Source organism: Urocampus carinirostris, chromosome 13, assembly GCF_059441175.1.
Source record: "Urocampus carinirostris isolate Australia breed hairy pipefish chromosome 13, RoL_Ucar_1.0, whole genome shotgun sequence".
NCBI lineage: Eukaryota > Metazoa > Chordata > Actinopteri > Syngnathiformes > Syngnathidae > Urocampus > Urocampus carinirostris.
In genome coordinates, this window is record NC_142361.1 from 11,529,907 (window position 1) to 11,818,264 (window position 288,358).

At 39.0% G+C, this 288,358-nt stretch overlaps 8 protein-coding genes across 13 annotated transcripts in view; 5 read left to right on the forward strand and 3 right to left on the reverse strand.

The window, feature by feature from the left end:
- The first annotated feature begins 22,480 nt into the window (after positions 1–22,480).
- On the forward strand, positions 22,481–44,936 carry LOC148353731 (uncharacterized). Its single transcript, XM_088351999.1, has 7 exons — positions 22,481–22,877; positions 29,267–29,385; positions 31,713–31,789; positions 32,992–33,086; positions 35,218–35,281; positions 37,995–38,094; positions 44,318–44,936. Exons 1-7 carry the CDS (start codon positions 22,481–22,483, stop codon positions 44,345–44,347), a joined length of 882 nt encoding a protein of 293 aa, XP_088208125.1. The 3' UTR covers positions 44,348–44,936.
- Positions 44,937–55,881: 10,945 nt separating this feature from the next.
- On the forward strand, positions 55,882–198,744 carry adam12b (ADAM metallopeptidase domain 12b). The gene is made up of 23 exons (XM_088351976.1): positions 55,882–56,407; positions 72,096–72,208; positions 83,412–83,485; positions 120,132–120,210; positions 122,352–122,428; positions 124,639–124,828; positions 126,109–126,174; positions 127,446–127,517; positions 129,416–129,585; positions 131,285–131,369; positions 134,792–134,940; positions 152,320–152,497; positions 160,906–160,995; positions 162,810–163,005; positions 163,092–163,200; positions 166,077–166,275; positions 169,147–169,224; positions 174,700–174,808; positions 176,547–176,685; positions 178,067–178,172; positions 185,593–185,853; positions 195,254–195,405; positions 197,832–198,744. The coding sequence occupies exons 1-23, from the start codon at positions 56,296–56,298 to the stop codon at positions 197,878–197,880; spliced, it is 2,853 nt and encodes a 950-aa protein (XP_088208102.1). The 5' UTR covers positions 55,882–56,295; the 3' UTR covers positions 197,881–198,744.
- Positions 75,569–81,111, reverse strand: LOC148353733 (general transcription factor II-I repeat domain-containing protein 2A-like). The gene is made up of 3 exons (XM_088351984.1): positions 80,990–81,111; positions 79,702–80,508; positions 75,569–75,609 (listed from the first exon to the last, which is right to left on the reverse strand). The coding sequence occupies exons 2-3, from the start codon at positions 80,444–80,446 to the stop codon at positions 75,569–75,571; spliced, it is 786 nt and encodes a 261-aa protein (XP_088208110.1). The 5' UTR covers positions 80,447–80,508; positions 80,990–81,111.
- LOC148353734 (general transcription factor II-I repeat domain-containing protein 2A-like) lies at positions 141,893–144,029 on the reverse strand. The gene is made up of 2 exons (XM_088351985.1): positions 143,505–144,029; positions 141,893–143,343 (listed from the first exon to the last, which is right to left on the reverse strand). The coding sequence occupies exons 1-2, from the start codon at positions 143,737–143,739 to the stop codon at positions 141,893–141,895; spliced, it is 1,686 nt and encodes a 561-aa protein (XP_088208111.1). The 5' UTR covers positions 143,740–144,029.
- Positions 198,745–199,159: 415 nt separating the features above from the next.
- Positions 199,160–215,908, reverse strand: edrf1 (erythroid differentiation regulatory factor 1). Its single transcript, XM_088351974.1, has 25 exons — positions 215,588–215,908; positions 215,156–215,367; positions 213,300–213,366; positions 213,094–213,219; positions 212,829–212,953; positions 212,626–212,761; positions 212,049–212,150; positions 211,859–211,980; positions 211,507–211,618; positions 211,286–211,433; positions 211,100–211,211; positions 210,925–211,036; positions 209,414–209,695; positions 209,255–209,326; positions 208,529–208,676; positions 208,254–208,445; positions 207,972–208,172; positions 205,968–206,183; positions 205,678–205,904; positions 204,722–204,880; positions 204,504–204,653; positions 202,879–203,032; positions 202,677–202,792; positions 200,511–200,656; positions 199,160–200,442 (listed from the first exon to the last, which is right to left on the reverse strand). Exons 1-25 carry the CDS (start codon positions 215,663–215,665, stop codon positions 200,280–200,282), a joined length of 3,678 nt encoding a protein of 1,225 aa, XP_088208100.1. The 5' UTR covers positions 215,666–215,908; the 3' UTR covers positions 199,160–200,279.
- A 719-nt stretch (positions 215,909–216,627) lies between these two features.
- On the forward strand, positions 216,628–220,120 carry LOC148353736 (autophagy-related protein 16-1). The gene is made up of 6 exons (XM_088351727.1): positions 216,628–217,168; positions 217,234–217,297; positions 217,383–217,464; positions 217,541–217,614; positions 219,655–219,906; positions 219,972–220,120. Exons 1-6 carry the CDS (start codon positions 217,081–217,083, stop codon positions 220,060–220,062), a joined length of 651 nt encoding a protein of 216 aa, XP_088207853.1. The 5' UTR covers positions 216,628–217,080; the 3' UTR covers positions 220,063–220,120.
- Positions 220,121–220,269: 149 nt separating this feature from the next.
- tex36 (testis expressed 36) lies at positions 220,270–224,288 on the forward strand. 2 transcript variants are annotated; one of them, XM_088351729.1, is made up of 5 exons: positions 220,270–220,345; positions 220,770–220,840; positions 222,138–222,278; positions 222,545–222,619; positions 223,787–224,288. In XM_088351729.1, exons 2-5 carry the CDS (start codon positions 220,790–220,792, stop codon positions 224,087–224,089), a joined length of 570 nt encoding a protein of 189 aa, XP_088207855.1. In that variant the 5' UTR covers positions 220,270–220,345; positions 220,770–220,789; the 3' UTR covers positions 224,090–224,288. The 2 variants fall into 2 exon arrangements, with proteins under 2 accessions (XP_088207855.1, XP_088207854.1); XM_088351728.1 differs by having other exon boundaries at positions 220,271–220,345; positions 220,767–220,840.
- Positions 224,289–237,852: 13,564 nt separating this feature from the next.
- The window catches only part of ctbp2a (C-terminal binding protein 2a), a 97,684-nt gene continuing 47,178 nt past the window's right edge, over positions 237,853–288,358 (forward strand). For 2 of the 5 annotated variants that reach the window (XM_088352063.1, XM_088352064.1), the window contains exon 1: positions 281,703–284,094. In XM_088352063.1, the coding sequence (XP_088208189.1) occupies positions 281,844–284,094 (2,251 nt within the window). In that variant the 5' untranslated portion in view covers positions 281,703–281,843. Of the gene's footprint in view, positions 238,126–271,861; positions 272,004–281,702; positions 284,095–288,358 lie in introns of those variants that run through there. The other 3 variants (XM_088352065.1, XM_088352066.1, XM_088352069.1) reach the window with 3 other exon arrangements.

The window sequence follows — 288,358 nt, forward strand, 5'->3', positions numbered from 1 at the left end:
GGAAATCAAGACAAGTGATTGCAACTAAGTGAGAGCAGGGGAGAGCGAAAGAGAGAGGGAAAGTGAGGGAGAGAGAGAGAGACAGAGAGAAAATAAATAGATGAATACATAAATAAACAAATAAATATTTTTATCAAATTAATGGATGATAATAAGTTGTAATACATCCAACAAACTGAATCATGTGATTATTTAAATAGTCAAAATGATTTAACTGGAATGCAATTCTAACTACATACAGCATTCAGCAATATTTCACAAAATTCTAACATTACCCACCCATTTTTCTTTTTATTTTAAACAAACACAATTCTGTATATCATCTTTGCTGAAAGGTGCAATTGCCTCTACATTGGGACCTCTACTTACGAATGTCTCGACATACAAAAGTTTCAGGTTACCAAGTACCTGAACAGGATATTATTGTCACTTATTACAAAGTCAAAAATACAGTACGCTCTGCTATTTGCTGCTCCCAGAGTTTCCGAACGTAAACAAACTGTCGATCACTTCAAATCTGCCTGGCAACCCAGTATGCATGCGTGATCCCAGGATGCTCTTCGTGTCACCATCACAGATCAGAGGCGAGGAGCAGCAGTTCTGGCAAGTTTGCAGGGTGGAGGTCGCAGCCATCATTCAATCAGCCTAAATTAAAGACATGTAAGCAAAATTGCATAAGGTCTCAGAATTTGTGGAAAAGAATCAACTGGAAAAAGTGTCGACAAGTCGGGCTATCGCTAAGTCTGCATCGTGTATTTCTGAGGGATTGGCAAAAGCTGTCAAAAGCAGATGTCATTGGATGGGTTTTTCTATAAATGCGAGGCAAAAAAGTAAAATAACATTTTTATTATTTCCTTCATTTTATATTTTTTACTTGATGTGCCTATTGTTTTATGTATATTGTGCGGTAATTTGATATGTACATGTATTTCTTTCGTGTTCTGATGCTCTTTTATGATGTATTGAAAAAAAATATATCGTACAGTACTATACTTTAGCGGGGCTTGGAATTAATTGGATTAGTGTATTTACATACAAAAAGTGTCTCTACTTACAAAGTTTTCAAGTTATGAAGCCACTCCCAGAAGCAACTAAATTCACAAGAGCATGCACTACTATACTGTATTTGGGTGACGAAATCAATAAAGAGCACGATTATCACCCACACATCCATAAATATCTTTCCTGTGGCTGTGAATTCAGTCCACATGAGTGGCAGAAGGACACCTATTGTTGACAAAAACAACAATACAGGGCCCGTTCCGACGCCTCGTCTATTGTTCTGGATGTGTTGTTCGAGAAAATAACCTTGAGATAGAACGAGCGTATCGGTTCGAGCCTATTTGAATTGTTCTGCAAGACCATGTGCACATCTGCATATGGTCATGAGCATTGTTTACCGCCCGATAGGTTTAAGAAAATGAAATGCAAGCCGTTGAAAATGAGGCGACTTCAAACAACTGAGATGAGACAATTGCAATGTTTGTATTTGTGTCTCCATTCCTTGACAAACTCAACATTGTTTTCTAAATGACGAAAAAAGTTTCCTATCTACATTGACACAAAGCTATTTACGGAGTGGGTCCTCAAGTAGCGGGCTGAATGGCTCCCAGGTTGCGAGTTTGAAACCAATTATCCGAATTGTCTGAAGTTGTGAATTAAACTGTGCCCGGTTTTTATGGCTGAGATGTACATCCTGCTTGCTTACAATAAAGAATGTAGTCTTTTATTATTGGACACCTGCAAAGCTACTGTCTAGACCAGGGGTGGCCAACCATTCAGCAACTAAGAGCCAATTTTTCGTCTGTGTTACTACAAAGAGCCACATCATAGTTGTTAACGGGGGCGAGTTGATTATTTTTTTTCTTGGTTACTAAAAAGCCACATTATACACATAAACATCTTTTAATCATGTACGCACGCATACACAAATCTCTACTCGACTAGATCTGATGAAAATAACCACACCAACATGATAATATCAATAATTTTCAACAGTTAACATTGTGAGCACTGTTCCAGATCCATTATCGACTTGAGGTCTGAGAGCTTGGGATAGTCCTTGTCCTTCTCTTCCATTAACAGTTTCACTGGATCCAAAAGCTCAAAGAAGCAAGATAGTACCTGGCTTTTTGACAGCCACCTCACAGTGCAGTGCAGCGGCAGGTCACCTGGAAGTCCTTGGTCCAGTTCAGCGATGATATTCCTGAATATCCTCCGGTTAAGCGCATATGTGCAGATGAAGTTGACGATTTCCATCACAGGTTTCATGACGTTGTCAAATTTGAGTGATTTAGACACGAGTTGCTCCCTGTGGATGATGCAGTGGAAATCCCAAAAGTCTGGAAATGTTTGATCAGCTTTGTACAGTCCCACAAGCCCGTTCATTGATCCGATGATGGCTGGCGCTCCATCCGTAGCTCTTGCAGTTAAGTTTGTTTGCAGGTCAGTGTGCAACTGTTATTCAACAGCTGCATTAATATCGGATATTCTTCGTTCCATACTGTGGCGAGACAGTTGAACATCTGATTTGTTCTGTTTTAGTTTGTTGTCTACAGGAGCCAAGATTTCAAAGGCGTCAATGACGCATTTTTAATGAATTCTCTTTCGTTGTATAGCTTTTTAGCCCGTGCTATGTTCCAAGCTAACTGATACGAAGCAATCGTTACGGTCTCAGAGTGTTTCATAATTTTTTTGAAAGAAATGCAATTGTTTTTCTGCTTTCCTTTTCGTAGTCAACAACCTTTTCTTACTAAGTTCAGTCCCTTTTGGAAATTCCTGTTCGATGTTAGGGTGGAGTGCGCTGAATTGACGCTGAAGATTTGAAGCTTTGAAATGTGCTAATGCTGCATTACGTATAAGGCAGATAGGCTTGCCATTACGTTCAATAAAATAATATAAACTCTCCCATTCCGGCAAAAACGTCCTGTGTTCTTCTTCATATTTTAGTTTGGCTGTGCCTTTTTACCTGCCATTTCAAGAGGTAATTTCACATAAATTGACTACAATACATTTTGTCAAACAAATATTTTCTCGTCGCTCGTTTTACGTCACTAAAACAGACATTCATTGTCGGAGTGCCATCTAGCTGTAGGGAAGGCAAATTACAGTGCCGGCTAAACATTCTTGATGCATGTCATGTTACAGCTTCGAAAGAGCCGCATTAAACCAGTTTATAACAGCTCCTAAAGAGCCGCATGAAACTATTTCAAAAGCCGCATGCGGCTCGAGAGCCGCGGGTTGGCCACCCCTGGTCTAGACTATTATTGCTCACTGATGTTCATTGGATTGACTATTAGTCACTGTTCGCATAATTGTCACCAGCCAAAAAATACAAAAGAGAGAAAGGAGCTCAGAGGAGGACCTTCGGACCAGATAGGAATTTTTGCGTCTCTGTTTTTTTCTGTACATTCCTCTCATGTTCTCATTGCAATGTTGTCTCTCCCTATTTTGAGTATCTACTAACATATAAACCTATCAACAGGATTTAAAAAATAAAATCTATGTTTTTCAAACAATATCAATATCAATAATCGGGACTACACTTCCCTCCATTCAGGACATTGGCCAGAAGCGCTGCTTATCCCATGCTAAGAACATTACCGGGGACCCCTCTCACCCCCATCATGGTCTATTCACTCTGCTAGCCTCTGGGAAGAGGTACTGCAGTGTGCGGTGCAGGACCACCAGACTCCGCAATAGTCTAGTCCCCCTGGCCATTAGACTGTTAAATGGTCAATCTAACGTATAGTTTACTTAAATCTAAACGGCTGCTAATCTGACTTTTGCACTAGTGGCAGTTTTTTTTTTTTTTATAGCTTGCCACTCCTTGCACATTTGCTCTCTGCACTATTGTACTTCCAGTGTTATTGTTACAGTGTTAATGTTACTGTGTACCTGACTTGTTAACCTGACTGCCCATCTTGCACATTTGGTTAGCTACTCTTCTTGCACTATCGGCATTATGGTAAACTACTATACGAAGCCATAACACAATACAGCTTTATTTATGAGGAAACTGTGGGAGTCAGATCCATCGACATTTCGTTCTGTATACACGTGTACTAGAATGACAATAAAGTAGATCTGAATCTGAATCTGAATCTGAAACATTTCTTATTATCCACGGACTATTTTGTATGCTTTGGATTAAGAGTTTTGTCAAAATATGACTGGAATCGGTGCAGCACGGCGGCACAGTGGTTAGCGCTTGTGCGGCACAGTTCATGTCTCGGGAACCTGTCGTGGATTCAAATCCAGCTCCGGACTTCTTCTGTGGAGTCTCTATGTTCTCCCCGTGCTTGCATGGGTTTCCTCCGGGCACTCCGGTTTCCTCCCACGTTCCAAAAACATGCATTTCAGGTGAATTGGCCGGTCTAAATTGTCCCTAGGTGTGAATGAGCGAATTAACTGTCTGTCTCTGTGTGCCCTGCGACTGGCTGGCAATCAGTTCAGGGTGTCCCCTGCCCACTGCCCGGAGATGGCTGGGATGGGCTCCAGCCCCCCCCATCCCGCCCCCCCTTACTTTTTTTAATTTAGAAATTACTTATTCTATATTCAATCCGTAGAAATGATCCCGATTTATATAAAACTACGAAATATTATGTTATAAATATATGAAAACCTATAATTAAGTTCCTTCAAAAACTATAATATAATATTTTTTATGTAAAAAAAGTTTATCATGAACTGCTCAATACATGGGACTAAAAGTATTTACAACTTTATCATTACAATTGAAAGTGTAAGTTGTTTACTTTTTCTCAAATATGTAAATATGTTCTTGTAAAATGTTGGCATACAGTATAAAACGTATTTTAAAAGAAAAAAATTAAAAACATTAGATTAAGTCTTGTTTATAACCTTAGCCATCATTCTGAAAATATTATTGTGATTATGTCTTGCTGTTTTTGTTTTGTGTTGTTGTTGCCAAAATGTATCAAAACTTTTGTTTGCTACAACCTTCAGGTTGAACTAAACTTGAACGAAATTGGCGCACTACAAAGCTTGAGCTTTTTTGACAAGCCTGGTGTGACAGCTTGCTGAATTATTAAGTAGCCCTTGCCTCAGCTAAAGCATTGTTTATCTCTAATATTATTGCTGTACATCAAAATAATCAAAATATTTTGTTTCACACATAACAAACTCTTACTAGAAAGCCACTTAACGCTAAGAGTTCTACCTATTCTACCCATTACTTTATTGTATTTTTCAATGAAATAATACAACTCATCCTGAAACATGTTTAAAATGAACATTCTGCAACCTCACCCTACCCAAAAGTTGCGGACGTTTTCGATCACGTCCATGTCAGTGGCTGTTCAGAAACATTGTTCGGTTTTAGTGATTTGTCCCTTGATACTCTTACGCAGTAGGGCCAAACGAACAACATGCCTGCTGTTTCCGGCTTGACTGGTGAAAGATCTGTTTGGGATCTCAGGACCTTCAGTTTTAAATGTTATCAATATATCGCGCTCCTTGGGCATTGTTCCGGTAGCCTTCAAGTCTGCTGTCATCAAACCCATACTAAGCTGACCTAACCTTGACCCGGAAAGCCTATGTAATTATAGGCCAGTGTCAAATCCACCATTTTTTGATAAATTTCTTGCAAAGGTTGTTGCACAGCAGCTAAAGACTTTATGTCTAAAAATAATCTCTTTGAATCTGTTCAGTCAGCATTCAGAGCAAATCACTACTGAGACAAAGTTACCAATGAGCTGCTCTTAGCAACTGTTTCCAGGGCCTCGTCAAAGCTGCTACTGCTGGAACTCAGTGCTGCTTTTGATACTGTGGACCCCAACATTTTACTTGATCGTCTGAAAAAATGGATTGGTATCTCAGGAACGTTACTCTCCTGGTTTAGGTCTTACCTGTCAGACAGGGCGCAATTAACGGGAAAAGGAATCAACCGGAAAAAGTGTTGACAAGTCGGGTTATCGCTAAGTCTGCATCGTGTATTTCTGACGGATTGGCCAAAGTTGTCAAAAGCAGACATCATTGGATGACCTTTAAACATTTTTTATGTCGCCAGTGGCATTCCACAAGGCTCTGTACTTGGCCCCCTTCTTTTTATTATTTGTATGCTTCCGTTGGTGGTATTATTCAAAAGTATTATATTAGTTTCCATTGCTATGCAGATGACACTCAACTATATCTGCCACTGGAAAAAAACGGCCCCGCTAAGTTGTAGAAGTTTGGAGGCATGCCTTAGTGAGATACAAAAATGGATGACATACAAAGATGGATGTCTTAGGTGATTTTTCAGGGTGGTGATGGCCAGGGTGAGACGAGTCCTTCAAAAATCGAAATGTTGATTGTTGGTTTAGCTCATTGTCGCTAATTGTTCTCAAACACTGCTTTGCACCTTGAAAAGTATAATATCACCCATAGTGACTCAGTTATATTCGATCCTAATCTGTCGTTTCAGTTCAATGTGATAAACATTATTTACATAACTTTCTTCCACCTCCATTTTATTGCGAAGATTTGCCCAATGCTGTTGCAATCAGAGGCTGAGTTCATAATTAAGGTGTTTTTTTTTCTCGGCTTGATTACTGCAATGTATTGCTCTCTGGTCTCCCGATGTCTAGCATCAAAAGTTTGCAGCCGGTTCAAAATGCGGCTGCAAGACTGTTGACTAAAATTAAGAAAATTTGAACACATCACTCTTATATTAGCTAACTTGCACAGATGTGACATTAATGTTCTCTTTGTCAGAAGGACCAGAACAGAACAGGAAACCCCAGAGCGTTTGTTACAATTCTTTATTTAGGGAAGCGTACAGGGTTAGCGGGAGACGCGATGGCCGTCGGACGTCAGCAGCAAAGCCGTGAAGACAGCTTCGGAACACGTAGCCAATCGGAGTGCGGAAATCTAGCAGGTCAAGTTTACCGGGACTGGAGAGAAGATCTTAGCGTGGGACGGAAGCAGGTCGGATCGGAGGCAGGCAGAAACAGGTAAACAGATCAAGATGGAACAGGTACTCAGGAGAGTCATACAGGGAACAAAGGTAATCCTCAGACAAAGAGGTCTCGGCGTAGCGTGCTTAAAAAGGGAAAATAAACTAATCAGAGGGCGTCCAAGTGATAGCTCCAGGTGACTCTAGTTAGCAATCACGACACTCTTACTAACCTACAAATGGTTGCATGGACTTGACCCCTCTTATCCTCTATCCTGTTTTACTTGTGACTCCAAGAGCAAAGATATTTGCGGGCTCAAGAGCGTTCTCCACCTGGCCCCCGGTGCTGTGGAAATAAAATCTGCAACATCATTGGAAGTTTTTAAATCTAGACTTAAGATGCACTTCTACTCAATAGCTTTTAATTTATACCCATTCCTTACTTTTCTTTTTCTGTCCTTTCCGGCTGCCTGGCTGGTGGTGAAATGAGGGAGAAGGAAGTATCAAGATGAGTCAGCAGACCAGCGATTGGACCTGACGCATGTCAACGTCTGCATCGACAATCAGACAGAGATGGGAAGCTGCGTCGTTTCTGTCATGGACTTTTTGGACATTTTTTACATTTTAGCTGTGTTTTTTTAATTGATGTCTAATGTTTTCTGTATTGCTACCCAATGCAAAATCTATTGCACCCTGGTCATTCTGGAAGAAGGCTTACCACTTATGAGGCCCCCACTCATATCTGTTGATTTAAGATCAGGGGATGGTGTGATTGTGACTTTTGAGACATTTTGTGATTAACAGCTATACAGATGTACGTGACTTCACTTGACTTAAAGAGCAAGTGTACCTCAAGTATTATCCCATGACTTGTTTTAATTTGTCCCGATATAGAATAGGAGTCAGCACAGTAGTAGAATCTCCGGTAAATCCTTCAAAGTCTGCAAATCTACAAATCCTTCTGCATTGTGGAAGACTGCCTGCCACAGGTAATGAGATTATGACACACAACACACTACATGCCTTCATATCTTTTTACATCCTCACTTGTGTGTGTCTGTGTGTTTTTTATGGGTATTTGCTTAATCCGCCTGCCTCTAATTGATTTGAGGTGACTGGCCAGGATTTCTGTTGGCCAACGTTGGCTGGTGCTCTCTCTTGACATGTGGGCTACAGATGGCCGCAGAAGCGAACTGCCGGCCAGGAGCGGCGCTCTTTTGCCCGCCTCATAGGCCGAGCCAGGAAACCTTCATCATTGCCGATTTTTTAATATGCATTGAGATCTGCTCAATGTTTTGCACGCTTTATTGGCTGATTAGCAGTATGTATGCCCGACCCATAATTCAAAGTTTCACAGATGAAATGTCGGTTCTGATCATCCAAATGGTTAGAGCAACACAGAAGGTGGTGCGGTGCCTGTCCTTAATATATTAAATGTTTATCCCATTTTTTTGGTTTTCACAAGATTCTGAAATCACTTACGACTTTGCCCTTTGTACTTTGAGGCATCGAGGATTGAAAAATGTCTATTAAAAAATAGATATATTGCTTCACAAGTTCCCTTATAAAGATGGCCACTAATTCGAAAATCAATAGGATCCATGTCTTTGATTAGCTGCCCAGCATTAAATATCTCATATGGCAATTGCCCAGCTAGCAGCCGAGCGCATTCAACTCCTACACACGTTCAACAGAGCCGGTTTGCTACTTCTTGTAAATAGTACTTGTGTGCCCTTGAATGCAGTTTGCTGTATAAAAAAAGAGAAAGCAACCTTTTTAAAGACGCCACAAAATCATTTTAGAAGAAAGTAAAATGAATTGACTTGCATTTAGTTTAATGTAATTGAATTGAGGATAATGGATGGATGGATGGATGAATTGAATTGCATTAAATTCCATTGAATTGCGTTGAATTGAATTGAATAGCGTTGAATTGCATTGAATTTAATTGAGTTGAACTGACCTGAACTGAATATAATTTTTTAAAATTTTATTTAATTTTATTTAATTTAATTTAATTTAATTTAATTTTATTTAATTTAATTTATTTTTTTTAATTTTATTTAATTTTATTTAATTTTATTTAATATCAACGTTGTGAAAAATTGTATGGAACAAGACTAGATACGGCACTCCTGGGTAAACCTGTAATTGTCACGGATCAGACAGACAAGGACCACAATTGCGTCACGTTAAGAAAGTTTATTTAGGGATGGGGAAACGGGAAAGACGGTCTTGGAGTGAAGAGAAATCTTGAAGTGAAATATGGAACAAAACGGAAACCGAGCAACAAGGTTGGTGTGGCAGACGTTGGAGTAGGTAAAACTCTAGTCTGGAAGACAGGGGCAGACGAGAAGGCAGAGGGGTCAAACAGGTGGTAGGATCAGAGTCAGAAGCGCAGACAAACAGGTTCCAGATGTAGGCTTTATAGACGATCTGACAAAGGTAGGCTGACCTCTTACAGCGCCACACGCCGGTAGCGGCAGAAAGATGCCCTACAGTACTGTCCTGTACCGGTGCACACGCTACAAAATCTAACTTACAGCAATGCCCAGATATTTTTTGACATCCCCCCCAAAAAAATGTTCGTACCGTTTTTTTTGTAAGTTGAATGGTTGTAAGTAGGGGAGCGTCTGTACTTCAATCTGCCTATCATGTATCCTATTTAAGTGGTTGCTGCCTTGCTAATTCTCTTCATATGAAAATGCCATCGAGCTGCAATGAATAGGCGAGGTCAGCAAACGCATCGCAAACAGGTGCTCAATCAATGCCGCACTTTAGAGCGCTCGCAGTTAAAGAGCGAATGCCGCTGAGAAGCCATCGATCACAAAGGGGGGATTGAGGTGTCGGGCTCGCCGAGTCTCGCTATCACTCCGGCTCTCGCTCCATCAGCATCGTGCAATGGCCGTTCTACGATCAAATCGTTTATAACACGTGCGTGTATAGTTTGTGGTGTCCGACGAACTCATTCCCAAAATTCTGTCCCATCTACCCACCTATCTACCTCCCTGAAAACCTACACTACTGTAAATGTATCTAAAATAATCGAATATAATTTGAAACAATTCTAATGTGGTGTGCATTGTTTAAGGTGTCCTTAAAAAGTTAAAAGTTAAATATTTTTACTATTAAGTATGTGTTAACAATATCCAAAAGATTTCAAATAGCCCTTATACTTTTTCCTACGACGCTTAACTGATTTAATCTTACATTCAGCGAAGCTGTTTGGGGCAGGACACACTAGGTAGGAGGAGACGGGGGCCGGGGGTTGGGGCAGCTGTTGGAGAATGAAGTCATGCTTGTCCCGCATGCTTTTTGTTTGTTTCTATTTGGTAGTGAAGCATTAAATGGTGAAAGAAAAACCCAGCTTCAAGTACGGTCCAAATGCCAACCCTAATTCCAAGGAATATGAAAAATGAAGAATTTATTCCAGTGCGTCTGAGAACTGCACATACTTGCACTTGCATCATGTGAGAGCTGACAGAGGCTCCAATGATGACAAAAGCCAGGAGATGGTAGCCCCGAGTAAAGATTCTCTTAAAAGAAATGTAAGTTATATACAAAAGTCAATTCCATTGAAGTTGGGAAAAAGTTTAAAATGTCAGTAAAATTAGAATAGAATGACTTGCAAACCTTTTCTAACCCATATTTAAATGAATACACCACAAAGACAAGATTATCCATGTTCAAACTCATAAACTTTATTTCCATAAGCAAATAATGATAAACTTAGAATTTTATAATTGCAACAAGTGCCAAAGTAGTTGGGAAAGGGGCTTCTTCACCATTGTGTTACATCACCTTTCCTTTTAATAACACTCAATAAACGTTTAGGAAGTGAGGAGACTAGTTGTTGAATCTTTGATAGTGGAAACCTTTCCCATTCTTGCTTTATGTACAGCTTCAGCTGTTCAACAGTCCGGGGTCTCCTTTGTCTTATTCTGCGCTTTATAATGCGCCACACATTTTCAATGGGAGACAGGTCAGGACTGCAGGCAGGCCAGTCAAGCACCCGCACCCTCTTACTACGAAGCCACGCTGTCGTGAGACGTGCAGTGTGTGGCTTGGCATTATCCTGCTGGAAGAAGCAAGGGCGCCCATGGTAAAGATTCTGTTTGGATGGCAACATACTTTGTTCCAAAACCTGAATGTACTTTTCTGCATTAATGGTGCCTTCACAGATTGCAGGTTACCCATTCCTTGGCCACTCATGCACCCACATACCATCACAGATGCTGGCTTTTGCACTTTGCGTGCATAACAGTCTGGGTGGTTCTGTTCTTCTTTGGACCGGAGGACACGACGTCCACAATTTCCAAACACAATTTGGAAAACTGACTCATCAGACCACAGAACACTTTTCCACTTTGTATCAGTCCATTTTAGATGGGCTCGGGCCCAGAGAACCCTGCGGCGTTTCTGGATGTTGTTGATGAATGGCTTACGCTTTGCAACATAAAGTTTTAACCCACACTTACGGATATAGCGTCGAACTGTATTGACTGACAGTGGTTTTCCAAAGTGTTCCTGAGCCCATGTGGTGATGTCCTTTACACATTGATGTCGGTTCTTAATGCAGTACCGCTTGAGGGCTCGGAGGTCACGGGCATTCAATAATGGTTTACGGCCATGCCGTTTACGCACAGTGATTTCTCCAGATTCCCTGAAGCTTTTCACAATATTATGGACTGTAGATGATGATATCCCTAAATTCCTTGCAATTGTACTTTGAGGAATGTTGTTTTTAAACTGTTCAACAATTTGCTCACGCAGTTGTTCACAAAGAGGTGAACCTCGCCCCATCCTTGCATGTGAATGACTTAGCTTGTTCGGGTCTCCCTTTTTTATACCCAGTAACAACTCTCACCTGTTGCTAATTCATCTGTTCACCTGCAAATAGTTGGTTGATTTCCATTCATCCACTTTCTGAGTAGTTATTGACACCTGTCCCAACTATTTTGGCACGTGTTGCTGTCATCAAATTACAGAGTTGATGATTTTCTCCCAAAACAATAAAGTTTATGAGTGAAGACAATAAATATGTTGTCTTTGCTGTGCATTCATTTAAATATGGGTTGAAAAGAATTTGCAATTTACTTGGATCAATTTTTATTTGCAATTAACACACTTTCCCAACTTCATTGGAATTGAGTTTTGTAAGAAAATTGAAATAAAAATGTCAGATATGCCAACCCCAAGATTTGCCAACATAATTTAGGGTAAACTAAAATAATCCATTGTTGAAAAAACAACACACCACAGAAAATGGTGCCCCTAAAACACTAGTGGTTAAGGGATCCCCAAACCCCGGAACCCCACATCCACACTCAGTGACTATGCCATACAGCAACATCCAGTGTTCAAACAACAGTCGTTTTGAAATTTGATGTGTCAGAACCAGAACAGGAGGAGTGCCCAGATGCTTAACGTTTCTCACACAGGCTTTAATTTACGGGAAATGGGGCAGTCACACACATTAACACAAACGCCAGTGATTCGGCGATCGCTGGGTGGAAGAAGTAAGGCAGCAGTCTGGCGTGGAACAACAAGTAGCCAGAGGCCGACGAGATCGATACCAGTTACACGAGCAGATACCGGACCAATGGGCTCGATACCGGACAGTACAGCACAGAGAGGATTGATATCAAATTCAGGAGACTGGAGACGATATCACACAAGACAAGATAGATGGGGACGATACCCGATACTGGAGATTTCAGCAAGTTAGCAGGCAGGGCGAGACAGACAGGATCGATACCAGACACTGGAGACTAGAGTCCGATAACAAGCAGGACAAGATAGATGGGAATGATACCAGACACTGGAGATCGATATCAAACAGGACAAAATAGACAAGAACAATACCAGACACTGGAGATCGATATCAAACAGGACAAAATAGACGGGAACGATACCAGACACTGGAGATCTATATCAAACAGGACAAAATAGACAGGAACGATACCGGACAGGATACAACAGCAGGAAACCGGACATAGTCAAAACACACGTCTTGCGGGTGCAGAGGTTCGTTGACAGACTGACAAAGGGTGAGTGAGAGCACTGAGCTCAAATAGGAGGGAAGCCAATCAGTCAACGAGCCGCGGGTACGCCAAACAGGCGGGGCCAACTGGCAACCGTGACATGATGTGGTTGTAACATGTTTTCTAGTTGAATAGGAAAATGCTAGATTTTGTATTTTAGTTTGAGAAACATAATGCTTAAAATGAGTAAATGTATCTAGATGGTTATGTTGAATGAAACTATTTTTTATTATAGTAGAAATTTGACATTTGTAATTACTATTAAAACAAAAATATAATATTAGCTGTAGAATCATCTAAAATTAATGAGCAAAATGATTTTAATATTCTCAACAACACTACCCTCCAAAGCACCTACAGATTAAAAAAAAATCAAATGTCTTTCAAATTTAAACAAGAATAAAATATGTTGACTCGAGACTTGTAATTTAGTCTACAGCTGCTTTATCGTCAACCAAGACTATGTCTTTGTCCATAACTAACTCGTTCCAACGATCCAATTAAATATGATTTTGGTAAACGTTTGCAATTCCTGGTTTTAAACAAGCACATGCGGTTGTTGGTTTTTTTTTTTTTTTTGTATAATCTTCCAGAAACTGTCTTATAACATCTACCACTTTTTAATGTCAAAAAGATTGACATGTGTAATGTAACAGAGGGCTAAGCTTTTTGTTTCCTAGTTTTCGTTTTGGGTTTCATATCAGAACAATGAAGTGCAAGTTGAAACTAACACTATCAAATGCGCAAATGATAATTCCAGTGGCGGCACGACATACGGTCCCCAATCAATATCTTGCCGCAGGGAGAGCGAGCAACAGTATTGTGTCCGTTCCAGTTTTCTCTCCCCGTTGACGCGTATTATTTGCTGGCCCAGGGTCATCAATCTATTCACAGATGGTTCCTCAAATGCTGCTGGATTCCAGCATCACGCTACAGAAAGGCTTGGTGATTTAAAGTCACGTTTAAACATAACACACAATATGATTTTTCAGTCTATTAGCTCTTTTTAGATTTTCATAGTCAGTGGTAATAGCATGTACGTACGCCTTTACCTAAATCCTTTTAATTGTAAAAAGAAAAACGTTCAAATCTTAAAGGTATTTTTGAACAGAATTGTTTTTCAATCAGGCACAGTATGTGTAGTGTTCCTCCCCACAAGTATGCAAACATGTTGCAAAATATTCCACCCACCAGGGGCTTTGAGAAATTTAGCCTCAGAGTTTACCAATTTGGCTTGTTGCCTTTAGAGCTGTGACGTCATTGTAGGAATACAACACATTTAAAATAAATCCCAATAACACAACATATTAGGCGAGCTCCGAAACTGACAGCAATTGTTTTGAGCAGCAATTGCATCCAGCTCATTTTTGCTTGGAGGTAGGCGATAGTGACGTTTTTTTTTTTTGTGTTTGTCTCCGCAATTACCGCGGTTGGCGAGCGCCCCGTTAACGTCAGGGCTGCTGAGGACTTTTCAGTTCTGCTTGCTCCCTGCTGGCGCTCCACGGCTGCCCATGGCGTCTTGTTTGGGGTGGCATTAGTTCCGGTTTTGGCCATGTCCCTTGGTTTATTCCCGTCAGGCTTCATGTTTATCGAAATACCTGTTGCCATTTTTGTTGTTGGTCCCCGGTTATCCTGGCTCCTCAATGCACGGTCTTTGAACGGATATCCTGGCGTTAGCGCCATGTCCCTTTTGTTGGCACACGGTTAGCCTGGTTTCGCACTGCGCGTTTTTTTGTCAGCCAGCCTCGTGTTTTTCCGCTGAGGAAGCTGTCACCTTTCCTCGATTAGCCTGCCGTTGGCTGCTCTATTTGGGTTATTTTTTCCGGTAAGCTTTTTGCCTGCTTGCCATTTATTGTATTATCACCCCATATACCTGAGACACAACACCACAAGGCATTCTACACAAAAAAAAACACAACCATAACCTCTTAGATTAATTAACACTTAAAACAATATGGCGACTGGCCTGCTAGGTTGCCGGTGTTCCTCCGATGACATCACAACTCAGGATAACAATGACAACATTTCGCAGGAATAACGGGAATACAGCCATAAAATATATACAGTTTTCATGCTAAAGCATATACTATTTCCTTACTGCATGTTTAAGAATTTAGGTTTCAACACAACACAACACACAGGTGGAATCTTTTAGTTCTTGTGGGACTTTCGTAGCCAGTGGCAATAACATGTATTTACACCTCTACCTATTTCCTTTTAAATATGAACAAAAAAGTCCTTATTTCTAAACGATGTGTTTATGTATCTCATTGCAATTTATCCCGACGGGAGCAATTATCTATTCTCTTGGTGACTCATTAATATTCAAGCATGCAATAGGAAGCTCTTTTGTTAACCTAGCAACCTGAGAGTCCATCACTCCCAGTGCAACGTGAGTCGTCACCGCCACTGTTTCTTTTCTGCAGTTCTCAACTCCTCAGTAATCAACAGAAATATTCGAACTAGCTCTACCTCAAATTTGGGTCAAGGATTTATTAAGATTCGCTGTGGCACATCCATTAGACGATGCCCGGGCGGTTCACAATTCGTGTTTCACATCCATAAGGAGACCAGACCTTTTGTCTTGGTTTTACCTCAATTAGGGAGCCAGATAGCATCAGATGACCAGTATTACTCTGTTATCTCGACTGGGGATGCTAGGATTTATTGTCGTCCGATGAAGGATAGTTTTCCAAGGAATTTCGCATCTTGACACTTGACATGGTAAGTTGGCGTCACAGAAGATGCAGAATATTGATGGTATTGTCGCATTATAAATGGATTTGTCTTTACTGTCAGTGATAACAACGTATACACATTGTTCGCAAAAGGATTAGACATGGCACTCCAGATAAACACATAATTAAGACTTAAAAGGTTAAAAATAAAATAAAAGGAAATCCGGGATAAATAGGCAAACATACAGTAATTATAGTAAGTCGTGCTTGGAGACTCTGGCCTAAGTTGTAAGTGCATCCTTACAATAATGCAATTAAATATAGTGCAATGGCATTAAGCAGAAACATTCCAAAATAAGTCTATAAATAAGATAAATACTCGTTTTTCTATACATAGGCAAGATATACTGTACAGACGTTGCCTTACTTACGAAAGACATACATTCCGGACGATCGTTCGTAAGTTGAATTTGTTCATAAGTTGATTCAGTGCTATATTTTGTATGGAATGTTTGTTTAAGGTTTATATAAGTAAGTTTAAGGCGTGTATAGGTAACCTGTATTGTTTTGAACTAGAAAATAAACGTTTAATAAAATGATATGCTCTATAAAGATAAATAAAGTTATGTATAATTTACTTTTGGAAGACGAGCTTCAAGAGTTCCTCCTCCGTGGTAGAAAGTGGCCGAAAAAAGCGATCCAACCATATTTTCAACCACATTAAGCTTTCTTATTCCACTTTAATTTCAACTTTAAACCGTTCATGTTGAATTTATGCACGAGATATCAAACAATGAAAATGTCAATGTTCTTAGCGGGCTGAAAATACATAAAGGTATGTTTACACACAAACGAGAAAGAGGAAGCCGTATTTCTTCTTTGGGGTGGATGATGGGTGACCTCTCACAGCAATGAACGCCAGGAGCGACGGAAAGAAACACTACAGTACCGTCCTTTACTCGGAAAAAGGTGCACAAAACAAAATCTAACAGCAAAGTTCAATTATTTTTGGACTTCCTCAAAAAAATGTTCTTTTCTACTGTTTTTCGTAATTTGACATCTGTATATATATTTTTTTCCAGTAATGGCCCTGGGGAGGAAACCGTCTTAGAATAGAAGAATAGAATAAAATTTACTTTTTTTGTCATTCTTTGTAACAATGCACACAGAACGAAATGTCGATACACCTGACCCGTACAGTTAAACCGCCTAGATGGCGCCCTACCATCTAGGCTACCGAGCTGGTAAAGAGCCTGTTAGTACTTATTTTAAGTGACCTCTAGGGCCTACCAGAGGGCTGCAGGTGAAAGAGGTGTTGACCGGTGTGAAATGAGTCCTTTATGTTTTTGACTCTGCTAGCTGGCTGGGCAGAGAACGACCAATGACTTTGTGGTTTAATATCAAATTAAAAATACATCAAAATGAACCCATGCTTGTTTCAATAGCCCAAATAAATCATTATGGATTCCTTATGATGGCAGCAAACTATTTTTTTTTGTAAAAGACGAGGCTTTGTGCTCAATAAAAAAAAGCTCTTTGTTTAATTCCAACCAAACTATTTGGCTTCATCTTTTCTATGTTTATATTTGGACATTGTTTTAACTGTTTTTTTGTTTCTATGTTTTGTTGCAACAAAAGACAACTAGTACTTTTCACTACATGTTCATTTCTACTTCTCCAAAGGAAAATGACCTTTCTCCTCCACGCAATTCTCATTCAGTGATACAAACGCTGACGCTGAAGAATCCATTACAATAAATAATGCAAAAAGTACAAAAAAACAACAAAAATAAGTAAAACAAAAACAAAACAATATAGTCTGCGTTGGTTCAGAAGGGCATGTCTACAAGAAAATCATCAGGCAGGGCTCTGGACATTAATGTATTCGAAATAATGAGCCTCTGTTTATAGTAGATGAGCCCATCTACGGTTGAAGTTTACCAAATTTATCATATGTTCAACAGTGTGCAGATAACCTCCCCAAATGGAATTTAAGAGTGTTCTGGCAAATATTCAGACACAACCCGGAAGTAAACAATTTAGTGACATACACAGACAATCTTGAAGTGTATTAATTACAACAGAATGACAAATGTAAATATTTCAATATTCAAACATATATAAAAATAATTGTGATTCATTTAGATTCGTCATTTTTGCAGGTGAACCTCAAACAGCCTTCAGTTATTAAATATACTGTACAACCTTTTTAGCAGATGACTAGTATATAAAGTGTTTATCTTGGGATGAATAGGTTGCAGGTCCGATTCCCGACTTCTCCGTGTTATGTCGAAGTGTTCTTGGACAAGACACTGAAACCCTCAGCAGTTAGTTGCCTTGCATGGTTGTCGCTGCTGTGAGTGTGTGTAAAAGGGTAGGTGTGAAGCACATTGTAAAGTTAGTGACTTAAAAAGTGCTACATAAATGCTGAACATTTACAAAGGTATGCTTTTTTGCCAAGATAAAATTGGCAATTTACTGCAGCACAATAAACAAGATCCCACGACACACTAGTGTTCTGCCCAGTAACACGGTTTGAAAAAACACTGCTCCGTCTAATGCCTCGTTGCCACAATTGGCCTAAAAATCCCGCCGGCCATTGTTCATAGTTCTTCACTATTCAAGAATGTGCAAGGTAGGAAATGCACACCGAAGAGTCACCGCGAGTTGAGCGTGTCTGCCGTCAAGTCTTCTTGCCAGGAGGAAAACCAGATCGTATCTGCGGGCTGAGATAAAAGCATGGAGTGGAGAATGTGATAATGAAGTGCTATTTTTCACATAGGATGAACTGCTGAGTGTGATTGTTTTCACCCGGGAGGCCCGCCATGTTCTCGCTCACACAGTGTGCTCACAGCAGGAATCGAAGAAAAGAGGCGGCATTTTCCGGCTGCGAGCACATCGACGGATGGCCTCGGACAAGTAAACAGCACCTTGCTTCGTTACCTGCGGGGTCACCTGACTCGGTGGGGTATTGAACGCTCTGTTCTCCACAACAATTCCCCTACTGGTACTCTACCTTAATTCGGTCTCGCATTTTACACAGAATGCAATGTGACCTTCTCATTTAGTTTTTTTTACCGAGTGTACATCACTAAAACATCATGTCCAGCAAATCTATCATTATCTGCTTTTATTACTCACATACCACCAAAATCTCCGACTCTGACCCTTTCTGTAAGGCGGGCATGTAAATTTAATCCGATTTAACCCAACATGCCATATATTTCTGAGTATAACGAAAAAAGAAGGTAGTCTCTATGTCATTTCTGTCATTTTTTTAATTAATGCAAGCCTACTGCTCCTTCTAGCCACAAGAGGGCAATAAAAGATCCCATCCTAGCAGTTAGATCTGATGAAGTCGAATTTATTGCCCATGCACTGCTAAGACTTTTATTTTGTATTTATTTTTTATCAGTTTTAACCGGTACATCAATTAGGGCAAAATTTGAGTTTGTCTAGCGTGGTGAGTTGGGTTAGGTGTAAAACTGCATTCACTTAACAGTAAAAATAAACTACATAACACATTCAAGTTAAGTCACATTCATTTGTATAGACCTTAATTAAAAGATGTCTCAAATGACTGCACAGGATTACAGTTACACCATTACCTGATCTTAAACCAACATGTGGGCAAGTAAAAACTCAAATTCAATACCAAACATTCATGAGAACAGAACGTCTGGGTCTGGCCCCAGAGCCAAACTAAGTTCAACATCTCTGCTGTAATGTCATATTGCTTTAGTATAACGCCTGTTGCTGACAGGAAGGGCTGGGTGCAGTGGTGCGCAAACTATGGCTTGGTGGCCAATCGTGGCCCACTATTAATTCTTCAGTGGCCAACAATAAATAATCAAGACAAGATTTTCCCAAAACCTATTTTTCAAAAAGGGTTTCTGGTTTCCCATTTTTTGATCTCCTCACATTTATTCGCCTGAAGTTCTACAATTTGCCCGCCAAATTCCAAAAACACTTTTTTATTTTGTATTATGCTGTTACTACCCCGGAGGAGGATATTTTAAAATAATTCCTAGAGAAACAAAGGAGGGAAATACGTTATTTTCAATTTGAATTTGTTTTTATATTATATATGACACATTTTAACATTAAAGCAGTAGTCTACTAGGCAATTAGGTCAAAAAGAAAGGGAGTAGGATTAATTATTTTGATAATTATGTTGATCGTAGATTACTTAATTAAGTCCATCTAATTCAGTACAATGTGTATCAACTTAATAAAGCCCAATGGCTCATTGTTTGATTATTTTCTTACATGAGTAGTATATAAAGGTAAATATTTTTTGTGGACTGGCATTTTTTTGTTTAAATAACAAAATTTTGAACACTTTGGCCAATCCTCACTAAAATAATCTAAGATGGTTTTCCTAAGCAATGAAGGCTAGTACCTACATACATAACTAATGATATTAACAATCACATTAATCCCTACTGATTATAATTAAGCTTTCACTATTTTCACCTTTAAACTAAGATAGTTGTGGTGCTATAAATCAATAAAACTTAAAATTATGATTTGGGGCATGTTCATATTTAGTTACTATGGTTCTTATTACTTCAGGGCCCTTTTTGTCATTGTAGTTGTCTTCAAAGTATTGGTTAATAGACCAAGAAACTGTATGTTGCTTTGTGTTTGAGAACAACAAGATAAAGTTATCATATTTTGAAAAAAAATGTATGTTCAAATGAGGAAGCTTCTAGGGGAGCTGTAGTTTCAAGGGATAAGGAAAAAATGAAGCCGAGCGACTTGTCGAAGCAGCGCAAACCAAAATAAATCAAATACACATCATAAGTTATGACTCGGCACAACTGGAGGAAAAGCAGAGTGTGTCCTTTATTTCGAAAGTGATCCTAAGATACATTCTTATTTCAAAGCACGTTGTTATGACAACGTGTTAGAGTACAGAACAAAAAACATATTCTTTTTATATCTGGTGGATGTGTGTTGCCAATTCTTAATTATCTTTTCCAATTTTTTTCCCTCCTTTTTAATTTGAAGTGTACTAAAGGCACAGAGAAGAAAGTAACCTGTAATGATCCCTGTCTTGGTTGCTCGGTACAAAATGGCGGAATGGATGAATATTAACACAGTAGGTGAGAATGAAAGGTATTTTTAGTTTCCAAGGCAGTTAACTTGTACTTTGACCCGGATAACACAAGATGCCATTTACTGATGGAGTAAAGTCCTACCTTTAGGGGATTTCTTGTCACTCACTCTTGTCTTAGAAAAACGGACAGACTTCAACTGGGCTCACAAGTGTGCAATTATCTTACTAGTATCGAATTTTCCACCAAAGTAAAAGGACCCATAAATGCTCGCATTGCAGCGTTTTTAAAATGTACAGTAAATTATGGTTGGTGTGTCATTTTCTATTATTGTTATTGTGTGTATATTTTTTGTTTAACCCACAAATGAATTGTGTACACATCCCTCAAACATGGCTTATTTCGTAAAGCCAAGAGTTAGCTAGAAAGCATTACGATCAAAACTAACAAGCACTATGGTTGGGCTAATGCACCAACAAGGTAAGTTTACAAATGCTTTTCAAAGCCTTTTCAATCTAGTTTTTTTTGTGTTTGTAATTTTATAATATAAGCATTGTAATGTTTCTAGCCAAAGCTAATTCGCTTATTCGACTATGGATAAACCTTTTTAAAATAAAGACAGCTAAGTATAGACTGACATCGGCACGGCACCCAGCAGGTACTTCTGCCTTTGATTTCCTCTATAACAGTGTATCTCAACCTTTTTGGAGCCAATGCACTTTTTTATTCAAAAAGTCTTGAGGCCCTCCATCCATCAAAAACGTGTAAAAATGAATTCCTGGCTCCAGTTTCTATTATATTTGTTTCATTAAATTACCAGGTTGTCGCACTGTGGTCACAGTGGCGCAGGTAATACAGGCAACGCATTTTGCTTTATTTGTGCTGATTTTGGATATACTGTGTTTCTAATTTTCTTTTTAACAACTTTTACAATATTTTTTGTAGAGAACTTCCTTGAACTTCAAATAAGCAAAAATGTTCTGCCAGTAGCACAAAAAACGTTGCTTTTTTTTAAAGCGTTCTATTTCTTGTTGTCAAAACAGTAATGGAAATCAGCAGAATTACAGCCACTATTTTTTCATTTTATTTTCCATACTTTAGTATTTTTTGTATTGCAATCTTAACAGTTCCATCAAACAAAATGTTAATAAATTTACTGTACTACCTCATGACCAGACAATTAAGCTCGGTAGCCTAGATGGTAGGGCGCCCGCTCCGAGACTGGGAGGTCGCTGGTTTAAGCCTCAGCCGAGTCATACCTAAGACTTACAACATTGGTACCCATTGCCTCCCTGCTTGGCGCTCGGCATTAAGGGTTGGAATTGGGGGGTTTGGTCACCTAATGACTCCCAACACAGCAGTTGGGTCTAAAAACCCGGCGCCGATCGGAGGCGACGAGTCACGTCGATAGCTTCGCGTGACAAAATGATTTCCGGTAGATATCACGTTGATGGTTGATACTGGCTGAATAATAATAAATAAATAAATAATAGCGAATTATTCCTTTGTTCTGGTTTCATGCATTTATGTTTCTTCGGACTTGCAGTACAGTTCACCAATAAGCTCATGCTTATAAAGTAAAATCAATGTCTGCTCCTTGAAGCAGACAGAAGAGCAACAGCTTGAGTTTGCAAGAGATCCTTAACTTCCGATATTAAATGAAAAAAATAAACTGTACAGGTATCATGCTGCAAACCTAATGCTCTCCAAACCATTACAGAATCTTCCAGAACTGGAATCACTCAAGCCTTGGGAGTCTGCAACAGCCGCCAGGATGCGAGCCAATGGGATTCCGCAATCATGAGGCCTAATGAGGGCAGACAAGCCCACTCAGCAGTTGATGGATCGGCGCTGAGTAGCACAGGGAATGGGACGCTTCAGATTGTAGGGGAAGATAGCAAACTCCGCATGCTGATGGATGGCTCAATCATTCCCACGTTGGCGGTTTCCTCTTACCGGACCTACCTTTGGAAAGAGGTGCCACCAAAGTATACCAGCGCTATCATCTGTCTGGACAAGTTGCTTTCGGCCTACCTAACGGTCCCGGACTGGAGAGCTGCAGGGCCAAATGCTCGATATAAGTCTGCAGTGTTTCTTCCTACCTTTGCACCTGCCACAAAAGAAGCTTCTGGTGGCCCTGGGGCGACTGTTTGGGACGACAATGGAGAGATTTCCGGTCAGCTGGTAGGAGTGGCATGTGAGTATGAAGTATTCCATTTTCTAGCTGGACCTTAGGAGACGTAAAATTAGGGACTAAAATAATTAACTCGACCCAGGCCAGCAGGTATTAAAGCCCAACAATAACCCGACCGATTACCGTATGTTTCGCACGATAAAGTGCACCTGATAATAAAGCGTACCCCGTGATATTTTTATCACATATAAGTTAAAACTACTAAAGTGCTAGGGTTGCACAAACAACAAAAAAGTACTGTGATGAGATAAGACATACCCTTTCTTGCGTCGTCTGTATCCTCAGAGTTCTAGTGAATGGGATCCGGCGCGCTCCACAGTATGGGTTTGATTCACGTTGCATTCAGCTATGCAATTGTAAACAAGCATTCGTGTCTCTAGCGGTTCTGGTGGTTAGGAATCAGTGCTGTTATCAGTGCTATCCGGTTCGATCCCCATTGCACCAATGCTATGCAATTATGGATGGTTAGCGATAGAATTTAAGTCACGCATTTCCAATTTCATTCAGCATACGAGGTGTATACGAGGCGCATACTGGGCCCATACGAGGTGCTCCAGTTTAAAAAGTGCACGTTCACATTTCTGGCCAATTTAGGGGCGCCTTATAGACCAGAAACTTCTGTAACTTGATTTGCAAGACTGAACCCGAAGCAAACTCAAAATTTCATATTTAATTTGTGAGGGTTCGGGTGGCGGAGAAGCCACTTGTGTTAACAAATTAAAGCTTATATTTTGTAACAAAATCAAAGCAAACATTTACACCTTATACATATCTGTGTCTGTAAAGGTTGCATTAACTGACAATATTCCATTATTGATCTTTTTTTTTTTAGGAGTTGATGGCGGAATTTAAAGGTCGTCCTTAATTGGGCTATAAACCTTAGCACTAGTACGTCCTTAACTGAGAAAGAGGCATATAGACAAAAAAAGAGCAATGACGGGTGGATAACAGAGACAGGGGAGAAAAAATAATCAAAAGAGTAGCCTGGCTGGGCCCGGACGTACTGTTAGGCATTTTATGCCGGACACGGGCAGGATTTGGGTAGGGTTGGGCTCGGACCCGGGCTTAGCTTGGGATCTTACCTCTGGACCATAGTGTAGTTTTCTTATTGAACTTTCGAGTCAATCAAGTTCTTAAATTTCAAACAAGTCAAACCCATTTCCTATTCAAAGTTATTTCAATCAATTCAAAGAATTTGCCAAGCAAAGCCTAACAATCAATTTATTAGGGGTGTGAGTTTTGGAATACTTGGCTTGGAAATGGCATGATCATTAAATAATTGACCCGCCCCACTCGCATTAGTCTATCATTATGATAAACAAAGGCACTATAAAACTTTTTTCCTCTTAGAAAGTAATTATGAAAATGTTTGTGTTGCAAAACAAAAAATAAAACAGTCAAACAAAACAATGAGGTGTAACGAAAATTCAAATATTCATCTCATCTCATCAGCCGTACCGCTTATCCTCATTAGGGTTGCGGGGGGGCTGGAGCCCATCCCAGCCATCTCCAGGCAGTGGGCAGGGGACACCCTGAACTGGTTGCCAGCCAGTCGCAGGGCACACAGGGACAGACAACTCATTCGCTCATTCACACCTAGGGACAATTTGGACCGGCCAATTCACCTGAAATGCATGTTTTTGGAAAGTGGGAGGAAATCGGAGTGCCCGGAGGAAACCCACGCAAGCACGGGGAGAACATACAAACTCCGCACAGGAAGTCTGGAGCTGGATTTGAACCCACGACAGGTTCCCATGACATGAACTGTGCCACACAAGCGCTAACCACTGCGCCGCCGTGCTGCCCAAAAATTCAAATATTGTACAATAATATTCAATCGTACAATATTTAGAAGATAAAGTCAAGAAAGTGCAAATTGTGTAAATGATAGAATGTTAATACAGGTTTGAAAATAACTAGTAATACAACAACTGTTTCAGACAAACGCCCAAAAATCAGAAATGTAACAAAAATACAATACAATGTCAGCAGGAAAAATAAAACACCCTCAGTTACACAATGTTTTGAGTCAGTGGTGCAAATAAAGTGTAGACACAATTAGATCCAATTTGAAAATTACAATTTATGTAAAATCCTATAATACACTCACAACATTATTATGGTGCTAGTAAAAATTGGAAGACTGTATTGAACCCAGAACAATAGTTTCGATCAAATCCATGTACTTGCTTAGTATCGATAATATCCATATTTGGATCGATCTGCCCACCCTTACAATTACCCCATTAACATTGCCTCACCTTGCAGAGAACCTCATCTGTTTTGAGGTAGTTTTATCAGAAAAAAATATGAAAATCCTCATAATAAATCTTACAATCTGAAGTTTGTCTCCAACACAATTATTAGTGAATTATTTTTAGTGTTTTAACGGTTCATAATTCATAAGACACATACACTCAAGTACTCAAAAAAATTAGTTTAATGCTATTCTAATCGAAGTGAATTTAATAAAAATACCAGACTCTGGACTAAATAAGATTATAGTGACAGAAAGATTGCTAGATGAACAGGGGAGTATGCTAACAAAATTAAGAGAAAAAAAACACATATGCTGGGATCTATGAATGGTAGGAAGTTTTGGTACAGCAAAGTGACTGGTTGTTATTTTGTTGAAATCATGATTTTCTTGGGCGGTAATTGGGATGAGTGGGTAGCTCATCCGGAGCACAGTTCTGAGGCCATGGGTTCAAATCTACCAGCCTTCCTGTGCAGAGTTTGCATATTCTCCCCTAGCCTATGTGGATTTCCTCAAGGCACCCTGGTTTACTTCCTCAGTCCAAAAACATGCATGGCAGGTTCATTTGTGACTCTAAAGTGTCCCTGCGTATGAATAATTGTCTCTCTCTGTGCCCTGAGACTGGCCGGCAACCAGTTCAGGTTGTACCCTGCCCACTGCCCGAAGGATGGGCTCTAGCACCCCCATGACCCTACTGAGGCTAAGTGGTCACACCAATTCATACTACCTTGGGACCAGATTGTGTTAAGTTAGTTGAGATGTGATCTCCATGTCCAAGAGATTTGTGGAATGTTAGGTAAGCGAAAAAAAAACTCAGTAAAGGAGACAGTTCAATGGTGAAAAAAAAAACTTTTGTTCGGCTAAACGATCGCTGATATCAATACTGGAGTCCATGGGATGGTTGAAACCAGATTATCCGTGTTCATCAGCAAATACATCTGCTCTGCTAATGGAGGGTCTTTGTGTTCTTTAATCCATCCGTCAATTTCTGGTTTTAGAAGTGTAGTTCAATGATTGTCCATCTGGAGGCTGCCCAAAATTGGCATTTACTCTCAACAATAAATAATACAATATTGATTTTCTACCCATGAAACAAATCCATTTAAAAGGTTGACGTTGCACTTATGAAAATACTTGACTTATTGCACTTCAAGAGGATTCACATTTTATATTTGCAGTCTTTGAATTGCAGTTATGAAGGATGTACAATATTTCCCGGAACTTTTATATATATATATATATATATATATATATATATATATATATATATATATATATATATATATATATATATATATATATATATATATATATATATATATATATATATATATATATATATATATATATATATATATATATATATATATATATATATATATATATATATATATATATATATATATATATATATATATATATATATATATATATATATAATCTCATTAGCTGCACCGCTTATCCTGAGTAGGGTCGCAGGGTTGATGGAGCCCATCCCAGCAATCATCGGGCAGTGGGCAGGAGACACCCTGGACTGGTTGCCAGCCAATCGCAGGGTACACAGGGACAGACAACTCGCTCGCTCATTCACACTTAGGGAAGAAATGGAATGCAAAATTTCATCGGAATTCAAATTAAAACTTGAAAAAGTAAGTCAATGGTGGAAATGAGAATTAGACCTTTGGTGAATGTTTCTTTAAACAAGCTATTCAACAACAATGGATCCATTATGGGCTATCATAAAATTGACTTTGTTATTCTATTGGTAAAGTGTTTTTGCCTAAGGCTAGAAATTTGCTTTATTTTGTGAAATAACAATCAACATTATTGCCCTATCTACTTCTCTACGTTATATTGGCCAAACCAATCACTAAGTCTGTAGTTTGCAATAGTCTTTGATATGTGCAGCCCATTGAGACTCTTTGTGAGTAAGGGCTATACAAATAAACATGACTTGGAATCTTTGTAGGATACACACATTGAAATAAGCACATGTTTTGGTTCTCCAATTCATCAATTAATTGAGAAAAAAAATGACAGATGAATCAAGTAATAAGATAATAATTTTTAACCCAACCTGACTATTTATCAGAAATTCCTCAGGTTACCCCTATGACGGAGTTTTCCACCTTCAGTTACCTGGAAGGCCGCTACCGTGAGGTTACTGCCATAATGCAAACAAGCGGCAGCAGCAGTGGAATTCTGATGAGAATTTTCCGCCGTCTGTTGGTCATTTCCATTTCGCTTTGAAAAGCTGAACGGGTTTAAATTCCATCACTGTGCCCCGATGGTGCAAATGGAACGCAGCCCCGTCTGTTTATGTGTCTATTTCACCAATTGTAGATTAAAATCACATTTCCAAACTGTCGTTCGGATGTGGCCATAAAGGTGGAGGAAATTTCCCCTCACTCAGCCTTTCACATTTTGATGTATTCCTCTCATCTCTCCTCACCCGCTCTCAAACATACACCGCATTCATCCTTCTTCACATTCACCATCTTGCAGATAAATCTCAAAAGGTTCACACGCAAAATCCGCTTTAAGAGAAAAATAAAACACATTTATGCGTCCTGCTCTCGTTTCATACCCCTGCAAAGTGTTTTCCTCTGTCGTATAATGTGAGAGTTCTTTGAATACTTTGCGACAAGATCTTGTTTTCCGCAACTGAGCAAAAGTTAGCATCACATGAAAACGTTTCTATCTCGAAGGGGTCTGTGGAAGTGGTTTCAAAGCAAAAAGCTTTTTGTCTTTTGGGGCTTTGGGAGTTAATGATTCTTTTACTTGCATATCAAATCACTCTGCTTTGGATTTTGACTATCTCGAATTGCCTGCCAGAATATAATCATATATATATATATATATATATATATATATATATATATATATATATATATATATATATATATATATATATATATATATATATATATATATATATATATATATATATATATATATATATCATCATCATCAGCATCATCATCAGCCATACCGCTTATCCTCATTAGGGTCGCGGGAGGACTGGAGCCCATCCCAGCCATCTCCGGGCAGTGGGCAGGGGACACCCTGAACTGGTTGCCAGCCAATCGCAGGGCACACAGGGACAGACAACTCATTCGCTCATTCACACCTAGGGACAATTTGGACCGGCCAATTCACCTGAAATGCATGTTTTTGGAACGTGGGAGGAAACCGGAGTGCCCGGAGGAAACCCACGCAAGCACGGGGAGAACATACAAACTCCGCACAGGAAGTCTGGAGCTGGATTTGAACCCACGACAGGTTCCCATGACATGAACTGTGCCGCAAAAGCGCTAACCACTGCGCCACCGTACGGCGCCGCCGTATATATATATATATATATATATATATATATATATATATATATATATATATATATATATATATATATATATATATATATATATATATATATATATATATATATATATATATATATATATATATATATATATATGGCTGGCAACCAGTTCAGGGTGTCCCCTGCCCACTGCCCGATGATTGCTGGGATGGGCTCCAGCACCCCCGCGACCCTAATGAGGATAAGCGGTGTAGCTAATGAGATTAGATGAGAACTTTATATACACAAAAACTTTCTGGCAGTGATTAGGGCAAAGCCTAAACCCTTATACGAAACGTCAAGATGTTCTTGAGAGACATGAGCTGTCTGTGACAGTTGGTGGCTGCAAGTCATCATTATTTATAACGGTTTTTCTCCCGCCGTGATACACGCCTGCCACATTTTGCAGCAGGACTTTGGCCTGACACCACAGCCGAAAAGGCCTCTGAAAGCAGGGGGGACTCCTTCAGCGTCTCTGTCTTTGACGTGAATTCAGAGGAGATGTTCCACAAAATGAGCACCAAGGGAGATTATAGAAGCAGGAGAGATGCACCGTCATTTTCTGAATTATTCATTGGCCGCACTAGCGTTGCCAATGGCTCTTTTTCCCTTTATGTGCTGCCGCTGCTGGTCATTTCCAGGTGCCATCTTCTTCTTTATACGAGTCATAAAGCTGAGATGGAACTCAAGAGCACGGGGCAAATATTTATTGTGATGTCATCTCACCATAATGTAAATAAAGACATTCATCAAATTGTGCCTTTTTTGGTACAGCAAGTAAAGAACCTCGAGAACATCCTGGGAATTCTACCAAAGGAGGAGAGATGGTTTATTGTCGTTTTTACTTCAAGAAGGTTACTACAGAAGCCTCATCTGAGTCCCTCAGTCTTAAAGTAAGCTCTTCCACTTCTTGAAAGAACACAAAACCTTTTGTGTATATTCTTAATTTTCAAAATACATTATTCTTGAATTATATTCACTGTCCATTTATGTTTATTTTATTTTAAAGTTGATCCTCATTATTATCGATTAATCAATCAATGTTGTTGGACTGTAATTATCTTCATTATGGATTTTAGGTACCATTTTTTTCAGACCAGTATGATACTCAACTGTTTAGCAGTCATCGATACTGATACCATTTACCATTATGCGGTTTCATTAAATACCATTTAAAAATCAGTCCTAAAGATCTTCAAGAAATACATACGAATCTCAAAATAAAGTTTTTTTTTAATTTAATGAAGTGAATGACAATATAATGGTCTTCAATTGTGTCATTCCACCTTCTTGATTGTAAAACTGCTCCGGGGATACCCAATAAAGATATCAAAGACCGTCATAAGTACCAATATCAGTAACAAAAGCAGGTGTCTGAATCGATAACTACCATTGGTTCTCGCTGATCTGTGAGTGATATTTTTCTATATTGTTACTGATATTAGAGGGATGCAACAGCTAATCAATTAATCAACAACATGAAGGGACTATCTATCTATCCATCTATATATCTATCTATTCATCTGTCTGTCTGTCCGTCCGGCCGTCCGTCCGTCCGTCCGTCCGTCAGTCCGCCCGTCCATCTATCTATCTATCTATCTATCTATCTATCTATCTATCTATCTATCTATCTATCTATCTATCTATCTATCTATCTATCTATCTATCTATCTATCTGTCTGTCTGTCTGTCTGTCTGTCTGTCTGTCTGTCTGTCTGTCTGTCTGTCTGTCTGTCTGTCTGTCTGTCTGTCTGTCTGTCTGTCTGTCTGTCTATCTATCTATCTATCTATCTATCTATCTATCTATCTATCTATCTATCTATCTATCTATCTATCTATCTATCTATCTATCTATCTATCTATCTATCTATCCTGGTCATATCCCTCGAGAGGGGTGTCCGACAGAAATACAAACACATACAAAATAAAGAAAATTAAAAAAGGGAAAAAGTATTAAAACACACACACAAATTTTCGGACAAACACCCAAACAACACCAAATAAGTTAAGAACCTAAGTTGGTCATGCTTTCGTCCCTCTAGATGAAAGGGCACACAAGAAAGCGGCCGTGTAACTCAGGTCAGGGTGACACAACACACTCTTCTGTTCAACAGCAGGGCCCGACAGCTTTCACTGGTTTACCCCTGCCGCATCATACGGTTGCCCTGCCCATCCCTTAGAACACGTCTAAACATCTCACTATCCTTTTACAACACCTCTCCACTCATTCCTATTACTAACAATAGCTCTAGCTTCCATTATATTTAGGCCTCTTTCCCCCCGCAATGCACTCATAACACCATCCATCCACGTCAATCGCAGCCTTCCCCTTGGTATACCTCCATTTGCTTCTGCTCTTGAAGGGACACTGTAATATTTGACCACTAGATGTTTTGTTGTTTATTGTGTAGTGCAACTGTACATAAAAGCTACAAAGCACAAAGAAGAATAAAAAATAAAAATGGGGTTTTGGGGGGTTAACTGTTGCCGTAAGGTGGACAATAATGTAAGCTCCCGCGAAGTCAATGATTTTAAACCTGAATCCGAAATCATTGACTTGATAAGGGTTTTTTTTTTAATGTTTTAGTGGTTGGCTGTGCTAATCTTAACACTACTTGTGAAAATTATAACCTGGTAATAACATGATATTACATTGTAACAACATAGTAATAACATAAACTGCTTATTTAGTAAAGCATTTATAACTGTTAGCCCTTTGCGCTCATCTCTAAATGTATTAGGTTATTAAATTACAGAATATAACAATTTAAATAAAAACATTTATTCTTGATCTGATTCATAGACAATATGATTGATAATTACTCAAATATGAAAACCAATCGTTTGTTAAAGTCGTAATTAGTGTGCTAATCTCTCTCAATTAGTAATTTTCTGCTCGTTTTTCTCCTTTCGTCATTGTGTGCTTTTCTTCCATTTGAGTCCAGGGAGTTTCCTTGAGCATTGCAATTTCCTCTCATCCCTTCTGAAGCGATGCGTAACACTAACGCTACCTTCCCATTACAAGGCCAGGGAGAGGATTTATCAAGGTTAAGGAATAGATTATGTTCTGAGCAAGTTCAACCCAGCCAATATTTTTTTCTCTTTAACATCATCCTCTTGCAAGATTAGTGTCAAAGATCTGTTGAACTTCTTCCCACCAATAAACGCGCCACTAATTTAGGATGTGTTGTATTTCCTCCACCCCCTTTCCCTGTCTCAGGAGGCTCTGGAGCTCTTTAGGCCAGACTTCATCAGCCGATCCCAGGGTCGAGTGAGGAGGATGCAGAAGAGGAGCAGGTTATAGAGAGGAGAATTCCGACTTTTTTCAGAGATCTGACTTTTTAGGCTGGGCTCGCTAAAAAGAGCTCACAAACTGTTCTCCAGATTGTTTTGGTTCTCTTAAACCATTGCTCGGCAATCTTCCTGTGCAATGGACCTGTTAAAAGTCCGATATCATTCTCGCTGCCCGACCCCCCTATTAAATAAGTTATAATAACAATATTTTGATTAAATGTAATAACAATATTAAGTCAATTCAAGCCATGTATATTTGTATAGCCCTTAGACACAAGGAGTATCAAAGAGCAGCAAAGGCGGATTTTGACCTTGCAAGGGGAAACAGGGAGCGAAGCCTTCAGATAAGAGAATTCCATTACCCGTTGCTAAGGCCCTGTGCACGCTATTAAAAAAAGCAGATCATTCCTAAAGGATGTGGAGATCAAAGAAAAGCAACATGGTTGGCTATAGTGACAATGATCATTAATGATGTCGAAACAACAGTGCGCAACAGCCCAACATAGTTGTATTAGTATACAGTATAAATAGATTACCAGGGATCTAAATGACAAAGGGAAAAGGCACTGGATTTTAGCTCCTTATCACACTGTTTTTACCTACAATACCAAGTTGTGTTTCCTTTTTTTATCTAGAAGGCATACGTGATGGGTCGATCATTGTACAAGAGTTTTTTTGGCTTAACTTATTCCAATAATGATCCATTACAGTGCCACGATTGTAGTGCACAGCGATCGCGTTACGCTATTTTTTGCTTTGAGGTAGCTCTTTGTTGCAGTTGCCATGATTTCATCCGGCTAGCTCTCCGTTAGCATCAGGGCTGCCAAGGGCTTTCTTGATTGTTTGTTTATTTGCTCCCAATTGTATTCTCCTTAAAAATGACCAACACCTTACTTTAAACACTACCTAAAACTCGTAACCTCTTTGTCAAATTAACACATAAAACAATATTGCGACTGCACTGGCTGAGGCACCGATGTTCCTCGGAATACGTCACTGCTCAGGATAACTAAGACATACATCTTGAAGACATTCAAAATGCATTATTTTGGAAAATATTTGGAAAATACCAATGAAATATATATTGAAAGATTTTATGCATGTTGACCAATCGCAAAAGAAAAAGCGTCTCAAAGGGAACCAGCTCCTGGTTTTTGGGAAACCAGCTCCTGACGCTTACTTTCTTACAGCCGTTTCTTTAACAGGTTGAAGAGGAAAAGGAGCTGTAGGATTAGCGGCTTCCCGGTGCACGAAGAAGGCGCTCGGAGGCAAAGGTGCACCACGCCGGATCCTCTCAGCGGTGAGCACTGACCCAGGACCTACGGGCCTGCATTCATTTCTCATTTTATTACGCACTTTTTTTTCTTACACTTGTTACACACGGATTACACACTTTAGGGGTTGGGACCTCTTGTGCTAACTCTATAAGAAAGCCGTTAAGACCCATTGGAGGGGAATTTATGGTGGTTAAATATGTGGGCTAGTTCATTTCCACTTCAAACCTCAATGAGTGGTAGTTTTATTAGACGGGGATGGGGTTTCCTCCTGCTGGCTTTTGTCCAACTTTGCTCTCTGCTGGCGGGTTGAGAGCAGTGCAGCTGGCCTAATGATAGATACAGCTCGGTCCTTTGGTCAGTAAGACGCAACGATACGAAAACCCCAAATGTACATAGAGCTGTAACACAACTAATATCTGGAGCCAAAAAAAAAACAAGAACAAAAAAACTTTATGCACGCCTTTTTAAAACAGCAACATAAATGTTAATAATTTATTATTAACACAATGTCAAATGTGTTTGCAGCATTGAATGACAACAATGGTTTCTCCTCCTACAGAAACCAGATTTAAATGATTTAATTTCCTTTTTTTTTTACATTAAAGGGAACCACAAGAATGGCATTTAAGAGCTGCATGTCCCCCTAGAGCCACAGGTTACTCCCCCTGTTTGGCTGGCTGGATGGATGGATGGATGGATGGATGGATGGATGGATGGATGGATGGATGGATGGATGGATGGATGGACGGATGGACAGACGGACAGACGGACAGACGGACAGACGGACGGACGGACGGACGGACGGACGGACGGACGCACACACACAGACAGACAGACAGACAGACAGACAGACAGACAGACAGACAGACAGACAGACAGACAGACAGACAGACAGACAGACAGACAGACAGACAGACAGACAGACAGATAGATAGATAGATAGATAGATAGATAGATAGATAGATAGATAGATAGATAGATAGATAGATAGATAGATAGATAGATAGATAGATAGATAGATAGATAGATAGATAGATAGATAGATAGATAGATAGATAGATAGATAGATAGATAGATAGATAGATAGATAGATAGATAGATAGATAGAAACAATTATAATTACTGTTGTAAACATAATCAACCAGCTGGAGAACTTTATTTTGAAAAGCAGGAACTCACAGGTCACAGGACCCGCCTCTGTGACCTGAGCTCCTTTAAGCCCTGTCTTTCCTCTGCTGACTTCATTTAAAAAGTGAGGGGGATATGACCTGGGGAAAATGGCAAACAACAAAGTCGAAAGACACAGCCTCGTCCCCCCAGCCAGGAAAAATGGCCAGACCAAGCTCTGGACCTCCTTTTCTCTATTCATTGGCTGAGGGATGCGACAAAAAGGATTGAGAATTGCTCGGGGAGGGGTTTCTTTCCAACCGTGTGGCCAAAAACAACTCCCAGACCTTTTTTCTTCTGCCACATGTACTTTGTCTGACCTAAAGATAGTCAGGAAAGGATTTCACAACAACCTGTTTGGTGCTGGGCAAATAATATCTAGTTTTTGACATGCTATGAAAATAATTCCTGATAATTATCTAAACCGGGCAGCACGGCGGATGAGTGGTTGTCGCGTCCGCGGCACAGTTCTGGGATCACTCTTTCTGTGTGGAGTTTGCATGTTCTCCCCATGCTTGAGTGGGTTTCCTCCGGGCACTCCGGTCTCCTCCCTCATTTAAAACCTGCATGTCAGGTTAAATGGCCGGTCCAAATTGTCCCTAGTTGTGAATGAGCGAGTGAGTTGTCTATCTCTGTGTGCCCTGTGACTGGCTGGCAACCAGTTCAGGGTGTACCCTGCCCACTGCCTGAATATTCTGAAAACTCTAGGGAATATTTTTGTCTTTTTTCTTTTCTTTTTTTGTATATATTATTTAAATTCTTATACATTCTCACCTTGGAATCTAACATGTGCTCAAAAATAGAATTCGTGATCTTTTTGAAAAATTTCATGACAATTTTGATGATTTATACTTTATCTACAACATACAGTACATGTTTATTTTTAAGAGGAAAAAAAACAAAAACAAACTATTTTTCATCTTTATTTGCTTAAAATTTTACTAATTACAAATTTCCCTCTTGTGAATGTTTATACTTGTGTCCTAGATAATCTTTTCAAGCCAAGAGAGAGATCAATATCAGGAAGGGAAATGCTGCAGAGATCCAGAAGGTGAGTTATATTCCCCAGAATTTAATCTCAGATAATCATCCATCCATCCATCCATCCATTGTCAGCACTGCTTATCCTTAGTAGGGTCACTGGGGTGCCATCCCTGCTCTCTTCGGGCAGTGGGCAGGGGACACCCTGAAGTGGTTGCCAATCAGTCGCAGGACACATTGAGACAGACAACTCACTTGCTCATTCACACCTAGGGACAATTTGGGCCAGCCAATTAACCTGACATGCAACTTTTTGGAATGTGGGAGGAAACCGGGGTGAACGCAAGCACGGGGAGAACATGCAAACTCCACACAGGAAGGTTCGATCTCATGACCTGAGAACTGTGCCGCACTGCACCGCTGTGCTGCCCTCACATAATCTTGTCACGTTTAAAAGGCCAACCTTCTATTTGTTTTTGCAACAGTCCCTATCTGAACTTTGTCAGTCAAACAGCAACCAGCTTAAAAAGTTCATTCTAGGGACAATATGTAAAATTTGATCACGAGATGTTGCTGTATTGTGTGATGCAACCATATTTGTAAAAAAATGCACTTCTAGATAATAGTCCGGGTATTTTTGTTTCTTATTCAAATGAATACTTTGGTTTATTTAAATCACATGCCAAATCTAATGGCCTGCAGGCCGAATGTGGCCTGCCACTATCAGGAGACCGGATCGGAGGCAGGAGGCAGGGAGGATAAGCTCAATCGCGTAACGACCATTTACTTTTATTTAGCAAAATAAAAGTTGTCCAACACTCAGGGACAAAACAAAACAAAAACAGGAACTCAGACTAGGAATACTCACAAAACAGGCTTTTACTCAGAACGGGCAAACACAGGTTTTCTCACGTCAAACAGAACAGATTAATGCAGAACAGAAAAACGCAATGAACCAGCCACTGGCAATACACAAAACCCCCCTGAAGAAGCACACACGGTCGCCACGGCAACAATGCTGGACATGACGGCCACATAATTTTAAGTGGACCACGAGACAACTTTAAGAGAAGCACAAGAGAAAAATGAGCTGCCAAACACTTACTTGCAGTTCTGAATATGTCCACTGGATGTCACACCTAATGTAGCAGTATTTGCAGACTAGCCTTAATCAACCACAGAACATTAAGGAAACCCATCTGGATGTTATACTTTTGAATAAAAGTGACAAATGTGCTGCTTAAAAGGCAATACCTGGATGTCTTTACTGAAGTTTAAACAAGCTTTAGCTCCTTCTATAATAGATATACGTGAAATCTATCAGCTAATTTCCCCATATTCAGGTACACATTTTCATTAGAAAAAAAGAAAAAGCATAAAGACTTTTAAATGGTTCAATCAATCATTTAAGTTTGTGCATGAGTTTCCCTGAGTTAAATAAACCATAGTGGAAATTAATTCAATTGTTGTTTTGCCTTTATTTAACAAATGCAAAATTTCTAATCCCTTCAAGAGATTACATTTTATTGAAATAAATAAAATATTGAGTCGAAAAAAACCCGCAATTATGTTTTACATTTAAGTCTTAAATCTCTGAATCATAATTTCATCGTGAGAAACACTTTTTATGCTATTAATTTACTAGTCAGACCGACAAGCTGAAATGAGTTTGACACCGCTGTCTTAAACAAATTACGTTTTTCTTTTACCTGTCGGAGGCGCTAAATAATACACAATGTCCCTTTAAGCACAGGCAATGCTTAAAGGAGCTGTACAGAATTAAAAAATGTTTTACTCACTGCTGCCATCTCGTGGCCTGTGTCATCATCGTCAGCTCGCTCATGATACGCGCGAAAGTAAGTACATTTTTTAAAAACCATTGATTAATTTCTTCTTTTCTCATATTTTTGGGGGTTTGTGTTTGCATTCGGAATCCGATCTAACCAGGCATTTTTTTTACTTTTACAATTTTGCTGCTGCACTAACAAAAGTATAACAGCGGGGACTACCCCTCATTCTTCCTGCCTAATGTGTTTCATCCTGGGCAGTTTTGCTAAAAGTAAGATAAAAGCAGATCAGCGCGGTGTAAAATAAAGCATAAGGGCTTTTTGAACTCAATGGAGTCATTATTAACACATACTCAATCGAGAAAATATTCAACTTTCAACTTTTTTAAGGACACCTTAAACGCAACCCACCTTTAAGTATTGTTTAAAAATTCTAATGACACACACATAAAAATGAAGTCCATAATGAGCATTCAACCAACACATCTACCACCAGAGATTTGTTTTCAGAGGTGTTTTTAATCCTTACATTTAAATGTGCAACTGGAATGCCACATCCAATTTCGTTGTCACAATATGTTCATCCATTATGTAACAATGATAATAAAGGTATATTCTTCTTATTATTATTATTCTTATCTAATTTAAATGGGTCACATTTGGCATGTTCACAATAAAACACACGCATGCACGCCCCCACACACAAACACACACAATGTTGACAGGAGATATGAACAACCTTTCATGGGCCTTATCTCTTTCTTTTTATGTTACTTATCTGCACATATCCCACGCATCCTCTCTCCTCCAATCCTCTCCAATCAGATGCTGGCAAGCCATTGTCACTTTTTCAAAGGTGACACTATCTGACGGCCGAGATCTGCTAACCCACTGCAGACTTCGCGGAAAGCAATGAAAACGGATTTGAGAGCATAAGACACGTTTGCACGATAACTTGCTGTGCGGTCCCGATGGCATGTGCGTGTTTTTTTGCAGGATGTATAAGAAGCTGCCGGAGGTGGAGAGGAAAAAGCGGGAGGAGGAGAAGAGGGCAGTATCACGCGCCAACAGACTGCGAGCAGACCTCTTTAACAAGGTGAACACTTGGATGGAAATTAGATTCCACAATCATTAGATAAGTGATAATAACTTGGATTTATGAAGCACCTTTTAAAGGCCCAGAGGACTTCCGACTGTATTTCATGGGGTGTTTAAAATGCACACTATGTAAAGTGCACGAGTATCCGTAGGTCACAGAAGGATGTTCTTGCCATTACAGATACATTTTTACAAGCTGGTTTATATTATTGTCATATTGCTTTTTGATTTATGTGTAACCACGAATTATTGCACTGTTCTGTTATGTGTTTCCTTAAATGGACAGTGTATTTTTAGCAGCTCCTAGTGGCTAAAGAAACTTAATTCAATACAAAAAAACAGTATTAAAGGTAGTGTCTGAAAATGGAAACTTTGCTACTCTCTGACGCCATCTACTGGCTTAAAGTCACGATTGTTGCCTCAAGCACTTCATTAACCAATTGCATATCTTAGATGGATTCTTTTGGGCCTTTGACTTTGGCGTTTTGGCTGTATCTGAAACAGACCTTTTCTACTTTTACCATGTTCATACAAGACTAACAAAAAACTGCGAAAATGTGCCTGAAATCCCTCTTCACGCCCACCTCCCCCCTTATCTGCTTCCTTATATGTTGCGTGTCCCGAAACAGCTATGATTAAATTAAATCAAATGCAGATAGGCGCGCTGGGAGAAAAAATATAAAGGCTTTTTGAACTCAGTTGGGCATTGTTAGCACATACCTAATAGAGAAAATATTCTAGTTTTTACTTTTTAAGGATACCTAAACAACGCACCCCACATTTAACTTAAGTAATGAAGAAAATACATGAACTTTTTCAACATACTCGTAGGTTTACAAATTAATATTTTTTTACATAAAATGAGCTTTACTTAAAGGGAGCTGACAAAATTGTTCGTCATCTTGCTGCTGCAAGTGGCCAAAAGCCTCAAAAAGACTGGGCAAAAAAAAAAAGAGTTTAAAAAAAAAAGTTACTATGAGTCTCCATAGTTTGTATTCTTCCTTGAGTTTTCTGAGGGACATTGTGTATCATGATATATATATATATATATATATATATATATATATATATTTGGAGAGAGAGAGAGAGAGAGAGAGAGAGAGAGAGAGAGAGAGAGAGAGAGAGAGAGAGATTTGAATTATATGCAAGAAAATACCTGAACCATCATAAAAAAAATGCACTTTCAGTACTCAATGGTTGAGAATTTTACATTTATTTGACATAATATGAGCCGCACCTAGGGGGGGGGCTGACATTGTTGTTGCTACGGCTACGGAAAAGCCTCAAAAAGGCTGGGAGGGGAAAAAATTCGTATTTGTTTTTGTTGTCAATTTTTGTGTTTAGTTGTTTAAAATATTTAATTTGTTACTAGAAATAATTATTACTTCAGTATTATTGTCACAGTTCTATAAAAGAAAATACGTTTTTTTTTTCTTTTTTTGCTTAAAGGGTCATTTAGTTGTGTAATATGTGGTCCAAAAAACTGAATTCATAAAAAAAAAAAAAAAAAAGGTAATAAAGAAAAGTATGTGTACTATCATATAAATAAGGTTTTTTTTTTAAATATACTCGTAGGTCGAGGAACGTAGTATTTATTTTACATACTACGAGCGTCACCCAAAGAAGCTGAGATAATTGTCTGCCACCCAGCTGCTACAGGTATCCAAAAGGTCACTTAGATTCTCCGTAGTTTGTATTCTCCCTTGTGCTTTTTAGAACTCATTTAGAACCCAAATGGTCAAATGATACATACTGTCCCTTTAATTTGATCTATTTTAATTATGCAATATTTGGGTTTATTATCATTATATTTCTATGCACTCTTTAGTTGTTTTAATTATCTAGTTTGTTAGTATAATATTTGTCACCGTTTTATAAAAATAAAACGCGTTGTTGTTGTTTTTTAAAATTATTTGTCTAAATCCAGGCGTAGCCAAATCCATGCGATTAGGAGCATGTATTTAATCAGCGATGATAATGATGATTATTATATTTGTAAAAGGTTTCTCATTCTATTGTCAATCATTCCAAAATTAGTTTAAGATAATTTAAAGGTGCTTAAATCGCGTACATCTCAAATATATGTTCAGCCTTTTAGATTTTGTAAATACATATTTGATTTTATATTTTTTCATCCCAGTGTAAACGTCTTTGTCAGCATTTTACAACGGGGTTGAAAAGAAAATCTCATTGGCATTTTTATGTTTATGACAATAAAGACAATCTTGAATCTTGGATATCCTTTAGACGTGTTTTTTCTTTCTGTAAATTGCTCGAACGTAGTCAGCGAAGTGTAATCAAATACTATTCTTAATAACCGTCAAGTGAATGTAATGTACCATTACAACCAGATTTTCTTCCACGTTTAGTGATGTGAAAATAAACGTAGCTCGTGTGAAAGTGTAAAAAGGAACATTGGATTATTTTATCCCGTTATGCAGCAGAGGACGCTGTTTGACTGCTAAAATCAAGCCTTACCTTGCCTATCACAAGTATTTTCGACCTTGCTTTAACCAATCCTGTCAGAATAAAAAAATATATATGATATTTAATGATAGGGAAATTAGTGCATCACAATAAATTTTCCTGCACATGCACTTTAAAGATAATTTTAATATTATCACATTCTTGACAGCCACTATAAGATTGTCTGCAATAACTTTATTTACTGTATATTATAGTTTTGTGTTCGTTAAAGTGTCAGTAATATATTTTTAAAGGCTAAAATTTAGGCTAGCTGAAATGGAGAGAGTTCGCATTTGAGCGTGGCATAATTCTGGTTGGCCTCATAAACGTGTCCTCACTAACTTGGATTTATAAAGTGTTTTTCAGAGGACACACATTTCATGGGGTTGTTAAAATGTATAATTATGGTGCCAGCTCGTTTGTTTATAACTGTTTTTGTTGGGTGGGGCGGTAGTGGACTTTTCTTCATAGAGCTGATGAGATTTGAATTGGATACATTATTATTTTAGTTTTGTCAAGATTTCATCAGTAAGACTATAGCAACTCCCATTTTGGTATCAAATGGACAGTGTGTATCATTCGAATTATTTGAATGTCGCAGTGAGGGTTTGTGTAACTGGAAATGAGTGCTAAAAAGCACAGGGAATAATACAAACTACAAAGACTCAAGGAGACCAAACAACAAAATTTTTCTTCCTTTTTTTTTGCCATGTGTATTTCGGGGGCGCGATGCAGCAAGAAAAGGGACAATTATATCAGCTCCCTCTAGGTGAAGCTCATGTTATGAAAAAGACACCGGCATGCAAATGTATTAACCTGCAAGTATTTGAAAAAAAATAGACATTATTCTGATAATTGTCTATTTTTGCTTATCATTTAAATTAACAGGGTTTTCATTTAATAAATGATTTTTATTTTTACCATGAGGAGGTGCTAAAGGATACAGATTTTACGTTTAAACCAGGGGTTTTAAACTTAGTTTACTTAGGGGTCTCCAGAAGTAAAGCAAGCCTGATTTGGGCCGCCTAATGTTTTCAAAGACAAAGATGTCATGATTACCGATGCGATTCCCCTGTGCTTGCTCATTCGGCGCCAACCTCCGTGGGTTCCGATTGGCTCCCTTTCACTATGTGAACTCAGTCATGTCAATCCCCTGTTGTCAGTCCGTCTGCGAATCTCCGTGTATACTAGGCAATCCTTTTTTGGTCCTGACTCACGCCTGTCACGTTTTTTTGCTCCTGTTTGTCTCCCGCTACGACATTTTTGATCCCGACCACGTCTGCTCTCCCGTCTCGATTAACGACCCGTTTTTGATCCCGACCACGTCTGCTCTCCCGTCACGGCTTACAATTCTTTTCCGACCCCGACCACGTCCTGCTCTCCCAGTCCCGGCTAGCGACCTGACACCGCCATCGCTCGCTACGGAAGATCCACTTTCGCGTTCGGATAACAATCCGAGTACAAAAGAGACTTGCCTCCCACGCCCAGCGAACACAGGATCGTGGGCGCAGCCCTTCCTCTCTCTTTTAATAAAACTTCACACAAGTGGGTCCTGTTTCAGTTCTGGTTCTGACATAAGATGCCCCCACTATCATTTATGGTTCAGTTCAACAGCAGCAACAGTGTCCTTCCACACCCCGGCAGTTGATTGTTTTGCATTTCAATTTGAGTAAAATATTTCAGAATCAGTGTGCAAAGCAATGATTCATCGAATCTGCTAATTTGTTGAAATCTAAAGTCCGTGATTCGTACACACTTCCGTTGGTCAAACCAGGAACTAGCTAACCAATCAAATTGCAGGGAAGAACATTAGCAGACCGTGCAAACATTCAATTTTGATATTTGTCAATTGTAATTACTGATTTCTGTTATTAAAGTTAAAATAATGAAAATTTACTGAAATTGAAATAAGACTATTGCAGGTGTTAGAACAGAGGTTGGGCAAAACTTGGAATGTGAGCCACGTGTGGCCAGTCAGGATTAATAATCCAGCCCTCCGAATAAAAACTTGAAAAATTAATTACTAAGAAAAAAATTGTTGCGCCAATCTTGGATATTTTGCGTCCCATGTACCATAAAAATCTATTTTTCACAGTGCATTAATGTGCACTGCGCCAACATTCAAAAAATATATATTTTTGATTTTTCTGGGTGTGCATTTTTGTTACTTATTTTATTTATCAAGATTTTTATCAAAAAATCATGCAAATACTTGTTTGCTTTTAGTTTTATTGCATATTACCAAATGTAGTGCTTATAAAAGGGGCATAATATATGACATAGCTTGATTTTGAATTTTGAATGTTTCAAAACCAGTTTCATGAAATGGTCTATTGTTTTAGGGACAAAGTGGAATATTTGACCACAAAATTTTGCTCTATCGAGCAGTGCAAACAAAAACGAGTGCTACTCAGCACAAGGAAGATTACAAACAATGAAGATTCAAAATGACCAAATGACTTTTTATCTCTTCTGCCCTGTTTTTGTGAGATTTTTGGTTTTAGGGGAACCTGTAGCAAAAAGATGACTGCCAATTATGTCAGCTCCCTGTATGTAGGGCTCATGTTTTGTAAAATAAATTGTTTTGAACCAGTACCCAAACACGTGATGTTACTCACACAAGCCTTTTATTTTACGGGAAATGGGGAGTCATGCACGTTAGGCAGCAGTCCGGCGTTAAATGATAGGAAGCCAGAGGCGGGCGAGATTGATACCAATTGCCAGAGTTGATATCGTACAGATGGGGTCGATACCGGACAGGACGGGATAGACAGGATAGATAATAAAACACAATATTGAAAATAAACAGGACAAACTAGACGAGAACGAAAACTAGAATAATAACGAACAGGACAAAAAGAGACAGAAACAAACTGGAAACCAAAATTAAACAGGACAAAATAAACGGGAACCATACCGGACAGGAAATACCGTCAGGAACACGACCGAGTCGAAACCCACGTCTTACAGGGCAGAAGTTTTGTTGACGGACTGACAAAGAAAAAAATGAGAGCACTGAGGTTAAACAGAAAGCCAATATGTCAATGAGCCACAGCTGCTGCCACACGGGGCCATTTGGCGCCATGGCAACCGTGACATAAATGAACAGACACATTTTAAAATATTTAGACTTAGATTCCTGCATGTATATCTTTTCATAAATAAGTATGTAGAAAACCGTTATATCTATTTTCATGCATTGATGAGGTGTCGGATCAAGACGGTCAAAGCAATCATTTTTTTACTCCTGGCCTGGGCTAACTGCCAAATATTTTAACCTAATAAGGATTGCCACTTACAAAGTTTAGAAAATTTTTGCTGTTTTATAAGCTTGTTGTATACCCTTATTGGCCAATATCAGATGTTTTTCACTCCAAGGTGAAGCCATCACAGCCAGATGACATTATGGTGACCAGCCAGCTCTCATACGAACTTATTACCTGGCTTGAACTACAGCAAGATTGGCACGAGGTTGATAAAGTTGGGTTTGCTCCTCAGGCTTAGCCGCAGATGTTTTAAAAATGAGCCGGCAGCTGTCCGGCGGAACCATCAGATAGCGAAGTCAAGTGATTGCACCTTGCACACACAGACACAGCGAAAAAGCAATTTAGCCGCCATGATGCCAAGCTGCTCCCTTAAAATAGATTATGATGGTCTTCAGTGATGGTATTGTTTTTTTATTTCATGTTTTTGTGGGAAGGGCGGGTTGGGAATGATGGAAATGCAGCAGTAACATTGCTTTTCTTATTTGTCAGAGACTTCTGGACCACATTCTGCAAAGATGAAAGTGCTGCATGAAATGGCAAAAGCTTGACTTTTCTGTCACGCATGCGAAGGTGGACCCAAATGCAGAGAAGCTGGAATGAAGAGAGGTGTTCTCAACAAACGATGGCATTTTGACAAAACTGGAACAACTAATCAAAACAAACCAGGTTTTAAAACGATCAACGCATCCAAATCAGAAACAAAACTGACTTGATAATGTAAAAATGGATGGAATCGACATGGAAAATGCATTAACCGGACCCAGTGTGCTGTCTAAACGGTCCTTATCAAGGGTTCAGGGCATTACTCATAAGGTGTGAAGCGATTGGGTGAAGGTGTGGCCAGTTCCACATCCCCTGGTTAGCTCCCCCTGGTGAAGGTTGCGTGCAGATCCTGACATCACCTTTCGCTAAATGACCGCATCTCATCTCATCTCATTATCTACACTGCTTATCCTCAGTAGGGTCGCAGGGGTGCTGGAGCCCATCCCAGCAATCATCTGGCAGTGGGCAGGGGACACCCTGAACTGGTTGCCAGCCAATCGCAGGGCACACAGGGACAGACAACTCAATCGCTCATTCACACCTAGGGACAATTTGGACCGGCCAATTCACCTGAAATGCATGTTTATGGAATGTGGGAGGAAACCAGAGTGCTCGGAGGAAACCGACACAAGCACGGGGAAAACATACAAACTCCGCACAGGAAGTCTGAAACCGGATTTGAACCCACGCACGAGGTTCCCAAGACATGCCGCACAAGCGCTAACCACTGCTCCACCGTGCTGCCCATGACTGTATGCCAGATGGACCAAAAACATGGAGTCTGCAGCAAACAGTCCTTCACTAGAACAGGGAATGGCTAAAGGTCAGTGTCTGGTCCTCCTGGGACTGGGCCAGGAGCGGCCGAGTGACTTTCTAGTCGCCAGGACAGGAGCCTTCTCACCACCAGGACATTGACCAGAAGTGGTGGAGGGACCCTCCCCTCACCGCCGGGACAGGATACAGAAGCGTTCGGTGGACCCTTCCCGGAGAAGGATTGCTGTATACAATCTTAATGTTGACTTTGTATCTTCTCTCCTTATTAAAGTATATACTAAACTACAAACTTATCACACAATCTTTTTTTAAAGTTTGTGATTTCAATTGCATTCATACTTTATGCCTTCAGTTTTAGTGCAGCCTAAAATATTTCAAGGGCATTCCAAGCCCCAATATTGACTTTGTCTGAAATGGAGTGCGCTCAGCAAAAAGGCACCTTGACTGTGTCATTGCTAAAGTAAATGTTAATAAAATGCAAGGCCTCGGGCGGCGGTAAGAATCTCACGTTTGTCTTGACCCTAGGCTGCCCCTGTGGCACCTCCCATCCAGAACGTCGGAATTCCAAGTTAATCGAACTCAGGAGACCGGCAGTGTTCACTGAAAGGGACCTTTTGTCACTGGGCGGCGTTCCCTGAGGTGACATTGGAACAGGAGAGAGGAGACAACCTTTTGCACGATGAAATGACTGACATTTAGTAACTGCCTGGGGAGGAATAACAATGACACATGCCGTGGGCCCTTTCCTTGTTGAAATATTGGACAAACAGATGACAATATATTAATAATTGATATTTCAGGTGATGCTTTTTTTTGTCTGTCCAAAAAATATTACACTTGGAATCACCACTACAATGCTCCCAAATTACTTAATGCTGACTTTTGGTTTTAATTAAAAACGGTTTGCTTTCACAAAATCCCTGGTGAATATTGTCTGTTCGAATGGAAAAGTGATGTGCAGTACAATAGGAATTTTTAGGCTATGTTTTGCAAAAAATCAAGGTTGAAAATAGGGTGAAATAATCTCCGTTACAAATAATATTTTCCCGTTCCTTTTCCAGATTTATTAGCTCTTCTAAAAAGCTCAACCTGTCTATAACATAGTAATAACATAATACGTTGTTATTTTTAAATTGTGTATCATATTGGTACCCCTTTGCACCAATAGGTAACAAAATGTATCTCTCAGCTACAAAAAGGTTGAAGACAGACCCCTCATCGCTAATATTATGTAGTTATAGACAAAGGTTCATTAGGTAAAATATTTTCTGAAAACAGGACACCATTTCTCTTCATTTCAAGGGGGAAAATTGATTTGATATTATATCGAAGTGTCTGCTCCACAAGTTAGGTTATAGTTCACGGATCTTTTAACCGCCTGGGTTGTCGGGGCACCACTGAAGACGCAACTCCTGACGACTATCTCCACTCTTGACGGTTCCTGGCTTGAGTCTCTGGCAAAGTTGGCACCAGTCTAAACCAGCTCTTGATGTTATTAAACCAGTTTTTCTTCTTTCATCTTCTCATCCTTACCCCTTAAAATGTGCCCGCGAGAATAATATTGGCCAGTCTTTATGATCTTGTGATGTGACTATACCATTTCAGTTCTTCATAAGGTCCGATGTGCTCTCTGATGGTGTTGCACAGTTTTGTTTGTCACGCGGGCTATTTGGTTCATGCCCTGAAGTTTTTTCTTTTCAGCTTGACTGTGAGAGTCCATGTCGTGTAAGCGTAGAGGAAGATCAAAGTAACCAGTGCTTGAATTAGTCTGATCTTTAATTTCACTGCTATGTTCTTATCCCTCCAGATCCTCTTCTGATATGTTATCCACAAGATATTTAAAATTGGTGACAGGTTTGAGCTCTTTGTGGTTGATGGTGATGTTTGTGGTGATAATTTGTGGGATGATGGTCATTACTTTGTTTGCTGATTTCTATCCCATACTGGGTTGATGCTTTGTCCAGGTGATTGACCAGATTTTTGAGTTCCTGTTCTTCTTCGGCCCATCTGGCTGTATTATCAGCAAAACGGAGGTTAGTAACGTTATGTTGTACAAAGCGGACTGTACCTTCATGTTGGTCACGGGCTTTGGTCATGATCCTCTCAGGATAGATGTTACGTATAGTTAGAGAGAGAATTAAACCTTGTCCTACACTAACTGTGCTGGAAATCAAGCTCCAACTGTACCATTGATCAGCACTTTATGTCATTTTCATCACCATGCTCAGAACGGAGAAGTTGGAAGTGTGTCGTAACAAGGGACTTATCTCAGTGTTTTTCTGCAACTTTAAAACTGATTATCCCTCTGGGCTATTTCTCCGTAACTACAAAATCATGGCAGATGTTTTGGCAGCAAGGGGCCCTAACGTCTGGGGCGAAGCTGTCCTGTCGTTTGCTTCAAGATAACAAGCACAAACCAACATGGGGTGGCGATGAAGGCCTGTCTGCTTGCAGTGTTGCTCATCATCATGTGAATGTCGTCCGTTGAGGCCACTTGACTGTTTCCCCGGCTGACTCAAATGGCCCCAAGTGTCGGATAAGGCTGGGCTTGTCGAATGTGGGCCATTACTATCACACCGAGCAGTTGATTGCAAAGTGTTAGCTTATTATTACTCGCACGTTATCATCTCCACATCTGCCCTCTCACCCGCCCGCTGAGCTACTCACAGTCTCCATTAAAGCAGAGTCCATTTACCACATGCCAAGTGTATAGTAGCGTAAGACACATATTAAGTCAGGGTAAGGTTATTTACGCACACTGACGGCTTATACGACATGCACTTGCTTGACACTTGCACATCTGCGTTTTTCTGTTAAACGTTTTTCTTTGAGTGGCACAAAAGGGGTTGGCAGGCATTTTATCTGCCAAAAAAATCTGACTCCCCTGCTTAAATGGACCCCGTTTGTGATATTGACTTGTGACTTCTAGGGTAACCTTCTGTGACATAAATATGTCAGCACAGTGATTTTGGGTTTATTCGGCCTTTTTATTCAGGAGTTAGCAGTGGGGGGGATTTTGGCAGGCATTTTACCTGCCAAAATCTGACTCCCCTGCTAATACGGACCCTGTTTGAGATATAGACTTGTGACTTCTTGGGTAATCTTCTGTGGCATAAATATGTCAGCACAGTGATTTTGAAGATATTCAGAACATTTCTCATAATATTACTATTATTAATAATAATAATAGTAGTAATAAAACGAACTAGATTTGTCGAACACCTATTCAGTAACACATCACAATGTGGAGGTATTCCTCTGTAGTTGGATCCCAAAGCCAAGAAAACACAATAGGTTTAAAGTGTGTCTTACTTTGCAAACAGTATAGGCAGGGAAGTCCGATTTTAAATGAAAAAAAAAAAAAAAACATTTTGTTTACACCGCGGGATCCAATGCAACCAGGGTTTCATTCACAATAAAATACATTACATATGGCTATTATAGTACATAAAATAAAGGCTATTTGTGTACAATTACCGTATTTTCCGCACTATAGGGCGCACCGTGTTATAGGGCGCTACAATGGGAACGTCGACAAAACAGTCAGATGATTCAGTCAAACTGATTACCCACTTAACATTCCCAAAGCTTGCAAAGAAGCAAATACGTGTCGTAGACACGTGCGGATGCGGTGTCCGTACGATGTCACTCAAATGCATCATTTCAAATATCATTCGGAAGGTTAAAGTCTTGGGATTCAAGAAATGCCAACCATTCCTTAGTTTCTATTTTCTTTTTCGCTCGCAACTTTACTGTGCATATAACAATAAACACTTGGAATTGAGTTTAATTCACTCAACTCATCACAGCAACATCAAGATCGTTCTAAAACAAGATACCGGGAAAATATAAAGCCGCATAGCTCACCTAAGTTCTCACGTTCAATAATGATACGCAATCATGGTCTTCTTACAACCGTGATTGTAGTGAATCCAGGAGAGTAAAATGTTTACAAATACAGACTAATGAAACATGTTTCTTTATGGCGTGGTTTAGCAAGCTTGCTATTCAGTCATCTTTTTCGGCCAATTGCAGGGTTTGTTTTGGGCCTCTAGCCAATCCGAGGCTCCGAATAACTTCAGCCAATAGCAATCGATTTAACGGATGATTGACACATCTTATTCGGCCAATTGCAGGGTTTGTTTTGGCCCTCTAGCCAATCCGAGGCTCCGAATAACTTCAGCCAATAGCGATCGATTCAAATGATGATTGACACATTGGTTAGCCAATGAACGCCGGTATATATATATCCCAGCATACACCGCGGACTACTCCACGTTCGTGGGAAAATCGAGTCGGCGGCTGTTGTGTAAGTTGCGAGACCTTGCGATTTAATATTGAGCCATATATAAGGCGCACTGTATTATAAGGCGCATGGTCAGCTTTTGAAAAAAATTAAGACTTTTAGGTGCGCCTTATAGTGCGGAAAATACGGTAGTTGTGATCGTGGATATCATAGCGTACATTGATTTGTCTCCGGTGTTGGTGACTTTTTCATCCGCGTTAACAAACGCATTTTGTAGAATACAATTGCGCTTTGTTGTTTTAATAAACGCGTTATATAGAATGCGATCGCTTTTGTTGGAAGCGCAGCAGAATTGGGAGTCAGATTTAGGCACAAACACTCTACCTGGATACAGCACGTTTTAATGTATCCGCCTTTTGAGACTCGTCCTTGAATTCCTGTTCATGTTTCGTCTCGTAATGACGTTTAACACTTGCGTGCGAGGTACAAAGCTCTCCAGGCATAATGCACAAAACAGCATGGTCATTTTTTGCACAAAGCCCCATTCGTCTATCCACGCTGGCTGGAAAGAACGAGATTTTTCCGCTCGAGGAGCCGTCATGATTCGGCTGTCGTGATTCGTTCATTTATCGCGCTGGTGTTTCTGTGAGAGGATTAAAACACAGATCTCTCCTTCTCTGCGAGGCACCATGCAGACACACGCTCACGTAAAGCCGCTAAACAACACAGCGCGCAATGAAAATATCTAAATTTCAGGTAAAAATGCGCATATAAAAAAATTATGTTACTTATTACTTTGCCGTGCGCTCGCGTGCCACTGGTTAACCCCTCGTGTCCGACCCCTGTTTTAAAGCATTCCCTGCAGTACCCAGAAGAAGAGTCAGACAATATATAAAAAGCTCCCACGGTTGCCCATTGCCCCCAATTGGCCCCGCCCTTTAGGCACCAGCTGCGGCTCGTTGCCTGATTGACTTCCCTCCTATTTAAGCTCAGTGCTCTCACTCACCCTTTGTCAGTCCGTCAACAAACCTCTGCACCTGCAAGACGTGTGTTTTGACTGTGTCCGGTATCCTGCTTGTGTATCCTGTCCGCTATCGATCCCGTCTATCTCGCCATGTTTGACATCTGACTACAATCTCCAGTTTTTGGTATCAAGTCAGGTAAAGTCAAGTCATATTTATTTGTATAGCCCTTAATCACAAAGAGTCTCAAAGAGCTGCATAGATCAAAGACTATTGCAAATTATTATTAGTCTACTATGACAGCATCCCCTCATCTAAAACGTACACGAGGGCAAATAATACACATATTATCAACTTAAAATATAGATTATTTATATGCTATAGAGTAGAAGTGTGTTTTAAGCTTAGATTTAAACATTTCTACTGAGGTTGCAGATCGAATCTCAGGGAGAAGAGCATTCCACAGCACCGGGGCCCGAATGGAGAATGCTCTCGAACCTGCGGATCTCTTTTTGACTCTTGGGATCCCTAGAAGACCAGCCTTTTCAGAGTGAAGGCTCCGGAAATTAAATCTGAAAGATATGAGGGAGCAAGTCCATGTATGATTCTGTATAATACCAACAGAACCTTAAAATCACACCTTAAGCTAACAGGGAGCCAATGCAGGTTAGCTAAAATTGGGGTATTGTGATCAAACTTTCTTGTCTTAGTTAAAAACCTCACTGCAGCAATTTGTACCAGCTGAAGGCTCTTAATTTTGGACTTCGGGAGACCGGAGAGTAATGCATTACTGTAATCGAGACGGGAAGTAACAAACGCGTGAATTATAATCTCCGCATCTGACTAAGACAGCATCGATCCCGTCTGTCTCGTCCTGTCTGATACCTTGCTACAATCTCCAGTATCGGGTATCGTTCCCGTCTATCTCATCCTGTCTGATATCTGTCTCCAGTCTCCTTTATCTAATATCAATCCTGTCTGTCCCGTCTTGTCCAATATCGATCCCATCATTCCGGTATCTGCTCGTGTAATTGGTATGGATCTCGTCGGCCTCTGGCTTCCTGTTATTCCATGCCAAACTTCTGCCTTAATTCTTTCGCCCAGCGATTGTTTAATCACTGGCGTTTGTGTTAACGTGCATGATTGCCCCATTTTCGTAAAATAAAGCTTGTGCGAGAAACATGACGCATCTGGGTCCTCCTCCTGCTATGGTTCTGACAAAAGCAGAACTTGTGAAAGAAAGTGGCCTAAATGTTGTTTTTAATATCTTTTGTAACGTTATTTTTATCTTTACATGTATTAGTATTGTGTTTATTGGCGTTATTGTTAAAATTACTAGAGATATGCAAGTATTAAAACTGTTTTGTGAAATTCCGTGTCAGTTAGATTTACATTTACATGAAACTACATCATATGCATCATTTAATTGGGAGAGCAAGATAGAAATATATAAACCCAAGTTCCCTTTCTTTGAACATTAATTTTGGTTGTGCTTTTTTTTCTTCTCTTTTTAACACGCAACAAACAAAAAAACAAGAGTGGGGTGGGTAACAAAACACTAAACCAAAAAACTAAGCAAAAACAAAAAACAAAAACAACCAAAGCAATATTACATTATTAAGAATGTCTTGCATGTTCAAATCTTTAAAATTCAGTCTTCATTGTTCCTAAGTGGTGTCCTTATTTAACCTATAGTCTCTTGATTTTCCCCATTTGTCCATGAATTGAGTCTTTTGTATTCTTATACAAAATGTGGTTCACTCCGATACAAATACTTCCACCACAGTGCAGACCCACTGCTCCACGGTGGGGAGATCTTTTTTGTGCCATAATCTTGTTATTACTTTTTTGCTAGCATTCAGTAAATTTTTAACCAGGTACTCATCACTCTCTAATATTTATTCTGTTGGATGAGCTGAATAAAGCACCTTGAATGTTTTTGGTATTCCATATCCCAATATTTTCTTTAAAGCAAACCATAATTTTTCCCAGTAATCTTGGGTTCCTTGGGAGAGCCAAAATATATGCATGTGGTCAACAGCTATGTTTCCACATGTTCTCTAGCATGGTTTTTGAACCTGGGAAAAACGGATCCCAATTTTGGGGGTAATAAAAAAAATATAACGGCATTCTTCCAGTTAGGGGCGGCACAGTGGTTAGCGTGTGTGCGGCACAGTTCTGAGGTCATGAGATCGAACCTTCCTGTGTGGAGTTTGCATGTTCTCCCCGTGCTTGTGTGGGTTTTCTCCCACATTCCCAAAAATATGCATTTCAGGTTAATTGGCCGGTCCAAATTGTTCGTAGGTGTAAATAAGCAAGCGAATTGTCTGTCCCTGTGTGCCCTGCGACTGGCTAGCAACCGGTTCACGGTGTCCCCTGCCCACTTCCCGAAGCTACCTGGGATGGGCTCCAGCACCCCCGCGACCCTACTGAGAATAAGCGGTGCAGATAATGGATGGATGGATTCTTCCAGTTGAATTCACTCAGATTCTGGGAGTTCCTGGATGTGGAATGTGTTTTACATATATTCTACCAATCATCTTCTGTTATTTTTGAAACTATCCCTTTTTTCCATTTTCCATTTTTTTTTAATATTGATTGTTAAATGCCCACTACATGCCATCAAACAATCATACATATTGGGAATTACTTTAAAAGTTGTACCTTTATAGGCTCCTTAAAAATGACCTTATGACTAGTCTCCTGTTCTATTTTTTTGTAATAATAGTCTTTTTATTGAAGGTAACGAAAATTTTCTCTTCACTCTAACCCGAATTCCTTTTTAAGTTCCGCAAAACTCTGCCGCTTGCCATTTTCAACCATCACAAATATTGCAGTAATACCTCTGTACGCCCATTGTTGGAAACCTTTATAATTCTGTCCGGGAATAAATCTGTGTAAGCTCAGTATTCTTGCCTCCCATTCAAAATTGTATTTCCTAACTATCTTAATCCATAATCAAATTGTGTTATTAGCTATTTTTTTCAGCTGGTTACATAGATTTTTTAACATCTTTTTATACGCTATTGAGTTTCATACCGCAACACAGTTCATGTCATGGGAACCTCCTGCGTGGGTTCAAATCCAGCTCCAGACTTCCTGTGCAGAGTTTGTATGTTCTCCCCGTGCTTGCGTGGGTTTCCTCCGGGCACTCCGGTTTCCTCCCATGTTCCAAAGACATGCATTTCAGGTGAATTGGCCGGTCCAAATTGTCCCTAGGTGTGAATGAGCGAATAAGTTTTCTGTCACTGTGTGCCCTGCGATTGGCTGGCAACCAGTTCAGGGTGTCCCCTGCACACTGCCCGGAGATGGCTGGGATGGGCTCCAGCACCCCCGCGACCCTAATGAGGACAAGCGGTACGGCTAATGAGATGAGATGAGATGAGAAGTTTCATACCTTTGTGTTTGCTGTCCTTAATTCTATACTTTGCCATTTTGCAACATAATCTGTCACGATTGCCCATTGCCCTCACTTGGGCCCGCTCGTTTGGCGCCAGCTGCTGCTCGTTGCCTGATTGGCTCCCCTCCTATTTAGACTCGGTGCACTCATTCACTCCTTGTCAGTCCGTCAATGAACCTCTGCACTTGCAAGACTTGTATTTTGCCTCTGTCCGGTATCCTGCTCGTGTATCCAGTATCCGGTATCGAATCCGTCTTCCCCGTCCTGTCTGGTATCTTGCTCGTGTATCCAGTATCAATCCCGTCTGTCCCGTCCTGTCCGGTATCTTGCTCGTGTATCCAGTATCAGGTATCGATCCCGTCTGTCCCTTCCTGTCCAGTATCTTGCTCATGTATCCAGTAACTGGTATAGATCCCGTCTGTCTTGTCCGGTTTCAATCTTGTCTGCCCCTGGCTCCCTGTTTTCCTGCGCCTGACTTCTGTGTCTCACTTCTTCTGCCCAGCGATCGCCGAATCGCTGGCGTTTGTGTTCCCGCGCATGACTTCCCCGTTTCCGTAGGATAAATCTTGTGTGAAAATGTTACGCGTGGGTCTGTTCGGCTTCTGACATAATTATCTTTACAGCAATAAAGTGAAGTAAACAACATAAGCTTCTTTTTCATAAAAACATCAATAGATAGGTAATACATAATGAAAGTCCATGCAATGGGAAAAATAGCACTGAGTGACTTGATATGCTGTTTGCTTTCTAATACTATCTCTGATTCTATTGTTTGGCGCTGAGCTGCGCGCCAAATCAGAATCCATGGTCTCACGTTCGCTCTCTGCCATAAGGCAAGAGAATTGCGTGCCTCACTCTGCATCTGTGGTTGCTTGACACAGTCATGCATTACCTAATAATTGTATTAATATTCACTTTATGTAAAAATTAGGTGATTTAATAAATACAATCCAAATATTCGTGGATAATCCAATATATTGTGAATTTCCCTTCGGGGATTAATAAAGTATCTATCTATCTATTCTAAAAATACATGAGAAAGAACTAAATAAATATAACCCCGTGACCCTGCTGAGGATAAGTGGTGCAAATAATAGATGGATGGGTATATATATAACTGTTTATATATTTTTTTATTTAAAATCTCTCAAATGACAGGTGAGGCTGTGCCTCACCTGCCTCTCAGGACTATATGTCGACACTGGTATTGTTCAAGCGACAATGTGTGATATTGACCAATACATGTTGCTGTATTCAACCTAGTCTTTCTTGTTGTGAATATATAGGTGATGCGTTGTGTCAGGTCAATCATCGCTCAATAAGTAGGATTTGCAATCATTAAAAAGGGGAGCAATTGGCAAAGACAGAGAGACTGTTAATGAGACATAAGCACTGTAACTTTACTTGAATATATGTACACACACATAGAAAAATACAGCAGAGCTTATTTTTTGTCTCTAGTAGTTTGCAAGCGCAAACTGGACGAGTTGATGCTGGTCTCTAATAGTAAGCGGTTTCCAGCAGTCTCTAGCGGTAGCTTCAGGGACTGCATGTGAACTGGATTTTCCAACTAAAGGGAGCAATATTTTTCTAACTCTTCTATCGTTCTTTCTCTCTCTATGCTCTCTCTTTTTTCTCCTTTCGCTCTTTCTTTGTCCCACCCTCTCTACTTTTCTCTCCTCGAAACCTTCGTTCCGAGAGCGCCGGTCTCCTAGTGATCCCAAGAGCCAAGAAGTGTTCCGCTGGTTCGAGAGCGTTCTCCATCGGGGCACCGGTGTTGTGGAATGCTATTCCCCCTGAGATCCGATCTGCAACCTCAGTGGAAATGTTTAAATTTAAGCTTAAAACTCACTTCTACTCTATCGCATACGAATAACCTAAACTTCTTATATGTAATAACTTGTGAATCCCTTTGAGACTGTTTGTGATTAAGGGCTATACAAATAAAAATGACTTGACTTGACTATTTCCCTTATTTTTCTCTTTTTATTTTCTTTCTCCCTAATCTACAAGTCTGGCTCCTAGAGAACGTGTGTGGCCCCCGAGTTAAAATGAGTTAGACACCCCAGCTTTAAAGGTATAAAGAGGTACCACTGTAGCTTCAATTTACTAGCGCTAGGACCCAGCAGAACGCCCCTTCGCGCACATGGCTCAATGTATTTTACACGCTGCGGTTGAGGGCTGGCGGGCGGTAGCGATTCATTTGCTTCTCTCCTCTCCTCTCTTCACTTCTCTTCGCCTTCATTCGCTGTTTGCTGTCGTTGCAGCTGTCATGTCCTCAGCGCCCCAACAACTCTTGCACACGACAACACGAAGCTAACAAATGCTTCCCCGCCACCAGACTCGCATTTGTCATTGGCGCGGCGGAGTCACGAAAAGTTTCCTCTCTGCTTCTCGGTGACAGCTTCGCGTTCGGGAGTCTGGCTGGTTCAAGGCGCTTTTCCGTCCAAAACTTGCTTGTTCTGCTGTCAGTAGATTCCCCAGTCCTGCGTTTGCGTGGGCTGCAAGTCACAAGTGGAACGTTTCCATCTGTGTGTCCACCATGACAATCTGGCAGAAGGAGAAGAACTCTGTCTTTCTCGTCTTAGTTGTGCATTTGTGCCAGACATCGGCTTTCTTTCTTGGCAACGCCGCGATTTACAACACCCCGGAGGGTAAGTGAAAGCAACATAGCAGTCACAGCCTTTCATTCATATATTCAGTAGCCATCTATTGACTTGTTTTTTTTTTGCGCTTTTTCATCATTATTGATATCATTTTGCCCATTGGAAGTGTTGTTGGGACCAGAAGTGCTGTTTGTTTTAACGACAAAGCAAGATTTGAAACCTGGGTGTAAACCAGAAAACATAAACCAGACAAAACGTGTTAACACCTTGACATCATGATCTCTTACGGTTTTAACTATATACAGGCATATACTAATCTTGTCCATCACTAATTCACAACGATCCCCCCTGTATTCTATCCGGATGGACCTTTTCCTCGTGAATTGTGTTTGGACAAACCTGCAGGTTTGGATAAACGCAAAGCTGATATTGAGATGGAAAAACCGAATACCCCCAATATCTCCTGTCATGCTTCATTTTATTGCAAGTATTCTACTCCTCTCAGCAAATTCTATTACAGCTTGAGAACAAATCATATTCATTCGACTTGGCAAGGGAAATTGGCTACAGGTTCATGTAAGAGTGTTTTCGAAACACTGATTGAACAGGTTCTAGTGCAAGAGCTGCATTTAAACATTTACCCATGTAAGAGGCATGTAGAAATTGTATATCAATCATGTTTATTTAAAATCATTTTTATTTACTCATATCTTGGGTTTAAAATGTTGTATTATTGAAATGTGTCAATGCATATGTAGTCATACTTGCATAAGTTTTCCAGTTATATCCTGTTACTCCTGTAAATCACCACACAGATATTTTAATCATTTTAATTATTAAGTAGTGACCATTGGATGTTAGGATAAGATATGTATTTGGTTTCAGTTATCTACCTATTCAATTCTAGTTTTATTCACTAGATGTCTCAATGTATCCAGTTATCTAGGGATGCCTTAAGTCTTATCAAATCGCCTTCAGGTTTCAATCCAGGCAAAGGATTGGTGTGAAGCTTGTATTTGGGGAATTTTCCACTGACATGGCATACTTCTCTGATATACAGTATAAAGGATTGTCAGCCATCTTGATAACACACTTAAAAACAATTTCAGCCTTGTACTGTATTCAAAAGCCCATCAAATCTCGTTTGATTCGTTTTTATTGCAATAAAACACTCAACAGATGTTAAATGAACACAGAGGAAAAAAGTCTGTACTCGCTCAAAAAAACAGTAAAATGACTGTACAAATGATATATTTATGCCTTCCCCTAAAACATGCAATAAAGAATGGGCTTTGATGGTAATATGTTTTAGTGCAAAAAGCAGTACTCTTCAATGTGGGCCTCTTACTTAAGTATAATATCTGTGTTGTACAGTACGCTCAAGTCCTTCCAGGGAATCTAGAATGTGTGTGTGTGCATATGTCACTGTGTAATCGTGTATGTATACAGTTACCGTATTTTCCGCACTATAGGGCGCACCCTGAAAAAATAGTTTTTGGCCCTATTTTTGACATACATAAGACGCACCGGATTATAAGGCGCTACAATGGGAATGTTGACAAAGCAGTCAGATAGTTCAGTCAAACTTATTATCCCCTTAACATTCCGAAAGCTTGCAAAGACGTGTCGAGAACACGTGCGGATGCGGTGTCCGTACGATGTCACTCAAATGCATCGTTCCATCATTCGGAAGGTTAAAGTCTTGGAATTCAAGAAATGCCAACCATTCCTTAGTTTCTATTTTCTTTTTCGCTCTGCAACTTTACTGTATATATGACAATAAACACTTGGAATTGAGTTTAAATTAAAGATAGACACTCTATTCCATCCATTATCTGCACCGCTTATCACAGAAACATCGAGTTCAGTCTGAAACGAGATACAGGGATAATATATATAGCCGGATTAGCTCACCGAAGTCGCTGTGTTCATAATAATGTGCAGCCATGGTCCTCTATTAACCGTGAGTTTAGTAAATCCAGTAGAATAAAATATTTACAAATACAAAATAGTAAAAAAATGCTTTCTGTATGCCGTCAGCCACGTGCTATACGCATTAATCTTTTTCGGCCAATTGCAGGCTTTGTTTTGCCGTTTAAGCCAATGCCAGCCTGTAAATGATAAAAAGGATCCGCCCCTTGACCTCCGAATAACTTTAGCCAATAGTGATCGATTCAACTGACAATTGACACGTCTTTTTTGGCCAATTGCAGGCTTTCTTTTGCCGTTCAAGCCAATGCCAGCCTGTAAATGATAAAAAGGATCCTCCCCTTGACCTCTGAATAACTTTAGCCAATAGTGATCCATTCAAATGATTGACACATTGGTTAGCCAATGAAACGCCGGTAAAGAAATCCCAGCATACTCCGCGGACTACTTGGCGTTCGGGAAAAATCAAGTCGGCGGCTGCAAGTTATTTGCAAGACTTTGCGAATTATTATTGATCCATAAATAAGGCGCACTGTATTATAAGGCGCATGGTCAGCTTTTGAAAAAAATAAAGGCTTTTAGGTGCGCCTTAAAGTGTGGAAAATACGGTACTTTGAATGTCTAAATATTTTGATGTGGGGTTTGTGTGAAGGAATATAATTACCTTTAGTGTTACTCTGTGGGGTATGTCAGCTTTACATTGTGTCTTTTTGTGTCTTAACTAAAGGCTTGTATGTGGCAGTTAGAAAAAAAAATAATAACCATCTTTGATTTGTGGCATTTGTTGTTATATCAGTAATTTTGTTTCATTGATTTATCCGTGCATTTATTTTACACACCAACCTTGTCAAGAACCCTAACCAGATGTTTTAGCGCACACATGATCATCATCTCAGCGGAGTCATTAAAACTTCCGTTCACAAGAGGAGTTGATCCAAGTGTGAACGCAGCAAGTAGTAAAAATAGTGTGAAGTAGGCCAGCATGCTCCTCTTTGATATCAGCGGGACGTTGGGTGAGTCCGCCAACTCTGTGGATTGTTTGTCATGGCTTTCCTCCAATTTCCACCTAAGCTGCAATATTGGGGACTAATGATATCCAATCAAATCTTTGTTGGGGTGGCAAATGAGGATTATAAACTTTACTCTCTAACCTATTTTTGGAAAATATAGCCAACGCCAAAAGGTTGTGTTCTCAAGCCGAATTATTAACCTAGTGGTGCTTGTCCAAGTCGTTGCCAAACGAGCGACTCAGATTTGTGAGCAGAGCCAATGTTGGGCAGCGGCCACCTGCTGAATGATTTGTGCCTAAATCCAGGCCAAGTGCAGTTTAGTAGTTCAGTTGCCCGAACATGGCAGAACGCCTGAAATTCAGTCAAGAAAACTTCAGAGTAGGCAATGCATCAGGACACCGGCCTGGACAAAGTTGAGAGCTTTTTTTAATGCTGAAGAAATCTATTGATGTTTCTTCTGTGGAGCTTGTCCTAATGTGAGTTGTTAGTAGATTTATGTCCAAGTGGCAATAACTAGACATTACATGTTTTCACATGTAATGGCTGTAATTATTGCAAGTACTCTAAACAAGAAATGCTCCTAAATTTCATATTACTGAGACCCTGTCGAGGGCAGTATACGTCTGTGCAAGAAAACCCTCTCTCCCATCTAGTGGTAAATCATGATGTTACAAATTCAAACAGGCACTTCCTAAAAAGTTCCGTCCTCCATTCATCCTCGTATTGGCTAGAAACGGGAAAAAAAGCAAATGAAAACATTTGTTTTGAACGTGCGGGTTATGTAAAACTTCGGCAAATACAAATAAGAAATGTGTAAAAAAAAAAAAAAAAACTGCTTGCAAACCAGATATGACTCTTTTCATGATTACATCTGGCTTGGAGATTAAACATATTTTTGCCTTTATTACGCTAATCTTAGGAGCTTTCCAATTGTGGATTACGCAAAACTGAAGTTACGCTAAAGATCCCTGGTTCAGTCCAGAATATATAGCTCATAGTTTCAAATAGTTTAGTCACTGTGTAACACCAATAAAACCTGTTTTAGCTGTACATCTCTAAAGAAACTTTTATATGGAAGCTAACTAAACAATGTTCCCCATTGAGACAATTTGTGATGAAAACCCACGGAACAAACTGTTTACACCAGAAAACGCCAGCCAAGCACCCAGAGTATTTTGATTGGGTGGGCGGCTCTCTTCACAAACAGCGCCTTCCCCTCTCTCTCTTGCCCAGAACCCTCTGGGTCCAAGTTGTATACATCCGTATCGTTCTCGTTTTCAGTAATTTGTTACACTTTTACGAAAGGACTGTGCTCGCACCTCTGATTGAAACCATTATTCACAAAAAGAAAAATGACGGTCAAAATGAGCCTCAATGATCTTAAGTAACTATGAAAGGGAGATAGATTTTAATTGGTACATTTGTTAATATGGGCAACAAGCGCTAGCATTTTTATTCCATACATTTTATCAAATAATCACGCAGTGAAATAAAACACACTTAAGAAATAGCCTTTGTCTGGAGATCTGGTTTGGCGGTCTTGTTTGAATTTGTCTTCAAATATATGGTCTCTCTATCTCCTTCTCTCTCTCTCTCAAAAAATGGGTTCATGGCCCTTTGACTCATAACGGTTCGCGCCCCTCCCTTAGAGATGTGTGGGCAGCAATTGCTAGACTTTTTGTTAACTATATTCAAAGGAAAATAAATCTATTCTAATGCCAGGCCAACACTGTGTCACTACTTGTTGAACCCCAAGTTAAAACATTTTAGCACACATTCCTGACATCATGAGATGGTGATGCAAAGTATCTGTAAACACGGTCAAAGCCCGTTTTTAACAAAATGGTTGTGCATCTATTGCTTCAAACCATTTAACAGAGAATTCTAAAGCGCTTTACCAGATATAAATGAACACAGCAAGCATTTTGACCACACATGGTGTAGCATAAAGACAATATTTTTATGCTAGCTACCACAAGAAAAATCCAGGTAGCTCACTTCTGTCTTTGTTCTGCAGATGCATATGTAGGAGAAAACGTCATGTACTGGCCTAAAGAAAATCATCTGTGGAGGCAGCACTTCATTACCAATAATTCTTGTCCGTTAGATCAGAGTACATTTGTCACACATTATTTAAGGTGATATTCAAAAAGAGAATCCAAAACTAATTGCATTTAAATCGGTTTTGGGGTAAATTTATATAAACTTTTATAAATTCGTTTTTTGGCTCTATGGCAGGATTATTCGATGACAAAATCGGGTTGAGAAACGGACGTAAATAATCCATTACAGTATGCTGCTGGTTAAAGAATAATAACGCTACTCTGTTGGTCACTAACTTTCTTCATTTAATTCAATATCATTTCAAATATGTTTGCAGTAAGAATTGTTACCTCAGTAGTTATTTGAGTGTAAATTGATCCGTTTCATCATCAGTTCTGCATCCTGCGATCTTTGTGAGAATGAGTGGCATAGAAAAGGAATGGATGGATGGAGCCATGAATTTTTATTTTATTTTATTTTTTGCTAGCCACACCAAATGTTTTAAGACGAAATTCAACAATGCCGCCAAACCTGCTCTCAAAAGCTAATTATTCAGAGCATTTAAATTGACTGTGCCGTCTGATGATTTGATAACATCCATGACATAATAATGCTAGAGCCTGTGTCTCGAGGTCAACAAATATGCCACCTAAAATTTGTCAACTCTAGCTCTATCTCTCTCAAAAAAATGTTACATTTTTATGAAAGGACTCTGCTCGCACCTCTGGTTGAAACCATTATTCACAAAAAGAAAAATGATGGTCACAATGAGCCTCAATGATGTTAAGTAACTATGAGAGGGAGAGAGATTTTAAGTGTCAACAAATATGCCACCTAAAATTTGTCTCCCTCCCACAGTAACTTAAGACGTCGAGGCCCATTGTGTCGTCAACAATTTCAAAACAAGAGTTATTTTGTAAAAATGTCACAAAAGACTGCAAACGAGAAGGATCCACCCACGTCTACCTAATATATTCTGGACCAGACTCAGTGTCCTCTGAGTTGCTTAGGCTTTGCATTGACCAAGACTGGAATGATGCAGAGTATTATGCCATGGTCTTCATTGTTTCGTCGAGCCAGATGTACTCATGAAAGGAGCCATACCTGGTTCGCCAGCTGTTCCTGACCCCTGCTCTGGTGCAATAATGTATAGTCCATGAAACTGTCTGTCATGATTGAAACAAGATAGTGTTTCCCTCTTTAGAAAAAAAGGTGCTGTGTGTGTGCAATCCAAAAAGTCATCCAACATTCGTTACTAGACAGTTGAACTCATTAAAAAGGGAGGAAAAATATTTGAGGGTGTTTAAATCAAGTTTTATCAGAGGTGATAAAAACCAAAGTGCAAATCATTTTACATGCTGCATTTTTCAATAATCATAAATCCCCCTCGCCTGTATCTCCTTGAGCATGTCAACCACACGTCCGAAGGAGGATTCCGATGGCGTTTTTGAGCCCGGAAAGCTCAATAAATAATTAGCCCGACAACCAAATGACCTGGATTAGATTTGCAAAGCTGAGCTGGTCCCTGCTGCGGCGTCTGACGGCATTCATTACAAAGATTAGCGCGTCTGTGTTAGGCAAACAAATTAAGGGCAGACTTGTGCCCTCCCCCGAAAGAGCGCGATCCATCTTTCAATGACTTTTTTTTTCCCCCCGCTGATAAATGGACGCCATCTGTGTTTGAACATGTAACGTCTGCCGAAGCCAATTAGGAAATGACCTCGCCGCGGTTTGTCTGTCGAGGCCCTCCGGATGGCGTCTTGTCACTTGACATTTGAGAAGGGCCCGGCATTGATTTGTTGTCGTCATCGGTCATCACGGCTGTCTGAGCAACTCGCCGTCTTCCTTGTTTGACTTCAAGACACACTAATGTTAGGCGGGCGGCAAGATCCATGCTGAACCGTCTGGAAGGATGCACCCTGATGTCAGAAGCACTAACGCATCTGGAAGACAGATGATTTGGCATCCTACCTGGAGCGTTTGATTGATGGCTGTTGTCTCACTTCCTCACTCTGCTTCAGACAGGGGCTAAAGCCAGTTAGTGATCCCCATTAAGAATAACCTCCACCTGATGGGTACGGCCCACGTTTTTTGGTGTGTTGTTCTGGATCGTGCAAAAACAACATGCAATCTAAAAGTAAATGTATGTGGTTGTGCGCTGTGAGGGCCTGCAAGGCCTTCTATGCTGGCATATAAAAAAATGTCTGAAAAACCATAATTATAATTATCCATCAATAACTTATGAATTATTAACATCTCTTATAATTATGAATTGATGATCAATTCCAAATTGCTTTTCCCTGGTTGTGCTGCTTTCAGACATGTGCTTTTATTATGAAGCATTTAACCAATCACATTTCAGCCATGACTTGCTAGGCTCAAAAATCTACCCAGAGGCCCTCAGAAAAAAAACTGAAGGCTGTGCCCCATATCAGTCTTTAAGAAAGCTGTTAGTTTAGCGTATCAGATGTCTAGTTGGTTGTCTGAATGCCACCTAACTGGCTTTGATAAATGTCACTAGTTTCACAAACTATGGTTGGCTAGTTGGTGGTAATCCACCAAAGTGATCGCACCAACAGCCGTTAAACAAGAAAATATGTTTTGACTTAATAGCAAACGGACGGACAACTCCGAAGCAAGCAAAACCTTTCACAAGAGATAAAAGGCTTTGTCAGCCTTTCAACCTATAGGTAAGCTATATTTTACTAGACAATCGCAATGACCCAGCACTGGTGAGCTATCTTTAGAACAGGTCCACGGGCACCCTTGGCAGCACGTTGGAGACCTCTTCTGTAGAAGTTGTCTGCAGATTTGTAATACGAGTCATTGCCACCATCCGGACTGGGGTGGAACAGTCTCCTTACAAAAATACAAATGAAAATAATCTGCTTTGTAGCAGGTTGGATAGAATGTTTGATTTTTTTTTTCCAGCTGGACTTGTAATGCTTAATACTGCTCCTCAGAGTGCAAAAATAATCAAGTGCAACATATGAGTTTTCAGTTTTCACATACATCCTCAGTCAGATTTTGTTTTTGAAGGGACTGTGTGTATTGTTAAAACATTTATAGTAGGGACAAAAACTCAAGAATCAATTGGTTTAAAAACTAAGCAAAAATTCTATAATCGATCATACGAACGTGTTTTTTTTTTTTTTTTTTTAATCTTTGTAGGTTGAAAAATTTGCATTTAAATTACTAAATATGAGCCTCCCTAGCAGTCAGTCATCTATCTGCTACGGGTACTCGGTAAACAAAAAAACCCCAAAATGAGATAAAAAACTGGTGCAGTCTGGTCACTTCGAAGTAACTGTTGTTTGTATTATTTTTTGTGCTTTTCAGCGCTCATTTTTGGTTGCACGACACAATACCTTTACATGTAGAGGTCAAATAATACTCAGTCCCTTTAATTATCTGATTGGAGTGATTGCCGTTTTGCCTTTGATAAAGCTTAGCCAGTGTTGATACATGTCTGCTTGTTGATATGTGAATAAAATGCAGAACAAATATTTATTACTGGTGATGTGCCCACAATACATTCTGAATCGCCTGCAGACTGGAATGAAATACATGTGTGTTCAATTGGGAATTGTGAGGCTATATCGTCATTTCACCTTTTTCTTTTCTTTTTCATGACATCTTCTTACTTATGAGCTTGCATTAATCTGGAACACAAACAACAAATTTCCAGACAGCTGATTTGTAAGCGAACGAAGCTTTGCTCGTAAATATGTATTACTAAAAAACAGAACAGAATATTCCCTTGCCTGGAAGCATTTTATGACCTTTTCGTCTTTTTGTTTGATGAATCCCCCTTTGTAGAAAAAAACGAAAAAGACAGGTTCGCACGCTTTACTAACAAAAGCTCTTCTCTGTAGGGTTGCAACTACACTATATTTAAATAATCAATGAATTGGTTGAGCAGCCTGGCAGCGCAGTGGAGAGCGCGTGTGTGGCACAGTTCTGAGGTCATGAGATCGAACCTTCCCGTGTGGAGTTTGCGGTTTCTCCCCGTGCTTGCATGAGTTTCCTCCGGGGACTCCGGTTTCCTCCCACATTCCAAAAAACATGCATGTCTGGTTAATTGGCCGGTCAAAATTGTCCCGAGGTGTGAATGAGCGAGTGAGTTGTCTGTCTCTCTGTGCCCTGCGACTGGCTGGCAACCAGTTCAGGGAGTCCCCTGCCCACTGCCCGAAGATAGCTGGGATGGACACCCCCAGGACCCTACTGAGGATAAGCGGTGCAGATAATGAATGAATGAATGTTGATTGTGTTCGGTGAATCAGGTTAAAAAACAGATTTTCTCCTCTCTTCAAATGTTAATGTGTTGGAAAGAAAGTAAAGTAAAATAGTGCAAAAACAACAGAATTATTTATCATATAAAGCAATCCAAAGTCCGAATGTTTGTGACATAGCATAACAATAAACAAAAACTACGTACCAATATATGCTATACACCATGTTTTTAGCCACAAAAAATATCAAAATGTAAACCCACTTTTCCAAATGTTGTTAACAAATTTGATTTTGGGTTCAAACTATATGAATATGATGTACTATCCCAATGTGCAAATGATATACTATATGATATGCCTAGGAAACTGCCCCATTTGGGTTGAGATGAACATAGCATCACTTTTATTATTATTATTATTATTTTTAAAACTTTTTTATTGTACATTTTTTTTTAAATTGTATTTATTTCTGCAGCACTTGCTGTCCATTTGATCATTTCTAACTTTAGTGTACAACTGTTTCATGGCATTTTTGTTTGTTATGATGTAAAGTTAAACGAAAAAAAGCTTTTTTAAAAAAGATAAGATACCTTTTTAGAAAACGTGCTTCGAGGCGCCCTCTGCCAGACCAAAGGTGTACTACAATCATCAACATCACAACACTTATTTGCATTGATGTTAGATGCTTAGTGGCTCATAAAGTGATGATCAGAATTAATTGCCAACACTTTTAATGATTAACTATTTTAGATGTCATTGATTCTTTGTTGCAGCCCTTGTCTATTGTTTTTATGTACACGGCAAAGAAAATTCAAAGCAATGACATTGGGAGGTTGTCAATCCTTCACCACTGACTGGGAGGTGACCCAACATGTGTTATAAATTCCGGCTAATCCCTAAATCCCTCCACAAAATTCCCATCAGGCTCAAATCTGTGTGATACAAGACTGGAATTGACTCCTTGGCTGGCCGCTCCCTCGAGATGACACTGGATAAAACCTCTTATTACCATCAGCCCTTCCATCTTAAAGGTTATTCCTGTTTTCAGTGCTTCATGAAAAGGGAAAGCAAGGGGGTGTCCGCAGCGGGGGGATTAGCACCTTCTCAACTCCTCTTCTAATTCCATTGATGCTTTGTCGCTCGGGAAATCAAATAAGAAGTCGACAGATGAAAAGTAAGCAAAAGCGGGATTCTGACACGTCAACGTTTTGCCTTGGCGAAGGTACAAATGCTCGTATTAAATGAAAAAAAACAAACTGGAAATGACTCCATATCATTCGACGTGAAGATTTATTTGCATCCAATACTTGGGTTGGATGCTGTACAAGCAGTGTGATTTGGGAAAAGCTTATTGTGAAACATTTGAGCGCTTTTGCCATTCTTCTATCCAGGTTTTCCCTCCTTCAGAAATCAATATCGGGATGTAATTCGAAAGCTCCATTAGCCTGTCAGGAACAAAAAAAGGATCACAAGAACCCATTTAGTTATATCTTTATCTGCTTATTAACCCTGCTGTTCCCATGTTCTTTTAGTTCCAGCTGACTAAGCAACTGAGCAAATGCTAGGGTTTGTTTTTTCACATGTAAAATAAAATCTCAGACCTACTCACCGGTACTATTTTATTGGCTTGAATGCTATTTGAATCCTACACTGGCGGGTTGGATTTAATTCCATTGAACTGTTTGACTGTTCTCTTTGAATGTTTGTGCATCACGATGGTATTGCCATTATACTAAAAGTCTGTTTTGGAAACTTTGCAAATAGTCTTTTTTGGGGGGCTGTATCCAGGCTGAAATGTTCCCAAACTGTAAAAGGTTTGATAAGTGTAGTTTACGTTGATGTCGCCTTTTTTGTACGTTTATCTTACTGCTCCAGACAGAGATGCTATTAGCTGCTGCGCATGTATGACTCTCAGCAAAGATTGTGTTCATGTAGAGATGCCTCAATCTTTAGGAAAAACGTGTCTGGCGACAATAGTCCACAATAAAACTCATTGTCGACTATTTATATTTTCGATTTTTGTCGACTAATCATTGTAGCCTGACTTGCCAAGCAATTATTTGGTGTCATGGTTGCCCTTTGCCCTCACTTGGGCCCGCTCGTTTGGCGCCAGCTACTGCTCGTTGCCTGATTGGCTCCCCTCCTATTTAAACTCAGAGCTCTCATTCACTCCTGGTCAGTCCGTCAACAAACCTCCGCACTTGCAAGGCGTGTATTTTGACTGTCTGGTATCCTGCTTGTGTATCCGTTATCGATCCCATCTGTCTCGTCCTGTCCGGTATCTTGCTCCAGTATCCTGTATCGATCCCGTCTGTCGTGTCCTGTTTCAATCTCGCCTGCCTCTGGCTTCCTGTTTTCCGCGCCTGATTTCTCTGTCTCACTTCATCCGCCCACCGATCACCGAATCACCGGCGTTTGCATTCACGCGCATGACTGCCCCATTCCCGTAAAATAAAGATTGTATGAAAACGTTATGCGTCTGGCTCCACCGTCTGTTCGGGTTTTGACAATTTGGTAGGTGGAAAAAACCTAAAGGCCAGGAGAAAACATAATCGGGCACAAGGAGAACATGCATTCTCAGCACAGGGAGGCAGTTAGCTGGAATTGAACCCAAGGCCTCTGAGCTGAGAGGCAGACGCTCTTAACAGCCATCGCCGTACCGCTGGCAATGCGTATTTTAATTAAAATGACCACGGTAGAAATTGGATGGATGTATACAAATCACGGGACTTTACGGGAATAGGCAAAAGCCATCGTAATTCAATGAATCAATCAAAAATGTGACGTGATTTCTAAGCCTTTTATTAACAAGCTTGCATGCCTTCTCTTTTCATCACTCTTTTGTTTTTAATTGTCCCTCGGTTTACTGCGTTTATTAGAGTCAAGCCTGACTCATTTCCTAACAGACTACCCGGCACATCAAAACGAGTTTTAATGCAAGGAGCGTTTGTTTTATGGATTAACCCGTGCTCGTTCCCAGCATTTGAAGTCTACGGAAAAACATTAATGGCTCTCTTCAAAGCGGACGATAGACTTTATTTACAAACGCATCCCGGCTTTAAATAAATACATGACCACTGGGAGGAGTGGGATGGTAAACAATGTATGTGCTGACTGAGGCAAGAGCGTACCACTGAACTCTGTGTGCACCCCTCCCCCCTTTCCCTTTGCGTGATGTCGGCCGGCGACAGGCAGCCACGTAATTTTTTCTCTGGAATATCGTCTCGCCATTTCTCTTCTTTCTCCAACCTCGGCAAAGCTGAAAGACAGCGAGGGAATGCGATTCCAGTATCCGTAATGGTAGTCACTGATTTGTCTTTTAGTAATGGGTCATCCGCGAACGAAACTGCTAATGAGCCGACTCTTTGAAGTGAACAACAAGAGCAGGCTACGACCAATAAGGAGCCAACTCCCTTCAGAACGCGCTTTTTCTTTCTTACTGTTTGTCTTTCTTTTCATCTTTCCTTCTCTTTTTGTCGCTTTCACTCATTCTGTCACTCCTCTTGTCTTTTTTTTCTCTTTTTCTATATCTTTTTCTCCCACTATCTCTTTCACTCTTTCCTTTTCCTTTTGTTTATGTCATTCTCTCTTATTCTCACTTTTCCTCTCGCTTTTTTTTGCTCTTTCTCTGTATCTCTTTTTCTCTTTTTCTATTTTACTCTCTCTCCTTTCTCAAATGCGCACTTAAATTCTCCTCTTAAAGGTGCTTCTAACTGCTCTCTTTTTCGCTCTTTCTCAATGGCGCTTGTGACTGGCCAGTATGATGAGGCGTCATCTCTGTGTTGTTTGCTTTGTAACAACAATTTGAAAGTTTAATTTAGGTTTCACGAAAAAGTGAAAGAATAATTGTTTTAATAATATAGTAGCATAATAGTTTTCCAAATGAATTAGTAAGTTCATAAGGTTCATTATTATTAGCATCCATCCATCCATTATCTGCACCGCTTATCCTCAGTAGGGTCGCAGGGGTGCTGGAGCCCATCCCAGCTATCTTCGGGCAGTGGGCAGAGGACACCCGGAGGGCACACAGGGACAGACAATTTGCTCGCTCACTCACACTTAGAGACAATTTTGACGGGCCAATCAACCTGACATGCATGTTTTTGGAATGTGGGAGGAAACCGGAGTGCCCGGAGGAAACCCACGCAAGCATGGGGAGAACATGCAAACACCACACAGGAAGGTTGGTAGCTGGATTTGAACCCATGACCTCAGAACTGTGCCGCTGTGCTGCCCTTATTATTAGTAATAAATCATTAAAAAAACAAAACAAAAAAAAACCTGTTTGTGAGCTGAAAGAGCCGTCCCTTTTTAGTGAGCCGATCCGAAAGAGACGGTTTTCTTTAAGGAGCCAAAATTCCCATCCCATTGTCTCAATATTTTTCATCACACTCTCAGTATTTACCATCAAATCATGTGACCTCAATAATAGTGATGGGAGGAAGGCGTTTAGAGCCTCCAATCTGCAGAAGGGGAAATTTCCATCCTGTGCGCTAGTTCCTCAAGGCGGAGGTTTTTCATAGAGTAAATGATGCAAGCATGTATTATTGATGCGGTTGTGATACAATTTCTGCGACCTACTGGGAAACAGAGCTTCTTAAAGAATTCTTTCACTAAACCTAAGTCGGGCATTTTGGCCCCAGGTTTCCAATATGCACTCTAAAGCCACTTCACCAAGGGACACCTCTACCGTCTGATGAGATCTAATTCAAGAGTTTGGTAATAACGCCTCGCTTTGATTGACATCCACACACTGGTGTGGTTTTAATAAGACGGTATGGCCCCAAGGTCAAATAACATATGATATAAAAATCTTGAAACTTTGGTTGACTGAGGCAGGGAGTGTTAGGATTTGCTTGCGCACACTTGTTTTTGTCTGCTACTTTGTTCATTGCATTTCCACCACCACACCAGGTTTCTTTGTTTTTGTGTCTGGTTTCTAGTTAGGGTATATTGTTAGTAATTTAGAGCCTACTTATTCGTTACTTTGTTCTTTGTAATTCCCATTTCAGTCTTTGTTTCTGGTTTGGAAGTTGCCAGGTTTGATTTTGTTTGGACATGTTATTTGTTTTGTGATCCTTGTTTATTTGTCACTTTGTACCTCATTTTATTGTTAAATGCTGTATAATCTCATAACAATGTTCACTATGTTGTTATCACAATAAAGAGAATTGTAACTCTCATATTACCCCTGTTTCATTTCAGTATTTTGCCATTTTGCCACTTGCTTTTGACAAAAACTATTTCAGTTTCTTGGGTTTCCTCTAATGACATATTTACACATTTTCCAAGTTTGGTCACGTGACATACAAATAGCCATGCCCTGATTTTTCTTTTTAAATTTTTACAGATAATACAAAATTATTTTTAAATTTTACTATTTTGTATTATTTATTCTAAAATCAAGAAAAATAATAATCACATCTGTTAACTTGATATAGTATATCATGTACCAGGTATTTGGAACGGAACCAGGCAAGATTTAAATGGACATTGTGTATTATTTGGCACCTTTCAGTTGTGAAAAAAAATCTTAATTATTTAAAAAAATATATATTTCGATGCAAAGGCGATTGCATATTATATTAAAACTGTTCCCTCGGATCCTTGAAAAGTATTAAAAGGCATTCATTATTCTTAAAATGAAGACATTAATAAGATGTATATTTACTTTGAACTAAAAAGATTTGGTAATATTTATCAGTTGTCTTTTTTTCATTAATTCCCAAATTTACATTCGGACAATATAGGAACATAAAAACAGTGATGTGGTTTCTGTCCGGCCTTTCAGAGCAGGCACGTGTCTTAGGTCTACCCATTAAATACACATAGATACTTTGGACGGATAGGTTTACTTTGAACCATGGGAAAATGTAAATTTGATTGGAAGTGGCCGTCCGACGATCGTTTTCACCATAGTTACAAGCTGTTCCAGGTAATGTCTACAAGGTACAATGTATTCAGAAATACTTGGGCATTTTTTGTATTGTTTGTATCAATTGTGTTGTTGTTTGTTGACTTGTTCTTAAATATGATTTCAAAAGGCATTAAAAAGTCTTAAAACGTCTTGAACTCAACTTGCTTTAGGGACGTTGATTAATTATTACTGCAGACTGTTGTTGTGAATTATCATTATTATGAATATTTTACATCACTATCACTTTTGTCCAATCTTGTTACTACTGTCCTGTGATTCCCACACCCTTTATGGCGGATCCACTTTTGTAATTATATTATTTATTTATTTTTTGGGGGGGAGGAAAAACCGTACCCATCGGTATCAATCAGAGGAAAAAAATTGTATCAAATACAGTATTCACCCCCTAATATAGCTCAAGATCAGCTTTTTGGAGATGAATCACAAGTATTAAAGTAAAAGTCAAGTGTGGCTCAATAATCTGTATTGTACATTGCGTGCCCAGATAATAAATCATCCAGAGTGATTTTATTTTGTCATATTTCAAGTCCCCTGTGAGTTTAAAGTCATCACTCATATTCAGGTCCTGTGTTGTCATTTTACAGAGAGTGTCTCCACTAACGCACATCCGCAGAGCCAAGAGGAACGTTACAGGACCACAGTACCGTTGCTTCTGACAGGCCCACATAGTGGACCGCTCAGCCGACTGGAACCAGGGGTAAGTACTCGAACCTGAGGCTGTCACGATGCCTATCGCCCAATCCTCACTGAAAAACACTTTATCAAGGTCTCTTGCTTTGGAAGACCAATTCTGGGATGTATAGAAATTAATATATGTTAATCCGGAGGGATGGCTGCCGCCAAGCTGTACTTACCCTCTCGGGCAGGAAGTGGTGCCCTTAAGAGCTACTTTTTGTTATTGGAGCAAATGGCACCGTTTGATAAGCATTTCTAAAATAACAAATAATCATGTAATCACTATGATGTAGCTATGTTATTTTCAGGTTAATTAATGGAAGTAAGGTTAAATAGACACAGTACACCAATAGAATTTTACTAGAAAAATCACAATGACCCAGCACTGTTAAGCTATATTCAAAATAATGCAAGTCCATGTGTATCCGTAACCGTGATGTGCCATATAAATAAATGGACACGTGTGTGTGTGTGTGTGTGTGTGTGTGTGTGTGTGTGTGTGTAATACCTAAATATATGACATACATATAGTTTATTCATTGATAAAAGCATTTTGTAATTTATGTGTTTTGATATTTATTTGGTTGTGTATTTTTTCACCCCCAAAAAAATGCTATTCAAACGAGGAGGTAGTGGCCCAGCTTTTCACCTAAACAGGCAGGAGTTTTGATCAAACTTAATTTATGGGCATGATGCGTTTACAGTACTGTCACGGTCCTGGCATTGCACCCCGAGATACTCCAGACTGGTCATACCAAATTTTTGCAGATTATTATTAAAAACTAAATAACAAAAGATTCAAATAAATGAATCAATTGTATTTATATAATATTTAGTTATTTTATTTATGTATTTTTATTATAAGGTATATTATGGTGTTACCGTGTTTATTCGTGTATAACGCACACCCCATTTTTTACCCGTGGCCATGATTAAAACGAATATAATTTTCTTTAATTGTCTTTGATATCAAGGTTGTGAAACATTTGTATGCAATGATATTAGACAGGGTACTCTAGAGTAAAACATGTAATAAAAATTTTGAAGGGAAAAATAATAAAAGGCTTTGAGGATAAATAGGCAAAAACGGTGTATATTTCTAAAACAATATATAACGGTGTATATACATATATATATATATATAATTGTGTGTGTGTGAACACAACCTAAACATTTTCGATGTGTTAAGGTCGTTCAAAGTCCAATTAATCATCAGATACAGCAAAGAGTTGTTTCCCTTGTGCCTTTTTGTGTTAATATATTTAGGGACTACATTTTTTCTCCATTCCCTAACATTCTTTTCTGGTACTGTGAATAAAAATAGTGTGATGAGATAAAATTTAATGTCATTGATTTGTCATCCAAATCACTAGTGGTCAAGTGTTGGTTAAAATTTAGAGCGCTCTTAGGACAAGGACCCACCAAGGCTGCACCTAGAAATTCTGTCCATAAAAGTTATGAACAGAATCGGTGACAAAGGGCAGCCCTGGCGGAGTCCAACCCTCACCGGGAACAAATCCGACTTACTGCCGGCAATGCAGACCAGACTCTGGCACCGGGCATACAGGGACCGCACAGCCCGGATAAGACTGTGTGGTACCCCATACACCCGAAGCACCACCCACAGGGCCTCCCGAGGAACACGGTCGAATGCCTTCTCCAAGTCCACAAAACACATTTAGACCGGACAGGCAAACTCCCATGCACTCTCAATGACCCTGGCAGAGTGTGTAGAGCTGGTCCAGTGTTCCACGGGCAGGACGAAAACCACACTTTTCCTCCTGAATCCGAGATTCTACCTCCTGGCGGACCCTCCTCTCCAGTACCCCTGAATAGACCTTACCAGGGAGGCTGAGAAGTGTGATTTCCCCTGTAGTTGGAACACACTCTCCGGTCCCCCTTCTTAAAGAGGGTAACCACCACCCCAGTCCGCCAGTCCAGAGGCACTCTCCACGCGATGGTGCAGAGGCGTGTAAACCATGACACGCCCACAACATCCAGAGCCTTAATGAACTCCGGGCGGATCTCATCGACCCCCGGGGCCCTGCCACCGAGGAGTTTTTTGACAACCTCGGTGACTTAAACCCCAGAGATGCGGGAGCCCATCTCAGAGTCCTCCGACTCTGCTTCCCCAGTGGAAGACGTGTCGGTGGGATTGTCGAGGTCTTCGAAGTATTCCGCCCACCGATTCACAATGTCCCGGGGCCAGGTCAGCAGCGCCCCACTGGCATTGTACACTATGTCGATGGCACACCGCTTTCTCCCCCCAAGACGCCGGATGGTAGACCAGAATTTCCTCGAAGCTGTTTGGAAGTTGGCTTCCATGGCCTCGCCAACCTCCTCCCATGCCCGAGTTTTTGCCTCAGCAACCGCCGAAGCCGCATTCCGCTTGGCCAGCCGATACCTGACAGCTGCTTCCAGAATCCCACAGGACAGGAAGTCCCGATAAGACTCTTTCTTCAGCTTGACGGCATCGCTCACCGCCTGTGACCACCAACGGGTCTGAGGGCTGCCACCGCGGCAGGCACCGACTACCTTACGGCCACAGCCGCTTCGACAATGGAGGCGCAGAACATGGTCCACTCGGACTCAATGTCCCCCGCCTCCCTCGGGACATGGGCAAAGTTCTGCCGGAGGTGTGAATTGAAACTTCTTCTGACAGGAGATTCTGCCAGTCGTTCCCAACAGACCCTCACAACACGCTTGGGTCTGCCGGGTCGGGCCGGCATCTTCCCCCACCATCGGAGCTAACTCATCACCATGTGGTGATCAGTTGACAGTTCCGCCCCTCTCTTCACCCGAGTGTCCAGAACATGCGGCTGCAGGTCAGACGAAACGACGACAAAGTCGATCATCGAACTACGGCCAAGGGTATCCTGGTGCCAAGTGCACATATGAACACCCTTATGTCTGAACATGGTGTTCGTTATGGAAAAACCATGACGGGCAAAGAAGTCCAATAACGAAACACCACTCGGATTTAGGTCAAGGGGGCCGTTCCTCCCAATCACGCCTCTCCAGGTCTCACTGTTATTGCCCACATGAGCGTTGAAGTCTCCCAGCAGTACGAGGGAATCCCCAGAGGGCGCGCTCTCAAGCACACCCTCAAAGGACTCCAAGAAGGGTGGGTACTCTGAATTGCTATTTTGTGCATAAGCACAAACAACAGTCAGGACCCGTCCTCCCACCCGAAGGCAGAGGGAGGCTACCCTCTTGTCTACTGAGGTGAACCCCAACGTACAGGCACTGAGCCGTGGAGCAACTAATATACCCACACCGGCTCTGCGCCTCTCACCACGGGCAACTCCAGAGTGGAAACCCTCTCGAGAGGACTGGTACCAGAGCCCAAGCCGTGTGTGGAGGTGAGTCCGACTATATCTACTCAGAACTTCTCAGCCTTACACACCAACTCGGGCTCCTTCCCTGCCAGAGAGGTAACATTCAATGTCCCAAAAGCCAGTTTCTGTAGACGGGGATCGTCGTGCCAAAGACCCCTCCCTTGGCCGCTACCCAGCTCTCTGCGCACCCGACCCCTTTGGCCCCGCCTACAGGCTGTGAGCCCATGGGAAGAGGGACCCACGTTGTCCCTTCGGGCTGTGCCCGGCCGGACCTCGTGGGTAAAGGTCCGGCCACCAGGCGCTCGCCAGCGGACCCCACCTCCAGGCCTGGCTCCAGAAGGGGGCCCCGTTACGGCGCGTCTGGGCGAGGGAATTTGAGGACCAATTTTCTTTCTCGTCATAAGGGGTCTTCTGATCTGCGTTTTTTCTGGCCACTCACCTAGGACCTGTTTGCCATGGGTGACCCTACCAGGGGCTTAAAGCACCCAACAACATAGCTCCTAGGATCATTGGGACACACAAACTCCTCCACCACTATAAGGTAGCAGATCAAGGAGGAGTATGGCAAATGTCTGCCTATATAATGTATTAATATACTCATTTTACTCTTAAGACAAATGAATACATATAGTTAAAAATAATCCTTATATAAACAAAATTATTGCACATGGCAGATCATTTTCACCCCATTGTGTCAAATTTAGCTCATTTTACATACTTTTTTTCTTATTTCAATCGCAAATAAATAATATTGTAAAACAGGTTGAGGATCTTTCTGATTTTAAGTATTATTTGGTTTATTTTCCTATGGAATTTGCAAACATAATAAACAAAACACTTGTACATTGCTTATAACTTTTTTTGTAAAAAAAAAACAAAACAGTATGACTAAAAAGGAATCTGGTATATGAGGCAATATTCCATATTTTGACCATTATGCTTTCATTTGCTAGAAAAAAGTAATTGTATGATAAAATAAAAACAGACCTAAAAGAGTCAAAATGGTCCGATATTATGAGTTATTTGAAAAAATTGGCATTTGTAATCAAACAGGCTATTTCTATCTTATTAATTTATTTTTGTGAAATCATTTGGGATGTTGTGTGTTTGCCTCAGGACAAGTCCACTCAGGCAAATCTGGGCTTTAACTCTGGATAAATCCCTCTTCCTTTTGTGTGTGTGACTTTGTGTTGTTTCCGTTTATGCAATGTTCACTATTAGGAACCATAAACATATCTAGCTCTTGGACTTCATAGCTAGTGATTTAACCTGACTTTAACTCACGCCTTAATGCTATCATTCGCAATTAGCGAAACCTTCGATATTATGCAAGCACATGATGTACACAACTTTTGTCGATTTATCACCTGGAGCAGGTCAAAATCATTTTAGCTAAAAAAATGGTTGAAATGTTCCGTTTTTATTTGTCATGTTTGCAAGTAATAAAGCATACTTCAATCCCAAAAATTACACCAACGCTGTCATGATTCATAAAACAGTTATCCAGCTCGTATTGGATTGCTTGTTTAATGTCACATTGTTTGTTTTGGAGCAGTGGTCTCCAACGTGGTGCCCGGGGCACCTTAGTGCCACTAAAGGGCAGCTGAGATGCCCAACGACTTGCAGTACTTTGAAAATAGTTTAACAAGTATTGGGTGATTGTGATTTTTCTTGTAAAATTCTAATGGTGTTCTGCGTCTATTTAACCTTACTTCCAATAATTAACCTGAAAATAACATGGCTACAACATACTGATAACATGATTAGTTGTTATTTTAGAAAAGCTTATCAATCTGGGTGCCATTTGCTCTAATAACAAAAAGTAGCTCTTAGCATGAAAAATGTTGGAGACCCCCGTTATGCTCCTCCATTTAAAGCACTTCAAATGAACAGAAAAGCAGCTGTTTTCACTCAATATTCATGGCACTTTATTCAACATTATCATGCCCAAACCCAACATTTTTTTGTTGTCTCTTCAATTAATACGACCAATAAGTTTTACTACATCTCCTAAAAGCCTTACAATATATTTTCTCCGAATGTTTAAGGACAGTGTACTTTCTTTGCGCCGACGAGTGGTAAAATACGCTTAATTGAAAACAATATTGGATTAAATAATAAGCAAATATACATAAACTGTCTTATAAACATGTATTTTCTGTTCTGGTAACGGAAGTATCCCCGAAAAAGGTGGAAAAAAGTATCCCTGTGTCCACTGCTTTTGTCGACTTGTTCAGCCCTAAATCGAATAATACTTATGCCTGTAATATGACAGGACAGGCTCTACTCTCAGCATTAGCTTGGATAGTCATAGAAAAGAACTTCTTAATGGAACTAAAACACGTGGAACAAATTCTTCTGCAGGAGAGAAACGAGGATGAATTTTTGCACAAATGAAAAGTATTTGTGATGAGGAAAATGTAGCCATATTCCTAAATATTTTTGCACTTTTATGAGGTTATTATTGATGTTTGTATTTGTCTCGCAGCTATAGCTGCAGAAAATGTTTTATAGCTATAAAATATGTATTGAGGGTTGGATTGATTTAAACGTGGCATCACTAAAGCCATAGGTGTGAAATGCACAAGCCAATTGATGTAAAAAGATGTAACTCAAATTATATAGTGAATAAATGGAAAGTCATTATTGGCCTGCCTCGCCTCATCTATATTTTTTTGGTTGGATATTTTGACGCGACTGCGATTGAATAATGCTTTCCATATGTACTGTCGAGCATCCCCTCGTGCAGGTCTGGAAAATAAAAAAATCTCAATCAATTTGCACTCAAAAAAAGATTCCCAGCAGAGCTCCTCCATTAATCTCCCCATTGCTGAAAATGTCCTGTTCCTGTGGTGTGCTCCGCTGGGAAATCCGGTCAACAAATGTACCCTGGTACATGCACAGAACTTCTTAAAGCAGGGGTCACCAACCTTTTTGAAACTGAGAGCTACTTCACGGTTACTGAATCATACGAAGGGCTACCAGTTTGATACGCTCTTCTGAAATAACAAATTTGCTCAGTTTGCCTTTAGTTATACATTATTTATAATGATTAGTAATACTCACCTATGTAAAGACACTGATCATGTTAATGATTTCTAACAATGATTATCAAAAATGACAACAAGGTGGGAAACAGATATCAATATTCAACACTTCATCTCTATTAATCACAGTATTTGTTACATTTTCAGATGATCACTTACATCACTACATTTTAGCAAAAAATATCCCATTTGCACAAGCCACTGACATGCCCTGTTAACAAATCATGAACTATGTTGCAACATGTTTCAAAAAGTTAACAATTATGTAATGTTAAACAAAATCAACTTACATATTTTTAAATATGTAATACATTTTTTATTTCACATTTTGAACTAATGGCCAAGTCTGTGTTATGTTTAACAAAATTATAACTTTTAAATGTCATGAACACACTTTTAAATTGAACACAATTCTTCAATATTTTAATTCAACTTTGCCATGGCACTACCATGTTGCCACTGACTACATCTGGTATCCGTCCTTGGTTAGTGGGAAGACTGGCATTGCATGCTGTTCACCAGTGTGTTGTAATCTGGTGTGTAACTTGACACTGCAACTGTGAGTGAGTCTCTCAGATGTGCATCAGTGAGGCGTGTTCTGTGTTTGTTTTTGATGAAGTTCATGTCAGAAAATGCTGATTCACAGAGATAGGTTGAGCCAAACAGGCTGGCAACCTTCATGGCTGCTGTGCATACTCCACTGTACTTCTCTGTGTCAACAAGGCGCCAAAAGTTTGGTGCAGCCTGGTAGGCTTTGAGATGGAGATCATTTTGCAATGTTATAATTTCAATCTCCACCTGTCCAGCATCCAAGTTGAACGTTGCACTTAACTGCTCAGCAAAGCATGTTGTGTCCCCATTCATGAAAGGGTTGGAAATGAAGAACACACATGGTTCAAGCTGATGAAGGTCACAAAACCTATTCTCAAACTCTTGCCCAAGTCTGTTTATTACTTCAATGTACTTTTCTGCCACTTTTTCAAATGTCTCAGATGCAGAAGCATTGTCTTTCAGCACTGACTGCACAGAGGGAAAGTGCAGAACTTTTTTTTTCTGTAAATCTGCAGAGAATGCATTCATTTTGGCTTTAAATGCATTTAAAGCACTTATCATATCGACAACAGTCTTACCTTTGCCTTGCAGCTGGCAGTTCAGGAGGTTTAGTTTCCCAGTAATGTCCACCAAAAATGCAAGGTCAAGTGTCCACTCTGTGTCCTCTAGCAGTGAGACATCTTCGCCTTTGGACTGCATGAACTCTTTGATTTCACGCAAAAGAGACAAAAAACGATGCAAAACTCGTCCTCTGCTGAGCCATCTGATTTCTGTGTGTAGCATTAGGTCCCCATATTCTGCTGACATCTCCTCTAATAGTACCTTGAAAATCCTGTGCTGTTTTGCTTTGGAGCGGATGTTGTTTATGATTTTCACAACGGGAGTCATCACGTGCCCAAAGCCGATCACTTTCGCACACAACGCCTGCTGGTGAATGATGCAATGGTAATGCAGAAATTTGGGGAAGTCTGGGTCACGTTTACAGTGAGCGATGAAACCTGTCTGTCGGCCGACCATAGCAGGAGCCCCGTCTGTTGTCACCGCTACCAGCTTTTCCAATGGCACCTTTTTCTGCACGAAAAACTCCTTCACCGTGTTATAAATGTCAACTCCTCTCGTAGTTGTCTTTAAGGGCAGTAGTGTCAGGAGTTCTTCTTTTGTGGAGAAATCATTAAACACCATCCGGATAAAAACCAATAACTGCGCTGTACTGCTGCTGTCCACGGACTCATCGCACTGGAGGCTAAACCACTTGCACTTCGCCAGATCCTGCTCCAACTGATCGACCAAGTTACTGGACATAGCTGATACTCGTCTTGCCATCGTAGATGCCCCCAGTTGGACGTCGGAAAGAGTGGAGATTAGGTCGCTTCCATTTTTCTCGTCTTTAAATACAGTGTTAGCAATTAATAACATCGCTTCTTTGACAACTTCTCCATCTGTAAATGCCTTTTTTTTCTTGATCAGAAAATGTGTAGCTCTAAACGAGGCTTCGGTTGCTTTTTGTGAGTTTTTGGCCGGCCTCGTAAAAAAAAGACTGTTGCTGGTGTAACAGAGTTGAAATTTGATTGTTTTGAATGTTTTTTTGAATTCTCACAAAATCTGTGTTTTTGTTGTATTACTGTTGATATTCCGGTACCTCATTCAGTTGTGAAGTCATGGGCGTCTGCGACTGTTTTTTTCATTTGGTACTTTATGGGCTTCAGCGCTTGCCGTAGTTTATGTTATTCAGCAAGCGTTAAAGATAATTGCAGTCGAGAACAGACACCCCTGACTTGTGTATTGTTTTGTTTACTGGATGCAGGCAATAAACCCAGAGATTTTAAAAACCTTGTGTCGTGCATGAACGAGGGTCGCTACACTTACCCAGAGCGGTCTTTAGCTCACGGGCTTTTTCTGCCCGTAGGGCGCTTGCAGGTGGATATTTATCATGGTAGCTTTTGTGACACGTATTGAAATGTCTCTCCACATTGTGCCGTTTTGCTGTCGCCACGGTCGTCCCGCAAATCATACACACGCAGGTTTCTTTTACAGTCGTAAAAAAGAACTCCTCTTCCCATTCACTGTGAAAGAGATACGTTTTCTTTCTTTTTTCTGCCATGTTTTTGGGGTACGAAAGTGCATACAGCGCCCGCTAGCTTACTCTCCACATCCCACAAGCTCTACTTTACTGCCCATAGGTAAATATTGTGCGCGTTAACCTTAAAGTATTTTTAAGATAGTATTTTTTAAATCTATATACATACAAGTGTGATTAAAAAAATAATAGCAACAGAACAAAATTAATTTTTAGACGCAGCTCTCTATGAGATGTGCTATTTTTGGAACAGGCCCGCGGGCGACTCATGTGGTCCTTGCGGGCGACCGGGTGCCCGCGGGCACCGTGTTGGTGACACCTGTCTTAAAGTTTCTTTGGTGGAAAGGGGCTAATGAAGGGAGGGTAACAGTGTTAATTACAAGCACTTATCAGCTACGCCGGGAAAGCAGAGCTCTGAGTATATCGAGGATGCAACTTAAACCCTGACGCACTTGATTAGGCATTGGTTTTTAATTGCATCAGATAGGTTGAAGAACTGCTGATGCATTTCTAGAGGGGGAAAGGAAAGGTGACCCCTTTTTTAACCAGGCAACCAATGATTGTCTTATTTCGAACAGGGTGCACTTTTTTCCTCAACCAACTTAGACGCTGTTGAATCATCCTTAAAGATGACCAAAACGCTGCTATTAAGGAAATCGGAGAAGGGTTTCGAGACCTGCAAATTTTCAACAGCAAGATAGTGTTCTGTATTTTCCAAACTACCATCCATTCCATCCGTTATCTGCACCGCTTATCCTCAGTAGGGTCGGGGAGGGTGCTGGAGCCCATCCAGCACCAGTGGGCAGGGGACACCCTGAACTGGTTGCCAGCCAGTGTAAGGACACACACAGACAGACAACTCACTCGCTCATTGACAACTAGGGACAATGTGAACCGGCCAATTAACCTGACATGCATGTTTTTGGAATGGCGGAGGAAACCAGAGTACCCACACTAGCACGGGGAGAACATACAAACTCCACAAAGGAAGGCGCAATGTCATGCCCTCAGGATTGTGCCGCAGACGCGCTAACCACTCAGCCGCCGTGCTGCCCAGTTTACTGCATTATATACTATAAAATATTTTTTAACTGATTTAGAACAGCTGGATTAAAAATGACTTGATGTGAAACCCCAAAAACTTTTTTTTAACAACATATCAGTTTTCAGTGGGAAACATAATGGGGACACATTAATACTAATTACTTTTTGGACTTGAGGTGAAACTATATAATGTCCAAAAAATGGTTTTACCTGGGGTTATTTATATATATATATATATATATATATATATATATATATATATATATATATATATAATTACCATGTTTTTTTTCTGTTAATGGAAAATCTAATTTCTTTGTGTAGGTTTTTTTTAAAGAAATAGAAATATATTATAAAATGTTTTTGTTTGCAAAATTGCAATATTTTTTGCGTCATTTGTTATAAGTTAATACTTTAGTAGACATTCAAATTAAGGAGAATTATTTTGAAAACAGAAGAAGGCTGTCCCAAAAGACTTTACAATGCCAAATTTCTCATTTAAAAGCCGTTCCCCGAGATTATATCTACTCTAAAGGGTGTTGAAATTAAAGAAACTAAAAATAATTTTGTCATATACATATCGTGCTGTGCACTACTAGAAATGTGTTTTGTTGGAAGCAAAAGTTTATTTTTGGCCTATACTGCAGGAGGGAAAAATGGTTGGCGGGTCCCTGGGATTTAGTTTTGATCACTGAAAATAAGCAAATGTAATAATTCAGAATAAAAAAACACTAGTGTCTTCACTGGGAAACAAATGTTTTGGGTTTATTTAAACAGATATTCAAAAGAAGAGGATATTGAGCAATTACACCGTAGTTAATTGCAGTTGCAATAATTTTGGGGGGAAGGTAGTTTCGGAAGATTTTCAATTATTTAAGCCCTTTGAAAGCAACAGGCACATCCACGCATCTGTTTATTACAACATGATCATTTGAATAGTCTGCCTTTCAGTTGGCATGCTCCCATTTTTACTTCCCGTTCTGACACTTTTACCCAACCTGACGGGAAGCGGATGATGCAATGTCTGTCTTCCTCTTTCCTCCTTCTCCATTGTGCCTCTTCACATCCTGCTTTGCTTTGCGTGTCCATGAAAGGTGAAACCAGGATGACTGCAATCAGATTGCCATCTTCAATGACTCCATCCATTTTTTTTCTCTCCCTCTTCAGGTTTACCCGGCGACTCTGCGCTTGCTGGTGCAGGCCGAAGGCCAGCAGCTCGTCCTCCTGCTGGAGAAAAATGAGTGAGTCTGGTGACGATTTGTCTTGGTTGTTGTGTGCATTTATGAATTGAATTGGCTTTATTGTCATTTATGACAGCAAGTCAAGTCATGTTTATTTGTATAGCCCTTAATCACAAAGAGTCTCAAAGGGCCGCACAGACAACAGATTATTGCAAACCACATAGTATTATCACACCATCCCCTTATTTAAAACCTACAAGGCAAAACTCAAAAACCTCAACATTAGGACAATGAAGAAACCCTTCCAGGATGACCAGGCTGCAATGGATGTTGCAATAACAAAAAATACACAGATATTGTCAACATGAAATAGAGGTCATTCATGAGCTATAGAATAGAAGTGTGTTTTAAGCCCATCATTAAACAGTTCCACTGAGGTTGCAGATCAAATTTCAGTGCATCCCACAGCACCGGGGCATAGTGCAACATTGTATACGACGAGATTAGTCGTGGTGTTCTAGGGTTTACACTCAATCAAGACTTAAAAGAGGAAAAAAAAAAAAAAAGATTCAGGTAATATGGGCAAATTAGTGCTTAGAGAGACTGGCGTAAGTTGTTATGATGCAATATAAAATCTGGACTGGTAACAATAGTGCAATGAAAAGTAGTGCAATAAAATTTAGCAGCAACAAAAATTTTTAAATAATTCACAAGATATATATTTTTCAGTTTTGCACGCTCGTTTGGAGTAGTGATGTTCTTTTGAACAGAACTTTCTCTAAACCTTTGTCCCTGCTTTAAGCAACTTAAAGCATTTACCAGAATGACTGTGTTTATTAGTTAGCACCTCTTAATGGTAAACAATGTCATCTATTAAAATAATCTATATTTATTTAAAAAATAAGCAAACATTCGTAAACTGTCATATAAATGTCACCCAATTTTTTAACATAACACCTCGAGGGAGCTGACATAATTGTCTGTCATCTTACAGGTGCCCTTAGAGAACAAAAACCTGGCAAAAGACCTGGCAAAAATAATAAGAAATTTTGCGGTTTGGTCACTTTGAGTCTCTGTATTTTGTATTCTTCCTTGTGTTTTGAGCACTCGTTTTCGGTTGCACTGCACAATACAACGACATTTAGTGGTCAAATAATGCACACCGTCCCAAGATTTTACTATGTTTGCTATTTCTTAAGGTCCAAGCAGGAATTTTGCTACAACTCAACGCTGTTTCTAATCATGATAAGGTTAATAAAACAAAACCTTAACCATGTCAAAAGCATTTAAATTCCTTTAAGATTATTTCAATTATATTATGTCCTTTACCAAGCCCCATTTATCATAATTTCACAACATGTCTGAGTGCATGAGGAGAGCGTTTTTTGAAAGAAGCTTGTTATTCAAAATTATTGTGTCGAACAACCTCAATTTTAGGCTTTTAAACAAATCAGAGGAGGTGGCCAAGGTTAAAAGAGTCATTTATAATGTTGATGGCTTTGCTGCGGTATCGCAAGCTGTCAATGTCCTTCAGACTGGGGAGAGAGCAGCCATTTTTTTTCTGGGCTGTGTTGATTAGCTTCCCGACCTGCACATACTGTATCCAGATTGGATTTGGGAGCAGCAGTTTCGGCTGTATGGATGTACAAAGTTATTCAAGTGAAAAAATGACATTAAAGAGGCTGCTTTTTTAGGTTCATGCATGTCAGTGGAGCATGCTGTGGTGTGTCTCAGGTAAGTACTGCTTGGTGACACCCATCCCTCTCCAAGGTGTTTTTGGTAGGGGTTTCCTCCCCCACATGAAACTGGTTTCCATGGTTACCAGTAGCAGGAGAAGCCTCCTGATCTGACTCCGATACAGCACCTTTATCATGTGGTCGCCATTTTTTTTTGTGTAAAGCGTCATTCCGGTCATAGACAGGGTTCCCGCAGATCTTTAAAAGTCATTGAAATTATTATTATTATACAAATAATTGACATTAATTGACATTAAAATGTCTTAAATCAGCTAAAACGATTGCGGTTTTTACTAGAGTTTGACAATTATCGAGCGGGCTGATTGTCGGCACCGATATTTGGAAATTGGACGGATATCTGTACCTGCTTTTTATTTTTTGACGATTATCATCGAGTCAGAGTCAGCTGCGCCATTACTACCTCCTGAGCTATTGCCGCCCCCTTAGTTTCTTTTTCATTATTAAACATTTCTTATGCAAATTTTTAAGCTTTCTCCGCAAAAAAACATAGGTTACAAATATTGGTTATCAGCCGACTTTTGTTCGGGATCGTATTGGCCCTGAAAAATCCATACCGGCCGATCTCTACTATTTATCCATGCCAAAAGTCCTGAGTGCACTTTTGCCCTTGTAAAAGTTCTCTTGCTCTGAAGTCCCCCAAAAAGATCAAAGGCGATTAAGGAGGCGGCAGAAGAGTAACTCTCGAAGATGAGCTTGTTCTCTAGCTCGCTCTGCAGCCCTCAGCTCCGCCGCAGCCCCCCACTTTGCGCTCTCTGTTCTCACCGCTCCCCTCCGGACCGCCGAGAATAACAGTGGATGTCAGGCGAGGGGCGGAGATCATGTGGAGTTCATAAATTTGGTGATGCAAACATAAACACCAAGGGTGGGTTGTTGGAGGTTTAGTAGAATGTCACAGGAGAGCGAGGGTCTCAAAAGCAAGATTTCATTGTTGACTCGTGCCTTGCTCTTGCCAGCTTCTCACTCTTAGGGAGGATCAAAATCAAGTTGATTCTTTCCACCATCACGCTTGTTATTTTGGTCCTCCGTGAACAAATTTCCCATCTGGTACTGGTTTCATTTTGTGGTTTAAAGTCGCAGGTGTTGTAACACTTTCAAGAAACGTCTTCGTCAACATTCCCAAGAGGATCCGGGATGACAGAACTCTCGTTTCAAAGTGTAAATCTCTGTCTTCTCAATTTGACACGACACGGAGAAGAGTTCTGTCGAATGTCTGTCAAAGTGGAATGATTAAAGTAATTGTCAAGTATATAAAATGAGGCTTCAAAGTCCGGGTGCTGCTCAGCCATCAACTGTCAATCAAAAACTGCTGCTAAAAACATGAATGCAAATTTTTCCAACTTCTTTCTTTTGCCTGGATGTAACTTGAGAAGTGTTCGGTGCGCTTTTGAAAAAAGTTATTAGTTACTTTATTTTAAAAGTATTCTGTTACTCCCCAGATTAATGATATGTATATGTTTTTACAAATTATAATATATACTCTCATTGAAGCGGACCCCTTTAAATTGCTTTAAACATAGCCACAAGATAAAATAAATAGAATAAATTTGTACACTAACCTAAGTTGGAAAGAAGGACAAAAAAATCAAAATATGTTGCTATAATGGGTCAAAAAGGTTCCCAACGCCTGCCTTAGAGAAAATGTCTCCTACTCTGCCACCACAACTGTTTTTAGTTGTACTATGCCTAGCCTTCCTAACCGTTTCAGGCAAACCACAAATTGCTATTCATGGATGTTGTAATTCATGGATTACTTTGTATAAGTAGCTGAGTAAAACACCATGGTGTAACGACAGTTGAGTTACAAAATGTTATTATTAGCGTGTACTCATTACTTAGAAAGGTAATTGTGTTCCCTTGTTCGCATTGGACCCAACATTGGTTTTGAGTCAAAAAATTAATCTGCTTAAAGGTTAAGCTGAATGGAATTTGTTACATTGGGTGGCATCCACACCTTGACAACGAGGTGCTCTAAAGTGTAAAACCTGGTCCACACACTGTCAAAACAGATATATCCCTTTCCTGGAGTGTGCACACTCAGGAGATGATCTAAAGTAGATGCACCAGCCTGAAGCTGCTTCCTCGTGATGGGTGTTGAATTGATCTGCCTATTCTCATTGCCTTCTTTTTGTGACATCAACACCTTCTTGGCCAACAATGGGACTCTCTAAAGTGACCACATGCAAATGAGACAATTGGCAGATAAAAATTAACCTAAATTAATTTGTCTCCAAGCCTTCTAACAAAAGCAAAAGGCTAGTAGCTGGATTTGAACCCATGATCTCAGAACAACTCAGATGCTGAATTTTCGGATTATATTGTAAATATTAATTCAATTACAGTGGAACCTCGTTTTTTGACCATAATCCGTTCCAGAACCCTGCTCGAAAACCGATCTGGTCGATCACCGAAAATCGTTTTTGCCATTTAAAGTAATGTAAAATTATTTTAATCTGTTCCAAATCCTTGAAGGCTTACCATGAACGTAAACATGAAGCTAACCCAGGTTAATCGTACGTTCGCGTTAGCGTAATCTTCCGTACGAAAGATTACGCTAACATGAACGTGTAAAAATGAAAAAATTAGGTCGTTTACAGGTCATTTAGCACCGGGGTCTCCACAACAAGTGGTGAGCGGTTAAAGGATAAAGAAAAGATTTATGAATAGGATACAGCAGAAGCCATGCTGTATGTATAGCAAGATTGGAAACTCGCACACCTTCTTCATATTTCGCTTTCATTTATTTCTTAAATGCAATAGTTGTATGCACTACTCTTTTTTTTTTCACCTGTAGCAACTTTGCTGCTTGCACCGAACTTCTTCCGACGCATAATTAGGGGTTAAAACACTCCGTTCACCGATATTAAAAACGAAAGCAAAAAAAGTGCGCGGTCACGTGACAACAGTTCTTCACGAGGGGTGGGGGCAATCTACACCCGTAAGCCGCTCAGCATCGCCCCTAGCGTACCGGCGTTCGAACTCCGATTTTTTGAACAAAAAGCGAAGCAAGAATTTCTCGAAATTTTTGGTCAAGAATCGATTTGTTTGAACTGAGAGGCGTTCGAAAACCGAGGTTCCACTGTAGTATGTAAAGGATTACTTTGCAGGTGCAGAATGAGTTATGCAATTCTCTCGCCTCATTGCACAGGGCAATAGTGACACAATAGTATTAGCAAGCTAACGGCAAGTCAACCCATCCTGTAATCTTTTCTTGATTCATACAGTAAAGGAGGATTACCTATCGATGTCTTTTTCAAAAGCGTCTGTGCGTAGATGTATTTTATAAGTTAATGTAAAGCAGTAAAAAAATTTCTCTATGCTACAGTTTATGTATTACCTAATTGGTCGGTCAACCAAATAATAAGATTAAGGTCAAGATTAGATTTTAATCCAAAATCATGGATAAAGTTCCAATATTGGATCAGTAATGGGTGCTTATATACAAGCACTCTAAAAATAGGCATAGAGCATAGGTCTCGAACTCAATTTACCTGGGAGACGCTTGGAACATAGACTAAGTGAGGCTAGGCCTAATCCCGTGTTTCACAATAAAAAGTCTTTCTCAAAACAGTTCTTAAAATTTATCAGCCAACGATACATAAAACATCAAAATAAACTTTAAAAAACGCTTGTTCGTTTCCTCCAGAACTCGCTGCCATTTTTAGTTTTTTTTATTCTCAGTCCATGCACTATAGACACCTGCCACACCGTGCATACACATTGCTGAAAATCTGAACTACATCCTAGCTGACCTATATGATGCATTCACTTATATTATGTAAATGTTGTACTGAACTGAACACATCTCAACATCATAACATCTTAGTCTATGTTAATAGTAATCAGATAAAATATGCTGACCTCCTTGGGGAATCACTTTTAATCAAAATGAAAAAATGACTTTTTTTGAAAGACGGACCACAAACTACCTTTCCACGGCCTGCAGTTTGAGACCCCTGGTATAGAGGGTGCTGAACAATAGTATTTATCATTTACAATACGGAACCTCATTGTTTCTTTTCGTATAAATACATTTTCAGAAGCGTTGTCCCTGAATGCCAAAACCTAATGCTGCATCCCCGAAAATTGGGAAGTCAGATTTATCCCACTCGAATGGCCCCAGTTCTGACCTCAAGGCAATCCAAAAAAAGCGGAAAGTTGGAGTTTTCCGAACTCTGACCAGAAGAATATCATTGGAATGACACCTGAGGTGAAAAGGACCTAGTCGCAATGTTGGAGAAAACATTTGTACCCGGATTTTGCGACGAGGACATCCCATTTTCCCTCTTTCTGGAATGCAGCATTAAAATTCCTTAGTTTCTATTTAATTAAAAAAATAAACTATGCCAAAGCTTTTGTAGTTTTTTTAATCAGTAAGTATCAAGCCTCTGGGAATCATTTCGATATGAAAATCACTATTAGTTAGCAGGAGTGCCTATGATCAGATCTTTGTCCACACATTAAGACAGCCCCCACTTCCTAGTTTTGCTTCCTGTATCCCGCAGTCTAGTGTGTGTAGGCGGTCCATATGGCGAGTAGGTGCAGTGAAGCAGTGTAGTGATAAAAGCAAAGATATAAGTACAGACATGTAACTCTTCAAAGATATTCTTTTTAAAAAAACAAAAAGGTGACAAAGTCCCTCTGTCATCGTCAGGGTGAATAGGGAAGACGTTTTATTCGCGTCCCCGATTGTCATGGTGATCGAAATCGTGATCACTTCATCAGAAAAATCAGGCGCTGAAAAGTTCTAGCAATGTTATAGCATAAGTTAAGAGTTCTTGCAATAAAATGCAATTTTACATGCAGAGTGCCCTTGTGTTTATGGAAAGCATTATTCAGATGTTGAAGGTCTCACAAATAAAAAAAAATGTAAAAAGAAGTTGGAGTTCTGCTTGAAATGCATAGTTTCTCAAAAAGACGTTTTTCTTAAAGGTTTTCTTAGAAACGAGTACTTTTAAGAAACTTGGCAATGTTCACCTGTTGAACGCTAAAAACATTTGTTTCCTCTGGAAAGCTGAGGGTTGAACTTTTCTTTTGATATGTCCGACGCCTATAAAGCTACTGTAGTGAATTTTCTGTAGGCCTTCAAAAATGAATCGAAATGTCAAAAATTGGCCGGCACCTTCTTTTCCCATTTGCGAGAAATGTCTGGCATTGAAAAAGTCTCTAGCATCAGACCATAGGTTTTAGACAAGGAAGACGTTCAGAGAAAGTGGAAATGCAATGACACGTTGCACTGAATTTGTCAAGGAGACTTTTCACTCTTGCTGGGGAAAAAAAACCCTTTGGCATTCACAACAATGACAACAGATTCTTTGAACTAGCGGCCCCACGTGTTGGCACCAAAACATAAGCCATAGTGGTCCACGACATTCCCTGCACGCCGGCTTTGCAAGGTTGCCTGGTGAGCGCTCGGCTAAATCTGGCGAGCAGCAGCGAGAGATAAGAAAAACCTGGCTTGACAAAAACACACCGGCCCGGGGGGAAAATACAACAACTCTACTTTGAGCAAGACGAGAAGAAGCGATTGTATGCAAGAGAACACAAGACAAACTCTGAAGCGGGAAATAAACAATTTTTTGTTTTGTTTTCACAACAAAACCAAAAATGCAAGCAATATACACACAGTTTATGTCCATCTTTCTTTTTTATTGTTATTTTAATGAGGCAAGTCGCTGCAGACGGGAGATAATAAACTCTCTGCCTCACCCCGGGAGATGTTGGCATTGTCAGCCCAATGTTTTTACACAGCACACGTCGTCTTTCCTTTTGAAAATACGCAGCGGGAACTCTCAGCGACATAACCGTATTGCCAGGCCTTTTCAGACCGGCCTTTCCTCTTTTCTTTCCTGCCGCAGAAGAATGAAGGGAAACGTTCTCAATGGGCAGAGTTGGGGGAAGGGTTTTGAGGTGTGAGAGGTAAGAAAATGAAGTCAGCTTCGTCTTCAAATCGGCGAAGTGCATTGCGATTAGGACCGAGGAAGATGGAGAGCAATGAGGATAGGTAAGGAAATTTGAGTAGTGTTTGAAGCAGAGATAAATGGCGTCTTCATTGTGAATTCCTAGTGCTTTTTGGTATCATCGGTGTGCTCATGGAGGTGTTTATCACTAATTCATTGACTTTGGCCAAAGGGCAAGTATTTCATCAGATTTGGACATCACATTTTGTTTGCAAAATACAAAAAGTTTTTGCAATCTCACATTTGCTATTGCAAAGTTGTCATGGGAAAAGGGCAGTTCTGTCATCAGATTTGGACATCACCTTTTTTTTTTCCTCAAGTTTTGCAATCTCGTTAAAGCACTTGTTCCCTGTTGGCCTAATACCTTCTTACCTTTAAATCAACCCTGATCAACATTTTTTGACATTCAGATTTTTTCGTTTCTTTTGGGTGTTTTGCTCTTCATTCATTAAATTGTTATATTTGAGTACTGTAGTCCTTCCTAGGGGTTTTCCTCTTAGGTTTATTTATGGGATTTTCTAGGAACAGTAATAATAATAATAATACATTGTATTTCAAAGCCCCTTTCAGGACACCCAAAATATAAAGTAGTTTTGCTTGGTTCGATTTTTTTTTTTTTCAATTTTAGAATTGATTAATGTTGATTAGTTTTGAAATTTGCTTTTAATATCAATGCCATATTTTTAGTTACATTATATGAAATTGATTCATCCTGGATGAATCCCAAAATGTCTTCTCTTATATTGTCAAAATGAAGTATTTTCTCTCTTGTATTTACTAAACTATCAAACAGTACAGTATCTGTTAGTTCCAATGTTTTTGAAAGGATCTTTGTTTTTTTTGTTTTCAACTCTACTTTTTTAAGATCCCGAAATATATTTTAGCAAATGTGTAACTGTTGAACACTTTTAGAAGCCATTATCTTAATCCTATACCATTAATCACATAATCTGATAACATTAATAAAGAATAAGTTTTATTTTCTTGTTTATATCAGTTCATTATTAATGTTTACTCTGTATACTCTAATAATTTAAGGGACAATGTGCATTATTTAGTGCCTTCAGTGGTAATAAAAAATAACTTAGTTAAGGGCCTGGTCACACAGCCGTTTGCGTCTGTATTGCGGGTAAAATTTTGCGTTTTTTTTTTGCCCGTGGTTGCCCGCGATGGAAAATGCGCAAAATTGGCCAACCCGCTGTTCATCGGTGGTATGTTCCGCTTCCTCATCGCGTCATTTCCGCGTCATTTTCTCATGCTATTACCATGCTCCACCCACGATTACCTGCTGAAATTTCCCGTCCTACCCATGTGTAACCACGCCCTGGCCGCAGCCAGAGCACGTCGTTCCGCGTCATTACCTCGTGTGCCGCCCGCGGTTAACACGTACTCAAAGTTTTGAGCAGCTCAAAACTTTTTCGCGAGGCCAACCGCGTGTGAATTTCCGACCGCGAGTAAAGCACTGCTGTATCTCGTCTATATGGCGGTCTCAAAGCGCCCAACAGCGCCAAACAGCGTCTGCTTCACGGCCAGAAGTATCTGGCTGTGATTCAGACTCGATATGCCCGTGAAAGGCTGTGTACCCGAGCTCTAAAATATTGAGCAGCGCAAAACTTTTTCGCGCTGCCAACCGCGCGTGAATTTCCGACCGCGCGTTAAGCACTGCTGTATCTCGTCTGTATGGCAACCTCAAAGCGTCCAATAGCGTCCGCCTCACAGGCTGAATTTTCTGGCCGTGATTCAGCTGCAAACGGCTGTGTGACCGGGCCCTAAATAAAATAAATAAATAAAAAATACTTAACTAAAATTAAATAAAAAATACTTGACTATCATAGAAACATGATATTTTTTTAAGCATTTGTTTTACATAGCATGAGCCTCATCTAAAGGAAGCTGACATAATTGTCTGCCGTCTTGCTGCTACGGGTACCCAAAACCTAAAAAGAAAAACAGCTCGCCAAAAAAAATATTGTGAAATTGTGCATTTTGGTCACTTTGAGTCGCTGCAGGTTGTATTCTTTCTTGTGCTTTTATTGGTAAATTAAATTTACTACGCTTTTAAAATAAATTAGCGCTAATTAATGGGCAAGACGACCAAGTAGGATTACTGGGTACTTCTGAGGAAAATATAAATTTAACTCATACTATGAATGTTGGTAATTATGCATGTTGTAGGGGATTTATTCAAATGAAACCATATTAAATTCTATTACATATTTGTTTTCCTAGTATATCCCAAAGTAGGCAAACTAATTTTTAATGTAATATTATCGATCATAATTTTGCCCGGATAAAAAAGATGGAGAGGTGTTGTAAAAGGATAGTGGGATGTTTGGACACGTTTTAAGGGATGGGCAGGGCTCCCGTATGATGCGGCAGGGGTAAACCAGTGAAAGCTGTTGGGCCCTGCTGTTGAACAGAAGAGTGTGTTGTGTCACCCTGACCCGAGTGACATGGCCGTTTCCTTGTGTCCTGTTTCATCTGGAGGGACGAAAGCATGACCAACATATGTGCCGAGGTGCCTAACTTGTTTGGGTGTTCGGGCATTTGGGTTGGCTTTGGTCCAAAGATTTGTATGTGTGTTTTTTGCTATTTTTTCGCTTTTTTATTTTCTTCTTATTTTCTTTTTATTTCATTTCTTTATTTAATGTATTTGTTTGTCTTGCTGTCCGTCACCCCTCTTGAGGGATATGACCAAGGTAGATAGATAGAAAGAAGATGGTCTGCCTTTATCTTCAAATACACAAATCTAAGAATGTTTTTTGTCAAGCTTAGATACATCAAACATTTTTCAGTTTAAAAAGAAATTAATCATGTTCTACTTCAGAAAAAAATCAATGTTGGGGAAATGACTTAAACTCTTCATGCTGCAAAAGTACGTCATCTTGGCAGGATGCTTTGCTTCGTTGCCAGGCAATGAGAAAATACAGACATCACTACCTTTTCAAATAATCCTGGAAAGTATCAAGACCAGGATGAAAAAGACTTTGTCTGCCGCTCATTGCCGTTATTTAAGACTGGGTGGGGTAAAGGGCCACCCGCTGAGCGATATCGCAGGACACATCTGGGTCAGCAGCGATCCCGACGGATGAGAACAGCAGCCAGCACCACAGCCTCGGGCTGGTGACTGATGAATCACAGCTGATCCCGCGGTCGCAGCCGGTTATAGGAAGAATAGGGTCTCGGTCCCTAGAAGTGCCTTTGCCAGGTCCTTTGACGTGATGGAAATCTCGCACAGTGACAGTTTTGGAGCCACAAATGGTACTTAGTCTTCCTATTTTAGTCAAATGTTCTCTTTGTAAGGTGATTGGTGATCTGCAGTCGTTCCCAGCTGTCTTTGGATATAAAGTCCTCTACACGGATGCACTTAACAGCTCTCTCCACTGCTGGCAGTTCCTGGCCTAAGTTTGGGTTTTTGCAAATTTGGCACCACTTTGATCACATTGTGAGTCAAAATGGCAATGGTTGTCCTTGCTGTTAGGTACATTTTGATAAAACATCAGAATTTCTTTTCTCTTAAAATCCCCAAAACCATTTCATGAGAAAATGGCCACAAGGCTCCTAAAAAATTGGCATAAAACATTAACAGAATGTTTTACCACTTGCACTGTCATAATTTGATGTACCAACATCAGTATTTGGTCTGGTCAGGTATGGGAGCATGTGCCGCCAAGGCACTTCGCTGCACTCAAGTAATTGGTATTTAAGTTATTTAACAACAACAAACCACTTTAACTCTACTGTTAACATACTCATGCTATGCTAGTACAAACTGATATGGTATATCACAAAGGACAATGTATACACTCTAGCATTTATACAAAATCAGATTTGTTTTAAAATTGTTCAGAATTCCTTAAAGGGAAGTGTATAATTTGGTTCCTCCTTCATTCTTTTAAGAAACTATATCGATGTGAATATGAAGCAAAAATGCATACAAATGAACATTATTTTAAATATCTTTAGTTTGAGACGTATGTATTTTACAAAACATGAGGCGAGCTTAGAGGGAGCTGACATTCTTGTCCGCCATTTTTCTGCTAAGGGTACCCTCATAAACGAAAAACCTTGTGAAACAAAAGGTACAGTTGTTCACTTTGAGTCTCCATAGTTTGTGTTCTTCTTTGTGCTTTCGGTTGTATGCCACAATTTAGCAACATCTCGTGGTCAAATATTGCCCAGTGTCCTTTTTAAGAATTTTACTTGTCCTTGAAAGCATCGTAAAATAGCTCACACATTAGCGACACAGCGCTATTCTCCTATCAAAGCCCGTAAGAACCTGCAAATGGGAGCGTCGCTCTAAGACCTTCAAAACGCACAGGCGTGCATCACCAGATTTTCTTTGTGCAATGCGAGCTCCTTCTGAGAAAAGAAATCCATTACCCATTGCCCTGTTTTGTGGTACTTCAGATGTTGATGGGGCATAATATCATCCTGGCATCATTTATCGGCACAGGAAGGGAACACGTCCTGCTGAGCGGGGCACATGAAGGATTATATTACCTTTTCGGCGGACAAAGATTTCTCAAGATAATAAAATGCACATGTGCACCATGCATTCGTAAGCGAGTCCGTGACAGGATGCAGCCGCTCATGATCTAATGGTCTTGGGAGGTGCCAGGAAAAGCATCTTGAAATGCCCCCAAAACTCCCACAAAATGTTGATAAAAGGCCTTCAACAAACCCAATTAATGGATATCTCTCAAAGAACAGATTCACAAGCTCATTTCTGCCAAGGGTTTTTTTGTATTCACACATGGCACCATTTTTTTCCCATGTGGGTTATTAACCTTTTAACGTTTTTTGTTGTTTTCAACAAATGTTATGAGTAGTATGGGTTGTAATTAGTAAAATATGTGCATTGTTTAAAAAATACATAAATAAAATGAATAAGAACAGTGCCCATAGAGTGGTAGTTAGCCTTAAGGACAACACAAGTAGACTGACGGATCTGTTTTGACGAATAACGGAAAACTGGGACTGATTAAAAAAATAGATCCATTTTCTTTTTTTTAACACGTCTTCATTCAAAATTATGATCTAGAATGTACTTTTCTTTCATACTAATTTTTCATACTAAGTTATTCCTGAAATAAAAAGATAAAAACCTAAGACATGTTGTACAGGGACATGGCTTTCAACCAGTGTACCGTGCGTGGCACACTGATGTGCCGTGAGACCTTGTCTGGTGTGCCGGAATAAATTGCTCAATTTTATTTTTTTAAAAAAGCATACCATTACTCAGTATTTTTGCCTTATTCCAGTGATCCACCGAGTAACAGTAACACTCATCCATATTAGTAGGTGGCAGCAGAGAACTATTCTTTTTTCTTCATCTATACAAATAATTTGCTTATGAGGTGAAACAAGGATTTTAAAATGTATAATTATTTTGTTTGAGAAGTTCTTTTAAGATTGCAGAGCCAAAAAAAATCTAATGAATCAACTAAGTAAAAATGTAGCTCATAACTTTGTTCATCTCAAGTATTTTTTTCTTTAAAAATATTATAAAAATACAGAAAACATTCCAAAAACAGGTTACAAATGTCATTAAAATCACAATTGACTTAACCAAAAACTTATCTCCTGAGTCTTGGCTTTAAGAAAACAATTAATGGGAAGGCTTTATATTGTCAATGTAGCCAACTTGTTAAAAAAAAATCAGAAACTGAAGCCAGCAATTTTTAAGCATTTTTGCTCGACTGTTTGCTTTTAGATTCTTTTTTTGATCGAAAAAAGTAATGTGTTGTGGCTGAAAAAAGGTTGAAAAACACCGGAGTAGGCAAAAAAAGTTATTTCCCAATAGAAGATAATTCTAGGCAGCACGGCAGCGCAGAGGTTAGCCCTGTGCGGCACAGTTCTGAGGTTGAGATCAATCCTTCCTGTGTGGAGTTTGCATGTTCTCCGGGTGCTCCGGTTTCCTCCCATATTTCAAAGACATGCATTAGGTTAATTGGCTGGTTCAAATTGTCCTTAGGTGTGAAAGAGCGAGTGAAAGGTTGTCTGTCTCTGTGTGTACTGCAACTTGCTGGCAACCAGTTCATTGTGTCCCCTGCCCACTGCCCGGAAATAGCTGGGATGGGCTCCAGCACCCCCGCGACCCTACTGAGGATAAGCGGTGAAGATAATGGATGGATGAATGGAAGATAATTTTTCTAATTGTTAATATGATTTTACTGTATATTTTATTTTAAATAGTAAAGTAATTAAAATACGTTAAGATATCTGATATGGCAAATTAGCTTTGTTTCAAAATGATAGCTTTGTAAAATAAGAAATAGTTCACCTAAATTAGACTAAATAACCTCATTTTTGTAATAAAACATTCAAAATGTTTTGCTTATTTTAAGTAATGTTTTCTCTTTTTCCAATTTGGAAGGGATAGAAGGAGTTTAAATGAAACTAAAATGAACTAGAATGGCTGTGTGCCATTAGAACGTCGCCCGAGTTGAGACAAGAAACCACCTGAAAAAGTAGGACAAAAAGCTTTAAAAAGTATTCGTCTCTCTTTTATATTTTTGGAAAAGATTAACTTCAAAATGTAAAGTATCCAATGAGAAAACAAAAGAAAACTTACTAGACTAGAAGTTGCAAAAACAGTTGTTCAGTCTTCTTCTTGCTCTTTTTTTTTTAAAAAATGCTTTGTGAACAAAAACAAATGTGCTGGGTCAGCTTTTTGGGGGGCATTTTTCACATCCAAGGTAACCTAACTGATTTCCTGTGGAAGATAGTGTTCATATCTAAAACCTTTTCCCCCTATTGTTCTCGCTTTGCTCACGGGTAATAACAAAATCAGCTGCAAATGCAGGACGATTCAATTGTTTGAGTTGAATGCTAATTATGAATCCATCGATTATAAACTAGACCGTTTTTAATTTCCATAAATTCTGGGCAGAAGGAGGGTTGGTGATAACTGCCAGTGTGTCAACAAAAACACTTAAACTTTATTACAGTGATTTGTTTTTATAGAACAATACCATGCATGATTTATAGAGCTCTTATCACAAATAAGATTCATTCTGTCTAATATTTATTCTGCAGCTTTATGTTTGCCACTGTTTCACTCGAAGAGCGACGTAGGTCTGCAGTCTCTCTGCTCGATTAAGTCCGTCAGTCAACATGAGGGCAGCGTGAGTGGTTCAATTGTGTGCACGTCAGAGGAAGTGGGTGTCCAAAATAAGGCCAGCTGTGCTGGCGTGCAAAACAAAGCATTGAGGAAGTGAACTTCATGACATCAGTCAAGGAAATTACTATTTTGACCTTGTGAGCTTGGTCACTTGAGTTCAAAATCTGATGAAAATTAATTGCAACATATTGATTAAAAACATGAAAAAAATAAGGGAAAGAAAAACATTTAAGGCTCAAAACAATCAAGGTGACATTTTTCTCATTTTCATCGATCAAAAGGGCTACGCTCCAAAAAGAAACCTTTATTTTTTTTGTTATAAAATTAAATAGAGTTTTATACACTGAAACCAAAGAGCAAAGGACAGGCTCAAGCATTTGTTAAACTATATAAACGTGTTTTATTTATTTTATTTACAAATAACCACTGTACCATCAAATAACAATAATTTGGTCGACTGTTTAGCCAATTGGAATGCAGAGCACAATGCATGATGCAAATCTTTTAAGTAGCAAACCCGTGAAAAAAGGTCATGCGTTATAAATAAATGATAAATATCAGATCATTATACATTATTACAGTATTTTTACAGTATTACAATGTTGGAATTTTCTGCTACTCTTTCAAAAGGGAATTTATGCATTATGTTAGCTTTGCAATCTACAAAACTCAATTCCAATGAAGTTGGGAAAGTGTGTTAATTGCAAATAAAAATTGATCCAAGTAAATTGCAAATTCTTTTCAACCCATATTTAAATGAATGCACAGCAAAGACAACATATTTATTGTCTTCACTCATAAACTTTATTGTTTTGGGAGAAAATCATCAACTCTGTAATTTGATGACAGCAACACGTGCCAAAATAGTTGGGACAGGTGTCAATAACTACTCAGAAAGTGGATGAATGGAAATCAACCAACTATTTGCAGGTGAACAGATGAATTAGCAACAGGTGAGAGTTGTTACTGGGTATAAAAAAGGGAGACCCGAACAAGCTAAGTCATTCACATGCAAGGATGGGGCGAGGTTCACCTCTTTGTGAACAACTGCGTGAGCAAATTGTTGAACAGTTTAAAAACAACATTCCTCAAAGTACAATTGCAAAGAATTTAGGGATATCATCATCTACAGTCCATAATATTGTGAAAAGGTTCAGGGAATCTGGAGAAATCACTGTGCGTAAACGGCATGGCCGTAAACCATTATTGAATGCCCATGACCTCCGAGCCCTCGAGCGGTACTGCATTAAGAACCGATATCAATGTGTAAAGGACATCACCACATGGGCTCAGGAACACTTTGGAAAACCACTGTCAGTCAATACAGTTCGACGCTATATCCGTAAGTGTGGGTTAAAACTTTATGTTGCAAAGCGTAAGCCATTCATCAACAACATCCAGAAACGCCGCAGGGTTCTCTGGGCCCGAGCCCATCTAAAATGGACTGATACAAAGTGGAAAAGTGTTCTGTGGTCTGATGAGTCAGTTTTCCAAATTGTGTTTGGAAATTGTGGACGTCGTGTCCTCCGGTCCAAAGAAGAACAGAACCACACAGACTGTTATGCACGCAAAGTGCAAAAGCCAGCATCTGTGATGGTATGGGGGTGCATGAGTGGCCAAGGAATGGGTAACCTGCACATCTGTGAAGGCACCATTAATGCAGAAAAGTACATTCAGGTTTTGGAACAAAGTATGTTGCCATCCAAACAGAATCTTTACCATGGGCGCCCTTGCTTCTTCCAGCAGGATAATGCCAAGCCACACACTGCACGTCTCACGACAGCGTGGCTTCGTAGTAAGAGGGTGCGGGTGCTTGACTGGCCTGCCTGCAGTCCTGACCTGTCTCCCATTGAAAATGTGTGGCGCATTATAAAGCGCAGAATAAGACAAAGGAGACCCCGGACTGTTGAACAGCTGAAGCTGTACATAAAGCAAGAATGGGAAAGGATTCCACTATCAACGATTCAACAACTAGTCTCCTCACTTCCTAAACGTTCATTGAGTGTTATTAAAAGGAAAGGTGATGTAACACAATGGTGAAGAAGCCCCTTTCCCAACTACTTTGGCACTTGTTGCAATTATAAAATTCTAAGTTTATCATTATTTGCTTATGGAAATAAAGTTTATGAGTTTGAACATGGATAATCTTGTCTTTGTGGTGTATTAATTTAAATATGGGTTAGAAAAGGTTTGCAAGTCATTCTATTCTAATTTTACTGACATTTTAAACTTTTTCCCAACTTCAATGGAATTGACTTTTGTAGACTAGACTAATATACAAATGATAAAAATAAAATGGGATTTGCAAACTACTGACCTATGCGCACCCCTAATATTTTATTCAAAATTTTTGTTTCACTATTTTCAGGAAAAATGAAGCATTGTAAGTGATTGAAATGATTTATTGACATTGTAAACTATGTTGGGAGTGACAAGATTGTATTGATTGAGAAGTAAAATTGAGAGAGATAGAACTGGAGTATCTCTCTACAGAAAAAAATACCTAGGCAGCAAGGCGGCGCAGTGGTTAGCGCATGTGCGGCACAGTTCATGTCTTGGGAACCTCCTACGTGGGTTCAAATCCAGCTCCAGACTTCCTGTGCGGAGTTTGTATGTTCCCCTCTGTGCTTGCGTGGGTTTCCTCCGGGCACTCCGGTTTCCTCCCACATTCCAAAAACATGCCTTTGGGTTGGCCGGTCCAAATTGTCCCTAGGTGTGAATGAGCGAGTGAGTTGTCTGTCCCCTTGTGCCCTGCGATTGGCTGGCAACCAGTTCAGGGTGTCCCCTGCCCACTGCCCGATGATTGCTGGGACTGGCTCCAGCACCCCTGCGACCCTAAAGAGGATAAGTGGTGAGCTAGAGATGAGATGAGAACTGGAGTAGCAGTGGAACTGAGCAAGCTTATGCATCAGCGAGTACTCAGTTGGTTTGGACACATGGAGAGGATGGATGAGGAGCGAATGTAACCTTTTTCGGTGTTTGGGCATTTGGGTTGGCCATGGTCAAATTTTGGTGTTTTGCTACTTTTTTCTTTTTTTCCCCTTTTCTTTGTTTTTGTGTACGTGTTTGTCTTGCTGTTGGTCACCCCTCTCGAGGGATATGATCAGAGTAGATAGATAGTAAACAATGAACACAATACCTACATAAAGTTGATAATGTAATTATTTTATATCCTTTAAAGTCTAACTCATCATCAGATTCACCAAAGAGTTGTTTCGTTTGCGTTTATTTATATCTTTCACAAGAACTTTGTTTCCTTCTTTCTCTAACATTTGTCTCAGGTACTGCAACTGAAACAACTGTGATAATGATATAAATATTATATATATAAATATATTTTATATATTTTTTAATTATAATTTTTTGTGTGTCTGGTATAGTGGTTGGGATCCAGCTCTCTCATCGCACAATATGGGTTTGATTCCCGCTGCATCCAATGTTTTGCGATTGTGGTCAGAGATATGTTTCAACTGACCAATCATTGCACTAATACTACCATGTATAACATGCACACAAATTCGAGGGGGGGGGGTGCTGGTATATGTTAAAAAAAGCGCATCATACACAAATACAGATGATATTTGATGATATTTATTTAATCATTAAGAAAGGATTTTTATGGTTAAGCATGTCAATGTCTGTACCACAAATACATGCGTTCTTAATGTCATAAAGACAATTTACCTGTGTCTCATCTAACAATAGACATTAACTGCTGGCAGGCTGGCAGCCATTAAGCTCATGTTCCAGCGCATTAGCATGAGCGACAGATCGTTCACCCGCGTCTTGATGTCAAAACGATACATCAGTGCCGAGCAAAGTTTCCATCGCCGTCATCTTTGCAAGTTAATGAGGCGTATAAGCGACAGATTGTACGTTATTATCGTACGGTGGACCGTACGCCCTGACCACAAAAGTGTTAAGACCGGGGTTTAATGGTGGAAGGCATTTTATTTTTTGGTTTTTGTAAGAGGAAAATATGAAATGTTTTGTGTGCTCCGAGACAGATTAACTAACGGCCCTGAATTTGAGCTCTCAGGCATATTAAAGAAGTTGAACTGCTTTCGTTCTGATGCTGACAACATTAACTCTTTGTGTGTTATTGTTTCTTTCCTAATTTAATGTACCTACTGCAGAAGTCTCACTAGAACATATGTCTTTTTTTCCACGCACAAAATATCTGGTTGTTTCATGAAACAAAACTTGATTAGCTCTTAATAGCACTACACACTTAAACCCAAAATATGTTTTAGTACATTTTCTCTTATAGCTAAGTATAATTAGAAATACGACGCTACTGTCATGCTGCTAGTTTTCAGTGAAGAAAAAAATACCTACCGACGTAAGGAGTGATGCCTTGGAGATAACCAATAGTTCTCGACTTACTAAAAGCAAAACTGACTATGAAAAGCTAAAAATTTTACGTTTTATATGATTAGAAGAGGCAGCACGGCGGCGCAGTGGTTAGCGCGTGTGCGGCACAGTTTTATGGTTTTGGGAACCTCCTGTATGGGTTCAAATCCAGCTACTGGACTTACTGTGCGGAGTTTGCATGTTCTCCCCGTGTTTGCTTGGGTTTCCTCCGGGCACTCCGGTTTCCTCCCACATTCCAAAGACATGCATTGCAGGTGGATTAGCTGGTCCAAATTGTCCCTAGGTGTGAATGAGCGAGCGAGTTGTCTGTCCCTGTGTGCCCTGCGATTGGCCGGCAACCAGTTCAGGGTGTCCCCTGCCCACTGCCTGATGATTGCAGGGATGGGCTCCAGCACCCTCGCGACCCTACTGAGGGTAAAGCGGTGCAGCTAATGAGATGAGATGAGATGATTATAAAAAACATGTATAACATAGGTTTGACAGCGGTGCCTTTTCGTTGTACACATAACACTAGTTTGTTGGGTTTTTTTTTCAGAGAAGAAGATGCTAGTTTTAGTTATAGAAGTAGAGGGCCCTTCATCCCATAACATAATAGCAAGATTTTTCAGCCGCTCTTGAGGGTCGTGGGGGATCTGAGGCATTTCCAAGCTGACTTCGGACAGTGGGCAGCAATTGCAGGGAACACAAACAGATGCTGTAATTCTTACTCTTAAAAAGCGTGTTATGAATCAATTGAATAGCAAAGCAGCCATAAACCTGTAATTCACATAAAAAACCTGAGTGCTACAAATCGAAAGAGATCATTGCCTGTGGCTGATTTAGCCCCATACACAGATGATGATGATGACGAATTATCTGGATTTGAATCCAACGTTTACAGCTTTTAAGTGAGGCACATTTGGGAATTTTTTCCCTTTTAAGGCCTTTTTGGGGAATATGACATCATCCTTTTAGTGTAAGAAGAAAACATGTTTATTCCTTCACCCCATATTAAATGCTAGCCGTTGGACTGTTCTTGTTCGGCTTGGCTGCAGATCACCTTAACTGAAAAAAAAAAACAAACGCTCAGTAACTGCTTAACAGCAATTAGCGGACGTCCAAACCCAAGTGGGCATTTATAGGACACATAAAACACTGACTTCAATCCCATTGTTTGCCCTCAGAGCAGTGCTAAGGCCCATGTGTCACAAAAGAAATGAAAGAATAAAAGCTCATGGTCATAAAAACAAGTAAATTAGGTTTAATGATAACGGCTGCATAGTGGAATTGTGTTGGGACTGTGGCAAGGGAAAACATTAAACCTTCTGCAGATGAGACACCAGCGCTTTGACAATAATGAGAGACAAAATTACAGTAAAATAAAATGTGAATTGGAAGGAGAGGTCATACTGTCAAAATATGAGAAACAACTCAGGGCAGAGAAGCTATTGTTTGAGGACATGCACTTTTCAAGTAAACAAAATACATTGTGACTTCAACTCACAAACAAACACTGCTGCATACATTGTTTCTCTTTGAGAAATCACTCGGGCAAAAGCTGCTTTTTTAGGACAAAACCCAGGGTCGATAAAAATAAACCATATGTACTTGCATATAAAGCCGAATTTAAAACTATGAAATTCAATACTGAAATCTGCGTCTGGCTTATATGCACATAGAACAAAATAAACATGTGTTTTCAGACAGGTTGAGCAACCCAAGTTAGGTTCTCTGTCATTGGAACTTCTCCATCAAAGGTACTCCGTCTAACCCCCAATATCTCAGCCTCCATCTTGTCAACAGGGCGGTGTCTTCATGCCCTTTGCCCAATCTCTTTCTCCTGTTGAGTCAATTGGACCTTTGCCAATTGTGTTTGAGAGAGGCCTCTTCTCATTTTATTGTGATTTAGTGAGTGTAATAGCCTCTTTTGTCCATGGGCCCCAAGAAAGTTTCCAACAAGGGGAAGGAAAAGTCCAAAACAGTGATCAATGATCGGGTCAAAGAAGGAAGTAATTGTGAAATAGAAAAATATCGTACAGGTGTCTGCCATGGTTTCCTTTTGTATCTTTATTCACTGTTTATGGATCCCTTAACTGCCATGGGTCGTCCGGGCACCACTTCATGAGGTGTGCTTTTGGCAAGTATAGCTTGGTGGAGATCATCCCTCTTAAGGCCGCTTTTTGGGGTTTGCTCCACTGATATATTAATCTTAATTATCTAAGCAATCAAACAACATGTTTCGTTAATATTTTGAGTATGTTGTTTATTTTTAGTAAGGGGCCATTTTAAAACAGTTTCAGGGGGTCTGTTAATATGAGATGAAGGCTTGTGCAGAAGTATTTACTCTATATTTTTATGTATTTTCGTTTTTCTAGTAAGAACATTTATTTTTCATATTATATATATATATATATATATATATATATATATATATATATATATATAAATTACTACATTTATTATTTTCTTAATTTGTAATTTGTTTATAACTAGTGAAATAATGAAAATGGTACCAAATTTTTATTTTTTTTAAATTTCTAAAATAAGCAATATAATGTGCCATCACCTATGTCAGACAATGTTGCTCATTTTATGTACAGTATTATATTTCTCATTTTGTACGAAGGATAAGAATAACGTTGTTTGTAAAATAACAATTAATTTATATGAATACAATTATTACACTATTTGTCATTTTTATTTTGCCGTATCAGGGACCACAAAAATAAACTGTGAAACACCAAAAGGCTGAAGCATCGTTATTAAAAACATTCATCGTAAATAGCATATTGTATTTGTTGGCAAAATTCTAACTTGCGAGAACTGCATTAAGCCTATAGTTTGAAAACTTAAACGGGTCATTTCGTTTTTTGATTGAAATGCGTTTTCAGGTCTTCAGTGCGTGTTTACCATAAAATGCAAATTATTTGTTTTTAGTTGTAAACTTGTCCAATTTCATCATTTTTCTTCTGATCATGTCAGTTACATCCCCTTATCTTGTTTCTTGATGCAGCTTTTTCCTGATTTTTACTGTGTATTTTACCAGATGAACCCGTTTTATAGATCTCAGAATATATTCTGCTCCTATCACCTTGAGTTACAATACCAATAAAGACCAGTGAGCTATGCAAGCCCAAGCCATGATATTACTTCCGCCACGCTTGGTGAATGAGTTCACGTTTTGGGCCCAATTGGATTTTGCAAAGAAGAACAGCGATGAGCCACCAAGGTTTATGTACTGATGAGACAGAGATAAAACCCCGCCGAGATGATGGAAGGTCTGAGGTACGGCGGGGGATAGGTTCTGCTTGCTCAGCCAACGTCTTTATATGTGCCCAGTCTCTCATTGACTGCAGCGATCATTATTCACTACTTCAATATGTCACTAATCTGTCTAAATTTGGCAAGCATCTTCAGTTTAAACGTTTTACTAAGCCGTAAATGTCTCAATTTTTGCCTTCGGTTCGAGCAACCGCGAGGCTAATACACTCTTCAGTGTTGTGACTTTTGGCAAATCCCTCGCAGTTTGTTTTTCCAAAGAGCTGAACGATAAATAGCTCACCTTAAAACCATATTATCTCCAGACCCTGAGTTATTGTTTGTCCCTAGCGCAGTATTTTCTTTTTCTTTCCCCTGGCATTTCACTTTATTGCTGATGTCTTTGGCCGTGAAGTGAAGAGGTTTGTACCCTGCATGTAAAATACAATCATTCTCTTGATGGCCTTTTGCTGCTTTGGGGTTACTTGAAACATTTAAATATGATGTGCTGTTGCTTTTGTTGGATAGCTTCCCTCTGAACGTAATTAGTTCACGTGAGGCTTTTGAGATAATTGTTTTGACCATGAATTGGAATGCAGCCCCTTTGTTAGATTGCGTGTTCGCTTGTTTATTTCCATTAGGCCTATTTTAGATCAGTGTTTTTCAACCTTTTTGAGCCAGGGCTTTTTTTTTTACATTGGAAAAATTTTGTGGCACACCACGATGTTATAAAATGACACTGAACAGTATGCTTAATTAAAAACACTGCACAGAACCTTGACAATGGCATAATATTTACAGAAAACGATTCATACATTTTTATAAGATTTTAAAATTTAAAAAGTGACATTGGATAATTTCTCCCGGCACACCTGACGATCTCTCTCAGCACAGTAGTGTGTCATGGCACAGTGGTTGAAAATCACTGTTCTAGATGACCATCATACTCATTGATCTGCTTGATAACACTGCTAGAGGTCATGTCAAAAGCAGTTCTGTGTTCGATCGAGTGAATATGTGAACATTTGTTAACAGCATAACATTAGCTTCATGCCCTAAATGAGGTTGATGTTTTTTCTTTACATATTGGGTCATGGGCTGGACTAGCACCAGTTCTGTCATAAAATACAATGTGACACTTCCTATGACGTCTTTGCACTGTATTTCCCCTCCAATAGTGGTATGAATTCTATTTGTGCGTATTTCCCTGCTAATTCAATCATTGCAAGGCCAGCTATAATTTCACATGTCACATTAATTGCGACGGATAATTGAACCTTATGATGTTAGATCACCATTGTTAAGTAGATATTTGAAACTTTTGTCCAAAACCATGCAGGTACTAAAAAATATATAGTTGTCCACTGTAGAATTGTTCCATTTTGTTTCTTTATTACACCATTTCTGTTTTCCCTATAAGTTTGGTGTCTACTTTAAGTGCCGCTGGGCGGGAATCTGTTTACTCGTAACTTTGTTCTTCACCATTAGCAATTCTCTAATACTGTTGAAAGATCCAAAAATATGGTCATTGGCTATTACTTTATTATTTAGTTGGTAGCTAGAATCTGTTAATACTGCATTGAATAACTTGTTTATCGCAGGGTTACAGTCTAAATAAAATCGTTATTATGCAATAAACTTAAATTATGCAATTAAATACTATGTTGGACATTGAAACCAAACAGCAAATATTTTTACAGGTCCAACCATTTGTTTAACAAATAAAAGTCTTCTACACTGTATCTTTTCATGTCTTTTTGAACTTTTGTACCACTACCTACTCTCAAACTGTTTAGCGAATAAGAATGCAGAACACATTGCATTATGAATTTGTTAAGCAGCGAGAACGTGGAAGGTGAACCACCTTCTTATGAAGTATTACTGTACACAGCAAATTCTGCAATCAATACATTTTCACAAAATTGGCAGAAGATGTATTCTAAATTATTTTCTTTGAAAATAAGACATCCTTAAAAAGTATAAAGTGGATAAGAGATTAGAAAAATATTAGTTAAAATAATTGAAACCACCAACATACTAGACATCTTTGTTTACTTTAAGTCTGCTTTGCTTATTTTAATTGAAAAATAAATAAAAAATACAATAGGACAAGAAAAATGACATACAAAGCAATGTTCTCCCAATGTAAAAAGTTGTTTTCTGCTGTGAACTTGTATTTATATAGGTTAAGATATTTGAATAGTCAACATGTTTGAGTACTGTATTTATTCGTGTATAACGCACACTCGTGTAAAACAGCACTTTGAGTGTTTTTTTTTTTCCAGAAAAGTGCTTTACAAATAAATTTGATTTGATCAGAAAACAGAAGGTCTTCCAACAAAATATTATCCAAGCTCTTTTATGCACGAATGCATATTAAACCGAGAGGTTATTCACGAACAGCTGAAGTAGTGAAGGGACTGTTTGACCTATTAGAATGCACTAGGCGAATCAGTATTACTGGCACCTTAAAATAGTGTGATAATGTGATAAGCTCTAATGTTCATACATAATCTGTAATACTGGCGGTCTAGTGATGAAGTGTCCTTCCCTCACCGCAGCAATTCATGTTCAATTTCCGTTGCGAACGATATTTTGCGATTTTAATCAGTGAAAGTTATCGACTGATAAATCATTGCACTTTTATATGATATTGTCACAATCACCCGGATCGGGAACACCTGTGCTCAGGATTTGGCGCCAACAGCCAGGACAGCTGATTGGCGCATCCTGTCCATTTAAATCCTCAGCTTCCGGAAACAAGCTGTCTGATGGTACTATGCTATCTGTTGCCATCTGCTCAGAAAGGCCATACCTCCGACTCTTTGCCTGCTTCCTGTTTTTCTACTTGATCTCCGACCCGTTTCCGAATTTGCCTACGACCTGCCCTGCCCTTCTGACTCCTGACCACATTTTCCGAACACTACGATGCCCTTCTTCTCCAGCCCCGACCAACACCACGACGATACCGCCTGTCCGCGACCATTCCCGCCAAGCCTTCGCCCGCCTGTCAAACTTCGTCCATCCGTCAAACAACGTATCGAAGAATCACGTCTTGTCATTCCTTCCTTCCAATAAAAACCAAAAAACGAGTGCAAGTGATCTCAGTTTTCCTTCCGTCCTGCCTGATATATGTTTAGAAAAACCCCAACGGTTACACAGTAGTTTCTGCTGTTGTCTCAAGTGTATGTGTCTTATAGTTTGGTGTGCCTCATCGTGCCTAAAATATGGTTCTTAAATGGCTCTTTTTTCTGTTAAGTTTTTTTTTAGGTTTTATTTCACTATCAGCGGCTTTAAGAAAACCTGCGAGTACTTTTGCTACCTCGACAATCAGTAGAGCACAACACACAGTTAGCCTCATTTCCATAGTGGTGTAATAATTCAGCGCTGCGTTAAAACCCTGGAGCATGCAACCATTGGCAAGAAAGAAGCGTGGCTCCCCTCGCACTCTTCCTTTGAAGACGAACTGCTAACTACGATGATTTTCTTTTAATCGCTTCTCCCCTGCCAACTCTACTATTGCATCCTGACACCTTTCCAAAGCGGCGTTGCTGGAGGCCATATAGAAGAAGAGCACTCTTACTAGGGCCGCCACTAATACGAAGCGTGCAAAGCGATGGAGCTCGACAAATGCTTAATTCTATTCCGACACACGGACGCGTTCCAAATTGATTTACATACAGCTCGGTGTCTCCTCACTTTCTTCTGGCGTACAAAGAAAAGGGATGAAAAGAGCAAAATCCTCGGGATTGCAGAGCATGACACTGTTTCTTGTCTTGTCAGCTTTTCTCATTTGTTCCTGACTTAGTGAGTCACCAGCAAATACAAACACATATTTTGTCCTTTGAAGTACAACTTTTTATACTTAAATCAGAGAATCCAAGTCCTGTGTTCAAAACATCAAAAGGCGTGATTTAAAAAGTAAAACCCTCCCTTCAAAAATCTTAAACACATTTCAAACACACAACCCAAAGAATAATGGTTAAAAAGGGATGAGTAAGAGAAAATAAAAGATGACGTGTCTTAACCGATAATACTCTACGACAGTGTTTCTCAACCTTCTTTTGAGCAAAGGCACACTTTATTTTCATTCCAAAAATCTCGAGGCACATCGTCTGTCAAAAAGGGTGAAAATAAATTCCCTGCATCAGTTTCATGTTGTTTTTTTAACTCAAACTCCCACATAGCTTAAATTAACAGTATATATTTTTAATCATCATTTTTTACCCCACTGTTTTCCATTATTTTATCATAATTAATAGTAATAATTAAAATTGTGATTTAAAAAAGATGATGAGCAAGAGTTTTACTTTGATTTATTGTATTACTATATCTATTATTATGTCCTAATATACCTTGTTTGATGATGCTGTTATCCAATATACTATACTACCTCCTGAGCAAATAATTTGTTTAGAAAAAGAAAACATATATAATGTTGCTGTAACTTCTGATTTTACATTATAATATTTTCTCACCATTTTTTTTCAACGTTACTTTTTTTTTATCTTGACCAAAATAATTGTTATCATAAGCAAAAGTTATCTGGTGATGGAATTTCTTTTGAGGCCATTTGAAAAGGGGCAAGACAATAATTAAAATCAGAAAAAAATATATGCAAGATTTTTACTTCATTTAGTGTCATCAAACAAAATAAGTTATTAAATATACTGTACTACCTCATCAGCAGATAATTAGTTTATAAAAAGAAAATAATAATTTACTGCTGCCTACTATATGGTATAAAACACAAACACACAAACTCTGTTTTGATTTGATTTCAAAATGAAACCTAAATAGATGATGTTCACCAAAATTATACATTTTATGGCAAAATACAAAAACATGTAAATACATCATTTGGGAATTTTAATACTTAAAACAAATTGTTCATTTTTGACTACTTGCTACAGGAAAATAAAAAAATCTTTTGGGCTTTGACACCACTGCTCTAGGATATCCATCAATTTCTCACTCGGAATGGTGCAGAAGCATACAAAGAAGTACAGATTAGTATAATCAAACGGTCATCTTATAAGGGCAGAGTTCTGTACAAGGAAAGGCGGGCGTCGAGGTAACCATATCCAGAACAGCATAAACAAACATATTTCAATAGAAAGGTAAAAGGTTGGTGATCCACTAAGTCCAAGCAGTGTAGTCGATAGTCCAATACTTCATCAGACGATCTACAAAGTCAAGCATGGGTTCAGAACGGAGAATAAACAAGAGCGCTGTGACATGGGTGCTTGGTATGTCACAAGAAAGACCACGTACTAGCAAGGAACCAAGGGGAAAGATTACTGAAAAAGGAAAAGATGAAGAGTAGTGATAGGAAGAAAATAAAACGCAGGGAAATCAAGATAAGAAAGTGTCAACCACTGTGTGGAAGAAATTATAAACTGTTGGTAAGTGACCAAATAAGGTGTGAACAAAAAAACAAAAAAAAGAGAGAAACAGAACACAAAGTGCAGGATCATGACAAATACTACTGCATCTTCCCTCATACATCCATAAAATGAAACAAGAATGCTACATTTCACGTTTATCTTAGTTGTTTTATGATATTTAAATTTGTTTTTGTAATCAAACATGTCCATGAATACTCAATACAAGCACATTTGTCTAGTATTGCAGATGGTGCATAAAAAATTAACTATCAGCCATTGTAGAATATTTTGCTCTATTAAAGTATGACCTTTCTTTTTTTGCGGTGAAAAATATACAGTACATTAAACAAGCCATTTGTAGTATAGTTTATTACGCCATTGCGGTCTTTTCAAAGGATAAAATAATATATTGAAGACTATTTTGGTAGAGTTCTTGAACAGATCATTTCAGTTCGTGGTAAATAGAAGGACTTTTTTTCGTCAATCTCTGCTGTGTTGTCCATCCTGCAGTTAGTATTAAACAATCATAATACTGAAATGACATTTCTCTCAGACCCTCCCTGCACATAAAACAATAATCCACGACCTACTTATATTTCAATGTATTATTCATATCAAACTGCACACTGAAATCTATTTCGTTGTCACAATATGTTAGCCCATTTGTAACAATGACAATAAAGGTATATTCTATTCTATTCTATTCTATTCTAGAGAAAAAAAATGAAACGCTGAGCAGTTGCTGGGGGAACATGTCACCTGATAGCAACTAACTAGCCCAAAGGTCAGCAACCCAAAATTTTGAAAGAGCCATAGCAGACCACCCTCCCATTATAAAATGTCTGAAGCCACAAAAAAATAAAAGCCTCGAATCGACCTATTTTTAAATTACAAAGGTGGAATAATTCATAAGTTATTCTTTTAATATCTAACATTTATTCTAAATATTTTTCAAGCATTGGAAAACGTTAATAATTGTTAAGACGCAGGATGCCACCATTCTCCTGACAGGCACACAAACTGAAGTACTCCACACCTGTTCATTACCCGCACCTGGAACACCCAGTATATAGGGACTGAGTCGACAGCAAAAACTTTTCATTCGCAGTTTTCCCTGATGTCATTATGTCTGTTGTCAATCTATTCTGGACTTGAATAGTGAAGATTGACAGCTTTGAGTTTTCTCCAGACTGTATTTTTTATACTCGTTTCATGTTTACCTGTTTTTTCATGTGCGGAGCGCCTTTTCGTATACCCTTGCCCCCAAATGAAGTCAGCTCATGTGTCTGTGCTTGAGTCCGTCCCACCAAACCTTAGCAGAATGTTTGTCCCATGTTTGTCTTCCTAAAGAAAACCACCTCATAAAGATATATATTTACCTCTACCATTTCCAAACATTTCGGAGAAAGATCCAGGGATGCACTCGGGCAGCGCCAAGGAGCCACATGCAGCTTTAGAACCACATGTTGCTGACCGCCGAACTAGCCAAACAAATGTAACGTTTTTAAAATGTTGCGATTGGAAAACAGCTAATAATTACATGAAAAAATATACCTTAGACTTTATTTTCTGAGATTAGAGTTAGAATCCTTGAAAGATAAACATATCATCCCTAAAGCTAACATCAAAGAATTCTGTAAATGAAACCCTGCGGGGGAAATCTTGTGCTTGTCTGAATCTTTTGCCATCCTCTTTAATCCTCGGTCTCTACTACTATGTTCCTTCATGTAAAAAAGACACTTTTAAAAGTTCACACATTTATTTTAAAACATGGAGAATGGATGATAAGCTACCTTAAGAAATTATTTATTTGTAAAAAACAAAACAAAACAACGTTTTACTTAATTACCATCATTTACTTCTGTATATACAATACTACAAAATATTTGAATTTCTTTTTTGCAAATCCCAAAGACATGTGAGCTACTCAGCATAGCCTGATTAAAGAGGAACCATCCCGCTCGGTAATGAGTTTTCGTCGGTGTCAGCGTGATCCCCGGCTTTGGGATCTTCATAAATCTCGGCTAGGCCTTCACCGAGTGCATAGTTGGAAGTATTTTCCCATTTTACCATTGCTGTGTTTGCAGATTCGCAGCGGGTGACATAAACAAGATACTTTTTGGAGGTGTTCGACAACTTTGGGCTGCCAAACACTTTATAATTTTAATTTTAGCCCTCTAACACAAATTTTAGTCCCGAAGATGTTTTTTTTTTGCAACACCGGCCAATTTCTGGGATCTAGCTCCCATCGCAACGCTATGTGGTTGAGAGGAAATGAGTAAAAACAAAGCTAATATGTTTAAAATAATAAGGGATAACATAAAAAACAGGCCAAGTTGCCAATGACAGAAATCTGTGGTAAATAGAAATGTTTGAATGCATTGGCACTGATTAATACATTTTTATCTAGAATAGCTGTGCACCATTAGATCATCACCCGCCTTGAACATTTTTGGATGGCATTTCCCTTTTTGACCGGGCTATGCACCTTCAAAGTGACCTACCTTATTGCTTGTAAAATATTGTGATCCTGGTCAAAATTTTACTGGCCTGAGAGAGTAATTGTTATAAAGCTGCTGAGTCAGCAAAACCAAAAATACCAAGTCAGTTTTTTTTGGGGCAGTTTTCAAATCTTGGGTAACCTACCCAAATGCCTGAAAAAGATGGTGTAGATATTCAATTTAGTTCTGGCCCAGGAGAGACTGTATGAATGGGGAAAAAAATGCTGAATCAACAAAGATGTGCTGAGTCAGCTTTTTTTTAGCATTTTTGACATTTAAGGTAACCTATCTGACTGTTCGTTAAAAATGGTGGTCAACTCCTTCTCCCGTTTCTTGGTTTGACTGACACACAAACAGACAAACGAACCAGCAAATATCATACTGGACCTGAAGCATTTCAATGTCTGTATCGATTATCCGGCAGAGATGGGAAGCTGTATCGTTGCTGTCATGGACTTGTTGGACAATTTTACAGGCTCGAGGTTTCATTGTTGTTAGAGACTTTTTGGACAAATTTACAGACTGGAGGCATTGCTGCTGTCATGCACTTTTTAAGAAATGTTTACATATTACTTATATTTTATTTATTGACGGTCATTATGTTTCGTGTATTGTTACCCATCGCTAAATCCATTGCACCCTGTTCTTCCTGAAAGGGGGATTACCATTTGTGAGGCCCCTTCTCAAGGTTTCTTATTTTCATGCCTAATTTTGAGTTTTTCCTTGCCCGCATGTTGGTTTAAGATCAGGGGATGATGTAATTGTAACCTGTGCAGTCCATGACAACAATATTTAGTTGAAATAACATGAATATTTTAGCATTAAAAACAAAACAACATTGAATTGTGCCACTTACTGGAGAAACCCTCAATGTGATTCTGGTTCTGTTCTTGGCAAATCCTTCATTCATATTTTTACAACCAAAGAAAGGACAGCAAGTATGTGTGCGCTAACAAATTGTTTTATATCCAAACAGCTTTTGACAATTTATTGTGCAGTTTATCATGATTTTGATTACACCTTTTGAAGGCTTCTGACAAGCCAAATAGTCTAACATCGCAATTGGGAGTTATAGCATCACCTTTAACTTCAAATCGCAGTTTCCCTGGCGACAAATGACATTTTTCTTCACATGAATCAAGCCAAATATTGTTTTAAGAGGCGCCTGTGTTTATTTTGATCGATGCCGTGCGAGTCCAGATAACCAGGAGATCATTTTAAAGGAAAATAACCGTGTTTGTTTCTCTGGCTATTAAGAGCGTCCCATTCATCACAATTAACCCAAAGCAACTGTTAGTGCATCCTCAATTAGCGCACCGTGTCTGGAGATGCACAGCGGCTGCGCCGGATCGATTTGCGCCCGCTATGGCAATTACAGGACAAAAGTGATGAGAAGAATAAATTTGCGAAGCATAGAGGTTCGCCACCTTTGTTTACAATAGAAATCAAATGGAGGGTCAACAGAGGGCATTTTGCTGCAGAGCTTCATTAGGTCTGCCAATGAGGCGTTGCCTAAAATTTGGATGCAGGAAGTTGCTTCTGGTGGCTCTTGTAGCACCTATGCTGTTAGGCGGAAGTTAGAAAAACTACTAGGCTTGTTCTAGGTTTTATAAGTAGTACAATTATTTGAGAAAACACCAGAGTCAAAATGAATTTGAACAATGGGCAAGATGATAGACAACATTTGACAGAAATTAAAGTAAAATTACACTTTTACTTGGTTTGAGGTGTTGAATGTGAAGTGGTAAGTTTGGTTAATATTCTTTTAATAACACTTTTTATTTTCATTTTATTTCAATGACTGGTCATTGACTCTAATTTCGTTTGATAAACCTTTTTTGTGGCAAAATCTATTTTTATGCAAACTGATAGGATTTTATAATCAATCTCAATCTTTTCTTGTTTATAGTCACGATACAATTCACTGTATTTAAATGATAATTCAAATTTATGACATGAAGGTTAATCAAACAAGGAAAGAAAACACAAATCCCAAATCCACGGGTAGCAATAGTTTCTTAATGTTAAGCCGCCTACTGTCAAAATCAAAGGAATAGTTCAATTCCTAACGCAACCTTGATGTCGAGCTCTACAATTAATCAGATTCTTCTTGGATTCCAAGTCTGGGATATATGTTTTTAAAAATCAAAATTTTCCTGGGAATTGAAATAAAAACTCACTTTTGAAAAAAGACAACAAAAGAAATCTCTTCAGTCTTTTTCAGTTTTTCCGTCCATTGTGAATCACACCATCATCGGGAGTAGTCAAAAGAGTTGTCGTTTTCCAAGCATTGTCATGCTAACAATTGTTGTTGATAATCTCCGGTAATGTCTAGCGTCTGTGATCTGCCTGCAGCGATCAATAGCAAAATACATATTATTGTTTTTTGATTTTTTTTGTCTATGATATCTTTGATGTCATTTTTTAACTTTATTTAAACTAGGAAGAACAAATTATTGTTTGATAATTGAAATGAATTATTTAATTTGATATTCTAGTTATATGATCAAATATTTATGACAATGTGTTTCCAATAAATGTTTTATATTTTATTTAAATGTTGAATATTCCTCTTATTTACTTCAAACGCACTTTGTAACAGGAGTTCCACTTGGATACAGCAGGTCGGGTCTGATGAGTCTGCAACTGAATCTCAAATACGATTTTTCACTCTGATCCACATTACATTTCTTCACTGAATACATGTTTTGGAATATGGCTGAAGCGCTTGTACATCGTGTGCACAAACCGTACCGTGTATGCCAAGAAGTTGATTATTGGCGGCTTGCAGAAGATGAAAAGCGCCAGCTTTAATATCCAATATACAGTCGTGTGACTCTGAGTTAAGCTGGCTTTCCCAAACATGTCGCTGACATGCGGCACGGGAGATTTTGCTTGGAATTACCGCACATGTGCTGATAATCCAATCTGGAGCACGACACACATATTCGCTTCCTGGCTTGATGGCATTGTTGCATTGTGGGTAGTGAAGCACTATGTTAAATTTTGTTCATAAACAATTAGGGGTGAGTGAAACCTGAGTTTGTGCTTGAACACTGATTTAATTAAGATTGAGCTCAGAGTGGGCTAGTTGATAAAGATCGACAGCTCCGTGAGATGTCTGCAAATGAGTATCCTTTTTCCTCTGCTTACTTCTCTTTTACCGCATTAAGACTCATAACTGTCTCATAATTGCGTTCTTAGAATTAATTCATATTTTTGTATTAAACTATTTCTTGCTTTAATTTATTTCTCTGTAAATGTTATCCCACCCACTTCACCCATACATATTAAATACAAATGCAAATATATTATACATATATTTCATATATATATATATATATATATATATATATACATAAAATGAAAACACACTAAGCAAAAAACACTTAAATCAATACAGGTTTTAAATGTATAGACAAATAATTCCAAAATTGATAATGTGATTATAAATGGGGAGAAAAAAAATAAAATTTTACAAATATCTATTATAATATTCAAGGCAAACTTTTAACTTTTAAAAAAATGTAGGGATCAAAGTGTAACGCATACTCTATATATATATATATATAGAGGACATACAAACTCCGCACAGGAAGTCCGGTAGCTGGATTTGAACCCACACAGGAGGTTCCCAAGACCTTAGAACTGTGCCGCACACGCGCTAACCACTAAATATATATATATATATATATATATATATATATATATACTGTGCGGAGTTTGTATGTTCTCCCTGTGGTTGCGTTGGTTTCCTCCGGGCATTCCGGTTTCCTCCCATATTCCAAGGACATGCATTTCAGGTGGATTGGCCGGTCCAAATTGTCCCTAGGTGTGAATGAGCGAGCGAGTTGTCTGTCCCTGTGTGCCCTGCGATTGGCTGGCAACCAGTTCAGGGTGTCCCCTGCCCACTGCCCGATGATTGCCAGGATGGGCTCCAGCACCCCCGTGACCCTACTGAGGATAAGCGGTGCGGCTAATGAGATGATATATATATATATATATATATATATATATATATTTTTTTTTTTTTTAATTAGGTGAAAAATTTTGTCCCATTTCTTGTCAGCTCAAACTTTGCTGTTGCATGCAACAGGAATCAAACCTGAACCGCAGCAGTCAAAGCACAGATTTCTAATCACTTATCACTGGGCTGCCAGTGGTATGGATAACAAAAGAAAAGGCAGTTGATTTGATCTCATTATGACACTATTTTTAGCTGCGATACCAGAGACAATTATTAATTTTGTTGAGTGTTTTACATGTTAAAATGACAATACATCTGTTACTTACATTGTTTGGAATAGATTAGAATGTTATTCTAAAAATGGACAGGAACAATGCTTTTGAATTTAAAATTTACAAAATTAACTTCCGTGGGAGCATGCCCCTAGAACCCCCTAGGCTGTCCATCCACCAGGGTCCCACAAAATTAAATGAGAAACACTGAATACATACTAGAATGTGAAGATTCAGCCAATTTGATAAAAACAATTTAAATCGTGTGAAGATAACTGTGAGTGAACTTCAAGTCAAGTCATGTTTATTTGAATTGCTCTTAATCAGTCTCATAGGGCTGCACAGATCAAAGCCTATTGCAAACTACAGACTATTATGACACCATCCCCTCATCTAAAACCTACATGAGGGAAAATAATACACATATTATCAACATAAAATTGGTTCTCTTCTTGGCTCACTAGTAGACCAGCGTTTTCCGAGCGAAGGCTCCGGACCGGAATATAGGTGGAAATTAAATCTGAAAGATTTGAGGGAGCAAGTCCATACATGTTTTTGTATACTACCAACAGAACCTTAAAATCACATCTTAAGCTAACAGGAAGCCAATGCAGGTTAGCTAAAATCGGGGTAATGTGATTAAACTTTCTTGTCTTTGTTAAAAGCCTCGCTGCAGCATTTTGTAGTTGCTTAAGGCTCTTGATTTTGGGCTTCGGGAGACTCGAGAGTAGTGCATTACAGTATTCAAGACGGGAGGTAACAAATGCATGAATTATAATCTCCGCATCCGCCTGGGACAGCATAGGGCGAATTTTAGCAATATTGCGAAGATGGAAAAAAGCGGTTCTCGTAATATTCTTAAAGTGTGTTTGAAAGGACAGATCAGGGTCAAATATGACACCTAAATTTTTGACTGAGTCACTCTGGGTGATATTACATTTGTCAATGTTCAGAGACGTTTTTAAAAACAAGTCACGGCATTTAGATGGACCAAAAAATAGCATCTCGGTCTTGAACAACATTGCCATTAAACACTGAATAAATGAAACCATTTAACATGTATGTTGTGTTTGTATGGAATAAAATCACAAAGTGTGTATCAATCTATTTATTGACTCATTGATGAATTCAAGCCCTGTATCTGGTAAATTTTTCTGTAATATTTACTTATGTCGTAATCAGCGTGGCTTAAGAAGTAATAGAGGTAATTTATTCATGTTTTTGCTATAATTTTGGATTTTACTGTACAGGGTGCTTCAAAAAGTTATCCTTTGAGATGTAAATAACACAGAAAGTACATGATGACGGCAAATTAAATTAAAAAGTATACATGTTGAAGATAATAAGATGTATTTTAAATATGAGAATTTCAAAAGTATGTGGATTCTATAAACAATTTCACAAATGTTCATGGTGTGCCTGAGTCAGTAATCAAAAAACATGCAAAACATCTACCTTGTGCTTTTTAGCACTCTTTTTGGTTGCATTGCACAATACAGCAACATCTAGAGGTCAACATGTACACACTTCCCTTAAAAGTCTGGTTGTGTTAGGAAAGCTCCAATGTGTTTCTAGTTAAATTGTGAAAAGGACACAACTTTATATCAATGAGACTGACTGGATTTAAAGGTTTCATTCCTGCCTGTTTCTTGTCCATTTTATATATTATGCATGAGACAAATGTTGAGCTGTTCTGCAGCGCCCCACATATAATCGACATTTGGCTGCATCCTTGCAAGCGTTTTTGGTGATGGCACGGGGTTTGTCATTCCCTCAGTTTGTCATTGCAGGCGGCCGCGTTGGAAATCCCCTCAGTGCATGTCTCACATGATCACTACACTCCAGTCACTTTGTTTTCCCCATGCTTTGACAAGGCACTTTCAAACAAACAACTTTTTCAACTATAACTCGCCTTGGGAAATCAATATATTTTCGTCACACGCTGATCTCATACCGCCTGACGTGCATGTGAAAACAGGAACACGCAAAATAATTACCTCTACTGAGATCGTTGCTGTTTTTAATCATGCAAGATGTTGGCCTTCCCTAAGTCCTCCCTGAATTTTTCCTTTCAACATCTAAGAACGTTGCAGTGCATTTCCCTAATCCTGTCGTGTGTTTCTCGCAGGGGTCTTTTCGCCAGCCGTTACACGGAGACTCACTACAGCAACGACAGGCGCATCGTTACCACTCCGCAAAACTTCACGGTACGGCGGTAAAAACTGCAAGCATGCGAGGTGTACGTGACTTCCCGTTTGGGAAGTGATGTCGCTTGTTTTTTTTATCAGCAGAATGCGTGGGAGCGGGTGCTTATAGCGGCTTACTTGTTGATAAGCTCGCTGTGCTTTTTTTTCAGTTTATTCCTACCAATGTTGCCAAGAGGGTTTTATTATGGAATCCCCTTTTAGCAGCTGACCCATTCATAGCCTTTGTTTTCATCGTCCTCGACAAATTTCTTGTTCTAGCCCTACAAAAAAATACAATGAAAACTTGCTCAAAATGTTTAGAAAAAGACAAACGTTGACCATTGTTCCTCAGTAGGACAAGGCCTCCATATTTAAAGCACATTGAATGCATTAGGCACCTGTTTGTGTTCTTTATTTTACATTAGAAAAAGGGTAAGAAATATAGAACACAATAAGAAGAATAGATTGAAAATAGTAAAAGTAAAGAGGGAAGAAACAAAGAAGAAAAAGAAAAAAAAGAAAGCCAAGGGGGAAAAAACAAAATAAAGCAAAATGGAAGAAAAAAAAAGAAAAAGCAAGAGAAAAAGAAGAAAGAGAAAAAACTAACAGAAGAACAATAAAGAAAAACAAAAGGTTTCTGGTTGTATCTTTTTTGCATATAATAGTTATGTATATGTATTTTTGCTCATCATTCAGATCAATAGTGTTTTTGTACTGGATTCATGTTTTGTTTTTACTTCTAGGAGGTGCTAAATAAAACACAATGTCCTTTTAACATGTTTTAAACTGTATTTATCCCAGGTTAATATGTTATATCGACAAATAATGCAATTGAACAGATAGGTCGGTGCCTTGCATGGCTGCATAATCGCTATTGGTGTGTGAGTGTGTGTGTGAATGGGTAAGTGTGAAGCAAATTGTAAAGCACTTTGGGAGGTCTTCATTGACTTGAAAAGTGCTATATAAATGCAGACCATTTACCATGTGTGGAGACCTGTTATATTACACTTTAACAGATTCTAGGAACTCTTGGAAAAAGAATTGCAAAGGCTTTAGCCCCATTTCCTTCGCCAAAGGTAATCTAATGTAGGTCACACATGGCTATAAGCACTGAGTTGTCTTTTCAAGTGCAGTGTAATTAAATGCTATTGCATCAGCATCTGGGTCTTGGAAGGTACCCTGAGCTTCTGCTCAAGCAGATGTGCACTGATGATGTTATGCATAATAACAAAATGGAAGCAACTAAATGGACTGCCCGATATAAGAAGTACCATAGTTTTGGACTATAAGGTGCACCGAAGACCGCAAATTGGCTACAAATGTAAAAGTGTACCTCATAGTGCACATTATATACAACTAAATATCTTGACTGAATACTTACAGTATCTATAAGTGTCGGGTGCTACAGGAGGTTTAGCGGGATACTACCGTATTTGTGATTGATCAAGGATTGGTCAATTGAAAGACAGAAACGGCAGCAAAGGCAACGGAAATCGAACCTGGGTGGCGGCGGTGAGTTTTTTTTAACCACTAGACCACCGGTACATAACAAAATACATAAAAAAAGTTATTTGATGGTATCTTATTATGCCACTATTTTTACTCCCGGTGCCGGAAATCATAGTTAGAGAATGTAGTAACCGAAAAGAGATATCCCGAAAGAGATAAACAAACGCAAAGTCCGATTCATCATCAGAGACACCAAAGTGTTGTTTCAGTTGTGATTTTTTTTGTGTTTATATCTTTCAGGATTGCTTCCTATTTCCCCATTCTTTAATATTTGTTTCTAGCAACATGAGTAACAGTGGTGTTGGAATGAGATAAAACTGAATGCCTTTTCGTGAGTCATCTGTATCACTCGCGGTCTAGTGGTTGAGTTTCGGTGCTCTCACCGCCACGACCTGGGTTCAACTCCTATTGCATATAATGTTTTGCAATATTGTTCGTCGACACACGACTGAACATTGCACTAATATATACTGTTGGAATATAAAAAGCATAACATTTATACACAAATAAATACTCTAGCTATAACTAGTTAATTTATGTGTCCTATACTCCAATGCTCCTCATATGTGGAAAAATATTTGACAAAAGACTATTTTTTAATCTTATAATCCTGTGGTAATATCTTATTTTTTTTTTGCTTTTTTGTTTTTTAGAAGAACTGCTACTATCACGGAGAAGTGCAAGCACACCCTAACTCCGACGTAACCCTCAGCATCTGCTCGGGTCTTCGGTAAGCCATCGGGACCCGGCAGTTCGGTCTTCCACCTCAAGGGCGGAATTAAACAAATTGGGGTCCGGTTGGCTACTTCATGTCTTTAATGACGAGCCGCTGTAGAAATATTCAGTTTTACGGCATCTGCAGAAAATTCTGCTTCGTCTTGATTGATTAAGCTCACAGAATGGTAAAATCGTTAATGGTGGTAATACTGTGAAGAATTTTGCTTCCCGTTTCAGTGGAAGGAAGTCATTTACTAGATAGATTTCTTCTTTATTGCTTTTAATAAGCTTTTCCACAGTAGTCATTTTGACATGAATAATATGATCTGGGTTCATAAGCTGTATTAAGGGGTACCTCAGAGGAGCCAAACAGCCGACAAAAAAGATCATCCGACAAAAAAAACACTTCTACTAAATGCAATCAAATAGCATCAATTTGGTTCAAAATCAATTTAAGTACAGGCATTTATCCATCCATCCATCATCTGCACCGCTTATCATCAATAGGGTTGCTTATCCTCCCAGCCAGCCTCGGGCAGTAGGCAGGGGGACACCCTGAACTGGTTGCCAGCCAGTCGCAGGGCACATAGGGACAGACAATTCGCTCGCTCATTCAAACCTAGGGACAACTTGGACCGGCCATTTAACCTGACATGCATGTTCTTGGAATGTGGGAGGAAACCGGAGTGCCCAAAGGAAATGCACACAAGCAAGGGGAGCCTTTATATGTTTTATTATTTTTAAGAATATTGATGACAGATTGAGCTCATTTTCCAGTAATATACAGTATACAGTATTTACTTTGAAGAACAAACATTTATGAATAAACTGGTTACACATTATAAGCACCGTGAATTTCAGACTACACGCCGTTACTTTTATGCTAAATTATAAATACTGGCTTTTACTACGGCGTCGCTTATTCTTGGCAACAGTAGACCAATAAAATGAATAAGTAGTTCACAGAGGTTCAATTCAATTGTATAATTAATCACAATTTTGGTTATTGTGAATCAGTCACTTGTTTTAACCCTCATCAACATGGAAACCACTAAAAGAAAAGCGTTTCACGCTGTAATCAAATTAAAAAGGATCACTCTGGCAGTTGAAGAAGGAACTCAAGCTACCGTGCGTAATCTTGGCTTAAATGAATCAATAGTGAGAAGGTGAGAGCGTCAGCAGAAGGATACTATGTATTCAAATAATACATAACAGAAGCAAAACTGTACTTTTTACAGTACTTTTTTCGAAAATGACTGTATACTCACAATATTTCAACTTTTCCACCCACACAAAAAAGTCCTCAATTCATCCACCCGAAATGAACAGGAGTGGGAGTTATCGATCAAAAACGCTTCTGTTCTTATACCATACCATCGGAGTCATTGTTATGTTGCTGGAGTTTCGGGATAAAAATGGCTTCCATTACAAACCTAATGCAATTTTTAGGATCTGGCATGGCATCAGAGGGCGCCAACGGTGGAGCAAGACACACCTGAGCCCAATCTGCTCTCACCTGTCCCTAACTATCATGGGCTTTTGTTTTTCTTTTCTGTTCCTCGTTTTGTTTGGATATTTTGTTTTTAGTTTAGTGCCCCCTTGTTTGTTTGTAACTGTGTTAGTTGCATTTGCAATTCCGCTGTTTGTTTTTGTTCTGATTTATGTTTGCACGTCGGTATTAGTTTTTTCATTCTTTTTTTTCCTTTGATTACCTACATTTCAATTTGCAGTTTGGTCTTTGTTTCTGGTTTTTATCATTGGTTTTGTTTGGACATTTCTTTGTTTTGTGACCACTTGTTTGTTTGTTATCTTGTACCTCCTTTTTGTTATTAAATATCATCCCTCCTTTTGAGCACAGCGACCTCGGTTCCTGCTTTCTTTCACTTGGTTCCATTTCCCCCAAAACCCAACAGCCGTTCAAATACTAGTGTCGGCAATGTTAAGCAGACACTTCTGTGATGCTAGTAGCTAATGCTTTTTGACATTAGCTGCCATTATAATAAAATGCAAATTAATGTATTGGTATTGAAAAATAACAAATTCACAATTAAAAATGGTGCCATCCTGGTGGTGCAAGATAAATTAGAATAAGACTAAATAGAAAGTTCAGAGTTATAGGTTACAGGTAATGATGTAAATATAATACTATACTTACCTAGAAACATAAGCAGCGAAGCAATGCCGTTCCTGCTTCATTTCCTCTTCAACGATTTCTCTTTGCAGTGGTCTCATCTCGCTCGAGAGCAAGTCATTCGTCATTGAACCAGCGTCCGACAGGGGCCCGGACGTGCACTTAATCTACAGGGCGGAGGAACTGAATCTGACCTCAGGGGACTGTGGTCATGGTTTCAACTTGTCCTTTGTGGCCCCGATGGGGAAACCTGGTAGCCCTTTCCAGGCCTTCCACAAAAGGGTGAGGACACCGAACATTTTGTTTCATAAAAACTGGCTTTTGGAGACCTTCCCAGAAAGTGATGTTACCTGGCGCTTTGTTAGCCCTGTAGAGTGAGTTTTGGCCAAAGGTGTTCACAAAGCAGGTGCAAGGGCCATATGTCCATGTGACAACACAGTTTAGAAACAGACTGTGCAAGGTAACATGCACCTACGTTCGACTAATATCCTACATGCCCTGGAGCAGCAGAACATTTTGTACACACAATTTTATAACAGCAGCAAAATTGTTTAAAGAATAGTAATGCAAATCAAACGGCTCTCTTGGAAGTGAACAATGGGAGTCTGCTCCCCACCAAACCGGGCCGGTTCCCTTTAAGACCCCTTTTTTCCATTTGTGATTGGTAAATATCGATTCAAATTTGTTGACTTTAAGATTGTTGAGTATATAAAAGGTAGAAATGTTTTTGTTTTATCTTATTACATTATCATTGGTAATAAACAATTGTTTTTCTTCCTTTGTCCTAGATTTTATCTTTTTTTGCTTTTCTCTTCTCGTCTTTTTCTTTTTTTGCTTTTATTTGTATTCTTTTTGTCTCATTTTTTCTATATATTTTTTTTATTCTTTGGTTTCTTTTCCCCTAGCTTTTTGCGTCATTTGTGTTTTGTATTTTATTATTTGTATTTTTTTCCTTTTTGGGGGGGATGTATTTTTCCTGTTTTCTAAGTAGTTTTATGCATAATGTCACATAATTGGTTATATGTGGATTAAAGCAGGGGTGTCAAACTTCCTGTTCTGAGATGGTCCGGATAAGTAAAAGAATGTCAACTCCAAATATTAGGCTTTGTTCCTCAGCATTATGCTTCATCATTCAGTCTACATTAGTAGCTTACCCTATATATTCTAACCACAAAGGATCTTTTCTAAACGCAACACGTTTATTCACTAACAATAGGGCAAAAGATTTCCATGGTATTGATTTATTTCAACAAATGTGGATTTACACATGAACCAACTCAGCAGGCTAAGCAAACTCAACACTTCCCTCTAGCGGCTGGAGAGAACATTTGGTTTACATTTATTTATAAAAGAGTTAACTTTTAATACAAATGACCTAGAGACCTGCTAAAGTGGGACTTATGTTTGAAGTACCTGGAATATAAGCAATAAAAACAAATTGAAACGCCAAAAGAGACAACTCTTTTACTCTTTTAAGTGAGCCAAGACGAAAGAGCCGGTATTCCTGTTGCTATTAATTAATAAGAATTTTAATCATAATATATTTCTTTTTTCTACCTCAGCACAAAAGGGATATGCAGAAAACGACCAAATACGTGGAGCTAATCATCGTCTCCGACAACCGAGAGGTAAAGCAGCCACCGGGCTCGCTCCTATTCATTCACACAAAAATGACGAGAGCAGGAAAAACGGGGCTGGAGGGCGGTGTGTTGTTATATTAAGAGTGGGGCTGCACATATAGGTCAGTGTGCAACAAACTGTGTGCTTTGGTGCCAGTGGCTTGACAGGAAATGACTCCCCAGTGGAGGGAACAGACAGGAAAAAGATCTACGCCGGGTTTCCTCCCCATTTCGGCTCATGTCAGCAGGCCCAAAGGAATCGTGGCTCGACCTCGAGCCCGTCAACAATTGGAACTAACGAGGAGAGAAAGATGCCATCTGACCTTGCTAATAGTTGGCCCGAGGAAGAGGGAAAAATCCCCAAGCGGTCGCGCAATGTCTAATACTAAGTCTTGCCAAAAGAATTGAAACCAAGGGACTATGCTTTACTGTGTTTACTTTTCACATCCTCCACTTTTTATTCCATTCACAGCTGGATGTTGATGTAGCTTATGTTTTGCTTTGCGTAATTTACCATATTTTCCAGACTATGAGGCACACCTAAAAACCCCAAATTTGCAAGACATTTGAATATGCTCCTTATAACTCGATGCACTTTATATAGCCCAGAATACGGTGGATTAGATTGGAAATGCATAAAGTAATTATAGATGTGTGTAACTGCAGGAAGTTTTGCAGTATACTACTGAGATTGTGCAATCTTGATTAATCTATAAACATTGCTGACCAAAATCACATTGTGTGGATGAATAGCAGTGTGAGCACTGACATCCTACCACTAGACCACCCCTGATGAAGATGACTTAAGAAAAGGCATATGCCCTTATCTCATTACCACACAATTTTTACTCATCATGGTGGAAACGCTGACTGTCCTGCATTATGATCATTAAGCAGTCCCTCTACTTTCTCACCAACAAATGTTAAAAAAAATGGATCAAAGGAGCTCAACAAAATACTACACAAGCTTTTTAACATACGTATACATGTTAAATCGCAACAAGGATGAGACTGTTTAACCTATCAGAAAAGCAGAACAAAATGTACTATGGAAATCAGTGTTTGATTCACCATGAGTAAAATAGTGTGATGAGATTAAGTCTAATGCCTTTTCATGTGTCTTCTGTATCACTGGTGAACTAGAGGTGACCTGAGTTTGATTCAAGTTTGACTTAATTTCATTGGTCTTCGTGTGGAAAATGCGGTATTAATTTTTAGAAGTGTGTACATTTCTATCAATAGCAATAATATGTATGATTGTTTCTTTTTGTCCTCTCTAGTTTCAGAAACAGGGTAGTGACGTGGAAAAGGTGAAACAGAGGCTTGCAGAAATTGCCAATTATGTGGACAAGGTACACACAAAAAAGATACACACCTCAAACAATATTTTTCACCAATACCAGAAAATTGTACTATTGTTAAAGAGACACTCTGATATTTGACAACTAGACGTTCCTGTATTGTGTAGTGCAAACAAAAACAAGTGCCACAAAGCACAACAAAGATTACAAACTAGAGACTAATAGTGCCCCATTTTACTTTATTTTTCCCAGCACACATATTCTATAGGTTATGGTACCCCTTCAGGGTTTCTTCATTTTCCTCATGCTGAGGTTTTGAGTTTTTCCCCTGCCCTCATGTAGGTTTTAGATCAGGGCATGGTGTAATAATAGTATGTAATAGTCTGTTGTCTGTGCAGCCCTCTGAGACGTCTTGTGATTAAGGGCTAAACAAATAGACTTGACATGAAAACAAGATATAGAAAAGGAAAATAGAAGAGAAAAAAGAAACAAGGAAAAAATAAGAAGAAGAAAAAAAAAGAAAAAAAACTAAAAGAAGAGGACAATCAAGGTAAAAGAAAAAAGAAAACGCAACCTTTCACAAAGTTTGTTTTTTCATGTCAGTTACCTCTAGGTGAGCGTCATGCTATGTAAAATGATGACATTTCATGACTTACCAAGTATTTAAAAAATGCACGTAGTATGATAGTTTAGGTATTTTTGCTTATCATTCAAATTAATATAGTTTTTATGATGGATACAGTTTTTACTTCTAGAAAGGGCAAAGTAACACTTAATGTCCCCAAGTATTTGATTTTTATTTTGCAAAATGTTATTTACCTATTTTATTTCTACAATACCTTCATTTGGAATCTTTTTTTTCCTTTTTGCATAATCCGGCTCGATTCAAGTATTATCTTTCTCATTTTATGAGATAACACGTTAAAATAAAGGAAAATAAGACAAATGGTTAGTAAAATGAGCACATCCAGTGTGTCACAAGAGTGAGTAGACCCCTCACATTTCTGCAGAGATTTTATTGTATTGTTTAATAGAACATGGATGAAGAAACATCACTTTGACACAATGAAAAGAAGTCAACAAAGGCCATAGCCTACTGGAGCGATATCCTCTGGTCTGATGAGATAAAGATTAATTTATTTGATTCAGATAGTGTGAAGCATGTGTGGCAGCAACCAGGTGAGGAGCACAAACATGTTTTTGTCGTGTCTAAAGTCAAGCACGGTATTATGAAGGTCATGGTTTGGGGCTCCATGATTGCAACTGAATGAGTTGCATTTCATTAAGGGACACACAATCTTAAGAATATACTGTGAAATACTGGAGCAGAGAAGGACCTCACTCCCTCCAGAAAGTGGGTTGCAGAGCAATGTTCTAGCCTGACAATGACCCCAAATACACTTCTAAGATGGCCTAGGATTTTCTAAAGGGGTTAAGAGGTAAACGGGATGGACTTGCTTAGCATGTCTCCAGATTTAAATCCAATATAACATCTTTGGGGCATCTTCATGCGGAAGGTGGAGAAGCACAAGATATTAAATATCCTCCAGCTGAGTCATATTGTTATGGAGGAGTGGAAGAGCATTCCATTGGCAATTTAAATCCACTATGGTGGACACAAAAATATTTAGGAACTTTTACCTAAGGGTGTACTCACTTTTGTTACCAGGGATTTAGCTACTAATAGCTATATTTTGAGGGGGCAATAGATTTAAACTGCTAAATAAGCTTTACACAGACTTATTTTTATTATGTCAAAACTATGTTTCTTCAATGTTGTTCAATTAAACATTATGAGTAAATATCTGCAGGGATGTGAGTGGTATACTCACGTTTGTGACATAATATGTGTCTGCCTATGAGTGATACATATATTTTTTCAGTACTGTATATAAAGCTTATTTTAATGCCATTCAAAATGAAAAGTGAATGCATTTTTTTCTGTGCAGTTCTATCGAGCGCTAAACATCCGTGTGGCTCTCGTGGGTCTGGAAGTGTGGAGCGACCATGACAAATGTCCCATCACGCAAGATCCTTTTGCCACTCTGCACGAGTTCCTCGACTGGCGCAAAGTCAAGCTGCTACCCCACAAACCTCACGACAATGCTCAGCTCATCAGGTGAGCCATACAAATGTAAACGTGTAATAACTATTGGATCTTTAGATTTAAAATGAGCAAAGTTCTCTGCCGATGGAATAGGATTATTGGTCATAGTGTAAAAAATTATTTTGTATATGTATTATAGATCACTATTTTTCAGCTAGTGTGCCACAAGACCATGTCTCGTTTGCTGGGGGAATTGCCCATTTAAATCTTTGCAGAGAACAGGGTTCCTACAGGTGTTTGAAATCCTTGAAAATTCTTGAATTTTATTGTTGTGTATTGAAGGATGGAAAAGTGGTTGAGTATTGGGTTAGGTGATTGTAAATGCTTAAAACTGTTGCCATGTTTGTCAACAATCTTCTTATAAATGATGCCAACACTGCTCTGTGTGGGCTAAACTTTGCCATTGAATTTATTTTTCTCGTGTGATTAAGAGCAGCTGCGATTAGTTTGTACAGCATTGTCTTATGAAGCGTCATCACCCCCTACAGGTCACGCCCCAGAGCACAGGTACATGCTAGACCTAAAAAGGGTATTATGAAATGTGTCTTAGTGCATGGGTTACTATCAAATATGGACCTTTATAATGGGCCATGCAAAACATTAAGGTAGCGTTTCCCAGGGGTAGATTATAATGTGAAAAACTTGCTGAATTTGAAAATGTAATTTACAAATTACTGTCAAGCCTGGAAAAGCCACACTTGAGTTTGATGAAGCTTGGTGTGTGGGTTCAGGTGTAAAACTGCATTCACTCAACTATTAAAATAGCAGCGTGAGTCAGGCAAGGTTCCTGCCTGCTTATCGGGGGCATTTGGTTCACTGTCTTGCCCATAGACACTTGGACATTTAACTCAGAGGAACCAGGAATGAAACCTGCGACCTCTTGGTCCCAAAACGGACACTTTTCCTCATGAGCTAATGCTATTTGCCTCCAGTTCATTACACAATTGAGTGTCCAAGGCAGTTCTTCCTAAATGTGCTATTTCTACATTGTCTTTAGAGCTTTTGTTACCCTTTCAAAATAGTTGACAACTGTTCTCTTGTAGCGGGGAACTTTGGTATTTTAGTAACAGAACCTTGAATTCGCATCTTAAATGAACTGGGACCAAGTGCAAGTTAGCTAAAATTGGATTGATATGGTCAAACTTTCTTGTCCTAGCCTAAAGTCTTGCTGCCGCATTTTAAACCAGCTACAAACTTTTAATGCAGGTCATCAAGAGACCAGACAGAAAAAAATTGCATTTATCAACTTGTGAAGTAATAGACACATGAATTATAATCTCGGCATCTAAATTTGACCGCATCATACAAATCTTCGCAATATTATGGAGCTGAAAGAAAGCTATTCTAGTAATATTTTTCACATGTAGTTGAAACGAAAAATTATTATCAAACATGACACCTAGATCTTTGACCAAGTCATTCTGTGATATTACATTTGTCAAGGTTGAGAGCAGTGTCTGAGAACTAGTCACGACAATGAGCTTGACCAACAATCAACATTTCCTTATTTTCTGGGTTAATGTGCAAAAAATAAGTCACACCCATCTTTGTTTCTCAGTAAGACAAGTCTCCAAATTTCCATATTTTAATGGAGTGGATGCTTCCATTAGCAAAGACAGTTCTTCCTAAATGCACTTTTTCCACATTGTCTTCAGAGCTTTTCTCACCCTTTCAAAATAGTTGACGACTTCATCCTGGTGTCCTTTTGCAGCGGGGTCTACTTCCAGGGCACGACCATCGGCATGGCGCCTATTATGAGCATGTGCACGGCCGAACAGTCCGGAGGCATCGTCATGGTAAGCCTTGGCACCTCTCCGCTTCCTCTGCCTCCACCAAGCCTTTCATGAATCCAAAGAGATGTTTACTTATCGCCGCAATAGCGTCTGTGCACATCCTGACTGCACATCGCGTGAAATGATATTATTTCGTAAATCGCCTGCTTCTGGCTCGTGAAACGGCCTTGCCGGTCACGCTGTCTTTCATTTTGTGCTGAAGTGTTTGAACACAACCCTAAAAAAAATCATTTACATTTTCATGATAAATGGCCACTGCCAGCTCTCATTGCCATCACAAAGTATTTTCTTGCTGTAAAAATGAGCTGCCAGGGCTGTCCCGCCGTGGAGCACTGGTTCCAGATCGCAAAGTGGTTATCTGCTCCGTGCCATTAGGCGGCTGTCCAGATGGACCTGCCCTCCCGTAATATATGTGTCTTCTCGGGCAGAGCCTCCTCCAGATGTTTGTCGCCTGCGTTACTTTACGGGTGGCAGATGGCAGCCGCCAAGATTAAAGGGCTGCACGAGTCGTCGGTGGACAGTCATGAGAGAGAAAAAGCCACTCTTGTTCCCCCAAAAAAACATGGGATAAAATCTTGAATGTTTAGACGTTAGTATATTTAAAATTCCATTCAATTGAGTTAATTATTTGTCTTTGGCACTTTCTGAGAATTATTTCAACACTTAAATTAACTCTTTTTTCATACCTTTGCTGTTCTTGTGATAGATTCCCGGAGCGACTAAAACATGGAAAAAAAATATTCACGGACAGATGTGTTAAACCCGCATGGGGAATTTGGCATTAACACCTTTAGCTGCAAAACGCCAAGTTGTTCATGTCACGTATTTTTTGACCATGTGCCTACTCAAGACGGCAACTACCGTTGTCAGATAGCATTTAGGAAGCCGGCACATATTTAGTCCTGCGTTGTGTAATTGTCAAGTCAAATGTTTTTGTCAAGCCTTTAACCGCAAAAAGTTTCAAATAACTGCAAAGGCCACAATTACAACATCCCCTGATCTGAAGCCTGCATGTGAGCCTTTATTTATAGACGACAGCACCAGAGCAAGCACTTTGGAGAATATTGCCAAATTGCAACAGAAACGTGAGAAGTCTTTTTGTGTTGTCATTAGTTGTTTCTGCGGTGACGGAAAATATATCATTTGCTAATCATCGCTCGGGGAGCAAAGGAAAAACTAGTGACCTGATAATGATTCAGATGATAAGGAAAGCGAACTGTGTCTTTTTAACGGATAACTTCCACTTCTGCTCAAGTCGGCTGTGAAAATTGACGACTTGATTTGTTGGTGAAATAGTTTAAATATCGTTAGTTAAAATTGAGTTAAGTGCCGTAAAAACTCCTGTTTGACTCCTATTATGTTATATGACTAATGTTAGCAAAAACATCAACTAATTTCTGCTCTAAGGGTTTTATAATTTTTTTCAACGTCACAGCAGTGTTTTGTTAAAGGGCAGCTCGCCGTTTTCCTCTGCTCTGCACACTTGAGGGACCGAGCACTAAAATGATCAAACATGTATGCGACTCGATGCCATTGGCGCTGCACTGTAGTTTTGTCTCCGATGCCAAAAGATAGCTTGGCATAATTGGCATGTTTTTGAGGCAGGAAAAATAATGTAATTGTCCTTCTGGCTGACATTGGTGTATTCTTCTTCTACCTCAAACAAATTAGGTGAAATACGAGCTTTCTGGGTGTCTATGTTAAAAATGAGCACCATCTTCTTTTCCCATAGCGAAACTATCATTGTCTTTTTCTACCTCAAAAGTTTGCAGTGTCTTATTTTTGTGTGGAAAACAAAAGTTGTTTTTGCTTTGCTGAAGTTAAGCTTCTTATTTTTTTTCATCGCAGAAGCTGCCGTTTTCCTTTTCTACCCCAAATGTTACATTCATGTCATGGCAAAATATAGCATCTTTTACTGCACTGAAAGGTGGCGTCGTGTTTTTCTGTGCAGAAGGTTTGCATTGTCTCCCTTTGTCCTCAAAATGTGGGTCATCTTTTTCACTTATTCACATTGTAAGATAAAAAGCTAAAAAAGCGACTCATATGCCAATGCACTCTATAGCTTTTAAAAGACATAAGAGACATAATAGAGTGACACTGTCCAAATTCACAGCATTAAAGAAGTACATTTTTTGTTGGCTCCCAAAAAATACTCAACAAAATGTCAACAAGCGCATACGATTTATCAATTTCAAAGTGGCAGTTTTGAGCTCACTCCCAATTAACATGAGATAGAATGAGACAGAGACAGACAACTCGCACTCTCATTCACACCTAGGGACAATTTGGACCGGCTAATTAACCTGACTTGCATGTTTTTGGAATGTGGGATGAAACCGGAGTGCCCAGAGAAAACCCGGAGAACATGCAAACTCCACACGGGGAGGCTCTGGTAGTTGGACTTGAACCCTGAACCTCTGCACCGTGGGGCTGCCGCCCCGATCCAATCCAGTGCAATTTGAAATATGTACCAATAGGTTTGCGAAAACAAAGTGCATAATCTCTAGATTTGTTTCGAACTAATATGCAACATAGTTGCTTATACATCAAATGAACACTTCTATAAACTTATAATATTGCCTTTTTAATCCTTCAACATGGATGAAGACGTATTGGACATGCAACCCTCAAGTCTGCCGAATTTTGCTTACCACGAAAGGTCCTGAACCAGAAGTATTATTTTGTTATATTTTTTTAAACAAAAGCTGAAATAAACACAAATTATTCATGTGAAAAACCCTTAATGTACATAGAACTGTTTTGACTATGTTCAATATTTCAAACACATAAAAATGTGTAATTAATGAAAAAAAAAAAAACCAATTGCTTTATAGGTAACACACAATACTAAAAGAAATACATTCTCAAAATTTTAATAAAATGTGTACTTTAACAACTGCAATTATTTGAATGTTTAAGTAATATAGATTAATGTACCAGTGATAAAGAAAAAAAATATTTTAAACCCCTTACTGTAGCTTTAATCAGCGCTTTGAATGCAGACATTCGGACTCCTTTTTGTATTCTGCAATCATTTTCTTCTTGGACTTCATCTCACTGTTCACTGTCTTTCTTGGGACCCATCATTCTCGGCCAAATAGGCAATGATACACACTTGATCACAGTAAAATGAGATGTGGTCTCTCCCAAACAAAATTGGAATGGTTACAATTGACTGAAAAGGAATAAGAACTTGGGGGGATGAGGGCACAGCACAGTCGGTGCCATTGAGTGGCTTTGGTGACTGTCTTACGCCTCCTTGTGTTCATTTATTTGTTTGCCATATACCTGTAAGCCCACCCACCCATTTATTTCAGTCCTGTATTTTACTGGTCTAAAATCGGCTTATATAGGACTGTATACGGTACTTGTACATAGCCTTTCTGTTTTTCCTGTATCCATTTATATTTGTCTCCCTTCAACAGGATCACTCCGAGAATCCGCTGGGCGCTGCCGTGACGCTAGCTCACGAACTGGGTCACAATTTCGGTATGAACCACGACACGCCCGAGCGCGGGTGCGGTTGCAGGATGACTGTGGACCGAGGTGGCTGCATCATGACGCCCTCCACGGGGTAAGACATCTTTTTTTAATTGATTTGTCTTTAGCGTCATTGATAGCAATGTTGTGAAACGTTTTATCCATCTGGTTTGCCTCACATAAAAGTTATCCTAATGGAGGGAGCATGCTACGAGTTGAAACCTAAACCCAAAGCAGGGGTGTCAAACTCATTTAGTCCACTCACTAATAAATTAACGGCATAAAAACTGTGTCATAGCTGTAGGGTTGGGTGTCTTATCGGAGGTTCTCAAATAATGATTCAGGCATGTAAGATTTGATTATAAAACAATTATTGTGTGTTTTCCTTATTTTTCATTTTTTTTCCTTTTTTTCTACTAAAATTTAATTTCTTGTAGTGATTATCAACGGTGCAAAAAAAAGAATAATCAAAACCACATTGAAATCATTTCCACTACTGTTTATTTAACTCTGGGAAACTCATGCAGACCAAAAAGTGACAAAAATAGTACACAAATTTAAATATTTTTTGAATCTCTACCTGAATATGTAAACGTTGCTGTCAGAGATTATATCCATTAAAGAAAAGCAGTAAAGCTTCTTTAAACTTCTGCTAAGACACCAATGTGCTAATTGTTTTAATATGATATTTTTGGTGTTGCCTTAAACAGCGCAACGGGGACTATTTTTTAAAGTAAAATAACAACCGGTAGGTCTTATCAATGTTCTCTGGTTGATAAGAGGGCTGCATCATTTGAAGTGTCCTTAAAGTGGTGAAAGTATAATTACTTTTAGCAAAGCTGTTCTAATCATGGAACACATTAGGTAAGAGGAAAAGAGGGATTGCGGGGTGGAGAGTTTCTTTATGTTAAACACTGCAGTTTTTGTTAGTTAAGAATGAAAATGGCGAAACTAGAAATATCCTGTTTTTAAACACAGTCCAAACACCAATTCAAACCTTTAAAAAAGATGAAAAAAGTTTGAGTGTGTCTAAGAGATACACGTACTTGCACACACAACATAAGGAGCTTGATAGAGGTGGCAATGAAAACACAAGCAGTGTTACCGCGGATGCTTGAAAAAGGTTCAAAGGCATTGAATTCATAATTCTGAAAAGGCCTTAATTGACATTAAAATGTCTTGAATTACATTTTTGAAGGTCTAAAAAAATCTGAACATATCAATAACATTTATTCTTGTTTGAACTAAAAAGATCTAGCAACATTTATCAATTGTCATTTTTAATAATTCACAGATTTACATTGGTGGCAACATGGCATGATCACAATAACGGGGCCATCAAAATTATGATGGGGTTTCAGTCTGGCCTTTCAGAGAAGACGTATGTCTTGGGTCAACCCACAATAGACATAGCTACCTCAGACTGAGACGTTTACTCTGGACCATGGAAGTGAAAGTGTAAATTTAATGAGAAATGGCTGTCTGATGAACATTTATCGCCATGTGTAAAAGCTGTGGTAGGTAATGTGTGCAAGGTAGGATGTATTGTGTGCAAGAGATATTTGTACTTTTTTGTTTTGTGTGTTTCAATTGTGTTTTTTTTGGTGACTTAGTCTTAAATTGGATTTCAAAAGGCATTGAAACGTCTTTAAAAGTCTTGAATTTAACTAGCCTTGGGCAATGGGAACCCTGAACAAGTTATAAACTTCCAAATTTCGTATCTTCAATTGTAGTGAGCAAATGCAGCTTAGAGAGCGGCGCTTATTTTTACCACATCTATTGGATATATTTAAAACTGCAAATAATTGTTTGACCCTCATTTTTCTCTTGAGCTTCTCTCAGCATTGTATCACGGAAAATGATGTGGTGATCCACATTTGGCCGGCCAAGTGATTTTTTTCTAGATATTATGTAACATTTTCAAGGAAAAGGCCCAGTGTTGCCCTGCAGATGAGATTAGATATGGCGGCTTGGAGTGGTTGATAGCACTATCCAATTTGGCTGCCAGACAGTGCTAGATACCCCTCAATAAAGCAGATGTTTATCAATTTTGATGGTATTTATTCGGTGTGCCTTGACATGAAACCTGGATAAAGACAATCGTGGAGGCCTAAAGTACATCTGTATATATTTTGCACGAAAAACACTTCGATTTTTGAGCCTATACTTCACATAAAAGCACAGGCACACACAATCACACACACACACAAATCAGGTTTTATAAGGTAGTGTATATTAGATAGGTAGATCTTTTATCAACGTGTACTCGTGGAATCTGCGTCGTTGCTGTCATGCACATTCTAGTCAAATATCAACATGTTACCTTGTGTTCTCTTTAATTGATGTTCACTGTGTTTTGTGTACTGTTACCCAATGCTGAATTTTTTGCACCCTGGTCCTCCTGGAAGGGGGTTTACCACTTGTGAGGCCCCTTTTCAAGGTTTCTTTTTTCCTCATGCTGAGGTTTTGAGTTTTTCCTTGCCCGTATGTTGGTTTAAGATCAGGGGATGGTGTAATTGTAACCTGTGCAGTCCTTTGAGACATCTTGTGATTAAGGGCTATACAAATAAATGTGACTTGACTGGTGGCAATAGGAATAAATTTTCCATTGCGTTTAGTTTTGTCGTTATGCTAGCAGTAGCAACTATTGTTTTTTCCTTTGCCTACCAAAAGATATTAAAAAAAATCTGAGTGCTTTGCATGCTGGATCAGTTGAATGATGCAATCAGCCTTGAGTATTATTTCACACAAAAATCGCTTTACGATCCGTGTGATATCTGTTGAAAAAAAAACCCCTGCTAATGTAGTTCATTTAACAAGATGTACGGAGTCATAGGATCTCATTTTCGCTCGTAAACGATGCTGCAGATTTACGACTCTGTGTAATCGCTCTATCACAAGACAGCCGCGCACACACACAACGCTTACCATCGGTTGAGAATGAAGCATTTGCTCCAGCATTCCGCCTCCATGGCCTGGGTCGACTAGATAACCATGTTGCTGCAGGCAACGAGCGCTCTTGTTGGTAAAAAGCAAAGCTGATAAGGACAGTCCGAAACGCAACTACAGATTATGACTCCCGCGTTGGAAGTCTTGCCCATACGGCATTCCCCCTCACTTCTAAAAACAGCCACAGTTGGGTATTTTTGTTTGTTTTTTGCAGGCAACAGTTTTTGTATGATTCCATTTTTAAAGATGTTTTTTGGTCAGTTGATTTTTGTTTTAATTAATGTACAGTTGGTCACTAATTGAGCCACATTTTTTTGCAAATTCTTCTTGATAATATTTTACAAACTACCATCAGCTCATTCTATAAAGGCCATGGTCACCATTAAAAGTATTCCCGAAGACCAAATTATTTTTCTATTTTTTTCACTAGGCACAGAACGTGCAGTGTTTCTCCCCACAGCTATGCAAATTTAGGAAATTTAGTCCCAGAGGTAACCATTCTGGCTTGTTTCCCTCAGAGCTGTGATGTAATTGGAAAAACAACACTTTTGAAATGGCGAATCCTATTAACACACCAGACAGGCATTGTAGTGGACAGCGATTGCATACCATTTATTTCTGCTTGGAGAAATTGGAACTTTGAGATTTTCCTAGCCTTAATGTAGGTTTTAGATCAAGGGATGGTGTAATAATAGTCTGTGGTCTGCGATCATCTGTGGTCTGTGCATCTCTTTGAGACTCCATGTGACAAAGGGCTATACTAATAAACATGACTTGACTTGACCCTGTCACTTAAGGCCTTGTGACTGCTTTGTCAGAGTTGCTTGCTTCGACCTCTAAAAGCTGCTATTGTCCAGCTAGCTCCCCTTTAGCATTGGGGCTGTCGAGGGCTTTCCTGTTTTGTCTGCTCTCGGTTGGCGCTCGTTTTCTACACACAATGAGTTGTTTGGCAAGCTCGCCTGGCGTTAGCAACGATTAAGCCGTGTCCCTTGGTTTATTTCGAACGGCTTCGCGTTTGTCGCCATAGCTGCTTTTTGTTGGTGGTTCCCAGTTAACCTGTCTGCTAAGTGTGTGGCTTTTGGTCAGTCAGCCTCGAGTGTTCACCTCAAAAACAGCGCTGATAAAAACATTCTGCTGTTCTTCAAGGGACAGTGTTTTTAAATTTGTCCTCTAGATGTTGCTGTAATGTTTAGTGCAACCAAAAATGAGTCAAAAGGAAGACTACGAACTGCGGAGGCAGCAGAAAACACCTTTTTCTTCCTATTCCAAAGCCAGCCTTACTCAAAGAATGACAAAAAAGAGAAAATGTTTTTTAAAGGAACAAAAAATAGGGAAGAAACAAAAAGAAAAGAGGCAAAAAAGGATAACAGGAAAAAATGAAGTATGGGAAAAGAAAGCAACAACAGCAAAACGGTGAAAAAGAAAGAAACAAGGAAATAAAGAAAAGAAAGGAATAAAAGAAACGATTCAAATTTTCTCTTTTTTTTTAATATTTTCCTTATTATTTTTACATTTTTATTTTGAGTTATGCTTTTTGCCTTATTTTTTCATGTTTTTGTCCCTTTTCTTTTCCTTTCTATTTTTGTTTCTTTTTTATTATTCTTATTTCTTTTTCAAACCTAATAAGGTGCTTTTGATCACTTTGAGTCTCTATATTTTTTCTTCTTTCATTGTGCTTTTAGCACTAGTTTTCGGTGGCACAACAAAATACAGCGACATCAAGTGGGAAAATAAAACACACCGTCCCTTTAACTTTCATATTAAGGCGGGGGCCTCAAACTATCATTTTGGGCGCCACAATTGACCCCGATAAGTTTGAGAACACTGATCTACATACTTTAGCTACTGCTAATCATCCATTGAATTTTCTTTTTCCTTAAATTATTTATTTCTATGAATCAGCATTGTCCAGAATCCGAATTACTCTAGTTTATAAAACGCACAATCTACATCCAGTTCTTTTTTTTAAATGTAAGTTGCACTGGAGTACAAGTTAAATTATTATTTTTTTTTTTTTGTGATGTTTAGCATAACATTAACAGTGCACATCACCCTGAAAAGACCCCCGCGCCTGTTGAACATGGTGGTGGTAGCATCATGCTCTCGGATTGTTTTTCTTTAGCAGGGACTGGGAAGATCGTTGTTATGAAAATTAGTGCAGCTAAATACATGGCTATTCTGGGAGAAAATATTTTTTAGCCAGAGAGACCTGAGAATGAGGTACACCCTCCAACAGGACAACAGCCCCAAACTTAAAGTAAAATCTACAATGGAATGGTGTAAAACCATTAATATAACTGTGTTTGAATTACCCGGCTTAAGGCCAGACCTAAATCCTATATAAGATTTGTGGAAAGATCTAAAAATGATGTGCACAAATAATCACCAAGAAACCCTAGAGGAACTTGAGCTGTTTTGCAAGGAAGAATGGGCAAATATTTCTGTTTCAAGGTGTGCAAAAGTTATAGAGATATACCTAAAAAGACATGTGGCTGTGATTGCAGCAGTAGGAGGTTGTACAAAGTATAAACTCAAAGGAAACCAATATTTGTGCCATGACTATTAATAAATGTTTTGCTTGTTAGCCCAATATGAAATATTGAATACATTTTTTTTGTTTTATGTTGTTGATTCTCTGAAAATATTTTCAGTTTTTTTTATTTATTTATTTTTTATCAATAAGTTTTAAGCCTGAAAGATGCCAATATGTCAAACAACTCTATGTGGGCCAATACCTTTCCGAGGCACTGTACATAACTTAAAACTCAAATATTCTCAGCTGAACTTAAAATACCTTTTCAGCCGGCAGCCAAAAATATAAAAGAATCCGAGATTTTTTTGATTTATGTCAACTTGATCAGGAAAAGTGGAGTCATGGCAGGCATTCTAGGGATGACGAGACGATCTCAACTGGGCAGAATGAGTCACAGCGCTGATAAATTATTTAGAGGAATGACATTTTGTTGCACACATTGAGGACACACAGTAAAATACCACAGTTTGGTTGTGCTTCCACAATTATTTTCACATTTGTTTTTATAATTTTTTTTCTCTCACTTGAAGCTTTCAAGGAAGAGGATGGCCTTGCATTCAAATGATGTTATTATCGGTGGCGCTGCCGGCTGTAATCAGGGTGACCGACTCACTTTGATGCATCGGCACACAGAGCCGACTAGTGAAACAAGAAATTGGGGCTTGTTTTTATTGTCCCATACATGCACGCTGATATTTGGGCCAAACATTAGCATCGTGTGTTTTGCTGGAGAAGTCTAAAAATCAACATTTGCCATCCCAAAGCTTTGAGTGGTAGGCGTAGTATTTAGCTGAGATAGGGTTATTTAAAGTTCAGGTTTTACGTTTTGTTTTTCAATTTTGTCCGAATTGTTTCTTGACTTTAAGCTTTTTTTATGTTTTAAATCGCTACATTTTTGTTTTTGTTTTTTTACTATATTTTTTACAACAATAAGGCACGCATTAGAGCAGGGGTCACCAACCTTTTTGAAACTGAGAGCTACTTCACGGTTACTGAATCATACGAAGGGCTACCAGTTTGATACGCTCTTCTGAAATAACAGATTTGCTCAGTTTGCCTTTAGTTATACATTATTTATAATGATTAGTAATACTCACCTATGTAAAGACACTGATCATGTTAATGATTTCTAACAATGATTATCAAAAATGACAACAAGGTGGGAAACAGATATCAATATTCAACACTTTATCTCTATTAATCACAGTATTTGTTACATTTTCAGATGATCACTTACATCACTACATTTTAGCAAAAAATATCCCATTTGCACAAGCCACTGACATGCCCTGTTAACAAATCATGAACTATGTTGCAACATGTTTCAAAAAGTTAACAATTATGTAATGTTAAACAAAATCAACTTACATATTTTTAAATATGTAATACATTTTTTATTTCACATTTTGAACTAATGGCCAAGTCTGTGTTATGTTTAACAAAATTATAACTTTTAAATGTCATGAACACACTTTTAAATTGAACACAATTCTTCAATATTTTAATTCAACTTTGCCATGGCACTACCGTGTTGCCACTGACTACATCTGGTATCCGTCCTTGGTTAGTGGGAAGACTGGCATTGCATGCTGTTCACCAGTGTGTTGTAATCTGGTGTGTAACTTGACACTGCAACTGTGAGTGAGTCTCTCAGATGTGCATCAGTGAGGCGTGTTCTGTGTTTGTTTTTGATGAAGTTCATGTCAGAAAATGCTGATTCACAGAGATAGGTTGAGCCAAACAGGCTGGCAACCTTCATGGCTGCTGTGCATACTCCACTGTACTTCTCTGTGTCAACAAAGCGCCAAAAGTTTGGTGCAGCCTGGTAGGCTTTGAGATGGAGATCATTTTGCAATGTTATAATTTCAATCTCCACCTGTCCAGCATCCAAGTTGAACGTTGCACTTAACTGCTCAGCAAAGCATGTTGTGTCCCCATTCATGAAAGGGTTGGAAATGAAGAACACACATGGTTCAAGCTCATGAAGGTCACAAAACCTATTCTCAAACTCTTGCCCAAGTCTGTTTATTACTTCAATGTACTTTTCTGCCACTTTTTCAAATGTCTCAGATGCAGAAGCATTGTCTTTCAGCACTGACTGCACAGAGGGAAAGTGCAGAACTTTTTTTCTCTGTAAATCTGCAGAGAATGCATTCATTTTGGCTTTAAATGCATTTAAAGCACTTATCATATCGACAACAGTCTTACCTTTGCCTTGCAGCTGGCAGTTCAGGAGGTTTAGTTTCCCAGTAATGTCCACCAAAAATGCAAGGTCAAGTGTCCACTCTGTGTCCTCTAGCAGTGAGACATCTTCGCCTTTGGACTGCATGAACTCTTTGATTTCACGCAAAAGAGACAAAAAACGATGCAAAACTCGTCCTCTGCTGAGCCATCTTATTTCTGTGTGTAGCAGTAGGTCCCCATATTCTGCTGACATCTCCTCTAATAGTACCTTGAAAATCCTGTGCTGCTTTGCTTTGGAGCGGATGTTGTTTATGATTTTCACAACGGGAGTCATCACGTGCCCAAAGCCGATCACTTTCGCACACAACGCCTGCTGGTGAATGATGCAATGGTAATGCAGAAATTTGGGGAAGTCTGGGTCACGTTTACAGTGAGCGATGAAACCTGTCTGTCGGCCGACCATAGCAGGAGCCCCGTCTGTTGTCACCGCTACCAGCTTTTCCAATGGCACCTTTTTCTGCACGAAAAACTCCTTCACCGTGTTATAAATGTCAACTCCTCTCGTAGTTGTCTTTAAGGGCAGTAGTGTCAGGAGTTCTTCTTTTGTGGAGAAATCATTAAACACCATCCGGATAAAAACCAATAACTGCGCTGTACTGCTGCTGTCCACGGACTCATCGCACTGGAGGCTAAACCACTTGCACTTCGCCAGATCCTGCTCCAACTGATCGACCAAGTTACTGGACATAGCTGATACTCGTCTTGCCATCGTAGATGCCCCCAGTTGGACGTCGGAAAGAGTGGAGATTAGGTCGCTTCCATTTTTCTCGTCTTTAAATACAGTGTTAGCAATTAATAACATCGCTTCTTTGACAACTTCTCCATCTGTAAATGCCTTTTTTTCTTGATCAGAAAATGTGTAGCTCTAAACGAGGCTTCGGTTGCTTTTTGTGAGTTTTTGGCCGGCCTCGTAAAAAAAGACTGTTGCTTACCCAGAGCGGTCTTTAGCTCACGGGCTTTTTCTGCCCGTAGGGCGCTTGCAGGTGGATATTTATCATGGTAGCTTTTGTGACACGTATTGAAATGTCTCTCCACATTGTGCCGTTTTGCTGTCGCCACGGTCGTCCCGCAAATCAGACACACGCAGGTTTCTTTTACAGTCGTAAAAAAGAACTCCTCTTCCCATTCACTGTGAAAGAGATACGTTTTCTTTCTTTTTTCTGCCATGTTTTTGGGGTACGAAAGTGCATACAGCGCCCGCTAGCTTACTCTCCACATCCCACAAGCTCTACTTTACTGCCCATAGGTAAATATTGTGCGCGTTAACCTTAAAGTATTTTTAAGATAGTATTTTTTAAATCTATATACATACAAGTGTGATTAAAAAAATAATAGCAACAGAACAAAATTAATTTTTAGACGCAGCTCTCTATGAGATGTGCTATTTTTGGAACAGGCCCGCGGGCGACTCATGTGGTCCTTGCGGGCGACCGGGTGCCCGCGGGCACCGTGTTGGTGACACCTGCATTAGAGCATGCCATACGTTATTTATCATGTGTTGCGCCTATTTTGTTCAGGAAGGGTGTAGTAGAGGCCACCATGAGAACTTTGAGGGGGAAGACGTTGAAGGTTTAGAATATAAGAAGTGTGTCCAGGAATAACATGTTTGTGTATTAGTGTGCATAACCATTTGTGTCTCAAGAACAAGTGTGTGCTCATTTTTAAATATGCCTGTGTGCGGGTGTGCATTGTTGTAGTAGAGGACACCATGATAGTAAAGAAAAAATAGAGTAGCTTTAGTATTGGTTTTCTCCTGTATGTCCAAACAGTTATTTTATACTGAAATAAAAGGAACTTTCACTCTCTGATTACAAAAATTCTAGCTTTATAAACATCTGATATTGTTTCAGTGAGTTTTACTTTAATCCGTTAACATGTTTTTTTTAATTTAGTCATTACCATTGGTTAATTACTGTAAAATACAATAATCTTGACATACATTGGCAGTCAGGGATTAATAGGGTGATACTATGTATTTAATGATTACCGTTTAGTTTTTCCTTGTTGAGTTCAGAAATCCGTTTCGTCCAACAATTTTAAATAGTACACATTAAATATTTCGATCACAAGACGGAGCCTTTTAAAAACAGACCAGAACGGAAACAGGACCCAAGATGAGCGCTCTACCTACTGAGATACTAACACCCAGTTCCACTCTTAAAGGTGTGGGAATCAAAAAACGGCAAAATGATGAGCTGATAGTGGCCAATGATGTAAACAGTGCATAATAGTCAAAATAACAGTGTGGAATAAAGATCAAAATAATGAATCCTACGTAATCTCCTTTATCAAAACTAGAATAAACTTCTGAGGTAAACACATGGCATCTGCTATTATTTATTTTTCGACTGTCAACTTTCTGCAATCTGGCTCTTATTAACGAGCTGCACCTCAATGCTTCGTTTTGGTACTATAGTATTCACTCGAATTACATTTGCTGAATCTTTCAGTGGGCCTTTGCTGGGTATTGTTAGGTTCCTGACTAAAAATCGAGACGTGCACTTCTCTTTCGTCTGCGGTGAATTCAAAAGAAAGAAAAACACATAAGTGTACCATCATGACAGACCTTGTTGATCGAATTGGTCAATGTCTTGGCGGGCGCAGACATTTTATTCTCGGATGCAATTCCCTAAAGACTTTCCAGTGTTTGCACAACGTGTCCTTTATTTTAATCACCAAGCTCCCCACCACGATGGTGTCACGGACTATCATTTGCAAAAAGGTCAGACGTGTCACCTCATGTTAGCCTGGACTCAATATTTGTCATTCTGCGGCACAGACACTGGGAAAAAAAACAATTTAGGTCTCATCCATCTCAAGGCTGAAGCTGTCAATCAAGTGACAGAAAGCTTTTAGTTTTGCTCCCACTGAACATTTAGCTCACGTCCGTCAGTTTTTGTGCATTTATCAGCATCCAATTGAATTACTTTCAAGGAAAAAGCAAAAACTTTTTGGAAAGGGTGAAGGTTCTTGATTGAAAGTGTGACTAGTCTATTTATTTGATTTCCTATCCATGAAGAACGTTTTGTAACCACTATTTAATAATACAAACTGTCCCTTAAAGTCTAGGCAAAGAACAAAACAATACCGTTTTCCCCTTGGTTTCCTTTTTCTTCTCTCAAATAAGTACAACAATTATCCTTCCAAGTCAAATGTTCTTGACTTGTTCGCAGGGTACTTTTCAAGTCAATCTTTTCTTATTTTAGGATTTATTTTAAGAATATATTTTCTAGCATGATCAAAATAGTCCGAAATGTATGAAAAATCATGTTTATTTTGAGTATATTATTGCTTTCTTCCCATAAAATTTCTCTGCCTGTTATGTTATTTTTTTACTTTTTTGCCTTTATAGAATGTTTTAGTTTTACAACATTTGTAGTATGTTGAAAGTTCAAAGCCGGGTGTCTAAATCGAGGCTCGAGGATATAATTGAATCCTCAACATTTTATTTACATTGTAAACATTCCATAAAGCCGCAAAAAGTCAAAAACTACGAAAAGTGAGTTTTTATTTTTATATTTTTTTACATAACAGCAAGTATACATTTTATTTTATCATCAATTACAGTTTTTTTTGTTTAACATTTTTGTGGAAAGAGCACAATTATCTGCCATTTGTTATATTGGATTTCTTTATGTAAGTATTTTCTTAATTTACTACTAAGATAACTTCAAAATTAAGAACTATAATACTTAAATAGAAAAATTGACTGGCTATAATGCATTGTTTTTATTCTATTTATCTATTCTTCTATCTATGTACGCATCCATTCATTCTTTCTTTTATTTAATTTCTACTGTTTAAATTGACTCGTCGGCCTTCACGGTAAGCAAAACGTGTGGTGTAGTGCAACCAAAAACGAGTGCTATAAAGCAAAAGGAAGAATATGAACTATGGAGACTCAAAGCAACCAAAGCGCAATGTTTTACTTCTCATTTTTTTGCCCAGCCTTTTTGAGGTTTTTGGGTACTTATAGCAGCAAGATGTGCAACCCCTAGCAAAGAGTATGGAATCACCAGTCTTGGGCGAGCCTTCACTCAGACACTTTATTCTGTAGAAAAAACTCAGATCACAAACATAAATCAATCATAAGGTCATTCTAAAGTGCAACATATTTGGATTTAGAAACACTAAAGAAATTAAGGAAAAACATTGCAATGGTCAGTAAATGTGCAGGGAAATAAATATTAAATCACTTAATTATGAGGATGAAAATATAGAATCTGTGCATTTTGTGTAGAAAATAAAGACACACCCAGTCAATTGTCTTTCCTGAATTGGGCACCTGGCTTAGATTAAGTCTACTCGTTAATAAGCAGTTAGAAACAGTGCAGTTATCACACCTTTAATGGCTCCTGGACTAAATGGATTGGCAAGAATCATGGCTCCAACGAGAAAGATGTCTCTTTGAGACCAAAGACAGGATCCTCAAACTTTTTGAAGAAGGTAACGCTACTTATATAGTTGCCAAAGATGTGGACTGTTCAGTCAGCTGTATCGAAGATTTGGACCAAGTACAAACAACATGGGAAGATTGTTAAAGTCTTTATTACTTGTAGGCCAAAGAAACCATGCAGGCGTCAAGACAAACAACTAAAGGCCATATGTCTTGAAAACAAAAAAAAGGCACGAGGCAAATGAAGAGAAAATGGGAGGAAGTTGGAGTCAATGTACGTGACAGAACTGTGCAAAACCATCTGGAGGAAATACAATTTTCAAATGGAAAACTACCGTTGATGCTTAAACAGAAAACAAGACTAAAATGAGCTGAGGAGCGGCAATCATGGAAGGTGGATGACCGGATAAAGGTTATCCTCAGTGATGAGTCAGGAATCTGCATTGGACAAGGTGATGATGCTGGAACTTTTGTTTGGTGCCGTTCCTGTGAGATTTACAAAGAGGACTGCCTAAAGAAAACCAAAGACCCACTGTCCTTGATGAAATGGGGCAGAATGTCAGGCAAAGGCACTGAAGAGATGGCTGTGGTCAAATCTGCAATAAATGCACACGTTTACAATGACATTTTGGACGGCTTTCTCATGCCTTCGATTGAAAGAATGTTTAGAGATGATGAACTCATTTTACAAGATGACAATGCATCATGCCACAAAGCAAAAACTGTGAAAGCTTTCCTTGGAGAAAGACGCATCCAGTCAATGCCATGGCCTGTAAATGGCCCAGATCTCAACTCAATTGAAAACCTGTAGTGGAAATGGAAATAAAATTGCCCACAGCAAGGCTCCGACCTGCAAAGAAGATCTGGAAACTGCAATCAAAGAGAGTTGGCACCAGATTGATGAAGAATACTGTTTGTCACCCATCAAGTCCATGCCTTAGAGTCTGCAAGTTGTCATAAAAACCAAAGGTGGTGCAACTAAATAGTGATATGTTTTGATTGTTATTTCTTTGTCTGTTCTTCATTAAAAAAAAATCCTCAGAATGGATCATTTTGAGTTTTCGGATTTTTACACACAAAAAAAATTCATACTCAAGATAAAACACAGTGTAATGTAAGATGATAAAGTTATCAGTCTAACATGAGCTTGTTGACTTGGAGCAGTGTCTGAAATAACGTCTGCCCGGTGCATCTTTTACGTCGGGCGTACAACTTACAAAACATCTCCGCCCGGGTGGCCGACAACTTCTTCAAGGAAAAAAAAAAGAAAAAGAAAACACTTTTTTTCAAATCAAACGTTTGCTTTATTCCAATTTCGAAATCTTCGTCCGGTTTGGAATTTTCTGAATTTCGGTTCGTTTGGCAATTTGCATACTCGGCAGCCAACCAGAAGCCTGCATTGAATAACTTCGTGCTTCCGGACTTTCCCGAGCGTTATAAGGTCGTGCATTTGCATATCGTTTTCCGAAGTAGATGCACGGAGAACACCAGAAAAATGGAGAAGTGGTTTGGAATCAAGCCAAAACCTCAGCCCCAGAAGAAAGATTTGAAAGCAGCTAACAAAATGTATGACGCTACAAAACGTAAATGTACATTAAAAGCATTGTGGAAAGAGGAGTTGACGTGGTTTGTAGCAGTCGATGCAACGCAAACATTGCATGAATGAAGATGAGTAAATACAGGTACATACTGATGGCAGATGAAAAACAGCGATGTCATATACATGCAATTAATGTTATAAGTAGATTTATAATAAACTTAATTTTAAAGTGTTGTTCTGTTATGTATTGAATGAATGAATAAAAACTTTATTCGAACATTAAAATAAAAGCAGAACAAAAACAATAACTCAACAACAAAATATCACATAATATGTTCGAATAGGGGTAGTCAGAAGCAAATGCTTTTATTCCCTACCCCTTCATCTTCCCTATTAAACACACCAATTATATAACAACAATGGTAATAATATTAATAATAACAGTTATGATTTAACAACAGCAACAATAAACACAAAATTAATCATAGTTCTATTCCCAATCTCTGTCACTCACACCCGATTTTCTTCATCTCTGTATTCCGCCAGGAATGATTTTGTATTTAAATTTGAACAAGTGAATAGTTGGACATTGTTTGATCTCGTCTTGCAAACCGTTCCAGAGCTTGACTCCACACACAGACACACACATACTTCTCCTGGTGGTTTTCACCTTTGGGATCATGAATTCACTACAGCCCCTTAAGTTATAATTTCCTTCTTTCCGAATGAATAATTTATGGGTGTTTTCTGGCACTATGTTTTTGTTGACCTTAAATAGCAGCTGTGCAGTGAAAAATTTTACTAAATCATCTAGTTTTAATAATTTGGACTGCAGGAAAAAAATATGAGTATGATCTTGATATCCTACCCTGTGTATAGTTTTAATTGCACGTTTTTTCGAGGATAAAAAGGGGCTGTAGTGAACTTTTGTAATTAGACTTCTGCACAATATATTCCGATTATCAATACTAAATACTTTGCAACAATCGTTTTTTTCCAATGTCTTATTGTGTTTCAAGTTGTGAAAAATGGGGCTGGCAACTTTTTGGCTGGTCAGGCAACTTTTCAGAGTTGTCTGCCCTGGTGTCCGGTGATTTTTGTCACGAGTTTCAGACACTGCTTGGAGATTGAATAAGTGCAAACCCTGCAGTCCAAAGGAAACTATAATATCCTTGTTTTCATAAATCTGGCCCTTATTCGAATTATCATTGTCTCTATTGTCATTGATATCAATGTTGTGAAACATGTATGCAACGAGATAAGGCATGACCTTATTTCGACAAGTCTATATGACTCTTAATCGCCCCTTTACCTTCAACAATGCCAGCCATATTTGTTATTGTTTCCCTTTGTTAACTATCCATTCTCTTTCTCATTTTTAAATCAAAAACAAAAACATGTGCAGACAGCAGAACACTTTTAATGGTTTTCTTTAATAGCCTTTCACAGCAGAAATTTATTTAGCAGAGAAATAAACAAAAACCACTCACTGCAAAATGAAAACACGATGATTATCATAAAAATTCGTGATGAGCATTTCAAAGCTCCGCGTCTTGATCAATAAAGCCAAATGAAAGTATAATAGAGCGGCAAAGACAAAAAATGAGCTTGCCAATCCTTCATAAGCGCACAATATTATCTCCAGAAGCGTTATATTTTCACTGCTGGTGAACTAAAAGGCGCCTAATTGTTGTGCCGAACCAAATTAGTTCCGCTCGTGCAAACTACAAACCTGAAGACGCTGCAAGGCTGCAAGCCAATATTGTCTGAGGAAGTCGACACTTTGTATTTGGCTCGTATTCCCTGGCTGGTGGCCTCAGCTGTCATAATAAACACGTTAAAATTTTGGAACCGCTCCAAATGGAACACTTTCTGCTGCAAAAACAGGAGAAGCATATATGATAAAAAACATTATGGTTTTTATTCTTTTCATTATTTATTTATATTTTACAATGTGTTTTATTTTTCTCATTACACTATACTTCTTTAATTCTTTCATTTTGGCTTATTTTTTCTCACTGTGTGTAGCACCAAATTACAAAAAAATACAATAAAAATAAAGTTAGATGAAATAAAATGTTTTTTTGGGGGGGTTTCATTTTGAAATATTCCTCACATTTTTACTCATTGTTTAATTTTATTATTAGAAAAAAAGAGTTTTACCATTTACTATAGTCTTAAATCTAGTAAGATATTACATGTTTTCTTATTTGACTATACAATATTATTTCTCAGTACTCACGGATCCTCAACACAGTAACAAAAATTGAGAAAAGTTCAGAACCATACCATTTGTTACCATACATAAAAGGACAACTACCTTATTCTTTTGTAAGTACATTTTAAGTTTTAATTTTTTTTCTCTGTATTGTTCACTACCTTGTTCTGTACCTACACTGCCTGGGATATTCTGTTTACCGTAAATTCCGGACTATAAGCCGCTACTTTTTTCCCAAACGTTCAACCCTGCGGCTTGTTCAGTGATGCGGCCAATTTATGTAATTTTTCTAACAGCCGCGGGCGGCGCTCGAATTCAAGGCACATGACGTAGCTTACAAGCTAAACGCAATCGAGCAGTCCGATAAAGAAGGAAACAGCTACTGCACGCACTGCCTTGCGAGCGTGTTGCTAGCGTGTTTTTGAATAAGGGAGCGTGGAACGTAGTCTATTTGACAAAGTCTCTTACCCATACTGGGGAAGAAAACTTTCATGAGGTCAACTATAAGGAGGTAGATGACGACGGTTTACCGTGGTTTCTGCAAGAATGGATTGTTTTTTTAACAGATCGGTTCACTGTGTTGCGAGCGTGTTTCTATTAGCGTTTTGCTACCCTTCACAAGCACGGTTTGGGATGAAAGTTATAATATTTTTATTAAAGCTTTTAAAACCCTCTCGGTGTACCGTCTTTCTTTGTAAATATGTGTAACCATGTATAATATGTATTTGCAACTGTATATTTTTGTAATGTATTTATTTGTATCTATTTTGGACACTTATTCTGATAAGTCTTGCACTGACCAATTAAAAAGAAGGGGCGTAACAGACGCGGGGGATGAGGGGAAGTGGGGACCGGTAAAGGTGAGTGTTTGTGGACACGGCAGACAATAATGGATATATATTTTTCCCACCCTTACCTTTGGAAATATATACTTTTTTTCCTTGGATTACTTTTAACGGGACCTGGACTCTGCAGGTCTGCAACCAATGTTAACTACCGGTATCGTTTTCCGTTGTTTAGCCGGCTGTGGTTTTTGGACTGTGAACTTCGTGACCTTGCCTCAGCCTCTTGGCTGAGCAAGTGTCTCGGCCACTTGGCTTTGTAGCGTATTATGATTTGACCGATAATGGATAATTGATAAAGAATATAGAACAATAAAGCTTACAAAAAAAACCCTCAGTTAAAATCGCGGGACTCAAAGTTGTGTTTGGGTTAATTTTATGATTACGTTAGATATTTTAATTTGGGCGCCTGCGGCTTATATACAGGTGCAGCTTGTGTAAGTACAAAAGCGACTATCCTCTCAAAATGTGGTGGGTGCGGCTTATAATCAGGTGCGCTCTATAGTCCGGAATTTACGGTAATTGTTAAGTAAAAACCTCAACAGAACTTTTCAACATCAGTGTTTGTTTTACCTGTCTCACAACCAGATGTTATATGATCACGTAGAGGAAGAAAAGTCATTTTTCTTCAGTTACCTGATTCATTTGGCCAACAGAGCCTTCTAAAATCAACACCTTAACAATTATCAAAGAAGAAATGTTAAGAGGCTCGCCATTATATAATTAGTCGTGTCAACTATTCTTTGGCTAGGTATCCCTTCCCCACCGTGTTCAGCACATGCAGCAAGAAGGACCTGGCAGCCAGTTTAGAGAAAGGCGTGGGCATGTGTCTGTACAACATGCCTGAAGTTAAAGTTCTCTATGGTGGCCAAAAGTGTGGCAACGGCTACGTGGAGGAAGGCGAGGAGTGCGACTGCGGCGAGCCCGAGGTAAGCATTGCCGTCCGTGAGCCAGCAGGGAGTTTCGAAAGCATGACTTTCCGTTTTTGTCAAACTTACAAGTGCATGACCTACTCAAACACTTGTACATCAATAATTTTGTGTCTACTGAAAGCATTGCTGGCTTAACACTTACATAAAATGTGGACTCCTGCGCTAAAGGCAGGGATCAGAGACAAAACTGTTGAAAGAGCAATATTGAACCAAAAACCTTTTTTTCTGAAACCACAAAAAATAAACGCTTTATACAAGCCTTATAATATAAATTTGTTATATTAGCTTAGTAAAATGATGAAGTTTAATACAGCATATCCTGTCGAGAATGATTCACCACGTGACTACTCTATTGTAGGATACCTCCTTAAGTTTAAACTTTTTACAATATTAATGAATTACAGTATGTCTCATTTATTTAAAACATTAAACAGACCGAATTTTTTATTTCAAATTCTCATTTTGAGGATTCGAAAAGGACCACAAAATGAAACAAGCATCATGTTCCCCTTATCCGGGCAACAAAAAGAGTGCCATAAAATGTGGCATGTATTCCTAAAAATAAAACAGCAGTCTTTTGATAGACAATTAGCTTAATGCTAACGTATATTTGTAAACTGCCATTCTTGGGATCGTAAAAGTTAGCATGAATGCTTTTAATATAACCTCTACATTGCCGTTTCTTCACTCACTTAACACCCTCATTTTGACTTACTACTGTTTTTTGTGTGTTTTTTTTTTTTGCAAACTAACGTCTTAAAGCACAGCAGGCCGCGTTAGTTATCGTCTGTTCCAATTTCCTTCGGGCAGCAACTTGCGTGAGCGCCACCACCGCCTGCTGCTCAGTCATTTGCGTGACAGGCTGTCGTGCGGGTTTCGTTTCTCACTCACGGTCCCATTCATCACCTTGTTCAAAAGGAGAAAGTTTAATGGGGTCCAGGCCGAAATAAACTTTACACCTGGGAGCTGCCGCACACTGTGAGTGGATGAGCACCGTGCGGATGCATTACTGCAGTTGCTGGCCCCTTAGGAAGGCAGCAGAAAAAAAATTTCAGTATGTGATTGATCATCGTGACATTTTTTTTTTACTAAAAGGACTCCCCCCTGTAGAGCGCAGACCACCCTCAAGGTTGAACAATTCTAATTTCAATCTGCACCTGCAAAGACGCACGGCTTTTGGTCATTAGCATTTATGCATTATTCACTCAAGTGTCCAAAAAAAGCCCTAGGGATTCTTTGCTTTGCTCGTGTCCGTGAGTCCAAATATTAGAAACGTCTCCAATGTTATTGTGTGTAATTCAGAGTAGTCGAGGCTTTTAAAATTTGCATACTATCATTATAGCTCTTCTCATACTCATGTTTTCTCTGAGGCAAAGGTTTTACATGCTGTAATTTCCGCACGATAAGCTGCACCTAGAAAACAAAAAATTGCAAGCATTTCAAAGTGTGCCTTATAATCCAGTGCGCCTTGAATTCCAGGAAGTACGCTGAAATTGGCTATGCCTCATTCCAATGAGGCGCTACTCCTATCGGTAATCATTTATGATGGAATCACTTTCCAAAGATTAACCCAGTTTTGTTTTTTCTTTAAAACATGTTTTGATTGTCTGATATTTTTATACAATTTCTCTTGAAATCATTTTCATTCTTATTAAGTCAGGTGCGCCTTATATATGAAATATATTTCTTCAAAGGCTATTCTTTTAGGTGCGTCTTATAGTCCACAAAATACGTTAATTTTATTTCAATTAAAATGGTCCACATACATTTTCGATTTTGTGGCAATGACACGCTTTAATTGAAGAATAATAATGCCATACTAAAATTAATGTTTTTTTGGGAAGTTTTTTGCAAATGCGATTGGGATATTCCTTTTTTGCAGTTTTATTTGTACAAGTACTCAATCAACTTTTTTGAATGTACCAATAACATACTCGTACTTGTCAACCTCTCCCACGTTTTCCCCTTGTTAATGAGTGCAATCCCTCTTTTTAAGCAATTAAAATCTTTACAAACACAATGCTGCACCTATTACTCACAGCAAGACGGACCATGTAGAATACTACGACAATATTAAGTCAAGTCATGTTTATTTGTATAGCCCTTAATCACAAGGATTCTCAAAGGGGTGTATAAACCACCGATTATTGCAAACCTCAGACTTTTATTACACCATGCCCTGATCTAAAACCTACACGAGGGCAAGGAAAAGCTCAAAAACCTCAACATGAGAAAAATGAATAAACCTTGGGAAAGGTAATCCCACTTCGAAGACAACCAGGCTGCAACAGATGTTGCAATAAAAAATAATACACAGCTATAGAGCTATACAATAGAAGTGTGTTTTAAGCCTAGATTTAAACAATTCCACTGAAGTTGCAGATCAAATCTCAGGGGGATTTCCAGAGCGAAGGCTCCGGACACTACGATTACATTGTCATCTGTTACGAATGACAAATGATACAGATTACAGCCAAAATGGGCCTGATGTGATCAGTCTAAGAAAACGTTTTTTTATTGATTTATTTTTGTAAAGAAAAATCCTGTACAAAAATAATTTACACAATTTGAAACGATCAAAATAACATTTAAAATACGGGGAGAACATAAGTTGACAGATGTGCGTACTACTTTAAGAATATGACATTTTCCTAAATAATAATCCTTAAAGTTATTTGAAATTTGTCTACAGGTATGGGCAAATTTGTATGCAAATTAGGGTAGGAATGTTTCTCAACATTTTTGAGCCGAGGTACACTTTTTTTTACTTCAAAATATCTCGAGGCACACTGTCCATGTTTTAAATTAAATCAATCATGATAATTCTTAAATAATCATGTTTGCTCAATTGAAAGTATGTTTTTCTTATCATTTGTCACAATGGCTCAGGTCATGCAGGTTTTTCCATTTAGGTTAATAATTCTGCTGTAATTTAGAATTTTACCATATGTTTAATCTGTACCATATTTTCATCTTTTTTTTAATGTTATAGGCCTAGTTACTTAGTTGAGAAGAAAGCAAAGACACTGAACAATGTCATGATTTTTTGCAAAGATAAAACTGGGCAATTTCCTTAAACATACTGGACAAAGCCTCGGCGCACTGGTTGAAAAACACTGACATAGGTGATAGTTTATTTGATGCTTCAAAATAGGGCGGAGGACACATTTTGAACTTGAAAGGAGAACATGAATATTCTTTTTTTTAAAAAAAACTCACATTGTCAAATTCCATATGTGTTCTAAAAGCCCTCACTTGAGACCTTTCTTTTCATTGAATCTCCTAGATTAGAGAAAACAGATCTGCCAGAAAGAGCGTGGACATCAAAGAACAGCAACCTTATTGGTCGATAGTAACAATTAAGTAAACAGTACATAATAATCAAAATAACGAACTGGCATCCGATGCAATCCCTTATGCAGGTGTCCAATATTAAAACAGATTAACCGTATTTGTAGGCTACAGGCAGACGATGGGGGAAACTGATCGGGTTGCAATTCCTCCACCTGCACATCTAATATGCGACTGTATTTAAATTTCATTGCTTACCGTGGTACACATGAAGTGTGGAACTCTGAGAACTCATCGACCTTGGTATTGCGGCGGCATTTGTGCATAATGTCCCTCGCTACCTTGCTGTTTGATGTGCAGACGCATTCCTCTCACATAAGATGAAAGGCGCCTCTCGCATCCATTCGTAACAAAAAAGCTTCTGTCAAGGCTCTCAGATAAACAGTCAATCTTCTTTCAGTTGTCAGATGGTGTCGTCTTGATACTTCTGAGGCCTACCCAAAATTAGTTCTGAGACATTTAAACCAGACTTAAATCATTTTGCGTGATGCTGCAATGTGTGACCTACTCAGAGAAATATTTTTAATGTGTTTTGGCAATTATAAAAGATAAGGATTTATTTATTGTTGTCGCCATGGGAAAGTATAGACATAAAAAGGGGGTCTCCAACTCAATTTTCTTCGGGGCCACTGGAGTTGAGGTCTGGGAGAGGTTGTGTCCTCTAGAAAATATTGAATAATTCATCCCACTGTTCTCAGAGCTTTTTTTTTACACAAAATAGTAATCGCTAAAAAAAACGTTTAATGAAAATTAATCCAATCTAGATAAAGAAAACAAACTTAATGAAGAATCTCTGTTTTTGTAAAAGCCATAAGAATTTGTCATTAACGTCTCTTTCTTACTTTTTAAACAAGATCTGAGATGGAACACATTGTCCCGCGATTAAGACACTCCTTGCGGACTGTGTCTGTAGCTGTCAATCTTAATGAACTACTAATTAACAAAATTCTGAAGCCTTATTCGGAATGAAATTAAATGATCTGCATTTATAAAGCGCTTTTCAAATCAAGACTTCCCAAAGCGCTTTACAGTGTGCTTCACATTTCCCAATAGCGGCCGTGCAGCCATGTAAGGCGCTGACCTGCTTATTGGGGGTATTAGGGGTTCAGTGTCTTACCCAAGGACACTTCGACATGTAACACGGAGGAGCCGGGATTCGAACTGCGATCTCTTGATCCCAAGACGAGCGCTCTACCTCCTGAGCCACTGCCGCCCCAAGAATGTACTCGACAACTAGTAACCTGCTGCCACACTAAAATGTCCAACCGCCCAACACTCTTGTTAGAAAGATTCCAAGCATTTATGTATAATGATTTTTGTGGCACTCGTGCATATGTGTTAATGCCAACACAATACTTTATATATATATATATATATATATATATATATATATATATATATATATATATATATATATATTTATTTATTTATTTTCGCAAATTTTCACTTTTTGCGGGGTTTTTCGGCAGAACGTCAGCGGACGCGGGATAAGGCAGCCAGCTGGATGGGACGGGGGAGGGGGGCGGTCGGCGGAGGTTACTCCCAGGCCGCGCGACGGAGCGAGTTCAGCGGACGCGGCGTCACCCTAATAAGGATAAGCGGTGCAGATAATGAGATGAGATGAGATTTTTTTATTTATCTATTAGTTTATTTTTGAAAGCGCGTTGCTTCTTCGCAGATTTTCACTTTTAGCGGGTGGTTTTGGTCCCCATTAACCGGGTCTAAAAAAATAATAATAATAAAAAATAAAAAAAAAACATTTTTGAAGGGTCGTCGCTACTTTGCAGATTTTCACTTTTTGAGGGTGGTTTTGTTCCCCATTAGCCAGCCGGGTCTAAAAAATAATAATAATTTAAATAATTTTTTTTTTTTTGGAAGGTGCGCCGCTACTTCGCGGATTTTCACTTATCGCGGGTGGTTTTGGTCCCCATTAACCGTGATAACCGAGGTCTTACTGTATTGACTGCTGTTATTGTTGATTAAGATTGACAATTCTGGAAAAAGTCTACCAATGAGTGTCTTAATCGTGGCACACTGTGTTACTCCTCTGTATTTGATATTTTATCGCTGAATTTCCCAAGCCTGCAATCTTACCCGATAGGCACAGTGGTAATTGCGTACATCCATTCAACCATTCATTCATTATCCACACCGCTTATCCTCAGTAGGGTCAGGGGGGTGCTGGAGCCCATCCCAGTTATCTTCGGGAAGTGGGCAGGGTACACCCTGAACTTGTTGCCAGCCAGTTGCAGGGCACACGGAGACAGACAACTCACTCCCTCATTCACACCTAGGGATAATTTTGACTGGCCAATTAACCTGACATGCATGCTTTTGGAATGTGGGAGAAAAACTGAGGACCTCGAGGAAATCCACGCAAGCACAGGAAGAACATGCAAACTCATCCATTTACATGTGTTACCAATTAGGCGACAAGGCATTTGGCTACCAAGGGAGTCATAGTTTCTCACATCATTTGCCTGTGCTTTATTGAATTTCTTTACTTTGACATTAAAAGTGCTTGCCAGAAATCGCAATGCTTTGTTTTAATCTCATCTCATCTCATCTACACCGCTTATCCTCAGTAGGGTCGCGGGGTGCAGGAGCCCATCCCAGCAATCATCGGGCAGTGGGCAGGGGACACCCTGAACTGGTTGCCAGCCAATCGCAGGGCACAGGGGGACAGACAACTCACCCGCTCATTCACACCTAGGGACAATTTGGACCGGCCAATTCACCTGCAATGCATGCCTTTGGAATGTGGGAGGAAACCGGAGTGCCCGGAGGAAACCCACGCAAGCACGGGGAGAACATACAAACTCCGCACAGGAAGTCTGGAGCTGGATTTGTTTTAATCAAACAGTCGTATTCCCCTGGTCCGTACCAGTTCTAAGCCAGAAACCAAAAGGACGCGCTGCCGGACGAGGTTAGGAGTGCATCTGCTTTGCCGCAAGTCCTCAACTGGCACTGCACCTGGGGAGATCTGTTGGAAAGGCCCGGCGCACGTCCAAAGTCCCCCCCGACACGCTTGCAACTATCCACCTAGTGAAGAAAAACAGAAAAAGCTGCAATGTGTTTATAGCCTTAGTGTTTATAAGAAAAAAATAGTTATATATATCCGTAATTTATATTAAAAATGTGGGTGGAAAATTTTAATTAACAAACTTGCCCCAAAGGCAGAAAGTCGCTCAAAGTTACTTGTAAGGTGCATCCACTGTCTTTCAAGCCTCAGTTCAGCAGTGGTGACCATCTCAACCAACATCACAGAAGCCCTTCATTCTGCTGTTTCAATTTAAGAGTAATATTTCGCAACTGGGTTGCAAAAATGATTACCGTATTTTCCGCACTATAAGGCGCACCTAAAAGCCTTTATTTTTTTCAAAAGCTGACCATGCACCTTATAATACAGTGCGCCTTATTTATGGAACAAAATTAATGAAATGAAAATGAAATGAAATGATCTGCTTTTATATAGCGCTTTTCAAGTCAATGTCTTCCCAAAGCGCTTTACATTGTGCTTCACATTTCCCAATAGCGGCCGTGATCTGTGCAGCCATGTAAGGTGCTAACCTGCTTATTGGGGGTATTGGGGGTTCAGTGTCTTACCCAAGGACACTTCAACATGTAACACGGACAAGCCGGAATTCGCAAATTCTTGCAAATAACTTGCAGCCGCCGACTAGATTTTCCCCCGAACGCCAAATAGTCCGCGGTGTATGCTGGGATTTATTTACCGGCGTTTCATTGGCTAACCAATGTGTCAATCATCATTTGAATGGATCACTATTGGCTAAAGTTATTCGGAGGTCAAGGGGAGGATCCTTTTTATCATTTACAGGCTGGCATTGGCTTGAACGGCAAAACAAAGCCTGCAATTGGCCGAAAAAGATGAATGCGTATAGCACGTGGCTGACGGCATACCGAAAGCATTTTTTTCTATTCTGTATTTGTAAATATTTTATTCTACTGGATTTACTACCCTCACGGATATAAGAGGACATTGGCTGCACATTATTATGAACACAACTACTTCGGTGAGCTACTCCGGGTTTTATATTGTCCCTGTATCTTGTTTCAGACTGAACTCGATGTTTCTGTGATAAGCGGTGCAGATAATGGATGGAATGGAGTGTCTATTTTTAAATTAAACTCAATTCCAAGTGTTTATTGTCATATGCACAGTAAAGTTGCGAGCGAAAAAGAAAATAGAAACTAAGGAACGTTTGGCATTTCTTGAATCCCAAGACTTTAACCTTTCGAATGATGGAACAATGCATTTGAGTGACATTGTACGGACACCGCATCCGCACGTGTTCTCGTCACGTATTTGCGTCTTTGCAAGCTTTGGGAATATTAAGGGGGTAATAAGTTTGACTGAACTATCTGACTGTTTTGTCCACGTTCCCATTGTAGCGCCTTATAATCCGGTGCGTCTTATGTATGTCAAAAATAAGACCAAAAACTATTTTTTAGGGGTGCGCCCTATAACCCGGTGCGCCTTATAGTGCGGAAAATACGGTAATCAAAAAAGCTAATTATAACTTATAGTCACTGCCCTGGGTCAAACCATGAAGTAGCAAGAAAATCGTATCCTGGTGCAGACACACACCAATATTAAAACATTAGTTAATCACTTTTGATCCTTGCCTAACGAATTAGCAGGGAGGTGGCATATCAAACTCAAATGGGCCACATTAATGATAAGCTCTTAAATTAAGGATGTGGGCTACACTAACATGCTTTCATATTGAGGTGGGGGCCACAAACGCTCATCTACCAGGCCAAATTTGAGACTCTTGTTATAGTTTATTTTTTGCCACCTCCCACAAGTGCTTCAAAGGTAAAAAAAATCAATAAGTTTATTGAATGTTCAAAATTTCAGATATGCTTCCACTTCAAGAAAAGCCTTTTGAAACAGAAAAATCTTTTGGGACAATGAGAGTCACGCTGGAAAGAAAAAGCTTACCCTATTGGAATTTTGCTTACTTGAAGTGTAATCTTTCTAGTTTAAGATATTTATTCCATTTTGTTGTTTTTCCGCTTCCTCCCGCAAGGAATGTTTGAATCCGTGCTGCAACGCTACCACGTGCACCCTGAAGGGAGACGCCGTGTGCGCCCATGGGCAATGCTGCGACGACTGCCAGGTGACACTCAACTCCCAACTACGCCAATTTTAAGAAGTTTTATTTTTCGGTGCAGAACAGAAGTTTCAAATGAAACTAGGATCTTGGTCCGGGGTGGGCAAACTCGTTGGGCATTGGGTTGAAAAATTTGGCAGAGGGGCAGAGTCAGGAGGAGACAAAATTTTTTTTTTTCTGTGATAGCTGTCAAAATATAGTCTCAATCCAATACCGTGGCAATAATCATCGTTATTTCAAAAAGACGTATCTCTAGTTTTTCAGCATTTTGTATTTCGAATTATTTAGTTGTACACGCTACGTTTTTGCAAAAAAAAAATGAAAAAGGTGAAGATAAGTATCTTTAGACTCAGCAAAATGTGCATTTATGTATAGATAAACATGCAGAAATTAACATGTTTTGTTTTTTCTATAAACAGACCATTCTGGTTTTGAAACACTCATAACGAAAGCAAAGTAATGTATTATTATCCTTTTGAACCTTGTAAGGCCCAAATATACAAAAACAGGGTATATATTTTTAACCACTAAAATGGATGAAAATGAAATGTTTGCAAATAAAAAAATCTATCCGTAACCTTATCATGAGAACCTTATCATACTTTCTCAATTAAGATAAATCCAGTCAAAGTGTTCTTGCTCAGCCAAAAATTGCAGATTGTGAAAGTTTAGCACTAGCTTCTATAAAAATTCCCCTCCAAGAGTAATTGTGAGTCCAAACAATAGCATCAAAAGACTATGTTGATGTGAAGAAGGTCAATAACCAAAGAATATTTCTACCCCTTTTCAGAAAAAATGAACATATTTTTTTTTAATTTTATGAAACTTGATAAAGATACTTTAAAAATTGATATCAGGCACATAAAAATGTGGTTCTTCAGCTCAGTACACATGAATGCTGTAACAGACACTCTACAGGACATTCGGGGACAAGAGTGGCACCAAATAAACATTTTATAAAAATGATAATAATAAAAACGTCTTATATATGATCATATTAACATTTTTTTTGGCTGGCTGGAAGTGGCCACTTGTTGGTCTCTAATAACCCTCCTGTTGTCCTCATTTTCTGTATACAGCCTGAAAATGACCTTTCTTCATTAAACTCACATTATAAGCAGCTTGATTGAATTTTAAACACCAAATTTCATATTACTTTAAGAAATAACTTGTATTTCACTACAATATATGTGATATAGTTCTAACTCTTCACTTGTATTTCTTTAGCTTCTGAAAATTTAAAACATTTTGCCAAAAGGAGGTTTGGATGACATTTTGTTCAAACGTTTTTTTTTTCTCCCCCATTGAACAATTCCAGATTATACAATACAATTTGGTACATAGAAAAAAAAATACCTGAAAAAATAACCCATTCAGACAATTTGGGGTCCTTTGTTACTCAATGAAATCCAAAAAAAGAGCTCTGGCCTCTGTGAGAACACCAGCTATGTTGTCTTGTTCATGTCTGCTACGGTCTTGTTCACGTTTACTACTAATTGGTCTGAAACTGCAATTTGCAAGAAAACCATTTGATCTATGTGGTATACTTCTTCAACTGATTAAACTGAGACACAAACGAAAATATTGTCATATTCTGTGGTGTGTAAGTAACTTTGACATTGATTTCAACTGTATTCACCTCGCGGGTCATTTTGACCTGATGACAATCTTTGGGTTTTTTGTCCTGTTGGGGCCAATCTAGGAAAGGTACTCAAAATTACAGTGACAAAAAAAATCTCATTCAGAGGGTTATTCTTGGATTTTTAACACTGTGGCGGGTTATGATGACCTGAAGTGAATTGATGATTTTCTTCTTCTAGCTGAAATTGGCGGGCACCGTGTGCCGCGAGTCGGGCAACTCGTGCGACCTGCCCGAGTTCTGCACGGGCGCTGACCCGCACTGCCCTGCCAACGTTTACCTGCACGACGGCCACGCTTGCCACGCCGTCGACGGTTACTGCTACAATGGCATCTGCCAGACCCACGAGCAGCAGTGTATCACCCTGTGGGGCCCAGGTTGTTTTTTTGCTATTTTTTTCCACTTTACATCGGCCTCCTAATGCCAATCGGCTGGAATTGAACCCATGCCGACCTCCTCGCAGGAGCCAAGCCGGCGCCAGGGATCTGCTTTGAGCGAGTCAATTCTGCGGGGGATCCTTACGGGAACTGCGGCAAAGATTCCAAAGGCTCCTTTGCCAAATGTGATGCAAGGTGTGGCTCAAACTTCAATGGACTAATTTAATTTAAATTGTAATAATAATGTATTTAATAAACATAAAAAAGGGACTATAAGTTGCTACTTTCATCCCAGGTTTTGAACCATGCATCTCATACAATAATGCTGCCAATTTGTGAATCAAGAGGTCCACTAGCCCTACTTTTACATAAAGTCCACATAGACCCAGCAACATGAGCAAAACAGAATATATCTCATTTATAATGAATAATAATAAATTAAAATAGGACTTAGCACGTCCGTGGCACAGTTCTGACATCATGGGATCAAATCCAGCTCCCAGCCTTCCTGTGCAGAGTTTGCATGTTCTCCTCGTGCTTGCGTGGGTTTCCTCCCACACCCATAAAAACATGGATGTCAAGTTAATTGGCCGGTCCAAATTGTCCCTAATTTTGAATGAGCGAGTGAGTTGTCCGTCTCTGTGTGCCCTGCGACTGTCTGGCAACCAATTGAGGGTGTCACAGCACCCTTGCGACTCTACTGAGGATAAGCGGTGCAAAAAAAGGATTGATGGACGTTATAATAGGATAGTGCCTGTAAGGATCTAGCATGCCAACACCCTCCATAAGGCGCCATAGGAGTAATTAACTGATTAAGTGCACCTGGCACTCATTAACCACTCGCATGGCATCATGACGGCACGGACAGATCCCTAGTGTCAGATGGTTGACGTTATCGCCCGTCATTGGCGCTTCTTTGAACCTTTCATGCCTTCGTTTTGCCCTTTTAAGACTCTCTGTATTCATTATGCCTTAAATAATTTGACTGTGTATGTGTTGCCCGTTATCTGCCTTCCTCCCTCTGCTGAACACCTTTTGTCTTTTCCCTTGAACCCATTAGTTAAACTCTACTCGTGTGTCCACGTTTGAATCCTCTCCGCACACCATATCTTACCTCACGAACAACTTTGCTTTTTAAATCACACAGGTCTTGAAAACCTTTATAGTTTGCCAAAAACTTGCCTGCTGCAAATGGAACAAGATTGACAAGTCAATCACTAGAGGTTTACGAACTAAAAAAAAAAAAAAAACGTCAACCTGGCTTTTTACCTTTTAAGTCAAGTCAAGTTATGTTTTTTGTATAGTCCTTAATCACAAGGAGTCTCAAAGGGCTGCACAGACCTCAGACTACAGACTATTATTACATCATCTGATCTAGAATCTACATGAGGACAAGGAAAAACTCAAAAACTCTAGCACGAGAAAAATAAATAAACCTTGAAAATAAATAAACCTTGAAAAGAAACCGCGCATGAGGTAATCCCCCTTCCAGGATGACCAGGCTGCCGTGGATGTTGCATTAACAACTAATGTAAATGAAAAGTAAAATGATTAATAATTAAAGTAAAAAAATAAGAAAAAAGACGTTTTACTCAGAGGTTTTCTTGGAATTTTTTTTTTGCTATGTTCAACTGTTGTTTACTGAACAATGGAAAAAGCTAGAAACATACTATTTTCTCAAGATGAAGGCTCAAGCGTTCTTTTGATATGTCCTATGCCTATATAGGCACAGCGCTAAATTTTCTGTGTGCCTTTAAAAATGAGTCAAAATGGCAAAAATTGTCTGGGACCCGGGCTTTCTGTTTAAGAAAAACGTCTGGCATTGAACGAATTATAATAAAAAATTATCCTAAATAAAATACAGTAATAAGTTTTCTTACTGTCCCTCTTTCCTCCTGCTCTAACTTTGATTTGTATATTTCGTATTTTAAAGCCGTACCTTGCAAGATAAATTGCTTGCAAATATGAAGAACGTTGCAGTGCATTCACAAGTTTAATTATAATGCACCAAGTTGTAAATATTAAAGTAATTCTGACATCTAAGCATCTTTCAAAGTTGGAGTTAACTACAATACTGTAAATAAATGTCAAGTTTCAAGTTTGATAGCAAAATATGAAGAGAAGACATCAATGGATTTTGAACTTACAAGGAGAACAGGGGAGCCCAAACCTCTGATAAGAATTCCCAACCTGTTGCAAAGGCCCTCCCCTGAGCCCATTCTTTGTATTAAATCTCCTAGGTTATATAAGTACCCTCAATGGTGTGGATATTAAAAAACATCATTGGCTAATAGTGACAGTGATGTAAACAGTTCATAATAGTCAAAACAATGGACAACAGCACGCAGTGATAGTCCAAATAACAAATTAGCATCTTGTTATTCCTGTTGTGTTACTATTTTACTCTTTAAAATAAGGGGAGGGATAAAAGTCTAATACTTATGACATCTGCCCCTAATCAACTTACTGTAGATAAATGACAATAATCAAGAAATATACATATAATTAATTACAGAAAAACAAACCAGTTAAATAAACTCGTTTTGTGCTACACACCAGGGTCATACATCATGTTTTTACTGTTGTTTACATAAATGCATTGTGCAAAAATAATTATATCAATGCTGTTTGTAATCACAATACTTAGAGGCATTCATTGGTCTTAAGTCTTTAAATATACTGCTGTGCTACAAACACGACGCGTCTCTGCCCGTTTGTAGCATTTTACGAAATGCGCATTTTCTAAATCGGAAAGAAATATGAAGCAATGTTCATTTTTGTTTCTTCTTTGGTCATTCATGGTGCATTTTTGCCATCTGCTGGACAGTTACGATAACAGCAGGTTTGATGTGCAATTTCTCTGAACCACTCTCCTTAAATATAACGCTCTTAATTGCTACTCCCAAAACATTTTCAAATCTGAAAATGGTCTTAATCCATTCATGAAATATGATTTCTGATATTTGGCAGCTCTGGTATTAAAACCTTAACTCTTTCCCTGTACTGCTTTACGTTGTAACTATCTCGTTACTATGTGGACATCTGCAGCTTAGAGTACGGTTTTTTTTCAGGGATGCAAAATGTGGTAAAATCCAGTGCCAGGGGGGTGCCAACCGGCCAGTGATTGGCACCAACGCTGTTTCCATAGAAACCAACATCCCGCTCCAAGAAGGCGGCCGCATCCTGTGTCGAGGGACACACGTGTACCTCGGGGACGACATGCCCGATCCGGGTCTGGTCCTGGCCGGCACCAAGTGCGGAGATGGGACGGTAAGCTGCAACTAAATTGAAAAATAAAATCCTGATGAAGTGTTACCTCTTTATACGAGCTCAATAAGTTCCCAGATCGTACTCGTAGCTCGAATTGATCATGCAACTAGCGAATTTTCCCGATATGAAATTATTAATAACAAATTGGTCTTTTCCTGTCCTCCCAAAATCATCTAATACAAAATAGAACATCTTTCTAATCACTTTAACACGTTCAGATGGTAAGTAAATATAAAACATCACAGTAATGAGATAAATAAAAGGTATTAATTAAATAAAATGCCAGTTTGTTATGAGCACCATGGAGGGAGTCGCCATAATAAAGGCGTGCGCGAGGAAGGGGGACAGGGGGCATTCTCCAGGAAGAATGACTGAGATGGCATACCTGTCAACTTATACATTATCCCTGTATTTCATGTTATTTGATCATTTCAAAATTTCTTAGCCGTGCAAAACTTTTGGGAAAAATATATAAAAAGATCAATCTCGTATTGCCCATTTCGGCCTTAATTTGCATCATCTTGATCACTGGTAGCAGATGACGCCGCCATTATAGAATGTTAATATTGATGCGGTATTCTGCAAAATATGTCTTTTGTGAGTAAATGGGTGCCGCATTGTGTTTCGTAAGTTTATTATCGCTTAATAATGGGAATTTCAACCATTAATGGTTAGAGCAATTGGCTAAAAAAGGCATGAAATTGAGAGACTGTTGATGATACGCAATAACTGTGCAATTAAAATTAAAATTACTGTAACTATAAATGACGTACATACAAAAACAATTTACATCACCTTATTTTGCCTGTAGTAGTTTGCATGCGCAAACTGGAACCAGCTTATGACAGTGGTGAGCAGTCTCTAATGGTAGCAACAGTGACTTATCATGACATGGATTTTCGTTATTTGGTGAGCAAGATGTTTTGGTCCAAATAAATAGGTAGAGCTACACAATTTTTGAAATAACCTAATTGCAATTTTCAGAACAATATTGCAAATTTGATGCTTTTTTCGTTTTTTTAAAGAAAAGTGCCTTTTCTGTGCTATTTTCTTTGTGAGTACTTCATTATATTTAGCAGTGTAGAATTTGTGAGACCCCAGTGGATGGACCTTCAAGGGCAGGGGTCTCTAAATTTTGGCCCAGGGGTCATCGTTTGAAGCCCCGCCGTAATATGTAAGTTTAAAGGGACAGTTATATTGTTTAGCACCTCCTAGTGGTAGAAAAACGAATTGATTAAAAAGAACTGTATTGATTCTTTTACAAAAATCCAGAATACACGAACTATCAAATTAACTGGCATTTTTTTTAGAAATACTCCTTGCTCGAGAAATTACACAATACAGCAACATCTAGTGGTCAAATAATACACATTGTCCCTTCAATGTAAGTTAAGCACATGCAAATTTATTAATTTATTTATAGTTTCACCTTAATTCTTAATGTTTATTTAGATCTTAACTTGTTGTTATTGTTGCTTTTAATATATCAGAACTGTTATTATAAATATTATGTTTATTTTATTGTTGTTATTATCATTGGTGCCGCAGTGACATTTGGTAACTAGGCGCATTATGATGTTGAGGGATGGGTATTGCGAAGATTAGTGTAAAAATATGTGATTATTGTAATTATTATAATTATTGATATCTGACCTATGTAATAAGTATATCCATGAGATTTTGTTATATTAGACATAAGAGGAAAGGAGGATTTGTAAAATGTATCTAATATGGAAGATAAAGGGGTAGGAAAAATAAGCATCTGCCTCTGACTACGCCTTTTTGAACATGTTATGTGACATTATTTTGTTGTTGACTCATTGTTTTTGTCCTGTTTTTACTTTAATGTTTGAAATAAAAGTTTTCATTCATTCATCTTATTTTTGGAATCAAATTTTAAAAAAATGAACAGTTGAATGTTTTTAATTAGAAGTTTTCTTGTGGAAAACCCAATTTGGTCCACTTTCATCCGGAACTTAGCTCCAAAACAACGCTAGGAATTAAATGGACAGAACTCTTTCAAGGCAGTTTGGTTTTGTTTTCCTTTTTTCTTATTTTATCTGGCGTTTTTCATCACATTTAAGCCTATTCGGTCCTTAATAAGGTAAAAATAGTTTTTAAAATGCTATAATTATTGAGGGTGCTTGGGTTGGTTAAAGGCTGGTGACACCCATGGGTAAAAATTCATTGTAGATAAAAAGATTACGCCAAGGGGATTGCATCATTCAACTGCTCCCCGCACCCGTCCAGAGGACATGTGGCGACGAGACAAAATTATGTTTATCACCCAATCAACAATACACAAACATGTTAATGAACCAATAAACCAATTAACCCAAAAAGTGAGTGAGTAGAGCCTGCAAAAACCTAAGCGTGTTTGCTCTATTATATAGTGCCGTTTTAGTTGGCCAAACACTCCATCAATCAAATAGCAAAAATTCCTTGAAAAAACGCAGGGTTTTAGGATTACCCAACTGCACTACATCACATCGCGATAACAATTCTATTCTGGTAAATCGTGCAGCCCTATAAAGAGGTACCTCTATCATAAAGTAACACCACTCGGTGTTGTGTTTTTGTACCATCCATGGATGGTAAGGACCGTGTAGTTTACTTTCCAGTGTTTTTGAAAGGCAAATGCTAAATAGCGTCTATTCTCTTACAGATTGAACATAAAAAGCAGGAGCCATGTAGCCTTTGTCCTCTACGTAGAGCATAGTAGATAATTGCTTAGCTGTAATACAAAGAATCTCTTTTACAATCCTGCCCGGAATATGTTCTTGCCATGAATACTAAACCTGAGCTTAGCCGGCCTGGTTGACTCCTCAAAGCTCAGCAAAACGCTTGAATCTGCATCCCGATTCCCGGCAGGTGTGCCTGAACCGCCAGTGCCAGAACGTCAGCGTCTTCGGGGTGCACGAATGCTCGGGAAAGTGCAACGGACGTGGGGTGAGTGCAAACCGGCCGCCAGCTTAATATTTAATGAGACTGCAGCCCGACATGCCCTCTCATTGACTCGTGAGCAAGTGGTCCGCTTAATCACGGCGGTGATTCGCCAAATGAAAAGCATGTTGTTGAATTACGTCCCACTTTATGTCCTCCTTCTTTTGAATATTTTGTTGGAATTAGGTTTTGTAAAAGCGACATTTAAAAAGCCGTTCATAAGGGTTTTTCAACTGGCTGTGTAAACTAGGGGGGCCAATACTGGAAGAAAATAATCTAGTATTGATGGATATTGATCCGTTACCGATACTTTTTGCTTGGAAATGTCATGAGCATTGAAAAATATAACCCTTCCCTCCCTTGATTTAGTTTATAATTATGATATACACAGTACAAACATGTTAGGCACTAAAACAATTAATTCTTTATTAAATAACTATATAACTAGTGTGAAAAATAAATAGAAATATTTCTATTACACCTGCTTCAGAACAAAGGCCAAGGCCAATGTTTTTTTAACAGACCCGTTTACTGTGTTGCGAGCGTGTTGCTAGCGTGTGCTACTATTAACTGCCCTGTCAGGCACCGTTTGGGATGAAAGTTATATTATTATTATTATTAAAGCTTTGAAAACTCTCTCGGTGTACCGTCTTTCTTTGTAAATATGTGTAACCGATGTATAATATGTATTTGCACCTGTATATTTTTGTAATGTATTTCTTTGAAACACTTATTCTGATATGTTTTGCGATTTAAAAAAGAGGGGCGGAGCAAACACGGGCTGACGGGAAGTGGGGTAAAGGTGAGTGAGACCTGTTGTCGCGCCAGACAATAGTGGATATATATTTTTCCCACCCTTACCTTTGAAAATATAGACTTTTTTTCCTCGGATTTGTTTCAACGGGTACTCGGACTCTGCAGGTCTGCATCAAACCTTAAGTACCGGTATCATTTTCCATTCATTTTGCCGGCTGTGATTTTTGGACTGTGTACTTCAATGAAGGACATTTAGTTTCAACCGCGCGACTTGAAGTCGGGTCTGGATAAATGTAATGTTTGTGTTACAATCTTTTAACGTGGGCGCATGCGGCTTATATACAGGGGCGGCTTGTGTATGTACGAAATCGGTTTTCCTCTGAAAATGTGGTGGGTACGGCTTATAATCAGGTGCGCTCCATAGTCCGGAATTTACAGTATTTATTGTGTATAACTGGCGTCTGCTGGACACTTGAAGTACCAGCAGGTTCTGTGTTCAGTTTCCATTTGTCTAAACCACATTTGACGTAAAAATGGTACACTTAAATAAAATTGCAAAATCTTAAAATCCCCTTCATACATGCTAAAATATGGTTCTCAATGTTCGTTCTGAGATGATATATATTATTTTCAGTACAAGATAAAATGTCAAGTCATGTTTATTTGTAATGTCCTTAATCACAAGGAGTCTCAAAGGGCTGCACAGACCACAGATTATTGTAAACTATCGACTATTAATACAAGATTCCCTGATCTAAACCTACATGAGGGCAAGGAAAAACACAAAACCTGAACATAGTTCGCAAAATAATCTGCCCTTGGATCCCAAAATATGTTTCCACTACATTTTTACAATGCTTTGTCTATTATTTTCAGAATGAGATAAAACTTCATTTTTCATACAATGTCAGTTAACAAAAGTGTTTACCTTTATCACGTCATTAGCAAGACATAGCCAAACTACGGGCCGTGGGCCCCATAGGCCTTTGAAACCTGGCCCAGACAAACATTGTAAAACCATTTTTTTTTTTTTTTTAAAAAGACTGACAATATGTTTTTCCCCTTTGTCAGAATACTTACATTTCCCCAAAAGATGGCACACTAAAACCACATTGAAACGTTGGAAGTACACCATAGTTTCCAGCTGAACGATTGGTGACTTGGTAAAATACAGTGAGTCTTCTGTGCCTGGAATGGATAGTACCATCAAAGCTTCTCTTTTTAGTTTTCGATCTGTTTCAAGATGACATTGAAGTCCATCATTAAAAATGGGTCGACAAAAAAAAAGAAAAAATGAAAAGTGCAGTGGCAAATTGGAGCGGTGACAGAGCGATCATGACGGTAATTAACCGATGCGATGCACGTAGCTTCAAATGAGTTTTAACTAAGTGTTAATTATTCGATGACAGATAAGTTTGGTTCCTGTTTTGGGAAATTTACAAGCTCATTAATGACTTGTGCTTATTTGTTGATGAAAGTATGTAGCTTGTCGAAATTTGAGCAAGCACGAGCCTATTAATAACTGGTGTCACTCTTATCCCCGGAGTCCCCTTGTGAAGTCACTCTCATAAAAATTATGTTCTTAAAGCATCCTGACTGCAAATTAAAGTGTATTGCGCTCAAGACGAACATAAAACTGATGCAAATGGTATTCCTACATTTCTGTGTTTTGTTAATGTATACATTTTTAAGTTTTATTTATAAAGTAAGAAAATACTATAACACACCAACTGTTTCAGCATTTTATCAAATTTATTGCTTAAAAAGTAAAATATTAGTTAGTTTTCGCTAACAATGACACACAAAAGGAGTTAACAACTTTATTGAGGGGTAAAGGGAAGTAACAAAAAGCGTTCTGCACAGATGCAATGAACAACACAAACACAGTCCAAACAACTCAAGGCTTTGTCAGGCACAAAACTGGCGTAAAAAGGTAAGAGGCTATGATCCGAAAGCAAGGAGTTGTCAGTCTACCAGGTAGATGACGAGCGCCAGGTGCAGAAAAGTAGTCAAATTGTCCACTGGCACCCTCTGGAGGACTGTGCCATGCTGGATCCTCACACATATCATTTTACTTTAATCCTTAATGTTTGAAAACCAATGTCATAACATGAATCAGATCCAGACACTGTATCTGCAGATCTGTTCCTGGTTCACAGATCCCTTAGCCACCTGGATTTTAGGGGCACAATATCCTGTGGTGTGTCTTGGGCAAGCATAGCTTTGCTGCACCCATCCCTCTCCAGGCTATTTTGGGATAAGGGTTTGCTCCCCCACATGAAACAGATAGTCCCAGGGTCCGTGGTTACCAGTAGCAGGAGAAGCTTCCTGATCTGGCTCAGATACAGCTCCTTCATGATCTGTTCGCTGTTGTTTTTCATTGTAAAGCACCACCCGCTCTTCAGAGATGAGTTGGATCTTTGCACTAAAGGTGTGTGTGTGTGTGTGTGTGTGTGTGTGTGTGTGTGTGTGTGTGTGTGTGTGTGTGTGTGTGTGTGTGTGTGTGTGTGTGTGTGTGTGTGTGTGTGTGTGTGTGTGTGTGTGTGAGAGAGACAATCCTGAGACTAGATCCTACATCATTGGAGAAAAACTCATTCACTCTGAAATTTAGAGTAATATCAAATCATTCATTTCTTTCACTTTTTCAAGCAGAACCGGCCATTACTAAAGTAGTAATCTGCTGTCACCTATTAGATACAAAATAGTATGAATGCTTCAAGGCTGATCACTCAGGGGGCGATACATATACTCAAATTGTTTTAGGAAAAAAATATGAATTTCTCATCTACAATTTGATAAAATTAAATAATTCCCTGTGACACATCAGACAAGGTCTCTCAGCCCACTGGTTGAGCAACGCTGCATTTGAGTCTCCTCTCTGCTGCAGCTCCCTTGTTAGCGTCTGCTTGACATGAGCTGTAGGAGGCCAAGCTTGGATCGCTCTGGAGGAAAATTCCCCTCCGTCATTAAAATATATCAAGCCATCATCAAACCTCCCTCATTGCGCTTTCTAACCTCGCTAACATCCAGCGCACAGATGTGCAACTCCCTTTCGGTCACCTCCCGACATCATCAGGACGGCTCACTCGGGAATCTGCTTGGATAGATGGAAAAGCCCCTTTTTGCTTGCAAGGGCTGGACTCCCTTCTGCACATGTTTTTACAATTAACAGATTTACAGCTATACGGGTCCAAACCAATGCAAAACAATGTTTTTTTAAATCGGCATGGTTGTGAATGACACAAAATTAACTGCCATAATATACTTTTGACATAAATAGTATCAGAACACTAGACACATGGAATGAGGTTTGTGTATGGTGAGAGACGGTCCGCTTTACAGATACGTGAACCTACTTCTTATTTATCATTTGATCGGCAGAGCAAAAAAAGCTATATAAAAACTGAAGCATTGAAAAAAAAATTATCTTAAGCTCCATGCACTTTTGGGAGAAAAACTGCATAGCGCCAATGGTGTGAATATCAAAGTGTTTGATACTTGTGGTGCTTTGTGGCCAAATTCTTCAAGTGTGTGCTACACCTAATAACCTTTCCCCAACAAATGCCTTCTAAATACAAAACAGCATGGTGATGTCAGGAAACATTTATGACGCCCCTCAAGAGGAGAAGTTAGTCAATGTTTTATCAAACATTATTCATGTAATACGTTACTGGAGCAAAACGTTTGACAGTAGTTTGTTCGATATTTACAACATGGACACCATATTTCAACTTTTTTACACACTCGCCAAGTCTTTAATGTATACAGTCAAACTAAAAAGCAGTTGTAGTTATTTATCAAAAACTTTCAATATTATGGCGATCAATGTCAGGTCACTAAACATTTATTTTATCCTCGAGGAACGATAACAAGCCAATACAATTTGATCCGCTACCCAGGAAACTGGCAAGGACAAAAACACTGAAAGACGACGTCTCACATCTGTGTTGCAATCTGGCATTATTCTCTACAGTAAGGTTGCGGTCTCGTCTAAAAATATAAAGCTCACATTTTACGCTACGCTTCCCTCATTCATGTTTTCTTTCGACGCAGTAGTAAATGCGTGCTCGTCTTTGTAATCGCCATCTTGAAAGGTCACATTGTCAGAAAACATGTGCTGAAACAACTGCAAAGCTAAAAACTGCATCAGGTGTATGGCGGTACAGCGCCCTTGGCGTTCTGCAGCCATAGACACTGACGCTGAATTCTCAACACAGTTGGCGCCAGCATGGCCCTGGGCTTTACCTTAACTTATAAATGGAGTCTATGCGCTGCTACTTTTGGATAAAGGCATTAATCGATGGGTAACCCTTAATTTTGAAAGAAATGTCCATGCACTGAGGAAAAAATAAATACGGCTTGACTTGCCGTTCGCTTGCTAATATTATCTCTAACTATATTGTTGGGGCTGAGGTGGGCGCCAAATCATAATCCTTGGTCTGCCATGAGGCAAGTGAATTGCGTGCCTAACTCTGCATCTACAAATTTGTTAATATTCATAATACTCTGAAAATTCTGCCATTTTGGAAAAAAAATCCAGCAAATGTGAAGTTAAATGAGAAAGAACTTTAACACTATATATAATAATTCATATATTCAATTGAATATTTCTATGATGACATGTGAGGCTCTGCCTCGACTGCCTGCTTATCACTGGATTCTAACCACCCCATACAGAGAGCTTTCGCTATAGATCATAAAAGAATGTGCAATGTTCCACCCCAGGTATGCAACAATAAAAAGAACTGTCACTGTGAAGCGCACTGGGCGCCCCCATTTTGTGAGGGGACGGGATTCGGCGGAAGCATCGACAGCGGCCCGACGAGACTTGCAGGTAGTTCCGCCTGATTATCTCATCATTTTGTCGCAGCTGTGCTGTTTTTTTGTATTTTTTCTTGCTGTTGCACTGCAAATATTGTGTAATAACACGACCCCCCATCGCCGTCTGCAGTAAATTAACCCAGCATGTTGATTTCTAGGAAGATGACTCATTGTGCTTGTGTGTGTGTTTAGGTTTGCTTAGAAATGTACAGGTTTCTCAAGGAAAAACTCTGTTTTTGTCAATGAAGATACTATAAAACTAATGAGAAATACACCCCATACATTGTTGGCATGGTTAATGGCTAGGCTAAAAATATCAGTTTTTAATGCAAAATCCTCATCGGTATATAGAGGCCAATTTCCAGCAGGTCCTCCACTATTTTAATTGTACATTGTGTTTGGTAATTGTGTTACAAGGCTAACGTATCATTAAAAAACCCTAGTGCTATGATGTTAGCACAGCTGAAAACTAACTAACAAGTTAGATAAGCTATACAAATGACATTCTTTTAAGCTAGTCGAGTATCTGAAGCATCACATTTGTAGATTTACTTTCAGAATGGACAGAACTTCCATGTAAAACTTATTTTCTTGTTCTAAGAAATGAACTTTATTCCATGTTAAAAATTGCAAAGAAACTGAAAATCTCCGACAGCGGTGTGTGATACAGACGCTGCCCTATTTACGAACGAGATAGGTTCCGGACGATCGTTTGTAAGTTAAATTTGTTCGTAAGTTGCTTCTGTGCTATATTTTGTATGTTTAATGTTTATATAAGTATGTTTAAGGCTTGTATAAGTAACCTGTGTTGTTTTGTAGTAAAAAATAAACATTTGATAAAATAGTATGCTCTATAAAGATAAATAAAGTGAAGCTTACTTACTTGCGGAAGATGGGCTTCAAGAGGTCCTCCTCTGTGTTAGAAAGTGGGCGAAAAAAAGCGATCCAACCATTTTCTCAACCGCATCAAGCTTTCTTATGCCACTTTCATTTCAAAAGAAACGGCTCGCATCTTCTTTACACTTTACACCAACCACATTGAATGGATGCAGGAGATAAAAACGTCAAAGTTCTTAGCGCGCTAGTGATAGAGTACACGTAGTATGTTTACAAATGAATTAGGAATTAGAAGCCGGATTTCTTCTTCGGGGTGGATGCTGGTTGACCTCTCACAGCGCTACGCAGGAAGAAGCACTACTAGTACTTTCCTCTACTCGGAAAAAGGTGCACACAATTCAAAATCTAACTGACAGCAATGTCCGGATATTTTTCGACATCCTGGAAAAAAATGTTCCCATCTACCGTTTTTTATCAGACGAATGATCGTAAGTAGGGGAGCGTCTGTACTTCTTTCAGAAAACGGCACAAACAGGCTTTAACCAAAGTATAAAGAGAATTAGAAGGCACTACAAACCAAGAGGACAAGTAAACAAAAGGGATTAGTTTAAGAAATAAATGTCTTAAAGGTCCCCAACCAGCAGCTTGGTTGAATGGAAAAAACAACAGTGTCAAGATCTACAGAGAAGCGGTGACTCTCGAGATGCTGGCCTTCAAGGCAGAGCAGCAGAAAAAACATGTTAAGCTGGCCGACAAAAGGAAAAGATTAATATGGGAAAAGAACACAGACATTGGACAATTCATTTGATAAATAAAGATGTGACTTGTTTAAGGAAAAAGAAAAACTTTCTGGGTAACCACAAAGGTTTGAATGGTAGCTTATGTGCATTTTACCATATGTCTCGTGCCGTCAGCCGACAGTGTAGTGGTGGCCGTGGCCATCTTGGTGGCCGCCAGCATCCTGCTTCTGGCCAGCAGCCTCGTTTTCCTCAAGAGGAAGACGCTACTGCGACTGCTCTTCACCCACAGGAAGACCACCTTAGAGAAGCTCAGGTAAGCCAACAAAAGCATCAAAAAGTTATCCTGTCTTGGGATCTCAGCTATATCGTCTTTATATGGTCTTTAGCAAGAAATTGTTTTGGGAATTTTGAGTGCCGATTGCGGGCAGCACGGCGGCGCAGTGGTTAGCGCGTGTGCGGCACAGTTCTATGGTCTTGGGAACCTCCTGTGCGGGTTCAAATCCAGCTACCGGACTTCCTGTGCGGAGTTTGTATGTTCTCCCCGTGCTTGCGTGGGTTTCCTCCGGGCATTCCGGTTTCCTCCCACATTCCAAAAACATGCATTTCAGGTGGATTGGCTGGTCCAAATTGTCCCTAGGTGTAAATGAGCGAGTGAGTTGTCTGTCCCTGTGTGCCCTGCGATTGGCTGGCAACCAGTTCAGGGTGTCCCTTGCCCACTGCCGGATGATTGCTGGGATGCGCTCCAGCAACCCCGCGACCCTACAGAGGATAAGCGGTGCAGCTAATGGGATGAGATGAGATGAGTGCAGATTGCAGTTACCTCAGATTACCGAAATAGGACGTCAAATGTCCACTCTCTAAAATATTGATCAGTCTCATAATTTTGAATTTTGAGCTGCACTTTTATTCATGAATTTGTGGTTCATTGATTTGATGAGATATACTTATTCAATCAAAAAACAAACACATTTTAAATTATAAAAACACAACTACATTTATTCAAACTAAAGTCAATAGACAAATATTTCGCCAAGAGGGAAATTAGAATGCAATAGATTTTCTGGGGTAGTGGCTGTATTTTGGTGAAAATAGCCAATGGGAGAAATGAGCAGAGATTTTCTATGGCGTGTTTGAAGCGTCCAACACCAGCATCAATAAGCAGTTAGTTTTGTTTTTTTTTCAAGTACTTTGACTTAGAAAGAGAGAAAGAGGGAGAGAGGGGGCACTTAGTTGTTTCAGTTGTTCAGATTCAGCTGGAGTTGTCATTTTGGAGGGAGAAGGAGAGAGAGTGAGGGAGAGAGGTTGAGAGGGTGAGGAAAGGGACTCATCTTTAGGACGTTTTTCAGTGCACGTGGCATCAGGGTCTTTTTAGACTTTTTTGGGTTGTGATGCGCTTGGGGTCCTGTGGTCTGCCTGCTTTTCCATCAGAGGAGTAGAGAGAGAGACAAATGTAGGGGGACGTAGATAATCTGTGATGAAGGGGTGTTTTGAAGGACCAATGATGTCTTTTGCAGTTCAGTCTTTTTGTCACTGTGTCTAGCTGGGAGGGGGAGGGGTAGTATTCGTCGAAAGGAAATCACCCTGCACAGCAGATGATTATTACTTGCGGCTGGAATTAAGTGTAACATAAATAAACCATTCCAAAGATGACAACTCATCAAATATGTCGGTGCTCTTTCTGTGACCTTTTACAGATCCATTGAGGCCAAGCGGCCCACCAGCCCCGTCTCCACATGTCGGCCATTACCTCAGCGCAAACCTCCGCCTAAGCCCTGCGGAATAGGAGCCGGCATTTACAAGGTGAGCCTTTCTTGCCGGATCCAATGTCACTGGCGTGCACAGAGAGAAAGTAGGTGGTGCTAAAGCTCTTGCCAATTGATTTGCTAACTGTATCTGACTTTGATATTTGGTTTGTTAGAAAGTGAGTCCTTGACGCATATTTTTTTTGTTTTTTCTTTTTAAAATACAAGTTTTCCTTTGTGTAATGTAGTATATATATTAGCTTACCATTTGTGTGTGTGTTTGGTTGCTAATCAGCATACATTCTGAAAAAGAGGTTGAAAATTGCAAGGTAAAAACTATCTACAGCTATATAAATCAAGCAATGTACCTTTTACTCTTCTAGATGTTACTGTTGGTTAGAATACAAAAACTAGTTTAATACATTTCCTGTGTATCTTTAAAAAGACAGTATGTATTATTAAGTCCCTCCTAATTCATTAAAGAATAAACAATCATGATCTAAATAACCACTTAAAACACATAAACTTACAAAAAACATTGTTATAAATGCTCGTACGTCGGGAGCACTTATTTTAAAAAAACATGAGGTTCATCCAAAAGGAAACTGACAAGATTGGCCGCCATCTTGCTGCAATGAGTAGGGTACCCCAAAATGATTCTTTGTCTTTCTTGTGACTTGTAGCGCTTGTTTTTGGTTGCACTACACCATACATTACAGACACTTTCCCCTTAAACAGAGTCTCATCTATCAATCAATACCAGTGTCTGAAACTCATGACAAAAAGTTACTGGACACCAGGGCAGACAACTCTGAAAAGTTGCCTGCCCAGCCATGAAGTTGCCTGCCCCATTTTTCACAACTTGAAACAATAAGACTAATTGCTGATAATCAAAATATATAACAGAACAACACTTTAAAATTAAGTTTATTATAAATCTACTCATAACATTTATTGCTTGTATTGCTTTTTCTTCATCTATCTATCAAGATGGCGACTGCGCATGGATACATGCTTGCGGCGAGCTCTCCAGCTAATCTTCTATTTATTGCCGTTCTCTTGTCTTTTTTGCTTTCACTTTTGGACACATGTGTGGCCAAAAACACTTACAGTAGGGACGAACTTATTCGGTTGGGTGGGCGTCTAAATTTCGATTATTCGGGCACTTTTTATACCGCCCATGATATACCGAGCGAACTTCAAAGAGACCCGGCATCCTTGTGGACAGCTATTCCTCTTAAAAAACGGCGGCGGCGACCCCGTAAAGAAAGAAAACAGAAACGTGGTTGCCGTGCAGGTAGATGTGTGAAGCGTGTGAAGTCCAAGCAGCAAGATGGACGCGAGGATGTAACTAATTCCACCATTCATTCCTCGCCGGACAACCGACGCTTTGAACTCAGCGCTCACGAGCGGCCACAACGCCGGGAGCTTTTGAAGATCTCGACAAAGACTACAAAGAGTTCAGCTAAGTCAAATGATTCAGCAAAGCTGAAATTTGGTCTGTTAAATATTAGATCGCTTGCTCCAAAAGCTTTACTTGTTGATAACATTATTCGTGATTATAAACTTAACTGTATGGGTCTTTGTGAAACGTGGTTACGCCCGGATGAGCACTTAGCGCTAAATTATGCCTCTCCCCCAGACTACGAGAGTAGTCATATAGCACGCACGCTGAAAAGAGGTGGTGGTGTTGCGCTAATCTCTGAAAAATCGCTCAAATTTAATACACGTACCTCTAATAATTACAAAACGTTTGAGGCTCTTGTGATGCGGTCCCCTCAATTGTCAATTGATGTAATAACTATCTATCGTGCACCTGGGCCATACACAACTTTCTTAGACGAATTTGCTGAACTTTTGTCTGAACTAGTAACCTATGCAGACAAAATAATAATTATGGGAGACTTTAACATTCATATGAACTCCCCACACAGTTCACTTACTATTGCGTTTAGTTCTCTAATTGATGCATTTGGTTTTACTCAACTGGTTGACTTGCCAACCCATAAAAATGGGAACACGCTAGACTTGATTCTGACTCGAGGAGTTTTAACCTCAAACATTATGGTGCTACCGTGTACTACTGTTATCTCTGATCATTATTTAGTGACATTTGAGGTGCTAACTAAATGTAAAGTTAATAAAGCTGAGGGATCTAGCGGACGCAATATAAGCACTGGCACAGTTTCTGAGCTCTTTGAACTCCTTCCTGGAGCAGTTGCGTCCTTTCCTAAATACAATGGCTCGATTGACTCACTCATGAATGAGTTCAATACCACCCTGACTAGTGTGCTGGATTCAATAGCGCCCATAAAACTAAAATCACGTCCTAAAAGACGCACACCTTGGTTTACTGAGGAAACTAGAACCCTTAAAAAAGAATGCAGGAAATGGGAGAGAAAATGGCGCGCTACCAAGCTTGAGGTTTTCCATCAAACCTGGTGTGACAGCTTGTTAAAGTATAAAGCGGCCCTTGCCTCTGCAAAATCGGCCTACCTTTCGAAGGTGATTGCGTCTCAAAAGAACAACCCCAAAGCCCTTTTTGACACTGTAGCATCGCTTACAAGGCAACAGCCTATCGCAGACAGTTCGACACACTCTGCTCAGGACTTAATGGTCTTCTTCACTAAGAAGATTCAATGCATACAGGAAGAAATTGCAAAAGATATTGTTAGTACCACACGTATTAAAGGACTGAAATTTACAGATGCACGACAGGGTGGCTGCCCTGGGAAAATGGCCGGTTTTAGTGAACTGTCACTTGATGATCTCAAACAAGTGGTGAATGCGGCCAAACCGACAACTTGCCAGTTCGACCCGCTCCCAGGTTCACTTATTAAAAGTCTTTTTAGCGTCCTTGGGCCTTCAGTTCTAAATATTATAAATACATCACTCTCCTCAGGTGTAGTTCCAGCAGCTTTTAAGTCCGCCGTTATTAAACCCACACTGAAACGACCCAACCTTGATCCAGAAATATTAAGTAATTACAGACCTGTGTCAAACCTACCTTTCCTCTCTAAAGTACTCGAAAGAGTAGTGGCACAGCAGCTGAATGCTTTCATATCGGAGAATAACCTTTTTGAATCCATGCAATCAGGATTCAGGGCTAACCACTCTACTGAGACAGCTCTGATCAAGGTAACAAATGATCTCCTAATGTCAATGGATTCTGGCGCTTCATCACTTTTGCTGCTGCTGGATCTTAGTGCTGCTTTTGACACAGTGCGCCACAATATCCTACTAGAACGGTTGGAAAAATGGATTGGTCTCTCAGGAGCTGTCCTCTCGTGGTTCAAATCCTACCTCTCAGATAGGACACACTGTGTTAAATATGGTGAAACGACATCTGAGCCCTTTAATGTTACCTGCGGTGTTCCGCAGGGTTCAGTGCTCGGCCCCCTACTTTTCAACATTTACATGCTTCCGTTAGGTGATATTATTCGCAAGTACAATATCAGCTTCCATTGCTATGCAGACGACACTCAACTATATCTTCCGTTGGAGGAATCTTCCACACTAAACTGTGGAAATTTGGAGGCCTGTCTCACTGAGATAAAAGAGTGGATGTCACTCAACTTCTTGCGTCTTAACTCCGAAAAGACTGAAATGTTAGTCATTGGTCCTTCTAAATGCCGGGACTTATTCTCAAAAACTGCTGTGAACATTGACAAATGTCACATCACACAGAGTGACTCAGTTAAAAATTTAGGTGTCATATTTGACCCTGAACTATCCTTTGAGATGCATGTAAAACAAATTACTAGAACTGCCTTCTTCCATCTTCGCAACATTGCTAAAATCCGTTCAATACTGTCTCAGTCTGATGCGGAAACATTAATTCATGCATTTGTTACCTCCCGTCTCGATTACTGCAATGCACTACTCTCCGGTCTCCCGAAGTCCAGAATCAAGTCTCTTCAGCTAGTACAAAATGCCGCAGCGAGGCTCTTAACCAGGACAAAAAAGTACGATCACATAACACCGATTTTGGCTAACCTGCATTGGCTCCCAGTTAGCCAAAGATGTGACTTCAAAGTTCTCTTAGTATTGTACAAAATCATACATGGACTTGCTCCCTCTTATCTTTCAGATCTGATCTGCCACTATGTCCCGGGCCGAAGCCTACGATCTGAGAGTGCTGGTCTTCTGATGATCCAGAGAGCAAAGAAGTCTTCTGCTGGTTCGAGAGCGTTCTCCATCCGGGCACCGGTGCTGTGGAATGCTCTTCCCCCTGAGATTCGATCTGCAACCTCAGTGGAAATGTTTAAATCTAAACTTAAAACTCACTTCTACTCCATTGCATACGAATAACCTACTCCTCTTGTCGGTTGAAAATAGTTTGTGTAATATAGTGTAACAATCTGTGAAGCCCTTTGAGACTCTTCGTGATTTAGGGCTATACAAATAAAAATGACTTGACTTGACTTGACTTGACATCGCTGTTTTCCATCTGCCATCAGTATGTACCTGTATTTACTCATCTTCATTCATGCAATGTTTGCGTTGCGTCGTCTTCTACAAGCCACGTGAACTCCTCTTTCCGCGATGCTTTTCATGTACGTTTACGTTTTGTAGCGTCACACATTTTGTTAGCTTCTTTTGAATATTTCTTTTGGGGCTGAGGTTTTGGCTTGGTTCCTAACCACTTATCTATTTTTCTTTTGTTCTCTGTTTTATTTGAACAATATTATATATTGCTCAAACATTTTTTTTTTGTGTGTTTAAGTTGTCGGCCACCCGGGCGGAGACGTTTTGGGCATCCGGGCAGACATTATTTCAGACACTGTCAATACCTCAAGTCTAAGAAAATTATCTAAGAATCACTTTGATACTAAAATGGCACTCTTAAATGCTACTAGGATTTTTTTTACAAACCTAAAAATTCTCTTTATTTATACTGTTTTCAGTATTTGGCACCCCTGAGAATGAAAAGCCTGATATGCTCTTGCTAATAAAAGGTATTAAGAAAGAATATATAACCTAATCTATTGAACAGTGTAGTTTTATTTTTCTGTTTTTACACTAAAATAAGTGAACAAAATCACCCTTTTTTCACCCTCTAAAATGTCTGTGAAGACCATTGTTTAGTAACTTTGGGGTGTGTCATCATTACAGCCCCCCCCCCCTACAAGAACAGAGTGTATCAATAAAGTTGAAGACATTTGAAAAAGAAAGCTTTATGGCGAATGAGGAATGCTGGCAGCAAACGATGAAAAAACGTTTTAGTAACGAAGTGCTAAATTTGTTACGAGCGGTTTTGGGATGTGTTGGCTGATGTGTGTGCTCATCGATGCATGCCAGAACTGAACAGCAACTGTCTTTGCGATTGTCACCTCTAATGTTGTGAACTTTGAAAACGTGCGCTCGTTTACTGGAGTGGAGTTGTGTGGGTTGTACTTGGTGATGTTATTGCCGATCACTTCGCTTTTAAAGACGAGTGAGGGAGGAGGGTGGACATAAAATGTTTCATTAAGAAGATAGGTGGGGTATGATGTCATATGCAAAGCGATAAAACGCTGAATTTGAATAGATTGATAACGGCAAATGGACTGCATTTCACTTAAAACCTACCAAAGGGCTTTATAATGTACTTCACACTTTACCCATACACATACAAAAACACACACGGAGACAGCCATGCAAGGAGCCTAACTGCTTATCGGGGGCATTTAGGGTTCAGGGTGTTGACCAAGGAAACTTCGACATTAAACTAGGAGGAGCCGGAAATCGAACCCTCGACCTCTTGTAGCGCTCTACCTCCTGCCGCAGAATGGAGCAATATGAAAAAGTCAAGGGCCCCAGAATAGGATGGTGGGGAATACTATTACTTACTTGAAGGGAAAGTGTGGATCATTTGTCCACCACATGTTACTGTTTGGTGAAGTCAACCGAGAACAAGTGCTAAAAACTACAAGAAAAAATATGAATTACTGCAGCTCAAAGTGACCAAAAAGCACCGTTTTCCTTTTTTTAATATATTTTTTTTTTTTGCCCGGCCTTTTTGAGGAGTTTGGGTACCTGTTGAAGCAAGATGGCAGACAATTATGTCTCATTGTTCGACTTATGAGTAGTTTTGAAAAAAGCATGTTTATTTTATTGTTGATCGTATTTTCGCTTATAATTCAAATAAACATGGGGTTTTTTAATGAACAAGAGGTGCATAATAATACACACTGTCTCTTTAAACTGCAAATTGTAAAGAAAAATATCCAGTTAAAAATTAATTGGCAAAAAAGAACAAAAAACATTAAAATAAGAAAGATAATCTTTTTTTTATCGTTTGGCAGGATATTTGAAAGTTTTAGAAAAATATTTAATGAAGCAAAATATAAAAATGAATACCAAATAATTGGATTCTTATCTCTTCCCCCTTATTTTAGTTGTTTCAGACAATAGAAATATTGTCTTATATTTCTGCTCATAATAAAGTTTTTGTTCTACTTTCACTGAAAATAATATAACAAAACAATAAATTCAACAAAATAAATAATGGAAAAAAAATCAAAAAACATTTTAATCAGTTTTCTTTTACTAAAATCAGTTGTTAACATACAGTACATTGTAAAATATGAAAAAGTATTAGATAGTTATTCACGGACAGACTGAGGAGATCATTTCTTCCTCATGCCATGAGGCTCTTTAACTCCACCCAGGGGAGTAAAAGCCCACAATAAACCACACCCCCACATTGCATATTACCCTATTTTTATTACGGTTTGTATTTTATGTAGCACTATTTAAATACTCTATATCAACACGTTACATTGGGTATTTATGTATTATATTGCTTTTACTTTATTATTGTTTTATTTTCAACACAAGGATACTGCTGGAAGTGTGAATTTCCCTACGGTAACAAATAAAGTATCTATCTATCTATCTTCAATCCAAGTATTTATTTCATACTTCACTAAAATTCTCTAAATTTAACTGCAAAATTAGAAAAATGTTATCAGATTATTTGTTCATTTAAATCATTTTCTTCTCATATCAATACAAATATTTTAGTCGAATAAAATAAGAAAATACTATCAGAAAACATTTAAATGCTGTAATGTTCTTATTATACTCACAATTGTTGCGGAGGGCAGGAGCCCTTCCTCTTTTGTTTTCAGGCAATGAGGATAGGACACCCTAAACCAGGGGTCGCCAACCTTTTAAAGCTTAGAGCTACTTTTTGTCAATGATTGGCTCGAAAAACTGTTATTAAAATGTTGTTTGTGTTATCACCAGATTGTAAATATTAGACTTGAAGTTAACCGTTAAAACATCATGTCATCGTGCACCACATTCGAGACCCCTGCCCTAAATTGTTAACCAGCTCGTCACAAAGCTCTATATTTTCTACTTTAGGGATCTACCCAGAGTAAAATGGCATGTCTCGAATTGGAAAGATTTCTCTGTTAGCCTCTTAGAAAGGGTGAAACGTCTACCCTGAAAATGACCTTTTATGTGTTGGGTTTTTTTTTTCTGGCCAGCCATCTTTCCTGAGCGCAGAGCCTCTGCTCCCGCCACCCAAGTTCCACTCGCACAGTCTGCGCCGACTGCCTCTCTACCAGCCACTGCACATTAGCGAGCCAATGCCCGTCTCTCTCAACGTGGGGCACCCTACCCTGCCCCCCCTGCCGGCCCGGCACAGGCTGCCCCCGGCCAACCACCGCAACAGTGCTCTGTCGCCGGCCGCTGTGCCACCGTTCCTTAGCCTGCCCCGCCAGCCCGCCTCCTACCGACTGGGCCAGGTTTGTCTCCACCATTATTTGTGTTCTACTGACCTAATGTTGTTACTGTTACAACTGTGTAATTCCCTGGCAAATTCTGAAGCGTACTCACACATTAATACAGAAATCCCTCGGTTTTCGCATTTAATGGGGACCAGAACCACTCGAGATAAAATCTGTGAGCTAGTGTTGCACCTTCATAAAAGCACCCAAAGGGTTATACTTGCCTCTAGATGATGTCATTACCTACTAAGAGTATAACTAAATAATAATTATACCGTAAATTCTGGACTATAAGCCGCTACTTTTTCCCCAAACTTTCAACCCTGTGGCTTATTCAGTGATACAGCCAATCTATGTAATTTTTCTAACGGCCGCCAGCGGCGCTTGAGTACAAAAGGTAAGATTTAAACCGGTGGAATATATGCTCTGAGGAAGACTGCAACTTCTTGGCTTGTGCAAAAATTTAATTAGCGTAAACATACTCTCATCATGCAAAATGCAAAAAGAAAGGCACATGACGCAGCTTTCAAGCTAAAAGCAATCGAGCAGTCCGATAAAGAAGGAAACAGAGATACTGCACGTAAACTAGGCATAAACGAATCGATGGTGAGACACTGGAAACGGCAGCGAGAAGAACTGGAGAACTGTAAAAAGGCGAAAAAAGTTTTCCGAGGTAAAAAAACTAGGTGGCCCGAACTGGAAGACCTTCTAGAAGACTGGGTGAACACACTGAAAGCAGATGGCCGAGGTGTTTCGACTGTGCAGATCAGACTGAAAGCAAAAACAATCGCCACCGCAAAGAAAATTCCAGATTTCAAAGGAAGACTGTCGTGGTGTCTTAGATTTATGAAACGAAAAGGTCTGTCCGTCAGGAGATATAAATTTAGTGGATATATATTTTTCCCACCCTTACCTTTGGGAATATACACTTTTTTCCTTGGATTACTTTCAACGGGACCCGGACTCTGCAGGTCTGCATCAAACTTTAAGTACCTGTATCATTTTCCGTTCATTTTGCCGGCTGTGATTTTTGGACTGTGTACCTTAATGAAGGACATTTAGTTTCAATCGCGTGACTTAAAGTCGGGTTTGGGTTAATTTTGTGTTTGTGTTACATTTTTTAATGTGGGCGCATGCGGCTTATATACCGGTGCGGCTTGTGTAAGTACAAAATCGTTTTTCCTCTTAAAATGTGGTGGGTGCGGCTTATAATCAGGTGCGCTCTATAGTCCGGAATTTACGGTATATCTACAAACAATAATTGCAGTTGAATGAATGGTTTTATTGTCATCAATCAAAAGTAAAACGACAACGGAGTGAAGCTTTGATAACCGAAATGCGAAGTAGCGAGGGGTCTCAGTTTATTAAAATTAATATATGAATGTTCCCTGGCGAATTCTGAATAGAATAGAATAAATGATAAGATGTAAGTTCATTTATTTGTATTATTTAAGCGTCTCGTTGTGGTATACAAAACTCCATAAAAAAAAGCATTAACTATCATATAAACATGCAATTTACACATGGGTCAAGAAATTTGCATTTATTTGACATAACACAATGCTTACTTAGAAGCAGCGTTTATCAACCTTTTTTGAGCCAAGGCACAGTTCCTTCATTGAAAAAATGCCACGCCACACCGCCAGTCAATGCTGTTGCATCTCTGGTAGCGGTAGATCCAAATGATAGCTTTTACTAGACCGCACAGGCACACAAATTGGATAATTTCCCACGGCACTTACCGTTAATTAATTACTGTGCCGCGGCAGACTAATTTGTCCAACAGTGGTTGAAAATCACAGATTCAGAGGGAGCTGTCATTGATTGTTTGCCATTTTGCTGCTAAGGGTACCCCTAACATCCAAAAATCTCGTGAAAGGTTTTCTTTTTTCGGTGCATGCAAGTTTTTATATGCATGGGGAGGTATTTGTGCTCTTCAGTATAAATCCTCAAAGAACTTTGTCCACCATGTATATTGTGGACTCCTGGCTGACTCGAGTAGTAAGCAAACCAGCAGAGGCGAAAGTCGATGTAGCCTGCTTGGAGTTTCTGATCATGTGACCACAAAAAGCTGCAGTCGATACCAGTATTAATAGCCATCACAAAAGCCGAGGAGCCTGGTCTCATCCTGATACCAATGCCTGGTAACAACACTTGCATATTCCTATTTTTCAGCTTATCCCTAGCTCAAATATTTTTTCATATATCAAAAGAGGTAAAAAAAAAATCATTACCCCTCAAATTATTACCTCGTTTTAAACATTAGAATTGTTCCGATTTAACAGTAAAAGATTTAGCCCAGGGGTGGCGAACAAGTTTGACACAAAGAGCCGAAATTTTTAACTGTGAGAGTCAAAGAGCCACACCAGGCACTGACCTGCCATGACAGACAGACACACAATTAAAAACATTTTATTTCCCAGAACACACTCCTCTCCTTACAATACAACAAGTATTGTTCTTGTGTTGATTTAAAGGAAAGTGTCCACCCTCAATACACACAAATAAAAATACACATGAAACAAGGCAAAAAGCCACAGTATATAAAAAATATGATGAGGCAAAGAGCCGCATTCTTATTGGCCAAGAGCCGCATGCCCACAGCCGCGTGTTCGCCACCCCTTCTTTAGCCTATCCCTGCAAAAGAATTCAACTTAAAATTAAAATCTAAATATCTTCATATCATTTGAGGCAGTGACATGCAGCCAGGTGAGGCAGGCGAGGTAATCTATAAATTAAAATTACATAAAATTATTATATTCTGAATTGGGAGTTTTTTGTCATTTAATTTCACAATTTCTGAATTGTCTTTTCCCAAACTGCAGAATTTTTCACAATTTATAATGAATATTATGAATTCAATTAGTATGTAATGTATTACTATGCTGAGTGTCTGCAGATGCAGAGTGAGGCACTCAATTCTTTTGCCTCGTGGCAGAAGGCGATAGTGAGACTACGGATTCTGATTCGGCACACACCCGAGCACCAAAGAATAGAATTAATGATGCTAACAGCTAGTCAATCCATCCAGTATTTTTTCTCATTGCTTTAACTTTTATTGATGCTACCAACGCTTTTATCCAAAAGAAGCAGAACATATACTTTTATTATAAGTAAAAGTAAGACGATAAAGCATGTTGTTTTATGCTGCAGTTTATATATTGCTTTCTAAAAGGAGGAATAAGATGTAAGTTCATTTATTTGTAAATCTGTTTGTGCCTCACCAGACATGAACCTCACCCCACGTCATTGATTTCAGGTCATTGTGCATACTGACGCATCATTTCCAATCATTCCATGTGTAATTCAGCCATCTATGCTTCAAAGGCAATTACTTCAGAAATTGCGTTCTTTGGTTTCTAAGAGTTTTAGCCAATTGTTACCAAATTGATTCTTATGTTCAGTTCCACGAAAAGTTTTCTTATTGTGGCATTCGGAGATGTGGGAATTAAAATCATGCTTTTATAAGGGGGAAAAACATAGATGATTATCCCCCTCTCCAACAAAACAAATCCCGCCAAGCCTGCTTCAATCTTTGCTCCGAATCCTAGTTCACTTTCCAAATACAGTCCCTGCTAACATAGACGTTATCGTACACTGTATTTTTAGCCACCAAACACAATCTGTCTGCAGAATATTGAAAACAACAAAACATGTGCTCGTTTAAAACCAGAATTATCAAACCTGAACCAAGATGGAAATCCAATGCCATTGTTGAAACAGTTTATTGACGCACAAAGATTTAGTCTGGCTTCAAAATAACTTAGCCGTAGGCTAACAAATAAAACGGTAGTGTAAGTGAGTATGGTTTCATCTGTTTTTCACGGGCATTTTTATACTCACTTACACAAGTCTTAACCACGAGACTGCAAGGATTGACAAAGGAAAAGGCATTACATTTTATCTCATCATCACGCTCTTTTTACTCACAACGTTGTAATGGAGCATCATGGGAAAGAGTTCAGCCAGAACATTGTACAACATGATATCGTCAGTGAAATTAGTGTAATGATGAAAAAATGGAATACATTTTCCTTTGTAATCTACAACCCTAGTATCCCAGTGATTACACCGTGGATTTTGGCTTTTTATCATTATTACTAAAGTTAGCATTGGGTCGGGCTGCTGAAATAACCAGTCTGTGGTAGAGTGAAGGTCGCCGACCACTATTAACTATACTCTCCCTAAAAATACCAATCAATTTTTTACTAAAGCTACCATATTTGTTTTTTTTTAATTAAAAAACTAATCATCTTGACTTGAGACTAAAATTTTACTCGATTGCCGTTTTATCTTTAAGTGAGACCAAGTCTTTGTGCGTGAATAAGCCGCTCCAACGATCGCATTCGGTTTTTGTTTTTGGTAAAAGTTTGCCACTTCCGGTCCTAAACAAGCCCATGTTGTCCGTTTCGTTTTAATATTCTAGAGACTGATTGTCCTTTGCTTGTTAAACTAGAGTGCACGATAACATTTACCGCTTTTTAGCATTAAAAGGTTGGCGGGTATGCATTTGTATCGAGCGCACAGTGATGATTTGCTCTCCATCGCCCGAACGTGATTTCCCAAGAGTTCAAACTGTTTGTCTGCTTCCTAAAAAACATAAAAAACGTTTGTGTCAAAACAAAACGCCGCAAGCGTTTTTTTTTTTCCCAGTGTCTGATCGAGTGCTCGGGCGACAAGGCACACGTCGAGGAAGAGATTCGATTGAAAGGCCGGCGCGAGGGCAAATGGCAAGCCTGGAAATAAAATACGCTCGGCAGATTATTGCGAGGCTTCCACCGTTGCCGCTCATATTTGCGATGCGCCGAAGCTTCTTTGAAGGCCAATCACGTCTTTGTGCAGTCGGGTTACGGCGAGCGATTGCATCAGCGCGGAAAGGGGAAAAAACTGCTGCCGACGACTTCTCTCGAACGGCAGCAGATATCACAAATCGTTAAATGTTGGGTCTTGTGATTTAAACACAGCCCACACAAGGAATCAAATAGCATCGATCAATAATTCACAAAAGGAAATGAATCAACTATTTGCACACAAACAGCTGTACGGTACAACAATACAGTGCCCGAAGGCTGAAGGCTGAAACCAAAGCTTTAAACTTCTTACCTCTTTTCCATTTTTTTCCTTCGCAGGGAAGACAGAAGCTAAATCTAAACAAGAGTGTGTTTTATCTCACCACTGTCGTGCAACTGAAAGAGAGTGCTACAAAGCACAAGGAAGAATAAGAAACTATAGACTCAAAACGACCAGTTTTGTACTAGTTTTTATGTTTCGGGTTCCCGTAGCAGCAATATGGCGGACAATCATGTCGGCCCCCTTTAGCTGAGGCTCATGTTATTTAAAACAAAAATGCAAATTTCTCTCCCTATGAGTATTTTATCAAAATGTATGTTTATATGATAGTCATGTATTTTTCTTATTTTTATCGATAGTTTTTTTTTCAACAAAGAATCGCTAATTAATGCACACTGCCCCTTTAAGAATGTTAAAAACACCGGGGAATCACAGCCACCTGGGGGCAGTAGACAACAAAAGTACACTGATCAGAGTTTTGTGAATAAATTCAATTAGCTGCAATGATGACATTTTTCGCAAAAGATAAAGAATAAACTTTCAAGTATTTTGACGTTGTTTGTTTAAAGGGGGCATTGTAATCATTTTAGCGCCTACTACTGGTAAAAAGAAATCATTTAAAGAAACTATTTTGGTTTGAATAATTAGCACGAAAAAAAACTGAATTATCATGTAAACATTCATTTTTAAATACTTGTAGGTTGTGGATGGGTAGAAAAATTGAGAAGAAAAATCATGCGGTTTGGTCACTTTGAGTCTCCGTAGTTTTTATTCTTGCTAGTGCTTTTTAGTAATTGGTTGCACTACACCATACAGTGACATCTGGTGGTCATATGTTGCAAGGTGTCTCTTAAAATTTTGAGTCAAAGCATTGGAAGTATTAGACAAAGACAAGTTATAATAAGAGAAGTCTCCAAATTACGGTTTCCTTTGATTTTACTCTTCCAAATTAACAATTAATTCATCGCAATACTTTTTTCTCCATTTTTTTGCTTTTTTTCAAAGGAAAAATTTCCATCTCTGTGAAACCTCAGCAGGGTTAGTTTCCTTTCGTTACCAGAGTTGTTAAAGGGACAGCGTGTAATATTTAGTGCCTACAAATGGTACAAAAACAAATTATCAAAACAATGTTACTTCTTTTTAAAAAAATCATGTTGAAAAATGTGTATTTATTTTCCATAGTGGAATCCCTAGCTAGAAGTTGTTGCTAAGTTTTTTGGGCATCTTGCTGCTACCCTGTACTTATTTGGCACTTGTTTTTGTTTATATCAGACAATACAGTGCCATCTAGTGGTCAAATATTACACACTAGGGCTTTAACTTTTAGTATGTTTTTTTTATTTTTATTCGTTTTAAAAGTAGACATATACCAAAAGGAGTAACTTATTTTTGTCGTATAAATAAAAAAATGCTTTAAAGCTAATGCTAAAGTGTATGAAAGATTTGATTTACACGGGATCAGAAAATTAGCATCCTCTTTCAAAAGGAATTTTAATGTTAGTGATTTTAGTTTGACTCCAAAAATTGAACTGGAATTAGCATCAGCACATCAGCAGTTAATGTCAAGTTGTAGTTTGGTGTCTAGAAAAAAATCCCTTTCAACCTCTTTGATATTTTCTTTTCAATGTCCTTGTTTTCTATAAAGCCAAACTAAAAGCTCATTGTTGGCGGACCGCCCCGCGTTCTCTGAGGACCAGCACGATCTCGTTTCTGGCAGCTTAATCACATCAGGATTAGATTTTTTTTTTTTTTTTTTTTCCCCTCCCTCTGGATTTTTCTTGTCATGTTATTTTTTGTTTTTTTACACCGATGCGGCACAGAGCAAATTTTGACACATTGTGGGCGGGCGCCACTTTGTTGCATAGCAGGTGAGCTGGCTCTGCCGCTCGCTCTGCGGCTTTTTCTCGCCCACGCCGGCGAGTGAAGAGCCTCCCTGCAGGAAACGTCACGTACTCCAAGAAGAAAGTCGCAAAGTTAATTTCCAAGTTGTACGGAAATCTGGAAAATGTGAAGTACTTAGCAGTTTAGGCCTATGATAAAGGCAAGGCAAGGCAAGTTTATTTGTATGGCACAATTCACACACAAGGCAATTCAAAGTGCTTCACAGAAATGGCAAAGAGACAGGTTAAAAACACACAATTACAGTTAAAACAAGACATTAAATTAATTAAACTAAATTTAATATGTGGTTTTTAAAATTCATTAAAACCAAAATATTACCTCTGTTCTTGCAGTTATTGGGGGGGAGGAGAACCTCTCTCAGCAAAGTAGAAACGCGCCTTCATAAAACCAACTGAGAGTATACAACAAAATATGAACTATAGATCTGCAAATAAAAACACACAGCACAGAATTGCAGTTGTGCAAATGGTCTTTATTGTCATTATTCAAAAGTTCAACAAAATTGGAGGGCTTCTTTCAGTGTAAGAAAGTGATTTAAAGAGCTAGCACCGGGTCTCTGATGAATAAAATCCAAGAGTCCTGAATGTAGCAGTGCCCCACAAGTTGTAACTCCAGGTCATCCATTTCAAGTGTAGAGGATCTGGGGTTTGTGAGAAACGGGTGCGGCAGAGGCGGCTTATTATGTAGCCATAGTAGTTGGCCGGACCTGCAGCGCCGTTATTGCTTTTACTCTCAATCCCACCTCAGTCCCTTCGCAGACCCAATAACAATCCATTTTCAATGTAACAAGGTTCTAAAATACTAACTGTTGCCTTGCTTAGCAGTTTGTTTTGGCTGGACACTTGTGACTTGTGTGCCCGCCCACTCCAGCTGTTTGACTGCCAGCATATACCAGTCTATCACAGTCGTGCGCACAGTCACACCCACCCATCACACATACAATCAAGCTGTCCTGTGATAGCATTTGCTGTCTGCTGTCTTCTGAAGAACACAATGTACGATATGTTGATATCAATGACAATTTAATTCAAAATCCGTAAAATATCGAAATCACGACACAGTGAGGGCTTACTGTATCAGCAAGTTTCTCTATGAGCCTTGGGTGTGAGCCGTTCCAGACATTCTGGGGTTAAGTCAGGTGTATGTGGTTACTATTACTACAGCTTAAGGCAAGTTATATTTAAGACTTTTAAAACGTTTTTAATGCCTTTTGAAATCAAATTTAGGACCAAGTCATCAAAAACAACACAATTGAAACAAACAAACCAGAAATATTTCTTGACCAAAATACATCATGCCTCCGATACATTACCTGGCACAGCTCGTAAATACGGCGAAAAACGTTTGTTGGACAGCCATTTCTTAGTAAATGTACACTTCCCCATTGTCTAAAGTTGCTGTGTTTTGGGAGTAGACTCAAGACATGCTTCTGCTCTGAAAAGCCTGACTGAAACTACATCACCGTTTTGATAGTTCCATTATTGTGGTCACGCAATGTAGCCACCAAAGTAAATCAGTGATTTATTTAAAAAAAGAGAATTGATAAATCTTACTAATTAGTTTTAGTACAAACAAATTTTGATCTTATGTGTTATTTTTAAGGCTTTCAAAATTGGATTTAAGACATTTGAATGCCAAATTAAGGACTTATTTTTAGAAAAATGAATTCAATGCCTTTTAGAATTCAAGGATCTGTGGGTACCCAAGAATAGTTTTGCACTCCATCTATTTTATATTTAAGAATCAGTCAATTGTGGTGAGACGTGTGTCTGGTGAGGTGGTCAAATTACAAATAAATGAACCTATATCTTTTTCATCATATAAAAAAACAGGTCTTATTGTCTTACCTTGTGAATGAAATATATTAAAGAAACTCCGCCACAGCCTTCAGAGGGCCAAATACGCAGTTCTGACCAACGCTCACAAGGTTCCCGGAGGTAGAAATTTGCTTTCCCTTAGACGAAATGAACAGTATGGAATCACCAAGTAAGTAAAAGAAACAAGCCAGTGGTGACACCAGACCTTATACACCTCATTAGTTCACTGGTGACTATTTTTGGTAACATTTTTCAAACTGCGCTTGCGCAAAAGGAAAAATTGTCAGGAGGGAAGAAATAGAATCGTGTGCTACCATCTGTCTCTTGTGAACTGAGAATTTGAGGACTACTGTTCTTTTAAGGTAGCACCCACATTAGCCGCAGTGGTGTAGTTGTACCACTAGATGGCACTGAAAACATACCTTAATAATTATTACACAAACATCACTTACATTGAAAGACTGTTTTGTTTTTTTTAACTTTATAATTCCAAGATGACTCGTGAGACTGTGCCTCACCAACTTCCCCTGACTGCCCGTCACTGTTGAGCTTAATTTTGTCTGGGTCAATGGAATACTTTTTGGAGAATTACCTTGAAAGTCCAAACTAAAGCTCCTGTTCACCTACAGGATTTTGACAAGCCCAGTCCACCTCAGAAGCCTCTTCCTGCCGACCCGTTGGGCAGGAGCGCTCGACTGGGTCACAACACTGGGAGGGGACCGTTGCCCATACCAATTCCCACCGTACCCAAACCACCCCCAACCATCCCGCTACCCACCAGGTAAGTCTGGGTGGAAAAAATGGAATTGAAAGATTTTTAATGCCATTGATAACAATTTAGTGAAACATTGTATGCAACGAGTGTAAACACCTAAAAAACACTTTAAAAGAGAAAAATAAGATAAACAAACAAATCAAAATCAGAAAATGATCTTACTTCAAACTTTGAAAGGACCTTCATTAAAAAGTTTGGCACCCGTTGGCAGCTCTAGAATATTGATTAAGAATTATTTGCTCACAAATAAATGTGTATTAAATATTAAGAATATAATACAACTCATTAAATAAGATGAAAAAAACAAGTTCAAATAATAATTGTTTGAGCCTGGTTATCGTGAAAGGCGGATTCCCTCACTGTTTCTTATTTTTCTCATGCTGAGGTTTTGAGTTTTTCCTTGCCTTCATACAGGTTTTAGATCAGGGGATGGTGTGATTAAGGGCTATACAGGTAAACACTACTTGACTGTCAGGATAAATATGCAAAATTATGAACTTTTCTTGTTCCTTAGATGGATAATTTTGCCATTTTTAAGTGCAGCGCACATATTTTCTTTTATTTCTCCTCAGTTTTTTTATTGCTAAAAATTCAGGTCGGAAAAAAAAATCTAAAATAAAATAGGAAGATCTCTATTCAGCAATCTATCAGCAGCCTTTTATAGTTTTTTGTAATGTTTTAACTCTAAATATAACACAATATGACATTTAACTATGTATTTGTAATATTTTCCTCAATGCTTACACTAATAATTACAGTCTTAAGAAAATACAGTATTGAATAAAAGTATGGTGAGGTAGGCAAAGTAATTATCTTGTTTGTTATTGTTGTGTAGATGGAGAATTAAGCATTTTATGCATTGTTTTTGTATAGTCAAACCATGTCATGTTTATTTGTATAGCCCTTAATCACAAAGAGTCTCAAAGGGCTGCACAGACCACAGATTATTGCAAACCACAGACTATTACACCATCCCCTGATCTAAAACCTACATGAGGGCAAGGAAAAACTCAAAAACAGAAAAATGAGGAAAATGAAGAAACCTTGAGAAGGGGTAATCCCCCTCCCAGGATGACCAGGCTGCAATGGAGGTTGCAATAACAAATAATACACAGATATTGCCAACATGAAATATAGGTTATTCAAATGCTATAGAATAGAAGTGTGTTTTAAGCCCAGATTTAAACAGTTCCACTGAGGTTGCAGATTGCGCATCATGAACGAGCTGAAAGGATTTTTTTGCACTTATGTATGTGCATTTCCTAGGCATTCCCGGATAAAACTTTTTTTTTTTTTTTTTTTCATTTTTGGGGCGTTTGGGCTGTATTTGACACAGGCCTTTTCTTTCACCGTTTTCATGATACACTAACAAATAGAAAGTAAAACCATTGGGGACAGGTGTGATGTCACTCTTCAGCACTCCACCAACCCCCATTCCTTATACCCTAATGAGTTCTGCCCCGAACAGCTTTGCTAAAGATGAAAGCAGATAGGTATGGTGCAAAAAAAAAGAAAAAACGAGGGCTGTTTAAACTCAGTTGGTATTGGTAACACATACAGAATAAATATTTATTGAATTATTCGGACTATAAGTCGCACCAGCCAAAAAAATCCATAATTGAAAAGGAAAAATTATATATACTGGAGGTCGCACTGGAGTCACATTTTGGGAATTTTATTACATAAAACTGAACACCAAAAATATACATGTCATCTTGAAAGGCAATGTAAAATAAACGGGCTGAATAAGATTGCTCAGTATATGAACGTTCCCTGATTGACATCGTGTTAATTTCAGTAACGATGTAGCAGTTTTTCAGAAAACATGCTTACCAAAGTCCAATGAAATTTTCACGGTAAACAATACACTTCTAAGTCAGACTCATCTTGGCCTCCACTTTCCAGCTTGTTATCTGCAGAATATGATTTTTTTTCAGTGTCATTTTTGTTTGGTTGTTTTTATAAATGAGTGATGTTGTGCTGAAGAAAATGTCCCCCCCTTGCGGGAACGCGCATACCTCGCTAAAATGACTTCACATCTCATTTATTATTATTATTATTATTATTATTTCATGCATGGATTGCATTTTTTGGCACAACACGACAAGGTTGAATTTATCAACACCCTCAGTATCAGTACCCTCTTGTGCTTTAGTGTAAAAATATGTAGATTAATATACAGGGGGCTACCAGGCTGTACTTGCCCAAGGCACACCACAGAAAATGGTGCCCCTACAACCCTAGTGGTTAAGGGATATAGTCAGTCTATTTCACATACAAGTTTCACCTGAGTATAAGCCACACCCCCTGTCAAACTATGAAAAAAAAAACTGCGACTTATAGTCCGAAAATTACTGTATATTAACATGTTCACGTTTTTAGAATGCCTCAACTTGACTGAAACCTATATGGGATTGTTTTTCCTTTTTCAGACCTGCACCTATGTTGCCCTACAGACCACCAAAGACCCCCAAAGACTAAGGAGCATCTCCCCGAAGGCAAAGAGTGTTTGGCTCACTCTTTTCCTCGTTTTTGCACTAATCTGTGACGCCTGCAACGGATGTCTATTATGTGAAAAGCACCACAATTGTGTTTGTGGACATTTGGAAACGAGAAAAAACAAAAAAAAAGGAAACCCCACATGGAGGTGCTCTCCTACTTCTCGGTGCTCTATCTTGACCTTGCTCAGGTACCAACGGACTATTTATTATTGTATCCTTCCGTCACAGGAAGATTGGACATTTCTGTTGGAGGCGTTTTTTACTTTTAGGAGGCAACGTTTGTGTTTTGTAACCTTTCATCAAAGGACAAAAGGGAACCAAGTCACGTTGTCGTCCACATATGAGCAAAAAGAGTTTCTTTGTTCCAACTTGGATGAAAAATAGAAATTCATCAAACACTACCACTTTGTGATGTTTACAGAAAATCATCAGTGTTTTTAAAAGAGGGGGGGTGAGGGTCATACAAATGTCTCGGAAAATGTTTCCCCTTTACACGTTTTGAGATTGTTCGATGTATTTTCTCCATGGCATCCGTTTTGCTTTTTCTGTGAGTGTTCGAAAAATAATTCATTACATGCAATTTTGTTCATTTTACCGTTGTGCATAAACACTGGATGTGTGGATTAAGGTTTAACACAAACAAGAATCTCTAATCTCTACCGCACTGCCCTCTTCTGCAAAATAAGAGTTATTACAATTCCCAGTTTTTGACCACTTATTTTTGTGTCATGGCAGACATTTCAATATGAACTAGCCGTGACCATTGATATTTGAATGCACCTTGAGTTGGTATCAAATTACATTCATATTCAAACAACCACGTCAATAAAACTATACAAGAAAATTGTCGTGGTTTTCTCATTTCACTATGAAAGCTCAAGAGTGTCGTTCAATTGAAAAAGAAACATCAATATAATAAAATAATCCCTTTTTTTCCATTGAATTATAACACTCTCGGGCTTCAGCCTAAATAATGGTGCAACTGTGTATGGAAGCTCAAGGGTGCCACAATTCAATTATAGTAGGAACATTTAATTATTTTGTTTTTTTAATGAATTGTGTCACTCTTGAGCTTATGGAGCAAACTAAAACAGTCAGAATGAAGTTGTGCTCACTTGTTGTTCAACTCGCTACTAGAAAGTAGCTTCTGATTTTCAACTACCGAATGTTACATTCTCGTGTGTCCAGACAAGACAAACTACTCAATCATACGTCAACATTTTGTATACAATTTAATGAATGGGTTCCAATTCAAAATCCCTTTTATAGATCAATTTAAGTTTATTCAGAAGGAGCCACAGAGTGAGAGCAAAGTTTCCTTTCAGAATATTCTGGACTGTTCAGAGTTGCTTAATACAGATTTTCTTTCCTTTTAAATAAATACAATTTGTTTGTCGCATATAACCAAAAACCGGTTTACAGAAATGGTTACAAAGGGAAACCCCTAGTAGTATCAGCGGAGTTGTCTATTAGAGCTTAACTTCCACTGCTACTTAGTTATAGAAGCCCAAAAGGGTAAAAATGCAATAAATAAAAATGAATTTTAAAAATAAAACCTTTTTCTAAATAACAGGCGATTAAGCGATACAGTTATTCATTTTTAAAACGGATTTGCAATGGAATATCTACTTAGTATTTGTTAAAACCCATGAATTCAACATTTCATTCCAATAAATAATGTTGAAATATTTAACATTTTGTCATAATGTCAAATTAATTTCTATGGTTTTATTGAAAAATAAATTCTCTTCTCCACAATGGCCTTCTTATTTCAGAATATTGATTGAAAGCAGGGGTCATCCTTTTGTAAATCAATCTACAAGAGGCAGAGATAGCAATGTAATGGATTCCTTTGTTCAAAAAAAAAAATGTTTGAAAATAAAATCAATAAAATGAATTTAAAGTACATCTTTACAAAAAATGTGATGTAACGTCTTGAAATTAATAGAATTCAAAAATAGTAAGTGAACTAATAATGACGCCGGATTTAAAAATGAATAACCATTATTGTCTGTCGATTCTTTTTCTTACATTTTGGCACTGCAGGACTCTCCCGAGTGGCCATTGCAGCCATGAAAACGGTGCGACGTTTGAATAATTCCATTTGAAAATCAAAATGTTACACTTTCATAATTTCTTTCATGTTCAACATTTAGTTCTGTCAAAATAAATCGGGAGCAAAGGTAGCTATACAATTTAAAACACAATTCATACACATTCATGCACACCGTTTCTCTTTTTCCGGAACCTGCAGAGCTAAATTTACAAAACAATCTTTACATGTGGAAAGTCCATACTTATAGAACTTAAAACAACCACTTTGAAAAGGGTGCAAATAGCTTCTCAGTCTATTTATAGTAGTACCTTATAAATGTGCTGTCATGATGGCACATCTGCTTTGTTTCCGGCAGCATCAGGAGTAAGCTTCTGTAACAGTTCAGTGTAGAGGAGAACTCTGGCTTGCAATGGCATGTCCTTGTCGCATCGAAGCAGCTTGGAGTAAATGTTCTTGTAGCTTTGCAGAATCTCTTCGTCCGTTTTGCTGCAAGCCAACGAAATGTCAGGCGCTCCACACGGGAAAAAGTAAGTGGTATCTTTCATCGTCCTCACCTGGGTTTGCGTTTGTTTTTTGTCATGAGTTTGATGAGCTGAAGGAGCAAATCTGAGAAGCGCGACTCAAAAAGAGAGCTGAGCTTGATCACCTCTTGGAGGTTCAGTCCTGATGCTGGGAAACCCGCAGATTCACCATCCCTTTCCTGAACATTACATGAGACCCAAGAGATAAGATTAATGACAGCGCTCTCTACTGCAGACGGTGAGCATTACAATAAAATGCAAGCAATAAGCATGGTTGGGTAGGACAGCGTTTTTCAACACTTTTTGAACCAAGGTACACCTTTATTTATAAAAAAGTTGCGAGGCAAACCGTCCGTCGAAAATGTTAGAAAATTAAGTTATGTCAAATATTTCACTGTACTACCTCATGAGCAGATGATTAGAATATAAAAAGAAGAAAATAATACTTAAAACAATAAAAGAATGATGTGCTTTATTTATGTTTTTATTTTTTATAGTGCAATCTTAAACCGCTTTGTTAAACAAATTAAGTTATTAAATGCACTGTGCTACCTCAGGAGCAGATAATTTGTATATAAAAAGTGTATAAAAATCTACTGCCACCTACTGATATGGATGACTATTACAGTTCCTCGTCTTAAGAAAGCAAAAATACTGATTGATGGCCTGATTTTTTTTGGAAAGATCAAATTGGGCACACTAGACAAGGTCTCACGGCACACTAGTGTGCCCCGGCACACTGGTTGAAAAACACTGGGGTAGGAGATTCTTACAGCATGACAACCAACCTTTGACAGAATATCATTTTTACCCACTACCTGAGTGTGGTGCCTCTAACAATTCAAAACCCAAAAGGTAAGCAAAGCTGTATTACGGTATCTTGAAGGACATTACATAGATACATTGTAAATGTATTGTATGCAGAATTTACACACACAATAAATCATTTTAATTATAGCAAGACATGTTCAATGGTTACCTCTTATAATGTTTAGTTTGAGCCTAGAAAAGCACAATGTGATTCCTATTTCAAATGAATTAGGAGTGTGCGTTACACGTGAGTGCACCGTCATTTTAAAATACATTTTAAAAGCATTTGAAACCCCAAACACAATATACCAATCCTAACAATTTGTTTGGGCTATGATGGAGTTTTGTGAATGTAAATGCTTTTGTCTTGCTTAAATAAAAAAAGAGGTTCTAATATTTAATTTCATGATAATAATGTCAACAATTTAAAAGTATTGAATATGGGGCAAGTACGGGAAATTAAATAAACAATTAGTGTGAGCTTTGGACTGTATGTTTGAAGCAACAGTCTTTACCCAGTTACATTTGCACCAGCTAGAATGATATGCTCCACTTAAAAGGGACATAGCGTTTATTTTGCAACCTCTACTGGTAAAGACATTCGAAAAAACATCAATTTAAAAATCAATGTTGATTTAAAAAGCAGGTATACACGGACTATCATATGGACGACCATTTCTTTAAAATAAATTAGGTTGATAAATTTGTATTATTTTACATTAAATGATGCTCACCTAAAGTTAGCTGACATGATTATTCGCCATCTTGCTGCTATAGGTACCCACAAAAAACAATCTTCTCCGTAGTTTGTTCTCTTCTTTGTGCTTCGTAGCACTTGTTTTCGGTTGCACTACACAATACAGCGACATATTGTGGTCAAATATTAGTGTTCCTTTAAATAATAATAACAATAATAATAATAATAAAAGGCACTAGCGTTGACACAACTTGTCAACAATAGCATTGTACTTCTTCATGGATTAACTTTGTGGATACTATTTCTGGGAATTCCACTTACCTAGCATAGGTTTGTTTATGGTTTTAAGCTGGAGGTAATATGGGTGAATAATTATGGTAACTAAACAACCCAAAATGATCAAATCACCGGGAAATTAAGAAATGGGCAACTGGTTGAAGCCAAAGGCTTAAAATGTATTTGGCTTCATAAAAGTCCGTATATGAATTCCAGAACAAACAGATAGGTGGCGGAGAACCACAACAAAGTAGAGTGGGCTTTCTACCTGTTGCTACGTTTTTTCGGATAAGGCATAAGATTTAGATCGATGTGGTGGTGGTCTTCTAACGGATATGGCTGCAGACAAAGTTAAATCATTTTTTATATTATTTCCCCACTTCCTCAGAAGAAAACCAAGTGGTCAGGCCACCCACCTCCTTCTGCTCCTCAAGCAGTTCTCTATGAATGATTTGAAAGGCGTTGCTGGTTTCCGCAATGATCTCCAAAGCTGTCATCAGACTCTTCTGCTTGGCCATGCTGCTGTTCTGAGCTGCGGCGACACACAAAATACAAAGAGGCAAGTATTTTAAACAACCGTGATCCGGCGGCCATACTGCAGCTTGCTGGGGAACGCACCTGCCATAGTGAACTCGGCGAAGGCCACCCGCTCCAGTAATGCTCGGAGAAGTTCACACGGTGCGTCTTTGAGGCTGAGGAACAAAGACACGGCCTTACTGTAGTGGAGCTCCGCCAAACTCCGGTGGTGCTTCCTCAAACGCTCATCCCCCACCTGATAACAGACAAGTATGGTAGAAACATGATGCTGCAGCACACTCGTGGGCCCTTTGACCTTGTCTGGTGTGCATCAGGAGATTGCTTAAATTTATTCTATTGAGGAGAATCACTTGATAATGAAAGTTTTTGCAAAAAGCAAGCTGTTACGTAGTCTCTATTCATGTCTTACTGTGAACATCAGAGTACCTGCAAAATTATTCTTCATCAGTAATTGACAGCAGATTTCCATTTTAATAAATGTCTGTTCAGGAGGAAGTAAGGTTAAAATAATTAGATAACAAATTTAGTTTGAAGACAAAGTTTGACTTTATTTTTTCTAATTAATTTTGTTTTAATAAAAGTTGAAATTTACAGTAGAAATTAAAACAAAAATCAAATTTTTATAAATACAAAATTAGTTACTAAATTATTCACCCACTAAATATTTGGCACACTTCAAAAAGTAACTTAGCAGCACATCAATGTGTGCTCAGATCAAAGTGTGAGTTTGTAAATTATTTTGTATTCATCTTATTTATCTAAAAGCACACAAAGGTTTTTTTTACATAAACCAATTTATGTGCAAAGAAATTCAGAGTTCGGCTAAATTATTTTTGAGGTGTTTAATGCGCATGCTCAAATGTATATAATACACAATTTTAAATTAATTATGACTGTTTAAAACATATTTGAATACTTTGTCCCTTTATGTACAAATATAAATCAACACACTACATACTGTATACACTAAGAGTAAGATTTGTCCTTAAAAAAAATCCAGCATGACCCGGCTTGAGGGTATTAAAGCCCGAACCAGCATAAACCCGACCAAATAACTTGATTTAATGAAAAGGGCCTAAAGTAAACCCAAAGCTGCATTTCGGCACCGTGCATACTGCGCACTTCGGCTTGAGTACGTGCTGCGCCAAGGTGCACATTCGGGTTTACTTCGGGCTCAGTCCCTCAAATCAACTGTGCACTTTGGGGCCATGGTACACACCGAAGTGAGCGGTACGCACAGCGCCAAAGTGTGTTTTTCAAGTAAAAGTACTGTTACTTCAGAATAATATTACTCAAGTCGAAGTAAAAAATAGTTATCGAAATAATTGCTTGAGTAAAAGTAAGTACGCCAAACAGCGTGCATATCTTTCACGAGGGGGAGAAAAAAAAGGAAAATAAAAGCGACAAGAGACAAGCACGGGCCCAAGAGCTTGCCACGAATATACACATACAAGTTTGTATATACATTTCTTTATGCATTTTTAAAAAATGGATTGGATTTTTTTCACTCATGAATTGCAGAGAAAATTGCAGGGAAATCGGATTGAGACTTGGTATATGCATATATTTCAATTCAAATCAAAGAATGGAAATTGTGATCGGGGAATCCCTACTACCTAAGATTAGCCAAATAGATATGAGTGGTTTGGGTGCACTTATTCACAACGTTCTATTTATTTCACCAGATTACTGGGGATGTTGCTCACCTGATTTCGGAAGCAACTGTGGTACATGGAAGCCAATCGGTGGTGGATAGTGGCCGCTCTATACTGGTACAGCGGCTGGCGGGCTGACTCGGTGTGCAGGTCGCAGTACTTGAGCGATTTCATCATGGCCTCAGTCACCTCTCGCTCAACCTTGACGAGTAAGCACTTATTGAGACCATATTGTTTGCGGTTTTGAATCAGTTCAAGTAAGATGATACCTGCTCCGGAGCTTTCCTGGAAAGTGGTGCGTAGTCCTGCAGAAGTGTGGCCAGTGTGAAGTATGTGGTGGACAGCTCCCAAATCACACTGTCCCAAACTGGCTGGTGGTTCTCTCTACATGACAGTGACCTCATTGCACGCAGGTAGTAATCTATGGCCTGGTATGAAAAAATAAGATTGTGAAACATTTTGATGACTTTAAGGTGTTCATTCAGGAGTGACATCGTTCTTCAGCTGAGGGGCAAATACAGATAAAGTGGCTTCAATTCAACAAACCCTAAATAAAAGAAAATTACAAAACAAAAAAAAAATGTTTACCGTCAAAAGTCAAAACAATGAAATAGATTATAATTTTTTTTAAACGGTGTCCTTTTTACAGTCCTGTCTTCAACGTTAGAACCTAAAATGTATTGCATACTTGTAAGTCTTTAACATTTACAAATCAAACCTTAACACAGCAAACAGGGGAAGAACCCCTTTTTTGCTGTCACCACGTTTTTTCTTTTGTCCATATAATCTATTTGGATCTTTGCACACGTGGAAAAACATTACAATGAGCCAATTTGGTATGACACCAATGTTTGGAGAAACTAACCACTGCTACAGACGTTTTTTGTTTTATTTTGACTTTATAAGCAGTGGGGCAGCTAAAAAATAGAAATCACACCCAGGCCGACATTTGGACAATGCTTTCACTGAAATGGAAACTAGAATATGCCGAGAAATAGTACAGAAAGGGAAAAGCCTGAGGACCCTTATATAAAAAAAGTGTCCGCACCTTAAGGAGCACCAGACTATGAGGCGCATGGAATTGAAATTACAGTAAAGATTGGGGTTTAATGATAAATGTATGCATTGATTGATGAGCTGTAATATATTAGAGATCACAATTGGATACAAATGCATAACATCGGATGCAACGGTAATCAAACCAGATCAACGCATAGAGTGCCACCTTGTGGTAGTAGAGCGCCTCCTGAGGGGAGAATTCCCCTCTGCTGTCATCCGTGGAGACACCCGAGTGGGCCTGGGCACAGATCCTCATCAGCTTGCCCGTGTTACACAGCAGCAGCGCTCGGTTGGTGCTGTCCCCGATGGCCTCAAAGTTCTTCATGCCCTCTTCGAAGTAAGCAAAGCTCTTTTTCCAAATCTCCTGCTCGGCGGCAGACACGGACGTCTTGACTGCAGAAGACAGCTGCTGATTAGAAACCCGAACATCATCAGTTTACATGTTAGCGCTCGCACCTTGGTCCGTCTGCATGGCCGCCGCTTGGTTCATGTAGTACACGCCCATCTCATTGCGGATGTTCCCGAGCCGCTTGAGCACCTGAGCCAACTGATCTGACGCCTCCCCCTTCAAGGCATGCGAGCCGAGCAGCTCGTAAGCGGCCTCGTAACACTTACTGCTAACAAACAGCTGGTACTCGGGATCCATAGCCAGGTCGGTAGCCATGTTGAAGGCTTGAGTGGTAGAATTGGAAATGTGTCAATTTACAGACATGATTTGGGAGCAATTTAAAAACGACAGTGGTACCTGTTTATAAGAGCGCCTCATAACACGAGAATTTTTAAAGGCGGGTTTTCTTGGAACAAAAATCTTGCACTATATACAAGGGTAAATCCAAAATAGGAGCAGTAACAGAGGCTAACGCTCAAGACAGCTCATCGCCAGCATCATCTGGTCAAATTAGCACATGCGCTTCCCACCATCAGCATCTGAGCCTGCCCACTTTTTTGTATTCGCAGAACATTTGTTTTTATCGTATTGTGACCCTGTACATTAATTCTGGAAAGGGAAATTGGAGGGTGTTTTCTGAGGAAAAGATGCAATGAAAAGAAGCAAGAAATTATAGAAAATCATAGCGTTCGTTTAAGTGACCTAGCTAAGAAGTACGATTGGTCAACATATCCTATTTGTAGGATATTAAAACAGAAATGTCATCAAGTTTTTAAAACTAACCAGGGATGTGACTGTTTTTTTTAAATTGTGAACTATTCATGATGACATGGAGAGAGTTGTTATTGAGGATACGCAACAAGGAGCTAGCAGTAGACGACAACACGAAGAGCAGTCGTTGTTGTCTACTGACAATATCCAAATATTCATGTGTTGAAATTTAAATACAAAAAAAAAACATTACTGGCAGAATACAGATAAGAAAATGGGGTATAGTAATACTAAAGATTGGAAATATTGCATAGCAAATGGATGCTTTAAAACTAAAGTTAACCTAGTTGTTACTGTTACTATTATTATATAATAGCTGTTATTATTGCTATTGTTGTTATTTTCATTGGTGTCTCAATGATATTTAGTTAATAGTAGCATTATAACATTAAAAGATGGGTACTACGATGATTGGCATATAACATATGACTATTGTTATTATTGTAATTATTGATATCCGACCTATGTAATATGTATATCCGTGAGATTTTGTTATATTTGGACACATGAGAGGATCTATCTGTAAAATGTAATTAACAGGGAAGATGAAGGGGTAGGAAAAATAAGCGTCTATTTCTTACTACCTCTTTTTGAACATGTTATGGTTACATTATTTTTGTTGTTGAGTCATTGTTTTTGTCCTGTTTTTATTTTCTAATGTTCGAAATAAAGTTTTTATTCATTCATTCATTGACAAAGACCTAGAACTTGAGGCAGCGTAAGTCCAACCAGAATGGATTGCAATGAGTGGTTTGAGAAATTGAAGAAGATGACTGTTGTTTGGCATGAAGAAGCAGCAAGTGCAGGTTAAAAATCCATGGAATGTTTTGCAGCGCTTTGCTTCATCAAAATAAAATAAAGAATATAAAAACAGTATGCTGTAAAAGCAGTTGTGTGTATGTTAATTTAAAGTTACAGTAATTTTAATTTTTAGTGTTCAGTCTTGCGTATTATCAAAAGTCGTGCGCTGTCACTGCTCCCATCCCCTACTTCTTTCACACAACCGCACCACGCAAACACTTTTGTTATGGTGACTCCCTCATTTATTCAGTTAATAGAAGCTTATTTATGTTATGTTAAATTTCTATTTGAATGTGTTTTAGTAATCAGTAAAATGTCTTTTATTATTAGGTATTTAGAGTTGACGTGGATTTTTCGAGAATGGACAATCAGTTTTAAATTATTTCATATCAGGAAAATTTGCTCGGTCGACGGGCAATCCGAGCTACTCGCGCGATCTTGGAAGGAATTAAGCTCATAAGAAGAGGTACCACTGTATTTATACTGTGACTCTTTAGAACCTTGACAGCTGCTCTCCCTGTGAAGGCTGTGCAAGATTTCCTGGTCCTCTTTAGTCTGGTAGCTGTATTCTTCTTGGTATGCTGCTCTGTTGTTTGGATTTTGGGCTAGCATCAACTGAATGTCCCCACAAAGAGAGAGGCAGTGACTGTGGAACACAAGCACGTGAGGGTGTACCGCACCTCCGATGGTGCAATAGGCATCTGCACGGGACACAAAAAGATGAGATGAGTAACAGCAAAATCACAAGGAAAGGTTTGTGGCAGTTTGGTTACAAATCTTACCATAACTTTGCAAAGACAGTTTTATGTAGCGCAACGCTCTGCCATATTTTAGCAAGTTAGTGGCGGCATTGGACAGCACATAGTACGCCTTGGAGGCTTTGAGGAAGAGTTGGAGCTTCATCTGGTGCTGCCATGTACCGCGAATCATGCCCGAACGTGTTGGAAGCTTTTGGTCTGCCTGCGAGGGTCCCACTAATAAAGAGCATGTTCGATTTAGATCCATAAGATTACATTACATTGCCAGCTTTACGGGTATTGCTAGGTAAGATGGTGACCTCTTTCAAGTAGAGAAGAGATGCCTTTCTCCACGCCTCCTTTCTTGGTGTCACTTCCGTCTTCGTACTTGAGAGGTATGGGGGTATTGGGGTCCACTGCTGGGAGGTCACTCTCCTGCTTGATGCTGCCATCTACAGCCTTGAGGCCCTGTGCAGGGTTATGGGCCCATTTGGAGTCAATTAACATGCAAAAATAGCACTTATTGTATTTATTTATGCATAACCTGCATTTTTTTTACCTAAAGAAGAACTTAAAGTTTGGGTGCGCATCAAACACACAGTTTTACGGTAGTATATTACCGTATTTGAGCAATGTTTGACTGGTCAAAAAAAATTGCTGACCACAAAAGCAAAACATTGGATGCAACAAGAATCAAACTTGAGTTGCAGCTGCAAGAGTACCCAGTCATTACCTCTGGAGAACCAGCTATATAGATAAAATACAAAAAGACATTAGGTTTTATCTAATTGTCACTATTTTAAGGCACAGTACTAGCATATGAAATGCACAATGAAAATGACATTCGTCCCTGGTACCGCAATCCTACTTCATTTAATTTAACATTTCCAAAATATTGGTTATATATTTAAAATTAAAATAAACTTATTTTCTATTTAGTCATAGAAAATACTTGCATTTTAACTGACCTGTCGCTACATCTACTAGACAATAGACGTTTTTCAGGGTTTTGTTTTAGTTGAAGAAAATGCGTATATCCGACTTGCCTTGAGAACGTAGTTGAGAACATGCCTGCATCGCTCCTCCTTGTCATGTGAAACAGGGAAAGTGCAACCTGGCTACAGAGACAAAAAAATAACATTATATTGACTCATAAAACATTTAAGTAAATGGCAGTGACATTTAATAAAATAAAATAAACTGACTCGGATGAGTTGGGTGGATTTGTATTTTTCTGGCACAGACAATTCTCCAACAGAGCGGATGACAGCCACAGCTTTACTGTCATTCTGCATGCGGCTATTTGTCTCTGAGTTACTGTCATCGCTCTCTTCCTCCAGGTCCTGGTCTTCCTCTTCGCGCTCATCATTACTGTAGCTGTCCTCCGAGCTGCAAGCCTGGAAGGACTCGCTCGAGTCGTCATCTTCTTCCTGAGGCTCATCAAGTTGGAAAAGCTCCGACAGCATGTAGTGGGCTGAGGCAATGATCTGCATGGGTAGTGAAGACAAGATTGTGGCTTATTTGTGTATTTGAAAGAAATATCTTTGTCCAGTAACTAAATTGGTTAGCGATTTTTGTTTTTAACTTATTACCAGGGCAGCAAAAAAATGTAATTAGATGTATTTACCCATAAATGGCAGTGATAGTATTTAAACTATATACTCTAATACCAAACCCGTTTCGTTTCCTGTCAATGTCAAAACATTAAAGACAAGGTAACTAAACTGCCACACGACTTTATTTTGCTCGTTGTTGAGAACAGTAAAATGCAATATATAGGCAAGATAGAAAATCATGATGACATGCTACTTGCTATTCATACTAAATACATTAAGATATAGTAAAACTTTTCTGACAGTGATATTTGTATTGTTTGTGAAAAATGTTTTTACTTTAAATTGATTTGCTGAGGTAGTAATGTCTGTATTGCACTGTCCTCAAGCGGCCAAGGCACATGCAAGTAAAAAGTACATTGAAAAACGTATTGTTTATATTTTGGTCATTTCAATACTGTCAGTTTTATTTTTTCCTCGAGCTGTATTCTACAATGATTTTTAAGGATTGTTAAGTAAATCATTTATTGTACAGTATGTTACAATAAAGAATTGATTTTTGTTTTATTTATGTGCTTCTATATGAAAAGGGGGAATGAACGGTTTATAATGTATTGTGTTTTTACTGTTGGACACCTGAAAAAGTTTGCTGAAGATGCCAGGGCTGTTGGTTATTCTGTCGATTATTTTTACACACAGTTGTTCGTTATTTTGGCTCAATGTCTGTCGTTTTCATTAATAATTCACACTGTAGTTTGTTATCTTGATTATTATGCACCATCTACATCAATGTGACTATTGGCCATACAATATTGCTGATCTTTGATTTCCACAGCCCTAATGGCTGATCTGTTTTATGTGACCTTAAAAATATGTGAATAACAAAGGTCTCAGAGGAGAACCTGTCAAACAGGTTTGACTTTTTTCTCTGAAGCCTTCTCTCCCTGTCCTTGCAAGTTCAAAATCCATAGATGTATTCTCTCTTTATTTTGGCGTCTACTAAAGAGTAAACTTATCAATGGGAGAATAGTTGCTTTAATGTGTGGGGGCATCTGTGGCTTTATTAGCAAATGATTGTCACAGTAAGTATCTTACGAAACCATGTTTTCTCCCACTTTACTAGAATGGTGGCATACCTGATGATGAAACAATGCAAGATTTACCTGGGGATGCCTGTCCTGATCCAGAAGTTTGACGCAGTTCAAAAGAAGAGTTCGGATTGTGCCGTAATGCTTTTTGTTTTCACTCGCCTTTATCATCAGGTTGCACGCCACTCTGTGGCAGAAGACATTACTTAGGTTTACCACCAATTTTGAACAAATGATGAAATACACTTACTTGTAAAGCAACACAGCCACAGGGAGCGTGAAGGGATTGTGGCTCTTCTCCTCTTCAGCCTCCTCACAAAGAGTGGTAAGGTCGTAAAGCTTGACGATGTCACTCCCGCTAGCTAACGATATATGAGGGAAATATTAAAAAATTTGACCACATACTGTATTTGATCATGATTTTCTCTTCTGATACCTTTGAAAAGCCAGTAAGTGTGACCCTCTTTGGTGCAGTTGGATTTCAGGAAAGAAAGGATGTTCTGAGCAATGTCTTTCACGACCCTCGTGGAAAACGTTGAGTTCTCCAGATGGGGGATGTCCTCTGTTTTTATCATTTCATATTTCTAGACCGTAGATTGATATGAGTGAATAAAAAAATACAAAAATCATCCGAGCACAGCAAAAAGCGGATTTTACCTGTACAATGCCATTAACATGAAAGCACATGACCAGTTCGGGGACATTGCACATCAGATTGTCCAGCCAGTAGTCAATACCTGTCAGGATATTGATAGGTTTATTGTTGTCCCTGGAAAATAAAACACACATGGAGTTAGGAAGTGAAGCTGCAGCAGCTTCATATAAAAATATTCTTGCAATTGGCTAAACTTAATGTGAATATTTGTCTCAAATTTGATAGATATTAGCCATTTATGCTTGTTGTTTACATGCTTTTATCAAAAGACTCTAGATAGAGATTAACTAATCTCAGAACAAAGTACTATCTACTGCGCTGCCCTTTGACCAACATTCATCTCCAAATTCCAACCTTAGTTTAAGGCTGACGGCAGGATAGCGACCCCCTCCAAAAATTGGCATGTTAGAGCCCACCAACATATGAATGTCCTCAAAGGTCCACATGATGTTTCTCACAAAGTTGTTCCTCAAACCCTACGAAGTACAAGGCAGGTTTTGAGCTGTCTGGTAAAAGCACAATCACAAAGTTTGATTTGAGTTACCTGGTCGTTTTCGCCTTCGTTAAAGAGCGCCAGGAGGTTTTGCTCCTGGGACGTCGATGTCACCTGCCCAAGAGCGAATTTGCTGTCCATTGGGCCACATTCCTAAAACATTTTAAAAAATAATATTCGGTGACTGAGAAAAATATGTTTGTCTTATGTTGTAATGTGTTAACTTTAAGAGATAATATTGGCTAAACAAAAATCCTCCAAAGGCTTAATTGGTCAAGACTGTGTAAGTTTTGTGTGAAGGATTTCTACTACCACAAACATATTTATAGATTCATTAGAACAAACTTTTTGAACAAGTCGTAAACAAATATAAACAAACAAATTGAACAACGTTTAATAATCAACTGCCCAGTCGCCCTTGAGGCTACTTGTTGCAATGTAACAACTATATTGAAGTGCGCGGTTTGAAGCTTCTTTTAGTGCTCTGCGGTCATCTTGCAGTTCCTTGGATGCGAGCAACTATGATGAAGTGAATGAAGGGCCTTTGTGTGGTGGTGCTGTGATAACAAGCAACATTCCACCTAATTTCTGAAACATTATTTATTGATGTTAATCAACTTTAATCTACCTGTTTACAAGCAGTCTCTTCTGCGTCCGAGCTGGTAAAGGTGGTGGGCCAGGACGAGCCAAAATCTTGTGACCCGGATCCCTCCTCTTCATTCAGGTTGTCTTCGACTGGCTCGGCAGCACAATCGCCGTTGATACTGGGAAAATAAAAATGGAACAATCATCTTATTGGGAGGGGGTGGGGGGTTAATTTCAGGAACCTACCTGTAGTAAAGGAACTTGGAAAGAATGGCTTTTTGATACCAATGTTCTTTGCTCTTTTTTTTCCTCTGCCACTTCTGATCCATCAGCCGCTGGTAAAAGTCCTTTAACCATGTCCAGTCTCCTGTCTAAAATATATTTATTTTTGATTAGACCATTTTCTTCCTTGCCGTTGCATTGGCAAAATTATAATTTCCATAGAGTCATACAAAACAATCACAAGGATGACAGCCATTCAAAGGGTCCAATGAGAAACTAACAGTAGTACCTGTGAAGATCTCATGAAGAGTTCTTGCATGTCCAGCTCATCCAAAAGTAGTGTGCGACCTACTCTGTGGACGGCCATGCTGACATGTGACTTACTGTAAGGAATTTTCAACAGCTTCTTGATGTTCTGTAGAGGAGGGCAGTTAGCATTCATGAATCGCATTTTTAAAGAAGCACAAATGAAAAGGTGGGTTTGGGTCCACGAACCTCTGAATCTGATACAACGTCCACATCGTCGCCGATGCAGTCAATAAATTCGTATGCCATTCCAAAACTGACACAAAAAGAATTTGAAACAGGTTAGATAAAAGCTCTCATTACATTGGTACAAGTTACTTAGGTATTTACAGCCACTAGGACAAGTAGTGAAGCAAAACATTTGAGAACGCAATTAACTAAACCAACCACTGTTCACTTCAGAGTTTATTAATGTAGCCCACGGGTCCCCAATCACTCGGCCGCACAGGACAAAAAAAAAAAAAGTTCCATTATTTTGAGCTTATCATTGTTCTATCGACACTGCTACTGCTACGGTAAATCTGGCACTCGGGGTAGCGTGCTAAAGCCAGACAGGTTTTTGCACAGGTGGGGTACGTTGCCTCTTGGTTAGTGCAGCTGTCCCATTGGAAACTAGGATCTCCGTCTGTGGAAGATACAGCGAGGGATGAAGCAAACCAAACTTCTGAACTTATGGCCAATTAGAATGTAGAATGGTTAACTGCATTCCCCCTATGTCCTGTTACAAAGGTTTTCCTAAACATGTCCACAATAGACGAGTAAATTTTCAGTCATAAAAACATTTGGCAATGAAACAAAAATCAATCATTGCAGTTTGAGGATGCATGGAATCCTTATGTCAAGAAAACGACTGGCAGCACACGGAGACAACACAACACCAAAACACTTTTCGGAAGGTTTATTTGCTGGGTTTGTATTTTTGACTACTTGATAGGAGACTTGACGTAGCATGTTGCGTAAAACTTAATGCTAGCGATCACAATGTGTTGCAGTGACGGGTTCATTTACCTTTTTATGACCAAATTCAAGCTCTTTTAAGTACTTTCAAAGCCAAGGTTTCAATTTCTCCAGTACTATTAAAATAATAAAATCCGGTGTGAAGAAAGTATTTTGCAGAGCCAAAAATATGTCTAACAATTACACATACAACTCTTAATCTTGCTAGTGCATTTATCAAGACATATGATATTTTTTTTCCATCAAAGGTGATGACACTTCATAGGACAATGCCATACAAACTAATGTCAGCTGCTATCTATCGCGAGAGAAGAAATGCAATGGCAGAGCTAAGCCACCAGAGAGCAGAGTTGGTGTCATTTTTTAGCAAACCTTGTTGTAAAAGAAGGCATCGATTTCAAGCATTTACAAACACTTCACCCAAAATTCAGGAACGTTTTAATCGTGGAAAAACACAACATTAAAATACAAGCATTTTCAAGGATTTCAAGCACGCTTATAAACCCTGACTGAATTGCCGCAAAGTTGCCCATTTAATGTCATGTTGATGCGATGTTACAAGGTCACCTAAATATTCTACAAAATTGTACCATGGATTTACAGTTACTACCCATCCATCCATTATCTGCACCGCTTATCCTCAGTAGGGTCACAGGAGTGCTGGAGCCCATCCCAGCCATCTTAGGGCAGTGGGCAGGGGACACCCTGAACAGGTTGCCAGCCAGTCGCAGAGCACACAGGGACAGACAATTCGCTCGCTCATTCACACCTAGGGACAATTTGGACCGGCCAAGTAACCTGACATGTTTTTGGAATGTGGGAGGAAACCCACACAAGCACGGGGAGAACATGCAAACTCCACATAAGAGGTTCGATCTCATGACCTCCGCCCTGTGCCGCACACTCGCTAACCACTGCGCCTCCGTGCTACGGTTATTATCATCATTATCATTATTTTGATCATTAAATGTTTTTATTGAGACGGGTGGAGACATAATTTCCGACATTAAACCGGTCTATGGTACAGAAAAGGTAGCGATCACTAATCGAACTCCTCAAAACTACCTGGCCAAAATCCCAGTAGCTACCTTGAAAACGGCTTCCCCTTGCTGCTCGAATCCAACACAGTGGTGCCAGCAGTGCCCAGCTGGGGGTTTTCTCTCAGCCAGTTGGCAGGGGGCAATTTGAGGTCGGTCTTCTCCTGCAGCAAGGCATACGTGCTGGGAGGCGGGGCGGCGCAGTACTTGACCACAGCGCGGCTCTTGATTTCACTGCTGCTTCCCGAGCATATGGCAGAGTCCTTCAATGTAGGGAGCAAGTGTGTTAAATGGTTTACATTTGCTAGATAAAATTGTCGTAACTAACATATATTGTTCAAGGGTTTTCCTTTTAAATATGTAGCCTAAACCAAACGTCCACACCTGACATCGAGCCATTGTAAATCGTTTTTATGGTACAAACCAGTTTTTGGTTTGCCTTTCAAGTGACTGATTTTCGACACAGTAGATCTTTCTACTTACGAGCTTGTTGTCTCCTCCAGTGGTGATGATTTCTTCTTGGGCATGATTTTCAGACGCATGTGCTTCTGACGAACTCATAGCGGATAGTGTACCCAAAATAGAAAATGTTGTCAAAGTAGTTCACAACACACTGTTAACGTTTCTTAGCTTAGCTTGCTAAGCTCCCCAAAAGCCACTAAACCCCGGATACCTTATCGAAGCGAATGAAACCCCCATAGGGTTCGGGTTACTGCTTAAGAAAAATATTTTGTTTGTGGATGTCAAAGTTGGAGAAGCGCAGCCACCACATTATAAACCAGCGATCTTCTCCACTCCCCCCACCTCGGCGCACGGCGTTCCCTGACTTCCGGGTTGTGCTTAAAATATTTTTGATTAAAATATTTTACTCATTTTTAGATTGAATAAAACATCTAAAAAAGTTCATTTAAACAATAAATGGAATTTTAATATTTTTGATTGCACTAAATGTAAATAAAATAGCTATACTCAAGAAAATCCACCCGGAAACACTTGGTGAGTTAATGTTCTAGAAAGGTCAGCGATATTCTTCCTACTTCTGGAAAAATCTAGACGAAAGTTGATAATTCACGTCAAATTGTTGCCGTTTATATTTTTATAATATGCATTACTGCATTTTCCATCATAATCAAATGTACCAAAACAATTTCTTTGCCATTTGACTATCACCGTTGTCAACGTTTAATATTGATACTTTTCAATGTGTTTTTTTTCCTTCAAAATGTCCAAGTATACTACACACGTCATTTAATTATACAATATTAAACTGCTTTAAAATAAACTAACTAATTTCACAAATTAAGATTAAGCTTTTTCCAGTCGGCCTTTTCCCCCCCGTTGTAGCAATTGTCTCCTAAAGTTGTTGACTTTGAATGTAATTGTTTTTTTTTTAATTGGAATTGATAAAAACACAGTACACGTTGTTTACTTTATTTATCGTTGTCTTTAATGTTTGGATAATAATGACTTAAAAAATAAAAATAAGATAAATAATTTCAAGCATAGGTAGTGGTTTAAGAATGGTATACGTTTAAATAATAGTGCAATGACAAATAGTGCATCATAACATTAGTATAACAAGAAGTAGTGCAATAACATGTAGCAGCAACAAATTTCCCAAATAAGTCGATAAATAAGATATGAGGACCCATTATCAATGCAATGTTTTGCGTATTTGTTTAAGTAGATACACACAGTGTCAGTTCGAATTTTGCTGTTTATGTTTTTCAACAACGTGTTTAAAACATGCACTTAAATATAAGATTTAGATTTTAAAAGAGCAATTCAGTCGGCTACTGATTGGCTGAAAAGAGAGAGCCTCTGGCACTAGCTGGAGGCGGGGCATTTATCAGCTGACTGCTGCGTTTTAACAATCAGCTGTTGTATTTGTCTGCCTCCTAATCGGGTGTGGAATATTAAGAAAACAAACCACAATTTAAAGACTCCAAAAAAGGAAATTGCTTGCTTGTGTTAGCATGGCCAACTGGAAGAGTCATGTACGTGCTCGCCTGCAACTCAGAGATCAAACACAGAAATTTCCATACGAGGGCGTCTATACAAGCTGTAAGATAATTCTCACTTTAATTTTCAATTTCTGTCAACTGTTCTTAACTTGACCTTGTTTTTAGTATCTCAATTGGAAGAACGCTTTGAAATCCGACAGCAGTTTTTAGAAGATGTCCAAGCAACAAGGTTAGAAATTTTCTTTTCTTTGGTCAATGTGATTTACCCTTTTTGTTGACTTTACAATGAAAATGTCAACATCGACTCAGTACAGCTCAGAAACTGGAGTAAAAGGTGGGGAGAATGTCAGGTTACTCAAACTTGGCCTCCGTGAAAGTGAGCATCTTGCTGAAAAGGTAAGAGCAATGATTGAACTTTGATTTTGTGGTGTGCCTTCATTTTTTTTTTTTTTTTTTTTGTGTGTCAACTCAGCTCTCCCAGACTGTGTCCGACTTGACTACTGTCCTGTATCTTAAAGATGCAGAATTGCAGCACTGGCAGTCGCGGTAAGAATAGATAGATAGATAGATAGATACTTTGTTCATCCCCGAAGGGAAATTCACATTTCCAGCAGCATCCCTGAGCTGAGAACAATCGAAAATAACACGGGAGCTGCTGGAGTGGCTGCCATTCGTGACGGCGCCGGAAGAAAAGATTCAATTTGAATCATGTACAAACAAACAAACAATTGAATCATGTACAAACAAACAAACAAACAAAATATTCGTGTTTCAATAATTCTATTAAGGAGGGTTACGAGTTCCACAGGGTGGAAAGTCATACGTGTCGTATGTAAAGTTTTTTTAAAAGTATATATTAGAATTAGAAAAATATTTGTTTGTCCATAATAACAAAACAGTGAACATTGTATATTACATGATTAGACATAGAATTTCAGGAAGATCCTGTAATGAAGGCTTGAAAAACAAAAATAAGAAGGTCACGATAGATAAGCAAAAATATGTACAAGGTTGTGCTTGGAGACTGGCCGAAGTTGTAAGTGGGATTACACGAGCAGCTACATAATTCCAAAATAAATCTAGAAATAAGATATGAATACATATTTTCCTAAATAAGGTCACGATAAAGATTTTTTTCAGTCTTATGCACTTGTTGAGGGTGGTTATCGCCCTGGGGAAGAAACTGGCTCTGAGCTGGGTGGTCCTTTTTTTAAGGGACCCATAGTGTCTATCAAAGGGCAGCAGATCAAATGAGTAGTGGTGAGAGAAGCCCTTTATAATTCTGAGAATATAAATCTTTGTTGTCCTGGACCTAAAACAAAACTCTTTAGATCAGTGTTTTCAACTTGTGTGCCACATTAAATTGCCAAATTTTCTCTTTGCAAAAGAAGCATGCTATTGTTCAGTGAGTAACTAGCATTCATCCATGTCAGTAGGTGACAGCATATTGCTTATTTTCTTTTTATAAAGTAATTATCTGCTCATAAAGTATTACAGTAATCCCTTGCTGTATCGCGGTTGCGCTACTTTGCAGATTTTCATTGTGCATTTGTTCTGCATTCTGATTGGCTAAACACTACCCCTGCCCATCTTTTGCCTGTGTTTACCTGTTCATCAATAACATAGCGGCATACATTATTTACACACATATTTCAATTTCAATATTCACTAAAAGCCATCATCATGTCAAGAAAACGCTTTGAATTGTCAAAAAAAGGCTGAGGAATTAATAGTCCACAAAGTTAGACTTCTTGACATGCTTAAGGAAGGTAAAAGCTACCCGGGTGTGGGGCGGCATTGCGGAATGAATGAATCTTACATTCGTTTCATCAAGAAGGAAGAATAAAACATAAGGGCGAAAAAGATAATGAATTTTAATGTGAACCACAAAGGGTTGCAACTCTCCATACCAAGACCATAGTGAGGGTTGAGTCTGCATTAACATTACAAACATAATGTTAGATACAAAACTTATCAGCACAAAAACAAAACTACTGTATGAAAACTTGAAAGCTGAGAGCGACGGGAAAGAGGAGGAAGATGTCGGGCCATCAACAGGTGCTGTTCATAAAGTCCAAGCGCGTTTAGCTCTAGCAAGTGCTGATTTGAAAACTTTAAACTCCAGATGTAAAAATCCACAGGCGGATAATTATTGCTTAATTTAATAATTTCTATTTCTTTTCTAGTAAAAAAAAATAAAAATACAATAAAATTGAAAAAAAAAACAATTTATTAAAATCCCAAGTTACCAACCAAAATGATTAACACATAACACATCCTGAGCCACAATGAACGCAGATTTATAAGAGAAACCCGGTACCTTCAATTTAGGTAACCTGACAATCCGAGCTTTAAAAATAATAATAAAATAAAACCATGTAATTGGTGTCAGGAACTAATTTTTAAAATCTTTCAAAAGATTTGGTCATTGAAAAAAGGTGTACCTTGGCTCAAAAAAGTGTGAGCATTCCTTTGGGTGAACAAAATAAGAAAAACTGTGTGGTTATGACCCAGACTAACAAGACCCAGACCTTGTTCAATCAAAATACAGTAAGACTGTTTAATCACCAATTCTTTATTATTTAGAGTGTCCCATCACCGCCAAGAGGCTCTCACTCTGGCTAAGGCAGGGAACGCCCTGAAGACAACTTTCTACCAACATGAGTACACCATCGAACGGCAGGCTAAAGAACTGGCTTCCCTCCATAAGGAGCAGAGAGGCCTGAAGGAGGCACTATCACAGGCACAAAGCGAGAAAGAGGATCTCCTGCAGCGGTGGATGGATGAAAAGAAGGAGGAAGCAGATCGCCTGAATAAATACAATGATGCACAGGAGAGGTGAGTGAAAATTCGAGCATTAGACCATTTTTGAGGCTAGTTGGATCACTTTCAATTTTTTCCAGGTGGCAGCGAGTAGCCAGACACTTGAGGAGGCGCCTTTACAGGAACGGGAAGAAAGATAGTAAGACCATCGCAAACAATTCCCAAAGTTGAACTATAATTCCCTGGAATTTTGACCTCAGCCGTTGTTTTCAAGTGTGGTGTTTGTAAGTTAGAAAACTAAAACGAAGTGATTTAGGTAATGAAGTCATATTAATCATAAAGTAACATAATTTTCTTTTTATGTACTAATGAAGATGTCATAAGATGTCAAACCTCATCAAACAACTTGTGTCACCCTATTACACAACTGATGATGTCACTGTATGTTCCACAAACAGAAATAATTTGCACGAATCTTGTCACGGTTAAGTTGACACAAACGTCTATTTCCCAGGTGATGTATTATGCATTTGGCCTTTTATTTTCCACAGGCTTGTATAATTACCATTTTGTAATTTCTCAACTTTTAACTCGCATTTGAGATTTTTTTTTTATCTCTTGGTTGAAATCTGTCTCATAATCCTGCGACCTTTTTAATTGTGTTTTTAGAACGATTCAGTGTTTGCTAATAAATTGTTAAATGTTTGTGAAAGATGAAATAATGTAAACTTCTGTGAATTGTGGAAATAAAGTAACATAATTATTATATACAGTTTGGTGTTGATTGCTAAGCTATTGTAATTCTAATCTCTCAATGTTTTGGATTGCATTTCTTTAGGCGCCCAACATTGGTTTTGAATGTCCAGTTTCCATAGTCACCAGTGTTTTAATAAGCTCTTGTGTTGGATGGTGCATGTCTGTGTGTGATCGTTTAGCAGTGAAACAACTCCGTGGCATCATGGTAAAAGGTGGCAAGCGTTATTCATCAATGAACAATGACGGCAAATGGGTAAGACAACTTCATATTTTTAAGTCGGAATTTAAATGGCACATGCTGCATAAACCAAATGTTACAATAAGAGCTATTAATGATATGCATTTCACTGCAAAAAGAATCCATCCATCCATTATCTGCACCGCCTATCCTCAGTAGGGTCGCGTGGGTGCTGGAGCCCATCTCAGCTATCTTCGGGCAGTGGGCAGGGGACACCCTGAACTGGTTGCCAGCCAGTTGCAGGGCTGAAAAAGAACATTATTTTTGATAGCATTTTATACTTTCCAATACTTACAAATTTCAATTAAAACATTAGTTTATCTTACTGTACTTTCTATTACGTGGTGACCCTAGAGAATCTCGATGCAATGATTACTAAAGAGTTATCAATGAGAAAAAAGAAAATTAAATACTATTTAATTCAAAACAAAACTAATAGGTGTATCAGTAGTTAGACTGACTTCACCTGGCATAAAAACTAATTATTTGTTTATTGTAATAGACAAACACACTAATTTTTTTAAAATTTAATAATGTAATATTTATCACAGAAGTTACATCCTATTGTAAAATTGTATACAGTAACTAGAATATTACTTGTCACTTTTCCCCTAAATATTAACTACTGTACTGATTTTAAAATTTAGAAGGTACTCAAAATAGGGAGAGAAAACATCGATGGGTCTTGAGCTTGCAAGGAGAACAAGGGATCGAGCCCATACTTCAGATAAGGAATCCCATCCTGTTCTAAAAGCATTCCACTGTGTCCTTTCCTTTTATTAAATCGGGTACATTCGCATAACATGTGAAAAGTCCCTGGTTCGAGACCAGGTGGAAACATGTGTTGGCTGGAGAGGGTTGGGCGCCACCATGCTGTACTTGCTCAAGACACACCACAGGAAATGGCGCCCCTATGACCCAAGTGGTTAAGGGATCCAACCAACCAACCAACCAACCAACCAGGTTACAAGAGAAGATCCGCTCTAAAGGGTTTAGATAAAAGAAAAAAAACACAACATGATTGGCCAATAGTGACAATAATGTAAAATGTTATTAATAGTCAAAATAACAAACTGGCATCCTATGTAATCTCCTTCGCAGGTATCCAATATTAAAAATAATATATACTTATTAACCACCCTGCACATTGATGCACTAAAAATACAACAAATCCTCATTTATCACAAGTATATGTTAAATATAATCTACAAGTCAAAATCGGCAGTTTTGAGAAACCGTGTAATGACAAGAAGCAAAAGGTTTATGCTCTATATGCCTAATGGTGTTTCCCATTTGTTAATGCTCTCCTCAGTTTCCTCACCCAGACGCTCCACCTTGCGAAGGAAGGAATCGCGAGTGTTCAACAAGCACCGGCAGGATGCTGACTCAGATCCATGATCAGTTGCCTCAAGCGTTTCGCTTTGAACGCTTTACCAAGATGAAGCCTGAGCCGGTATGTGTTGTTTCAGAACCAGTGGGTTATAAAAAAATAAATAGTGGGTTTTTTTTTGTCCTAAAAATGCTTTGGGAGAATTTGCAAACATTCAGTAGGAGAAAATGTGAAGAAATTGGTTTTATCATAAAATTAGTAAGCATCCTATTATAATGAGATGTCAGGTAGGTCAGTAAATATGTGGACAGTTGAACTTGAGTTGAGGTTTACAGCAGATGCTTGGTGTTATTGTTCTTTACACCTGTGTGTGTCCTTCTGTTTGACAGAAATTCAGGACATATACAGCCTCCCAGCATGACAACAAGTTATCATTTCAGGACAACATCATTGTCTTTGATGATGTGAGTTGCTTCATCTACCTTACACTCAAAAATCCAAATAGTAAAAAAAATGCAGGTAAAATAGAGACCAATTGTAGCTTGTGTCAATTAGACACATTTCCAGTGGTTTTGCACACCACGTTAAGAGTTTAGTGACTCACTAAAACGTTGGGTTTAATTGAACTAAGTAGGGTTATGATTTTTTTTTGCTCAACAATTTGCCTTTTTTTTTACATTAGGTATTTTGCCAATATTTACCCGAATGGATTTTAAAATTTACCTACTTGCATACTGTAGATATCTACTTACTGTCCCTCTAAAAAAACAGTTGGGTCAAATATAACCAGATTCTGGTCCAAATGACATGATCCACACCATTTTTGTAATTCTATAAATGTTTGGATTACTGTTGAGAAAAAAGATTTATCAAAAGGCCCAATTGTGGTCAATGATTTTACCTATAATTTGCCCACTTATTTTTGACTTATTATGAAGTACTTTATCCCAATCACAAAAAGAATTGCAACATATTTCTTCTGTACTTTTTAACTTTTTATAATCCAATAAAATTGTACTTAAAATAAGCTTAATGTTCTTCAAAAGCAAAACACAAATTATTTGACCTAAAACTGGGTGACCTACCTTCCCACACTTAGAATAATAAAGTATCCCATTTGGGGAAGTTTTGTGACGTGTTTCCTACTGTACTTTATAACAATCTTTTTATTAAAACTGCACTTAAAAAGTGAACTGTTTGTTCTACAATAGCAGTTTCCGAACTGTTTTGCACATTTTATGTATAATTTTTCTAGTCTTGATATAAAAAAATAGTCCCAAAAAAAAAAAAAAAAATAATATATATATATATATATATATATATATATATATATATATATATATATATATATAATGTGTGTGTGTGTATCATAAGCTATTTCAGATAATTTTGCTCATTGTACTTTTGAAAAAAACATAAATTATCTTTACATAATAACAACTGGCAACATTTTCTACCAACTGGCTAAGTGTTTATTACCTGCATTTCCTAAACTTTTCTCAACACCTTCAAATGCGTTTTGAACAAACTAACCAAGAAAGTTAGCACATTTTTCTCTTTCTGATGCAAAATTAGTAATTTTTAACCCAATTGATATAAAATGTATGATAAAACATGTTTGATTCTATCAGGGTGCAGGCCGTAAAAAATGTCCTGAGGACATCAGTCAACACAAGTCTCATTTCTGCCTTTGCCAACACGGGGTCAAGCTGGCCACTGAGAAAAACTCAGTGTATGGAGCCGACTTTGCCACACAACCCACAGTGGAACCAACCAAAGCAAGACGATTTGCCCGCGACCATCAGAAGAAATGTGCAGAGGCGCCTCTGGATGGAGGAGAATTTATGTGGTTCGGACAAGACACTTATGATGATTATGATAGTTTGGAAGTGTTAGGCTTCGCCAATCTCAACGCGGGTAGTAGACCCCTATAACCAGCAACAAAGAGCAAAGTTTTTGGGCACCCCCAGGTTTTCTGTGGAGATTTAGAAGAAGAAAATCACCATCTCTGTCATGCCAGAATTACTGAAACTATCATTAATACTGTACGTAGTATGCAAATGTGTGTGCGTTCGTCAATACACGTCAAATAAAATCACAAACTACATTAAATAAAAATAATCCTCGCTGCCATTACATTGATTATTTAAAAGTGGGGTACATTGTTTGAGATGTTCCTAAACAGTTGAAAGTAATATGTTTTTCTAATAAGTATGTGTTAACAATGCTCAACAGGGTTCAAAGAGCTTTTATAATTGGTTTTCTCACCACATTTATCTGCCTTTATCATTAGCAACGCTGTTCAGGACACACAAAACATTAGTACGCAGGAATGGGGGAGAAGGTGTAGGAAATAATTTCATGCTGTGTTTTTTTTTTTTTTTTTCAGCACAATTAGCGAAAGCTAGGCTGGCCAACAAAGTGACATTATTCGCTGATGTGACTAACGGCTAGGTTTGAAAAAAATTGTGCTAAACAAGGCCAAAGACTGCTGAAACCGAATACAATGTAACGATTTTCTATAATTGTCACAATCTTTCAAGTTCTTCATGGTTTAGAAATGTTAAATCACGTAATTAGCTGAAGTGACGATAGCCACCATAATGATGTTGATTACTAATGTAGCAAAAATGTGCCCTAAATCCAGGCCTGGTACTTCTGTACTAGAATAGAGATTATATAATGATTTTAAAATTATTTTCAGTCTTTTTTTTTAAAAAACAGAAAATAACCTCCCAAAAAAGAACAATGAGTATTGTGATAAAATGATGGAATGATTCATTTTTATTCTTATTCTAAGGTAGAAAGTCCTTAAGGATTTTAATAACGTTGCATCGCCCGATTTAATGTTGGAGAGCAAACCCCTTCTAAAAAATTGACCTCGAGACAAAAGGCCACCACTACTGCTGTACTTGCCCAAGCGGAGGAGGTAGTGGTCCTCTGACTCCAGCAGTTAAGTGGTTAAACCCTGAAAAAACAATAGTTTCTTAAATCGCTTCCAACCAATGCGTGTACGTGCTCTTGCCACAAAAGGAGGTTGACAGAGGCTGCAATGATGATTTGAGCCAGATGATGGCGTAAGCGAGTATATAACTTCCAGATTCCAGACAGAATCTTTAATATGGAGACCCGCCTATATTTATAAAAGAGTGTAATTTCATGTACATGATTACAGTTATTTCTACAACCCTATTTTTGTCATAATAATGTTGGACAAAATTACTTTTGACTTCACCATAGCTGGTTGGCACAAGATCACCTATGACAGCAAGAGAATACAAACCCTAAAACCAATACTGCAACATAGCAACACACCATGATTGGACAAAAATAAAGAGCTAACATCCATGTACACATTTTGTCACCATTGCAGTCAAAATATACTACTATATATCATATTTTCCGCACTATAAGGCACAGCCAATTTTAAGGTGCACCCCCCAAAACGTATTTTGTGATATGTTTTTCTATATATGGCGCATAGAATTAAAACTAAAGTAAGAGCTGGGTTTGCACCGTTTGAATAATTTTAGCAACAAATATTTGACATGTTAACCACAAGAGGGCACTGAAAGACCACTCTGTTTCTCAAAGGCATAGCAGTTAGCATATGAAGTATGATTTACCAACAATTCCAACAAGAGTACTTCATTCCGTACGAAGTTTTACCTTAAACAAAAATCACAATACGTTTTATACTTATGAACAATTATTGTCCAAAGCAACAACAAAAGATCTGCAATGAGCAATCAAAAGTTAGCATCTGAGCTGTCATCGAAGGTTTGCGCTTCTTTTGCTTTTAGCAACAAAAAAATTACATTTTAACCACAAGAGGATACTCGAACACTATTCTATGTTTCCCAAAGCCAAAACAGTTACCGTATGCAGTATATTTTAATTGTAACTATGCATTTCCAATTTTATCGCACCGGATTATGAGGCAGGCTTTCACATTTCTGGCCAATTTGTTTTTGGATTTTAGGTGGACCTTATATCCAGGAAATGTGGTAAATTTTATTTGAGGGAATTAAATTGTAACAGGTGGGTCATTGGAGCTAAAGCTTGTTCCTTGAAAATTTCAGAGAACATTGTGTACAGTACTTACTTTTTATAAGCACGCAGCTGGAATTCATCAAATGTGCAAGTAAGTTTTTAATCAAATGGGAATATTTATGAAATGTCAGAGGGTCATATTAATATTCAACATGCATACATGCAAATATACTTACTGTTTTGAAAAATAGATGAATTACTGAACTAAACTTTACTTTTATGCTAAATGGGATGTAGTGAGTAGAGTTTGCTGAGAAATACATCGTATGCGTTGACATGTTGCCCCCGTATCATTCCCTCGAGTTGCTATCGGGTCAATATATTCTATATAGTATAAGGTGGGTGTTTGCAGTGTGTTTTTTTTTTTTGTGAGAAAAAAACAATAAAAAGAATCATGAGGTGTTACATGGAAATGTAATGATAATTTGGTTAAACCTTACCTTCAAGTCAAAGTGGTTCAAATTCTCACCAACAGAGGGTAGCAGCGTAAAGTCCCATTAACTCGGATTCTTTTTATATTTTTAATTATCTTTTTTTTTCTTGCTCCGACAGAAAACTCAGAGTCAACTGACTCTTCATCAATTTAAATTGAAACTTTTTAGCTGATTTTCAAAGTCAATATTTTCTCCAGCAAAATATTTCAGGAGCAGCCGCCATTACTTCATCGAGGAGACAGTCAAGAATTAATTGCACTTTTACAAAGATAGCACTTACCTTGTCGTACAACAGGAAAAATACGTTGATAGTAACTACTAATGGAAAACTATTCATTATTTTGAGAGGCCTCTGTTGCCTACAGGGTGTAATCAATTTTCTATTCATGATATAATGGGTTGAGGTCAACTTGTTTTTTTTTTTTAAACAATGTATAGTTGAAATAGAATACAGGTACTTAAAATATATCGTCGATTGTAAATTCATCCATTTAGCCTCTATTTCACTCAGTCCAATACATTTTTTTGTTTCAAGCCCATGTTTTATGTATATACAGTATTTACTGTATGTACACTATATACTGTATACATATCTATATATTTAGTTGATCTCGGGCCTGACCAAACAAGATGTCAGATAACAATACCCAAATTACCCTACGTAATAAATTATATGTACCTATAGCTTGCAACGGGTAGTTTCGTTTGGAATAAGATCTGTCACTGCCTGTATTTGGTCATAGTGGTATGTTTGATTCATTTAAATCCTTGAATTATATTTTTCTTTATTTATTTAGCCGTAAATGTGTAGCTTCTATAATTATTTAATTGTGATGTCTATGCATTTCCATTATTTCAGTTGTGTTTATTATGTAGCCAGAAATGGCCTTGACTACCATCATATCAGTACTTGCTACTGTATAAGAGGTTTAGACAAAGGCCTACTGTACAAGTACTACTTGGTTTTTGTATTTTTGTAAATAGATATACTGTAGAAAAAAAGTAAAAATAATCTGGTAGTGCTTTGTAGGTCAGATAAGGTCACAGATGCTTTTGGTATGGTGACTTTTATATTGCTTTATTCATATTAACATGAAAATACCTCGGTTTTATTGTTACCACCAGTGGTTGTGTGATTACATGCTAATGATAAAATCAAAATTCAAATCAAATCCATTTGTAAAGCACTTTTCAACCAACAAATTGCCATTTAAAGGGCTTCATAACACATGCAGTGTACAATAAAACGATAAAATCCCCTCCTTTGTACCCGCCCGGCAACCGGAAAAACGTGAAATTAAGAAAAGTCCTGGTTCAATACAATAAAATTAAAACAAAAAGGTAATAGAAATAAAATGTGAATATGATAAGGCACGGACTAACCAAGTGAAGAAAGGGACCGGAGAGAGGGTTATCTGCACTGATAGGGATGACAGCAGAAAAATCTGATAGGTGGACCCCAGGTTGGTGTCACAGACCAGAAACAGACACAGGACCCAATAGCGCTCGTTTTTATTAATAAAGAGGGAGAGCAGGGCTTGCTTCCACGATCCGATGGCTGACGGACAAAGAGGAGCAGGCGATGCGGACTTCCGTGTCTGGCGAGGAGGATCGGAGACAGGCGGGAATTGCAAGTCGTTGGCCGGGACTGGAGAGCAAAGGCGATGTCAAGTTCGGAAATGAGGTCGGTAACAGGAGGCAGGCAGGTAACGGGGCAAAACAGGTCAGGTAACAGCCAGGCAGAACGGGGCGAAGTCAGGTCCGGAAACAGGTTGGCAACGAAGGTCAGGCAGAGAAAAGCGGGGCAGGAACAGAGTCGGATGAAAAGGCTTACTGAGCTGGTGGTAACAGTTCGCATAACGATCTGGCAGCTTCCCCTTGGAAGCCGGGGATTTAAAAAGGGAGTATCAGCCAATCAGCTGTCCGGGCTGTTGGCGCCACCTAAGCCGCCGCAGGTGCTCTCAATCGGCAATCGTGACAGTTGGAGGGTAAATTCAACCAGATTCTGATTTAAGGTACTCAGAATCATATCAGAGAGCTGGTGAGACAAAGAAAAAAGCATAATTTGATCAATAATCCCAATATTTTTAATCTTATTATACAGCATCGGGTATAATAAGGTTGAGTATCAATACACGACCTGGAGAGCAACAGACGCTGCCAGGCCATACTTGCCTAAGGCACACCAAAGGAAGTGGTACCCCGATGAACCCGGCGGTTAAGTGATCCATCAACTTACGTTTTTTTGTTCAATGAGAAATTCCATCTTTTCAGTTTAGTTTTGGCTGTGGCACTCTCCTTCTGTTAGTATCGTCTGCGCACTTGGGAATTGCTAAACCCATTACCTGTATCGCATTTGTGCACGGAACATTTTGTGAATAAAACCTTTGAAGGAACTGCTTATTGAACCAACCTTTACTTTGATAAGCTTCCTCAACGGCACCTGGTATAAAACGACCATGCGTAAGAATAAAAATGGATCAGTCCATCATTTTATCACAATACTCATTGTTCTTTTTTGGGGGGTTATTTTCTGTTTAAAAAAACTGAAACATTTTCAGAAATTATTTTTGAGTGACTAAACCTTAATGTTTTGTTTTTTTTAATTTTTCCAATTCAATGTTTTTTTTTTTTTTTGCATTGTTGTTGTTTAACCAAACACTATTTTCGTCCATATAACTAAATTACTGTATATGGAAGAGGTCTCCAAACTTTTTCAAGCAGAGAGCTATTTTTTGTTAATATGCGCTCTAGGAGGGACCGTAGGTGCCTGCGGGCATCCATGGAGAGCCCTGGTATATGGAGTACCCAAAAAAATCTGTGGCCGCCTGGAAATTCCTTGTAATCACCCAATCACCGTCTGTATTTCTAACTGTAATTTGCACCGTAGAAACGTCAACACAACATGAGAGCTGTCAAATGTATTTTGCCATCGTCATACTGTATAATGTAAATCTGTGGACATATTCTCAACACACGCAAGTAAAATTGCAAAGGAGGACTTTTAATGAACAAGGTGTCAAAAGAAGAGAATGATCAATGTTGTGTTTGTGTGTGTACACAATGCATCACATACATGGTTTGGAGATGCAAAACGGCAAGCTTATGTCAACATGTTTGCTTCGTGGAATCTCAAACCTCCTCCCAAGGACACCAGGCAGTACAAGGCGGTAAACAAGCACAGGGAGCACTAAAGCTTTGCACCTCATGAATATGAAACGAGATGGGGCTTTAAATCCAAACACTCTTTGCTCTCTTTATTCTTAGTGTTAGCTCTGATTTATTCACAGGTGTGCGTTCGTGTGTGTTTGTGTTCTTTTGATGTGTTGAGCAAAGAGCTCTTGCACCTGTTTGAGGAGGAGGGGTGAAAATAGCAAGAGGTTGATCTGCCAGTTGCATTTACACTGACGAATAAATGAAGGCTGACACCACCAAACGGTACCCTTTGTGCACTTATGATCTTGTGTTTGCAAGGTCTTAATGTTTCTTTCTCAGACAGAACTATTACTTTTTTAAAATTCTCGTTTAACTTAATATTGTGATTATGATTATTATACAGTTATTGTTTCAAAGCTCCCATGGTGAGTGCCAACAATGATTTATTCTATTTACAGTACAGTAATTATTTAAGGGGGGTGTGCCATTTGACATATCTGTTAACCTCCACGGATCCATGCCTGTACAAACTGTCGTATTTTCCCGTACAAAATAATCATACACCTTTTTTTTTTTTTTTTCCGGAATGATGCATGATGGGAAATCCCCAGGCGGCAGACGCATGCGCACAGTAGCATCAAATCGCTCGCTTCGTTTGCAACGAAAAAGACGATACCGAGATAGAGGCTTCCGCGACGAACTCCTTTGACTTGATTGATTTGCTGTTTCGTGATAGTCGGTGTGTACCGGATGGTACCCATAATTGACAAATTTGCGTTTTTTTGTACAGATTTTCTTGTACGTCGTACACGTCTTAAAATGCATAATAAAAGTACTTTGTACGGCAAAAACGTACAGGTTGACAGGTATTTATCTCTTAATTATGTGTTTACAATGCCTGACTGAATTTAAAGAGCCCTTATGCTTTTGTTTCCTCCTTTGCCTATCTGTCCGGGGCAGAACACATTTGGTAGGAGAAATGGGGGTTGGGGGAATGCTGAAGAGTAACGTGGTACTGGTCCCCGTGGGTCTTTGTTTTTTATGTGCTAGCGTAGCGTGAAAATATTGAAATTAAGAAAAGTCCTGGTTCAATTAAAGTCCAAATACCAACCCAAAGCAATAGACAGACTAGCGGGAAAACGATCCATGTAACTTTCAGGTAGGCTGCTAAGCAAACATGTTCAAATGCATCTAAGCTTGCCCAGTCTGTCGCTTTTGTGCTCTTGACCAACACTAGAAACAGTTTGCTGCATTAATATTCTTATTACTGTCATATACCTGTAGACCAACATCCAATAGAATTATAATTACATTCTCAATTTGTAGTGGTTTGTTAAATTGGCTCCAGGAAATTCAATGTCTTTCCAAAAGCCATCTTTTTATGCAAATTGATAAATGAAATGATCTGCATTTATATAGCGCTTTTCAAGTCAATGACTTCCCAAAGCGCTTTACAATGTGCTCCACATTTCCCAATAGCGGCCTTGCAGCCATGTAAGGCGCTAACCTGCTTATTGGGGGTATTAGGGGTTCAGTGTCTTACCCAAGGACACTTCGACATGTAACACGGACGAGCCGGGATTCGAACTGGGATCCCTTGATCCCAAGAGGAGCGCTCTACCTCCTGAGCTACTGCCGCAGATAAATAGTTGGGCCAACTACCGTAAATTCCGGACTATAAGTCGCTACTTTTTTCCCAAACCTTTAACCCTGCGGCTTATTCAGTGATGCGGCCAATTTATTTCATTTTTTCATTTAAATATAAACAGTGTTATTAAAAAACAGTAATTTGTTACAGAGAGAAATTCAGCATCATTGTATTCAGTGCTTGACGACGCCACTGTAACTATACAGTATATAGTTGTATTATACCTGCCCTTCTTGACCGTTGCTAGAGAATCAAGGTTTGTATGTTACATATTTGATTGAGCAACATTTATCAATCAGAGGACGTCGTAATTAATGATCTGTTTTTAATAAGGTGGGAAGTAACGCAGCATGTTGTAATGATTGTTGAGTTACAAATTGTATTAATAGTGCATTACAGAACTTGTTCCAGAAAAAAGGAATTGCATTCCGGGAATGGGTTGCTTTGTTACCCGGTATTCCCAAAATTGAGTATTAATCATCATGGCCTTGTTTCAGTGACATTCCAAGTCAACTATGTGACGACCCTGAAGAGATAAATAAGATAAAGATCATCCAAAAAACATGCCTTGCACTCACCTTGACGGTTTACTATTGCTGCATAAAACTCACTGGACCTATAAAAATCCTGCAAAATTCCAATCCTGGCACTGAGTAGCGTCATTGTGTTTTGTGTTTGGAACGTCCCAGTGACCCATTCCCAACACAACATGCGGTATACTGATTAGCATGTAGCTGGGGAGCATAATTACATAAAATCTGTCGTAAACAAAGCGTGTACGAGATACACTTCATTGGGAATGATAGCTGAGAGTCAGAAGAAGGGATGTATTTCGCACAAATAAATGATAGAATTGTGAAGCTTTGGATAATACACAGTAGAGGCAAGATCGGGCCTAAAAAACTAGCCCATCCCGACCTGGCCCTCGGGTACAAAATCCCGAACCAGCCTGAACCCGACCGGTTTACTTAATTTGAGGGACTAGACCCGAAGTGCAGGACCGAAGTACAGTGCCGAAGTGCAGCGCCGAAGTGCGCATTTCGGTGCGAAAGTGTACACCCAAGTGTATTGCTGAGTTGTGTTACACAAATTAAAATACTGTTTCTTCAGGATAATATTACTCAAGTACAAGTAAAGAGTAGACATCCAAATAATTACTTAAATAAAAGTAAGTGCAATAAATAGTGAGCATACTGTGCAGATCCTCCACGAAAAAATAAAATGGGGTAAAAACACCGAGAGAGAAGCTGAGCCCGGACCGGCCCGACTGAATGATTGACATTTTAAAATCAGGCCGGGTTGGGCCCCGTCCCAAGATCTTACCTCGAATACAAATATATTAAACATTTAGTCCTGTGTAATCTTAATTACTTTTGGATGATTGTTGTATAGGTTTAATTAGGTATTAAAACACATTTTCTACTGTGATTAATAAAAATTAACTATCAATTAACAAGGTTTTTAGATAAGTAATTTAAGGCTGTCTCCATGACAATTCTGAATGTCTCTTTATCATAACACATCAGGTACCAATGTCAATTTTACACATTTTTAGGAAACGAAACACACAATGAATTTACTAAAAGAAAGTCTTGTGATAATTGAATTGAACAGTCTCTATTGTCATTGATAACAACATTGTGAACATTGTTTGCAACAAAATTAGACATGACACTCCAAGATAAACACCTGATAAAAAATTAAAAGAGGAGATTAAGATAGAAGAATATCAGGTTAGACAATAAAAACTATTTACAAGATAGAGACTTGCCTAAGATGGAATAATAACGCAATGAAAAGTAGTGCATTGTGACAAGAGTGCAAGGAAAAGTAGTGGAATAACATTTAGCAGAAACAAATAAAACCCCAAATAATTATGACATAATGCGATGCGATTAAAATAATGATAATAATAATAATAATAATAATAATAATACTAATAATAATAGGGGCAGCACGGCGGAGCAGTGGTTAGTGAGTGTACGGCACAGTTCTGAGGTCGTGAGATCGAACCTCCTGTGAGGAGTTTGCATGTTCTTTCTGTGCATGCGTGGGTTTCTTCCGGGCACTCTGGTTTCCTCCCACATTCCAAAAACATTCGTTTCAGGTTAATTGGCCGGTCCAAATTGTCCCTAGGTGCGGATGAGCGAACGAATTGTCTGTCCCTTTGTGCCCTGCAACTGGCTGGCAACCAGTTCAGGGTGTCCCCTGCCCACCGCCCGAGGATGGCTGGGATGGGCTCCAGCACCTCCGCAACCCTACTGAGGATAAGCGGTGCAGATAATGGATGGATGGATGGATGGAAAGATGGATAATAATAATAATAATAATAATAATAATAATAATAATTACGTTAAACAATATATAAATACTGCATATTTTCATTACTTACCACTTCTCCTCAAAAAACTGTAATCTCTATTGAAATACTGTACTAGTACATACAACCAATAAAATGAATGATCAACAAATAATTGATCTAATGCACTGACAATTAAGGACAGTCTTACTTATCCTTACTTTTATGTGTTTATCCTGGAGTTTAACAATGTTGGTATTACTAACAACAAAAACAATTCTAAAAGAACATTAATAATTAAATCAACAAGTCTCACAAAGTAGATTATTCTGCAGTGAAGAGTATCTTTTATTTCAGCTATTGTAAAAAATAAAATGAATGTCCATAAGGTCCACACTTAGACAATACTAAAGATTAACAAAAAGATATTCCCTTGTTTAAAAGCTGAGCGCATTATTATGAATAACCTGTCCTCATATATTGCTATAACCTTCTCTGCCCATTCCGTAAGCAAAGGCACATTTTGCAGCATTAGCAGGCATCAAGCATGCGGTGGCCTCTCTACTGCTACGCGTTTGAGTCCTTCAGATTTAGCGGCACGCATCATGAGCTCACGCTTTCAAGTCCAAGAAATGTGTTGCATTTTAAAAAGGTCAAACACTGGCGCTTGTGCCAGGAGAAAGTGTGAAGGGAGATATAAGGGTTCTTGCCACAGATATGCTGTAAATGTCTGCAAGTTTATAATCTTCCTATGTGTTCGCACTCAATCAGGCTAATGACATTGAAGTTAAGATGTGGGGAGATGTGTTCTTTTAATAATTTGCTGGGCTTCAGAATGCCTCAGGCAATTAAGGATAAATTATATTACAGCTTTTATCTTTTGGTATCCTGATATGACAAACATCAGATTCTGTAAGATTGTGAAAATCATGTTTACTGTAGTTTAACTTTATTCTAGTTTCATTTTGCACTGTGTGCGATCTTTCATTACACAAATTTTAGAAGAAGCACTGACCTACATATCCAACAATAACCCTCATATTTGCTCCATAAAACTGTAATGACTAATTCCCAACAGTATTTTCTTTTTCCTGCATTTCTCTTAGCTTCACTGCTTCAATCACTTGTTATTGTTTGAAGCATTTTTGGTCCAGTCTGAGTTTAGATTTTACTGCCAGGCCAATCTAATCTGCCCCTGGGCCTTCATATCCATTATTTGTGAGAATGATGTAACTCAAACTAGCAGATAGGAGATAATTTTAACCAATTATAATTTTTATTTGTCCTTGCAGAACGCGCAAAGTTTGGTGTCCTGATTTGTTGGTCAAAAACACTTAAAAGTCAAGTCAAGTCAAGCCATGTTTATTTGTATAGCCCTTAATCACAAAGAGTCTCAAAGGGCTGCACCACAGATTATTGCAAACCACAGACTATTATTACACCATCCCCTGATCTAAAACCTACATGAGGACAAGGAAAAACTGAAAAACCTCAACATGAGGAAAATGAAAAAAAAAACCTTGAGAAGGGACTGCACATGAGGTAATCCCCGTTCCAGGATGAACGGGCTGCAATGGATGTTGCACTAACAAATAATACACAGACATTGTCAACATGAAATATGGGTCATTCTTAAGCTATAGAATAGAAGTGTGTTTTAAGACTAGATTTAAACAGTTCCACTGATGTTGCAGATCGAATCTCGGGAGGCAGAACATTCCACAGCACCGGACCCAAAAGGAGAACGCTCTTGAACCTGCAGTTCTCTTCTTGGCTCTTGGGATCACTAGTAGACTAGCATTTTCAGAATGAAGGCTCTGGACCGGAACATAGAGGGAAATTAAATCTGAAAGATATGAGCGAGCAAGTCCATGCATGATTTTGTATACTATAAACAGAACCTTAAAACTGTGTGGCAAAAAACTAAACCCATTCCTTTTATTGCTTTGTAGCTTTTAGAACATATAAAAGGCTGACACTTGTTAGGAAAATCAAATGTCTGGCCAAACAAGTTATGTTAAGTCCCCTGTTTACCCAAACCACAGTCACCAAGAAATACTACAAATTTCCCGATTATTCATTTAAAAATAACTTTGAGTTCCTGACCACACAACGTTTAAAAAATGTTCAGAACAGACTCTCAAATAAGGATAAGATTTGGGTGTTGGTCCGCCAATGACATAACAGTGTCGACCAGAGGTGGGGAAACTTTTTGACCCAAAGAGCCATTAAAGCAAAACATTTTTGATTGTCTTTTGAGAGAGCCACACCATATATTTGAAGCCAAAAATTAACAAAGCCACCAAACCTGCTCTGCAGACAATAGCTAATTATTCAGCTCAATTAATTTCAGTGCGTGACATTTGATGGTTTCATAAAATCCATGAAATAAAAATTACGCCAGAGCCAGTGTCCCATGTCAAGATCAATATACCACTTCAATTCAACTCCCTCCCGTAGATACTTGAGTGTTGAGGCTCATTTTGTTATTTTTGTCCTAAATAATGGTTTCAAAACAAGGTGCAACCAGAGTTATTTTGTAAAAGAGTCACAAAATACTGAAAAGGAGGATACCAACATATTTACTGGTACCTTCAGTGCAGACAGCGCAGGGCAAAGGAGAAAGAGGGCCCACTTCCTGTCCTGTGTATAGCTGAGCCAATTTTTTTTACCTCTCACCCAATCAAATTACGTTAGTTGCTTTGCTGGAGCTTTTGGGTAAAAAGTTTGTTTTGGGTTAGAGTTATGTCAAGAACCGGAACAGGAGAAGAACCTAAATGCGTGACGTTTCTCACACAAGCTGTTATTTTACAGGAAATGGGGCAGTCATGCACGTTAACGCAAAACCTCAGTGATTTGGCGATTGCTGGGCCAGAGAAGAAAGACAGAAGTCTGGCGTGGAACAACAGAAAGCAAGAGACCAACGAGATCGATACTAGTTACACGAGCCGATACCGACAGAGGATGTCGATACCGGACAGAACGGGATTGACAGGATTGATAACAGATATAGGGGACTGGAGGCAGATATCAGACAGGACAATAATGACTGGCACGATACTAGTCACTGGAGACCGGAGACTGATATCAGACAGGAAGAGAATGACTGGGACGATACCAGTCACTGGAGACCGGAGACTGAAATCAAAACAGGACGAAACAGATGAGATCGATACCCGACAGGATACACAAACGGGATACCGGACGGAGTCAAAACCCACGTCTTGCTGGTGCAAAGGTTCGTTGACGGACTGACAGAGGGCGAGTGAGAGCACCAAGCTTAAATAGTCAACAAGCCACAGCTTGCGCCAATTGGGCGCCATGGCAACCGTGACAAGTCACTTCTGAGATTTTCATCATAAGATGTCTCAACAGTGAACCTAGCTTTTAATTAGCTTACCATAAAAATGATTTACAGCCTAAACAGGGATATGTTGGTTTGACACCCTGACTGTAAACTGTTGTTGAAATTGTGTATATATACTGGACCGAACTTCAAAATCATCAGTAGTGATTCAGCTTTGCATGTATTGCAATCAGCTCTGCATGAAGCAATATTCAAAAATTAGCACGATAACTATTTTATCTCCCTGAGCCATTTGTACTCATTAAAACAACTGTATATGGCTTGAAAGCCATCGGGTGCCGACCCTTGGTGTAGACCCGTGATAACATCAAACTGTGTCTGTTGGACGCATCCAGTACGGCCAAATGTCTACATATGTGCATGCGAGTGGATTGCTTATAGGCAAAAAAGAATGGAACCTTTAGGTCTTTTGTGTGCCCCGGCACCAAATGACCCACGACCCGGGGGGTTGGGGATCACTGACCTTCAGTATCAATGAGTTTAGGCCTATAGTATTTCTGTTAATTACCCTTTTAAGAAAAAAAGGTGAAACGTTCATGGTCAGTCGTTGCTAATTTGATGATCAAAATGATGATTATTGATAAAAGTATTTAGTAGTTGTAGTGGTAAAAGGTGTTGTAGTAGTACTACAAGTGTCTTATTCTTCGTGCGCGTGCGTGTGTTTTTTACTATTGAGCAAATGGCCCCGCCTTGTTCGCAAAGCAACAGAGAAGGAGGGGAAGGAAGAAGGAGGAGGGGAAAAAGTGATACGCACCTCTCAGTCCTGGCAGGAGGGACTGAAGAAGAAGAGGAAGAAGCTGGATATATTTGACGCCGCATTCAAGTCAACAACGGGGCACATTCCCGGCGGCGGTTAAGCGCCACCAACGCCGTTGGGAATCGGGATCAAGTTTGTGTTGACATTGGCCAAAAGGAGGATTCGGATCCAAATCCGGGGCTGTTTGAAACGCGTGTAGCCTGCGATGCTTCTTCCGGATACGACGCCTTCACTGTCACTCAGCATCCACCAGGAGGTAGGAATCTAGAGGATTTACTAAGATCTGAGGCAACAAACATCCTCGTTTGTACGAGCTAGGTGGATTTTCATTGGAGTTTTCCCTCCAACGTGTTGAAATAGTAAGATATACCCTACTACTACTACTCCGCGTTGCATTCACTTCCTCGCGAGTGGAACACAGAACGTTCTCTTAAGTGGAATAAAAGCGCACAGGGAAAGTAAAAGTTTGTGGTAACCTCACGATCTTCAATTATTAGTTATGCAAAAGAGCACCTGCACACAAAATTACGAAGAGACTAATCCTGTTTCTTTGGGGAACTTTGCATTCTTTTTATGTTGCATTTGAGGGCTCCAATTGAAGAAAGGTTCAAGAGGAGGAGGAGAAGGGAGGCCGCGCTATTGTCTGGACACTGAAGGGGTGGAGATTGAGGCTGCATGCAGATGTGCTGTTGGCAAAGGATATCTACTCTCTTCCCCTTCTGGGCATTGTAGAAAGCTTGAATTCTGCGTGAATCTTCTCTTGAGAAATTCAATTGGTAGAGTTGGTGGATACTTTTTCTTTTGGGGTGGCAGGGAAAAGTTTTACGTGCAGCAAAATTGACAGAGAACAGTGTTTCCTGCAGTGGCGGGCCGTTCATCTCACACCTAGACCTTCAGTAAACAGATAAATCCAACCCTTAATAACTATTTTATTGTGATAATCCTACAACTGCGAAACATAAAGAAAGCATCGAAAACCACACAAGACTGTTTAGGAATATAACAACATTTTACCCACCAAAAATCACATCGATTAGTGCACAAAATCCATCCTTTCTTTCCTCAAGAAGATTTCAAGTACTCTGCTGTACATATTCAGTACGTTTTAATCAAGAATTTATTTTTTATCGCCATCCAGGCTAATGCTGAAAGTCGAACATGTCCTGTCGTATTTTTGGCATACATTTTTAAACAATCTCATTGTGATACTACCGTTAAAGCCCTCTAGCCAGTCATTGTTTGCTAAGCTGGTGACCTTTCACGACGCCTGCGAGTAATTCACCAACTCGGAACCTGATTGGCTAAACCAACAGCTTTGTTGTTTCTTATTGTATGCCTTAGAACTGATTAAATATAAGGGCTCAAATTCTAAACTAGTGCAACCATGGGGGAAGCAAAAAAAGACAGCTGACAGACGATTTTGAATTATTTAATAAATATTTATAGACAAAATAAAGTCAAATTTACATCAGATATTTTTTAGGCCAACAAAGTAGGCCTTGCAGGCCCTGACAGACCACTACTGATTCCCTGTGTAGTTTTTTTTTTATAAAGTAAGTTAAGGAGCCTCATTTAGTATTATCTATGCATATTTTTCTGGCAGTTGTATTGATATATATTTGTATGGGTGTGTCTTCAATCTCTTAGAGTTCTAGCTTGACCTAGCAAAGCCTCTGTTGGTAGAGTTCACGCTTCACAAATGTACCTTTTGTATTGTTTTCCTTTTTTTTCCATTTGGGGGGAGTCCGGCGAGTGTCTTGCAAAAATTCACAATCGTGCTGTATGTTCTTGGGACTTTCCCAAGATGCCATCCAAATCTTGCCTCAATACTACATACTGCTATAATTGGTCACTATGTTCAGGGCTACATCTCAATTGAGAGCTGTAAGGAAAAATATCTTGTCCATGACCTGTTTTTTTAAGGTAATAAACATCATTTGTGATCTACAACATTTTTTGCTAGTCAAAATTCAACAATGGTTAACTGAGTAAATACGAGATCACAGAATATAAGTATATGAGATAGCAAATTTAAAATATTTTCATACAGTGTTAAAAAGCAATAAACAAGTAAGATTGGGGCAATAACAAAAGTATCATAAAATCACTTGGGACCACTTTTACCGCTGTGACTTTTGAAAAATCTATTTTTAGGAGGCTTGTATTGAATACCATGAGAATTACTTTTGTCAACAACACAATAAAGATCAATTTATTTCTACCACTGCTGTCACATATCTGATTTGCCACAGTTTAATGGGATTTTCCAAGTTAACGCCATTCCATCTAGCAGAACTGATTCCATTTCGCCGCCCATAGTCAAAATTCCTTTTGCATTCTATATGTTTTCCAGTATAAAACCACATGTCACAATAGAAATGGTGGCATGCTGTTAACATTACGATAAAATCTTTTTTTAATTAACCAACACACCAGTGAGCTTTGCCTATGAGTTCTTCTATAAACATTTCTATTATGGAAATTGAAAAAAAAAAACACAATTTTGAGGAGTTTGATGTACTAGTGTACATGCATTAGTACACTAGTACACTTTGGTGTACTAGGGCATTCAAACTCCATTAGTGAATTATTTTGTTAGCGGAGGTGGACCCAAATGCAGGGAAGGATACGGAGGAAGGTGTACTCAACAAAGGAGGGTATTTAATACCAAAAATGAGGTACAAAAAAACCCCTCAGAAAAAGTAAGTCTTAAAACAACCAGTTAAGTGTCCAAACCATAAACAAAAAACAATCCTGACATGGTAACTAAAGACAGGATGGAAATGACACGGAAATGATTGTCCAAACTGTTATTTCTATCCATCTATCTATCTACTTTGGTCATATCCCTCAAGAGGGTTCACCGACAGCAAGACAATCACGTATACAAAAACAAAGAAAGGGAAAAAGTAGCAAAAAAACACAAAAAAATTCACCGTGGCCAACACAAATGCCCAAACACCCAAACAAGTTAAGCACCTCCGCACCCAAGTTGGTAATGTTTTCGTCCCTCCAGATGAAATCTATCTCGACTCCCTAAGAGACAGCAAGACACCAAACTGTTATTTCTCATCTCATCTCATTAGCCGTACCGCTTATCCTCATTAGGGTCGCAGGGGGGCTGGAGCCCATCCCAGCCATCTCCAGGCAGTGGGCAGGGGACACCCTGAACTGGTTGCCAACCAATCGCAGGGCACACAGGGACAGACAACTCATTCGCTCATTCACACGTAGGGACAATTTGGACCGGCCAATTCACCTGAAATGCATGGTTTTTTTTGGAATGTGGGAGGAAACCGGAGTGCCCGGAGGAAACCCACGCAAGCACGGGGAGAACATACAAACTCTGCACAGGAAGTCTGGAGCTGGATTTGAACTCACGACAGGTTCCCATGACATGAACTGTGCCGCACAAGCGCTAACCACTGCGCCGCCGTGCTTCAACTGTTATTTCTATTCTGGACAATTTGTTGTCTCGACCATTTGCTTGTATTTTACTTTGTTCCTGTGTATTTTTTATCATACAACTTTTTTTTCGAGCACCCCAGTCCCTGCCCTTGCTTCCCTGTTTTGGGTCCACCCAAAATTGCAACATTTTCTTGATGCACTCATTACTCTTCGAAAATTGCATAGTTTTACTGACTGTTACCAATGATTTACAGCTTGAGAGATCCAAAAACGTAGCATGGTATTGGTATTGATCCACAACTGATTTGTTTTCCGTTTATTGGCACTTTTTTCTGGTGTACAAGGTTATGGTCTTAACTATGGATGGATGTTCCTCATTGAAATAAGCTAAGACGTCAGCGAATATGTTGGATGGTATTTGATATGACAAAAGGGACAAATTCATCAACTGAAAACTGCAACGTGAATTCCTGGTGCGGATCCAAAGGTCTCCACTTTCATTTGTAATACTCTAAGTACAGCAGCCAATCATCCAGCTAAGCCTGTTCTGAGTGAAACGGATCATTTGACCACATTTTCAATGCCTTAGCAGTTAGAAGCGGATTTCACCGTGAGCTTTGTCGCTTTCAATAGCTGTACTGTGAACACTTCTACTTCTCTGAGCCGCTGCGCTATCTTCCCGTTTTGAGCGTAAGACACTTCAGACATTTGTGTGATGAATGGATTTGGTGTGCTTGGCAAATTCTTAGTGGCTTTTATTTTTTTCCCCTTATTTTCCTGGCTGTGAAGTTTTGGGCGGGGTGGATGTGGCCAGCAGCAGGTGTTTGATTCTCCTCCGTGATAAAAGGATGCTGTGATCGTCTCGTCTGTGTGGGCGCCGAGAGTCTCTGTCGGCGGGTATGATCCAAAATGTTCAAGGGTAAAAAAAAATCTTCCTGGCTAAGTGAAGCCATTTTGTCGACAGCTGCAGCTCACTGCATTCCAGAATCTGACGAAATTATGCATAGCAAAAAATGAATCGCTTGGCTAATGTTGACTTATCTTGGAACTGCGATGTGGTCACAAACTCTTGTCCTTGTAAATTTTTAAACTTTATACAGTGCCAAAAATAAGCCTGTAAACAACAAAAACTCGTCTATTTTCATGCCAATTTCTATACTTTGACATACATGCCGACCTTTTGACATGAAAAAGCATAGACTCTTTTTACGCACAAAACATTATGTCTCCAGAATTGGTTTGGTCATCCCTTAACCACTTCGGGGGGTAGGGGCACCCTTTCCTGTGCTGTCTCTTGGGCAAGTACAGCCTGGTGGCGCCCATCCCCCTACAGGCCAACAAAAAATGAATTGAAAGACACAAACACATCATTAATATAAGACTGTAGAGTTTATTCACATATAACGACACAAATTCTAAAACACTATTTAACTTTGAGAAAGTCACAATAAATACTACTAACTTTGTTCAAAGCCCTATAGCTGGAGTCGGCAACACTTTTGACTCCAAGAGCTATGTAATATTTACCGTATTTTCCGCACTATAAGGCGCACCTAAAAGTCTTAATTTTTTTTCAAAAGCTGACCATGCGCCTTATAATACAGTGCGGCTTATATATGGCTCAATATTAAATTCGCAAGGTCTCACAACTTACGCAACAGCCGCCGACTCGATTTCCCCCCGAACGTGGAGTAGTCCGCGGTGTATGCTGGGATTTATATACCGGCGTTTCATTGGCTAACCAATGTGTCATCGATCGCTATTGGCTAAAGTTATTCGGAGCCTCGGATTGGCTAGAGGGCCAAAACAAACCCTGCAATTGGCCGAAAAAGATGACTGAATAGAAAGCTTGCTAAACTACGCCATAGAGAAACATGTTTTATTAGTCTGTATTTGTAAACATTTTACTCTCCTGGATTTACTACACTCACGGTTGTAAGAAGGCCATGATTGCGTATCATTATTGAACGTGAGATCTTAGGTGAGTTATGCGGCTTTATATTTTCCCGGTATCTTGTTTTAGAACGATCTTGATGTTGCTGTGATGAGTTGAGTGAATTAAACTCAATTCCAAGTGTTTATTGTCATATGCACAGTAAAGTTGCGAGCGAAAAAGAAAATAGAAACTAAGGAATGCTTGGCATTTCTTGAATTCCAAGACTTTAACCTTCCGAATGATATTTGAAATGACGTATTTAAGTGACATCGTACGGACACCGCATCCGCACGTGTCTACGACACATATTTGCTTCTTTGCAAGCTTTGGGAATGTTAAGGGGGTAATCAGTTTGACTGAATCATCTGACTGTTTTGTCGACGTTCCCATTGTAGCGCCTTATAATCCGGTGCGCCTTATCTATGGAAGATATAGGACCAAAAACTATTTTTTGGGGGTGCGCCCAATAACCCGGTGCGCCCTATAGTGCGGAATATACGGTAGATGTTTTTTTTTTGGAGAGAGAGCGAGACACACACCAAATATTTGAAGACAAAATTCAGCAAAACCACCAAACCTGCTCTTGAAACAAAAGCTTATTCAATAGCTCGTTTTATTTTACTGTGTGACATTGATAATTCGATAAAAATCAACGGAATAATAATGCAGAAGCCTATGTCCCTTATTAACAAATATAGCAATTAAAATTTGCATCCCTCCTGCAGTTACTTAAGATCATTGCGGCTAATTCATAACATATTTTTTATTGTAAAATGGTTTCAAAACAAGGTTCGAGCAGAGTTCTTCTGTATATATAACCCAAAATACTGCAAACAAGAAGGGTATGATGTGTTAGGGAAGTGCACTATGTGTCCAGAGATCCGCCCACCCCTACTGCCCACCAAACAAATGGCTCTGGGTGCTTGGCTGGTGTTTTTGGGTGTTTACAGTTTGTTCTGTGGGTTATCACAAAGTTTCTCAACAGTGAACATACATTGTTTAATGATCTTCCTGTCAGGGCGCCACCCGGAGGGTGCACAAGCACAGGTGGGTAGCCAAAGCTCTGGTTCACTGTGATAACAAGACTGAGACAAGAATGCTTTGGGTGTGACAAGATATGTAACTGACTAGCACCAAGCTGAGAGAACAGAGAGTTTAAAGAGTGAAAAGGTAGCGATGTGATTGGAGGGTAATCAGGATAAGTGACACCAAGTGTGGGGTGGAGCCAGGAAGTGAGTGACCAAATAAGGTAAGGACAAGCATTAGGGAGAGAGAGAGAGGAAACTAAACCCGAGTGCAGGACTGTGACACTTCCATATACAGGATTTTATAGCAACGCACACCCAAAATGGGGTCTGTTGGTGTAACACCGTGACTATTAACTCTAGTTGAAACTTTGCCCTATATATTGCGGACCAAACCATAGTTCTTGTGCCTCACTCTGATGGTAATAATATGAAGAACCGGGAACTATTTTTTTTTTCTGAAAAGAGCCATACATGACTCGCATGCTAAACGTTCCCATTCCCTGATCCTTAGGATGTTTTAATTTCGTTTTAAACTCGGTAAGTCATCGTTAGGATTCTAGAAGCAAATTAATTTAACCAATCTGAGCTAAAGAAAAAGCAATATCTCAGTTTCCTGAAATTTGGCCTAGATGGAAGCAATAACTTTAATAATTTTCAATACCCCTCTGAGAGCCATTTGCAAAAATTTTCATTTGCAGGCTTCGACACACCGGCAGTTATCCGTTGTCATTTAAAATCACTGTAGCATAATGGCCTCCATAAAGGCTTAATGTTTGTTTTTTCTTAGCATTTTCGGTCTAGCAGAAGCCAGTAGTGGACTCCTAAATGAGCATTACTGAACGTTATTAACTCAGTATGACCGTTGGTGATGGGTTTTGGATATTTACTCTTCCTGGTATTTATGACAGTTGGAGTTTGCTCAAACCACTTAATAACCTCACACACGCGTCTCGTTAACGACGAGCCGTTTCCCTCCAAAGTGCTGCTAATGGCCTGCATTAACATTGAGGCGGGTTTTTCGTGGACGGGATGGAAATGAAAGGACGCAGCACCTGAATGCAGCACGCACACTCACTGCAGAGGAGAAGCATAGTGATGGTTGTAAAGAAAACGTGCGGACAGCTCATGATGTACTCGTGGTTATGTGTTTTCTACTGGGGGATGCACCGGGGAACTGTGAGGAAGGTTGCTTGTGAAGATCCTCGTAAACTTTGACTACTGTGGTACTTCTTTATACGTGCACCTGTAAACATGAGAATGTTGCTATACAACTTTGTTTTTTTTAAACAAATATGCTGGTCGTATACAAAGGAAAATCCAGTTCACGAGCAGTTCCAGAGGCTACCAGTAGAGACGGCTCACCTCTCTTGACTGCTCACTGCCGGCATCAGCACATACAGTTTGCCCATGCAAACTACTACGGGCAAAAAAAATAAGATAATAAATGAGAATATATTGTCCTGTCACATTTTTCTGTGTACACTCATATAAAGTTAGAGTAGCTTTAGTTTTTAGTGTACAGTAAGTGCTCACGTATCATCAACAGTTTATTTATCTTTGTCAACCTCTACGCTTGAGTCCCCTTATTAATGATTGCAAATCATTCTTATTAAATGATAATAAACCTTAAAAACACTACTCTGCACGTACTCGCAGCAAGACGGACTATGTAAAAAAACGTGACAATATTAGCAATACATGATGACATTGTCATCTGCTACCAGTACAGATACTATTCAAACTTGTGCCAAAATGGGCAGCAGAGGATCAATTTTTTGTTATTTGAATTAATTGTTGAATAAAACTTGTTATATGACGTACACAATGTGAAATGTTTAAAATACACATACGGGGAAAACATACATTGACAGGTATGCAATCTTCATGACTCCTCCACAGCACGCACACACGTTTGCTAAGGAGCTCAATACAAACTCGCATTTTATTTAGCTTATCACTGTTTTTTCAAATGCTTTATTTCTATCTGAATGTGTTTTCCGTGATTAGGAAGATGTGTTTTTATCGCTATTTAGGGTTACCTTGTGTTTTTTTGGGAGGACTTGAGCGGACCAATTAGTTTTTAATTATTTCTATCTGGAAAATGTGCTCGTTACACAAGTAATCGAAACTACGAGCACAATCCTAGAACAAATTGAGCTTGCAAGAAGAGTTACCACTGTACTTTTTTAAAAGGTAATTCTTTTTTTTAATTACTTTTTTTTTTTTTAAGAAACCAGAATAACATAGTTTGTGTGGGTGGCCAGTGAGTGCCAAAAGCATTTGCATGCATATTGTTTAATTCACTCCCTTGTTATTATGTGTTTTGTTCCTTCCTTCCTGCCCACTCTCTCCTGTCTGAGCCTCTCAGGAGAGAGGCGGCATGAGGAGGTGGAGGAAGAGGAGGAGGAAGGCTCGCATTGTCTCGGCATGAGTGTGTATTTCAGCACGGCTGACATGTACTTGTGTCGGGACTTTGGCGGATATATCCCACTGATGAGAAAAGGACTTGGAAAAAGCTTTCAAATATGCTAAAACAAGGCCAGGCCTCTGTTTGGTCTTCTTATGCTAGCAATACCGTATTTATTTGGGTATAACGCAGGTTTTTTTTTTGCCTAAAAACACGAGGTTTTACAATAGTGTATAGTCAATGGATCAGTCGCAAAAAAAACACTGATCATGATTGGATGCAACAGTAATGGAACCCGGGTCGCGGTGTTGAGAGCGCATAATCCCACCACTGGACGATCAGTGACATTTGTCAGTGGTCAACAACAGCCGAGCTGCAGACTGGTACCGGCCTTGTGGGCCATTTGGTATCAAGCCCGGATTTATTTCTGTATCCATGAATTCACCCTCAACACCGACTTCCTGAGGTGCATGTCATATACAAAGTTTTACCGTAGAATATTACCATATTTGAGCACTGATTGATCAGTTGAAAAATACAACTGACCACATTTGCTTAGTAATTGATGCTACAATATTCAAACCCGGATCACGTCAGTGAGAGCACAGAATCTTAACTACTAGACTACTAGGGATGAAGATGACTGAGGAAAGAGAATTAGATTTGACATCTAGACCCCCAGTCATCTAGTAAATACACTGTTGATTTTTTTTATTATTAGTAGTATTATTGTTATAGTTATTACTATTGTTATCGTTATTATTACTACTAATGTTCTTATTAGGTTGGGCCAGGAGAGATTGTCAGGCATCAAACCCGTCCGTGGTTCAAAAAAAAGGTTGTGGACCACTGATATAGATGTCATGTGAAAAGGCATTTGATTTGATCTCATTTTGCACTATTTTAGTTGAAACCAGAGGCGAATGTTATAGAATGTACAAAACAGAAAGCTGTCCTAAAAGATAAATAAACGCAGAAAAGCACGACAAGGGAAACAACTCTTTGACGTATGTGGTAATGAATTGGACTTTAAAGGACATTTAATAAATAAATACTTTTTTATGTTGGTATTCTGTTCATAGTTTACTTTTTAATAAATGATTTGAATTATGGCCGCACATATCGAACAGAGTTTGTCACTAACAATGCTTAGTTTAAACCATGAAATTGTAAAACTAAATTTCATACAGATATTTAATAAAAATTAGGGGTGTGTGTTACCTACGAGTGCGTGTTCTACACAAATGAAAACGGTACTTTAGTCAATCACTTTTTGTTTGTATAAGAGTTGTAATTTTTTTTTTTTCGAGGCTTTGGCACTCTCTGAATGGATGATGGGGACATGTGGACATAGTGGAGGTGATAAGAAGTAAGCATAAAATATTATCTAATATCCTTACACCTCAATCCTATTCTTATAATTCCCTCAAAGCGCCCACACTTAGACTCAATGACGCCATGAATAAACATAGGATGGCTTTTGAAATCCCTATTTGATCGCGTTCTTAAGATGTATACATAAAAAAGATGTTTATGAAAATGGATTGTCATTTCTATTTAAAAATCACATTTAGCATTGAAGGTCTTCCATATTTAAAGCGGAAAAACTAAATAACAAAGCAGGCCATGGATCTCTATCTTTAAGCCTATTGGACGGAACTTGTATTCTCTTGTGTTAAATACACTATTTTCTAATGGAACAAAAACTATCACAACCCGAAAGACATAGTTTTTCTGGTTGGCTTTTATTAAGTACACTTACAGAGGTATTATATATGGCATTGCTTTGCTATGAGACACACAGTATCTTCATAAATCATTCACTGCCAATGACTGCTAAATACACTACAGTTCAAAAGATTGGGTCACCCACAGAATTTTGTGTTTTTCATGAAAAGTTCACACTTTTATTTATTGAATTAGAATAGAATAGAATAGAATACACCTTTAATTTCATTGTTACAAAATGGTTTAACATATTGTGACAACGAGATTGGGCATGACACTCCAGTTTCACACATTCACAGTGCGGTTAAAAACCCAAGAAGATAAAGGAACAGAGAAGATAAGGTTATAAAACAAGGAGGATAAGGTTATAGTTGTAATTTACACAAAATTTTCCCAAGAAATGTCGGCATATAGGATGTTTCATACAGTTTGGTATTGTAGGGTTTGTGCAATATGCATTTGGTGCAAAAATAGTCATCATAGTGTAAAAGATGGTCAACATATGCATTTGGTGCAAAAATAGTCATCATAGTGCAAAAAAGCTAGTCAACATTGTGCAAGGTGAGCAGTAAACATAGTGCAGTCAACATTGTGCAAGAAACATAGACATGAGTACCATTTATGTTCGTATGAGGTAGTGTTTTTTGCAAGACTTTTTCAGTTTTTTGTACGGTGTGTGTTTAGGGTGGTAATGGCTCTGGGGAAGAAACTGTCTCTGAGTCTTGTTTGTTTTTGTTTTGTGTGACCTGTAGCGCTTGCCGGAAGGCAGCAGGTCGAAGAGGTGGTGGCCGGGGTGAGAAAAGTCCTTGATGATGTTTTCTGTTCTGCTGAGGTAGCGAGAGCAGGCAATGTCCTCCAGACTGGGCAGAGAGCAACCAACGATTTTCTGGGCTGTTTTGATGACCCTCTCGAGCGTTTTCCTGTCTGCTGCTGTGCACCCAGCATACCATAAACATTAGTTCTTCAATGTTTGTGTTCTTTTGCCCATATTAATCTCTTCTCCTTGTTGTCTTGTCTCAGAAATGGCCTTTTCTTTGCCATTGTCGTGAATGCCGCTATCTTGGAGTCGCCTCTAGATGTTGAGACTGGTGTTTTGCAGGTACTCTTTAACCAAGCTGCTTATCGAGTACCTTTAAGGCGTCTATTTCTCAAACTAGAGAGTCGAATGTTCTTTCCCTCTAGCTTGGTTGTGCAGCAGGGCCGCCCACTTTTCTTTCTACTGTGGTTACAGCCTGTTTCTGCTATTCTCTGAAGGGAGTAGTAAACACTGCTGTAGGAGATCCCTATATTTTGGGCAACTTCTCTTATGGGATAGACTTTCAGCAAACAAGAATAGACTGTTGAGTTTTACACAAAACGTCTCTTTTTTTCTGGCCATACTGAAAGTTTTATCACACCAGAACAGGGGTGGCCGACCCGTCGAGGACCTCATTTTCTGCGTGTTTTGGAGCTTCCAGTTCTCAAAATCAGGTGACGCAAATTTCAAAATGATCGGCTCCTTAATAAGATGTGTAGGAGCTTGGTTACGATCCCAGTGATGAGAATGACCTGTATTGGTGCGGAAAAACTCCAAAACTTGCAGGACATGCGGCTGTCAATGACCGGGTTGGCCACCCCTGTTCCAGATACTCGACTAGCTCAAAGCAAGGTCAGTTTTATAGCATCTTTAACCAGCTAAACTGTGATAACATCATTTGCTAACAGTTGTTTTTTAATCATCCATTAGCCTCCTAATGTAATTGGCAAACACAATGTACGATTACAACACTGGAGTGCTGCTTGCTGAAAATGGGCCTCTATACACTTTTATAGATTTTGCATTAAAATGCAAACATTTGCAGCTAAAATAATCATTCACCACTTTAACAATGTATGCGATATTTATAATTAGTTTATCTTTATTGGAAAAACAGTGCTTTTCCTTCAAAAGTGAGGACTTTTATAAAAGACCCCAAACTTTTGATGGGTAATGTTTGTCAAAAATTCCATTTAACTGTAAGTGAGCTGGTCAAGTCCAACAAAAACACTGTTCGTTGTGTGTTTCCAGTGCACTGGACACACTTTCTTCTGTCATTTCCAGGCTGGCCGTGTTTGGCGAAAAGAGTCGCTAAGCAACGAGATGCCACTCAAATAGTTTAGACTGGTCCAAGAGGAGATGTGTGGGAACTGGGAAAGGTGGTCATTAGGTTTTAGTACATTGTTTTTTGCTATTTGTCAATTGGTAAATCAGTTTTGTAGTAAAATTATATTGTGTTGGTTTTTTTTTTTCTTTAGGTTGGTGTTTGTATTGATATGTTGAATAATTTTAGCCACTGTTAACAAGCTAATGAACTACACCCGTGGAGTTTTAATGGCTTAGCCTAGTTGTGTCGGCGTATTTTGACACCTTTACATCACTGTTTGAGAGACTGCTGCTAGAGACACGATGCTCAATGTGACCTTTGCATTTTGCACTATTTAACACAGAAGGAAAACTAAAAGGGAAAGCGCATGCCACCTGCAACCATTTGCCTCTGCTTGTTTGTAGTCGCTAATCATCAATCGTGGCTGTCCTTGTCACATCGAGATTGATTGATTTAAATCGCGTGAACAGAGACAAAATCTGGTTTACCACTTATTTCCACTCATAACAACAATTTAATTGTAAATAAGATTGTAAGTATTGTGGTTTACCCTTTTTCACCAATTAACCAGTTATTTTTTTCTTTGTGGATCGTACCTACAACCCTATTGTATTTCAAGAGTGCCTGGTAACTAATGTCTGTAAAATATGTATGTTTTTTTCTATAACGTATTGTAGAAATATATACTGTAATGCAATTTTGAAAAACACATTTTTCATGTAAATGACAAAATGATGATTACGCCACCTTTCAAACACCATTGAATGTAATTTTTTGTTTCTGTTTAACACTAAATTGTTCGTTATCTAAATGCCTTTGTTTGCAAGTGCACTGTAATTAGCTATTGATGAGTTATTGGTGAACCTCAGAGTCTGTCGGCACAGTCTGCATCTTAGCCATGATTGAAATGGAAACAAGCTGCATAGCAAATGGATGCGATACCAGCAAATAATGTCGATGCATTGAGGTTATTCAAATGAAACTCTCTGGGGATTTGATTTTTAAATGCCACTAGTTCATCCTTGCGGTCAACCTCAATCTGCCTGCACGGCTGTCTTTTTTTTTGCATTCCAAAGGCCACTTTGCCTTGCATAAACTCTGGCAAGCGTCCAGCAAAGAAAGTTGGCAGATGTCCATGCAAGCGTTCGACTCCTGAACTACAGTGTTAAGTCCGTTGATTGAAATGACATTGGAGAAGTCAATATGTTACAGTACATGATGGCGCATGTACATTTTCCTTCACTCAACATCTACAGTAGAGTGAGATAGCAAACTGCCACTGCCTTAGTTATCTGTACTATGAATATGCTTATTAGTGATTAGCCTCAATTTATTTTATTTCTCATTACCATCACAGCAGGACATTTCTACAGTTTCAGCTCGTCAGCATGTTCAGACAAAGACTCGTTTGATTTTGCAGACGTTTGAAGATGTTTGATCCCTGATCCTGAACAGAAAGGATTTGGGTGGGTTAATGTTCCATTGATCCAGAGAGAAGCCTTCCACTCATTGACTAAGTTTACATACAGCGAAAAGTCAATTTTGGATCAGAATTTGGATTTTTGGAGCAATCCGAATGAATCATGAATCATAACAAATCAGATTCAGATTCAGATTCAGATTCAGATCTACTTTATTGTCATTCTAGTACACGTGTATACAGAACGAAATGTCGATGCATCTGACCCCCACAGTTTCCTTGAATGTACAGATATAAATAATGTTGTATTGTATTTTGGCTACGTATAGTATTTTACCATAGTGCCGATAGTGCAAGAAGAGTAGCTAACCAGATGTGCAAAATGGGCAGTCAGGTTAACAAGTCAGGTACACAGTAACATTAACACTGTAACAATAACGCTGTAATTACAATAGTGCAGAGAGCAATGTGCAAGGAGTGGCAAGCTATAAAAATAAACTGCCAGTAGTGCAAAAAGTCAGATTAGCAGCCGTTTAGATTTAAGTTAACTATATGTTAGATTGACCATTTAACAGTCTAATGGCCAGGGGGACTAGACTATTGCGGAGCCTGGTGGTCCTGCACCGCACACTGCAGTACCTCTTCCCAGAGGCTAGCAGAGTGAACAGTCCATGATGGGGGTGAGAGGGGTCCCCGGTAATGTTTTTAGCATGGGATAGGCAGTGCTTCTGGCCAATGTCCTGAATGGAGGGAAGTGTAGTCCCGATTATTTTCTCTGCTGTCCTCGTTACCCCCCCAATGAACACCACTCTGGTTTTTACAATGTTAAAACGATGAAGTAAGAGCCACATCATTGATCGATTGATTACCTTTTTTTTCTATTGGTCATCAAATTTTTGATAAAAGGTGACAAACAAGGGGAAAAAAAGGCGGACAGGAAAAAGCCGGAGCTAATCCATCATTGTCCAATTAGGCGGTTCTGCAATTGACTTTTGACATTAACTTAAAGATTAATTTAAAGATTTTCATCACTCACAACATTCAACAAAGTACATGCTCATTTCCTCATCGCCAAAAGTGTGCTCTATAGCTGCGTTGCATGTGTTTACAAGGTGTGTTTATGCATGGCTTGCTGGAAGCATGGACTTACACTATTTAAGGATGGATACAACTGTGGCATTTTTGGGTTAGCAAATACATTGGAAAAGTGAAGAAAAAAATATCCCGTTTGAGGAAAACTGCATGTGCAGTAATGCATGCCAGTAAAGGGATTATTAGAATGGGTGTACATGCTGGTGTAATGGGAAAATGAATACACTAACCCGACCATTTTGATCTGAATACTTGCGGTCGGATTAAGAATCTAATTGGATTTGTGCATTGCTTTACAAAAATAGTGTACCGACAATGGTTTGATTTCCACAATGCCTGTTTTTAAACGTACGCATTACTCAATGTTGTTTAGGCGAACAAAATATAGGTTAAAAGTATTAGGTGCATGTGGCTGCCCTTTGATTTTCAGCTGATTTATGTTTACTTTTGTTTTAAAAATTACTTAAATATGATTTGTAATTTTACCTACAAGTACAGTGATGTAATTCAATCGTTTTTGTCAGACACATTGACTGCTTTGAACATTTTGTAAAGGTTCGTTTGAATTAGACTCAGTCAGGTGCGTTTAAAGTGTCATGTTAATGAGGATTATTTCAAATCCGGATTATATTTATATTGTAATGTTGTAACTTTGTAAATCCTTGTGTTATCATAAAATATATATAACACATCAATCACTTTTTTACAAATTTGTAGTAGTATTTGAAGTGTGATAACTAATTTATTTTTGAAATTTTGTTCTTTACTTTCACGCACTCAAAATGTTCAGTGGCATCAGAGCTGTTTATACACATAAAGTGTTTATCATTTTCTTTGTACCTTTTTGCCCTTTAATGAGAGTAAAAGCGGTACTGTCCTATGACCAAAACTATGCTGGATATATACACTGTATGTATGAAACAAAATTGTATTAAAAAAATTCTATCACACAATTAGAGCCTTGAAAAAGTCAAAGAATAATAACAAATATCATTTTTTTTTTATCCATGCCCATTCTTTGGTAATGGTTGCTTTTGTGTATAATACCCCTAAACATACATTGTTCTACAATAATTGTAAATGTTTTGAGGTGCTATAACTAAGTCATTTCTAAATTACTTTTTAAATTTCAACCACTCAACATTTTCAGTGGCATCACAGCTATCCATGCAAACAAGTGAGTTTCTAATTCTATGTCTATTTTCGCGATGAGCTCCTCATCAAAAAAACACACGGACGTCTCCGGGTTGCTGATTCTGACTACTGCATTAAACGTTGGGCCAGGCATGGAAACTCGTGCAGGGACGTATCGGGAAGCCACTTAGTTCCAGCGACTTTTTTATTTTTCGAGCTCCATACTGCATGATCAGCGCTGCCCAATGGATCCTGGTGTTGCCCGACCTCATCATCCGAGGCTCCCTCCTCTTCTTCCCAATTGAAAATGTCCTCCTGCGTGTTGTTGTCAGACACAGACTGATAATCTGTTGATTACTCCGCTGAGGACCGGAATCGCGTTCGTATCTGTTGCCGAAATGGCTCGAAGGGCTTCTTCTTTGGTGAAAACGGAGCCATATCTGCATTCCCTACCGTCCAACTAGCTCTGATGGTTGCTCGAATTAGCTTAAGTACCACCACACCCGTGCCTTGACAAATCGCAGGATAATAAATTCAAATTCAAACGCGAGGTGGACCAACAACAGTTGTGATTTAAAAATGTTACTCATTCATTTTCGAAATCTGAGCCAATCTCGCTGCAGAACATTGGTTTGAAATAAAGACCCTCACACGCACGCTTATCCCCTTAGCAATCCCGCTTTATATTTTTCGGGTCCCTTGTTTAGACTGATTTTGATTGATGTTTCTGTGATGAATACAATTTTAAATGGTCATAATATCTTGAATCCCATTTAGGACATTTTAGACACCCCATAGAAATTTCAGCTCCCTGGTGTTTTTTTTTTTTATTTTTCATACATATGATTTATCTTGGATTTAAAGTCAAAATGTTCCAAAATTACAAAAATATAGACAATGTAGGTTTAAAGAACAGTTTATGGCAAAATCATAAATTTGATCCCATCATGTTGGTGTACTCATACTCTTTAAAACTTACACTTTTAGTGGTTTTGAAACCATACTGTACCTTTGTAAAATACTTCAAATCCTGAAACTAGCCTACAGCCTGTATTTACTGTACACATTATGAACTCTTCTGTGTTTCCCATACCATATAAAGTCCCTGGCAGACCACCAGGGTCTAATTAGTCCTGCCAGAGTGTCATAAACCTGTATTATTAAATATATAATCATATTTTTAATAAATTAGAAGGTAATCAAAATAACTTTGGGATTCTCATTATATATAAAAAAAAAATCGCAAATGTCCCGGTGTGTAATTGTGCTATGTATTTTGTATGTAGTTAGCACACCACCTTTTTCGCCCACAGGGCCCCGGCCACTCTCCTAAGTTAATGCTTGTTTTGTGATTGTCAAGCATACTTTTAGCTACTCTCCACTTTTAGCTGTCGTAATTATAAACTACCTCACATAGGGGGGCTCAATTATTCAATGATCATGACATTTCTAAGCAAAAAGGTATCGATATTGGTCAATACAACCCTGTATGTACTTTTATTGGATCAATAACAAAAGGACAGCCCACCCCTACTATAAACCAGAACTGGCATCCTGTCATAGCAACAATCACAAAAACAGTGGTACTAATATATAATATTTTTTTACCATATAACCAATATGAATATTACATTTAAATAATGGTAAAACTTATAACGGTCATTTGGTCTATTTACTCACTGATACAACACCTTAAAACAGTACATCATCAGCTCTTAAAATTTTACTCTGTTACTACACCTGATCGATGCGTTTGAATTTACAATGTACAAACCTTTCTTCTGGGGGGCATGCCCCTGACTGTCCACCCACCATGGTCTTACAAAATTCAAAACGGTAAACACTGCACATTATACATATTATGTACATTATACAAATTAAAAACAGTGGCCGTGCCTGAGCCATGTTATGCGTTGATCCTCAATTCACCTGTTTGTCTTGAGATATTCAGGCAAAAAGTCTGGGCTTGAATAAAGACCATCTGAACATAATCATTTTCCTCTTCACATTTACCCGTTTTATCTTTCTCTTCTGGCCCTGGTAGAAATCTTTTACTTACTGTCAGCGGAGTTTACACTCCTTCCTCATTTGCATGCGTCTCACGTTTTAAGACTGTCCAGAGGGTAAAAAATACGAGTGTTTTTACTTTACTCCGCACTGCAAGGTGAAATAATGATAAACTTGAACTTTTCAGGTCCTCTAAGCCCAAGGCGAAGTCTGAACTACTGGAACATTTGAAACAACTCCCAGAACACATTTATTTTCCTCCACTTTTCTCCATTGCTTACACCTCATCCCTAACCTTTGTCTATTCTGCCGTTAGGTTCTCTCGCAGCCATATTTTTCTCTCAATTGTAGTTGAGCAGTCTTTGCCCTTGTCTCTTTTTTTCAGGGTAGTGTCTCTGTCTTGCTTGCCAGTGCATGAGAGGTGGCCTAACTGTGCGATCGCTTCTTTTGTTTGGGCTTGAGTGAATTAAAGCGTTTGGCCTTGGGTAGGGTTGCCTGTCTGGTAGGCACATATTTCTTTGCTTAAACTGCCTTTCTTTTACTAGCCTCAAGTTCAAGTTACCATTGATGCATTTGACACTTGGAATCCAGTTTTCCTGGTGAGAGGCCATGCATTTCCCACCTAGACCTTCAAGTCTAGTCTGAATTAGTGATGTGTCGTTTGCGGACAAACCATCTCTATAAGCTGGCTCTTAGAAGGGAAATTTCTGATTTTATTTGTGAGGACTCAAGTGAAGGAAAGCTAATTTGGGCTGACCCCAGCCCCCGCTGCGAGCCCTGTTTTCTAGGTCCGATGGCGGTCCGCTTTGGGAGCCGTCAACGTGGACTGTTTGAGAGGGGACGGTAGGGTGAGAAGAGCCACACACCTAGTTAGGACTGTCTTTTGTAATGATATCTAAATTAAACAAGACTGTATAAACAGAGACAAAAAAGAGCAATGACAGGTGGATAATAGAAAAAAAGTCAGCAAGAAAGAAGCCTAAACCGAGCCTAATGATGATCGGCTCGTTTGGGGCTCTGGCTTAAAATTTTACCTATAGGCTGACAGAACTAAACGCTTTCCCCCTTGTGTAAGGCTTGCTCGTGTTGTCGGACCTTTCTTAATGATGTCAAGCTTTTCTCGAAAAGTCCGACTTGAAACAACACAACCGTATATTTCTTGATGTAGTTCATTCTCTTCAGGTTTAACTGACTTTGCAACGATTGCTTTGGTGGATTAAAGCCCCCTAGCCATAGTTTGTCAAATCACTGACGTTTCCTCACACCTGTCAGAAGCCCAATTTTTACCAATGCGGAATCTGATTGGCTAAACCAACAGCTTAATCAAAGACTGATGTTATGGTAAAAATGTAAAGGTGAACGGCTTAGGGTATATTTCTGAGCTTAGCAACAACTAATGGCTGATGTGATTGGTTAAATGCTTTGATATAAAAGCACACAAGTCGTAGCAGCGCAGCCAGGGAGGAGCAATGAAAGGAAACTAACGGACAAACTGGAATTATTAAACCAATATTGATAGACAAATGTAATTAATATCACTTTAATAAGATATTTTTTTGGCCAGCAAGGAAGGCCTCACAGGCCCAAACAGCACACCACTGAGTTTTTCCTCACAATTTTTTTAAGTCACAATAATACAATCCACAGTTATGTTGCTGTGTTGGAACAGTAAAACTAAAGAAGGCTTTTTTCCCTTCTTGAAAGCCCAAATTGCTCTCTGAGTGTTAATTAAGTTTCCCTATCATGTTTTAGCCCTCCAGACGTGTAAACTAGTGAACTGACAGTCATTTAATATGAAAGCAAGACCTTTTAATCGTGACCCCCTTAATTTGCAGTTGAAGAGCTTTAATATTCGTTGCATATGCATCAGGTGCTTTTACACTAATTTGGTGGAAAAGATCATTAAGTTCAATGATTTAAATTGAAGCCCACAACCTTCAGTGCAAAAAATGGGACAAACTAATCAGCCTGGAATTATTCTGAGGATAAAACTCAACCTGTGTAATTATGCGTTATTGCATGATTAACAGTATTCCAATCCTTATTCCTTATAGTGAAACAACTCTACCTCCATTTTATCAGTCATTCTGGCCTATCACGGTTTCAAACAAAGCAATAACCGGAACCGAACAGTTATTGAAAAAATATTTGATTTCTAAAACAGACCATAACTATTTCTAAAATAGACCCTAACTAATTTTAATCAATTATAAACATAGATTGAATTATCTTGTTAAAAAAACGGCAAGTATTCAGAACTCGTTCCTTGACTTAAAGTATTGTAAGTCGGTCTATAAACCATCAAATCCTGCATTCTGCGACTTTCACAAATGTTCTTATAATCACTACCAGCTTTAAATGGTTCAACCTAAACTCTTAATTTATCTTAGGGCAGCACGGCGGCGCAGTGGTTAGCGCGTGTGCGGCACAGTTCTAAGGTCTTGGGAACCTCCTGTGTGGGTTCAAATCCAGCTACCGGACTTCCTGTGCGGAGTTTGGATTTTCTCCCAGTGCTTGCGTGGGTTTCCTCTGGGCACTCCGGTTTCCTCCCACATTCCAAAGACATTTCAGGTGGATTGGCCGGTCCAAATTGTCCCTAGGTGTGAATGAGTGAGCGAGTTGTCTGTCCCTGTGTGCCCTGCGATTGGCTGGCAACCAATTCAGGGTGCCCACTGCCCGATGATTGCTGGGATGGGCTCCAGCATCCCCGCGACCCTACTGAGGATAAGCGGTGCAGCTAATGAGATGAGATGAGATGAGATGATTTTCTTAAAGAAAAAAGTTGCTATGCAAATAAGCAGCATAAAATTAATAATAATTAATAAGTATTTATAATCAATTTCAAAATACAGTACAGTAATCTGTCATTTGGGGGTTGCGTTACAAAAATGTCCCGCCATAGTCAAAACCTGTAAAGTAGAAACATGTATTTATATATTTGTTTATTCAGATATTTATTTTTTTAGATACTCAAGAACAAACTCAATTTACTGGTTCAAGTATTTGTCTGACCACTAAAAGTACTGCACTTGATACATGTTTTTTATTAATATTATTTGTACTGTCAAATTATAATTTTAAAAATAATGGTGCTGTTTTATTGCAAAATTGTTTACTTTACATGATACTTTGTAGCTATCTTGTGTACGTCATGGAATACTGCTACCCAACGGGAACCCAAAAATTCCATATTGGACCAAAAAGACAACAAAAAAAAATATGTCTGGTGCTAGGAAAAATGAAAAGACTTGTATAAGCCTTATAAAAAAGTAAACATACTGTATCTATATATATATTCATTGGAAAAATGTTAAGATTATGTCCTGTTTTGTCTTAAAGAAATCATATATTTTCCCGCTATCAAACATTTTCGATAAAGCCCCAGGGAGCCACTCGATAGCACCAAAGACCCGCGAATGGTTCCATAGAAAGTTGATCAATTCGAGATGTCCAATTTTGATGGCAATAAAATACATCTTGCTCTGCCTTTTGGTGCTTTAGTGGGACCAGTGATTTGTTGACATGATGGCTTTTAGAGAAACTTGAAAATGAAAAGGATTTGTGCATACATAATGTAGGTACAACTCAGGACAGCGTCATTGACACGCAAGCAGAAAATGGGCGGGGAAACCTTTTAGCCAATCAGTAAATCCGCAATGTAGCGAAACTGCGATAAGTAAACCGTGATACAGCAAGGGATTACTGTTTTTATTTTATGTCAATATTACTAGTTTTTAACAAATTGAGTTGTTGCTATCTGACCTGTCCCTCTTAGCAGACTCACAACAGGACAGAACAATCTGAGCGGCTTTGGTATAAAGCCTCATACAAATTCCATATGTTAACTCAGTCTTCACGCATTGCCAATCCATGCAAGTTCACCTGCTCTTAAAATGTCTCCCTGTCCATTGTCCCTTTTTATTTAATCCCAATAAATAGCTCTGCATTCTATGGCTTTGCCAAGATGTGTTATTAAATGATGCTGTGTAGAAAGTAAATTGCCAATTACTCCAGTTGAGATTTTAATGGGAGGACTTTGGTGGACTTCATTATAAGAAAAGAGCTGTACGAGGAGAAGGAGAGCCGCTGGCCTGGATGAGTTTGTCTGCAGCGTGCGATAATGTCACCATTATGCGTTTGTCTGTGACTTACAGATTATTGTTAAATGTGCCTGAGTCCGAGTCAGCAGTTAAATGTGCCGCAGTCTCCATCCATTTAGAGTTGATGTGAAAGAAACGTCTGGGAAGGCTGCAAAGTCCGAGTCAAGTTTGAAGATTGTTCTTTGATCGATCGTGATGATGTCATGCTTATTTTTTTGCTTCACGATTAATACAAAATGAGCTGCACAGAAGATGTTTTGTGAGGACGTTAATACAGTAATTATTTTTGGTACATCAATTAATGTGCGCTGCTTATTCGGAGGAGTTATTTGCCTGAAAGGTAGAACAATCATTGGGTCAGTGAGCGTCGTCAAAATTAAATTGCCTAATAATATGTTGCATAAACAGTGATTTATTTTGGAAATGACTGACATGAAGGTCGTGCTTCCGAAAGCCAACATTTTGATTTGGATATCTTTCTTCACCTATGCATCAGTGTGATAAAGTAGTCTCTTCAGCAAGTGTTTGACGTTTAATTTATCATTATAAATTCTTTAACATTTAGATCTTATTTTGTCCAAATCAACATCCGGGTCGTGAGGCAAAGCGATAAAAAATAGGCAGTTTGATGCTTTTATAAAACATAAAATATATAAAACAGTATATTCCGGGCTTGTCAACACAGAGAAAGACTCTAATGGTTTGACAAGTGCAATTCCATGATGTGTGAAAATAATTTATATATCAAAGGGGTGGAACACACAAATTAGGGAAAAATTCACACGGCACCATCTTCACACAAGTCCTATGTCTCGACAGAATCCTGCAGGTAGTTTGAACAGACTCAGGGACTCCGTCCCAACAGTAAATCAGAACACAAATTAGACTTAGAACAATGTAGAGAGGGTATAACGACAAAACAAATGTATATAATGTGGTAACAAGTAAATAAAATAAAAAGTAAATAAGAACATTCAGAAATATTGCTAATCACTAAATTGTTGACTTCATAAAATATAATTGTACACCAACATTATAATGATTTTAAAAGCATTAAAACGATATAATTGGAAAACTCACACAATTTGGACTGTATGGAGGGAGACATTTTAAGATTCAAACAGGAATACTTAACATAATCTGTAATGAAATAGATGGAATTCATACAACACTATGCATGGTATGCCAGTGTCTGATATAACGTCTGCCTGAATGCCCGGGGCGTGCAACTTTTATGCCGGGCGTACAACTTACAAAACGTCTCTGCCTGGGTGGCCTGCAACTTTTTCAAGAAAAAAAATCTTTCTTTCTTTCTTTCTTTTTTTTTCAAATCAAACGTTTGTTTTATTCCGATTTCAAAATCTTCAGCCAGTTTGGATATACTGGAATTTCGGTTCCTTTGGCAATTTCCATACTCGGCAGCCGATCAGAAGCCTGCATCAAATAACGTCGTGCTTCCGGACTTTCCCGAGCGTTATAAGGTCGTGCATTTGCATATCATTTTCCAAAGTAGACGCACAGAAAACACAGAAAAATGGTATAGTGGTTAGGAATCAAGCCAAAACCTCAGCCCCAGAAGTAATATTCAAAAGAAGCTAACAAAATGTATGACTCTACAAAACGTAAACGTACATTAAAAGAGTTGTGGAAAGAGGAGTTCACGTGGCTTGTAGCAGACGACACAACGCAAACATTGCATGAATGAAGATAATTAAATACAGGTACCTAGTGATGGCAGTTGGAAAACAGCGATGCTATATACATGCAATGAATGTTAGTAGATTTATAATAAATTTAATTTTAAAGTGTTGTTCTGTTATATATTCTGATTAACAATCCTTAATACTTTACAACAATGTTTTTTTTGTTTTTGCGATTAGTCGTCTTATTGTTTTTCAAGTTGTGAAAAACGGGGTAGGCAACTTTATGGCTGGGCAGGCAACTTTCCAGAGTTGTCTGCCCAGCCTAAAACAAAAATGGCTTCAAAGGTCTGGCATCTGGACTACTCAAGTAAACTATGGAAGAGCAATTGAAACGAAACTTTCAGTGTTGCTGCTGTAAAGTGCATTATTATTGGCAAAACGTTTAACACCGATTTAAATCAATGCATGGATCCACAAACTGCTTTTTCAGACCAATTGGGCGTTACTGCAATTATATTTCCATGGGAGTACATGACAATTGGTTATACTGTTATGTTGAGTATTGCTGGAGTGATGGCAGCATACCATTTTTAAAATAGTGTTAATTCATTCAGTGACCTAATGTATTAATCCATTTTCAGAATTATTGTCCCTGAATGCCAAAACGTAAAAATATCTTTTGTTATTATTATATTATTATTTACTATTGTAAAGGCTTTTTGGTTAGTGTTTGGTAAGCATGGGAATGATTTCAGTATGATAAATGTATGCCAGGAATGGCTTTGATCAGATCTTCATCAACACATCAAGGTGCCCCCACTTGTTGCTGTGCTTTCTCTCTCGGGCAATCAAGAGTGTGTGGGCTGCCCCTGTCACAGACCAGAACGGACACAGGACTCAATTGTATACGTTTCTCAGTTTTTATTGAAAAGAGAGTGAGAGTAAGGCTTGCTTGCTTGCTTGATCCGAAGACTTGCGGAAAACGGGAGTGAGCGAGGTGGGAGTGACACTTCCTTGTCGGACGAAGACAGGCGGGAATGTTATGTCGTTTGGCCGGGGCTGGAGATCAGAGGCGATGTCAAGTTCGTAATCGGAGTCGTAGGCACAAGACAGGCAGAACAGGTGTAGTCAGGTCCAGAAACGGGTCAAAAACGGAGATAAGGCAGGAGACGGGTTTTAACAAGGACGGAGTCGGACGGGAACGCTCACTGAGTGAAACACAACAGCTCGCAACGATCTGACAAAGTCTGAACTGAAGCTGAGGGCTTAAGAAGGGTGTGGCCACCAATCAGATTGTCCGGGCTGTTGGTGCCAATCAAGCCGCCGCAGGTGTTCCAAATTGGTAATTATGACAGCCCCAGAGTGACCGAAATCCTGTGATCATGTCCCCAGAAACTGGCCGCTGAAAAGTTCTTGCAAAGTTCTGCTTGAAATGCATCCTTTCACAAAAAGCAGTTTCTCTCTGAGGTTTTCTTGGAACTAGTATTTTAAAGAAACTTAGCAATGTTTAGCTTTTTTTACTAAACAATGTTAAAAGCTATAAATATATATGTTTTTCTAGTTAAAGATGAGGGCCCCTGCTTTCTTTTTATATGTCCTATGGCTATATAGCTACAGAACAAAATATTTTGTAGGCCTTCACAAATTTGTCAAAATAGTAACAATCAGCAGTCACTCGCACTTCGTATTTAGAAGGTCTGAGAAACGTTCCGTTGAATGAGTTAACATGAAATCTAAACATTTTCTTAAAGATGTGATGCCAATGCTTCTTGTGTAGTTATTACTATAGCAGTGGAGCTTATGCATGTCACCCAATGGATTGCGGGATAGATCCTTGGCTATGGTATCCATGTGGAACTGAATCCCAAAAATTTCCTTGTGGGACATGGCACCACCTTACATAGCAAGAGTTGATCACTAATCATAATGTGAGTATGAATCAGTAATTGTGATGCATCAGAAGATGCATTGAGTACTATATTGTGTGGTGTAGAAAGAGCTATGCAGGCAATTTACCATTTACTTGACATTATTGACATTTTGCTGTTCACTGGCCTACACCCAATTTAGCCTGCAGCACAAAGCCTTTCAGTTCGAAGGTAAAGCTGTTGGCTGGACAACAGAAGTCAAGATGATGCCAATTTAAGTACTGGCCTTTTTTGCCACTATTCATGGTTGGACATGGTTTTTATGACCCACAAATTACTACCATGTTTTGTGGACTATAAGGCCTTAATAGAAAAACATCGCTGACCATAATAGCAAAGAATCATATGCAACAAGAATCAAACCCAGGTCGCGGCAGTAAGAGTGGCAACATTCAACCACTTGAGCACCAGCGATACAGAATACATTTAAAAAAAGCATTGGACTTTATCTCGTTATCACACAATTTTTTTCGCGGGGCCAGGAACAAATAATAAAACGGAAAAACTGAAATTTCACCCTCAAAGATATAAATAAACGCAAAGTCTGATTTATTAGGAGATACGCCTTTGCTCAATTTCCTTTTTTATATCTTGCAAGGGAACGTTTCCTATTCCCTAACATTTGTCTCTGGAATCGTAGGCAATAGTATGATAATGAGAAGGGTTGGGTAGGGTTACTTTATCTTTATTACTTTCAATTACTTTTGGATTACTCCAATACAGAATATGCTAATAAAAGTCAAAAGAAACTAAATATGAATACAATTATGACTCACAACACGTGGTAAGCTTTCTCTCCTGGCTTTGATCTCTATGATCTCCGGCAAAACTAACATAAAATGCGACAGAAACAAAATGAAAATAAATCCGAACAGCTTGCCAACATCCTTTTTGCCGTTCCATGTATTTCGTTACTCCCCAAGCCTACACAAAATTTAGTCATTTTATTCATATTTAGTTTATTTTGTCTTTTATTAGCATATTTGGTATTGGAGTAATCCAAAAGTAATTGAAAGTAATCCAGTTAAAGTACCCCTACCCAATCCTGATAATGAGATAAATTCCAAAGTCTTCTCATATGTCTTTTGTATCACTAGTATTCCAGTGGTTAGGTTTGGGCATTTTCACTGTTGTGACCTCGGTTTGATTCCTGTTGCACACAGTGTTTTGAGACGGTGATATTTTTCACATGATAAATTAATTAATATCAAAATGTGCAAATGCGCAACAGTTATACAAAAATAGATTAGCTCTTACTGTAGTTTTAATTACATGCACCTTATAGTCCAGTGCGCCTTATGTATGAAAAATATCTGACAAGAGATTATTTCTGGAGGGTGTGCCTCATAAACCGGTGTGCGTTATCGGGCTGAAAATACGCTGTACATTTTTTGTATTCATATACCATTTCTTATGATACATTTATAGTTTGGGCTAAGTTGTTGTGCACTTAATTGTTCAGCTGTTCCCACTAAGGAAGGATTTAGGACATTTTCTAAGGAAGGATGTAAAAATGTTTCCGTTAATGTAAGAAGACGTGAAAGTGACATATTGAAGAGTGTAGCAACGGTCGATGGTCAGCTGGAGATAGAGCGGACACAAGATGAAGCAAGGGAAGAATATATAAATCAGCAGTTTGAACGACGTCTTTACAGTCCCCCTGGAGCCCCTAAGTCACTCGTTTAATAAGCGCTGAGAAAGGAGTAAAGCGTTCTCGTTTCGCTGTGTTCTCTTTTCTGCTAAATCGCACTTTTGGGGCATAAATCATCACCTTTTAAGCATTCTCTTTGTGATGCTGCTGCACTATTTTTTTTGCAACATGTTGATGAGGGTAACGTTCCTGTCACACATGATGAACTGCCCACTGTAGACACTGTACAGAAAATTTCAGGGAAATCAATATTACGTTATATACAATATGTATAAAGTCAACCCATTAGTCTATTATTGTTGAGTGGACTGCACACAACCTGCAATGTAAAAATTCAACTGCCAACCGTTTTTCCTCTCTGCGATGTTTATTTATTTTTTGTTTATTGGGGCGGCAGTACGGGAAAATACGACAGTTTGTACAGGCATGGAGCCGTGGAGGTTAACAGATATGTCAAATGGCACACCCCCCTTAAATAATTACTGTACTGTAAATAGAATTGGGGCGGCAGTAGCTCAGGAGGTAGAGCGATCGTTTTAGGATTAAGGGATCCCAGTTGGAATCCCGGCTTGTCCGTGTTACATGCCGAAGTGTCCTTGGGTAAGACACTGAACCCCCAATAGCCCCAATAAGCAGGTTAGCCCCTTACATGGCTGCACAGATCACGGCCGCTATTGGGAAATGTGAAGCACAATGTAAAGCGCTTTGGGAAGTCATTGACTTGAAAAGCGCTATATAAATGCAGATCATTTCATTTAAAGAAAGAACAATATTTTTTCTTACCAAAATAGTAGGTACTCTTTTTAGGTAGTTCTTTTAGAACTTGGCCATAGATTGCAGGAAGAAAAGTGATTGCTGTTTTTATTTTTTGTTCAAACAGTATATAAAGTAAACAATGAAATAATTAACTTCAGTTGATCACCAATCAAATAGTACTTATTGATGCACCAAAATTTAAATTTGGGGCTGCAAATATGTAGCGTTTGTAACGGCTCCACTGAAATGAATCCGGAAAATGAAAGAATTGAAAACATTTTTTTCACTGACTTACTTTAAAACGCACAATATGAAAAGATAAATAGCTGACTGATATATGATGACCTGTGTATTTTTTAATTTCTCATGAAATGCATAAAGCCATTTGAGTGCTGAAACAATTCCTGTCAGGTTGCTACATATGAAATAAAACTATGGAAATTTGGAAATTAATTTATTATTACTTAAAAAGTCCTTTGGGAAAAGGTTAGGCAAAGGATATCCAAGCTGCGCAGAGCGGAACACATCCACAAGCCTAACAAACGGAAGCAGAAGGAGCGCAACAGCTTTTCAAACGGTCTCTTCAAGCATGCCAGGCAACAGTTGAAGGAGAAGAAGTCAGAGGAGCTGGAAACAACTAGACAGCAACTCCAACTGCCTGTTAAAGGGCAGTTCAGCTACCGGCTAAGAGATGTCCCGATAGGAACCCCCAAGCTTAACGATCAAACAAGTCATGAAAAAGGCAAGGTCCTCGTCAGCACTAGTCCCCTATGGAGTTCTTTACAAGCTATATAAAAACTGCACCAAGTTGTTAGCTGTACTGTGGCATCTCTCTAGAATTGCCTGAGAAAAGCAGCCCATCAGAGTGGCATAGGGCTGTAGCGGTCTTTGTCCTGAAGGAGGAAAACTCCAGATACATCAGCCAATTTCAAAACATCGACCTGCTCCTCTTTAATCCGAGTTTCGACTTACTGACAGACCCTCCTCTCCAGTAACCCCGAATAGACCTTACCAGGGACGCTGAGAAGTGTGATTCCCCTGTATTTGGAACACACTCTCCGGTCCCCCTTCTTGAAAAGGGTAGCCACCACCCTAGTCTGCCAGTCTAGAGGTACTGTCCCCTATATCCACGTGAAGTTGCGGAGACTCCTCCTTCAGCATGACGGCATCCCCTAATGCCTGTGACCACCAACGGGTTTGAGGGTTGCCGCCATGGGAGGCACCAACTAGCTTACGGACACAACTTTGATCAGCCGGCTCGACGATGGAGGCATGGAACATGGTCCACTCGGACTCAATGTCCCCCCCAAGACATGGGCAAAGTTCTGCCGGAGGTGTGAAATGAAACTTTTTCTAACAGGATATTCTGCTATTCGTTCCCAACAGACCCTCACAACACGCTTTGGTCTGCCTGGTCGGAACGGCATCTTCCCCTACCATTGAAGCCAACTCACCACAACGTGGTGATCAGTTGACAGCTCCACCCCTCTCTTCACCCGAGTTTCAAAAACATGCGGGCGTGGGTCCAATGAAACGACGACAAAGTCGATCATCGAACTGCGGCCTATTGAACATATGGACCCCCTTAAGTCCAATAACGATACACCACCCGGGCTTAGGTCAGGGGGGGCATTCTTTCCAATTATGTCCTTCCAGGTCTCACTGTAATTGCCCATGTGAGCATTGTAGTCCCCCAGCAGTACGAGGGAGTCCCCAGGCGGCGCGTTCTAAAGCCCACTCTCCAAGTATTCCAAAAAAGGTAGGTACCCTGACTGTTATTTGGTGCATAAGCACAAACTACAGTCAGAACCCGTCCCCCCACCCAAAGTCGGAGGAATACTACCATCTTACCTGCCGAGGTAAAACCCAACATACAGATGCTGAGCCGTCGTACAATTATTATGCCCACACCAGCTCTGCACCTCTCACCACAGGCAACTCCAGAGTGAAGAGAGTCCAACCCCTTTCGAGAGGACTGGTACCAGAGCCCGAGCTGTGTGTGGAGGTGAGTTCGACGATATCTACTCGGAACTCACACGCAAACTCGGGCTCCTTCCCTGCCAGAAAGGTAACATTCCATGTCCCAAAACCCAGTTTCTGTAGCTGGAGATCGGCGCACCAAGGACACCTCCTTTGGGTGCTACCCACTCTCTACGGAACTGACCCCTTTGGCCCCACCCACAGGCAGTGAGCCCGTGGGAAGAGGGACTCAGGTTATCCCTTCGGGCTGTGCCTGGCCGGACCCCATGAGCGAACGCCCGACCTCCTGATGCTTGCCATTAAACCCCACCTCCAGGCCTGGCTCCAGAACGGGGCCCCCGGTACCCCGCGTTGGGGTGTAGGGAATTAGTGGACCAAAGTTTTTGTTGTCACAAGGGGTTGTAAATACTTATATAAGTAATATCTGTGGACTTCTTTAATATAACTTGCTCTATCTGTTGTGTGTACTTCATGTACTGAATACAAACCTTAAGGGCATACTTGGGATGAAATGGGAGGATGGTGTCTACTCTATCAAACAGGGTCAGGAAACAATCCAGATCCGTATTTCATCATCTGCTATTTCCTGTAATGTTGCTAACACATTTAGGTAGTATCTGCTCTACACTCTATTATCATCTATCTATCTATCGTGGTCATATCCCTCGAGAGGGGTGACCTACAGCGAGAAAACACATACAAAAAACAAGAAAATAAAAAAAGGGAAAAAGTAGCAAAAAACACACAAAAAAAAATTCGACCATGGCCAACCCAAATGCCCAAACACCCAAACAAGTTAACCAGTGGAAACTCTATTATCATACTTATAGTATATTCACAAAATTATGATAATTTTAAGTAACTTAAAGGAAGTTTTTAGTTTTTAACTTATCACCAGTGTATAGTGATGTCTAAATTACCTTGTGTTAATACTTTAACCTTCACTTTTGTTCATCAAACTGATGGAAGCAAACAACCATTATTCTAATTTTGCCACCTCCCGGAATGTCTCAAGAATTGGGTGCGTAAAATTCCATTACCCTGCCTTTTTATTGCTTTGCTGTGCTTCGCTGCTACCAAACACTAAAATTATAATAGTGGTTAAAGATGTCATGATAGCATTGTAGAGTGCCAGAGTACAGCCTTCAGGAAATGATCCGTGGAGAAAAACACGCGGGAGGAAGATGAACAACACTCTGCTCACCCTCTGTGTTGTTCACTCCTTTCCTCTTCCCCGCTCTGTATGTCTTTATTTTGCTGATGCAACCACTTCCTATCTGCTGACTAACTGCCCCACATTACCTCTTTGTTTGTGTGCTGTATGCTGTTGTTTCTTCACCTAAAGACATTTACGCCTCCCGCAGGCCTCAGCGGGAACCAATTAGAGGATTGCTCTTTAGAGGCGCATCACTCATTGAACGTAAATTATCAGGAATAAGCCTTGTTTACTCACTTGCAGGCTTGGAGAGTAACGGAATACATAAAATAGCGTTACAGACTTAGGATACGAAGAAATTGAATTACGTAGTAAAATTACAGATATAATTAGGATTACTTTGAAGGATCACAAAACGTTTATTTAGATTGCGCACATCAGGGGATAGTGATGAAGTTCGGTGTGTTTATTTTAACTCTATTCTTTTCCTCATTTGCATTGGTTTTGTTTAAATATGCCATATCTGTTCGCACTTCTGTCTCTGCCTTCTAATTCATTCCACACAGACACATTTATGTGCTTACTCTGAGGTCCCCCACAGCTGCGCCAAGTGCCTGTCCACAAAACATGTCTATGACCAAAAACAAGGAACCTGCGGATCCTTGAAAAGTCTTAAAAGGCATTGAAATAATTGTACAAAAAATAAGGCCTTATTTGGCATTAAAATGTCTCGAATCCAATTTTCGAAAGACCTAAGATGTGAACACATTAGTAAGATTTATATTTGTTGGAAAAAAAGAAATGTAGTAACATTTATCAAATGTCTTATTTAATAATTCACTGATTTACTCCCGTGGCAACATTGCATGACCACAATAGAGCAGACGCATGTCTTAGGTCTATCCACAATACACATAACAGCTTCGGACAGAGACGTTTACTTTGGACCACTGGAAAGTCTAAATTATATGTGAAGTGGCTGTCTGACAAACGTTTTTCGCCATGGCTAAAAGCTGTGCCAAGTAATGTGTACGTGGCATAATGTATTGTCAGAAAGAAATATTTGTTTTTGTTTTTTAATTTATTTGTTTTTATTGTCGACTTTGTCTTGAATTCCATTTTAAAAGGCATCAAAAAGTCTTGAATTGAACTTGCCTTAAGCTGTAGGAACCCTGAAAAACTAGTAGAAACGTGCCATATAATTAAAGTGCAACCAACGAGTCAACATCCACAAACAAGTATGAAAATATATTTCAAATAACATAAAATAAAATGAATGATTTAATTTAATGCCTGGGGGCGCGTGCCCTCTTCTACAGCATCCTTTACAGTTTCTGTTCATTCACCTCATGCGCTCATCTGCATATACATAATGTGCTGACAGACATAGACATAATGTGTCTATCATAAATCAATCCCTGACACTCGATACACAGGGAGGTTACAAGACATACCACAATTTTTTGGAAATTTCAAAAGTAAAACCTCTGTCTATTTAAAACAATGTTTTCTTACTGTGAACTAAAATAGTCTTGTCTGCCATGTGAAAGAGAAAGTTTCATTTTGCTTAATGCAATATACTGAGCGGTTCAAAGTTGAGCACTTTTTTGTTGGACTACTACTTGATCTTGGCTTCCTCTGTTTCTATTACAGGGTTTACTTCATTTATGGCAAACAAAAATTGGTAATTTAATTTACATTTAGTGTATTTGGTCTATTGTTAGCATATTTAGTTTTGGGGTAATCAAAAAGTAATGGAAAGTACTCAAGTTACATGACTGCAATATTATGGTATTTGGATTACGTTACTGATTACACTTGTCAACGGGTAACTAGTAACTATCGGTTTACATTTTAAAAGTTATCCTCCTGCTTACTTTTTTCGCCTTCTCCCTCAAGCTTTTCAATTAAACTGTGGAATTTATTTACCTATTTATTATCTCTTTAATCACTCTTAGTGCACTCTTAAGACTCTCTAGTGAAAAGACAACCCTTGACACATGACTGGGAACTCTAATCCTTAGACAGTTAACATGTGCATTGTGTGAAGGAATAATTACATGCTGTGAATGGATCGTAAATGCATCATTTTTCCCGCGACAAGCGTTTCACATTCTTCTGAGTGTCTTTCAAGAGGTGTATTGACAGCTAAACAAATGAATGATACACATTTCATTCGATTTTAGTCGTTTACATCGTTGAAATCCGATTTTCAAAATCAGCTGGTCAGCAATCTCTGCAGGACCTTGATAAGATTTCTACTCAGATTATAGGATCTTAAAACTGTAGGACTTTTATCATTGAGGCCTAGGATTGTATAGCATGTTTTAAGATAATCGAATGTCGACATGTGGGCGAGGAGTGCCAAATGCAATTGTAAATATTGAACTGTCTTAACATTTACGATGCTCAGTCTCAATTGCTTTCACATCAGATTGTAGATTGTATGAAGTTGCGTGCGCATTTAATGTTTTACTCTTGTTTCTTTTCATTAGCAGAACGTCATTAGGTCAACAGACTGAGAGAAGAGTGGAAAATTTTGCATGTGACAGTGGCAAAAAGCGAGCGTCTTTGCAAGGATGGCTCTGACTGACAAACACAAAGTGAAGCGCCAGCGACTAGACAAAATTTGTGAGGGTAAGACCACTTTTTTGACTTTCTATTCTAAGCTCTTCCTTTTTTTCTCTTGTCCCCACAAACACAGTTATCAGAACTGCAGGTTTTCCCTCCTTTTTTTTACATCTGGCTTCTGGCTAATTCTGGCCTTTTTTTAAAAAAAACACGTTTACATTTTGTTAAATTGCATTGTCCTGATTTTAATTAACGAATTAGTAATTCAAGAATTTAAAAAATCTGGATTTTTTAATATGATCTTTATAGCTATAAAAGGAGGAAATACAGATGTGAGATGTAATTTTAGTACTGTATACAGTGGGACCTCTGTTATTGCGGTTAATGGGGACCAAAACCACCCGCGTGATGTGAAAATCTGCCAAGTAGCGGCGCACCTTAAAAAAAAATAAAAATTCTTTTTTTTTTTCTTTTTTTTTTTTAAACTATTATGGCCGCGAAGCTCTGAAGCTGCGAACGTCGAAGCGCGAAGTAGCGAGGTCCCACTGTATTCTGCAATATAAGACGCACTGAATTATAAGACGCGGCCTCAAAAAATGTCGTTTGTCATATAGTTTTCATACATATGGTGCACCGGCAAATGTATCTCGGTACCGTAAGAACTACCGTGTTAATACTTGTGTAACATTTGGGATTTTAATACACTTACGGCATATTATAGTCAATAAGTGTCACTGATTTAGAATAGCAAATCATTGTTTGCAATGGAAATCAAACCCGTATTGCGGTGGTGAGGGTGTCTACAGCTTATACTGGACGACCAGTTGTGCAGATGACATACAAAAAGGCATTAGAGATTATTTTTTACTTACGGTGCAGTAAACACTGATTTGTACGGTGTATTTTGATAGGTCAAACAGTCTCTCCACCACTTCAGCTGAGCGTCAATACCCTCTCGGTATTATATATTTAAATATGTAAACACGATTCTCGCAGATTCATGAAAAGTCTTAAAGGGATTGAATTTTTTTTCCTAAAAATAAGGCCTTAATTGGGCATTAAAATATCTTAAATTTAATTTTCAATTGTCTTGAAAATGTGAATACATTAAAAAGATTTATATGTGTTTGAACTAAGGGTTTAGTAAAAGAGTAATGTATAATGCATTATGATAGAAATTGTTCGCGAATGTAGAAGCGTTCTTTGGAATTATTAGTTATCTGCCAGTTTTGACTGAGGATCCATAATGTACTGTCAACATACTTTTTATTTTTTGTCTTCCATGACTAAATATTTAGAGAGTGCCATGATTTTCAGATGGGAAGTTTTCAACTGGACAATAAAATAAATAAAAAATGAAAAAAAAACAACCTTGGAATAAATTTCCTCTAAATTCATGTTTTTTTCCCAATTGTTTTTTTGTGTCTACTTGAATTTATTTTAAAAGGCATTTAAAAAGTATTTATTTTATCTTAGCTGAAGCTTTACAAACCCCGATCAAAGAGTTTGTAAAGTATTTTGTTGAAAAACATTTCTGTCTTTTGTTTTCGCCAACGTTATTGACGCACAGGTGAAGTAGTGAAGAGACTGTTCAACCTATCACACTGCACTGTTCAAATTAGTGTTTCTGGCGCCACAAATAAAATAAGTGTGATACTTAGATAGGCTCCAATGCCTTTTCATATGAAATATGTAACACTGGACGTCTAGTGAAAAAGTGTCAGCGCCCTCACCGCCATTACCTGGGTTCGAACCCTGTTGCAAAAAAATGAATTGCGATTTGGGCTAGCGATGAAAAACAATTGACCAACGGAAGTATACGGTAAAACCTCATGTAGTTTGTGCATTACCCATCCTATCCGCCCACTTCTGCTGCGTATAAGGCACACAGGGTTATAAGGCGCATTTTGGAATTCCTGGGCTAACTAGGGGTTGAAGTCCAGAAAATACGGCATATATGTTCGATTGACAATTAACCTGTAGTCCTTGATCATTTGTCTATCCCTTTACTACACACCAATACATATAGAGTCATACCTTAATAAATATCATATTTAACTCCATTACAATGCGCATGTCATACAAGTGTTCTGTCTGTTGTGCATTTGATAAATTGCCAGTAAGAATCGGATGGTTGTGAGGGAGGCAAGCACCTGTCCTGGGCATCACGTCCCTCCTCCCTCCTTATGTCCTCTCCATCTGTTTTCCCAGCATGCATCTTGGCACAAGCTGCCAATGCCTGCATTGCACACCCTTGGATTTGTCTAGAATGAAGAAGCTCTATGAGGGTGTTGATATTTACAAAACTGCAAGGCAAAGAGTTTTTCATGGTGGTTTAACCGTCCAACTTGTTATAGTTGGCATGTTCATCAGTCAGGTTTGTACTGAGTTGTAGTCAATCATGTGACAAAACTGTTTATTAGGCAGTAGGGGTCAACGATACTTGGAATTTTAGTGTCTATCTGGTCTAAGTAAAAGCAGGGTAGTTTTCAGGCATAATTCTTTCTCATTTTTTTAATCAATAACTACAATTTAAACTTGAACAATATAAAAAATGAAAATTAATTTTAAAACAGTTTAAGATTGAAAGTCAAGAAAGACAAACCCCCAAAAAAGCAGTAATTTCACAAAAATACAAATACTTTAAAAAATGGCATTGAAATAACTATAATATCTTCAATTGCACAGTGTTTTGAAAATAAAAGAGTGATGCGAATAAAGTGTTGATTGTATATCATTGGCTCTGTTATCATAGTGACAACGGATCTACAGCTTTTTTGTTCAGGAACAGCAATAAGACATTATACATTACGCTTCTGGTTGCAGCTTGCTGCTGTTCTCTGTAGGGTGAACTTCATTTTCTCATGTAAATTAGTGGTGTTACCACAGTAGCAGACCCTTTTACCAGACAATTGACCCACCCCTGTTATGGTCCTTTCCTATTGTTGGAAAAAAAAAAACGGTCCATATTGCGTCGCGCTTCCTGTCTGCCTCTGTCATTTTTAGCTTCTAATTGGAGGTGGGCGCACAGATCCAGCACTCTCTCCTGCCTGGCAGGCAGGTTGCAGCAAAAGGCCAGGTAAAGAGATCTGCTAATAACATGCTTGTCAGTCACACACACAGGCAAAAAAAGTTAAGAGTGGCAGAGGGTTCTAGGTGATAGGGAGACGTACTGCGCTATCTACATAGAAAAGTGTCTTTGTGAGGAAATTGGTGGAGGAGTGTATCTATCCCAGGACAATAGTATCGATCCGATCCAATTACTTGAAATTACTAGTATCGATGGCATCAATAATATTGATATTTGTATCCACCCGCCCACTCCTATTAGGCAGATAGATACCTTTGTAAGGTACAGTAATACATGAATGTAAGCAAATTCTAATGTGATGCAATAGAAAAGGAAAATAACATGTAGGCTTTATTCATTACATTCACTAAATTACTTTGAATGTATGTGTAAATGTTTGTGTCAGTGCGCCTTTTAAATTAATACCAAATCCTGCTCGACCAAGACCAAAACGGCAACAAGCAATACATAAAACATATGGATATTAAGAAATCTTTTATTGATTTTCCCTGATTCGGTGTTGAATTATGCAATGACATCACTAGAGTGGGATTTCATATTGACATCACGGCTACTACAGCCCCCTCTCTGGGCTTTTTCCAGGCTCCAGACCAAAACCTCAACAACCCCGCAGCTTTTATTTTCAGAGGCTTTTTGGAGCAGCAGGGAGGAGCTTAGAAAAACACAATATTGTGTCACCATTTTTTGGGGTGTGCCTCTCTTGAATTCTCAGACTTCTGTGCAAATTGACTTTTTTATTCCTCCAAAATAATCTTACTAGTACATAAACCTGTTGTCTTCTCATGCCATTAGATGTCCCCCTGGGTGAAGTGGAGTATTTGTAGTGAAGATCACTTAAAGCAATAAATAAAAGATTGTGATTGTGGACTTTAACTGCTTCTAACACGGCCCGGCTTTTTACTTGAAACTTGCTGAGTGTCTATTTGGGATGCATCAGCAGTAGTCTGTCATTCATACTGTTAGTCTGAGGTTGCCATTCCTTGAATATTGGAGTTCACTTGGTAGTGCAACAACCAGCAGAGGGCACAATTACTATATAACTTTAGAAAGCCCTTGTGGGTGGCGTCCGTTGAACTACAGAGAGTACAAATGTCTACTGCAGGGCTTGGGAACCACAAAGAGCCAATAAAGCTAACATATTTCAATCATAAGTCACATCATATATTTTAAGGCAAAAGGCTAATTCTTAAGCTCATTTTATTTCACTATGTGATGTTTGATAAAATCAAAGAAATAATAATAATGCCACAGCCTGTGTCCCATATCAATAGAATTTTACCACCTAAGTTACTCAAGCGTGTTGAGGCTCATTTTTGTCCTAAATAATGGTTTCAAAACATGTTACGAGCAAAGGTCTTGTTAAATGTCACAAAATATGAAAAACGAGTCTACTAACATATTTACCTTCAGTGCAGACAGCACTGGGCGCCCTCTGTATAGCTCCACCCATTCCTACCGCTCACTCAAATTATTCTAGGTGCTTTGCTAGAGCGTTTGGGGGTTTGAAATAGTACCACCATACATACTGTTGAACTTTATTTTTGTGTATATATATATATATATATATATATATATAATATATATATAATATAATATATGGAGCACGGCGGCGCAGTGGTTAGCGCGTGTGCGGCACTGTTCTGAGGTCATGGGTTCAAATCCAGCTACCCACCTTCCTTTGCGTAGTTTGCATGTTCTCCCTGTGCTTGCGTGGGTTTCCTCTGGGCACTCTGGTTTCCTCCCACATTCCAAAAACATGCAAGTCAGGTTAATTGGCCGGTCCAAATTGTCCCTAGGTGTGAATGAGCGAGCGAATTGTCTGTCCCTGTGTGCCCTGCGACTGGCTGGCAACCAGTTCGGGGTGTCCCCTGCCCACTGCCCGAAGATGGCTGGGATGGGCTCCAGCACCCCCGCGGCCCTACTGAGGATAAGCGGTGCAGATAATGGATATATATATATATATATATATATATATATATATATATATATATATGCTACACATTAACCTACAGTATTTCACGATATAAAACTGTTGTATTTGTTAAGATTTGTTTGATTAGGTTTTAATGATGTAGCTTTATAATTGTGGCATGATATATTATTCATGGATTACAATGTGTGATTGTAACCCTCTTCAAACATCCGTTTTTATCCACAGAGATGCTTCAAAAGACAATCACAATAATACTGGACAGCCAAGCAGCCATGCACTTAATGTTTGTGAAGTGTGTATTACAATCTAGCTGACAGCATTATTTTCTGCAGTCAACACAAAATCTGTAATCCCGTTTCCTTTTGATGACTCCTGCCACATCGCTACATCAATTTAATGAGTGTTTAACATTCAGAGCATGCTTTTGTTTCGTAGCAGCAAAGGAATCACTTGTATTTATTTTCCAGCAGCACTGTATTTTCAGTAGCCCCTTTTTATTCCTTTTCGCACTGCATGCCAAAGCCGAGGCTTTACTTAGGGCTTCAACAATAATGACACTTTTGATTTTCTTTTAGCTAAAAACAATTGTTTAGGAAAAAAAATCTAAAGATTAAATCCGGCCACATTCAAGACAAACAAACTTCGCCTGATTAAATCAATGCAGGCTACCTGCGGCAAAAAAATTCTGTCTACCTTTGGTATATTTTCGTACATTACATCAATGAACGGCTTTTAGGTTCTTTGAGACCATATTCAACATTAAAAACTAAATAGGAAAGTTTGAAGCTGCATTTTTTTAGACCAATACCACCGAGTGCCCTCAACTCTTGGGATGTTATAAATACTCATACCATTAGTATGTACACTCCCACCCAAACAAAATGAAAACAAATATTTGAAAAATAATCATCGTAATATTAAAAAACCTTTAAGGTGCTGTACCAAGTTTGGAACATATCTACTGGACTGTCTCAGGAAATTAGAATATTGTGATAAAGTTCTTTATTTTCTGTAATGCAATTTAAAAAACAAAAATGTCATACATTCTGGATTCATTACACATCAACTGAACTATTTCAAGCCTTTTATTATTTGAATATTGCTGATTTTGGCTTACAGCTGAAAAAACTCAAAAATCCTATCTCAAAATATTAGAATACTTCCTCAGACCAAGTAAAAAAAAAATTTATAACAGCAAAACTAAATCAAACATTTGAAAATATCCATTGATGCACTCAGTACTTGGTTGGGAATCCTTTTGTACGGATTACTGCATCAATCTGGCGTGGCATGGAGGCAATCAGCCTGTGGCATTGCTGAGGTGTTATTGATGCCCAGGATGCTTCAATAGCGGCCTTCAGCTCATTTGCATTTGTAGGTCTGGTGTCTTTCATCTTCTTCTTAACTATACCCCACAAATTCTCGATGGGGTTCAGGTCAGGGGAATTAGCAGGCCAATCAAGGACAGTGATGCCATGGTCAGTGCACCAGTTACTGGTGGTTTTGGCACTGTGGGCAGGTGCCAGATCATGCTGGAAAATGAAATCCTCATCTCCATAGAGCTTTTCAGTAGATGGAAGCATGTAGTGCTCTAAAATCTCTTGGTACACAGTTGCATTTACTCTGGACTTGATGAAATACAGTGGACCAACACCAGCAGCTGACATGGCTCCCCAAACCATTGCTGACTGTGGGAACTTCACACTGGATTTCAAGCAACTTGGATTTTGCTCCTCTCCAGCCTTTCTCCAGACTCTGGCGCCTTGACTTCCAAATGAAATTCAAAACTTGCTTTCGTCTGAAAAGAGGACTTTGGACCACTCTGCAACTGTCCAGTGCTTCTTCTCCATAGCCCAAGTCAGACGCTTCTTCCGTTGTCTTGAGTTCAGAAGTGGCTTGACCATGGGAATACGGCTATTGTAGCCCATTTCCCGGACACGTCTGTGAACTGTGGCTTTTGATACCTGGACTCCAGCTTCAGCCCACTGTCTTTGAAATTCTGGAAGCGGCTCTTCGTCACAATTTTGTTAAGGCTGCGGTCATCTCTCTTAGTTGTGCAGCGTTTCCGGCCACGTTTTTCCCTTCCAACAGACTTTTTGTGGATATGCTTTGAAACTGCACTCTGTGAACAGCCTGCTCTTTGAGAAATTTCTTTTTGTGTCTTACCCTCCTGATGGAGGGTATCAATGATGGTCCTCTGGACAGCAGTCAGATCAGCAGTGATTTAGTTTACTGAACCAAGCTGAGTGTTTTTAAGGCTCAGGAAACCCTCGCAAGGTGTTTCGAGTTAATTAGATGATTCAGGTGATTAGTTGAATAGCCTACTTGTGTACTTTTTCATGATATTCTAATATTTTTAGATAGGATTTTTGAGTTTTCTTAAGCTGTAAGCCAAATTCAGCAATATTAAAATAATAAAAGGCTTGAAATAGTTCAGTTGATGTGTAATGAATTCAGAATGTATGACATTTTTGTTTTTTTAATTGCATTACAGAAAATAAAGAACTTTATCACAATATTCAGCACGGCGGCGCAGTGGTTAGCGCTTGTGCGGCACAGTTCATGTCATTGGAACCTGTCGTGGGTTCAAATCCAGCTCCAGACTTCCTGTGCGGAGTTTGTATGTTCTCCCCGTGCTTGCGTGGGTTTCCTCCGGGCACTCCGGTTTCCTCCCACATTCCAAAAAACATACATTTCAGGTGAATTGGCCGGTCCAAATTGTCCCTAGGTGTGAATGAGCGAATGAGTTGTCTGTCCCTGTGTGCCCTGCGATTGGCTGGCAACCAGTTCAGGGTGTCCCCTGCCCACTGCCCGGAGATGGCTGGGATGGGCTCCAGCCCCCCCGCGACCCTAATGAGGATAAGCGGTACGGCTGATGAGATGAGATGAGATCACAATATTCTAATTTTCTGAGACAGTCCAGTACTCCCTAGTGCCATCTTTTGGCTTTTTTTCATCATTGCAGCCTCTGTCAAGCTTTTTATGTTGTGCATGTAGTAACTATGAGCATTTCTTTGACGCTTTAGAATAAACTATTCCTTTTTTTAGTTTTCTTTTTCCTTCTTTTACCATTGTAATGCTACACTGACAAAAAACTGCGAAGATGGGCATAAAGTCCAACCCCCCCCCCCCTTCTTTCCCCTTTCCTCCACATCCATATTGCGCATCCCGTACAGCATTGCTAAAGTAAGATAAACGCAGATTAGCGTAGTGGAAATCTTTTCTTTAAAAAGACTCTTTGAACTTAATTGGGCATTGTTAGCACATACTTCAGATAAAAATACTATACTTTCAACTGTTTAAAGACACCGGAAACAACAAATTACTTATATTTAATGACCATTATTTGTCTCTTGATATTAAATACAGCTAAGTCAAAAAAATAACACTGCGATCGACAACAATATGTTCACCTGGTATTGGTGCACTACTCTTCTTGAAAATAATTATATTCGAGGGGTGTGTCATGTCTTTCCATGTTATGTTTACTTATCAAAATAAGCAATACAAATAGCAATTACTACCAGAGACACATTTTGTTAATGTTTTTGTGTTTCTAAATACTTGGCCAATATTATTCTAGTTTTGATTGTGAACGAAAAATACATAGACCATAGCGCCATGACTATTAATGCAGCTTCTTGGACAAAAGCGCTTACACAATTGTATGTTTCATATGGTACATTATTTTAGAAAGCCAAGTATTATTGGTACTTTGGATTAGCAACTAAAACATAGAAGCTCCCTGCCCCCATGCACTGCACTGCCTGGGTTTTAGTTTTGCTGATTTTAGAGTTACTTGACGTATAAAAGCAAAAACAAAAAAAATAAGAGGATTAACTTTCTGTGCAAATTTGTTTAGTAACTCCTACAACTAACCAATAATATTCACATGGCAAGAATTTAGACAGAATGGTGAATTTCCCTACAGGGATGAATAAATATCTATCTATCTATCTAGACCTACTGTCCGTTTGAGCAACCATTTAACCCATATCTTATGCATGTGGAAACTTACAAAACTTGTCGGGCAGTAACCACGAGCTCCAAACACAGAGTATGATTCCGGATTGTGAAGGCTCTACAGTAGCATGAGGCCCGGAGGATTATTGTCCAATCAGAGTGGATTTGACATTTACTGCGTTGGACTTAGTAGAGGGAACTGTATTTCCTTCAATAGCTCTGTGAAAGAGAGCCCTCCCTTTGCTGAAAAACAGCCGGCTAAATCCTGTTGGCGACACATCATCACCGTCAGGTAGGTGGCATTTCAGTATGTAAGCAGTCTCAGATGTTGGTAAACTCCTAATCATAGCCAAATAAATTGCCATCGTTGTCATCATGTCATTTCTGATTGACATGACGTCACTGGCGAAGTGGAATTAAACAGGCTTTATTTGGTTGTAATCCCTGGTTGAAATCGGCAGGGCGAGTAAAATGTACCAAAGGAAGGGGGAGATAAATCCTATTGGATTAGTACAAGCCCGTCCCTGCATCCAACCCGACCTAGCCCCTCCTTTTATGTTTTTTTGTTTTTTTTGACATTTGGTGTCTCAATCATCCACCTCTTAGCGTAGGCTTGCGTAGGTTGTGTAAAGTGCTTGTGTGGTTCGTGTTGTGTTTATGTGCGGTGTCCTCTTTCCAAACCAACATAACCGGAGATTAATTATTCAAGGACTATCAGCTGGAAGGGGAGCCACCTGATAGCACAGATATACATATTACAACCGGATATCAGGTGAAACTCTGCTCCGTCTTTACTGTTTTCTACCTACCTCTTTGTGTTACTTCTTTGGGTACTGTGTACAAAGACTTTGAGACTGAGAACTGCTACAAGTGGAATACTTTTGTGTGATACATTTTCTGTTTTCCTGCTTTTTTTCAAATGCTTGTCACCAACAAACAGTTAAGCCTCGGTCGCTCCCACAGTTGGGCCACTTTAGCGGGGAATGAAGGTCAGTGGGACAGAGCTGATAGTGCCTACGAGCAGCAGGCAAGAGTAGCTGGTCGACGTTGCTCCCTGTCTTACGGAGAGGGTGGAGGAGGGTGGCACGAGCCTCCTGCAGGGGTACGTCCTCCTGACCTGGATTTGAAGCGGGATCTGTATTCCTATCAAGACTACGGACATATTTACCCGGGGGGGCTAAGGAAAGGATCTGTGCCAGAGCTGAACCATTACGAACGAGCATCCATGGCTCACAGAGGGTCTATTCCTAACCAAGACTACTACTCTCACGATCCAACCATGACTCCGCGTACCTCTGAACCATTTTACCGGCCCGAACAGCAGGGTCCAATGCCTCATCCTCATCCACTCAGTAGGTCAGGTTCTCATTTTGGAATTGCCCCTGTGGCTCATGCTGGATGGGATCAAGCTCAGAGCGGGAGAGGAGGACCTCAAACGCCATCGCCAAATTTACCTCCTCCTCCAAGTACACCATCACACGAGCTAAATCGGGCTTTTAGGGAACCTTGTGGTACCAAAATAATGCCTGACGCTCAGCGCAGACCCTCTCGTGATTTGTCTCCTGCACAATATGGGATTGAACATGCATCTACTCGGTATGCAAACGAGCCTCCAACGCAGGCCAGTCCGTCTGTTTATACTGATATTAACGGTCGCCCATTGGATACACAACAGCAGGCTGCTACTTGCCTGGTGGTGGATCCTCCTACTCAAGGTATGATAATGAGACAAGAGACAGCGTCGCCCTATACAATCCAGCAGCAGCAACTCCAGCAGCAGCAACTCCAGCAGCAGCAACTCCAGCAACAGCAACTCCAGCAACAGCAACTCCAGCAGCAGCAACTCCTGCAGCAGCAACTCCAGCAGCAGCAACTCCAGCAGCAGCAACTCCAGCAGCAGCAACTCCAGCAGCAGCAAATACAGCAGCAGCAAATACAGCAGCAGCAGCTACAACAGGAAGGGCTGCAACAGCACTTGCAGCAATCTTTGCCACCTCCAAACGCAGTAACCATTCCCGACCCTAAATTTACTGTAGCGGCCCCAGTTGCTCCTGCTAATCCAGCCCCCTTACAGACTGCTACAGTTGTCCCAGTTGCATCTGCTCCTGTGCAGGGAACACTTATTCCTGCACTTGCAAACGCTCAGACTTCCATTGCCCATGCTGCTTCGCCCAATACGGCCCCACAAACACCTCTACCTGTGGATCACAAGAAGACGGTCGATCCTGAATTTCTTGCCTTGTTGCGGAATAATGGCATCTCTGAGAGCACCATCTCGTCGCTCATCCAACAGGGATTTGATTCCACTAGCTTGCTGGCTGTCATGGAAGAGAATGATATACGTACAATAGCAGCCAACCTGGGGCAAGCGCGCGTACTTTCTCGAGTGGTCCTAAACCAAAAGCGGCCCACAGAGACGTTGTCAACTCCCTATCAGCCTCACACACCCATTAGAGGCCGTTCTAATAGTTTTAGCCATCGTTCTGATGTCTATCACCAGCAGCAACCACCTTTACATTCTCCACAAGCTTTGAACGTTGACCCTCATCTTATCCCTACACCGACACCTGGAGCCCTGCAGACCATCTCACCAAGGATGGGAGAGGTAGTAGCTAGAAGACCTAGTAGCGCTCCCTCACAGCAGCTCCTTGAAGCTTCTGGAGGGTACCCAGGCCAACCACCTCGCTCCTCAGGGCCATACGTCGGCGCCATGATGCCTGTCCAATCAAGACCAATATCTGCATACTCATCTGGAATGGCTATGCAAGGGTTGCCAATGCATGGTATGCAGATCATGTCACAACAGATGACTGGATCAATGCCTGCTATAGCTGGTTCCATCCAACCTATGCCAGGTATGCCCCAGCAAATGCCCGTCTCCATGCCAGCTTTAACTCAACCGCAACAAGTACCGAAAGCATATTCTACCAATTACACGGTGCCCATGGAGCTTATGAAGCGTGACCGGAGCTTGATGCCGTTGTCACCAATGCATAGCCCCCACCCGAATCCGCAGATCATACGTAAAAGTGGAGGACCAGCGGCAGACAATGCTCTTGTTCCTGTAGGATGCTCAATTCAAGGACAAGGCACGATGGTTGCTAACCAGAAGTTAAGTCGGCGCACTGGCCCACCTGTCATCGTGTCCACTATGGCATCTCCAGACACAAGTAAATTTTTATACTTTTCAGACTTAAGCTATTATTTCTCTTAGTTGTGATAGGGAGTAACTGCATTCATGTTATGGGATTTTATGGCATTAGGGATGTTTTTCTTCATTCGCTTTACACAACTGTATGTTGATGCTTATTTAGCCCCTAGTTGTTTTCTTGGATTTCCTGCTGGTTTGTGAATTGGCACATTTGTCATAATATAATTTTCTTTGTAGTACTTCCTTCATTCATGTTTGGAGTTGGAGCCCAGTATGCTGTATGATATCTTTAATTCATATTGCTTCGAGGCATTGGCTTGTTAATTTGCATTTGTTATGCTCTGCATTTGTTTACCACAGTCTCCTAGCAAGGATTTATTTCTCATTTCACTCTCATTAGTATGTAACATTGTCAATAATTGAACCAAACAGAGGCACAGGCATTTTTAGTAAAGCCACATATACTGTATAATCAGCCCTGGCAATAAGAACATTGCACCCTGGATGGCATCACTGTTAAAAGCACAAGTATATCCATACCTCAAGCTTATGCTGTTGTAAATATGCGTCCTTATTCCATTATCCTAAGGAGGGTCCTTCAGAGTAACCTGGGAACGCTTTAAGGCAATGGGCTGAACAACCTACCTACTATAGCTCAACTACATGCACACTGACATGCATCCAATATTTGTCGAGTAAGTGTGATCACATTTTATCCCAAAATCTCGTTTGCTTACTTGCAGTGCAACATCAGAGTACATATCTTTGTCATGAATGATAACGACTTGGTCTCGCAGCATCCCAGCGCAGATAAAATCAAATTACAGTGCTGATGGCCGACGTGTGACTGTGTCATTTTCGCTCTGCACACTATAGTGACAAGACAGAGGGGATGTTTAATCCTTTCAGATCCTCCATTTCCACTGTTGCACTAATCCACAAATACTGACATTCTGTCCTCTTGTAACAGACGAGACACTCCAACGGATTTCTTAATTAAGCAGATTTTATTGTCTTCATGATTGTGAAGTGTTAAGAGGGAGTGGGTATTAGACCTTTTGGGATTCACTTTGAATGCAACACTGCTGTCATTTGCATTGAATGTCACATACATACACCACAAATAATGCAGCTTGATTTTGAAATCCTAGTGCTACATTAGAAGAAACGCAAGTGTGATTTCATACCTTTTTCACACAAAACAATAGACATTACTTCAACTATAGCTTAAGTTTGACCAAATGGTCTTTTTTACATTATTGTTATTTTATTTTTTATAAAACAGAAACTGTTTTGGTAGACAATTTTCAGCTGAAAGTAAGACGCTCTGTTGATGAAAACCACACCTCTCCCATGCAAACTAACAGTGGCATTTTGCGCTGGCGTTCAAAGAGCTGACGTATTTTTGTTAAGTTATAATACTCAAAGGAAATAGCTTCAGTGTCAAAATGTTTCTTCACTTCACACTGTGTTCACTGTGTAATATTTTACCACTGAATGTCTCTGAATTGTGTAGTGCAACTAAAAACGAGTGCTACAAAGCACAGATAAGAATACAAATGACTGAGAATCAAACTGACCCAGCCACACCATTTTCCTTCTTGTTTTTTGCCCAGCCTTTCACAATATTTTTGTTTATCAAAATAAATATAAATGTCTTAACCTACCAGTATTTGAAAACAGATTGTTTCCATGACAGTTAATCTGTTATCTTTTTCGAATCAATATAATTTGTTTTAAAGAATACAATTTTATTTTTTTTGGCGACTAGAAGCGTTAAAACACATATTAATTATCTCTTTAAGTCATGGGCAGTGGTCTAAAGCTAGATACCTCTTTATATTGAAAATTCAAATGAGCTCTACCTCATAAATGGCAATTGTATCATTTTTACGAGCATGGCTGAGAAAAGAAACCCACTTTGAAGCGTCCCCACAATTATACGTATCCAGTTGTTTTTACGAAAATTTGTGTTTTTAAGTTTTGTGGAAACAATGTCTCTTGAGTAAACTATTTTGGCGGGACTTTTTTCCAATTAACATATGTTTATCGTGAGGGATATGTTCTAAAAAGAACCTAAGACAGGCAAAATAAGTTAAGTAAAAACCTTATTATACATTAAAAAAAAAAGAACAAACCAGTTTCCAATGCTTAAGGTTTTGTTCTAATAAAAACACTGTATACTGTACCTGTAAAGATGTATTTGATTATATATTACTAAAACCTACTCTCTTAGGGACTATTTAGCCAATCAGAGGGCAGAACTAAATGCATGATGAAAATCTGTGAAGCAGTAAAACTGTCCAGGGTAAACGTTATAACAAGGGATTACTGTAACATTCTTTCCTGTCAGACACGTGAAACAAGCTATTAAGAAACCAATGTTCAGGTTTCATACGTGTTTTAAATCCTTAAAAATGCTTGAGTTTTAATGTTGTGTATTCATGGATTGAATGTGTTTTTGGATTTTTGTAAATTCTTGAAATTAATGCCATGTTTCTCAACATGTCTGTCTAAAAATGATACTGACACTGCTTTCTGGTGGCTTTTCTTTGCCATTGCATTTACTGTTCTTTATTATGGGCCATGCATCAATTAAGGGTCGTGTTTCCCAGTGGTAACTTTTAATGGGATGTCTTCCCTCAAATGAAAATATAAGCTCCATATCTTTTTTACACAACACCTATATAGCAAGTGATTTTTCTCCCTAAAAAAATATTCACCATTTTTTTTAAGATCTAAACATCATGTCTTGATAATTGGCTCATGCGAGATTAAAAATATATTTTTGGCTCTGCAGAACACCGGATTTAATTTTTTAATTGAACTGGAGAAATTGTACAATTGTCTTCAAAAGTCCTTAAAAGTGCTTAAACATGGCCATGAACAAAGTGTACTATCCCGGAATGTTGGCATACAATGAACCAGACTGTAGTACAGAAAAGGTTGCCGACCACTGGTCTTCATTAACTTGTATAACCACTCAGTATCCCAAGCTCTGTGGAATGGCCTTGAGCTAAACCCCGCCTCCATATGACTAACCAGCACTTGCCTCCCATCCCCCACAACGACCATTCCTGCCATATTCGACACAGTAGGATTTCCACTACTTTACTTCCACCCCGCGGAGGCGCGTTGCTTCCCGTCGGACTCGACAGTCCCATGCCAGAACAGGTCAGGTCCACTCTGCGTGACACACTAGCCGTGGCTTCCCGTTGCGTGACGGTAGGGGGAGGGTTTGTACATACGAGTTCTGGAGATGGCAGATTATGTATTAACCGACGGTGCAGGTCAAAGCTGCGGGCAGTTGTTGCACTGAGTGAGGGATTAGGCAACGGAGAGAAGGAAGGATGGGGGCAGGGACAAATATTGTCCTGCTACTGACTGATGAGTGACTGTCACAAGCAGGGGGAGGGAAAGGAGGCGGTGACAGCTGTCAGTCAACCTTGGACACTGAGATGGAGATTTATAGTAGCTTTTGCACAAACCTTGGCCTGAATCTGACAGTTGATTTTTATTGTGTTTGTTGGGTGCTTATTTGTCACACACATGCAGGAATAAATATTTACTTCTGTTTGACATGCGAGGGTGCTCCACTGTGGATTGCATTTGCATGATTTTCAGCTCACGGCCACTAGTGCCGGCATATTTTTTTTAAATTATGGCACTGAGTCAATGCAGGGAGGACTAGAATGTTCTTTTGAAAATGACTTAAAGGTATTACGTTTATTCTACTTAATTGTTTGTGGTTTGTGATGTGCAACTCAGACTTGTTTTAATATGTGAGCGCAGTTTCCAAGTGGTTTAATGTTGGGTTTTCTTTTTTTCCGTTTTCCAAACTCATTCATGTGAGCCTTATTGAAGACGTCCACCATGTGATTTATTTTGGTGTATTTTTGCTTTGGTCTATTGTTGCCATACAATCAAATGTGTTGACGACTGAACACATTTCGGATTAAAACATTTAGTAAATTTAAATATTTAATTGAAACATATTCATTTAACTTTTACGGTAGTGAACATTTGTAATGTTTGGACTGAGAACAGCTTCTTTTGGGGTTCTATATGTCAGGTTGACACATAAAATCATAAATCAGTTTTCATATTAATACTAATATAAGGTTTATTCTGAAAGTAAGAAAAACTGTTAAATTTTGTGATAACCTGGTTGTTGGACAGTCTGGGACAGGGATCTCAGACCTTTTTCAATCTGAGACCTACTTTTTGTTACTAATTAGTGCAAAGGATGGTCAATTTGATATATATTTCCAAAATAACAACTT

Bases quoted from the DNA above. Each gene is read 5' to 3' on its own strand.
- LOC148353731 (XM_088351999.1), top strand. From the start codon at position 22,481: ATGAGGCCTAATGAGGGCAGACAAGCCCACTCAGCAGTTGATGGATCG. The intron at 31,790-32,991 runs GTTATAGAGAGG...TTTCTTTAACAG, and splicing joins AGGATGCAGAAGAGGAGCAG to GTTGAAGAGGAAAAGGAGCT. The intron at 35,282-37,994 runs GTGAGTTATATT...GTTTTTTTGCAG, and splicing joins ATGCTGCAGAGATCCAGAAG to GATGTATAAGAAGCTGCCGG.
- adam12b (XM_088351976.1), top strand. From the start codon at position 56,296: ATGACAATCTGGCAGAAGGAGAAGAACTCTGTCTTTCTCGTCTTAGTT. The intron at 124,829-126,108 runs GTGAGGACACCG...TTTCTACCTCAG, and splicing joins TCCAGGCCTTCCACAAAAGG to CACAAAAGGGATATGCAGAA. The intron at 126,175-127,445 runs GTAAAGCAGCCA...TGTCCTCTCTAG, and splicing joins TCGTCTCCGACAACCGAGAG to TTTCAGAAACAGGGTAGTGA.
- LOC148353733 (XM_088351984.1), bottom strand. From the start codon at position 80,446: ATGGCAAGACGAGTATCAGCTATGTCCAGTAACTTGGTCGATCAGTTG. The intron at 75,610-79,701 runs GTAAGACTGTTG...CCTCTCTGGCAG, and splicing joins CTGCCAGCTGCAAGGCAAAG to GGAAGGAGCCCGAGTTGGTG.
- LOC148353734 (XM_088351985.1), bottom strand. From the start codon at position 143,739: ATGGCAGAAAAAAGAAAGAAAACGTATCTCTTTCACAGTGAATGGGAA. The intron at 143,344-143,504 runs GTAAGCAACAGT...CTGTATTTAAAG, and splicing joins TGAGCTAAAGACCGCTCTGG to ACGAGAAAAATGGAAGCGAC.
- edrf1 (XM_088351974.1), bottom strand. From the start codon at position 215,665: ATGAGTTCGTCAGAAGCACATGCGTCTGAAAATCATGCCCAAGAAGAA. The intron at 213,220-213,299 runs GTTCGTGGACCC...CCTCCTCTACAG, and splicing joins ACGTTGTATCAGATTCAGAG to AACATCAAGAAGCTGTTGAA. The intron at 209,327-209,413 runs GTCAGTTTATTT...TTGTCTCTGTAG, and splicing joins AATCCACCCAACTCATCCGA to CCAGGTTGCACTTTCCCTGT.
- LOC148353736 (XM_088351727.1), top strand. From the start codon at position 217,081: ATGGCCAACTGGAAGAGTCATGTACGTGCTCGCCTGCAACTCAGAGAT. The intron at 217,169-217,233 runs GTAAGATAATTC...CCTTGTTTTTAG, and splicing joins CGAGGGCGTCTATACAAGCT to TATCTCAATTGGAAGAACGC. The intron at 219,907-219,971 runs GTGAGTGAAAAT...AATTTTTTCCAG, and splicing joins TACAATGATGCACAGGAGAG to GTGGCAGCGAGTAGCCAGAC.
- tex36 (XM_088351729.1), top strand. From the start codon at position 220,790: ATGGTAAAAGGTGGCAAGCGTTATTCATCAATGAACAATGACGGCAAA. The intron at 220,841-222,137 runs GTAAGACAACTT...TGCTCTCCTCAG, and splicing joins TGAACAATGACGGCAAATGG to TTTCCTCACCCAGACGCTCC. The intron at 222,279-222,544 runs GTATGTGTTGTT...TCTGTTTGACAG, and splicing joins CCAAGATGAAGCCTGAGCCG to AAATTCAGGACATATACAGC.